Source organism: Balaenoptera ricei, chromosome 19, assembly GCF_028023285.1.
Source record: "Balaenoptera ricei isolate mBalRic1 chromosome 19, mBalRic1.hap2, whole genome shotgun sequence".
In the NCBI taxonomy this organism is placed as follows: Eukaryota; Metazoa; Chordata; class Mammalia; order Artiodactyla; family Balaenopteridae; genus Balaenoptera; species Balaenoptera ricei.
In genome coordinates, this window is record NC_082657.1 from 392400 (window position 1) to 670932 (window position 278533).

General features: G+C 42.9%; 8 protein-coding genes, 2 long non-coding RNA genes, 1 other non-coding gene and 3 pseudogenes across 37 annotated transcripts; 6 read left to right on the forward strand and 8 right to left on the reverse strand.

Annotated features, from left to right (window-relative positions):
* Positions 1 to 2994: 2994 nt before the first annotated feature.
* Positions 2995 to 15462, forward strand: LOC132353018 (zinc finger and SCAN domain-containing protein 18-like). 4 transcript variants are annotated; one of them, XM_059903873.1, is made up of 4 exons: positions 2995 to 3118; positions 4211 to 4726; positions 5376 to 5460; positions 13340 to 15462. In XM_059903873.1, exons 2-4 carry the CDS (start codon positions 4585 to 4587, stop codon positions 13374 to 13376), a joined length of 264 nt encoding a protein of 87 aa, XP_059759856.1. In that variant the 5' UTR covers positions 2995 to 3118; positions 4211 to 4584; the 3' UTR covers positions 13377 to 15462. The 4 variants fall into 4 exon arrangements, 3 of the variants coding, with proteins under 3 accessions (XP_059759856.1, XP_059759857.1, XP_059759855.1); XM_059903874.1 differs by lacking the exon at positions 13340 to 15462 and adding an exon at positions 5597 to 5647; XR_009498918.1 differs by lacking the exon at positions 13340 to 15462 and having other exon boundaries at positions 4211 to 5045; positions 5376 to 5647.
* Positions 11428 to 12224, reverse strand: LOC132353017 (protein S100-A11-like). Its single transcript, XM_059903871.1, has one exon. It carries the CDS (start codon positions 12205 to 12207, stop codon positions 11851 to 11853), a length of 357 nt encoding a protein of 118 aa, XP_059759854.1. The 5' UTR covers positions 12208 to 12224; the 3' UTR covers positions 11428 to 11850.
* ZNF135 (zinc finger protein 135) lies at positions 13631 to 24700 on the reverse strand. The gene is made up of 5 exons (XM_059903832.1): positions 24648 to 24700; positions 23220 to 23304; positions 17989 to 18115; positions 17173 to 17268; positions 13631 to 15350 (listed from the first exon to the last, which is right to left on the reverse strand). The coding sequence occupies exons 1-5, from the start codon at positions 24662 to 24664 to the stop codon at positions 13636 to 13638; spliced, it is 2040 nt and encodes a 679-aa protein (XP_059759815.1). The 5' UTR covers positions 24665 to 24700; the 3' UTR covers positions 13631 to 13635.
* A 5618-nt stretch (positions 24701 to 30318) lies between these two features.
* On the reverse strand, positions 30319 to 50685 carry LOC132353877 (NADH-ubiquinone oxidoreductase chain 5-like; annotated as a pseudogene).
* A 3666-nt stretch (positions 50686 to 54351) lies between these two features.
* On the reverse strand, positions 54352 to 55048 carry LOC132353013 (ATP synthase subunit a-like; annotated as a pseudogene).
* Positions 55049 to 55298: 250 nt separating this feature from the next.
* On the reverse strand, positions 55299 to 56635 carry LOC132353878 (cytochrome c oxidase subunit 2-like; annotated as a pseudogene).
* Positions 56636 to 56876: 241 nt separating this feature from the next.
* Positions 56877 to 67551, forward strand: LOC132353879 (zinc finger protein OZF-like). Its single transcript, XM_059905376.1, has 3 exons — positions 56877 to 56901; positions 56983 to 57048; positions 66425 to 67551. Exons 1-3 carry the CDS (start codon positions 56877 to 56879, stop codon positions 67549 to 67551), a joined length of 1218 nt encoding a protein of 405 aa, XP_059761359.1.
* Positions 67552 to 71367: 3816 nt separating this feature from the next.
* TRNAG-CCC (transfer RNA glycine (anticodon CCC)) lies at positions 71368 to 71440 on the forward strand. The gene has a single exon. It is a non-coding gene; the product is annotated as a tRNA-Gly (tRNA).
* A 4268-nt stretch (positions 71441 to 75708) lies between these two features.
* ZNF606 (zinc finger protein 606) lies at positions 75709 to 106164 on the forward strand. Of its 7 annotated transcripts, XR_009498914.1 has the most exons (9): positions 77905 to 77932; positions 79008 to 79116; positions 79849 to 79905; positions 80508 to 80596; positions 88823 to 88949; positions 89178 to 89276; positions 94348 to 95973; positions 103532 to 103992; positions 105596 to 106164. XR_009498914.1 is itself a non-coding variant. In XM_059903820.1 (8 exons), exons 2-8 carry the CDS (start codon positions 79086 to 79088, stop codon positions 103708 to 103710), a joined length of 2208 nt encoding a protein of 735 aa, XP_059759803.1. In that variant the 5' UTR covers positions 77905 to 77932; positions 79008 to 79085; the 3' UTR covers positions 103711 to 106164. The 7 variants fall into 7 exon arrangements, 5 of the variants coding, with proteins under 5 accessions (XP_059759802.1, XP_059759803.1, XP_059759805.1 ...); XR_009498915.1 differs by lacking the exons at positions 103532 to 103992; positions 105596 to 106164 and adding an exon at positions 90789 to 90847 and having other exon boundaries at positions 94348 to 94433; XM_059903820.1 differs by having other exon boundaries at positions 103532 to 106164.
* A 2475-nt stretch (positions 106165 to 108639) lies between these two features.
* Positions 108640 to 117872, forward strand: C19H19orf18 (chromosome 19 C19orf18 homolog). Its single transcript, XM_059905377.1, has 6 exons — positions 108640 to 108916; positions 109000 to 109124; positions 111832 to 111928; positions 113363 to 113465; positions 116448 to 116614; positions 117593 to 117872. The coding sequence occupies exons 1-6, from the start codon at positions 108796 to 108798 to the stop codon at positions 117709 to 117711; spliced, it is 732 nt and encodes a 243-aa protein (XP_059761360.1). The 5' UTR covers positions 108640 to 108795; the 3' UTR covers positions 117712 to 117872.
* Positions 117873 to 133015: 15143 nt separating this feature from the next.
* Positions 133016 to 151591, forward strand: LOC132353024 (uncharacterized). 3 transcript variants are annotated; one of them, XR_009498930.1, is made up of 5 exons: positions 133016 to 134595; positions 135391 to 135520; positions 142766 to 142842; positions 145040 to 145177; positions 149518 to 151591. It is a non-coding gene; the product is annotated as an uncharacterized LOC132353024 (long non-coding RNA). The 3 variants fall into 3 exon arrangements; XR_009498929.1 differs by having other exon boundaries at positions 135394 to 135520; XR_009498931.1 differs by having other exon boundaries at positions 135394 to 135520; positions 145089 to 145177.
* Positions 151592 to 152001: 410 nt separating this feature from the next.
* On the reverse strand, positions 152002 to 232408 carry LOC132352992 (zinc finger protein 551-like). 15 transcript variants are annotated; one of them, XR_009498907.1, is made up of 7 exons: positions 231946 to 232358; positions 230579 to 230705; positions 197620 to 197852; positions 189622 to 189658; positions 165922 to 166123; positions 164196 to 164397; positions 152002 to 154436 (listed from the first exon to the last, which is right to left on the reverse strand). XR_009498907.1 is itself a non-coding variant. In XM_059903812.1 (6 exons), the coding sequence occupies exons 1-5, from the start codon at positions 231976 to 231978 to the stop codon at positions 165960 to 165962; spliced, it is 594 nt and encodes a 197-aa protein (XP_059759795.1). In that variant the 5' UTR covers positions 231979 to 232359; the 3' UTR covers positions 152002 to 154436; positions 165922 to 165959. The 15 variants fall into 15 exon arrangements, 8 of the variants coding, with proteins under 8 accessions (XP_059759795.1, XP_059759794.1, XP_059759797.1 ...); XM_059903812.1 differs by lacking the exon at positions 164196 to 164397 and having other exon boundaries at positions 231946 to 232359; XM_059903811.1 differs by lacking the exon at positions 152002 to 154436 and having other exon boundaries at positions 163895 to 164397.
* A 2438-nt stretch (positions 232409 to 234846) lies between these two features.
* Positions 234847 to 249185, reverse strand: LOC132353026 (uncharacterized). Of its 2 annotated transcripts, none has more exons than XR_009498933.1 (2): positions 249068 to 249185; positions 234847 to 239194 (listed from the first exon to the last, which is right to left on the reverse strand). It is a non-coding gene; the product is annotated as an uncharacterized LOC132353026 (long non-coding RNA). The 2 variants fall into 2 exon arrangements; XR_009498934.1 differs by having other exon boundaries at positions 234847 to 240916.
* Positions 249186 to 256276: 7091 nt separating this feature from the next.
* LOC132353881 (zinc finger protein 132-like) lies at positions 256277 to 259288 on the reverse strand (the record flags this gene model as incomplete). Its single annotated transcript, XM_059905378.1, is given in 2 exon segments — positions 256277 to 258934; positions 258937 to 259288. Coding segments are annotated over 2 exon segments (1023 nt in total), but the record flags the coding sequence as incomplete, so codon positions are not given.
* Positions 259289 to 278533: the final 19245 nt, after the last annotated feature.

A 278533-nucleotide genomic window follows, 5' to 3' on the forward strand; every position in this document is an offset into this window, starting at 1 on the left:
GAATGGACATCATCAGAAAATCTACAAACAACAAATGCTGGAGAGGGTGTGGTGAAAAGGGAACCCTCTTGCACTGTTGGTGGGAATGTAAATTGATACAGCCACTATGGAGAACAATATGGAGGTTCCTTAAAAAACTAAAAATAGAATTACCATATGACCCAGCAATCCCACTACTGGGCATATACCCAGAGAAAACCGTGATTCAAAAAGACACATGCACCCGAATGTTCATTGCAGCACTATTTACAATAGCCAGGTCATGGAAGCAACCTAAATGCCCATCAACAGATGAATGGATAAAGAAGATGTGGTACATATATACAATGGAATATTACTCAGCCATAAAAAGGAATGAAATTGAGTCATTTGTTGAGACGTGGATGGATCTAGAGACTGTCATACAGAGTGAAGTAAGTCAGAAAGAGAAAAACAAATATCGTATATTAATGCATGTATGTGGAACCTAGAAAAATGGTACAGATGAGCCAGTTTGCAGGGCAGAAGTTGAGACACAGATGTAGAGAATGGACATATGGACACCAAGGGGGGAAAACTGCGGTGGGGTGGGGATGGTGGTGTGCTGAATTGGGCGATTGGGATTGACATGTATACACTGATGTGTATAAAACTGATGCCTAATAAGAACCTGCAGTATAAAAAAACAAACAAAACAACTAATACTAAACTTTCATTGGGTTATTTGTATGGAAACATGTTAATATAAATGTTTCAGACATTACATGAAATTTCTAAAAATCTTATATTTGTATTTGTATGGAAATATGTATGGAAATATGTTAATATAAATGTTTCAGACATTACATGAAATTTCTAAAAATCAAAAAAAAAAAAAAAATTTACTTATTTGGTTTGCCAGGTCTTAGTTGTGGCAGGCGGGCTCCTTAGTTGTGACACGTGGGCTCCTTAGTTGTGGCATGCGAACTCTTAGTTGCGGCATGCATGTGGGGTCTAGTTCCCTGATCAGGGATCAAACCCGGGCCTCCTGCATTGGGAGTGTGGAGTCTTAACCACTGTGCCACCAGGAAAGTCCCTGTATAATTTTTTTTAGATTCCACGTATAAGTGGTATCATATGAAATTTGTCTTTCTCTGACTTACTTCACTTAGTATGATAATCTCCAGGTCCATCCACGTTGCTGCAAATGGCGTTATTTCATTCTTTTTCGTGGCTGACTAATATTCCATTGAATATATGTACCAGATCTTTATCCATTCCTCTGTTGATGTACATTTAGGTTGATTCCATGTCTTGGCTATTGTAAACAGCGCTGCAGTGAACACTGTGGTGCATGTATCCTTTTGAACCATATTTTTCTCTGGATATATGCCCAGGAGTGGGATTGCTGGATCATATGGTAGCACTGTTTTTAGTTTTTTAAGCAACCTCCATGCTGTTCTCCATAGTGGCTGTGCCAATGTACATCCCCACCAACCGTGTGGGAGGGTTCCCTTTTCTCCACACCCTCTCCAGCATTTGTAGTTTGTAGACTTTTTGATGACGGACATTCTAACTGGTGTGAGGTGATACCTCATTGTAGTTTTGATTTGCATTTCTCTAGTAATTAGTGATGTTGAGCCTCTTTTCATGTGCTTTTTGGCTATCTGTATGTCTTCAGGAAGGAGTTTTTGGTGCAATGGATCTATTCTTTATTCTGATTGTGTTGGCGGTTATATAAGTTAAAATTCATGGAACCGAATACCGGAAAATGGGAGTATTGTTGTAAATAAATATGCAAAATAAACTGTTCAGAGAAACATTTTTTAAAAAATCAGCTTGCACAAAATGACAGCCTCATAAACTGCCCTCTAGAAAATTCTGGAATGGGAAGCAGCATTCTGACCCTGGCCCTGTCTACCGGAGTGGCGACACCTATTTGGGGTTTTGGAGGACATCACTCACCCCAGTCGCTTCTTTTACGTTTTCCTCCATTTCAGCGGCTCCTGAAGCCCCCAGCATGGCTAGTCTTCAAATTCTGTCAATTCCCTGCATATGCAGAACCCTTTTTTTGACCCCACATCCCTGTCTCTCAGTGTCCCCACCTCTATTTCTTTTTCTTTTTAATAAATTTATTTATTTTTATTTATTTATTTTTGGCAGCATTGGGTCTTCGTTGCTGTGCGCAGGCTTTCTCTAGTTGCGGCTCGCGGGCTTCTCATTGCCGTGGCTTCTCTTGTGGTGGAGCACAGGCTCTAGGCGCACGGGCTTCAGTAGTTGTGGTGCACAGGCTTAGTTGCTCCGTGGCATGTGGGATCTTCCCAGACCAGGGCTCGAACCCGTGTCCCCTGCATTGGCAGGCGGATTCTTAACCACTGCACCACCAGGGAAGTCCCTCACCTCTATTTCTAAGGCTGTGGGTCTCTCTGTCTCTGTTGTCTCCCCGTTTCTGCTTCTCACCTTCTCTGTCTCCATCTCTAGGTCTTCTTATCTCAGGGTCTCTGTTTTCCCCATTCGAGGCCTGCCCATTTCTACCTGTCCCTGTCTTGGGTCTTTCTCCACATCAGAGTCTCCCAACCTCTGGATCTCCCCTTCTCTGAGTCTGTCTTCCTCTCATTCTCTGTGTCTTCATCTGTTGGTCTCCTTGTGTCTGTGATCCTCAGTATCTCGCTATCTTGGGGACTCTGGGCCTTCTGGTCTCTCCATCTTTGGGTGTGCGCGCCTCTTGTCTTCACCTTTCTCTCCCTCCTCGTCTCTGCGTCCGTGTCTCCTCTTCTATGCCCCGCTCTCTGTCTCTGCGTATGTGTCTCTTCTCTTCCTTTCTCCGTCTGTCTCTCTGGTCTTCTCTTGTTTATGCCGTTGCCATGGCATCAAGGACGGCGCAGGCGCAAGGGAGGTCGGACGCCAGGCTAGGCTAGCTCGGCCTCTGATTGGCTGTCTGGTCTGCCGTCGCGTCCTCGCTCTGCCCACGTCCGCGCCGATGACCTGCTGCCTTCTGGGCGTCGCAGGTTCCGCGCACGCGCAGTCTGGCCCGACGCCATCGCGCCGGGCTCCTGGGGCCGCTGCGCCGAAGGAACGCAGGCTGGCGGCCGCGACGTACCGTTCCTGAGAGGCGAGTTGTAGCGGCCCGGCTCGTGTACGCACGCAGCTGCGTTCCGAGGTGACCGGAGGGGGCTTGACGGCTGAGGGTGTCTGTGGTGGGCGCTCAGGTGGGAGCAGGGGACGGTGCCAAGCCGCCCTGGGCTGCGGCCTGGAGCGCGGGGTCGTCTCTGCCGGCCGGTCGCCCTGCGTCTCTACCCCGTCACCCGGACGTGGGTTCGGTTTGAGTGAGGTGCCTGCCTCTGCTCTGGGACCTCTTAGGTGGGCGAGGGAAACCCTATCGGGGAAAGGGCAAGAATGGGTCAGCCGGCAACGGGCATTGAGGACCACAGAGGATTGCTTTTGGACCTTTTTAAAATAGTGTCAGATAGGACTTCTGCATACCCTTTGTTCAGATTCACCTGTTGGTATTTTATGTTTTGCACACTTCTGTCTCTCTCCCTTACCCCTCTCTCTCTCCATTTTCTCCGCCCCCCTCCCCAATCCCATCATACACAGACCTGCCTCTTAGCTGACTCATCGGAGGCCAAGTTGGACAGTTCCACCATCCTCGACTCCATACCAGGGTCTGGTCCCTGTTCCCCCAGTCACCCCAACAACCTCCTGTAGTCGTGTCTTCTCCTGCTCCCCAGCCGTTCAGGGCCCGGCGTGACACATTGTTGCTTTTCCTCTGCTTGCTCCTTGGGACTGTGACTTCCTTAAATTCCTGGTCTTGAGGCTTTTGGGGCGCCCAGGCCGGTCACGCAGGATGTCTCTTGGTTGTCTGTCTCTCGTGAGCGGGTCCAGTGTGCGCGTTCTTGGCGGGGACTGAGGAAGGCAGCTGAGATACTAAAGACGCTCCTTACTCCACGTGTTTTTCATTCTAAAGGCACTTTTTCCCTCTTTATAATGAGTGAGTAATCTCTGCATGAGGCCAGGAGACGCTGTGAATACCGAGTCATCTGATGTGGAAATGTGGGGAGAAGGCGACATGGGGGCAGGGCTGGGCCTGGAGGTGGGAGCGAAGCTTGAGCTCTGCACAGCCCTGTGTGAAGGGGATTTGCCTCCACCCTTCAGGATCACCTGGGGATGGGGAGAGGGCTGGCCAGGCCCTGAACTCCCACTCACAGGCCCGTGCCTCTCACTGTGTCGGTACCTCTTTGTCCCTCTGCAGGTGTGGAGTCTGGCTAAGATCCCAGAGCATATTGTCATCCCTGGTCTGTCTCCCTCGGAGCCTCAATCCCGTGAACTCACCCTTCACAACAGGCGCCTTGCATGTTTGGAAAGATGCTGCCTTTGGGGAAAGCGTTTGCCACCCCCAGGAACTCCCCAACTCCCCTGGAATTGCCCACACCGGAGTCAACAGCTGGGGACCAGTAGGAGGGGCCCAAGACCAACCCTGGAAGGGCTCCTGCTGACCTCGAGTTCTCCTGCCTCCACTTCTGGAACTTTGTCTACCAGGAGGTGGCTCGGTCCCACCAGGCCCTGGCCCGGCTCCGGGACCTGTGTTGAGAGTGGCTGCAGCCTGAGGTGCACTCCGAGGAACACATGATGGAGCTGCTGGTGATGGAGCAGTTCTTGGGCATCCTACTCCACAAGCTCCAGCCCAGGGTGGTGGCAGAGCAGCCCAAGAGCTGCAAGAAGGCAGCCTCCCTGGTGGAGGACCTCACCAAGGCCCTGGCGGAGCCAGGTGAGGCCACCTCCCCAGAGGAGAGTATGCCTTTGAGGAATGGGAGGGGATCAGCCCTGGAAGGAGTGACATTGACAGCATGGAGCCCAGACCCCAGCCAGCGGGTTACCTGAGAGAGTTCAGTTCCCTCATGTATAAGAGGCACAGAAGCTAAACACTCTGAGCTGGTGGGGCAGCTCCTCAGTCAGCAGGGATCTGGCCCCCACCACCCTGCCCAGGGGCATCACCCTCATGGGCCAGGAAGGCTGCTTGGGTTTCTGCCCTCACATCTGCCTTCCAGATGTAAGGAAGCAGGAGGAAGCAGCCCCTTAAAAACTAAGTAAGTATTCTTGGCACACTTCCGTCTCCTTATTACGGGAAGAAGGGGAGCACTGGGGCTGGGTGGGCAGTCTCCACCACATCTGAGGGCAAGGCCTATGGACTGGTGGTAATGGGGCCCTGGAGCCTTGGGCTCGGGGTCAGAAGCCTGGGTCCATGTTTGTCCCCCACCCCCAGCCCTGTGAGCTTACTGTGAACCTCTTGGGCTCACTCTATCTTTGGGTGTAAACGGGGATGCCATCAAGATCTCCCTTGGGGCCCACCCACAGCTTTGAGCAAGGCGGTGTGTCACAGGGAAGCACGCTGAGTCTTTCCTGTCTGCCATTTCCAGGTGGGCCGGTGAGAGCCAGCGAAGACCTGGAACCCAGTAAGACCCAGGCACCCCCGAGACCTGTGAGTGACCAACCAGCTCTTGGGTACGTGTGGTGGGCCAGGGTCTGTGGTTGGGAAAGGCAAGGAGAGAGCCATCGTGCTGGTTCTTGAGGGAGCCCGAGGGAAGCAAGGTAGCTGAGGCCTGGAAGTCTGTGCTGTAATTTCGCCTTCTCCCCACAGGCTCTGTGAATGTCACGAGTATTATTTTTAATTAAATTCCTCTTGAGATGATTCAAATTGTACGTGCTTATCAGAAACAGTGAAAAGCATCGAGGTATAAAGAAGAAAGTAACAATCTCCCCACTCCCTCACACCCTCTGCAAATCAGACCAAGGTGCGCACCCTGGCGTTTGCCCCTTCGTGTTCTTTTGTACATCTCACCTGAGTGCGTACACATCTCACCTGTGTATGCACACATCTCACCCATGGGCCTGTGCAGAGGTTGGCAGCCCGTTTCCCTGGAAATGATGCCTGTAGCACTGGCTGTTTGCATGGAGCAACCCCTCACCCACCCAGGCCCCTCCAGGCAGTGGCTCAATATCCAATGCCATCTCCTCCTCACCTCCATGGCATTTCACAGGATCCACCGTTCGTTGTCCTAGAGTGGGAATTTTGCTGCCGTTAAGGTTTCTGCCTCTTCCTGCAAATCTGCAGTGAAACGTCCTCAGACACGTGCCTGGGTGTGGGAAGTTAGTTCTGTTTGGGTAGGGTGGGATCCTCAGGACCACTGGACAAAGGGCATTTCCACATGGTTTTCCAAAAGTTCTATAGCATATATGTACAGTGCCAGCATACAAGGGTGCCTATTTTCCCACATCTGTGCCAGCACTGCATATTGTTGCTTTTTAAGATCTCTACCATCCTGATGGGTAGAAAAGTGTGTTATCTCTTTTTGGCTTTTCTTTGAATATCTAGGGCCACTGCTGAGCTTGAGCTGCTTTTTGCTTTCTTCTTGGCTGTTCTGCTCTGTCAATTGAGGACACATGTGGGGTCAGTGGAACCCTGGGACCTTCTGTGATGTGACCATGCTGGGGCCTCCCTGACTGGCTTGGGGGTGCTCAGCTGTGAGATCTAGTCCTCAGCTTTGCCTTCCCTTCTCCCCAGTCTCTTCTGCTCCAGACCCCGTGCTTCTGGAACAGGAGAGCATCAGGGAGGAGAAGACCAGAGAGGCCAGGCCCACAAAGGCTGAGCCAGAGGTGGGTGGGTGGGAGCCCACTTGCCCAGCAGCTCACAGGGCCTGTCCCACCCTGTCTTATCAACCTGCCTCCCTCCCTCCCTCCCTCATCAGTGTGCTGCCAGCTGCCCTAGGGAGGCCAGAGGACAAGGAGCTAGGGTGGGCTGAGGTTCCAGGCTTGGGCACCCAGGCTGCTGCCTCCCCAGGAAGCTAAGGGACGAGCCTGGCCCTGAGCGGTGGGTGAGGGTGGGGGAGTTCTCTGAGACCAGGGGGAGGGCTCTGACTCGAGCCGTCCCACTGCCTCCTGGGGAGTGCTGGCCAGGTGGCCCCTGACTGCAGGCTCCTCCCCAACCCACTTTGTGGTGACTCCATGGCCTCTTCCCTGTCCCTCTGGCTGTGTCTGGTGCACCCTTAGTCCCCCCGAGGGTGCACTGTGGCTGCCAGCGGCAGCTCCCCTCCTCACCCTTCCTGCTGCGTCTGCTGTCCCCAAGTCCCACCTCCCACCAACCAGGACTCCTGGCCTCGCCCGGCCCCCCACCCAGCAGCCACCTCCCCACCCTCGTGCACCTTGCTCTTCTGCATCGAGACTCAGGTTTTGTTGCCCTTGGGCCTCACAGGTCCCTCAGACCTCCTGGGCTGGGCAGAGTGCAGGGTCCCTGGCCACGTGGGCCATCTCTAGCCATGTGCTGCCCTGCAGTACGTGAGCCTGGGGGGTGTCCCAAGGGAAGCCCTAGGTGGGCAGCACTTGCGGGGAGACCTTTGTGTGTATCTCCCGTTCATGGATCATCTCAAGAGCCACACCAGGAAGCTCTACACGTGCCAGAGCTGTTGGAAAACTTCCACTTCAGCCTGGCCCTGGCTGAGCACCAGAATTCCCATGAGAAGGAGAAAGTCAATGCATTGGAGAGTGCCCTGGGCACCCCTGTGCTGCATGTGGAGCCCATGCCAGTGGAGGATTGGCAAGCTCCTGGAGAACATGGAAGGTGATGTTTTCCCTGTGCACTCTGAGGCACAGAGATGAGCCACTTTGCTGTAAGTGCCCCCAGGGAAGGACAACTACCTGCCTGAAATTTCAGAGTAACTCATTGGGCTCCTTCAAAACCCTTGTGTGGCTTCCTGCGGTGTCTGTGTGGATGTAAGTCTGCTTGTTTTCTAAACGAGCTAAGGTGGCTGAAGCACTTAGAACCCAGGAAGGGCGCACATGAAGCCCTCACCTTGCAAACACAGCTGCAAAGATGCTTACCTGTGAGCACAAGCCGCCAGGAGTGAAAGAAGACTGCTTTCTTCTCTGACCGTTTCAGCACCACCCACACATTGGAACATTGGCCTTTGTGCAAAGTGTAGAGTTGCCTTAAGTTGTGTGATTTGCCAGCTCTTTCTTGAAGTCAGCCTTGTCTGTTCCTCTTGTTAGAACTTCCCAGGGCTGCTGTTCAAGCAGAAATCTTGCCTGCTGTTTTGTTTTTTTCGTAAATATGTGATGGCAGGTTTACTTCTGAGTCCTCAGTAGCGTACCGTTCTCCATTTTAACTCACGTGGGTATGGAGTGGCTTACAGAGATCACAAAAACACTCGGAGCCTAGTAATGCAGTGTTTTCAAACCATGTCTCAGCCCATTAGTGAGTTGCAAAATCAAATTAGTGGGAATACCTTCTGTAATGGACTGAGTTGCGTGCCACCGCGCCCCCCTTCCCTCCTTCCCCCTGCCCCCAGCTCATATGTGGAAGCCCTAACCCCTAATTTAGAGATAGGGCCTTAGGGAGATAATTAAGGTTAAATGAGGTCATATGGGTGGGGCCCTAATCCCATGGGACTGGTGTCCTTATAAAAAGAAAGAGCAGAGATTGCTCTCTCTTGCCAAGTGTGCACAGAGGAAGCTAGGAAAAAAGGTCTCACCAGAAACCAACCCTGACAGCACCTTGATCTTGGACTTCTAGCCTCCATAACTGTGAGAAAATAAATTTGTGCTGTTTTAAGCCACCTAGCCTGTGTGTTTTGTTTTTTATTTCTTATGGCAGCCTGAGCAGACTAATACATGACCCCCCTTATTATTTGGGTTGATGAGTTTTGTAAATCAGTGTCAACCAGTGCAACGGTCTGGAACACAAACAGCCCAGTTGCTTAAGAACTACTTTGACATTTGTATTCCTTGAACTTTCAATTTCAGGTGTGGTGATTTTTCCTAAAGAATTAGTGGGGAAAAAAAGGAGAAAGCTACATACATTGAGAGGCTGAAATCCTTTCTGGATCTAGGTGGAATACTAAAAGTATAATATATACAAGTGACTAGGATGCCTATTTACATGGAGTTAAATACCCAATTACAGAGGAACGGTGACTTAAATTTTGGTAGAGCCGTTCAAAGGAATAATGAAGCATAATGATAATTAAGAAGACTATGTAGCAACATGGAAGAAAAATTTCTAAGTGTAGCTCAAGGAGTAGAATACAAATATTTGTTACATTGTAACTATAAAACATGGTGGAATTTTGGCTGCATTTGTTTTTGGTTTTTGAATTCCCTTGAGAATTCTTTATTTACAGCATTTCTATAATAAAATTCATTTTTCACCATTTTGAAGAAAATTCTCCCAATCATGGAAAACTTAACAAAAGAAAAAAGAAATGAAGGAGAAAAAATTTTTTCTCATGTTCCCAGCTCATAGGAACTTTTGACATCTCAGTATCCGTCCTTCCAGTCATTTTTCTGTGTACAAGATTTGGTATGTATGTGTTCAGTGCCTGTATAAAATTTGTGAACATCTTCATTATAAATGTGTGTGTGTTTCTTGAGTATCCTGAGTGAGGGATCAGTCCAGATTCACTGGGCCTGTCGCTCACATGACTGAGAAGTCCCTCTTTGGGAGGAAGAATTAAAAATTACTAAGATAAAATGAGGTGTTTGTTCGGCTTTGGAAGGGGTGCAATAGAGTGAAGGACCTTGGAGTTTCAGCTTCATTTACTTCATGGCCACTCCATGAAACCCGATCCTCAAAACATAATGTAACTCAGGCCTCTCTCAACCAGTGAGCACCTGAGTTTATAGAAAGGACAGTTTCCAGAAGTCTCAGTGAAACAACCAGCTCTCCAGCTCCAGCCTCTGGCCGACAAAAACTGTCTCTTGAGAGTTGGGCTCCTGAGAGGCCACACACAAACTGAGGCAGCTCTTAGGGAAACCCTCCCAGGCTTCCCAGAAATGTGGGGAAAGGAGCGTGGCTTCTGCAGTAGGAGGGTCTAGTTTCCTGTAGTGGAGACTGCTCTGAGAGGGAGACTCTGGGACAGATAAATCTAATCCTGCCCAGGTTCTTACCAAGTTTCTTCTCAATGGTTCATGTCCCTGCACCTTTGGATGGGAGTTAAGACCCTCAGCACAGACCCATTTTCCCTAATGCCTGACCCAACACAGCTTCCCCTGAGGTTAACAAGTGGGGATATCTGGCGATATTTTTGTCTCTCTGTAGAATAAGTCATCCATTTGTGTGCTTTACCATGTGTTGGGCAGGGTGGTGATGGAAGAAGAACAGCAAACAAATTCTACATTTCTTTTAGTAGGTTTGTTTTTTGTAGTGGTTTGAGAAAAGCAACTCAAACTATTTTACAAGTATTTTAGAATTCAGCAAATTAGTAAGTATGTTTATTTTAGGGGTCTCAGCATTCTCCCTATTGAAGAGGGACATAAAAATACGGGGAGTCACAGATTGGAAGGGGAGGTATTTCTGTGTATGTATATGCACCCATATACCTTTTTGTGTGTATCTATATAAGTGTTTTTACATGCGCCTTTATTTCCTAGCTCAGCAGTAGACAACCTAGTAGCAATGAGCACACCTGGCACTCAGATTTGGTCCTGAATAGCATCCCCTACTAAAATGAACCAGTTCTTTGGACCTGCAGAAATATGACTGATTTCGGGGCTGATTTCAGGGTAGAAACAAGATGAGCTTATAACATCTTATACTGAAAATGATGAAGGCATGTCACAGGGATGGCAGGAACTTTCCTGAAGGGACTATTATTGGCCATATCTGGGACAACATGAGCACCAAAAAACCTAAGGACAGCAGTAAGTCATAAAACAGGTGTTCACCAAGGCATCAGGGCAAGCCCCTCTGAAAAAGCCAACAAACCACAAGTGCAGAGGCTCCTAACGTGAGACCCCTCCCACCTCCCAATCCACCACACAATAATGCAGGTGTTATTATCTCTGGCCAACCTTCACCTTGTCTCCTTCTCTCTATTCTGACTGACTTTGATGCTGCTCTTCCCAGCACATCTAATTTCCTTGAGGACAAGAAGCTACACAAGGATAGAAGCACAGGCAAAGGGAAGAGGATACATGTAATAAAGGGAGGGAGGACAGAACACCTGACCAAAGGACCAAGGCTATTGAGCTGCCCTGTCCTGTACAGCTGCTCACTGGCTACATGTGGCAAATGAGCACTTGAAATGTGGCTACAGCAAATTAAAATGTACTGTAAATGTAAAACACACACTGGATTTCAAAGGCATAGTATAAAAAGAAAGCAAAATATCTCATTTGTGATTTTTTTATATAAACAACATGTCAAGATGGTAACATTTGGGATATATAGGGACAAATATAAATTAATTTCACCTGTTTCTTCTTTTTAAATGGGACTATTACAATATATTTAAAATTTACCAATGGGGCTTATGTTGTGTCTATTGGAGAGTGCTGCTATGCACTATTTACTGATTTTCTTGTGGTGGTTTTTTTTTTTTTTTTCACTCTCATAGTTCTTTGTTTATTCACTTATTGTTCCCCCCCCCCCAACTAGAAGGTAACCTCAGAGAAGGCAGGACCTTGTCTGTCTTGCTGACTGTATCCTCAGAGCCTATGACAGTGCCTGTAGTAGGAGTGTATAGACATTTAATGAGTGAACAATAAGTGACGTCTCTCCATCAGTTTGAGTAATTTAGAGATGATTATGTTGGTATCATTAGTCATGATTATGTATACACCCAAGATGCATTTTTACTATTTACTTTGCAACTTCTGGTTACTGTTTCCATCAATCTAATTTATATTCCTCCCAGTCATCTCCCTCCCTTGCACAAATTTGACTCTCCAGTGTGTGCTTTAAAAAACAATATTGTTTTATTACTACCAGCAGGAGTGGCCTGCATGGGGTGGTGGGTGTGCCTGGCTCAGGGTATTTGTGGGCTGTGAGGGGTAGATGATAATTGGGAGGCTGAAGGAAAGGGAGTGGGGCTGGAGGCCAGGCCCAAAGGCTCCTCTGATTTACTTCTGGGAAGAGGTAGACTTAATAGAGGAATCATGGCAAGCTACGGCCAGGCCGCCAATAAGATTAAGAAATTCTTGGAAATCTAGCTGCCCATCAGGGTCGAGGTCCAGTTTCTTCATCATGCGGTCAAGGACACTAGGGTCCTTCTGGTTCTTTGTGAAGGCACCCAGCTCTGTATTCATGAAGATAAGGAACTCGGCCTTGGAGAGTTTGCTGTTGTTATCATCCCTTCCAGCATGCTTTTGGAAAACAGCAATCAGAGACTCAATGCACCGTTCAGTCTCTGTAGGGCTGGATATTTTTGCCATGTTTGGAGAGGAGCGAGGCACGGGGCTGCGAGCGGGGAGCGGCATGGCAAGCCATGATTTTCTCACGTGGTTTTTAAATGACTGAAATTAAGTCCAAAAAAGAGGGGGCATTCCACAAGCATACTGAGGAACAGTATTGGAAGACTATTTGCAACATGGTTTCCCCAAGGGAGAAATTTCAAGTTACCTGGAAGCTTATATCCTAGCATTGTGATTAGAAAAGTCAAACTGATCATTATAACCCTAACTGATGGTTAGTGACCAAAACCAGCCAATGCAATTTACATATGGGTTCTAGTGAGGGTGACAAGTCACTGTTTAAGGATCACGGTTGTCAGGGTGACTGCTGTTAGTGGATTCAGGATTCAGTGAAATACTATAGACTGCCTTCAAGTTAAATTTTATAAAAACAAAAGCTTATTAAACACCAGGATAAAGAATCAATGAAAAAAAAACAGTTCAAAAGATTAACTTGTACATTTCTCAAGAGATAAATCTTGCAAAACATAAGGTTCCAATGTGAGTGTGCTCTTGCTCATAAGATGGTGGCTTAACAAAGAAAAAATCTTCCTCTTTTTGTGAAACAGCAACATCTGCATTTCTAATGCCTGTGAGTCCTGTAGAAAAATTTATAGCAAGAAGAGAGCAGCAAAAGCCATCTCAGAATCTGCAAGACTCCATGGAAGTGGCTTTACCTTTCAAGTCTTCCTATACAAATCTTTTCAATTCCATTGCATATAAAGATTAACTTATTGCAACATAATGCATATAACTACTTTAAAATCTGTTTATAGTACATGGATACTTTGTCATATGGCATTCACATCTGTGAGGCTGGTGGCCATGTGCCTTGACCAAAGAATTTACACACAAATCAGAAAATTTTGTACTGAGACAGCTGAATATTCATGGTGATTCCATAAAGTGCCACTCTCATGTCTGGAACACTCTGCCATATTGTTTTTAGGGAATATCAGAGTCAAGTTGCACCATTCATAAGCAACCCCTGCCAAGAAGGTAATGTACAATAATGATAAATTCTGACTGCGTTTGGTTCTTTTATATGAAAGGCATTTGCTGAGTTTGTCACCACTTTGAAAATCTCTGGTTTGGAATATGGTGAATCCTTAGAAGCCACCCCAGATCCACTACATTTTTTTCCATTTCTCTTTTGTAGGTTCTATAATGAAGCATTAGCGGCCACTCACGGCTGAAGGTCCTCAACAGTGATTAACTCCACACTTCCCTACTGTCTGGATGAGCTGATATCCCGGGATGGATGACCCAGAGCTCGGTATTCCCACAATCATTTCCGTAAATGTGAACTCTCTGTGGGGGTGTGAGGAGTTTGCTGAGCATGAAGTCTTGTGTATAATGTTTGTGTTGTTTCTCAGGAGTATGACTGGGTCAAATCTAGTAAGCGATGCGTTATGGCTTAAGGCTTTGCTGGGTCCCGGAACATGTGGAGTGGGTCTACCCAGCATGAGTTCTCTGGTGCTTGGTAAGGGAGGAGCTGTGTGTGAAGGCTTTCCCACAGTCCCTGCACTCATATGGCTTCTCTCCTGTGTGGATCCTCCGGTGCTGAGTGAGGTGGGTGCTCTGCCTGAAGGATTTTCCGCAATCCTGGCACTCATAGGGCTTTTCCCCAGTGTGTGTCCTCTCGTGCTGGCTGAGCGATGAGCTGTGGCTGAAGGATTTTCCACATTCATTGCACCCATAGGGTTTCTCCTTGGTGTGAATCCTCTGGTGTTCTATGAGGAGGGAGCTCTGGCTGAAGGCCCTGCCACACTCGTTACACTCGTAGGGCTTCTCTCCCGTGTGGATCCTCTGGTGTTGAATGAGTGGAGCAAGCTGGCTGAAGGCTCTGCCACACTCGTTACACTCGTAGGGCTTCTCCCCGGTGTGGATCCGCTGGTGTTTGGTCAGGGACGAGCTGTGGCTGAAGGCCTTCCCGCACTCGCTACACTCATAGGGCTTCTCCCCGGTGTGGATTCTCTGGTGCTGAGTGAGGTGTGTGCTCTGCCGGAAGGCCTTCCCGCACTGACTGCACGAGTAGGGCTTCTCACCCGTGTGCGTCCGCTCGTGCTGGCTAAGCGACGAGCTGTGACTGAAGGTTTTCCCACACTCGTTGCACCCGTAGGGCTTCTCTCCTGTGTGGATCCTCCGATGCTCGGTCAGGAGCGTGCTCTGGCTGAAGGCCTTCCCGCACTCGCTGCACTCATAGGGCCGCTCGCCTGTGTGTGTCCTCTGATGCTGTATCAGTGGTGTGATCTGGGTGAAGGCTTTTCCACATGCCTGGCACTCGTAGGGCTTCTCCCCCGTGTGGATCCGCTGGTGTTTGGTCAGGGACGAGCTGTGGCTGAAGGCCTTGCCGCATTCTCCACACTGGTAGGGCTTCTCCCCAGTGTGGATTCGCAGGTGCTGGGTGAGGTGGATGCTCTGCCGGAAGGCCTTCCCGCACTGACTGCACGTGTAGGGCTTCTCACCTGTGTGCGTCCGCTCATGTTGGCTGAAGGAGGACCTAAAACTGAAGGATTTTCCACATTCACTGCACTCGTAGGGCTTCTCACCTGTATGAGTTCTCTGGTGCTGGATCAGTGGGGCAATTTGGTTGAAGGTCCTCCCGCACTGAGTGCACTTATAAGGCTTCTCACCAGTGTGGATTCTCTGGTGTTTGGTAAGCGCTGAGCTGTTTCGGAAGCCTTTTCCACATTCATGACATTCGTAAGGTCTCTCTCCCGTGTGTGTTCGGTGGTGTTCGATGAGTGCTGAGCTGTGACTAAAGGCCTTTCCACATTCCTGACATCTGTAGGGCTTCTCTTTTGCACAGGTTTTCTGTTGAGTATCTGAGTCCGGATTCTCCCTCTTTCCATGTGTTCCCCACATGGGGGGGCCTTGCCTTTTAGGAGTCATTGGTTGAGTTGGGAGATCAGGCCTCAGACTCAAGTTTTCCCCAAACCCATTCCCCTGCTGCTGCTCCTGAGTGGGTGTCTTCACAGGCATGAAGGCAGTCTGCACCACATGGCTGTCTGGCCTCTTGCGACCCTGTTCCCAGTGGCCCTCAGCATTTTCACCCTTGGAGTTCCACAGACTTTCCCACAGGAGCCTTTCTACCAGGGCATTATTGGGTATTTCTTCAGTTATGTCTTGCTTCACAGTTGATAGTTTGGTTTGTCTAGTTTCAAAGTCTGAAAGAAACAGAAAAATGGAAATGTCCCTTAATCCCAGTTCTGGGGGAAGAGTTTGTGGTGGCTGGGTGGGTGGATGGAAGAATAAAACTGATGGTTTTGAAAGGTCCAAGGCACAGGTGGCTTTGTCCATTAAAAAAAATAAGAGTTTTGCAAATCGGAGAAGGAACGGGAGAGGGAGGAGAAGCACAGAGAATAACCAGGGTGGAGGACTTGGTGTAGGGGTGTGGATGGGGTTTTCAGGGGGAGCACAGAGAATGAGGGTGGGAGACGGTGCTGAGGAGAGAGCTAGCATCCAGGGAAACTGCTGACAGACACCCCGGGCCTGGAGTACCCCCAGCCCAGAGCAGAGCTCAATGGGCATGCTGAACAAACAAACAGATACATTTGCTCCTCCTCCTCCTTCATTTTTGCCCTCTCTGCAGAGCCATAGCTTCGGTGTCCCCATGCTGACACCGAACTGGCCTAAAGGTGTGACATGGGCACATTTCCCATTTATGTTACACTCTAGTGAAAAGCTAAAAATAAAAAAGGTCAAGCCAGATGTGGTTGGCAGAACAGTGGCTCCCAAATATATACACATCCTAATCTCTGGAACCTTTGAATCTGTGCTTACCTTACATGTCAAGGAGGAATTAGGCCGCTCATCATTTGACATTAGCAATCATCTGTGATTACCCTCATTGGCTTATCAGGGTGGGCCCAATGTAATCATAAGAGTTCTTCATTGTGAAAGAGAGATGCAGGAGGGACATGATGTGAGAAGGCTTGACCAGCTATTGCTGACTTTGAAGATGGATAAGGCCTTGTGTCAAGGAATGTGGGCAGTCTCTAGAAGCTGGACAATGAAAGGAAACGGATTTTCCCCAAACCCTCCAGAAGAAACACTGCCCTGCTGACACTGTACTGTAGCCCAGGGAGACCCATTTTGGACTTCTGACCTCTAGAACTGTAAGGTAATTTGTGTTGCTTTAAGCCACTAAGTTTGTGGTAATTTGTCACAGCACCAATCGGAAGGTGATATACTAAGTAAGGACTGGTTATTATTTGAGGCTAGGGAGACCCTGTTATAAACTCCCCTACACACTGGCCCATCCCTTCTTAGGCCCTGGTGATGGGCCACTGCTTACATAGGGTCAGGGCCTGTCGCCAGAGGGCCGGGACACTCCCACTCCCAACAGACTTGCCTGCTGGTCTCAGGAGCTGGACAAGAGGTATGAAGAGTAGAACTACCCAGCCAACCTACAGGCACATGGAAGGGCCCAGCCTGGATCCACCAGCCCACAGATGCATGAGTCATAAATGATTCTTTGGTTTAAACCACTGAGGCTGGAGTGTTTGTTACATGGCAAGAGCTGGCTGTTGCATTGCCTTGGTGGCTTTGTGCTTGCTGTTTCCTCTGCCTGGAGTTCTGTCCTCCCAGATTGTTTCATGGTCACATTGTTCTCATGGTTTAGGCTTCAGCTCACACACCACCTCCTTGGAGAGGCTAGCCCTCATCTCTCTGCTCAGTCCTCACCCCAATCCTAGTCTCTACCTCATCCCCTGCTTCCATTTCTCAGCATTCATCATAATCTGTAATCATCTTGTTCACTGTTATTATTATTATTTTAGCTATTTATTGTGTGCCTCTCTCCCTCACCAAAAATGTAAATTCAGTGAAGATGGGAACTTGGTCTCACTCACAGCAAAATGGATGCTTGGCGAATGTTCCCTGAAAGACTGAGTAGTTAATTTGCTCTGAAGAATCTGAGTGCAGAAATGGAGAGAGAACCTGGGGGGTGAATGGGTTCCTCCCAGACCTGCAGGGCTTTCATCTCACCTGTGCACACACCTCGGGGGGCTCCCTTGTCCACCACCCACAGCTCCACCTCGTGCTCCAGCAGGGAGATGACGTCCGGCTTTGGGAGCCAGTGTCCTGCTCAGGGAGAAACCCATGGAGTGAGCATCTGTGTCCCAGGACCCTCCCCAGCCCTCTGCCCACTCCACCCTCAGTCTCCCAGGACCCAAGTGGCTGGGGTTCCAGGAGGCCATGGTGTGGTAACAGCCTCTGACATTCCTTAGGGACCTCCTCCCCTCACTCAGTCCCCGACCCCATCCTTGGCCCCGGTGTGGCCAATCAGAGCTCTGCTTCGTCCCGTGCCTGCAACAATGACCGGCCTGGAGGGGACCTGGCTGCCAAACCAAGACAACCCAGGGGCCTTCTATGGGTGCCCGGGACACAGAGCCTGCCTCTTCTGCTGGTCTCAAACCTGGGAGAGGCACCCTCTCAGCTGTCTTGTCACCTTCAGAGGGGCCCGTCTGCGAAAGGAGGCAGAAAGGGGTATGGGGGTGGGCAGCAGAGGGGTCCCGACAGCACCATAGGAAGATCCAGGTCTACCCGGGGTTCTGTGGTCACGGGACCCGGTATGTCCCTCTTACCCCATGACTTTCTGCTTCTGGCACTGTTAGCTAGGGTCTGTCATTCGCAACCAAAACATCCTAATTGACATTCCCTGCACTGAAACAGGTCCCTGAAGGCCAAGTATTTGCTTTTAAGGTATTTGCTTTTATGGCCTAGATCTACTCCCACTTTTATCCCAGGAAAATTAGAATCTGTACTGTAGGCAGACCATCAGGGGCACGGGGGTGGCCTCACCCACAGAGGCGAGGAGCCCAAAGGTCTCCAGCATCACATCTCGGTACAGGGTCCTCTGGGCCGGCTCCAGCTGCCCCCACTCCTCCCAGGTGAACTCCACGACCACGTCCTCAAAAGTCACTTGCTCCTGAAACGTCAAACATGAGCGTCCTCAGTGTCCCCGGCGTGGCTGCCAGTGGCAGCATCTGGTGAACGGGGGCCTTGGCCAAGTGGGTGGGAGGGTCTGGGGATTTGGATCAGGTTTTTACTGTGGGGCTTGGGACCCTGCTGGAGAAGAGTCTCTTGAAATGAGAAATGCTGCTGATGTGTCATCAATGAAGGGGAGGACGGTCCTGGCGTGTTGGGTTCACAGGAAGTGTGCTTGCGTGGGTGGCCCCTCCGAGAAGCAGCTGGGTCTGGGCAGCGAGGAAGGAGCATCTGAAAACTGTCAGGTTGGCTCCCTGCCTCACCCTTTGGCCAAAATAACATCCTGATGGGTCCAAGATGCATACATAATGAATGAAACAAAGCCCTCTTTAAGAGATGAGAGGGTCCATGCTGCCACGAGCACATTTTACGGAGACTGGGAAAGCTTAAGTGTCTTGCCCAAAGTTATAAAGCTAGTAAGCAGCAAATCCAAGGATTGAATTTGGGTGACTTTATTAAGAATCTGTTCACGTGTAAATTAAATTCAAGTACATGAAGATCCATGTATACGTGGAAAATCAGTGTGGTAGTGGGAGCATTTCAAAGCAATGGACACACCAGGGCAACTGGCCCTCTGTTAGGGGGAAAAATCAGTAGATCCCTACCTCACCATAAATAAAAATAAATTCCAGAAATCTTAAAGAGATGAATATAAAAAAGGAAAAAGTTGGAAAAGTATAGGCCATGAATTTAATAAATGGGTGGTAGAGAAAGTCTTCACAAATAAAATATAAAACACTAAAAGTCAGAAAGAAGAAAAATGAGTGTGGTAGGCAGAATTGTGTCACTACCATCCCTGGATTACATGGCAAGGAGGAATTAAGATGGCAGATGGATGGGACTTCCCTAGCGGTCCAGTGGTTAAGACTCTGTGCTTCCACTGCAGGGGGTATGGGTTTGATCCCTGGTCGGGGAACTAAGATCCCACATGCCATGGTGTGGCCAAAAAAAAAAAAAAGATGGTAGATGGTATTAAGGTTGCTAGTCCACTGATCTTAAAATAAGGAGATTATCCTGGAATATCCTGGTGAGCCCAATATAATCACAAGGGTCTTTCAATGGGGAAGAGGCAGAAAAGTCAGCCTCACAGTAACAGTATGTGAGGAAGACTCAAATGGCCAAAGCTGGCTTTGAAGATAGAAGCAGGTCAGGAGCCAAGGAATGTGGGAGGCCTCTAGAAGCTGGAAAAGGTAAGGAAGTGGATTCTCTCTTAGAGCTGCCAGAAGGAACACAGCCCTGCTGACACACTGATTTTAGCCCAGTGAGATGTACTACAGACTTCTGACCTCCAGAACCATAAAATAATAAATTGTGTGGTTTTAAGCCACTAAGTTTGTTAGGATTTGTTACAGAATCGACAGGAAAATAATACATTCAGCAATCAAAATTCATGACTTCTAGATGACAAAGTCTTTACAAGCCACTTCAAGGTCCCATGACAGCAGAATGAATATTTGCAACATAAATGGAAGGAAAAGGATTAGTGGCCAGCACATGCAAAGAGCTGACAAATCAGTAAGTAAAAGGCAAACAAGAGGACAGAGAGTCTGGTCCTTCTGAGAAGAGGATGGCTTAGCTCCCAGGCATGGATTGCTTTCACAATTGGCAGGTTTTTAAAAATATATACACTTGTTACGCCAGCAATTCCACTTCCCCTCCATCTCCCCCTTCCCCCAAGAACCTTGCTCCCCTGCTGCAATGTCATAACAGGCAACTGGTAATGGCCTTGATGCCCATCGTGGCAGAGCAGCCAAAGTCAGGTTCTGGAAAATCTGCAGCCAAGCACAAGACGGGGGGCACTGATACGCACAGCTGGGGAATAACCTTCCAGATGGAAAAATCCTGGATGGTGGGACGTTGCCAGCCCAGTGCTATTTATGTAAAAGGAAACAAAGCTCTAATTCTAATATTTGTCTGAAAATGTGTACATAAACACAGGAAAATGAGGCGCATGGCAGTGACAGCAGCGGCAACTTTAGATGGAAGCCTGGGAGACGGGGCTGAGGTGCAAGGGGGACTTCATAAGTGCTGCTTGACATTTTTATAATGAGACTATCATTATGGGATTGTGTGGCCTTAAAAAAATAAATAAGCCAATTCATCAACCTAGAAATCACTATGAAAGATATCAGGGTTTTGATACATTAAGAACTTTAAATTTGTGAACCTTAAAAAAAAAATTCAGAGCAAACACATAGATGGTGCTGAAAGATGCACGTGGATTGCTCACTTAATAACCCCAGGCCACGGGTGATCACATCCAACCACTGTTCACCCAGGGAGGACGCCAACGAAGTCACCCAAAATCACCCAGGGAGAAAGGGCTGAGCCAGGATTTGAACTTGGGTAGTCTGGGTCCAGCGCGTCCGCCTACTGGCCATGTGGCTGAACCACCTCCCTGAAAGACAAGTGAGAGAAAAACACACCCTGGGGGTCAGAATGGAAGTTCTGGGCCGGCAAGGAACTCGCACCCTCCTATCAGTTCCTCCTTGGACAAACAAGGACCCCTGAGATGTCACAGCAGCAGCAACTGAGAGAGAGGCACGAGGGAGCCCCAGGGAGGCTGGGAACTTCCTGTGCCTCAGCTGCACCATCCACTGGTGTCCATACATGCAGTTGCCAGGCTGCACACTCAGATAAATCTACGCTGTGCATAAATGACGCCTGAATACACAGAAGAGGGGCTGCGGAGACAAAGAGCCAATGGAGAGTGGCCAGGAAAATGAAATGGGTGGGGGTCTCCAGTGGCAGGACCCCTGAGGACTGTTTCCTAGTCTTCAACTTTGGACATTTAGATAATGGGTTAACAGAACTACCATAGGATCCAGCAATCCCACTCCTGGGTATATATCTGAAGAAAACAAAAGCAGTAATTCCAAAAGACACATGCACCCCAGTGTTCATAGCAGCTAAGTGTCCATCAACAGATGAACGGATAAAGAAGATGTGCCATATATATATATATATATATGTACATATAAGTATATATATATATATACATATATATATATATATATATATATATATATGTACGCACACACACACACATATAATGGAATACTACTCAGCCATAAAAAATGAAATTTTGCCATTTGTGACGGCATGGATGGACCTGCAGGATACTATGTTTAGTGAAATAAGTGAGACAGAGAAAGACAAATACTGAGTATTATCTCTTATATGTGGAATCTAAAAAAATAATGAAATGAATGAATATAATAAAACAAAAGCAGACTCATAGATATAGAGAACAAGGCCAGTTTCTTCCGCGATCAAGTGGGGAGTTTATGATTTCCCTTAAGGCCCGTGAGGTTTGGGCAGACATCCTCCACAAAGGGATTTTCATCTCACAGAAGCAAGTGCTATGGATGGCTAGTGGGGGAGATGCAAGGTCTATAGACTTTGGCCATGTGGGCGGGAGTCAGGGACACAAGGTGGCCCACATCCTGGACCCTGGTCTACCAGGCAGAATCCGCCTCTGCTAGAATTTCTCCCACCAGAACTGGGCATCTGGGAGGTGACGCTGTGAAGACCCGGCCCTGGATCCACATGATGGAGATTCAGACTCCAGCACCAGCTGTCTTTTAACTGCGCTGGGCCTCCCTGCCCTCATCTGCAAGTTACTGGGAGCTCCCTGAGGGCTGTTGGGAGGAGTGAGGGAATTCACAGGAAGTGTGTACCCTTGGCCCGGTGCACAGTGGGTGGTTTACCTGAGGACCCACCGTTCAAACAGCTGTGCTGGGGGGCCCGGGGAGGTTTTATTTTCTCTCACCAACCCTCCCTGCTTGCTCCACACCTTCCAGACTCATTAGGTCTCGCTCAGTGGTTATGTGCGGAGTCCTACCGAGTGCAGGTCACCGTTCTAGGCGCTGCAGAGGCCGTGGAAACAGGACAAACACAGCCCGCCTCCTGGTGCTTGTATGCTAGCTGCAGGGTGGGGGAGCTGGCAAAAATGAAAACCCCAGGAGAGGCCAGTGCTCTGGAGAAAATGGGGGGACCCTGCTGGGCAACCACACAGGGATCTGGAGGAGGAGCCATGAAGGCAGCAGGATGTGTGCTGGGCACTGGGGACCTCAGGGGGCAGGTGGTCTGAGCCGGGCCAGGGGTCCTGAGCTCACGCCTGCCTCAGCCACTCCCAGTTGCGTGACTTGCCCCTGTGCCTTGATCTCCTCCTCATCCCACCTCGTGGGACTGATGTGGGGGCTGAACAGAGTGACATGTGTCCAGCACTGACCAGAGTTCCGAACATTCATTGTTCACCCATTCACTGTGCACCTACTGTGTGCCGGGCCTTTGCACGTGGCCAAAATGGCCAGAACTGCTTCCCAAGGCCCCAGGCCCCTGCAGCCGGCCTAGGAGCCCTGGTTCTTGGTCCTCCTGCCGCACGTGTGCCTGGTCTTCATGTTAGGTGCCTGGCGTGGTCCCAGCTCCAGGCCTTTGCTCATGCTGTTCCCTCCACCTGGAACATTCTCCCTGTGGGCCCTGGCCTCACCCTCTCCTTTCCTGCAGGTCTGTTTGGGGGCCACTTCCTCAGACAGGCCTCCTGGGCTGTACTGGTTAATGCCTGGTCCCCAAGCCCACCCTCTTCTGGGCCTCATTTCCCTGCCCAACACTTGGCATGTTTACATTCCTCATGTAGTCTGTGAGCCCCCGGGGATGGAGATTTCTGCTCATTTTGTCTGTTTCTCTACCTGGAGTACCTGGAACGGTGCCTGGAATGGTGCCTGCTCATTGGCAGTGCTCAGTACAGGTTGGCCAAGTGACTGGATGAAGAGAGTGAGCTGGGAGAACAGACCTAGAGCCCTGTGTTGAGAAAGTGCCAGACACATCAGTGGGATGGATGAACCATGTCTGCCAGGGTGGCACGGGGCGGGGGGGGAATCCAGGAGGTCTTCTCGGAGGTGGTGAGGTGAGATGTGGAGGAGGACATAGAGCTGATTAAAGCACATTCCTGGTGAGGGCAGAGGCCCTGAGGGCAGAACGAGCCTGGTGGGGACCACAGGTAGAGCCTGGGAGGCCTGAGAGTGAGGCGGTGCTGTACTCACCGGGTCCCTGGCAGTGAGGAGCCCGGCGGTCATTCCCTCCTCCTCGGGCCTCTTGCAGGAACAGCCAGCTCCTCGGCAGGCAGTTCTAGGGGGAAAGGGGATGTGAGAGACTGGACCAGTAACCCCAGGCCCTGGAAGCCCTGTGTGCAGGTGGAAGGAGCTCAGCACCCAGGCCAAACTCAACAGCAGTGCAACCTCAGCTTGGCATTTCCCGAGCTCCTGCTGTGCACCCAGGTGCTATTCCAGGCACTGTAGAAGTATGAGCTCAAATTTTCCTTACCCATTCCAGACAGGAAAACTGACCGCCAGGTGGGCAAGGAGCACAGTCTGGGTTGCACAGATGATTTCCAGGGTGATGACTTACTGTGACAGAAAGCCAGACAGTACGGGGGTCTTGGGCACTGTATGGTGTGCGGCAACTTCCCTCTCATAAAATGAGAGTGGTGACCCAGCACAGAGCTTATGGGAATTAAAATGTGAAAACGGCTGGCAATGGAGCCCAGCAGGCAGCAGAATACACAGGAAGGCGACTGTTGCTGGGAGGGAAGTCTCTTGCTTCAGTCAGCATCTGTTTAGCATCTACTACATGCACGGCCCAATTCCCAGTGATTTACAAGCCGTTCCCTGGCTGATTGCCCAAAATGAAACTCAGGCCAAAGGTAGGACGTGTTTCCCTTCTCTCTGTACTGTCCCTTGACGACCCTGCCTATGCACCCCTGATTCTGCCCCATCCAGCTTGTGCTCCGTTGTCTTCATTGCAGTTTCCTGGATGGGAGTTATCTTGTTTAGTGATATTTTATGGGCTTATCATCATCTCCCTGACTCTCCTGCGGCATCCAGTGTGGAGACAATATTGGGGGGCTCTAGGATATAAGATGGGCCTCGCACCCAGGACATATAAATACCTGCTTGTTGAATTAATGAAGGCGCCTGGATGGTGCATGGCATGCAGTCGGTGCTCAATAAGATTTTAATACAATGAGTCTGTTTCCTGGGTCCCAGGTGGCTAGGATCAAAATCTGGTGCTTTGGCTCTCCCTCACCTTCATTCTTTAGACAGAAGTCCCTCAGGAAGGTGAAGCTCCAGAGATGACATTGTGGTGGGGCCTTGACCTTACCCACTCTCCAAACCCTGGACGTCCCACCAAAATAGGGAAGGGATGCAGGTCAGGCTGGCTCCAGGCTCTGAAGGGTCCGGCCAGCCAATCTCTTACTATGTTCGCGAAGCCAGAGACCCCAATGCCTTCCACCAAAGCCAGTACCCAACCCCTGCCCCAAGCCCTCCTCTCGGACCCTGAGACCACCCCCAAATCCACTACCCAAACCGGGCCCCGCCCACTCGGCCCCGCCCATACTACCCCCAGCGACCCGCCCTGGGCCCAAAGCAGCAGAAGAGACGAGACACAGACGCGCGCCGTTAGGTACACACCCGGGCCGGGGCCCCATAGAAGACCTTGGACCCGCTCCCGGCTCGGCCTCCGCCGCCCCGGCCACCCCCAACCTCACTTACCCGCGGGATTGTAGGACAAAGGCCACGGCAGTCACCAACCAACCTGCGCCTGCGCAGGGACGCCTAACTACATCTCCCAGAAGGCAGCACGTGCCCTTCCGGTCGTCTTCTGGTGCGCCCCGCCCCCGCCCAGGGCCTAGGCTGAGGGGTTCGAATACTGAGCTCTGCCTTTTCTCCCACCCTGGGACCCTCCCACGCCGAGCTCCTTCTTGGAATGGAGGACGAAGGCCACGCCCGCCACGGGCCGCTACTGCGCCTGGGTGGGCGGGCGCCGAACTACATCTCCCAGAGGGCGCCGCGTGCACTTCGGTCATCTCCCTGGTCGCCCCGCTCCCGCCCGGGGCGAGACTGAGCGGCTCGGAGCCCTCCTTTTGCTGCGCTCCTTGGAATGGAGGAGGAAGGCTGTACCGCCAAGGGCCGGGATCGCACCTGCGCGGAGGGCGCTGAACTACATCTCCCAGAGGGCCACGCGCGGCCTCCCTGCGCATCTGTCCCCTCCCGTTGGATTCACCTAGGACGGGAGTTCGAGTCCTGACGCCTGTACCTGTGTCACCGTCAAAAGTATTCCCTACCCGCTGATGTGTGAGGAGCCTCATGACAGTGGCGCCGGCGCTCAGCGGGTGATTGGCTGGGGGACTAATTTTGGCAGAGGGTTCAGGAGTGAAAGGGAGCAGTCCCTGGATGGGCTCTCTTGGTAACAGACTCCTTTGTGTTCTCTATTTCTTGCTTAAAGAAAAACTTTAGTCCACTGAACCTTACCGGGGTTTCAAAAAGTCTGGCTTGAAGGTTAATGATCAGAGGAGTGAAAGCAAGCAGAGACAAAGAACAGAAGTCCAGCTGGAGAACTTGTAACAATTTAAATAATGAATCAGCCGTATAGCAGAGTCATAGGACCTTTAGTTCCTCCCTGAAGGACATAGATAACAATGTCAGACTTACATTCCTAAGTGGTTTTTACAGAAACCAGACTCCCATCAGATGGAAACTGCTGACCATAAGCACATAGACTCCAGGCCAGTTGGAACCAGAAGGTTGATGATGTTGACTCCAAAAACATCATCCTGTTACCTCGCCACCAGCCAATCAGAAGAAAGTCCATGAGCTGCAACCCTTACCCCAATGTTGCCTTTAAAAACCCTTCCCTGAAAGCCAAGGGGGAGTTCAGGTCTTTTGAGCATGAGCTGCCTGTTCTCCTTGCTTGGCGCCCTGCAATAAACACTACACTTTTCTTCACCACACCTGGTGTCATTAGATTGGCACGTAGGGCAAGTAGACACGAGTTCAGTTTGGTAACAATACTGTAAACTTTATTGTTGTAAAACAAACCAGTGTTTAAAAATACGTTAAAAATTGAAATGAGAGACTTCCCTGGCGGTCCAGTGGTTAAGACTCCTGCTTCCATTTCAGGGAGCGTGGGTTTGATCCCTGGTTGGGGAACTAGGATCCCACATGTTGTGTGGTGTGGCCAAAAAGTAAAAAAAAAAAAAAAAGAAAAGAAAAGAAAAAATTCACAAAAACTTCAAACACAAGAGCAGTTTACATTTTGCCACACTGACCCAGGCTTGAACAGTTGCCAGTATTTAGTACATGGTAATAAGAAACATCACAGGCTAGACACTTGAACATTTTAAAACTACTTTACACATTGCTATGTAATTGTCAAAATGGTGCATTTCAACAGCAGCATAATATTCAAAGCTGATGTGCCCTCACATGATTGCATTCGCCATTTGGTGAACACTGACCAAGGCCTACCAGGTGGCAGGCCCAGGGTACAGCAGCCACGTGTACAAGGTGAGAACATTCACCATTCCCCCACTTGAGCTGGACTTATTTTCACTAATGCAGGTGGAACATCCGTGGAGTAGTAAATGGAAAGAATCTAACCATGGCTGAGCCATGTGCCTTTGCCCTTTTAAGAAGGGACTGATTGATTCCGATCAGTTGGGGCTTGCGTGATGGATCTGAAGCTGAGAAAATGTTTCAAGACAAGGGCATTTCTTTCTTTGACTGAAACAACTATTTCTTTGGAAAAACTCTGACTCTGAAAACAGGAGAGAAGACAATAAGAATTCTCATGTTAGGAAAAAACCTAGCTGCTTACATCTTCTTTACACGTATAGAGACACGTGAAAAGATTTGGCTGGTTCACGTGTGAGTGAAAGACTTTAAATCTTGTAAGCTCTATAACAGTGGTTGTTATGAGGAAATATGACAGATGGCTCAAAATTGGAATGCACTGATGTAAACAAAGCAAAGCCAAGCTTAGCAGCTTTTCTTTAAAGGTGTCCTGTACATTCAGAGACTATAAGCTTTAAAATGTACATAAAACATCAGTTACCACTTCCCTTACCCACAAATCCAAATGCAAAAAAAGACTTAATTTTTTTTTTTCTGTTAACTTTTTCTTCCACAAAATGTGTACCCTTTTCTCCCCAGTTTCCTTTTACCAGATCATGAAGCATGAACACACTTGTCTTGATGAAATCTTTTCCCTAGAGGTCTGGACAGAGTCCTGGTGATGAGCTAGCTGTTGGTGGTGCCGTGCCAGGCTTGCCTGCCCATGAGGACGCACCCCAGTCCTGACGTTGGGCCAGTTCGCCCTGCTCAGCTCCCCTTGGATGTGCCCCTCTGTCCCCTGCCTCTGACCATCTAATTCTTGTTTTTTCCCAACCAACTTTCACAAGCTTAAACGCTTGCAGGGGCTGGGTTTTTTCTAAAGGGGCTGATACTAATGGCTCCAGCCAAGTGGTGTCATGTGGACAGGTAAGTCCAGTGTCCCGGGTCTGGATTTCTCAAAAGAAGCCAAAGGTCTGCATTTGTGTGTGAAATATCTTGATTTTTGAAAGCTGGCAGGGATTCAAAGTTTTTAAAAACATTCTGCCAGTCAAATAACATATACTGAAGGCTACCTCTGAGCTGACCTCACCCTCCAGACCACGATGTCACCACTGGCTGGGGCTTTTTGAGCCCAGTCTTTCTCCAACCACAGGGGGGCGCCTCCATGTATCTGTGACAGGACCCACCATGAGCAGCTGCATTACAAATCAGTGTAACTTTCCAGGAATTCTATAATCATATCCTGGAAAGCACAACTGCATTAGGCTGCATTTTTGTTAATTTGTTTGATATGTACATCTAAAGATACTACAATGTTTACATAGCCCTGTGGATACATTTTTTCCTTTAAAAAAAATATCATTTTGAGAGCCTCAAAACCTAGCAGTGCCCAGCCGTCCTCTGACCCCAGAGGCCCTGGCTGGGGTGGGGAAGGGTCCTCCGGTGCATGAGATGATGAGGGCTAGCAGTGCATTGCAGCACCCAGGACCAGGCTCAGCAGCTGCTGAGCTCAGACCCCGGGGGTTCGGGGTCTGAAGCCGCTAAGGGAAGCTGGGCTCTGGGGGGCTGGGGGAGGAAGGACTGATGGCGGGAGGGATCTGGGATGGGATGGTGCAAGATTATTCCACTTTCAGGTTGGGGATACATGGAATGGTGTGTTTGGCTGGATTCTGGATTTTTTGTTTCTTGCTAAACACTAGGTTTGATTGTAAAACAAACACCGTTGAATTCTGTAATAGTCACCAGAGGACCCGCCATCCACAAGGGGGAAGGCAGGACTCCCTTCGCTCTTCTGTCTTGTATGTGACACCCTGAGACCCTCAGCAGCAGTGAGTCCTGCATCCTCCTCTGTGGCTGTGACCGTGACCAAGGATGCGGAGGGACTGCGTGAGTGAGAAGACCAGGACGTGTGTGTGTTGGGGGGTACGTTAGGGCATGTTTAGTAAACCCTCCCCACTTGGAGGCGTGGGCTGCCATCCAGAGGTGTCTAGATACACATGCTTGGGCTGGGCACCGACACCAGGACATTCCCAGGCCCTGTCTGTACCTCCAAATACAGGAAACATCCCGAAAGTCCCGTGGACCTGGGCTTTGATCATTACAGAGACTGCGAAGTGGGAGGACGTGGGCTCCATGTCCTATTTCACCATCTTGATCTCTAGCTCATTAGATCTTTTTTCAAATACAACTTTTTGTTTGTTTGTTTTTGTTTTTTGGCCACACAGTGTGCCTTGTGGAACCTTAGTTCCCCAGCCAGGGATTGAACCCGCGCCCTCAGCAGTGAAAGCACAGTCTTTTTTTTTTTTTCTTAAATTAATTAATTAATTTTAAAAAAATTTTATTTTTGGCTGTGTTGGGTCTTCGTTTCTGTGCGTGGGCTTTCTCTAGTTGCGGCAAGCAGGGGCCACTCTTCATTGCGGTGCGCGGGCCTCTCACTATTGCGGCCTCTCTTGTTGCGGAGCACAGGCTCCAGACGCGCTGGCTCAGTAGTTGTGGCTCACGGGCCTAGTTGCTCCGTGGCATGTGGGATCTTCCCAGACCAGGGCTCGAACCCGTGTCCCCTGCATTGGCAGGCAGATTCTCAACCACTGCGCCACCAGGGAAGCCCCAAAGCACAGAGTCTTAACCACTGGAGAGCCAGGGTATTCCCGTCAAATATAACTTTTAATGTTATTTTGTTGAAACTCGCGAATGTAACTTTTTAAAATAAAAATTTATTTATTTATTTATTTATGGCTGCATTGGGTCTTCGCTGCTGCCCGCGGGCTCTCTCTAGTTGTGGTGAGTGGGGGCTACTCTTGGTTGCTGTGTGTGGGCTTCTCATTGCAGTGGCTTCTCTTATTGCAGAGCATGGGCTCTAGGCACACGGGCTTCAGTTGTTGTGGCTTGCGGGCTCAGTAGTTGTGGCTTGTGGGCTCTAGAGCACAGGCTCAGTATTTGTGGTGTGTGGGCTCAGTAGTTGTGGCTCGTGGGCTCCAGAGTGTAGGCTCAGTGGTTGTGGTGCACAGGCTTAGTTGCTCCGTGGCATGTGGGATCTTCCCGGACCAGGGATCGAACCCGTGTCCCCTGCATTGGCAGACAGATTCTCAACCACTGTGCCACCAGGGAAGTACCACAAATGTTAAGTTTTGATATTATTTTTATGGAGCAAAAACACACAGGGCCCACAAAAGTCCTAATACAACCCTGGGTCCCTGCCTTTGCTCGGTCTGCTTAGGTGTATACAGTGTGTCTGAGCCCCATGCCTGCTGTAACAGGTTACATTCCTCTGGCCTCTCTGCCTTGGTTGGTGTGGTGCGTATGAGCTCCTGCCCGGCCTAGGCAAAGCTTGGTGCACTCAGCGGCTGAAAACACAGTCAATTAACTCCCGCAGCAATAGAAGCCACAAGTCCAAAGTCACTTGCCCTGCGCTCGTGCCCAGGTGTCTGCCGGGCTCGTTCCTTCTGGAGGCTCCAGGGAAGAGTCTATTTCCTGGCCTTTTCTCAACTCTTGGTGTCCCCACATTTTTATGCCTTGTGGCCCCTTCCTCCCCACCTTCTCCGCGGTCTTCACGACCTCTGTGCTCACGTCGCTGTCCTCCTTCTCTGCCCCCTTCCCGCTTAACACCCTTCAGGAACTTCCCATCTGAGGAATGAAACCCAGCCTCCTAGGGAGCAGCGTGTGATACACCTGCCGTGTCCCTGGCTCCCAGGACTTGGAGCGGGAGGCGGAGAAGCCATATCAGGCCCAGCCTCCCGCCACCCCCATAACCTCACTGCTCCACGGACCCAGGCACAACATAGAGGAAGGCCCCTTGCTGGAACTTCAGGATGGCAACGGGGAAGCCTTAAAGCCAGCCTGGGCCCTGCAGGCTGCGCGGGTCCCCCAAGCACCATAGCAAATGCTTCTGGGCTCCTCTCCCCGGGGAACGGGGAGGAGGTCCAAGGGCTGCTTTATCTGCCTCGCCGCACGTCGCCACGATGCCACAGGAACCTGGACCCCTCAGCGCCTGCGGATGCGGACTGGGCTCGTGCCTCTGCAAAGCCGCATGTGTCAGGCGGCTTCCCGGGGCAGCGTGCGGAACCGGGAACCCTGTTTTCTGTAAACGGCAAGTCCATTCTGAACCGAGGGCCTGGAGACGCCCTAACCTCAGCACTCATGCGGGATGGACCTGCTCCAGACGTTGTGATGCGGCCTGACCACATGGTGGGCAGCCAGGCACCAATGACCACGTGCACGATGGATAAAAATCCCGCCCGCGACCCCTTGGTCTCCTGGAGCTGGCGACAGGAAGGCGCACCCGCGCACAGAATGGCCCTTCTCACCCCTGACTCTTGTTCCTGCTGTGCCCTCCGCCTGGTGTTCCCCTCTTGTTCACCACGAGCTCATTGACACTCCTCCCGCAAGCCTTCGCTATTCCACCCTGCGTCGCCTGGCTTTCGCATCCACGTCTGCTTTTGGGGGGCCCCTCAGAGTCCAATTCCTGCACTTTTGTTGACATTCCTAGGAAAGAGCGAGCTCTGTTCCAGGCAGCCGGCCCTGGGAGGATGCAAGCTCACGTGGGGTCACAGGGGCAAGACAGCACAAGGAGGGACGAAGTCTCTTCAGGGGAAAGGGGAGCCCAGAGCGGCGTGGGGTCAGGGCCGCCCGAGGGCGAGTCCCCTCTGCTGAGCTTTCCCGGACAGACCCGGGCGTCCATCTGCACAACCAGCCCGCGAGTCTCTGGGACGGGGTCTGCGCCCCACCGACCTGGCGTAGGGGAGGGTTTCCGACAGGGCCCAGGGTCCGGGTCGGGGGCAAGCCTGGTCTGGAGCAGCGCCGGGGAAACCGGTGTCCTTCTGAGGGAGAGCAGACAGACGCAAGCCGCAGGCCAGATGGACACGTGGTAAAATGGAGGCTCTCCAGTTACCGACGGAGCGAGAGAAGTGAGGCAGAGGCGTGCGGCACAGTGACATTTATGTAAAAAACAAAAATTAAAAGCACAGGTGCACGGAACTCGATGCATGTTGGGCAGGACGTGTGCAGGGACACGGTTTGCTGGGATGGCCTGGGGCACTGCGGGCGGGGAGGGGGCTGGGACTGGAGCGGGTGGTGGGGTGAGAGCAGGGCTGGGTGGACGCAACACTGTAAGTCCCAGAGGAAAAAGAAGCGATCCGTGGGCACCGGGCCATGGAAACGTGGGCTTGAGCCCAAACTGGGCACCCGCAGGCTCTCGGTGCGGCCGCCCCCTCACCTTCCTGCCGCGGCATCTGGGTGAGGTCCTCTACCAGGCTAGCGGCCAATCGGAAGCCGCCTAGGATGGGTTCGCCACCCCAGTGGAGTCCGGGTGTTACCGGGACCCGGATTCGGTCGCCATGGCAACAGGGTGCCCTGTCCGGAGAGGGGGCGGAGAATGTGCAGTGTCTGCACTGCCTCTGAGCGGTGCTGTGCAAACGTGCTACCTTTGCAATTCAGCTGCCAGACAAGGCCGAAATCCCAGACAAATGAGGAAAGTTTTTCTTTTTGACTATGAGTGTGTCTCATAGTTAGTATGTTAAAAAAAATTTTGTTTTAAAAGTATTTATTTGGTTGCGCTAGGTATTAGTTGAGGCAGGCGGGCTCCTTAGTTTCCGCACATGGGCTCCTTAGTTGTGGCACGTGGCCTCTTAGTTGCGGCATGCATGTGGAATGTAGTTCTCTGACCAGGGATGGAACCCGGGCCCCCTGCATTGGGAGCGCAGAGTCTTAACCACTGCGCTACCAGGGAAGTACCAAAAAATTTTTTTTTTAAAAATATGTCTTGGTTAGTGTAATATGTCCCAGTATAGGATTTCCAGATTTAGCAACTTAAAAATTAGGAGAGGCCCAGTTAAGAATTGAATTGCAGATAACCGTGAGTGTTTTTTAGGATTAGCATGTTTCACATTGAGTGTATTTTAAGAACTTCAAATAGATAAGCAGCAAGGATCTATTGTACAGCACAGGGAAATATAGCCATTCTTTTGTAATAAATTTAAATGGAGTATATTCTATAAAAATACTGGACACTATGTTGTACACCTGAAACTAATATAATATTAGTTTCTATACTTCAATTTAAAAAAAGCGATCAAAGCCCAAGTATAACAAAGGGATGATACCACATATGAAAAAGGAAAAAGAGGATTGCCTTGTCTGCTATCGGTCCATATAAAACCAATTAGTCAAATAAATATGAAATAGACACAGGAAAAACAAGTTTTGCTGCCTGTTATCAAAAATGCCTGCGGGACTTCACTGGTGGCGCAGTGGTTAAGAATCCGCCTGCCAATGCAGGCGACACGGGTTTGATCCCTGGTCCGGGAAGATCCCACATGCAGCGGAGCAACTAAGCCCATGTGCCACAACTACTGAGCCTGCGCTCTAGAGCCTGCGAGCCACAACTACTGAAGCCCGCGTACCTAGAGCCTGTGCTCCGCAACAAGAGAAGCCACCGCAATGAGAAGCCCGTGCACCCAACTAGAGAAAGCCCGCGCGCAGAGACGAAGACCCAACACAGCCAAAAAAAAAAAAAAAAAGCCTGGGACTTCCCTGGCGTTCCAGTGGTTAGGACTTTGTGCTTTCACTGCGGAGGGCACGGGTTTGATCCCTGGTCGGGGAACTAAGATCCCGCGTGGCCACCTAGTGGGAGATATGTGGTCAGCCCTGCACATCCCCATGGCCTGGCTCCTAGGGCTCTATAAATTTCCCCAGGTGAATCACCCCAAAGCCTGTCCCCTTCACAAACTGTGCTTTCGCTACTACCTGCCAGGTTTCCCGCTAATGCTTTATGTGCCAGACACTATTTTTACTCCACGCCATAACCTGGTGGTGAGGGAACCTCAATCCCTGTGACATCAACGAGGAAACTGAGGTTTAGAAACAAATCAATGATGGGTCCAAGCTCACCCAGGCAGGCTTGGAATGCCACCACCTGCTGTTCCCCAAATTTCAGGCCCTGGGCGTCATCCCTACGATGGTGGTCATCTTCTTGTCTTCCTCTAAATTTGGCTCCTACGTTCACAGGTTTGTTGAGATAGAATTCACACACTACGCCATTCACCCACTTAAAGTGGACAGTTCAGTGCTTTTAGTCTACACTCGGAGTTATGCAGACATCACCACAATCGGAGGACATTGTCATCACCCAATAAAGAAACATCAAACCCGCGAGCCACCACTTCCCATAATCCTCAGCCCCTGGCAACCACTAATCTGCTTTCCATTTCTATGGATTTGCCTTTTCTGGACATTTCATGTAAATGGAATCATGTCTCCTGTGGTCTTTTGTGTCTGGCTTCTTTCACCCACCATAATGTCTTCAAGGTTCATCAGTGTTGTAGCGTCTATCAGAGCTTCATTCCATTTTATGGCTGAGGGATAGTCCATTGTATGAATGGACCACGACGTGTTTATCTGTTTATCAGCCGAGGGACATCTGAGCTGTCTCCGCTTTTTGGTTGCTGTGAATAATGCTGCTGTGAACAGGGTAGGTTTTGTGTATGTGTGTTTTCAATTCTCTTGGGTATTTGAGTGGAATCGATGGGCCACATGGTAATTCTATATTTAACTATCTGAAGAACTAACAGAGCATTTTCCAAAGTGGCTGCACGGTTTTACATTCCCACCAGCATGGTCTGAGGATTCCAATTTAAATATATTCATTTTGACTTTGAAACTATATAGTGGAGTGAATTCTCTCCTTGAAGCCTTAAATCTGCTAGGTTCCCAGGCCTGCCGGGAGAGGATTTCCGTCCTACCCGTGAAGCTGGGGCCTTATAAGTCACAGAATAGGTTCCAGGGCATTTCTGGGGGCGGGGGCTTTAGGGGTGTGGGTGCCACAGAGGAAGTCCAACCCTGGTTCCTCCTCGGAGGGCTTGTCATGTGACGGGGTTTATTCTTAAGTGTAACACTCCAGGTATGGGCTCGGCTGTCTGACTGATTCGTCCAGTTCTCTCCTGATAAAAAGGAGTCTTAGAGAACCTCTGCAAGTAACCGCACCGCTGTTGCAGGGGAAGAAGCTGGGGGGAGCTATCTGTGGATTCTGACAGGGCTGTGAATGCAAGATGCCATCTAAAGAAGAACGCTTGTGTGGGGGGCAGGATGCTGAGGTGGCCCCTGAGATCCTTGCCTGCGGGTGCACACGCCTCCTATGGTCCCCGACCCTGAGAGGCCAGAGCAACCTGTGAGCGTGCTGGGGCCCTCGCTTTTGTGATTATGTTACATCATACAAGACTCGACAGGGTAGGCTGAAAAGACACTTTTCTCCTCTGACATAAAGGAGAATTAAACGGCCATATTGATATTTTTCCTTTAAGATAATTTATCTTTTTATTAAAAACTTTTTTAGATTTTAACTTATTTATTTTTATTGAAGTAGAGTTGATTTACAGTGTTGTGTTAGTTTCAGGTGTACAGCAAAGTGATCCAGTTATATATATATTTATATATATATTCTTTTTCAGATTTTTTTCCCTTATAGGTTATTACAAAAATTTGAGTATAGTTCCCTGTGCTGTACAGTAGGTCCTTCTTGGAAACGGCCATATTGTGAGTAGGAGGCCATGTGACAAGAATCTGAGGTGGCCTCCAGTAGTGGAGAGGGGCCCTCCACCAAGAGCCAGCAAGAAAACAGGACCTCACTCTTACAACTGCAAGCAACTGAATTCTGCCAACAACCAATGGTCCCGGACGTGGACCCCACACCTCAGATGAGACCCCAGCCCTGGCTGATTCCTTGATGGCCGCCATGGGAGACTCTGAGCAAAGGACCCAGTTAAGTAAGCCATGCTCTCACTCCTGACCCACAGAAGATGTTAGCTAAAAAATCAGTGATTTTTTAAGCTGCTAAGTTGCAGAAACAATTGGTCCTTGCTTAAGACAGACACATAGATGGTTGTAGCTGCATTGCCTCAACTGAAATGATGATCCAGTTTGAAAATAAATTGATCAGGTGGTAACACAATAATAAGACTTCATTCATATCATAAGCAAAAAAAAAAAAAAAAAAAAAAAGAGAGAGAGAGCCTTGTGAATTTGTTATTGTCAAATATCATATTAATACAAGTTTGGAATTTGGTTTTCCTTCTGTTAAAATGTCAAACTGGTCTTGGCATATTCAGACCATTCTTAGCAACAGGTAGTAAAAGGCGATTCTTTGCGTAATCTGCCCAGAGAGAGGAGATTCATAAAATTACCAGAATAACCCCTGGGGCTTGGGCTGAATTGTCATGCCCCAGTTAAACAAACAAACAAACAAAAAAAAAAATACAGAATTTTGTTCCCTCACTTCTGAAAGAGCTAATTTTATTTTTTTAATTTTATTGAAGTATAGTTGAGTTACAATATTGTATTAATTTCTGCTGTATAGCAAGGTGACTCAGTTATATATATATATATATATATATATATATATATATATATATATATATTCTTTTTCATATGCTTTTCCATTATGGTTTATCACAGGATACTGAATATAGTTCCCTGTGCTATACAGTAGGACCTTGTTTATCCATCCTTTATATAATAGTTTGCAACTGCTAATCCCAATCTCCCAGTCCATTGGGGGCAGGAGATAGATGGGCTCCAGGCTAGACATTTACAACTGGCCTCCTGTTCACACTTCCTAGGGTGAGAGGAAGATGGGCTCCAGGCTGGACATTCATTACCAGCCCCCTGTTTACATTTCCTGAAACAAGAGACAAACGGCCTCCAGGACTACATATTTATGACCAGACTCCTGTTTATATTTTGAGATCTGCACCTCTATATAAAAACCAGCAACAGAAATAGGGTAAATAATTGGAGATTGGACATTCTTATGACAGGGACAGAGTGGGACTAAACCCTGTTAAAAGATCAAGAGGTCATACGTTTCCCATCCTTGGAGCAAGGGAAACATTGCACACTCGCAGAGAAAGGTTCCTTGGGGGTCAAAAAGGAGGGGGCACCTCCCCATAATAGGTGATGCTAAGGCCGTCCCATAGGCCTCTGGGCTGTAATCCATCTTCGAAAAAAGTTGAGCACGCATGTTGGGGAGGGTCCTAGGGCAGGGCAGGTGTGGAAAAAGAAACCAGATAATTGGCCAGAGGTAAACAGAGACCCAGAAGAACTGCCCTATATGAATGACTTACCTGCCTCTTTACTGCACTCCTCCTCATTAGGGAGGGTGTCCACACCCTTTCTCTCCGGGTGTGCATCTCTGCCTTACTTCTGTCTTAACTAAACAAACTGTTTCTCTGTGTGCTCTCCCACTTGTTGTGCTATGTCTCTAATAATAAACTCTGTACCTGTTTTTACAGTTTTTGCCTCCGTGAGAAATGCATTTTTCACTGGGGGCAAAAGCCATGGGGTGTAGTGGCCAGGATTCCTGGTTTTCATCCAGGCTCCCCAGGTTCAATTCCTGGGCAGGGAATTAAGATCTTGCTTCACGCCACCACTCACTGCTGCCTCTCTGAGATCCTTCCCCCACACCCCCTACCCCTTGGTAACCCCAGGTCTGTTCTCTGTGTCTGTGAGTCTGTTTCTGTTTCATAGATATGTTCATTCGTGTCATATTTTAGATTCCACCTATAAGTGATATTATATGGTATTTGTCCTGAAAGAGCTAATTTTAACTGTGTTCTGTTTCTTTTAGAATCCAATCAGATATATGACTATTAGTTTCACATAATGTTTAAGATTTTTAAAAAATGTAACCTGGGACTTCCCTGGTAGTCTAGTGGTTAAGGCTCTGAGCTTCCACTACCAGGGGCATGGGTTCCACCCCTGGTCAGGGGAAGTTCAACATGCTGCAGCATAGTGCGGCCAAAACAAACAAAAAACATGTTCAACTAAGTTGAATTATCATTCTGACACATTTTTATATCAATAGTAATTATGATCCATGGGGTATCAACTGAAGGATAATTTCCAAGAGCCTAACTTAACATTAAGAGATTGGACTCATGCTAATTTCTTAAATATTTAACGATCTTTGGATACTGGAACAATTTCTAAGTAAGACAGAACACTGAAAGTCTGGTCTCAAAGAATAGATTTGGTGTTTTTGTTTTCGTTTTTGTTTTGCCGCACTGTGCTGTTTGCAGGATCTTAGTTCCCTGAACAGGGATCAAAGCTGGGCCCCCTGCAGTGAAAGTGTGGAGTTCTAACCACTGGACCACCAGGGAATTCCCTAGATTTTGTATTTCTACCTTGACTTCATATCTCTACGCATTGTAGGGTAGCATAGATTTGGGTCGTGTTAATGAGTGTGTTTATTTTTGACACTTTAAAGTGTGTAAAGGATGTGTGTGGCTTTAGGGGGTAACATCACGCCTCCCAACATACCCATCCTTGACAGCCTTTGAGTTGTTGGGTCTTTTGACTTGTGGGGTGTGATGCTATCTCACTGTGGTCAGAACAGCAATTTAATCTCCAAAGGAAGGGGTGGCAGAATGGGTGAGAGTTGCTGTACTAGTCGGCAAGGGCTGCCGTAACAAAATACCACAGACAATGTGGCTTAAAGAACAGACGTTAATTTTCTCAGTTCTGGAGGCTGGACATTCAAGATCAAAATGTCGACAGCATTGATTCCTTCTGAGGTCTCTCTCCTTGGCTTGCAGATGACCACCCTCTCCCTGTGTCCTCACATGGTCGTCCCTCTGTGCATATCTGTGTCCCAATCTCCTCTTCTTACATGGCAAGTCCACTGTGGCCGTGGAGTGATGTAGCTGAAAAAAGATGAAAAATAACATTTTATGAAAGAACTATCCAACAACCTACGACTGATGCTTGCCTTCATTACCCACCTAATAAACAAAAACACCCAGGCACAGGATATAATATTTAAATATGTCTTTGTCAAAATAAATAAACACATCTTTGTCTCTTATTTAAAAAACACAGGGCTTCCCTGGTGGTGCAGTGGTTAAGAATCTGCCTGCCAAGGCAGGGGACACGAGTTCAAGCCCTGGTCCGGGATGATCCCACATGCTGCAGAGCAACTAAGCCCTTGAGCCACAACTCCTGAGCCTGCGCTCTAGAGCCCGCGAGCCACAACTACTGAGCCCACGTGCCACAGCTACTGAAGCCCATGTGCCTAGAGCCCGTGCTCCACAAGAGAAGCCAATGCAATGAGAAGCCTGCGCACTGCAACTAAAAGTAGCTCCCGCTCTCCACAACTAGAGAAAGCCCGCACACAGTAACGAAGACCCAACGCAGCCAAATAAATAAATAAATTTATTTAAAAAAACCAAATAACAACAAACCAAATAAACAAATAAGGTGACATTTATTTTTACTTCATCTCCAGGAAGATATATTTGTGACGGTAGCATCTTCCACACCTGGTGTGAAGGGCAGGCTGTCCTCAGAGGCCTCACAAGGCCTGGAGACAATGGACTACAACTTCCAGAATGCCTCGCTCCAAGAGGTGGCAGACTGGAACCGCCCACCGCACCGCGAAACCCCCTGGGAGATGTAGTATGATGCTCTAGGTGCCCACGCGCGCCGCCTGGCGGACAAGGTTAGTGTGATTATGAGTTCCTAGAACGCCCTGAACGCCCAGAACGCTCATCCTCAGGCTCCCCGGACCCTCTGGATGCCCGCCCAACAGTCGCTTCTGTGTGTTACAGTGAGGTAAAGTGGTCTCAATGCGTCCTAGGCCTGGCCCGGGAGCCAGGACTTTAATTCCCGAAGGCCCTAGTCCCAGCCTAGGCCCGGCCCCGCAAACCCATTGGGCGGTCCCCCGCGCCGCCACGCCTTCTGGGAAATGTAGTCTGGCTCCCTGGAGCCCTGGTCCAGAGTCGGCTGCAGGAATACAACTCCCAGAAGCCCCAGCGCAGCGGCGTCTCAACGTCCCGGGCTCCCACGTCGCGCTCTCGCGTTGGTCGGTAGGTCGCGCCACAGGGCCTTCTGGTAAATGTAGTCTGACTCTCTGTGCGCTCAGGAACAGGGCTCCGGCAGCGGCGCACACGTGTTGGTCGGCAGGCCGCGCCGCGGGTCTCCTGGTCGTGGTAGTTTCTTCGGAGGGCGCTCTGGGCTGGAGACTCCGGAGTCCGCGGTCTGGGGACGGAGTAACCGTCGGGAGAGCTGCGGGGTCCGGCCGGCCGGGGCCTGGGGCGGACGGTGTCGGGAGCTGACGGGGCCCAAGAACCGTGGCCCTGGCCCCTCCCTGTGTGCAGAGACTCCGGGGGTGGGCCCTGCTGGTCGGACCTGACCGCCGTCGAGGTTTGTTACTCGCCTTTCCCAGCTCTGACTCGGTCGAGATCTCGGAGTCGGAAGAGATGACGGCCACGGGGCTCTTGGCTGCCTGCCTCCCGGTGAGTGGCCGCTCCTCTCCCTCCTGATGGGCTGGGCCTGGACCCCAGGCTGGGGGGAATAACTCCTCCAACTTGGGACCCTCAGCCCGTCGTTCTGGCCGAGGAGGGAACAGAAGAGGCAGAAACCTGCCTGGTCCTGCAGTCCTTAAGTGTATCAGTAAAGCCCTAGAGCCAGTGAAGATCTAGTCACAAAGCCCCCCAGCAAGAAACTTCCTGACCCGAATGGCTTCAGCTACCACCCGTTTAAGGAACAAACGATTCTGGTCTTTCTCATCTGGAATGACTTGTCTAAAAGAGGGAGCGTGTCTCTGTTAATTCTTATGAAGCCCGCGTAACCTGTGTTCCAAAACCTGTGCACTTCTCTCAGCTCAGGCTCCTCCTTTGAAAGGACAAAAAAAACAGACTCCAGGAAGTGGCAACTACTTTCTCAGACTGTTTCCAGGGTTAAGTGAATTTCCGTTAGAGAAAGTGCTGACTTAGCACTGCGCTCAGACTGGAGAACTCTTGGCAAATGTTAACATTATTATCAGCAGTTAATAACATCATCTTTTTATGCCTGGTATATAAAAAGGAAGAGGAATCTTGAAGGATGACTATACATTTTGATCTTGTGGAGGATCCCTAGTTTACCAAGAAATGCGTGAGATTCTTAGGGGGTAAACATTTCAGTATTATGGGAGCTCTCCTCTGAAATGGCTGATGCAGGCCCCCAGATCCCCTGGGGAGCCTTGAGTATCCCTCAGAAGCCAGAACCCTCTCAGGACATCTCTGTGTGCACCTGAGTCCATCCTCACGTTCTCAGGTATGCCGCTCCCAGCCCTTGTGGGAGCTTTGCAGAGATCAGGGTCTTAGCTAAGCAGACACGACGGTGACATTTCAGGGGCAAGTAACCTTCGATGTTGTGGCTGTGGACTTCACCCAGGAGGAGTAGGGGCTGCTGGGCCCTGGCCAGAAGACCCTATACCACGACGTGATGCTGGAGACCTTTAGGCACCTGGTCACTGTGGGTGAGGCTGTGCCTTGTGTTGACTTGCATCTGCCTGGGGTCTCGGCAGAGTGGGTGTGACCTGGCTGGGAGTGTGGGGTCAGTGAACCCTAGAAGGGTTTCTCTTCTTCCAAGCCCTCAAGGCCTGATCTCTCACTTGGACAGTGTCTTGGATCTCCAAACCAGCTATCATGGCCCAGCTAGAACTCAGAGTAGAGCCATGGATAATGGACAGAGGACTCTCCCAAGATTCCTGCCCAGGTGAGAAAGGATCTTTACAGTCAATATTTATATTTTCCTTCATATCTACCCTTTCGTATACTCTTCACTCCCTTTGGTATTTCCATAATTCCTCCTAGGATCATTTTCCTTTTGTCTGAAGAGCTCCCTTTATCATTTCTTTTAGAGTGACAGAATTCCCCCACTTTGTGTTTGCCTGAAAATGTCTTTATTTCATCTTCATTTTGGAAAGATACTTTAAGCAGAGAATTTTAAGTTGGCAGTTCATTTTTTTTTTTTTTCCAGCCCTTTAAAGACACCATGCTATTGTTTTCTGTACTCCATGGTTTCTGTTGAGAAGTCAACTCTCCATCTTATTATTGTTACTTTGTAGACAGTGGGCCTTTTTGTATGTATTTTTGCTAACAGTGCTTTGTTAAATACACAAATTTTAAGTGTACAATTGAAAAATTTTGACAAATGTATACCTATATGTAATCATTCAAATTGAGCTTGAGGACATTTTCATTACCTCACAAATTCCTTTTGCTCACAAATTCCTTTTGTTACCTCTTTCCATTTTTTAAAAAAAATTTTATTTATTTATTTATTTATTTATTTATTTATTTATTTATTTATGGCTGTGTTGGGTCTTTGTTGCTGGGTGTGGGCTTTCTCTAGTTGCAGTGGGCGGGGGCTACTCTTCGTTGCGGTGCGCAGGCTTCTCACTGTGGTGGCTTCTCTTGTTGTGGAGCACAGGCTCTAAGGCATGCGGGCTTCAGTAGTTGTGGCACTTGGGCTCAGTAGTTGTGGCTCGCGGGCTCTAGAGCACTGTGTCAGTAGTTGTGGTGTATGGGCTCAGTAGCTGTGGTGCACGGGCTTAGTTGCTCCGCAGCATGTGGGATCTTCCCGGACCAGGGCTCGAACCCATGTCCCCTGTGTTGGCAGGCGGATTCTTAACCACTGTGCCACGAGGGAAGCCCACCTCTTTCCATTTAACAAAGGCAACCACTGTTCAGATTTTTTCCACCATAGAACTTTTGCCTCTTCTAGAACTTCATATAAAGAGAATCATACGTTATTTCTTTTGTGTAAGGCTTACCCTAAGATTTTTGAGATTCATCCATGACATTGTATGCATTGTTAGGTTGTTTCTTTTTACTGTTGAGTAATATTCCATTTTTTTAATGAACCACAATTTATTTTTCCATTATCTTGTTGATGAATATTTGAGTTGTCTCTCGTTTTGGGCTTTTATGAGTAATGCTACTATGAACATTTTTGTACAGTGCTTTTAGTAGAACCATGTTTTTAATTTCTCTTGGGAAAATATCTAGGGGTGGAATTGCTGGGTCATAATTAACAAGGTCTGATTTTATCAATTTTTTCTTTTATGATTAGGTTTTCTGTGTGAGTTTTTTTTTTTTTTTAATGTCCTAAGAAAGTTTTGCCAAAACTCCAAACATATTCTCCTGTTCTCTGGTAGTTTTATAGTTTTTGCTTTTATATCAAGACTTAATATCCACCTTGAATTAATTTTTATGTAAGTGTGAGGTAGTAGACAAGGCATTTATTTTTCTTATGGTTGTCCAGTTGTTTCAGCACCATTTAATGAAAAAATTTTCCTTCATAGTATTGTTGAAAATCTATTGAATGTATATGTGTGGATCTATTTTGTTGCTCTCTTCTCTTACATTGATCTATTTTGCTCGCCCTGTGCCAACATGATATGTCCTTTTTTTATATTCATATTTTGACCCACGTCTCAGTAGATCTATTTTATTTTTTATTTATGTACCACCTCAACCTCTGATTAGAATGGAAAGTATGGATAGAGCTAGTATTAGGTTTAGATTGATTGATGGTGAGATTTGATATAGGATTGATAGGGGTGAAGGTTTTTGTCATGTTAGTAGAATTAGGCCTGCTGTTAAAGGGATGCCTTGTGTTACTTCGGGCACTCAAAAGTGAAAAGGGGATAGTCCTAGTTTTATAGCTATGAAATAGAGTGAATTAGCTTTTTCATAGCCATGAAAAAGAATGAATTAGTCTTGTTTTAATGAGACTTTCAGGAAACAATAACGATAAAATATCATCTTGAAAATGAACACACTCTTATCAGTATCGACTGGTAAATTAATTGTGTTATCCAAAAAGGCCAACAAATCCTAGCTAGTATGAACAGGATATTAAATTCATTAATGATTCATACAACTGTTTCGAGCATACAAATAATCTCTGGTTTTATACCCACTACATTTCAGAATTCTGTAAACTGTGAGGCCTTCAATGTGTTTAATGTGGCAGAAAATCATAATAAATGTTTCATTATTTTATTTTGTTCAGTCCTTTTCCCATTAAGCATGCAAACACTGTCGTAACCATCTTGGGTTTCACTTCCACGAGGTCATCAGGTAAGTAAGTCATATATCCGGGCACTGATCTTATCGGTGTTATCATTGTTGATGCTGTTGGGTTGAGTAGTTTTGCGATGGTTCATTGGCCGGAGTGTAATAGGTTAATGATGACTGCTATTATAAGTAGTAGGGATGCGGTGGCCTGTGTTAGAAAATATTTAGTGGAGGCTTCTCTGGCTCGTGGATTAAAGTTTTTTATTGTAATAGGGATGATGGCTATTATATTTATTTTGAATCCAATTCAGGCTAGTAGCCAGTGAGAGCTGGTAATTACTATTATAGGTCCTAAAATGACAGTTGTCAGGATAATGGTAAAGATAATGGGATTTATTAGTATGGGAAGGATATAAACCAACATTTTCGGGGTATGGGCCCGATAGCTTGTTTAGCTGACCTTACTGTAGAATGTAGTGTAATATGGTAGTACGGAGAACTTTGAATTCTTAAGGGTAGGTTCAATTCCTATGATTCTAGAAATAAGAGGGTTTGAACCTCTGTTATTTACTCTATCAAAGTAACTCTTTTGTCAGACATATTTCTTATGTTTGTGGAGGGATGCTTGCTGTTATGACGCTCAGTGATACATGTCATATGCATAGGGCTAGTGTTAGAGGTAGGAAGCTTTTTCAGAGTAAGTGTATTAGTTGGTCATACCGAAATTGAGGGTAGGATGCTCGAATCCTTAGGAAAGATATTGTTAGTAGTAGTGTTTTAATGATGAAGTTAATTGTATATAGTTCTGGGGTGTAGGGGTTGTGGAATGCTCCTAGAAATAGAATTGTTGTGAATATATTTATTGTAATGATGTTGGCGTATTCTGCTAGGAAGAACATGGCGAAGGGGCCTGCTGCGTACTCTACATCGAAGCCAGACACGAGTTCGGATTCTCCTTCTGTTAAATCAAAAGGGGCTCGGTTGGTTTCTGCTAAGGTAGAAATAAATCATATTATGGCTAGTGGTCATGATGGGAAGATTAGTCATGGTTGTTCTTGTGTTGTGGTTAGGGTTGATAGGGTGAAGAATCCATTTATTAAGAGTACTGATAAGAGGATTGATTGCTAGTGTTACTTCGTATGAGATTGTTTGTGCTACTGCTCGTAGGGCTCCAATTAATGCGTATTTTGAGTTGGAGGCCCAGCCAGATCATAGAATAGAGTATACAGCTAGACTTGATATTGCTAGTATGAATAATACTCCTAGGTTTATGTTGATGAGGGGGTATGGCATGGGTAGGGAGATTCATATTTGAGGGCTAGGGTTAGGGTTAAGATGGATGCGATGATAAATATGGAGGTGGAGGTTGTAGCTGGTCGTAGGTATTCCTTAGTGAATAGTTTGATTGCATTGGCAATGGGTTGGAGTAGGCCGTGAGTTCCTACAATGTTTGGTCATTTTCGGAGTTGTATATAGCCTAGGATTTTACGTTCTACTAACGTCAGGAATGCGACGGCTAGGAGAATAGGAATGATGAGCATTAAAATGTTAATTATAAACATTTTGTTAGAGAGAGGATTTGAACCTCTGGGCATAAAGGTTTAAGTTTTACGCAATTACCAGGCTCTGCCACCCTAACAAAACCCTGGTCTTGGGTGGTTAGTTTGTGCTTGCTTATTAAGTTGAGATTAGATCATTAATTGTTTTGAAGGCACTTTTTAAAGTGGGCCTTATTTCTCTTGTCTTTTCATACTGGGAGAAATGCGTAATAGATAGAAACCGACCTGGATTATTCCGGTCTGAACTCAGATCACGTAGGACTTTAATCGTTGAACAAACGAACTCTTTAATAGCGGTTACACCATTGGGATGTCCTGATCCAATATCGAGGTCGTAAACCCTATTGTCGATATGAACTCTAGAATAGGATTGTGCTGTTACCCCTAGGGTAACTTGTTCCGTTGATCAATTTTTTGGATCAATAAGTGATATTATGCTTTGGCTAGTGGGTCTAGGCTTTAATCACTCAGAGGATTTTTTGTGCTCCGAGGTCACCCCAAATGAAATTGTCAACCCATGTGAAATTTTGTTATTCCTTGGCGGTTTGAGATTATGGTTTTTTGGGTTGATTAATTGAAGCTCCATAGGGTCTTCTTGTCTTATTTTGTTATCCCCGCCTCTTCACCGGGAGGTCAATTTCACTGACTAAAAGTAAGAGACAGTAAAACCCTCGTGTGGCCATTCATACAAGTCCTTATTTAGAGAACAAATGATTATGCTACCTTTGCCCAGTCAGGATACCGCGGCCATTTAATGGTTGTCACTGAGCAGGCGGTGCCTCTAATACTGGTGATGCTAGAGGTGATGTCTTTGGTAAACAGGCGGGGTTTGTATTTGCCGAGTTCCTTTTACTTTTTTTAATCTTTCCTTGAGTGCACGCCTGTGTTGGGTTAACAGTGTATTTAATAAATAGATTAGTGTTGGCTTGTATTTATTTACTGTTAATTATCAGTATATTAGTAGTTGCTGATGTAAGCTTGTGCAAGGAGAAATATTTCTTGTTACTCATGTTAACAGTATTATTGCTTCTATAATCTTATAGATTAGTCCAGTAATAAGACTAGAAGTTGATTTACTTAATATTGGAATTGGGATGTGTTTTGTTGTTGAGCTTGAATGCTTTATTATTTGATGGCCGCTTCTAGGCCAACTATGGTGTTGTTTGTTTTTACTCTCTAGTTAAGATTGTATCCATTTCTAAAAAGCTGTACCTTTTTAGACTAACGTTTAAATATATGTGGAAGCTTATTATGGTTTTTAGTATTATTTAACGTTGAACTGAAATTCTTTTCCTGGACAACCAGCTATCACCAGGCTTGTTAGGCTTGTCACTTCTACTTATAAATCTTCTCACTATTTTGCCACATAGATGAGTTTGTTCTAGTAACTGTTCATAAGTAGCTCGTCTGGTTTCGGGTAGTTTAGCTTAAGTTCTCTTTGTTAAGTTGTTGCTAGTTAAGTCATTATGCAAAAGGTACAAGGGGTAAGCTTTGCTTTTTATTATTTTTAATATTTCTTTCATCATTCCCTTACAGTACTTTTTCTATAGCGCCATCAGTGTCTAAGTTTCTATCTCCTATACTTTAGATGTCTGGTGATTGTTTTATTTGACTAGCTTGTGTTAGTATGGTGGGAAAGGTGTGGGCTAGGTTTAGTTCAAGACATACATAGCTTATGAAATCTTCTAGGTGTAAACTAGGTGCTTTATTTAAGCTATGCCTTGTTTTATCCCAGCACACTTTCCAGTATGCTTACCTTGTTACGACTTCTCTCATATAATTGTTTAGCATGTGTTAATGAATTGTGGCTTTGTCATGGCACTTGAGGAGGGTGACGGGCGGTGTGTGCGTGCTTCATGGCTTTATTCAATTAAGCGTTCTATTCTTAATTTACTACTAAATCCTCCTTTAGTTTTTAGGTTTCATAAAAACTTTCGTGTGGATAAAGGGTGTTCTTTGTGTAGAAAATGTAGCCTATTTCTTCCCACCCCATAGGTCACACCTTGACCTAACGTTTTTAGGTGTTATAATTGTGCTTACCTTTGCTCCTTTTTAGGGTTTGCTGAAGATGGCGGCATATAGACTGGAGTAGCCAGGGCTGCTGAGGTTTGTCGGGTTCATCGGTTATAGAGCAGGCTCCTCTAGAGGGCTGTGAAGCACCGCCAAGGCCTTGGAGTTTTAGGCTGTTGCTAGTAGTACTCTGGCGAATAGTCTAGTTCTTATGATTATTTGGGTTTAAGGCTGAGCATAGTGGGGTATCTAATCCCAGTTTGGGTCTTAGCTATCGTGTGATCAGAATATGTTAAAGTCACTTTCGTAGTTTATTTTTATTTTAATTATGGCTTTTTACAGCTTAATTAAGGTTTAACTTTATCTTGTATGGTTCTTTAACACGCTTTACGCCATAGTTCTATTAATTTGGGTCAATCGTATGACCGCGGTGGCTGGCACGATATTTACCAAACCTGATTAATATGGCTTAGTCAAACTTTCGTTTATGGCTTACTTTTTATCACTGCTGTCTCCCGTGGGAGTGTGGTTAAGCAAGGTGTTGTGAGCTACTGGTGTAGCATGCTTGATACCTGCTCCTTTTAGTCTTAGTGATTTAGAGGGCATTCTCACTGGAGTGCGGATACTTGCATGTGTAATTCTATTAAAAACTAATATAAAGGCTGGGACCAAACCGTTATGTTTATGGGGCTAGTGAGCCCATCTAGACATTTTCAGTGTCTTGCTTTAGGAAACGTTTAAGCTACATTAACTTGTTGCACATAGGTGGTGTTTGTATGGTTGTATTATGTGGCTTATGTCAGATTTAGTACTAAATTTTTGATAAAATGGCTGGCGAATCTAGGGGGATGTCTGTCTATATGGGTGGTGAATATCTAAGTAGCTCATTGGTATGATAGGGAGGGGGTTGAGGTTGATTTATTGTGATGGATAAATATTTTAATCCGGGGCGGGGAATAGTAAAGTGCTATGTCCTGTGACCATTAACTGATTGTACAACGCAGGTTGCTCTTGCCAATTAATAAATACATCCAGGTCCAGCTACAATTTGCTTGACTGTGTTAAGACCTTTTAAGGTCATAGCTGAGTCTAAGCACTTCCCCCCCCCCCCCAAAATAAAAAATACCAAATGTATGAAATCGCAGTTATATGTGCGCATGGGCTGATTAGTCATTAACCCATTGAGATGTCTTATTTAAGGGGAAAGAGTGGGCGATTTTAGGTGAGATGGCCCTGAAGTAAGAACCAGGTGTCTGATAAAGTTCAGTAGAAACCCCCACAAGTTATGGGCCCGGAGCGAGAAGAGGGACACCTGCCGAGCGGGTTGATGGTTTCACGCGGCCTGGTGATTAAGCTCGTGGTCTAATGGACGGGATTCCAAGCATGTTGATTTAAACTGATTTAACTTGATGTACTATGTACGATCAATAATATATATGTATTATGTAATATCAATGATTACATTACATACTAATATTCCCCATATTAGTTGTGTTTGGTTATACAACGGCTATAGCCACTGAACAATATTCTGGGGTTTGGGTTTCTAATAAGGTTGTATTGGGGGCGTTTCTTTTAGGGTCAATAGTAGAGTTTTTAATGGTGTTTTGTATTTTGAAGGATGAGGATGTGGAAATTGCGTTTAAGTTTAATGGGTTGGGGGATTAGTTTATTTATGATACTGGTGACTCTGGGTTTTTTAGTGAGAAGGCTATGGGGATTGTGGCATTATATAGTTATGGTACTAGGTTGGTGATTGTTACTGGTTGGTCATTATTTATTGGTGTTGTGGTTATTATGGAGATTACTCGGGGTAATTAAATGAGAGTATACTAAGGGTGATGATGATGAGAAATGATAGAAAGTATAGTTTAATAAGGTCTTTTTGGTTTGAGATTAGTGTGGAGGATTTTAGTTGGATGAAGGCTGTAGTCTTTGGTAAGATAGTTTCTAGTCAGATTAAGTCTAGGAGGGAGGTTGCTAATTTTTGGCTCATTAATAGGTTTAGATGGGGAGGTAGGCCGTGTATGATGGTAGGGAAATATCCTAGGAGAGTAGAGAATTTAAAGGAGTTTGAGGGTAAGTATATTTTGAGTTTTGTGTGTTAAGGTTGGTTTCGAATGCTAGTACAAAACCCGAGCTGTTACTATGAGGGCAGTTAGTTTTAAGTACAAAGGTATGGTTATTAGGGGGATGGTTGTTGGGGGAATGTTGTTGGAGATGATGAATCCGTCAAAGATACTTCCGATTAGTAGGTGTTTGATAGAATTAACTAGGAGGGGATTGTTTTCATTGATAGGAGCTGAGGAAGAGAAGTGGGTTGTCCCAGTAGTGTGAAGAAGATGATGCGAGTGCTATAGATGGCTGTGAGGGAGGTAGCGGTTAGAGTTATTAATAGGGCTCAGGCATTGGTATAAGACGTGGTGGTGGTTTCGATGATTAGGTCTTTAGAGTAAAAACCAGTGAGAAAAGGCATTCCTGTCAGTGCCAGACACCCAGTGATAAGGGCTGTTGCAATGAAGGGCAAGGTTTTGAATAGGCCTCCTATTTTTCGGATGTCTTGCTCGTTGTTTAGGCTGTGGATAATGGATCCAGAGCACATGAATAGTATGGCTTTAAAGAAAGCATGTGTGCAAATATGTAAGAATGCTCGATGGGGTTGGTTGATACCGATTGTTACCATCATCAGACCTAATTGGCTTGAGGTAGAGAAAGCGATAATTTTTTTTTAATGTCGTTTTGGATGAGAGCGCATATAGCTGTGAATAGGGTGGTAAGAGCTCCTAGGCATAATGTTATTGTTTGAATGAGTTTGTTGTTTTCTGTTAAAGGGTAAAATCGGATAAGTAGGAAAATTCCTGCTATGACCATTGTGCTTGAGTGGAGTAAGGCTGATACTGGGGTAGGACCATCTACTGCTGAAGGGAGTCGGGGTAAGTCCAAATTGGGCTGATTTTCCGGCTGCGTCTAGCACGAGTCCTGTGAGGGGGAGGTTTAGAGAGTTTAGGTCGAGTATAAAAATTTGTTGTAGGTCTCATGCATTTGAGTTGGACAGAAATCACGCTATTGATATAATGAATCCGATATCTCTGATGTGGTTATGTAAGATTGCTTGGAAAGCAGCTGTGTTTGCCTCTGTTCTTCCATATCATCACCCGATGAGTAGGAAAGATATGATTCCTACCCCCTTTCACCCAATAAAAAGTTGGAGGAGGTTGTTGGCTGTAACAAGAATTAGTATAGTAATGAGGAAGAGGAGTAGGTATTTGAAGAACTGGTTGATATAAGGATCTGAATGTATGTATCATATTGAGAACTCTATGATGGATCGTGTGATAGACAGTGCCACTGGTACGAACATAATTGAGAAATAATCTATTTTGAAGCTGAGTGTCAATTTAAGGGTTTGGACAGTGATTCAGTGTCAGTTTGAAATGATTATTTCTTGGCCTCTATGAAGGAATATTATTGTTGGGATTAGACTGGTAACGAAAGCACATGAGATGGTACTTTTTACATATGGGTATTTATCACTTTTGTAGGAGTTTGTACTAGTTATCATGATTGGAATAATTAGTACTAGTAATGTGATTAGGGCAAAAGAAGAGAACAGGTTTATTACTTTTATTTGGAGTTGCACCAGTTTTTTGGTTCCTAAGACCAATGGATAACTACCATCCTTTAAAAGTTTGAAAAAGCCATACTATTAGGCATGGGGGCATGAATTAGCAGTTTTTGCAGTACTTTCTCGGTAAATAAGAAGTTTTAGTCTTCTGTTGCTAGATTCACAATCTAGTGGTTTTTTTAAACTATATTTACAGTATAGGGGGCCCAAGATGATTTTAGGATTTAGTGACAGGAGTAGAAGTGGCAGGATATGGAGAGCTATAAGGGCGTTTTCTTGTGTGAAGGAGGGTGTAATATTACTGATGTGGTGCGTACATTTGCCGCGTTGTGTTGTGATTAGTATATACATAGAGTATAGGGATGTAGTTACAATATTGGTTCCTATTAGGATAATAGTGAGGTTTGATCATGAGAAAGTTGATATAACTACGAACAGTTCTCCAAGTAGATTAATAGTAGGGGGTAGGGCCAGGTTTGTCAGGCTTGCTAGTAATCATCAAGTGGCTATTAGTGGGAGGAGAATTTGTAGGCCTCGGCCTAGGATTATAGTTCGGCTATGGATTCGTTCGTAATTTGAGTTTGCTAGGCAAAATAATATAGACAATGTGAGGCCGTGGGTGATTATTAGGGCGGTAGCCCCTATGTAGCTTCAAGGGGTTTGAATGAGGATAGCTGCAATAACAAGTGCCATGTGGCTGACTGAGGAGTAGGCAATGAGTGATTTTAGGTCTGTTTGACATAGACAAATAGAACTGGTTATGATTATTCCCCATAAGGAAAGCATAAGGAAAGGGTATACTATGAACTCTGTTAGGGGGTTGAGTATTGATGTGATTCGTAACATGCCATAACCCCTGAGTTTTAGTAGTATGGCTGCAAGGACCATAGAGCCTGCGATAGGAGCTTCTACGTGTGATTTGGGTAGTCAAATGTGGAGGCCGTAGAGGGGTATTTTTACTATAAAGGCTATCATGCAGGCCAATCATATAAAGACGTTGGATCAGGAGTTGAATAGTGGTTGAGCTCAATATTGAAGTACTAGGAAATTTAGAGAGCCTATGATGTTTTGTATATATGTTAGTGCCACTAGTAACGGGAGTGACCCAACTAGTGTGTAGAATAAAAAATAGAGTCCTGCATTAAGTTGCTCTGTTTGGTTACCTCAACAGGTAATGATAATGAGGGTAGGAACTAGTGTGGCTTCAAATATAATGTAAAATAGTTCTGTGGCGGTGAATGTTATGATTAGGAATGTTTGTAACATGATTAGTATTGTGATGTATAGCTTTTTTCAGATTAGTGGCTCTTTGAGTAGGTAAGATTGGCTGGCTATTAGTATTAGGGGAAGGAGTCATATTGTTAGGATTAGTAATGGTGGGGAGAGGGAGTCAGAGAAGAATGTTAATGAGAAGTTGAGGCTATTGTCATTGAATTGGTTAAGAAGAAGTAGGCTTGTGAGACTAATTAGTAGGCTGTGGGTTGTGGAGTTAATTCAGATTATACTACTTTTTGATAGCCAAGTTAGGGGTATTAGTATGATTGTGAGGATGATAAATTTTAGCATTGGAGAAGATTGAGGTTTTGTATGTAATCGGTTCCATATGTGTTTGATACTATTACTAATAAGGCTAATCCGAGGGCTGCTTTGCAGGCCGCGAATACCAGTAAGATGATTGGTATTATGCTGGCTAAGGTGAAATGTGAGTTTAAGGTTGTCAGGGCTGCTAGGATGAATAGTGACAATATCATGCTCTCTAGGCATAGTAGTGAGGATATTAGGTGGGACCGATATATTAGTGACCCTATGAGGGATATAGTGAAAGCTATGATAATATTTATATGTACTAAGGACACTGGGTAATTATGAGTTTAACCATAATCTAATGAGTCGAAATCACTTGTTTTATTTTAAACTAAATACCATATTCAGCTCATTCCAATCCCCTTTGAGTTCATTCGTAGGCCAGGCTAACTGCTAATAATGAGATTAAAAGTAGGGCTATGGTGGGGGCTTCCCTGGTGGCGCAGTGGTTGAGAATCTGCCTGCCAATGCAGGGGACACGGGTTCGAGCCCTGGTCTGGGAAGATCCCACATACCGCGGAGCAGCTGGGCCCGTGAGCCACAATTACTGAGCCTGCGCGTCTGGAGCCTGTGCTCCGCAGCAAGAGAGGCCGCGATAGTGAGAGGCCCGCGCACCGCGATGAAGAGTGGCCCCTGCTTGCCACAACTAGAGAAAGCCCTCGCACAGAAACGAAGACCCAACACAGCCATAAATAAATAAATAAATAAATAAAAATTGAAAAAAAGGGAAAAAACTTTAAAAAAAAAAAAGTAGGGCTATGGTAAGTATTGTTTTTAGGTTGTCTAGGTCGAAAAGGAGGAAGGTGATCGCTACTAGGAAAGTTTTTATGGAAAAGGGTAGGCGGGCGGATCCTATAGGGTCAAATCTGCATTCGTAGGGGCTTGTTTTTTCTGCGTGTTTAGTTGAGGAAGTCAGAAGGCGATAAGTACGAGTAATGAGGCTAGTATTGTGTTTGTTAATAGGCTCAGTATTAAGTTTATTGCTCTTTTTCGGGGTGCACCTGAACTATCTGATTGGAAGTCAGTTGTACTAATTAATGCTAAAAGGACTATGAGCCTCATCAGTAGATAGATACATAAAGAGTCATACAACATCTACAAAACGTCAGTATCAAGCAGCAGCTTCGAAGCCGAAGTGGTGGTTGGATATGAAGTGGAATTTTAATTGGCGTAGGAAACAAACAATAAGGAAAGTAGACCCAATAATTACATGTGGTCCGTGGAATCCTGTGGCTATGAAGAAAGTTGATCCATAGAGTCCATCTGAGATCGTAAATGGGGCTTCGTAATACTCTGATGCTTGTAGGAGTATAAAATAAACACCGAGGGCGATTGTAATAAGAAGGGCTTGAAGTATGTGCTTACGATTTCCTTCTATATGGCGGTGATGGGCTCAGGTAATGGATACGCCAGAGGTCAATAGCACAGAAGTGTTGAGGAGTGGTACTTCTAGGGGGTTTAAGGGGTGAATGCCTTAGGGATGGCCAGCACCCGCCTAATTCAGGGGTAGGGGCGAGGCTTGAGTGGTAGAAGGCTCAAAAAAAGCTGGTAAAAAATAGGACTTCTGGGGGCTTCCCTGGTGGCGCAGTGGTTGAGAATCTGCCTGCCAATGCAGGGGACACGGGTTCGAGCCCTGGTCTGGGAAGATCCCACATGCCGCAGAGCAACTGGGCCCGTGAGCCACAATTACTGAGCCTGCGCGTCTGGAGCCTGTGCTCCGCAACAAGAGAGGCCGTGATAATGAGAGGCCCGTGCACCGCGATGAAGAGTGGCCCCCACTTGCCACAACTAGAGAAAGCCCTCGCACAGAAACGAAGACCCAACACAGCCATAAATAAATAAATAAATAAATAAATAAAACCCAAAAAAGTTAAAAAAAAAAAAGTATCTCTGAATGCCTTTAAAAAAAAAAAATAGGACTTCTGATACGATAAATAAGATTATTCCGTCTCAGAGTCCCTTTTGGATGGTTGGTGTGTGGTGGCCTTGGAAAGTGCTTTCTTGAATGACGTCTCGTCATCATTGATATATTGTTAGAATATTAGTTAGTAGGCCCAGTATTAGTAGAACTATTGAGTTGAAGTGGAATCATATGAGAAGTGCTGAAAGAGCTCCTGTGAGGGATCAAGGACTAGGATTTACTATGTGATATGTGTGGGTTTGGTGGGTCCCTATGTGTTGCCATGCAGGTATAAGCTTACTAAGAGGGTGAATACATAGGCTTGAATTATAGCAACAGCGAATTCGAGGATGGGGAGTAGGGCGAGAATGATAAATGTAATGAGAGCTGTGAATGTGCTGGTGCTTATTAGCACTAGGGTTGTCTCTTCGATTAGATGTGTTAGTAAGTGGCCTGCTGTAATATTGGCTGTTAGTCGTACAGCCAGTGCTACTGGTTGGATGAATAGGCTGATAGTTTTGATAATTTCTAGCATAAGGATAAGGAGGGTGGGTGTGACTTGTGGTAAGAAGTGGGCTAGGGATGCTTTTGTTTTATTACGGAAACCTGTAATGATGGCACCGGAAACCTGTAATGATGGCACCGGCTCATAGAGGGATGGCCATTCCCACATTCATTGAGAGCTGTGTGGTGGGGGTAAATGAGTGGGGTAATAGTCCGAGGAGATTGGTTGAGCCAGTAACTAGAACGAGTGATATTAGTATTAGTGATCAGGTTTGTCCTTTATGATTATGGATACCTATTATTTGTTTTGATGTGAGTTGAATTAGTCATTGAAGGGAAATTATGCAATTATTAATTAGTCCTTTTGATGTTGGAAATAAAATACTTGGGAATATAATGATGAGAACGACTACAGGGAGGCCTATTATTGGGGTTACGAAAGGGGCAAATAGATTTTCGTTCATACTGTTTCTCAAGGGGCAGGTTGTTTTTGCACTTCAGTGAGTGCTGATTTTGGCTTGGGGTAGTAGATGTGTTTTGAGATTTTTAGTTGAAATATAATAAATAATGTTAGAAATATAGATGAAATAGTAGTAAATCTTGTTGATATATCTAGTTGTGTCATGCTATCAAGGAGAACTTTAGCTCTCAGTCTTTAATTTAAAAGGTTAACGCTAATCTACCTTCTTAATGAGTTTATAGCATAGACGTGGATCATTTTTCAAAGTATTTTAGGGGCACTAGCTCAAGGACAGTTGCATGAAGCTATGGTTTGACCCACAGATCTCTGAACACTGTCCGTAATACAAGCCTGGTCGTGTTGATATTAGGGTTGTTTGGTTTAAGTGCCCTGGGATTGCGTCTGTCTTTAGGCCTAAGGAGGGTACGGCCCATGAGTGTAATACATCTTCGGAGGAGATTAGTATTTGGACTGTTATCTCTATAGGTAAAACTACTCGGTTATCTACTTCTAGCAGTCGTAACTCTCCTGGTTTTAGGTCTGGTGTTGGGTTTATATAGGAATCAAAATTTAGGTCTTCGTAGTCAGTATATTCATAGCTTCAGTATCATTGGTGGCCTATAGTTTTTACAGTAAGAGATGGATTGTTGATTTCATCTATTATATAAAGGATTCGTAATGATGGCAGGGCAATTAAGATTAAGATAATAGCTGGTAGGATAGTCCAGATAGCTTCTACTTCTTGTGCATCTATTGTGCTAGTATGTGTTAGCTTAGTTGTAAGTATTAGTGTAATAATATAGAAAACTAAGGAGCTAATTAGGAAAACAGTTGTCAGTGTGTGGTCTTGAAAATGTAGCAATTCTTCTATCATGGGTGATTTTACGTCTTGAAAACCTAGTTGGAAGGGATATGCCGTAGAGTATACAAGATTTTCACTTGTGACTTAACTTCGACAAAGTTATGTAAAATTTTACTAATACCTTGTTCATGAAGAAAGACATAGCGGCTGTGATGTTGGCTTGAAACAATAAAAGAAGGTTCAATTCCTTCCTTTCTTGGCTACTTTAGATTAACATAGGTTGGCTATTCAAATGTATGGTACGGTGGAGGACATCCATTTAACCACTCTAAATTTGTAGTAGTAAGTTCTACTGTTAATACTTCTCCTTTGGATGTGAATACTTCTCAGATAATGAAGACTATCAGTATGACCGCTGTTAATGAGATGAATGAACCTATTGATGAAATAGTATTTCATGTTGTATAGGCGTCTGGATAGTCGGAGTATCGTCGAGGCATGCCAGATAAGCCTAGAAAATGTTGTGGGAAGAAGGTTATGTTGACACCCACGAATATGATCACGAAGTGAATTTTTGCTCATGTTGAGTGGATATCCTGAGAGTAGTGGAAATCAGTGTACAAATCCTCCTATGATAGCAAAAACAGCTCCCATTGAGAGCACATAGTGAAAGTGTGTGACTACATAGTAGGTATCATGAAAGACAATGTCTAATGATGAATTAGCTAGGACAGTACCTGTTAGTCTGCCGACTGTGAAAAGGAAGATGAAACCTAAGGCTCACCTCATGGCCGGGGACCATTTAATATTGTCTCCATGGAGTGTTGCCAATCAGCTAAATACTTTTACCCCTGTAGGAATAGCAATAATTATAGTGGCTGATGTAGAGTATGCTGGCGTATCAACGTCTGTACCTACTGTGAATATTTGATGGGCCCATATGATAAACCCTAAGAACCCGATTGATATTATAGCACATACCCTACTCATATACCCGAAAGGCTCTTTTTTACCTGAGTAGTAGGTTACAATGTGTGAGGTCATTCCAAATCCAGGTGGGATTAAAATGTATACTTCAGGGTGTCCAAAGAATCAAAATAGACGTTGATATAAGGTTGAGTCTCCTCCTCCTGCAGGATCGAAGAAAGTTGTCTTCAGGTTTCGATCAGTTAATAGCATGGTGATTCTGGCTGCTAGGACAGGTAAGGATAGTAGAAGCAATACTGCTGTGATTAGTACTGATCATACGAATAGTGGTGTTTGGTACTGGGTTATAGCGGGTGGTTTTATGTTGATGATAGTAGTGATAAAATTAATAGCCCCAAGAATTGAGAATACACCAGCTAAATGTAGAGAAAAAATAGTAAGGTCAACTGAAGCTCCTGCGTGTGCTAAGTTTCCAGCTAAGGGTGGATATACAATTCAACCTGTACCCGCACCGGCTTCAACTATTGATGATGCTAGTAATAATAGGAAAGATGGAGGGAGTAATCAGAAACTCATATTGTTTATACGGGGAAAAGCCATATTGGGCGCCCCAATTATTAGGGGTACTAGCCAGTTTCCAAACCCGCCAATTATAATGGGTATAACTATAAAGAAAATTATTACAAATGCGTGGGCCGTTACTACCACGTTGTAAATTTGGTTATCTCCGAGCAGTGTTCTGGGTTGGCCTAGTTCAGCGCGAATTAATAAGCTTAGGCCAGTGCCTACCATTCCGGCTCAAGCGTCAAATAGTAAGTATAAAGTACCAATGTCTTTGTGGTTGGTTGAGAATAATCAGCAATTTATGAACATAGGTAAAATGGCCGAGCAGGCATTAGACTGTAAATCTAAAGACAGAGGTTAAGTCCTCTTTTTGCTGAGTCCCGTGGTGAATTGATCATTTTGAATTGCAAATTCAAGGAAGCAGCTTCAACCCTGCCTGGACTTCTCCCACCTTTTTTTTCTCGAGGCTGGAGAAGTAGATTGAAGCCAGTTGATTAGGGTATTTAGCTGTTAACTAAAAGTTCGTGGGAGATGAATCCCTCCCATCTAGTGAGGATTTAGCTTAATTAAAGTGTTTGATTTGCATTCAATTGATGTAAGATATAGTCTTACAATCCTTATTAGGCAGGAATTAAGTAAATTGTACTTGCTTAAGGCTTTGAAGGCTCTTGGTCTGGTTTAACCTAAATTCCTATTCTAGGATTGACAGTATTGGTGTGAGAGGTAGAAGTATTGTGGATACTGCTATTATGGTTGGTAAAAGGATTATTTGTTTTGTAGAGTTGAATTGTCATTTTATCTTCATGTTGTTTGTAGAGGGGAATAAGATCAGTGCTGTGGAGTACGTGAGTTGTATGTAGAAGTACAGGTTGAGCGGTGCTGTGGTAGCTATGAGTGTGGGTAGGATAATAGTATTGTTTTTTGTTATTTCTTGAATAATCATTCATTTAGGCATGAATCCTGATAGTGGTAGGAGTCCTCCTATTGAGAGTAGGAGGGTGGTACATCAAAATGCTTATATTAAAAAAAAAAAAAAGCTTATATTTTATATAAAGTTCTCCAAAGATAGTCCAGGTAAGCACGTACAAAGTGAGCAGCAAGTCACTATGACCCCTACAGAGTTGGGAAAGAATGCTGTTCTTTTTTTTTTCTTTGCTGCGCTGCGCGGCATGTGAGACCCTAGTTCCCCAACCAGAGATCGAACCTGTGCCTCCTGCATTTGAAGTGTGGAGTCTTAACCACTGGACCGCCAGGGAAGTCCCAAGAATGCTGTTCTTTTAAGAAGTTACGTTGCTAGAGTCAGAAGAAAGGGAAAAAAATTGATCTTAACCGTCGAGCAGGCACTCCCATCTTTGAGGAGCTCTGGTTAATGTGTAATGCAGATTCACGCTGCACATTAGGGAGGGAGGGAGAAGGCCCAAACAAACACAGAGAATTTTATGTTTAATTTTTTCTTGTCCTGCCTTAAAATATAAATTTTATTTCATCACTGTGAACTTGCTAAAATCATTTACATGTTCTAGAAATGTGTTAGTTTCCTTGGATTTCTTACACAATCATGTCATATACAAAAAAAAAAAAATTGCTTTACTTCTTCCTTTCCAGCCTTTATGTTTTCCTTATTTAATGTTAACTATACTGACTAGGATCTCTGGTACTTAACAGTGAGACATGCTGTCCTTTAGAGTACAGTCCAGGGGCTTCCCTGGTGGCGCAGTGGTTGAGAATCTGCCTGCCAATGCAGGGGACACGGGTTCGAGCCCTGGTCTGGGAAGATCCCACATGCCGCAGAGCAACTGGGCCCGTGAGCCACAATTACTGAGCCTGCGCGTCTGGAGCCTGTGCTCCGCAACAAGAGAGGCGGCGATAGTGAGAGGCCCGCGCACCGCGATGAAGAGTGGCCCCTGCTTGCCACAACTAGAGAAAGCCCTCGCACAGAAACTAAGACCCAACACAGCCATAAATAAGTAAAAATTTAAAAAAAAAATTAAAAAAAGAGTACAGTCCGGTAAAGTTTTAGAACTGTGTATTTATGTAACCCATACTCTAATCCACACATAGAATATTTTCATCTCCCCATATATTTCCTTTATGTCCCTCTCCAGTTAGTACCCCCAGAGGTGACAACCATTGTTATATGATATCTGTTACTTTAGATTATCCAGTACAATCTTGAATAAAAGTGAGATTGGACATACTTGCCTTGCTCATGATACCAAGAAATAGCATTCAGTATTTCACCATTAAATGTGATCTGATGCCCTTTATCTGATTGAGGGCAGTCTGATTGAGGGCACTCTATTCCTAGTTTGCTGAGTTTTTATCATGAATGGGCATTATATTTTATCAAATACTCTACATGCATGTATTGTCATGATTGTATTCTTTTTACCTTTGTTTTGTTGGTTTCCCCACTTGTCTATTTTGTTCCTTTTTCTTGGTTTAATTTGCTTTCCTCTTCCCTGGCTTTTTGAGGTAGAAGCTTAGGTCATTAATTTTTTTTTTTAAGATTTATTTATTATTTATTTATCTATTTTATATATTTTTGGCTGCATCGGGTCTTAGTTGAGGCACGTGGGATCTTTGTTGAGGCATGCGGGATCTTTCCTTGTGGCCCGGGCTCTTCGTTGTGGTACTCGGGCTTCTCTCTAGTTGTGGCGTGAGGGTTTTCTCTTCTCTAGTTGTGGCACACATGTTCCAGGGCTCTGTAGTTGGCGGCATGTGGGCTCTAGTTGAGGCGTGTGAGTTCAGCAGTTGTGGCATGTGGGCTTAGCAGCCTTGTGGCATGTGGGATCTTAGTTTCCTGAACAGGGATCGAACCCGTGTCCCCTGTATTGCAAGGCAGATTCTTTACCACTGGACCAGGAAGTCCCTGGGTCATTAATTTTAATCCTTCCTTTCTGATGCTTGCATTTATAGCTACACATTTTCCTTTAAGTCTATTTTAACTGCATCCTGCACATTTTCATATGTTATATTTTCATTGGCGGTCAGTTCTTTGAATATATGAAACTGATTTCTTCTTTGATCTGGAAAATACACTGTTTAATTTCTAAATATGAGGAGATTTTTATTATTGATGGCCAGATTAATTCCATTGTGGTCAAATAACATATTCTGTATGTATCCAGTCCTTTTAAATTTATTGAGAAATGTCTGTATGAGACAGCATATGATCTATTTTAGTGAATGTGTATTCTTTTTTTTTTTTTTTTTTGTCTGTGCGAGGGCCTTCTCCAGTTGTGGCAAGCAGGGGCCACTCTTCATCGCGATGCGCGGGCCTCTCACTATCACGGCCTCTCTTGTTGCGGAGCACAGGCTCCAGACGCGCAGCCTCAGTAGTTGCGGCTCACGGGCCCAGTTGCTCTGCGGCATGTGGGATCTTCCCAGACCAGGGCTCGAACCCGTGTCCCCTGCATTGGCAGGCAGATTCTCAACCACTGCGCCACCAGGGAAGCCCGTGAATGTGTATTCTGCTCTTGTTAGGCACAGTGCTTGATAAATGTCAATTAAGTTGAGTTGCTTAGTTGTGTTGCACACTTTATTCTCATGGATTTTCTTGTTTGCTTGTTCCATCAGCTACTGACAGAAGAGTGTTAAAATCTCCAACCATTACTGGATTTCTTTATATTTTTTTAATCAATTCTTTTTTCTTTTTCTAGTTTTATTGAGATATAATTGACATGTAAAATTGTATTACATTAAGCTGTACAACATTATGATTTGATCTATGTATATATTTTGAAATATTTACCACAATAAGTTTAGTTAAAATCTATCACTACATAGCTATAATTTTTTATTTCTTTTTTTTTTTTTTTGCCAGAAAGGGTCAAAACATTTTATTCTCTTAATTTTTTTTTTTTTAAATAAAGTTAAACAGTAAAACAAAAATTCACAAGCTGCCCTGTCCACCCCCCACCTCCCTCCCCTACCCGCAGTCTTCGGCGCTGGCTCCCTTTCCTTCACCTCACTCACACAGACACCGGGTATCCAGCTGAGAAAATGAAACTGCTCTAAGTACGTGGATCATAATGAAGGGAGGAGGTGAACTGTGTCTACATTCGAGGTTAAACTGAGCAAGTCTGCATTTTCTGGGCTCCGGGTGGTTTCCTTTCATTAGCCAAACTGAAAAAAGAAATTCTCTGGACCAGATGCTTCAAAGCTGAAGCCCCCAGGACCGCCAAAGAATGCCTTGAAGATATTGTTTGCATCAAAATCACCCATATTCATGCCCTCTTGTGATGAAAACTTAAAAAAAGTTTTTATGAAGCTAGCATAACTTTATTTTTTTATTGAAGTATAGTTGACTTACAATGTTATATTAGTTTCAGGTGTACAACATAGTGATTCAGTATTATAGATTACATTCCATTTAAAGTTATTACAAAACAATGACTGTATTTCCCTGTGCTGTGCAATATATCCTGTTGCTTATCTATTTTATACATAGTAGTTTGTATCTGAATATTTTTTACCAATTTTTGCTTCATGTATTTTGAAGCTATGTTACTGGGCTTAATGACATGGCAGATTGTTTGGTCTTCCTATTGAACATACACTTTTTAAAAAAAATTTTTTATTTAATTTACTTGGCTGCACCGGGTCTTAGTTGCCACACACAGGATCTTCATTGCCACATGCGAAGATTGCATGTGGGATCTAGTTCCCTGACCAGGGATCGAACCCAGGCCCCCTGCATTGGGAGCACAGAGCCTTAGCCACTGGACCACTAGGGAAGTCCCACCTGTCTTTTTCTTTATTTTTACTTTCAACTCACCTGTTGAAATGTTAAAGTGAGTCTCTTGTAAACAGCATTTAATTGGGTTTTGTTTGTAATCCATTTTGGCAGTCTTATTTCTTAATTTGTTCAGTAAATTTGTATTTATTATATAATTACTGATATGTTTGGGTTTATGTCTGCCACGTTGTTATTCTGTTTGTCTCATCTGGTCTTTGTACCTTTGTTTTTCCATGTTGCCTTCTTTTGGATTAATTGGGTATTTATTCCATTTCATCTCCTTTTATTTCTTCTTAGCTTTATGTCTTTGTAATATTGTATAATCGTATGTTTTATTTGCTCTAGGGTTAACAATACAAATTTTACCTTATAATAATCTATCTGGAATTAATATTATGCCACTTAATGTAAGAACTTATATATTAGTATAATTGCAGTTTTCCCTGTTGTCGTATATATCACTTTTACATATTATATAAGTCCATTATGCATTGTTGTTATTCTTGCATTATACGGTCACCAGCATTTTAAAGGAATTTAAAAGTAATTTTGTACAATATTTTTTTCCTAGTTAATTAGTTTTGGGGTTGCTCTTCATTCCTTTCTGCAGATCCAGGCTTCTATCTTTGATGGTTTCCTTTCAGGCTAAAAAACATGCTGTACCCGGAGGAGATTTCAGATGAGTCTGTCATCATTCTAAAGTCTTGGCTGCTTCTTCTGTCATTCCAGCCTGGATGAGGCTCCCACATGTGTCTCACTTCTCTCTGGGAGGGAGGTGCAGTTCATGAACTGTTTTTAAGGGAGCAGAGAGCATCTACAGGGAAAAAGTTAATGAGATTAGAACTGATGGTTCAGTTCCTGTGTCTCTGAGTTCGGTGCTTTAAAGTTTAAACCCACACTGCCTGTGACCTTTCACTTTTTTGATTCTGTTTTGGTAAGTGTTTAATACGAGCTCAACAAAAAAGTTACATTAAAAAAATGGAAATTAAGTGGGGAGGGGGTAAAATGGAAATCTGGTTTTCATGTATATCTTTCCCCCAGAGACTGTCATTTAGAATGACTTTACTAGCTGTATTTAGCATACATTGAAGTATGTAATGACATGCTAAAATATATGATGTCAAACGTCAGAATCATAAGATTTTCTCTGCAGGTTGTTGCCCTTGAACAGTAAACATCTATTATGGTAAGGACTACATTATCACCATATCTGGCTTCTTTATTCTCAGTTCAGATTACTTAACTCAGTAGATATTTGTTATATATCAGGTTACATATCTAACAGATGTAACATGCCAGATTTGAGTGCTTTGCAAATACCACCATCCAAGTTAATTCTGTTATTATGATCTTTCTTGTACTGATTTGGTTCTAGCTTTCTTACTTAACATCATGTATCAGTAATTTCTCCCCAAGATCAGACTGCCGTTACCCTGGTTGAGATTGAGGCAGACATTTACAATAATTGACACTTTGCTTATTTATACAGATGATGAGTCTCAGTCATTATTTGTTAATTTTACTAGATTAACTCTCAGAGGGTAACCTTATGCTAGAGTTCTGAGGTTGCTTTACTATCACCATAGAGTATTAGCAACAGAAATAACCTGTAGATAAAAAATTAACATCGATGATAATTGATTTAACAACCAGAAGAATAGTTTTTGAAAGATAATGATAAAATTTAAAAGCTAATGTTATAAATTTCAGACCTTAGGGATAGAACATTTGCCAGGAAATAAATGTACATACCTATACTCCTGCTGTTATGAAGGATAATGGTGGAAGGGGAGAGGCTTCTAGTTAGACATGTAATCTTCTAAAACCCAGATTATGCAGGCAGTTGATAGAAGCCAGTACTATTAAGGAATATTGGCTGAATGCAGTAGTGAAAAGATAGAGGGTCAAGGGTTAAAAGACAACATCAGCTCGTGGCTTTTCCTCCATTTTGTTAAACGATGTTCAGTTTCAGGTACCTGCTTTGTTATTGAGTTTCATCATCAGGATTATGTTAGTTACCTTTCAGTTTTATTGTTATATCATTTCTTATGACTGTAGAGTGATAGGGAATAAACTACTCTATGTAAAAACAACAACAAAACATGCTGTAGTATTTCTTGTGATATGCTCAGATGGTGAAAAATTCTCTCCACTTTGTGTGTGTGTGTGTATGCGCACGCGAGCCTAAAAATGTCTTTATTAAGCCTTCATTTTGGAAGGATTTTTTTCTTGGATATAAAATTTTAGGTTTTTTCTTTCAGCTTTAAAGATGTTTGTCTTTTGTTTCCTTGTTTCCATTGTTTTTTGTGGGAAGTCAGCTGTTTTTCTTCTTGTTGTTCCATTAATATAATCTGTTGTTTTCTTCTGATTACTTTTAAGATTTTTACTTTTTATTTGGTTTTCAACAGATTGTGATGTTTTAGGTGAGGTCTTCTTTGAAATGATTCTGTTTGGAGTTTGCTGAGCTTGTTGGATCTATAGGATGGTGCCTGTAATCAATCTAGGAAAACTCTCTCCCACTTCTCTTCAAATATGCCTTCTGCTGCTTTCTATCTCTCTGCTGTAACATTACACGTTACACGTTACACGTTAATCCTGTGTTAGGTGCTCTGTTTTTACATTCTTTTCTCTTCCTTTGTATCATCATAAAGTTTCCACTTACCTGCCTTAGTTCACAATCCTTTCTTCTACTGTGTCCAGTCTGCCGTTAAGTGCATTCATGGTTTACGTCAGATATTATATTTTTATTTAGTTCTATAATTTTTTTGGTTCTTTTCTTCTTTTTTTCCCATGAAATTATTTATCATGTTTATAATAGTTATTTTAAAATCTTTTCCTGCTACTTCTAATGTTTGGGATATCTATTTTTGTTGAGTTTTTTTCTTGATTATGTGTCACATTTTCCTGATTCTTATATTTCCTGATTCTAGTCATTTTTTTGTATACTGGACACTGTGGATGATACATTGTAGGGACTATAGATTGTTATCTTCTACTAAAGAGTGTGAATTTTGTTTTGGTAGGTGGTTAAATAATTACAAATCACCCTAATCCTGATGAGGCTTGGTTTAGTATTGATTAAGGTAGAGTTACTTTGATTTTGCTTAATCCTTGGATGTAGCCCTTATTCTTGGGCATGGTCTTTCCTTCTGGGATGTAGCTTTCTGGGGTTTCAGCTGAATGCCTTGGGTGCTTACTGAAGTTCTTTTGCCCAAGCTGGGTCAGAACTCTTATGCCTCCCAACACTGTGTAACTCCTGAAACCTCTGCTCAGAACCCTAGCAGCTGTTCTTTGCCAGGTCTTTGAGAGCCTTTTCCGATACATTTGCAGTTAGGGTCCAGCTAAGGACTCATGGAGAAACCCACTGCAGGTTTCTGGGTCCCCTCCTTTGCTCTGCTTGACTTTGCAAAGCCCTCCTCACAGTCAGTTCCATAGCCTCCTCCCTGTGGACAGGAATGTAGGGCCTCCCCACCTGGCAGGAGCACAATTGTGTACACTCTGTCCACCTCACAGACATGTCCCAGGCACCCACAGAGCTACCAGTGTTGTGCTGGTGTCTGGGGAAGAGCAGACAATAAAGGACCAAAAGAACAAGGTGATGTTAAACAGCGCTAACCAGTGCTGAGCAGCAGATAAAACAGGACAGTGAGCTGGAAAATGAGGAGGAACCCGTATAGGAGGGGAGGTCAGAGAGGGTCTCTTAGAGGAGGTGACCTGGGAGTTGTGACCTGAATGATGAGAAGAAAGGGAGGGGTTGCTGTCACCTGAGACCTTGGGGATCAAAAGCAGGTCCTCAAACAGACAGGAACTGTGTGTTAATGGGGGAAATGGTCACTTACAGGGAGAACTAAAGAAACCCAGCAGAAAAAGGAACAAGGAGAGCTGTGGTAGTTTGACCCTGATTCTGAGTGCTCGGGAGGACTGGGTCTAAAGAGGTATTCTCTTGACATTGTGAAACTTGTTTGTTAGGAAGGTTAATATGACGTCAGTTACAGGAGGAATGGACCTAACTAGGGAGATGGATCAGAATTTGGAGATATCTAAGCATTAAAGAGGGGTGGCTGTTCAGAATATTTTATGTTTGGGATGTCTGCTTATTCCATGATGTTTCCCCTAATGTGTCTTCTCCCCCTGTTTTGCTGATGACTTTTTTAGCTGATTAGTCTTCCTGTGGATTCCTCTTGTTCTGTGTGTACATTTTGTGGGTTCTCTTCTCAAAGTTCCATCTGTTCCCTTAGTTGATATTTAAAAACATCTACTTGTATTGTGCACATCTTGTTGCTTTTATCTCATCATTCTCACTCTAGGAGTTTTTTCCCAAGCACCTGTTTTTCATTTCCTTCCAGCATGGAAGAACAGACCTAAAAGCCAAGAGTCACCATCAACAGAGGCCATTTCTGGTGACGGATTACCCAGCAGCATGAACCTGGAAAGATACACAATGGGTGATTCCTGGCGTTCTACCGTAGCAGATGACTGGAAATCTGAGAATGAATCAGAAAAGCAGAAGAGGTACAGTGTTAGTGTGGGGCCAGTGGAATATGAACAAGGGCAACTAGTGACCCCGGATGGGGATTGGGAAAATGCTGAAGTTGTGGGGAAATGCAGCTTCAATTCCGACTTTGTTTCTTCACAGAGATTTCTTATCAAAGAACATTTTCATCAAACTGACTCAGGAGTTCACAGTTTACAGTATAATTTTGTTTTACAGAATCATCAGGAAATCTTGGTAGAAAAGAAACCTTGTAAAGGCAATCCATGTGGAAAAGTCCTGGAAAAATTGTGTAAGTTGAATGAGCACGGTAAATATACCAACCAGAGCATATACTTTTCTACACATGAGATAATTAATACTGGAGAAAAATGTTACAGATATAAGGAAAGTGGGGATTTCTTTACCCATAGGTCACACCTCTCTCAGTTCATGAGAACTCATAGTAAGGAGAAATCCTATGAATGTAATGAATGTTGGAAAGCCTTTAAGAAGCTTTCATCTCTTTCTTATCATCTAAGAAATCTCAGTAGAGAAAAAGCCTATGAATGTAATGAATGTGGGAAATCTTTCTGGCAGAGTGTTCACCTCATTTTGCACCAGAGAATTCACACTGGTGAGAAACCTTATAAATGTAATAAATGTGGAAAATCTTCTAGCCAAAATTCTCACCTTAATGTACATCAGAGAACTCATACTAGAGAGAATCCCTATAAATGTGATGAATGTAGAAAATCCTTCAGTGGACGGTGTAATCTTAATGTGCACAAGAGAACACATACTGGAGAGAAACCCTACAAATGTAATGAATGTGGGAAGACTTACAGTTTTCATTTATCCTTCACTCAACATAAGAGAGCACACACTGGAGAGAAACCGTATGAATATCATCAGTGTGGGAAAGCTTTCGATCAAGGTTCTAACTTTATTGGGCACCAAAGAACTCATATGAGGGGGAGGAAATTACACATTGCACTTTAATTCACAAAAGCTATACAAGTATATGTAGATTTTGTCTTTTTTAACCATTTCCAGAGAAGGGCTGAGACTGGGTGGTATTTGATACCTGGGTAAATTGCCAATGAAAAATAATTAGTAAAATCAAAACTCCCTTCAATAATACTAGTTAATACAGTCAACCAGTGTGGGAAAGACCGTTGCTGAGAAGTCAGAATAGGTTGATGATATTTGACTCAAAGACTGAATGTACTATTTCAAAGAGCCAGAGTGCTATTATTTACTTCTTTGTTCTCCAATGCTAGAAAGTTAGGGTACTTCTAATTTGTTTCAGGAAGTCACCATAAACTGTTATTATGAACTCTGTGTAGAAATATGGAAAGCACCTGTAATGTGTACTGAGAAGTGCAGAATTGTTGTGGCTGTGTTGTCCTATGTGTGCATCTGGACAAGGGCTTAGAAGAAAACAGAAATGAACATAGCTAATTTAATAAGAGTCTGGGAATACCGTGCCTTTTTATGTTTCTCTAAAAATTGGTACAGTTTTACAACAAATAAAAATACAAGGAGGAGAAAGAAGTTCAAATGTCAGTCTGAATCATTAGAAATGGGTGCACTAAAGTAGCAAAAACAAGAAGAAATGGAAATAAATTTAGTGCTAAACACAAGAAATTAGAAAAAAAATATTTCTAATCAAGGCAGAAACAAGGATGTAATAGTGATAAAAGGAGAAAATACATGGTAAAAGATGATTCTGAGAAAAACAAACTATAAATTCCAAACTAACACGGTCAAGAAAAATAACACACAGATTTGCACCATTGGGAATGAAAAGGGAAATAAACATAGAGAAAATTATATCATAAGATTTGTACATTTTTGTGTTAACACACCTGATAAACTTAGATGAAAAAGACAGTTTTCTAGGAAAACATAATATTGACTGAAGAAGACACAGAAAACCTAATACACTAAACATTTCAGAATAAATTGAAAAAGTTCTCAGGGAATTACTCCACAAAATTTCAAGCCCAAGCTATTTTACCACTGAATTATTTCCACCTTCAAGAAATAGAAAACTCTTTGATATACAACTATTCCAGAACATATAGAAAGTTGAATGCTACCTCTTTTGTGATACCAGTCTGTCAAAGCTCAAAGAAAGAAAAAGGCCAATATCTCTCAGGAATATTAATGCAAAAGTTCCAGATCAGACATTACAGTGAGTATACCTGGATTTAAGAACAACCACTGCAGTAAACGGGTACTTTGCATTAGGAAATATACAACTACCATGCTCCATTTTAATCAAGCAGTGGAGAAAAACAAGTCATCTCAATGATTCATGAAAAAGAAGCTGATAAAATTTAATATTTATTATTTCAGGGGAAAAAAACCCTGGTAACAGAAAATGTATTTTTATAATATGGTGATATCAGGCTTAATGGTGGCACTAGAGCTGAGGTTGGCAAACTAGGGCCCACAGGCCAAATCTGGCCCATGTGTTTTTGTAAGTAAAGTTTTGTTGGAACATAGCATGTACCCACTCATTTCCATGTTGTCGGTAGCTGCTTTATGAGGTAGAGTAGCTGTGAAAGAGGTCGCATGGCCTGAAAAGCCAAAATGCCAGAAAAGCTTTGCCAATCCCTGACCTAGAGCCGTTCCTGTTCCATTCAGGAAGGACCAAGGCAAGGTTGCTCACCAGTCCTTATGTATGAGCAGGCAGTTCACAAAAGGAGCACATATGGACAATAAATACATGGAAAAGTGTATGAGCTCATCAGTAATCAAAGAGATATAAATAAAAATGATAAAAGTATATACTTGGGCACCTGTTATGAGGTAGGCAGTATCCCAAGCATTCAGTCTAAGTAACCTCATTTAATACAAAAATCCTAGTAAGGAAGTTCTGTTTAGACTGCAGAAAATTCAGTCCCAGGAGACTAACTGACAGGTAAAGACTGGCAAGGATTTTAAAAGACTGTGTTGGATGTAGGCAAAACTAGTAGGGAAATGGACCCTATTATTCAGCACCCATGGATGGTTATATGGGTGCACCCTCTTTATAGGGTGGTCAGGTTAGTAGTGTCCATATGTAAAGTATGCTCATGAGTTGATTCAGCAGTCTCACCCGTGGAAATAACTGCCCAGTTATGAACGCACATGGGCATAGGACCTTTGTTATAGCACGGTTTGTAACAGCAAACTAAGAAATGCTCACCAATAGGAGAATGTTTAAGTAACTATGGTGCAGAAATTAAATGGCATATTGTTGGGAGACAAAATTAGGTTCATAACAACCTGGATGATCCCAACTCTGTGAAACCATAAATCTCAGGGGAACTCTGTGGAAGAATGTCACCCACATGTTGACATTCATTATCTATGGGTGATGGGACTTTTAAGCAATGTTTGCTCTACCTTTTCCTAAGCGATTTTGTTTACAGTGAATGTGTACCATTTGATACACATGCAGCTTACTTATTCAGCACAGTTCCCAGAATAAGTAACTTTCTCAGCCTGTGTCTGGTTTCTGCCTGCCTCTGAATGCTCCCACCATAGCACTGTCCCAGGTGTTCACCCTGCTTGGCTTGCACTGGCCCTGTTCTGGTTCCTGGAATCTTGTCAAGGTGCCTGCAAACGTTTTTCCCTCCATCTGGAACCACAGTCCACCCAGCATAACCTTTGGGAAGCTGAGACCCATCCTTCTGGTCTGGGCTTAAACATCACTTTAGAAAGGACATTCATGACCAACCAGACCTAGCTGATCCTTCATCACACCATTTATCAGAGTTTGCAAAGATTTGTTTACCTGTTTCTTCTTCAAACAGCAGGTAGAATTCCTGCTGAAACGTAACTCCTGTCATGCCAGCCTCTGTGGAGAAAGTTCCTGTGTCTTCCCATTTTATCCAGAATTTAAGATTCAGATCCTTAACAGCTTACTGGGGCCCTCACCTGTGATTCTCCCCCTGACTACATTTTAATCACAGAGGTAGCTTTAAAGAAAATGACAACATCGAACTTGTTTCCAATGAACACGTAGGAGTGCATGAACAACCATAGCTCCCAATGTAACAATGAGTAAAACAAAGTTTAAAAATTATACTCTCCTGTGGTACACTACCAAAGAGGGGTTAGGAGCAAGGAAGCCTTGATGCATTTCAAGGAGGTGACCCCTTCACAGGTGAGCACGCTGGGGACAAACAACTGGTCTGGGTGCAGGTAGCCTCAAAATTGGCTAGAGCAACTCTGAACAAAGAAGGAGAGAGCAGCAGAGCCCTGGACAACAGTGAGCGGGTGGAACAGAGCCCCAAACTTGGGGCAGGAAGAACTCCAAGTACAAAAGTAATTTTCTCATCCTGAGAATCCCCTTGGCCTAGAATTTTGCTGTGTACCCAGAACAGTGAAGTGCTCATATCTTAGATGCACCATTGAATCATTTTTGACAAATGCATATCAAGACACAGAACATTTCCATTACCCTAGCAAGTTCTTTCATGTCCCTTGCCTCAACCTGATAAAAGGCATCTACAAAAACCTACAGGTAATATCACACTCAATAGAAAAAAACGGAATGCTTTACCCCTAAGATGAGAACAAAACAAGGATGTCTGATCTCACCACTTCTATTCAACATTGTAATGGAGGTTCTAGCTAAGGCAATTGGCAAGAAAATGGAATAAAAGGAATCCGTATTGGAATGGAAGAAGTAAAATCTGTTGTTATTTACAGATTAAATGATCTTCAATGTAAAAAATCTGATGGAATCAAAAAAAAAAACTATTAGGACTAGCAAGTGTGTAGAGCAGGATTGCAGGATACAAGATCAATATTCAAAAATCCCTGGTGGTCCAGTGGTTAAGACTCTGCACTCCCAATGTAGGGGGCCCAGGTTCGATCCCTGGTCAGGGAAGTAGATCCCGCATGCTGCAACTAACATAGCCCACATGCCGCAACTAAAGATCTGGCACGTGGCAACGAAGATCCAGCATGCCACAACTAAGACCCAGTGCAGCCAAATAAATAAATATAAAAATAAATATTTTTTAAAAAAATTGCAGGGAGCTCCCTGGTGGTCTAGTGGTTAGGGTTCAGCACTGTCACTGCCATGGCCTGGGTTTTGCTATAAAAAGAGGAACATTTTCAGTGTTATTGGCCACAGTAACTTTTTCTTGTTGTTAATGATGTTCTTCTAGAGATTTTATGTGAGAATAATTTCCTTAGGTAAATAGCCAATCATTTTGGAAAGATCTTTTTCCATTTTGTTTTTGTTGTTTTTTAAACAGTTGAAATAACAAAAATCCTAAGTACTCAAAAAAATTAATTGCAGGGAGTTCCCTTGTGGTCTGGTGGTTAGGATTTGGTGTTTTCACTGCCGTGGCCTGGGTTCAATCCCTGGTGGGGGAACTGGGATCCCGCAAGCTGTGCATGCAGTGGAAGCATGGAGTCCTATCTTTTACTTTGTTTATGGTGTCTTTTGAAGAAAAGGATTTAAAAAAATGTCTTTTTTTTTTCATTGTTTGTGTTTTATGTCTTCAGTTCAAAATCCCAACTACGTTTGGGTCTTAAAAATAGTATCTTGTATTTTCTCCTAAAAGACTTTCTAATCAGCTTACTGCAGTATAATTGACACATAATAAACTGCACATGGACTTCCCTGGTGGTGCAGTGGTTAAGAATCTACCTGCCAATTCAGGGGATACGGGCTCAATCCCTGGTCCTAGAAGATCCCACATGCTGCGGAGCAACTAAGCCTGTGTGCCACAACTACTGAGCCTGTGCTCGAGAGCCTGTGAGCCACAACTACTAAGCTCATGCGCTCCAGGGCGTGTGTGCCGCAAATACTGAGCCCGTGTGCCACAACTACTGAAGCCCTTGTGCCTAGAGCCTGTGCTTCGCAACAAGAGAAGCCACCACAGTGAGAAACCCGCGCACCTCAATGAAGACTATCCCCCGCTCACCGCAACTAGAGAAAGCCAGAGTGCAGCAACGAAGACCCAACGCAGCCAAAAAAATAAATAAAAATAAACTGCACGTATTTTAAAGTGTACAATTTCATAAATTTTGACCTTTTTAAAAAATATTTTATTTTTGGCTGCATCCTGTCTTAGTTGCGGCACGTGGGATCTTCACTGCGGCATGCAGGATCCTTTGTTGGGGCGCGCGGGCTTCTCTAGTTGAGGCGCACAGGCTTAGTTGCCCTGCAGCACGTGGGATCTTAGTTCCCCGACCAGGGGTCGATCCTGCGTCCCCTGCATTGGAAGGCGGATTCTTTACCACTGGACCACCAGGGAAGTCCACTTGACTTTTTTTTTCCCCTTGACCTTTTCTTAAAAAATTATTTTTTATTCTTTTGGCCACGCCATGCGGCTTGTGGGATCTTAGTTCCCCTATCAGGGATTGAACCCATGCCCCCTGCAGTGGAAGCGCTGAGTCTTAACCACTGGACCTCCAGGGAAGTTCCAATTTTGACGTTTAAATCTGTAAAACCATCACCACAATCAAGAAAATGAATATGACCATCACCCTCGCACGTTTCTTCATGCCCCTTGAAGTCCCTCCTCCTACCTCTCCACACCCTTCCCCATTCCTCTGTTCCCAAATGACCACAGGTCTGCTTTCGGTTACTATAGATTAGCTTGAATTTTCTAGACTTGTATATAAATGGAATGATATGTTGCATACTCTTTTTTTTGGGAGGGGGAACTGGCTTCTTAGCATAATTATTTTGAGATCCATCCATGTTGTTGCATGTATCAATAGGTCATTCCATTTTACTGCTGACTAGTATTCCATTTTATGGATCTACCACAATTTGTTTATCCAGTCATTTGTTGGTGGACATTTGGGTTGTTTCCAGTTTGGGGCTATTACAAATAAAGCTGCTATGAACACTAGTATAGTGTACAAGTCTTTGTATGGACATATATTTCCTTTTGGATAAATAGGATTAAAATATCTGGATCATACAGTAGGTGTAAGTTCAGCATTTTAAGAAACTGTCATTTTGTTTTTCAAAGTGGTTATATCATTTTACATTCCCATCAGCAAAGTATGAGAGTTCCAGTTCCTCCACATCCCCATCAATATTTGGTATGGTCATTCTTTTTGATTTTTGCAACTCCAGTAGATGTATATTGGATTCTCGTTGTGTGTTTTTTTTAAATAAATTTATTTATTTTATTTATTTATTTTTGGCTGTGTTGGGTCTTTGTTGCTGCACGTGGGCTTTCTCTAATTTTGGTGAGCGGGGGCTACTCTTCATTGTGGTACATGGGCTTCTCATTGCAGTGGCTACTCTTGTTGCAGAGCATGGGCTCTAGGTGCATGGGCTTCAGTAGTTGTGGCACGTGGGCTCAGTAGTTGTGGCTCGCGGGCTCTAGAGCGCAGGCTCAGTAGCTGTGGTGCATGGGCTTAGTTGCTCCATGGCACGTAGGATTTTCCCAGACCAGGGATTGAACCTGTGTCCCCTGCATTCTTAACCACTGCGCCACCAGGGAAGCCACTCATTGTGGTTTTAATTTATATTTCTCTAATTACTATTGATGTTGAACATCTTTTCAAGTGCTTGTTTGTCATTTGCCTATTTTCTTTCATGAAAATATTTTACCCTTTTTTCAAAAATTGGGTTCTTATTGTTGATCCACTTTTATTTAATTTTTGTACACGGTGTGAGTTAAGGATCAAAGTTCTTTTTTTAAAAAAATATAAAGATAGATATTCTGTTGTTCCAGTACTACTTGTTGCAAAGGCTATCCTTTTCCCACTGTGTTGCCTTCTGTGCCTTTGTAAAAAATCAGTTATCCATAGATGTATGGGCTTATTTCTGAACTATATATTCTGTTTCATTGATGTATCTGTTTATACCAATACCATGCTGTTTCGATTATGTACTTTATAATAATTTTTGAGATCAGACAGTGCTAACTCTCCAATTTTCTTCATTTCTGAGTTGTTTTTATTATTCTAGGTCTTTGCATTTTCATATGATTCCATGTCTACAAAAACTCGTGCTGGGATTTTGATTGGAAATGCATTGAATCTATAGATCAATTGAAGATAATTGACATCCTAACAATATTGAGTCCTCTAACATATAAACAAGTATATTTCTCTATTTGTTTAGGTCTTCTTTAATTTCTGTCAGCAATATTTTGTTTTCAATGTACGAATTCTTCACATCTTTTGTCACATTTATCCCTAAGTATTTCATATTTTTTGATGTTGTGGTAAATGGTATTTTTACTATTTTCAATTTCCAGTTGTTCATTACAAGCATATAAAAAGGCAATTGTTGGGACTTCCCTGGCTGTCAAGTGGTTAAGACTTTGCATTGCAGTGCAGGGGGGTGCAGGTTTGATCCCTGGTTATGGAGCTAAGATCCCACATGCCTCATGGCCAAAAAACCAAAACATAAAACAGAAGCAATATTGTAACTAATTCAATAAAGACTTTTAAAAAATGGTCCATGTCAAAAAAAAAAAAAAACTTTAAAAATAATGCAAAAAAAATAAATAATGCAGTTTTTAAATAATGCATTAGGACTCCATGCTTCCACTGCAGGGGGCCGGGTTCAATTCCCTAGTTGGGGAACTAAGATCCCACATGCCACATGGAAAAAAAAAACACTGAAAGGATAAATCTTTCAATGATAAATATATGGAGCAAAAAATGCACGTTGCAGATGAAATCTTATGCATTTATATGAATGCAAAACATGCTTTGTATTGCTCTCGAATACGGGCATGTAAAGTTTCAGGAAATGTATGGAGTGATCCACATCTCATTCAGGATAGTGGCTGCCTCTGGAGGAAGGGGGTTTTCTATTGGCGAGGGAAACACAGGTGTTTCAGCCTGTGGTTGATGTTCTTTTTTTTTTTTTTTTTTTTTTTTGCTTAGGAGTGTGTTCACAGGGTTTCATTGAATCTCTTACGAGTTTACTATGTTTTACATATTTTTCTTAAAAGAAAAACGAGCAGACGTCTAACGTTAAATTCCAAGGATGTGAGAAATTGAATGCTGAATGGTGAACTGGTGGCAAAGAAAAGCTGTGGAACGGGGAGCTTCTGCATGGTCACCAGCAGTAGAGAAGCATCTTGACGTCCTTCTGGGGGGACTCAGAATCCCATAGTGTTGACCTTAGTGACTCTTGGACTCTTCGCTGGAGAAGATGAGTTAATCCTAGGATTTGAAAGCATAAGGTAACTTCAAGTCTAGCTGACTTGTGCTAGTTATTATACTATTGGTGACAACCCAGTTCATAAAATACCCTACTTGTTCCAAGTAATGTATCCTGGACTCCTCCTCCCTTTACCTTTAAAAAAAATTTAATTAATTAATTAATTTTTATTTATTTATTTTTGGCTGCATTGGGTCTTCCTTGCTGCATGCGGGCTTCCTCTAGTTGTGGCCAGTGCGGGCTACTCTTCATTGTGGCGTGGAGACTTCTCATTGCGGTGGCTTCTCTTGTTGCAGAGCATGGGCTCTAGGTGCGCGGGCTTCAGTAGTTGTGGCTCACGGACTCTAGGGTGCAGGCTCAGTAGTTGTGGCACACGGGCTTAGTTGCTCTGTAGCATGTGGGATCTTCCCAGACCAGGGCTCGAACCTGTGTCCCCTGCATTGGCAGGGGGATTCTTAACCACTGAGCCAGGGAAGCCCCTCCCTTTACCTTTCATTCTTATCTGGTTATGAGGAAATGGAACCAGCTGAAGCCCTTCACGTGGCATGGGGTGACCACATTTTGGGCACCTCTCAGAGGAAGGGCATGTCCACAGACAACCTAGATTCTCCTACTGCTCTTGTCTCTCCCCACTCAGAAACCTCAGTAACAGCCCAGACGTAGCCCAGACTTCCATAATGTGGCATCCAAGATGGCTGTTCGCCTCAGCATTGCCACCTCATGACACAGAGAGAACAAGGTACCATCCAACAAGCTGGGGTACCTGAAGTAGGAGAGGGCCTGGGTATGAGGGAAGCAGTATCATCACACACCTGTAACCCACTCCCCACCGGGCCTTGGTGAACAGCTCTGCATTGAGAGGCCTCCTCCATGCCCTTCCTTGTTCTGGGTATTACAGACCGGACTGCATCCCATGATGCACAACCTTTAACCTACTGCCTGTTGGCGCTACCTTTAGAACACTAACATTTCCACAGTCTGACCACGGATCACCACCCACGTTGATTACTGCATTGGTACAAAGGTCACTCTGGTCCTTCCCTCACCCTCTTTAAGTCTGCCCTCCACACAGAAGCCAGAGTGAGTGATCCTTTGAGGAGGCCAGAGCCCATGACTGCTCTGCTCAGAACCATGCCCTGGCTCACAGCCGGAGCCATTACGATGCCCGTAAGGCTCTCTGCAATTGGCCATTCTCTCTCTGACCACCATGCTGTTCCCCCAACTAAACAGTCGAAACTAGGGTGGAGAAATGAACAGGCATGGCGAATAAGGAGGAAGGGGCTAGGGAGCTCTGGACAAGGGTCACCCCCAATACAGCTGGGAAGGAGGCCTCGGTCCAGCGGACTCAAATTCATCTCGGTAACAAGGAGTAGGGCTTCGTATGTGAGCGGAAGCTCAAAATTAGGTTCCTTGTCCGAAAAGGGTATCATAACAACCAAACCACTTCCTTACAATCTTGTAACTACTGAATGAAAAGGAAAGTGCTCAGACTTCAACAAAGTTCCCACCGCTAAGTGCGGCTACCGCGAGCCGCCATTTTACGGACGGGCAAACTGAGGCTCGCCGACCGGCGATTTACCGAGGCCCCCTAACGTCAGGCAGCGGTGGCTGGGGAGCGCGGTCCGTGGCTGGGAAAGCACGGCCCGCCTCGCCGAGGCCTCTGGCACAGCGGTCCGGGTAAATCCCTAGAAGGCGGAACTCGGAGGCCGAGCACCTCCAGGAACTTGCCAAGGTGGCGCTTCCGGTCCAACCGGAAGCGCTCCGCCTGGAACTACCACTCCCAGCAGTCCGCGCGGCGCGTCCCGGTCGACGCCGGGCCGGGGCCGGGGTGGGGGGGCGGCCGCCATTGTCCGCTGCTGAGGTGAGGCGGTCGCCCAGTTGGTGGAGTTGCTACTGCTGCCGCTGCCGCTGCCGCCGCCGCCGCCGCCGCCGCCGGCCGGGAGGGTCGGGAGAACGGGTGGGGAGAGCCGACGCCTACACTCGCGGCGGGCGCGACGCCAGGGCGGGTCCCTCGGCCAGCCTCCGGCCTCGCGGCCGCGCTGGAACAGCTGGGCGGGCCCGGGTGAGCCCTGCGCGTCGGGCCTTTGTCCCCCGGGCGGGAACCCCAGACGCACGGGCGAGCCGGTCCGAACGTCCCCGGCGAAGCAAACGCGAGCTTGTTAAGTCGCCCGCGAAGAGCGGCGGGCACCGGCCCGCAGGGGTGCGAGGCCGGTGGCTGCGAACCAGGTGAGTCCGGCCGTTCCCGAGACGGGCTGTGAGCATCGCACCCGCGGCAGGGTTGCGGAGGAAATCCGGGGCGGGAGGCCAGGAAGCGGGAGGCGAGGACGCCTCCGAGGCGGTTCCGGGGAGTCCACCTTTCCTTTCCCTGCGGGCGTTTCTCGTACGAGCCTGTTCTCATCTGATGCGGAGGCAAGTCAAAAGGGGGTTGGGAACAGCCCAGGGCTCCTTTAAACGTACAGTGACCGGAGGACTTTGTCAAGTTGCAGGCAAGAGTGCAGAATACTCAGTGTGCCGACTTGGAGTTCGGGCGCAGATCCCGTGCTCCTGGTGCCCAGTGGGCGTCCCAGTGCTTTATGCACGCTCCCAGGAATCCGCAGAGCTCTGCCCGTGGGCGTCGGTGCCCTCAGAGAGGTCGCGGGACATGCATAAATAAGCCTAGAACTTAGGGAGTTGGGGGGGGGGGGTCTGGGCTCCAAACCCGGCTTTCTGTTGGCCTCTGCACCAGCAGAGACAGACAGACTTGGGCCTGGTAGGTCTTCCAGGTGGATTTTTTCTTTTTTTTAAGATAAAATTTACGTAACATAAAATTAACCATTTAATCGTACAAGTCAGTGATTTTGTTGTGCTTTCAGAACGTTGTACAGTCATCACCACTATATAATTCCAGAACATTTTCATAACCCCCCCAAGTAGAAAACCCCTGAACCCATTAAGTAGTCATTCCCCCGTTACTCCCTCCTCTCTGCTCTAGACAGCCACTTACGTGTGAAGGTTGTAGGTAGATTTTACAGTAATTTTCGTTAAATCAACAGAAAAGCTACCTTGTCATTGTCAGTAGCTGTCTCTTGAGAACTGTTGACAGATTTCTGCTCTCTTATTCTGCAACGTGCCCATTTTTCAGCTAATTCTTGTCACCTTTCATTTCTCTTAAGAAATTCTGTTATGTTTTTGACATGTAAATTGTATTCTTATAATGCTCTGTAGGAGTCTTTTGCTGTTTCTGTGGATGTTTTCTCTTTTTTCCCACCGGATCTTCTGTGAGAAAAGACCATTTTTTGTCTTTTTACACTTTTATCACTAGGTGGGTATTGCAGTTGCTTTCAGTAATCACCCAAATCCACTGCTCCTGGGCAAGTTCCTGGTGGATTAATCCTGCAGGATGGCAGCCATCAACCCGTGGGCTTCCTGGGGTGAGTACAAATCTTGTTTCTTCTGGGCCGCCCCAGCAGTGATCTGCTGGAGAAGGGCTGAGGGCTTTTGGGATTGGTGGGGGGGCGTCTCTCTGTCTTGGTACAGAATTAGAACTGAGTGAGATTTCTTTTAAAAATTGGTTGTTTGTATTAAAGACAATGTAATTTTTGTGTATTTCATAGTCATCTCCTGAGAAGTCTCATTAGTTCTAAGAGATTTTCTAGTGATTTGTGTGACAGTCATACATACAACCAAAATTTCTCTAGTAGTCCCGTATTTTTTACTATTATTATTGTTTCTCACTATATAGCACTGGTTTATAATATAAGAACAATGTTAAAATAGTGTCAGTGGTGTGTTTTATCTTTAAGCGAGCTTTCATGTATCTGTCATTAAAGACATCAAAGGAGTATCTTTCTACTAATATTTTTAAAAAATTAAGTAATGTTAAATTTTATCAAATATCTCTCTAGCCCATTTAAGGAGTTCTGTTCTTAATTGTTCTGTTGCTGTATCATATCAATAAAATTCCTGAAAGTGACCCACCTGTGCATTTCTGCTATAAATCTAGCTTATGTTGGGTTTGTTTCACACGTCCTTGGACTCTACTTATGGAATTTTGTTTTGCGCATTAGTGAGACAGTTCTCCTTTTCCATTTGTAGCCTTTAGTCACTAGGATTGGTGTCACAGTTCTTTCCTTTCCTTGTCCTAACCGGATCCTCTGATGCAGGTATCCTTACGGACCAGTCCTGGGGGATGGCTGCTGTTGACCCGTGGGCCTCCTGGGGTGAGTCAAGAACTTTTGTCCCCGGACTTCCCTGGTGGTCCAGCAGTTAAGACTCCACGCTTCCATTGCTGGGGATGCGGGTTCCATCCCTGGTCAGGGAACTGTGATCCGACATGCCTCATGGTGTGGCAAAAAAACCCCAAAAAACAAAAAAAACAACTTGTGTCCCCATCAGGCACATTGGTTAACATGCTGTGGTCTCTCCCAGCAGTAACCTGCCATTGCCAGGGAATTAGAGCTGGGGAGGAGGGGGCTGGGGGCATGGGGTCTGGTCCAGCTCTGTCTCTGGGCAGAACACTCCACTGGGGGATACAGTGTGATGATATCTCCAGGACAGGATGCATGCGAATGAATGTGTGGCCACTTACGGCTCAGGCCTAGAAAGTCTGTGAAGAGACACTGTGTCTAAGACAGTGCCTCAGAGCAAGGGGGGATGGTTCATGTGTTTAGGCACATTCTTTAACTTCTCGGCCCCACTGCTTTCATCTATAGCATGAGGAGGTAGGGTTTTTCCCTTGTCCAAAGGGGAAGGACAGGGTCAGGAGGTGGGACTCACTTCTGGCAGGGAGAACTGCCTCTGTGACTTCACTTTCCTCCCCCAGCTCTGTGTCCTCAGGACTCTACCTGGTGCGTGGAGAAGACCCCTGAGGAGAGGAGGAGGGCCCCCAGGCTTCTGACAGCCCAGGTCCAGGTGAGATGGGGCTTCTGCTTTTTCCTGGAGGGTTGCCCTCTTCCCTAAGGTGTTCAGGGTGTTCCCGGCCATCCCAGTCGATGTACTTCCTCAGTTTACCACAGTTAGGGTTTGGGTAGAGAAGGAATCAGCTAGAAGTTTATTAATTCCTGAGCACAGGTTGGGAGAATTCTGTTTTCCATGACTTGCAGCCTCACTGTCAACCAGCCTGTTCAGAGTCCCAAGCCCCAGCTGTGCTGTGGGCTCTTTGGTGGATAAGGGGCAACCCCCTTTTGGCTAGCAGCCCCCTCCTCTTTCCCTCCCACCTTCCCTCATGTATTCAGTGCCTGACTCAGATTGATGATGTCTGCTGAGCTCTGTGCTTACTGGGAGGAGAACAAGGTGATGTGTTAGCCCCCATCCTGAGGAGCTCCCATGCCCCTTTCCAGGGTGGTTCAGTCAACTACTGAGACCTCACCATCTGCCTAGTGCTGCACATGTGGTTCAGGACACAAGCCAGAGGTGCTTAGGGAGGCCCTGAGCCCTGGAAGAGCTGAGCACAACTGATGCCTTGGGAGAGTCTGCATAGAGGCCGTGGGGCACAGAGCACCTGGGGTCCTTTTGCTGTGGAGAGGAGGCTGCCTGGGAGATAGGGCACCCCTGAGCCAAGGGGTAAAGGGGACATGTCAGCCAGGTGGGCATAGCCTGGTGAGCAGGAATCTGGCCTCCTGTAGCAGCATGGGGACACACTGCATGACCAGCGTCTGGGTGAAGGCTGACTTTAATTAGATTTTAGGCCAAAGAGGCCAGGACAAACCCAGCCGCATCCTGAATGCCCGCCGCAGAGCTGGGTCTCCATCCTGGTGGTAATAAGAAGCCTCAGAAGTGTTGGGAGCAGGAGGAACCAGGGTCTAGAATGTGGCTGTAAAGTTGCCCCTTGCAGGGGAGTGGAAAGAAGGGGGGCTGTGGGAAGCAGGCTGGCGTATCAGGCTTCAGTCTGACTGGCACCTGGAAGCAAGATCTGAGAGGTATAAGGGAGTTGAAGCAGGAGGACTTTGTGACTGTAAGGGCACAAGGGTGGCTTCCGAGAGAAATAGGGCAGCACAGTTCATGATGTTGGACAGGTGTCATCTCCCTCCTCCCCTCTTGCTCAACGGCCTTACTTGAGGCAGCCACTTGAAAAAATTTTTTTAATAAAAGCTTTATTAAAATATTCATGTACCGTAAAGTTCAACTTTTTAAAGTATGTAGTTCAGTGGGTTTTAGTATATTCACAGAACTCTGCAACCATCACCAGTATCTAATTCTAGAACATTTTCATCATTCCAAAAAGAAACCCTATACCCATTAGTAGTTACTCCCTGTTTCCCCCAACTCTCAGCTCCTGGCAACCACTAATCTACTTTCTCTGTATTTGCGCATTGTGGGCATTTCATATAAAGGGAATCATATAATATATGGCCTTTTGTGTCTGGCTTCTGTCACTTAGCATATTTTCAAGGGTCCTGTATGTCATATCGTTTATCAGTATTTTATTTCTTTTCATGACTTGGAAGTAGCCATTTTTAACTTACTGTTTCAGTTTCTTAGGGTTTTTTCTAAATGAGAGATTTTTATCCTAGTTCTTCAAATTTACATGTACTCTAATGATTCTCTGCTGTGAAAGACAAAAATAATTTCATTACTATATTTAGGTTTTTCATTTCTAAGTTAAAATAATGAATCAAGCAAATGTGAGATACTGTGATATAAAAATGTTAATAACATCTCTGCTTAGCTTTATGCCTCCCGCCAAGTTAAAAAAAAATTAACGAAACCTCCCACGGTTTCAAGGCTGACTGGTGAAGCACGTCGTGAGTATGCTGTCCCCACGTCACAGCACTGCCGTCTCAGGTCTGAGCCACGTAATGAGGGCATCACAGCTTGGGTGACTGGTGTTCGCTGCTCTTACAACGTGCGGTCATTTGCAGACAATCGATAGTGAAGCTAGACTAGGCTGAAAGATGGGCCCTGATCAGTTGCTTGGGAACAGAAGTTAGCTGTAGTGAAGTGCTGTGAAGAAGTTCTAATAACCACTGTGCTGCACTCTGCTGTCGATTTATGTGAGGGTTTCTGAGAGTTATTAGAGTTAATGCCGAGAAAATAAAATGGAGAATTAAAATAACACCACCCTCTAATGTCTGAAGAGTTGTGATTTGTGAGCATGTACTCCTGGCCCCTCCCCACACCCACTTTGGATCTTTCCCTGTGGGAAACTCAAGACTTGAATGTGTGAGTTTTGTATTAAGTGAGGTCTTGGGAACACAAACAAGAGCCCCTTATCCCTCTATTGTTCCCTCCAAATTAAATATTTATTGAAATAAAGCATTCACCTGGTGAAAATATCAAATGCTGTCATCCCTTGTTATCTGAATAGTCCGATCTTACAAACATGTTGGTTAGTGAAGTTTCAGCTAGTGGGAGCCCATTATTTTGATGAATAGGGAAAATAATAATAATATCCCAGCCCATATAAAAACCCCAGCCAGCCCCCGCAAATGTGGAAACTCTCAAACCCCCACTATAACAATCCACCAAAGATTTCTACACAGTAAACATTCACATAAAACACCAATTAATGGAATACTCTGCCTCCATCTTTGGTTGTCTCAAGGATGAGCACAGTTTAGTTATATTTTTCCTTCTCTGCTAAGAGCTTGCCCTAAAATATTAATAAATAATGAAATTCTGAAGATGCCAGAGAGTATATCTGAACTTCCCCAGGTTCCATGAAGGGGCCAGTTGTCAGAGAATTCAGGTAATGCAGGAGCAATCAGATGAGATCCTTAGCTGTCAGGCAAACAGCTAAGACCCAGCTCAGCACCCCCTACATCCTCCCTTAAACCCTCCTGTAGTTTAAACGTGAGGCTGGTGTGTCAGATTTCATAAAGTGCCTTAGAATGTCTAGATAAACGATTATACTTGTGTACAAAGCAACATGTCCAAAAATGTTTACAAGAATTTGGGTGAAACATCTTTGCAAGTCATCCTGGCAGATGATATTTGGAAAGTAGGAGTTCAGGTAAGGGTTACCTGTGAAATGGAAGGGCTCACTCCTACCTAGGGGGTGGGGCCCTTCTCTGTCCTGCTTCCTTGCTCCTAAGCATTAGGTAACAGTGAGACTTTCGTCTCCCAGCCCCACCTCTTGTCTCCACAGCTGGTGAGACTAGGTGCCTATCTTCTGCTGTCTCTTCTGTTTCATCACCAGCCTCAGTTTTGCATTTTCTTTGCATCCCTAAGGCCTCCACGAGTTGTGGGCCCTGACATTGGGGCGTATTCCTCTGGGGGTCTTTTTTCTTCCTGATTGGCAGTCCATGGGCCCTTCCAGTTTTGATGACATCTCTCAACTCTGAAAATATTTTTTATTTAAATTTTTATTTTGACAAATTCCATAACTGCAGAAAAGTGTAAAAAATGATTAAACAGGGTTCCACTCCAAATTAATCATCGTTAATGTTTTGCCATATTTGCTTTTCGTTCCTTTTAGTCCCCAATCACATTCTTTTCCCACCCTTCCTGACAACAACCACTTAAGATACATACACAGTTAATCCATTTTCATACTCATATGTAGGTAATAAACTATGTAGACATTATAAGGTAATCTGGTTTTTTTAACAATGCTTTTTCTACATGTAGCTTTTCTACACCTTTCAAGGTCAATTTTGAGGTTCATCCATGTGGTAGATGAAGGTCAAGTACATTCCTTTTGCCACATCAGAGAAGCACACTCTATTCATCTCTTCTGAGAATAGGTTTATAAGTCCTTCCTCCTTCCACCATTTTTCCTATTCCAAACAAAGCCCTGTGGAAGTTCTTATAGTTTTACTTTGTGCGCACATGTAAGTTTATCTAGGCATACCCTGGAGGCAGCATTTTGCTGAGTTTCAGGGTGTTTGTGTTTTTAGTGTGACCAGTGCTGCCACGTGGCTCTGAAAGGGCAAAGCCCCTTCTCAGTCTCCCCACTCAGAAGGTGCCTATTTCCCTGCATCTTTGCTGCCACTTGACAATATTAATATCGGGTCTTTTATTTTTTGTTTACCTCAAGACCACAAAAGTATATTGCATTATTTTAATTTTCATGTCCTTGATTGCTAGTGAGGTTGAATATCTTTAAATGAGTTATTGGCCATCTGTATTTCCTTCTTTCTCTGTGTGTCTCCCATCCCTAGATTTCTGAATCTCACATTAATATACAGGCCTTTCATGCTTTCTGGATCCTGAGTCTTTGCCGTATATGGATTATCTTCTCCAAATCTGTAGCTTGTCTCTATGGTGTCTTTTATCAGTGAAATGGTTTTTGGTATATTTTTGTCAAATATATCTGTCTTTGTTTATGGCTAGTGTTTTGTGTCTTTTTTAAAGAAGTCCTGTATTTTTTAAAAATTCCCTCCTGTTTTCCTTTATATTATTTTTCTGAGGTTGTCTGTTAGATGGCCCCCTGACTGCTGTGTTTTTTATCTCTTCTTCATATTCTCTGAGCCTCTTGTATTATCCTGTCCTATTTTATACCGAATCTTTCCCATCTGGGAATTAGAAGTATAGGTCATTGGAAGTTGGATGTGACTGCTGACTGGATTCTCTGTCCTCTTAGCTGCTAAGTTCGGTCTTTCCACCTGTGCAGATGTTCCTCATGTGTGCAGGGGCCCTCTGGTCTGTCTTTGTTTACCAGAGAAGAGCTGTGAGGCTGTGTCTGACAAATCTGCTTTGTGCACCTGAGCAGGTCTGATTCCTGATTGACCTGCCTCTAGGTCTCTGTCTCTATCTGTCTCTCTCCCTCTCTCTCCCTCCCTCCCCTGACAAGTCTCACTCTAATCTCCATGTGCCTCGGTGGGCCAGGATCACCAGGTCGGTTCTGCTTCCCGTTTCCTGGGTGCACAGCTGGCTGTTAGGCCACAGACCCCTCCCCTCTCCCTGTGTTGGGCTGAAGGGGTCTCAACTCCAGGGTAGTCACTCATCCAGGCAGCCTGAGAACCTCCCACACTCTTGAGTATGAGGAGGGTCCAGGGAGTTTTGCCCACAAGGCAAAGTGGCTGGCAGGGATGTGGGGCAACTGGCAAAGTTGTCCTGAATATAGAGGTCCTGAGATAGACCTTGCAGCCTGATTCTCATGACTTCAGTGGCATTTAAGCTCAGAGCCCAGAGCCTCTCCTGGGGTCCTGCTTCCCCTGCAGCCCCTTCTAACGTGCAGGCCTGGGGTCTCCTTTGCTCTGTTTCCTCGGTCAGCCACACTCATCTGCTCCCCATCTTGCGGGAATGTGTAGAACACCACATGCCAATGGCCTCTTTGCTGGCCAGTTATGTCGTTTACTTTCTTCAAAAAAACTTTAGGAGATTTTAAAACCCTAAGAGTTTCCTGTTGCCACTATAACAGATTGCCACAAACTTAATGGCTTAGAACAACATGAATTTATTCTCATGTTCTGGAGTCTGAAGTCTAGAATGTGTCTACAGGGTTGTGTTCCTTCTGGAGGCTCAGGGGAGAGGCTGCTTCCTTGCTTTCACTCGCTTCTAGAGGCTACCTGCCATTTCTTGGCTCATGACCCTTTCCTCCATCTTCAGTGTGCATCACTCCGACCTCTGCTTGCATTCTCTCCTTTTCTCTGACGCAGACCCTCCTGCCTCTTTCACTTGTAAGGACCCTTGTGATTTCATTGAGCCCACCAGAAAATCCAAGATAGTCTTCCCATCTCAACATCCTTAACGTAATCATATCTCTGTAACTATGACATCTTTTGTCATATTAAGGTAACAGTCATTAGGACATGGACGTCTTTGGCAGTGCCATTATTCAGCTGACGACAGACACCCACATTCACCAGCCTTAGCAAATGTCACCTTCCAGCTTTCTCCCTTTTCATTTATTCGGACAACCTTTTAAAAAAAAAAAAAAACTAGAGTATTTTATAGTGAAGCACAGATACTGTATCATTTCACCCCTAAACACTTCTGTGTATGTATCTGAGGCATACATACCTTTTAGAAGATAAACACAATACCTTTATCACACCCAACAAATTAACAACAGTAATTCCTTACTATTACCTAATACCAAGCCCGTATTCACTTTTCCCCACTTGTCCCCAAAATGTCTTTTGCAGTTGGTTTATTCAGATCAGGATCCAAGCAAGGACCACACGTTGCAAGTGCTTCGTGTACTGAAGAAACCAGGTCACCTGTCTTGTTGGGTTGCCTGATTTTGCCCTTGTGATGTCCTTGGATGAGTTCCTCTATCCCGCTGTCTCCCATAGACCGGTAGTTGAGCTAGAGGCTAGGGCAGATTCAGGCTTTGTATTTTGGACAAGAGTACTTGATAGGTGGTGCTGGGTCCTTCTTACTGTCCTGCATCAGTGGGCACAGGTTGTCTGGTTGGCCCATATCCAGGTGATGTGATGGATTAGTGGGTGCAGGTATTGTCAGGCTGACCCCTCCATCAGACATTTCCCTTTCTGCCTTTCACCTGTGGCTTAGCAGTCATTGATGATCATTGCCAATGTCCACTATTTTATTAGGGGTTACAGAATCTCTCTAGTGATTTCATTCCTTCTGTGTCAGTTAGATGTGGTGGTTTTGTTCCTTTTTAAGTATGTGTATGAGGATCTGTTGGGGTCTTGGGAAGGGTGGGAGGTGAACTTGTGGCTCAGTCCACCAGCTTGACAGCTGCCACGGTGTGGGTTTGGACTTTGTTAACTATTGAACTTTGAAGCCATTTAAGTAGGTGCCACCCTTCAGGGAGATTAGGGAGCGTGAGACGGGCACACCAGGAGCACCCTGGGCAGGAAGCCTGGCCTCCCAGCTGGTCTCCCAAGTGTGATCACTCTGAAAGTGCATTGAGTTTAGGTATGGTGCACACTTAGGTTTTGTGCACTTCTCTACCCGAATGTTACATTTAAGTAAAAAAAGTTTACCCAAAAAATGTAGAAGCAGCAGCCAGTAAGGAAACTGAGGCCTGGGCATGTCTGTAAGAGGAAAATCAAAAAATTGGAATTGAGGAGTCCAAGGTTAGGGAGGGTTTCACTAAAGGAGGTTGTGATTAGCAGTTGTAAATGCTTTTTGGAGTTAGAGAATCACTGGAGCAGAAGCAGTTCTGTGTTTCAAGCCAGTCATGTGAAGGTGGAGGAGGAGCAGTTCAGACCAGCAGAGTAAAGTCTACACTGAAGACCAGCATGAGGGCTGACCCTGATCGGAGATGACTCGCGGGACAGAAAGGAAGGCCGCATGCGGGTGGAAGGGAAGTGATTAGCAGGCTGTGAGGAAGTGGAAGGATGCTTGGAGTGGAAGTGCGCTGCGCGTGTATCCATTCAGTGGGTGTTTGTCCTGGGGATGATTCTGCGCTGACGTGGAGGGGAGGACCGTAGTGAACAGACAGGCCAAGAGGGGGCCCTAGGAAGGAGCAGGGGCTGTGGGGTTTGTCGCTCGCTCACCTCCCATGAAGCACAGCTTGCTCCCCAGTCCCCCTGCCCCACCCTGGAAGTGCCCAGATACCTGAGGCTCACGTTGATGGCTTCAAAGGACTGTAAGGGATGCATTCATTGCAAAAATTAGACTTCCCTTTAGCTTTCTAGTGGGTATTCCTGGTTCTCTTTTTCCTAAAAACATCAGTTTGAACTTTTTCAAACTCAAAGTGCTTTGACAGCAACTCTAAGTGATTCTCTTTGGCTTGGGCTGCTCTGCTCAATCCTGTCTCACCCCTACCTCCAGTCCTTGGGTCGGAGACAATCTGGGAGTGGAAGTGTCTCTGCTGTGGCCAGGAAGGCGGTCACCCTTCCAGGTCCTAGATCCACACGTGGAGCAGACTTGAGCCCCAGGTTCTCTGGTCTGTGACCAGGGCTCAGAGTCTGCATCCACCCTGGTCCTGATCTCGGTCTTATTAAGTGTCTGCAGTTCCAGAGAAGCAGGAGGAATTGCCCAGATGGGAGTCCTGTCCATACTAGCCAGTGTTAACTAGAATTGGGCAAGATCTTAGAAGAGACCTGATCATCTTTATTGTGGGCCCAGATATCTAACTCCCTAAGAGTACATCCCAAATGCAGGGTCTTGGGTGGCTCCCAGTGAGACCTGACCCACATCAGTGAGAATACTGAACGCATCCAGGACAATTCCTCTATGTACTTTCTCCTCCCCAGGGCTGTCAGCCTCACTCCAGCCCCAGAAAACACTGGAGTGGGGGTGGCTCCGGGCTGAGGAGGAACATGTGTGCTCTTTTAGGAACCAGTGACCTTCAAGGATGTGGCTGTGGACTTCACCCAAGAGGAATGGGGGCAGCTGGACCCTGTTCAGAGGACCCTGTACCGTGATGTGATGCTGGAGACCTATGGGCATCTGCTCTCTGTGGGTAAGGCGGGGACTGCCCAAGTAAACGATGCTGTCCCCCTTGTGATCCCCTATGCTACTCTCTGTTTACAAGCTTACGAGGCCTCAGAAGGGCTGAGATGATCTTGAGCCTTGAGGTTCAAGGACGAAATCCCTATTGCTCATAAAGCATGAAGTGAAGTCATTCATGAAAAATAGGCAAGGGAGGGTTACATGGCTCTACAAGCCTGTGTTTTTCCTCCACATGTAGGGAATCAGATCGCCAAGCCCGAGGTCATCTCCCTGTTGGAGCAAGGAGAAGAGCCGTGGTCAGTGGAGCAGGCATATCCTCCTCAAGGCACTTGTCCAGGTGAGAGCAGACCCCAGGTGGGAGCGAGGAACCTTCCTCCAAGCCCTTCTTGTTTGAGAAGTGGGCTGAGGCTGTGAGGAGTTCACTTCCTCAGAGACGGTCACAGTTCCTTCCAAGGAGCTTTATCCCTTATATTGACTTTTTTCTGCTGTTGATTCAGAGCAAAGATGCCCACCTGTTTAACACGGTAACAGTTTTGTATGCTACAGTTTCCCTCCTCACCTCTCATGTTCTCTGCTTTGTCCCTTTGTCTAAGAAGACTTCTCATTCATTTACCTGCTTTTTAATTTTTTATTGCCAAACTTGTGGCCTGTAGTCACTGACTCTTCTTTCAAAAAAACAAAAAAAAAATTTTTTTAATATAGATAATGTATTTACGTGATTCAAAAAACTCAAAGCTATATAAAATGTGTAAGCTGAAAAAAATCTCATTTATACACTCTCCTCTTATCCACATTATTATTATTCTCCAGAGAGACACACAGGCAGACACACAGACACACAGAGGCACACACAGGTAACCACTTTCCTTTTACTATAAATTTTGGGGTTATTTTATTAGTGGTTGCCCTGGGAATTATAATTAACATCTTAATTTATAACAATTTAGTTTGGGTTACTATCAGTTTAATTTTGATAGTATACAAAAACTTTGCTTCTGTATAGCTCTGTCCTCCCTCTTTTGTGCTATTATTGTCACAAATTACATCTATACATTGTGTCTCAACATAGATTCATAACAGATTTATTTATTTATAATTATTGCTTTATGTAGTTGTCTTTTAAATCAGATAGGAAACAAACAAAAAATGCATTTGTATGGTCTTCTTGTATTTACCTATGTAGTTACCTTTACTGGTGGTCAGTATTTCGAGTTAGTGTCTTTTCATTTCAACCTAAAGAACTCCTTTTAGCATTTCTTGTAGGGCAGGTTTACTAGCAGCAAACTCTTAGCTTTTGTTTATCGGAGAATGTCTTGATTTCTCCATTTTTGAATGATAGTTTTGCCGGGTATAGAATTCATGGTTGACATATTTTTTTTTCTCTCTGGCCTCCATGGTTTCTGATGAGAAATAAGCTGTTTATCTTGTTGAGGATCCCGTGTCTGTGATGACTTGCTTCTCTCTTGTTGCTTTCAGGATTCTCTCTTTGGCTTTGGCTTTTGAAAGTTTAATTACAGTGTGTATGCATGGGCCTTCTAGATTCGCAGGAATATGTTAGAACTTTTCAAATCTATGGACATCTCACTCCTCAGGTTTTCCTTTCATTTTCTGGTTTGTGTATTGTGTACCCCGTCTGTTTTCCATCACCTCAGACAGTAACGCTTTAAAACATTGCCATTAAATGTTTGACAAATACCTACTTCCTAGAAGTTTTTAGCGCTATGCAAGTTCCCACAAGCCTTTCAAGTGGGGTCTTCCTGGGAACCACCAAACAGGTCAGATAATGACTGTTCTTTGGGAATGAGGCTTTGAAAAAGCTCTAGCTTTGTTCTGTTCCTTCTATCACCAGAAATGTGAGCTGTTATTTTCCAAGGCTACTGCTCAGTTGAGGAGTCAGATGGGATTAGGGTAAGTTAAAATGCCACAAAACTCACCGTTATTATTGAAACTCAGCCGTTTTCCTTGAATAAACTCTCCCTGGGTTGCTGCAAGGCTTTGGTTAATTTAGAGAATTCTGAAGAAACTTATTCTGTCAGGTTTTGCCAGTTTTATGGTTGCTTTTATGGAGTGGTGAAATTTCACTGACGTCTTACCGAGGTTAATTACTTGCAATAATTTCTATTGTTTGTTTCCTGAGTTTCTTTATGCAACTATAAGCATATAGGCATATGTAGTTACTTTTCACCTTTCCAAAGGTAGAATACAATACATATCGTTCTGTATCTTGTTGTTTTTAATTTAACGATGTACAATGGCCCCCTCTTGAGTCCTGAAGTTGGACATCTTCCCATCTAGTGAAGTGGACTTTTGTGGAGTCTTACCAGTTGCCCCCTATCTGGATCTGAAACCTTCCACCAAGGAGTCATGAATTCCAGTAGCTTTAATGGTCAGTGCTGACCATTCTAAGTAACTGTCCTGAGCCCTGTGGTTCCACCACCTCCATCCTTACACTTCTGCCTTCTTGGAAATCATCTCAGCTGTCTCCTTGATCTTGATAGAACCAGGAATCTTGGCTCTCCCTTCTAGATTGTTTCCCCGTCTTCCTGATCTATATCCCTGATGCCAACCTTCTGTGAGTCTGCTAAGCTGGAAGTGGGGAAGTCATCCTGACTCCCTGCTCTTTCCTCTCTAAGAAGTAATCTCTTGTCTGACTTCTGAGATTTTCTTCCTCTGAAATGTCAGCTGTGTCATTCAGCTTCCACCAACATCACCCTCAGGTAGGCACCCTCATAAAATTCCAGCTCAAGTTGGTGAGTGAATTATTATTTGTTATTAGCCCCCTCAGATGTTATTTCTAGATTTATATCCCTGAAATCTTCCATTATGAGGTCTCTGCCAGTAAACCTACAGTGACTTGAGTTGCCTTTTAAATAACTCTGACCGGATTTCAAGACCTTCCAATTTTTTCTATTATTTTGCTCATTTCCTGACTAGTTCCTGCAGTTTACTCAGCTGGCATCCTTAAGGCCCTCCTTACATTTCAGTCACATCACGCATGCCTTTGCTCATGCCATACCAGCAGTCTGTCTGTATATGAGCCATGCCCGAAGACTGAGCTCATGTCATTTCTCTTGTGTGAAACCTTCCTTGATTCCTTCTGTCGTGGTCTCCTTTTCTGACCTCCCATCCGCTTAGCATCTACAACCCCACAAACTCTCAGTGATGTAATATGTGTATTCATAACTGTTTAGATCGTCATCTCATCACATAGATTATAATTTACAGGTGGAAGAGACACTCAGGCCATAAGTACTGAGTATGAAGCTGGACGGACATTGTTTATCTAATCAGTGACTTGGTCAGCTACCATTTTTTAAAGTTTCTACTGGAAAAATTCAAAAGTTGTTTGAAGATCATTCCCTAACTACTAGGAGCTAAGCTTAAAATTGATAGTAAGTGCCATTTCTTGAGCAGAGTAGGATCTCTCTCTGTTGTAATGGACTTGGGTAGTAAAAGGGGGAAAATGGTGTATAGTGAAGAAAGAAGAAAAACCTGGAGAAAGAGGACAAGGGTCTAGGCCCTGTTGGGTACCTGCAGCATTAGACCCTGTGGTATGCTGAATAATGATACCCGCCCCCGCAAAATGTCCACATCTGAAACTTGTGAATATGGTGCTTTATATGGCAAAAGAGACTTTTTCAGATGTGAATTAAACTAGGGATCTTGAGATAGATCATCTTGGATCGTCTGGATGGGCCCATGTTATCGTGAGGTCGTTCTAAGAGTGAGGCAGGAGTGTCAGAGACACAGAGATGTGACTGACAGAAGCAAAGGTTGGAAGGATATACTTTGAAGATGGAGGGGGGAGCTACAAGCCAAAGAATGCAGGCAGCTTTTAAAGCTGGAAAAGGCAAGGATGTGGATTTTCCCCTAGAGCTTCTGAGGAAAGCTATCTTGATTTTAGCCCAGTGAAAGCCATTTAGAACTTCTGACTTTCAGACTGTGAGACAATGAGTTTGTTATTTTAAGCCACTACATGTGTGGTAATTTGTTACAGCTGCAATAGGAAACTAATACAGACCCCTGTTGTTGGAGGACTGATACCTCAGCAGTGATGATAGGTAGCTTCCACATATTGAATTTGCCAGACATTTTGCTGGATTCACAATCTCATTTAATCTTCAGAAAAGTCACGTAAGGATAGTGGCAGAGCCAGTACTTAAATACAGATTATCAGACTATAACTCCTGTATCTGCTTCATTGCAGTGTGCTGTCTTTCAAGTCTATCTCTTTTGTCATTATTCTACACATGTTAGAAGAACTTAAGGAGTATCCTGAAACCATGTGATTTTTGCCATTCGGGCGGATGATTTTGTGTTATTGACTGAACTCTGTGAGATAGGAAATAATGTGATAGCTTGAAGCCTTTGTTGGTGTTACTTTCTCTTAACCCCATCCCCTTCTTTTTTTGACAGGTGTCAAAGTAGGGGAACAGAAAGGACATTATAACATAGAAATGAATTAGCACACTTTAATAATTTAAACATTAGTTGCTGAGGGGCTGGTTGTTCATCTGTCTTTTGTTAAGCCAGTTATTATTTTTTCACCTTAATAGTATTAAATGCGTCTGGATCCTCCAGACAACCCCCAGGTTCAGTGATTCACTAGAAGGACTCCCTGGACTCAAAAGGCATTATATTCAGAGTAATGGTTTATTACAGTGCAAGGTCACAAAGCAACATCAGCAGAGGGTAAAGGTGCATGGAGCTAGGTCTGGAGGAAACCAAATGCAAGCTTTCAGTAGTTCTTTCCCAGTGGAGTTGCAAAGAACACACTTAATTCCTTCAGCAATGAGTTGTGTGAAGTGTCATCTACTAGGGAAGCTTGCCCAAGCCTGTGAGTCCAGGGTGTTTATTGGGGGTTGGTCATTTAGACACACATGACTGACTGACTAATCATGGAAGCTCCAGAACCCCAGAAGGAAAGCAGGTGTTCACCATAAATGTACAAACTATCTAGAGAAGTTGGTACAGTATACTTCAAGGGTTCAAGCATGCAGAACACTCTTATGAGTTAGAACATTCCAGGATCTCAGTCCTTAGGAGTTGGCCAAGGGCCAGTCATGAAACAGGCCTTCTTGGGAATGTGCAAAGTGTGACCAACTCAAGTGTGTAGAGTTAACTCTTTCCTGCACACACATAATAACTGGTCCTCCTTTTCATGGGAAGATACTCCTAAATGGGTTTTATTCATATTCAGTGCACACTTTGTATTCTGGTTAACTACTTTTGTTCACTTTTTACCATTCTTCTCTTTCCTATTACAATCTTCCTCTGGGTTACAAGTCTATTTGGAAACAAGTTCATGCTTACCTTTTCGATAATATGGACAGTAAATCTTACCTTTTGCACTCTACTCTTAGAAGTTCTTTCCCTATGCTCTCATGGATTTTTTCTGTTTATTTCAGAATGGATGAGAAATCTTGAAAGCAAAGCGTTGATCCCAACACACAGCATTCTTGAGGAGGAACAGTCCCATAGCATGAAGTTGGAGAGATACATATGGGATGATCCTTGGTTCTCCAGGTTAGAAGTTTTGGGATGTAAAGACCAATTAGAAATGTATCACATGAACCAGAGTACAGCTATGAGGCAAATGGTCTTCATGCAAAAGCAAGTACTGTCTCAAAGAGGCTCTGAGTTCTGTGAACTTGGGGCAGGGTGTAGCCAGAGCCTAAGCATTGTTCCATCTCAGAAAGTTTCTCAAATAGAACATTTCTATAAGCCTGATACAAATGCTGAAAGTTGGAGATGTAACTCAGCCATAATGTATGCAGATAAGATTACCTGTGAAAATAATGAGTATGACAAAGCCTTCTACCACTCCATGCAACCTGTTCACCCTGCAAGGGTGCAAACTGGAGATAATCTTTTCAAATGTACTGATGCTGTTAAATCTTTCAATCATATACTGCATTTTGGTGATCATATGGGAATGCATACAGGAGAAAAACTATATGAATATAAGGAATGCCATCAAATCTTTAACCAGAGCCCATCATTTAGTGAACATCCAGGACTTCATATTGGAGGAAACCAGTATGATTACAAAGAATATGAGAATATCTTTTACTTTTCATCCTTTATGGAACATCAAAAAATTGGTACTGTAGAGAAAGCATATAAATACAATGAATGGGAGAAAGTCTTTGGGTATGACTCATTCCTTACACAGCATACAAGCACTTACACTGCAGAGAAACCCTACGAATATAATGAATGTGGGACGTCTTTCATCTGGAGCTCTTACCTTATCCAACATAAGAAAACTCATACTGGAGAGAAACCCTATGAATGTGATAAATGTGGAAAAGTTTTTAGGAATCGTTCAGCCCTTACTAAACATGAACGGACTCACACTGGAATCAAACCCTATGAATGTAATAAATGTGGAAAAGCCTTCAGCTGGAATTCTCATCTTATTGTACACAAGAGAATTCATACAGGAGAGAAACCTTATGTGTGTAATGAATGTGGGAAGTCTTTCAACTGGAACTCCCATCTTATTGGACATCAGAGAACTCATACTGGAGAGAAACCTTTTGAATGTACTGAATGTGGGAAATCTTTCAGCTGGAGCTCCCATCTTATTGCCCACATGAGAATGCATACTGGAGAGAAGCCCTTTAAATGTGATGAATGTGAAAAAGCTTTTAGGGATTACTCAGCCCTTAGTAAACATGAAAGAACTCACTCTGGAGCAAAACCATATAAATGTACTGAATGTGGAAAATCCTTCAGCTGGAGCTCCCACCTTATTGCCCATCAGAGAACTCACACAGGAGAGAAACCCTATAACTGTCAGGAGTGTGGCAAAGCATTCAGAGAACGTTCAGCCCTCACTAAACATGAAATAATTCATTCTGGAATTAAGCCCTATGAATGTAATAAATGTGGAAAATCCTGCAGCCAGATGGCTCACCTTGTTAGACATCAAAGGACTCATACTGGAGAGAAGCCCTATGAGTGCAATAAATGTGGAAAATCCTTCAGCCAGAGTTGCCACCTTGTTGCCCATCGGAGAATCCACACTGGTGAGAAACCCTACAAATGTAATCAATGTGAAAGATCCTTTAACTGTAGCTCTCATCTTATCGCACACAGGAGAACTCATACTGGAGAGAAACCATATAGATGTAATGAATGTGGGAAAGCATTTAATGAGAGTTCTTCCCTTATTGTACATCTGAGAAACCATACTGGAGAAAAACCCTACAAATGTAATCATTGTGAGAAAGCTTTCTGTAAGAATTCTTCCCTTATTATTCATCAGAGAATGCATAGTGGAGAGAAACGCTTTATATGCACTGACTGTGGAAAAGCCTTTAGTGGTCACTCAGCCCTACTTCAACACCAGAGAAATCATAGTGAAGAGAAACTCTGTGAATTGAATTGATGAGAGATTTTTCTTTTATTGTACATTTGATAACACATTGAAAAAAACCCTATAAGTATAATCAAGAGGGGAAATTTTTAATACGAGTTCAGTAAGACTTCTCCCCTTATTAATCAGTAGAAATTATCTTCGTAGAAGAAACCTGTGAATGAAAAGAATAGGCAAAAGCCTTCCACAGTTGTGTAGCCTTTATTTAACATCAAATAATTACAGTGAAGAGGACACCAGACTCCCCTCATGGTCCACCAGGAATCCTACTTGAGCAACATGAACGTAGGGAATGAGACATCTTTTAGTAAGAGATCTCAACTATTTGTGGATCAGAGTGCATTGTTAAAGGAAAAACTTTATCCTAGGAAAAGTGTTTCAACTAGAAATACGCTGTTTTGCATCAAGCTGGAATATTGGATGGAAGCTTTACAATAACATTTTGTGCATCATTACGGAAACACAGATTGTGCTATTATAAGGGGAGGGTCTGGGTGCCCTTTAAGGAATAGAATGTGGAATACTAAACCTGAATTTAAGGGAAAAAAAGTGTTGAATGGGATATTTACTGTTGATCGAGATTAACCTTAGAAAAGATTAGTAAATGAGATTACTAATGATGGAAATGTATTGCCCATAAGTATGAGACTGATGTTGTTGGAACAAAAGGTGATACTTAATAACCCAGTGTGTCAGTGACCATGGTTTACTCATTACTGCATTGTTGGACAATTAGTTTGTAATCTGTTTTAGGCAGTCACTGTAAGTTATAATTATGGATACTGAGTCAATATACATAACAAAAAAAGGAATAAAAAGGACACAAAATTGTATATACATATCTACTATAACATCTAAAAAGTGTATATGCATAACGACTGGAAAGACCCATGGATAGATTAACCCAGTTAAGGTTTTTTTTTTAAGTTTTACAAACACATACAGCACTTATCATGTGCTAGACTTTGTTTTAAATACTTTTCAAATATTAACTTGTTCAGTCCCCTTAATTCTATGAGATAGGTACTATTATTATCCCAGTTTTACAAAGGGAGAAACTGAGGCAGAAATCATGAGAAACCTACCTAAGGACAGAGTTAGTTAGGAGTAGAAAGATTGTTTGGCTCCAGAGATTGTTTTAACCACTGTATTGCACTGCCTCTGCAGTGATTTTTTTCCCCTAATGTTTTTTTTTTTTAATTTTGTTCAGTGTTCTTATAGTAGATATTTGATAATAAAAATCAAATTCCTAAACAATGAGAAGTAAAGTTACCTGGGTTTCTGCCCTGTGGGATTTTGGGTAGCATGAGAGCAAAGCTCCCTTTGGAATATGAAGTCTGGATTGGACATTCAGAATCAGTGCATTTTCTGGGCTCTGCGTTCCCTAGAATTTCACCACCTATGACCCTGAAGATTACAGCAGAGCAGGGGCTGGAGGACTCACTGGAGGTTTGGGCAAGTCAGAGGAAATGCCCCTTGATGGGTTTAGAATGCCCTCATGAGGCAGAGGGCAAGAGACACATCTGCACATGAGAGCACCATTTCTCAAGATCTCCCTAGAATTCAATGTTTATATTTTCTTTATCTTCTCCAGATGAAGAGATTACTTGATAGTAGGGAGGGTTCAGAAGGAAAGGGAGCTAATCAGTCATAAAATGAGGAAGTTTCTCTGAGTGCTCAGAGAGGAAAGGGGGCAAGATGGATAGCGTTGGGTGGCGTTTCTTCGTTGGGTGGCGTTTCTTCGGTTCACAAATATTTTCTGTATTTCCCTAAGGTAGGGCTATAATTAGGGGCCAGCAGGCCTTCCTGGATGGGTTTCAAAGGCATTGGTTAGAAATCCAGGGTACAGAAGGTTCATCTAGTTCTCGAGGGGTCCATGACTCTCCAGTGGTTGAGAAAAAGTGGCCTGCTGGTATGGTGGGACTCTGTGCTCACTGTCAGACTCCCGTAGCTGGCGCTTCCATAGGTATGTAACACTGACCCTACCTTAATGTATAGGGGTTGCCCAGTAAAGGTTGCAGGGGTAAATTAATTGGATTTCTTGTGTGATTTGTGCAGAGATCCTTGGAGAGAATAGAGGCAGCACTATTAACCTCTGTAAGAGACAGCAACCTAATGCATCAAGAGGTGTATTGCCAACATATGGGTATTGTATTCTAACACCAAAAGTAATATACTTTGAATCCAGATTCTCTGATTTAGGGACTACAAAGGATTTTGTAAGTCATACACAAATATTCCACAAGCATCCTGGCAAGTTCTGTAACTGTACCACCAAGCTTAGTATCTTTTAAAAAATATTTCTAAATGGGCCTCCTGGACTTCTAAAGTGTCCTTCTAAAAGGGTCCCAGACTTCTGCTTCCTCCTAGAAGGATTCCCTACCTCCCTACCACCTATTACACAACCTTATGTATGCCCAGGGCTCCCAGGTCCCCTCTTATCTCCCTTATTCTAACCCACATGTAGCTCAGTTCATTGCCCTTTTGATCCCCACGCTCCACTCTTCCCCAACTCTGAAACCTGCTGGGCTCAGTTGGAACTCTCCATTCAGCCATCTTCTGCTGTGACTGAAACTTGGGTCTCCCCTCTGCACAGTACCTTTCCTTATGATCCTTGCAGGGAGTAGCTGCTTCATTTGTTGCTTCTAGATTGTTTTCGCTCCCTTCTCTCTAAAACTGAGTTCTGACTCTTGGGACACCAAACTGTCATATCACTTTTGCTTCCCTCTGTTGCAATCACCTTATGAATGGTTCACTCTTCCCATCCGTAAAGATTTCAGCTCTTGCTGTATTGCATCTAAAACCACCCCCATCATAATACTTCCTGATTTTATTGTCCAGGTAGATGATCTTCCTATGTCCTGACCTCACAGTTCTTTAACCTGTCTGCTCACGGTTTTGTCACCCACCCTGCAACAGACGGTCACTCCCATAGTCATCCCTAGGAGCATTCCATTACCAGTGACTGGAACCTCCCCATCATCGGTTTCAAATGTCTTTTCCTAAGCTCGTTGGCTTTTCAGTACCAAGATTTCAACAATCCCTTCACTGAATCTTCCCTTATGCTTGCTCCCAGCAGACGACTTTGCTTCTTGTTTCCCTGAGTGAATAGAAGCCAGCAGAAGCCTTGCATGACATCTGTCCACCTTCTCTACCCACTTTCCATAATTTCCATGCCTTCCCACTGGTGCCTGTATATGAACTGACTGGGTTGGCACCAGAGCCTGTCCCATGTCCACTACTCCAAGACATCACTCCAGCAAGTTTCCCTTATCTCTTGTATCCTCAGGTTTTCTATATATACTGGATTATCCCCATGGACATGTAAACATACTTCAAAAAACAAAACAAAAAAGTCTCTGGCTCCTGAATCATTCTCTGCTTTGTTTCAGAAAGCAAAATATTTCAAAAGTTGTCTGTTCTTGCTGTCTTCACTTCCCTTCCATTCTTTCTTTTTTTAAAAAAAATATGTATTATTTTTGGTTGCGTCGGGTCTTAGTTGGGGCACACGGGATCTTTCATTGCGGCACGTGGGCTTCTTTCTAGTTGTGGCGCGCAGGCTTAGTTGCCTGGCAACATGTGGGATCTTAGTTCCCCGACCAGGGATCGAACCCGCGTCCCCTGCATCGGAAGGCAGATTCTTAACCACTGGACCACCAGGGAAGACCCCTTTCCATTCTTTCTTGGACCCACTCCAAAACCTACCTTGCTGCCAGATGACCTCCACATTGCTAAATCCAGTGGTCAGTTCTGTTTTCTTCCTTGACGTTATCAGCAGCATCTTAGATTCTTAGATAATAGATCATTTCCTCCTTGAAACACGTTCACCTGGCTTTTGGGACTTGCCTCCTGCCTCTCTGGCCTTCATTTCAGGCCCCCTTTGCTGTTCCTTCCCCACCTCCTTCACCTCTTACTGTCAGACTGCCCACTTCCCATCTGCTCACAGTGCCTTGATCTCATCCAGTCTTGAAGCCCTGTAAACACCACTGGTATGCTGATGACTCTCCCTTTAAGGCCACAGTTTGATGAGCTTTGAAAACTGTCAACACCCTTGCAACCACCACTACAATAAAAATAGAGAATATTTGCCCTTCTCCAAAAAGTTCCCTCATGTCTTTTCACAGTTAATCTCCACCCTACCCCAAGACCTGGGCAACCACATGTCTGCTTTGTCAGTACATATTAGAATTGTCTTTTAGAGTTTTATAAAGATAGAATCATACAGTATTCTATTCATATGCTACGTTTGTATCCAGATTCTTTTGCTCAGCATGTTTTGGAGGCTCATCCACGTTGTAGCATTTATCAGTAGTCTACTTTCTTTGCTGAGTAGCTTTCCATTATGCGGATGTGCCACAGGTAGTAGTCATCCTGTTCACCTGTAGATGGACATTGACTTGTTTCCAGTTCTGGGCTAGTGTAAATACAGCCGCTATGGACATTCTTCTTCAGGGCTTTTTTGTGTATGCAGGTTTTCATTTACCTTGGGTAAAAACCTAGGAGTGCAATAGCTGAGTTGTACGGTAAGTAAATGTTTAACTTCATAAGACACTTCTATGGACCTTTTAATCTGATGTCTTTATTCTGTTTTACATTCTGGGAAATTTATCTCTTATTTTTTAATATTTCATTTTTGCCATTTAAAAAGTTTCTCTTTTTAGGACTCCTATTATTTAGATGTCAGTGTGTCTGTGTCTGTTGTTCATATCTGTTACCTGCTCTTTTGTGTACTCTAGTTCCTTCACCTTTCTTCCTTCTGTCTGGACATTTCCTCAGCTTGCTAATTTGTTTCTCAGCTGTCCATTTTGCTGCTCATTTCCTCTACTGTGTCTTCATTTCAACCACTATTTTACATTTCTAATATTTCTACTTGGTTCTCTTTTATGTGTTCTTATTCTCATTTCCTATTGTTAGTATCATGCCTTATCTCTTTAAATGTACTTAATTGACTAAGTTAAAATTTTGGTCCATCTGTTCTAATATATGTGCTTCTGGTGGAATCTGTAATCCAGTGTGTTGTTTTTCTTTTTGAAATAGTTATGCTCAGAAAATTGCTTACTGCCTGGCCAGTGAGCACGTTTATTTCTCTTAGGGAAGCAGCTACTCCATCAGTTTTTATGCATACATGAGACAGGATCAGATCCTGGTCCCTGTAAACCCCACTGAACTCAGGGGTGGGAGGATGGATCCTAGGATGGAGAGGTGAAGGCATCAGAAAGCCAATCACTGACTTCTTACCTCACAAGATAACTGAAATGTGATTCACCAGCCCAGGGCTCTGTGGAGGCAGGGTGGAGAAACATGTGCCTGATGTGATGTAGTCTCTGCCTGTCTCTCAGCTACTCCGAAGCCCTGCCTTGATTCCACTCCTCAGGAAGCCTGAACCAGAGGCTGTGTCACTGCAGCTGTGGGTGATGCCGGACCATCCAGTCAACGAATTCTCCTCACTTTCCACCTCACTGCCCTGTCTTTACTTGCTTCATCGCACACGTCTCTACGGAACATCACCTGGTCTATTTTTTTCCTTCCTTATTGTCCACACCATCTCCCGACACCATACACTAGGCTGTGAGCTCCATGGGGGAGGGCACCTCGTTGGTCCTGGTTGTGCTGTGTCCCTAGTGTCCAGCACAGCACCTGTGGTTCTGTGAGTGCTTGGAACACACCAGCAGGTTGTTGCTTGTGCTTCCCAGCAGCCCGACCTCATCAGGTGGGGTGGCCATGAGTTCTCATCATCCTGGGTCTTCTGACCATGGAGAGGAGACTGGGGGGTGACTGTGGGGTGGTGCCCACAGGGAGAAGGGCTTTGCAATCATAGACAGATGGTCAAGAACCCCTGTATGTGGGAGAAGGACTAGTCAGAAGGCTTGACCATAAAATGGGGGGTGGGGGTGGACATCAGAGATGCTACAAATCAGACTCACCTTGTGGGCAGAGAAGTGGCCAGGAATGTGGGCGGTGCTGGGAGCTCCCCAGCAACACAGAGTCTTCGAGTCACGAGGGTCAGGGCTCATCCCAGCCTTCCCTGCAGATGCTGTTCTGTCTGCACAGGCAACACCCTCCCTTGTGTTGTCACAGAGACAAAATCCCCCTGCAGATGGAGTGGGTAGCACTTACGGGCAGCACTGTGCTCAAGGTGGGTCCTCGTGGTGGGAGGAACTGCTGAAGAGTCTAGACAAGTATTTATGCCTTGAGGACGGAGGGTTCCCAGGTGGAGAACTGGGGGCCCGAATCACAGGGAACCTGATCAGATTTTCCAGCAGGAAGTCACTAAGTTTGGCCTTGCTCCCCAAACTCCTGATCCTAAAAGTCACTTGGGGGCTTATTAAAAATATAGACCTCCTGGCCCCAACCCTGATCCGCTAGACCCAGTGCTCTGGAGATTCTTGTCATGCTGGGAGCAGACATCCAGTGGGACCTGACATGGAAGGAAGCCAGCTTGGATCGGGGTCATTATGGGTCCACCTTGGGCAGGACCCACGCAAGGTGTGAGGGACTCTAACCCGGCCCCATGCAATGACGACACCATAGGAAAAGCCTGGTAGCCCAGGCTTCACGTGGCCTAGAGGGGCAACCCCAAGATCCTCTTCAAAGTGTTCTGGGATAAAGGAGGGGTGAAACCTGGAGGTGAGGGGTGACAATGTTGAACCTTACCTCCAGGCTCCTGGAAAACAGAGATAGTTGAATCCCTCCAACCTTTTGTGTTCCAGGAAACGGCTTACTGTGAAGGACAGATAGGACTCTTGACCCCTCTTTCACATAGGACAAGGCCAGAGCCAGACTCTCCAAATTTCCATTCACTCTCATAAATGATTAGCTAGACTGTCCGCGCTGATCAATCAGAACAAAAGTCTGTTGACTTGACTTCACCAAACTTTAGTTCAGCTTCTTCCCTCCCCAAAGACCCTTGAACTCTGACTTACTCCTAAGGTTAAATAATGCAGGAAAGTGGCCCCTCTCTAGAACCAGCTGACGGCAAGACATCTCCTGCTGCAGTCTGATCTTCCACTCCCCACACCCGGTTCTTTCTAGCCTTGTTCACTCCTCCCTGTGAAAGAAAGTTCCTTTCTGCGCAACCTTGGAGATGCTTGCAGATCTTACTGTCAGAGTGTTCTCCCTACTGCAACAGTCCCCCTCTCCTTACTGGAATCGTCTTTTTGAATGTAGTCTCTCCTTACCTAAGCTTGATTTTGTTTTCTGTTTGGCAGAAGTTGGCTCCAGGCCCTGCTTCTGGGTCTGGTCAGAACCCCCAGCAGGAAGGATGACCTCCCACAAGGCCTTGGTGAGCTGCCCAGACACGCACGAAGGCTGGGTTTCTGTATGGGAACCACTGAGCAACTTTAACCAGGAAGGACAGAAAATGCTTTTGTTTTTAAAGAGGTCCTAGTGGCTGCTGTGTGGATAATGACCTGATGGAGGCAACCGTTACCAAGGAAGGCAAGCGCGGAGGTTACTGTGGTCGTTCTGGCAAGAGATGGAAACTTGGACCAACGTGGTGCAGAAGTGTGCAGAGAAGTGATGAAACGCTTCACCGTACAGATTCAAACCGCTCAGTGAACCTCAGAGCAAGATAAACACAAAGAAACCACATTATTAAAAAGTACTGAAGCCCAAGAGAAAAGGTCATGGTCATGGTGGAGAAGCTTGGATCGGATTTACCTTCTTTCCGGTAGTAATTAAAAACTCCTAACCTTGAGCAAAAAGCTTAAGGCAACTAGAGAACAACCGTAGCAGGAAGAGACTGGTGGAGCCCATTCTCAGTTACCTAGGAGACGCGGCTGGGCTGCACAGCCTTCTGGGAGTTGTGGTCCATAGGCCGGGCCCTGGCCTCCTCGGACAGGGGAGCACCTGTGAGGCTCAGACTACAACTCCCAGAAGGCACCGTGGCGTGCCTCCGACCAATGGGAGCACTCAGGCCGCTGGGAGACAGCGGCCTGTGCGGCCTTCTGGGAGTTGTAGTCCATGGGCTTCACTTAAGATCACCCAAACTCAAAGGCTTTTCTCATTTTTTAAAAATAATAGCTTTGACAGGGAGGGACAAGACAGGGGTAGGTGATTAAGAGGTACAAACTACCGTGTATAAAATAAATTAGTTACAAGGATATATTGTACATCACAAGGGATATGCCAATATTTTATAGTAACTTTAAATGGAGTATAATCTATAAAAGTTTTGAATCACTATGTTGTACACCTGAAACTAATATTGTGAATCAACTACACCTTATTTTAAAAAGAGCTTGGAAGCTTTGAAAATAAATGAGTTGCCAAGCCATGAAAAGACATGGAGAAACATACTACTAAAGAATATATTAAATAAGTATTAATAAGTGAAAGGAGCCAATTTGAAAAGGCTACATACTGTATGAGTCCAACATATGACATTCTGGAAAAGGGAAAACTATGGGGATAGTGAAAATATCAGTGGTTGCCAGAGGGTTGGGGGAGGAGAGAGGGATGAATAGGTGGAGCATAGTGGATTTTTACAGCAGGGCAACTGTGCTGTATGACATTTTATAAGATTGGATACATGTCATGATACCTTTGTCAGAACCCATAGAATTGTAATGCCGGGAGTCAACCTCAACATAAACTAGGGACTTTGATTATGATGTGTCAATGTAGGTTCATCAGCTGTAACAAATGTACTTCTCTGGTGTGGGATGCCATCATGGAGAAGGCTGTGTGTGTGTGTGTGTGTGTGTGTGTGTGTGTGTTTGTGAGGGGGCAGAGGGTACCTGGGAACTCTGTTGTGAACATAAAGCTACTCTAAAAAAGAAAGTCTTTTGAAAAAACAATAGGTTTCTTGAGGTATTCACATACCATAACATTAACCTTTTTAAAGTTGTTTTTAGTATATTCACAGTATTGTTCATTCATCACAATTATCTAAGTCCAGAACATTTCATCACTCCAAAAGGAAACCCCATTAGCAATTATTCTACTCCGTATTCATTCCTCCCCCTAGCCCTTGGCAACCAGTAATCTACATTCTGTCTGTATGAATTTTCCTATTTTGGACCTTTCATATAGATGGAATGATATAACGTGGCCTTTTGTTTCTGGATCCTTTCACTTAGCGTAATGTTTTCATAGTTCATCAGTGTTGTAGCATAAATCAGTACTTTGCCCCTTTTCTTGGATGAATAATATTCCATCATGTGGATATACCCTTTTTGTTTATCCATTTGTCAGTTGATGGACATTTGGGTTTATAATAACTTTTTGGTTATTATAAATAATGTTATGAACACTGTTTTATGTTCTTTTAGGTGATGGTCAGTCAGGTGCAGCCATAAGAGGAGACACAGGAGAGTAGCAGGAAGAAACAAAGTTTATTATACTCACAGGTCCTAGAAAGACGGAGTTACGGCATGCCACGAAGGTCCACACATGCTGCAAGCCAGGGAGCGGGCTCAACCAAGCAGGTGGGGAGCAGAGAGTGAAGACTAGCCCACAGGCAAGTGCTTTTATTAGGGGTGGGGGTAGAATACACAGGAATAGGCATGAGGTATGTCATTGGTGCTTTTGAATGTTACTAGGTCATGTTCAGGGGAGAGCAAAGAGGAAGCCCCTTGTAGCAGGGGCCAGCCTTATCACTTGATAAGCCTGGTCACCTGGGAGGGGCGCTCACAGCCTGTTTGCAGGGATGTTGAGGCAGCAGGAAAATACAAAATTTAAAATTTTACAATACAATGAAATAGGTGAAAGGGGTAAAAAGGTACAAACATCCATTTATAAAATAAGTCATGGGGATGTTATGTACAGCGTCGCAACTGTAGTTAATAATGCTGTATTGCATATCTGAAAGTTATTAAGAGAGTAAATGTTTTTATTTTTATTTGTTTTTATTTTTTATTGAAATATAAATAATTTACAATGTTGCATTAATTACTGCTGTACAGCAAGGTGACTCAGTTATACATATATATATACATTTTTTAAAAATATATTCTTTTCCATTATGGTTTATCACAGGATATTGAATAGAGTTCCCTGTGCTATACAGTAGGACCTTGTTGTTTATCCAGTCTCTGTATAAAAGCTTACATCTGCTAACCCCAACCTCTCATTCCATCCCTCCCCCTTGCAAACCACCAGTCTGTTAAGAGTAGATCTTTTTTTTTTTTTTTTTAATATTTATTTATTTTTGGCTGTGTCGAGTCTTAGTTGCAGCACGTGGGCTCTTCATTGTGGCGTGCGGGCTCTCTAGTTGTGGCGCGAGGGCTTAGTTGCCCCTCGGCATGTGGGATTTAGTTCCCCAACCAGGGATCGAACCGGCGTCCCATGCATTGCAAGACATTCTTAACCACTGGACCACCGGGGAAGTCCCAAGAGAGTAGATCTTAAAAGTCCTAATCACAAGAAAAAATTTTGTAATTATATATGTTGTGATATGTATATGTGACAGATGTTAACTAGACTTATGATCATTTCACAACACATACAAATATCGAATCATTATGTTGCACACCTGAAACTAATATAATGTTAATGTCAGTTACACTTCAATTAAAAAAAACTACAATACAATCCACACTGTAGTGCTCCAACATCATTAACAATATTATTTGGGGTGAATAACACTTTCCACCTGGGTTGTGGAGATGCTAAAGGTGACTGGGACGGCTGGACATGGCCACTGACGGCAAATTTTGGTAAAGGTGACAATGAGGAATAGTCCTATAAGGCATATGACGAAGGTTGGGAACACAGTTTTGCAACCGTACACCCTACTTTGGAAGAAAGCCAAGAGAACAGGTCAGGCACCTCTGGATTTAAGGGAATCTGTTGAAAGGTTTTGGTGACATTATGAAAGATCTTATCTCTTGGCCTAATCCTCATAGCTTGACATGGTATTATTCTCTACACATCTGTCAGCATTATTAACTCACAGTGGTATTCTGATGCTTGTAGGATTCATCCAGCTGGGCTGGGTGCACAGACTGTAAGAACCAAGTCTAGGAAGAGCCAGGTGTTCACAGACCTATCGGAAAGGATTGGGCAAGGCAGTAGTGACCATTGGGCCGTTGATATCCCAGACCAGCCCCAAAGACAGTGGTGTCCATGGGGAGCTTGAGAGACCTAAATCCAGTCTAAAGGTCACAGTACCGATAGGGAGCCCCAAACTAAGTTCAAAGAGACACAGCAGATGAACTCATCCAGACGGGCTTGATTGGGGGCGACTCTGAGACTGCGGGATTTAGAGAGAGAGCATGGGGCGCTTGTTCTTACCTGGCTCACCCCCCGGGCATGGCAGGATGGGAGGAAGGCAGATTGGGCTGTTGTAAGAGCAGAGCAAGAAACTTCATGGCCCACAGCGGGCGTATATCTGGAGACCTGCCTTGTCATCTCCTCACATTCAGGAAGGAGCTGCCCTTTGGGGCACAGCACACGAGGAACCAACTCCTAACCCCAGGGGACTTTACAAGCCTCGAAAGATCTCTGGTCTGTTCACTTATTCTAATTGGTAGGAGGAATGAAAACCTGTTTTCTGTATTGTGGGAACTACCAGATGGGCAAAGGGCACGTCCAGGGGACAACCTTCTTCCATGCCATCTAGTTTTCTATCCTATTTCCACATTTTCAGATGATTCATTTAATCTCCTTTAAAGAAACTTCTGGAGATGGCCACTTGGGTCTAGGTTTCTGAACAGCACCCCCAGAGGCTGGAGGAGTATTGAATTGCTTTATTGCAAATATTATACTCTCCCATTTTACAACCAGAACTAACGTTCAGTGCCCACACTCTTTTTGGGCTTTGCGTGGACTCCCTTATTGAGCCATCGCTGTAACCCTGTGAAGTAGGTATTAGTTCCTGTCCTATTCTTCTGATGAGGAAACTGAAGCTCAGAGGGGTAAGTAACTTGATCAAGCTCAAACATCTAGGAAGCCAGAGATGAGGGTTAGAATTCAGGCATTTGAACACAGAGCCCTGCTGTTTTCTCTGTTGGCTTCTTATGATGTGTCACATTGAATTATTATTATTTTTTAAATATTTATTTATTTATTTAGCTGTGTCGGGTCTTAGTTGTGGCGTGCATGCGGGATCTAGCTCCCCCACCAGGGATCGAACCCGGGCCCCCTGCACTGGAAGCACGGAGTCTTAGCCACTGGACTGCCAGGGAAGGCCTCACATGGGATTATAACTGATTTCTTTCTGCCTCCTCACTAATCTGGACGGTCTCTGAGGGCAGGGACCTGGTCTTATTCACACCTGTACCCAAGAGCTTAGCATCCCTCCCAACGCGCTCACTCATTCTGTTAGGCTCCCCACTGGCTGACTTGGTTCCATGAAAGAATTCCATGTGGCAAAGTGAGCTGACCTCACACTGGTGGTTCCCAGTCAGAACCCAAACATTCTGTAGCGAGAAGAGCTCCTTAGTTGCTCAGAGAAATATAGGACAGATGCTAGCCTACAACTAAATACTTCCTTTCATCCATACGATAACAAACTAGCAGTTTTGGAACGATGGACAAGGTTCAAAGTTCTTTCACCATTTTATTTTTGTTTTTAATGGAATTCCCACTTCATCTGTGCTTGCCTTATGCAGGTGAGTTCAAACCAGTTGGACAGACAACACGCTTAATGGGTCACTTCAAGCATGTTTTCACTTGTTTTAGAGGAAGTAAAAAGGAGTAATTACATTTCACTGCTACAAGTTTTCTTTTCCAGGTTATATACAGTCACAAAGACCCACAAATGTCACCAAAAAGCCCACACTGTACGCTAAGGAATTTCAATTATCTCACGTTCAAGGAGCTTTCTCAAAACACAGAGATGAGTCATTGTTAGTACTCGTTCAGTGAAATGAGAACTGTATTCTGGGGTCCTCTTATGTGCTATATCAATGTGTCTCTTCCTTTTTTTTTTTTAAGATTTAAAAAAATTTTATTTATTTTTGGCTGCGTGGGTCTTCGTTGCAGTGCACGGGCTTCTCATTGCAGTGGCTTCTCTTGTTGCGGAGCACGGGCTCTAGGCACGCGGGCTTCAGTAGTTGCAGCATGTGAGCTCAGTAGTTGTGGTTTGCGGGCTCTAGAGCACGGGCTCAGTAGCTGTAGCACACGGGCTTAGTTGCTCCACAGTATGTGGGATCTTCCCGGACCAGGGCTTGAACCTGTGTCCCCTGCATTGGCAGGCGGATTCTTAACCACTGTGCCACCAGGGAAGCCCAATGTGTCTCTTCTTGTATATTTGTTAGTAGCATGGTCCATAAAATAATAAAACTAGATAAGCATTGCTTGGAAATTACATCCTATACTCTTCATTCTCTGTAAGCTGGGTGACAGAAGGGCTGTGACTATTGGGCCCTCCCTGGCCCCGGCTCTCTGACCTGATGAGAGCACAGCCCCCTTCAGCTCTGTGCTAAGTTTCTCCAGGTCCTCAGCTTGGGAGTAGTTTTCCCAGCTTGCGTGACTGCAAAAGCAGACCAGGACCCAAATGCATTGTGTTCTTAATGGTCCAGATTCATCAGAGGAAACACTGGATGCAAGCAGAGCACCATGCTTTTGCAAATTAAGCCGCGCATTTCTATCAATACTAGGCATTGGAATAAACTTATTGAGAACATTTACCAACTTAGCTATTTGGAAACTACGTTTTAGGCCCCCTCATCTAATACCAAGTTACATCCTAATTTTCCTAAATGCATCTTAAACCTGTCTCTTCTTTTTGATCCCCTTCAACGGCCGTGTAGCTCCAGCACGTACTACACCCACGCCATTCCCAGGGCGTACTGGTAAGTCAAGGCATCTGAGAGGGTGGGTGGGATCCATGGACGTTCACAAAGCTGCTGTGCTGTGTGGCTCCAGAGGGCACCCCGTGCTGCTTGTCACTAACCTGTACAGCCCCTTTGTGCAAATTAGAAAAAGGCGCCCCCCGCCCCATGGTTGGATTAGTAATGATGTTGCTTGGGGCAGATTAGAAAATAGCACAGAGGTCAAAGCATCAGGAAATACAGGAAAAAAAAAAAAACCAAACACACAATTAATGCATCCCTCCATCCATCCCAAAGACGTTATTACCCTTCCTAAAGCTCAGCTATAATATTTCACTTCACAGTTCACCCCCCGCCACCCCCCAGCACCAAAGCCCAGAAAAGGAGTTCGGGCCAAAGTATCAGAAGGCCCACATTCTAGTCCTTACTTTGACACTAACTTGTCTTGTGAGATGGCAATAAAGGTTCGCTGAGACCTCTGCCATGCCTGAGCTTTGGGTCCCAAGTGTAGCTTCTGATACAGAGACAGAGACAGAATTGTTTTTCTAGTCAGATCACTGGAAGACTCCCATTTTCTCCTGTAACCTTCAGCTCTTGGTTATGTGGAAAGATGCCTACCTCACAATAAGGAAAATACACATTGAAAATACACTAGAATTCCAGTTTTCAGCTATCATGTTGAAAATAGGCAAAATATTTCACAACAAACTCTCCTGGCAAAGGAGTAGGGAAAGATAATCTCATATCTTGTTTGTAGGCTAGGAATGAGTACAACTTCTACAGAGGGCACTTGGCAATTCTTATAAAAAGAATGCATTCACTTTTTGACCCAGAGTGTTGAAATATCCCTGGGATTTGTTTTAATCAGGTATGGTAAGACACGCAGACACGGAAATGATCGTCATGAAGGAAGACATTTATACACACGGAATCCTAGAAACAGAAGGCATGGCACACCATGCCGGGCCATGTGGGGAAGGACCAGAGTGGGTTAGGAGGCAGGAGGAGGAGAGGGGAGAGGATGACCCAGAGCTTCTATTGGGGTTTTTGAGGGAAGGAATGGGTGAGGTGGGGTAGGTACATGGAGTAAGCTTAGTGTTGCATAGTTTGAATAATTTTGGTGGGCCCTGGGCTATAAGAGTGGTTCTCAGGTGTCCAGTACCAGGCCCTGGGGTGATTCAGGGCAGAGGGAGTATTGGCCTGGTGTGTGAGGGTTTGATGGTTGGTTTGAATATCAAAGACACCACAGGGGAGTCGCTTGCTGTCTCTGGGAAGTAGCCAGCCCTGAGACGTGGAGCTTTCCCAGGATGAAGGCCCCAAATGGTAGACCATCAAAGATATAGAAAATAAGAAAATAGAGTCGATATACCCCACAATTCCATTTCTGGGAATTTTATTTAAAATATGCTACTCCAGGGAATTCCCTGGCAGTCCAGTGGTTAGGACTTAGCACTTTCACTGCCAGGGCCCGGGTTCAATCCCTGGTCAGGGAATTAAGATCCCACAAGCCACGTGGCACGGCAAAAAAAAAAAAAAAAAAAAAAAAAGAAGGAAAGAAAGAAAGAAAGAAAGCTACTCCATTTCCTTAGTTCACTTACCCTCCCCTTTTGCTTGGTGACTTTCTCGTCTATTTTTCTCATCCCACAAATACTCCCAACATATCTACCCCAGGCTCGCTCTTAGGGGATGACCTTGCTTCCTCCATCACTGACAAAATACAAGCACTTGACAGAGTGTCTGCATCCCCTGATCTAGCGCAGTTGTACCTTCTCATTTTTCCTGCTGTCTAGGCCAAGGCTGACCCCCCACCTGTGCACCAGCTAACATCCCCTCAGGTCGACTGGGGACACCCTGGGCAATTCTCTGTCCCTTTCCAGGAACATCACAGTATTTAAAAGTATCATCCCCGTTCTTATATGAACATGCTGTCGGTTTTCCCATATTAAAAAACAAAACTCGTCTCTTGATCCCTCAGTCCCCTCTGGGAGCTGCCCCCATTTCTCTTCCCTCCATGACAGCAAAACACTTCAGGAAATTTCCAAAACTTGCTCTCTCCAATTCCTTTCCCCCTGTTCTCTCTCGAACCTGTTTCACTCATGCACATCGATAATATCTCCTTTGACTAGGTCTCCAATGACCTTCCCATTGCCAAGTCCAACAACCAATTTTCAGGAGTCATTGTATTGAAACCGACTGTAACCCATACCCCCCCACCTAATATTACATTAAGAAAATCTGAAAGCACAGAAAAGTTGAGAGAATCATAGAATGAACATCTATGTATGCCACACCTAAAGTCTACAATTAAGCGTTTAATCTGCAAGCATTTTTACAGTCCAGATCCTTTTTGTCATGTCAGGCTGACCTCACATTGAGGTATGAATCTCAAAGTATTTCTCAGCTCAGTCGTTGAACCAGTGAAGGGACAGAAAGTGAGGGAAGGCCACGTTTGCGACAAGGAGTAGGCACTTCAATTTGTCAGATTTTTACAAGTGGTTTTTTTTTTTTTTTTTTTTTTAATATTTATTTATTTATTTTGTCTGTGTCGTGTCTTAGTTGCGGCACATGGGATCTTAGTTGCGGCACATGGGATCTTAGTTGCGGCATGCAAACTCTTTAGCTGCAGCATGCAGGATCTAGTTCCCTGACCAGGGATTGAACCCAAGCCCCCTGCATTGCGAGCGTGGAGTCTTCCCTACTTGACCACCAGGGAAGTTCCTACAAGTGGTTGAGTAATGTACTTAGTCAATTGCTCTTTTGTTCAGTTTGTACCAACAATAGCTCTGTTTATTTATTTTTATTTCAGATAATGGGAGAAGTGATACACCTGAGCCTACAAAAAGCATCCAAGGTTTTGTAGCACATTCAGTGGGCCTAAATACCAACCCCAATACAGGTTTGTGGAATTAGATTCTGAATTGCCCTACAATATTCCTTTTGTAACAGCACTACACAACCTAAGACCATCCAGGCAACACTTGAGTTGTAAAACTAAGGCCACTCTCCTTTCAGCTACATCGATGGCCGGTTCTGCTGTACTAAGTCAGGGATCCAGTCTCATAAGAGAGGGCTTTGACCAAAGACAGGAGGCAGATGGAAAAAGGAATCAGAGATTGGGTGGGAATTCAAATTATATTTGTTCACACAGGCTGTACAATCTAGCCTCTGTGTTTTTTTTTTTTTTTTAGTTAAGAATACTATTTTTAAGGTTATTTCTGATTTTCTCTCCCATTCTGCCAAAACAATATGATTAACAAATATATTAACTGATAGTCACACCTAAAATGAGATTTTATGAGAACTTTTTTTCCCCATTTTTAGCGCTGATTCCTCATAGACCTGCTCTTGCTCAAGTAATTACAATTGCGTGTATAGCCTTCAGTATTGCCCTGATATGTGGGATCACTATTTCCTACATGATATAGTAAGTCTATGCTAAATAACTTGTACCATCCTTAAGTAAGACATAAGTTAACTAGGTTATTATTTTGTGATAGTAATGATGATGATGGTGATAATTCTTATAATCCTTAAATTATTATGGTCATTATACATTTTCAGACAGTCTTTTTCAGAATATGGGCTATATTCATGTTGGGTCATGATATAAATGAAAAAATTTAAAAGAAACTGGATAAAAAGAATTTTTTAAGTAAAAATAGAAATTAATTAAAAAAAAAGCAAGCAAACAAACAAAAAAGAAACAGAACAGAATACAATTTAGTAGAATAGAAAGTATTAAAGTAAATGTTGGGCTTCCCTGGTGGCTCACTGGTTAAGAATCCGCCTGCCAATGCAGGGGACACGGGTTAGAGCCCCGATCCGGGAAGATCCCACATGCCGCAGAGCAACTAAACTCGTGCACCACAACTACTGAGCCTGCGATCTAGAGCCAGCGAGCCACAACTACTGAGCCCACGCACCACAACTACTGCAGCCTGTGCACCTAGAGCCTGTGCTCTGCAACAAGAAAAGCTACCACAATGAGAAAGCCCACGCACCACAACAAAGAGTAGCCCCCGCTCACCCCAACTAGAGAAAGCCCGCGTGCAGCGACAAAGAGCCAACGCAGTAAACAACAACAACAACAAAAAGTAAATGCTGATTTTCAACCTTTTCAGACTCAAGATTGTGAGGTAAATCTTATCTCTTACTGTGGATCATGATCAAAAATGTTTGAAAGCCACAGTCAGAGATGCTGTCATCCTCCCAAAATGTGGCTTTCTAGAGTGAACTTGATACTTTGGAGGGAATCTTAATAGTGCAAAGCAGAAAAGAGTGACCACTCTCTCTTTCACTAGAAACTTATTATCAGTGCAATAGTAGGGGTAATAGTAGTGTTTAGGGAAGACACTTCATCTTGTTCGCACAAATAAAGCTTGTGGTCAAGCTCAGGTTATGTGATCATTTTGAAATTAGTGTCAGACGAAAGTGAGCCGCACTGTGACATTATGCTACTCTGATCAGGACCAACACATTGATTCTTATTCTAGGATTTAGTTCCAGGACTCCATTATATCCCATCAGAAACAGCTTGAGGAAGTACTAAATTATTTACTCTATCAGAATTAAGTGTGTACATGGGAAATGTATTGCCATGTATGGGATATTTTTTAAGGTAGCCATTTTAGGACCACTTGGAATATGTCAAATGAAGGCAAAATTAAAGGTAAAATTGAAGAAATTTTGCTAAGGAGAGAGTGTCCCCAGTATGTTTGGTTCTGGGTTATCTATGACTCAATTTATGTAACTGGAATTTCAGTTTATTTCATTAGTCTAGACAAAGATGTTAACATATGAAGATTGCTAAAGTAACTCACTACAACGTATCCTCCTGGAATTTCAGTGCCCAATTAAATAACTGAGCTAATGTCAACATTTACAGCTTTTATATTTGTGTTACCCCCTAGTGACATTTTAGGACCTGAGGCAAAAGGAAAAATATGTGCCCCAAAGTACATGTTTTTACATAATTTTTAGTGGTTAATTTTTTCCAGAAGTAGATTTTTGAAAATATATTGGTGAGTTTGATTTCACTTAAACCAGGAAAGTAAAGTTATAATAAATTTTGTTTCTGGTAAAGATAAAGTATTTAAACTTAAAATAATGTTATGAGTTTTGATACAGCACTTTTCAATTCTTAAAATATATTTCAACTACTTTAATGTTTTGGAAAAGAAGAACCGTAAAATAATACATAAAAACATGTATATAGGGACTCACATTTTCCCTTTTGACTCAGTCTCCCATATGGTTCATCACAGCACTGATGGATCCTGTCTTTAAAATTTTGATATTTGGTTTATCATGGATTTTCCCCATTCATTTCTTTCTTTTTTTTTGGCCATACCATGAGGCTTGCAGGATCTTATTTCCCCGACCAGGGATTGAACCTGGGCCCTAGGCAGTGGAAGCACCGAGTCCTAACCACTGGACCACCAGGGAATCCCCTCATTTTAATTTTTTACAATATTAAGTCAAAATATTTATCTCCATTACTGAGTTTTTTGGCACCCCCTTAAACTGTGCACCTAAAGCACCTCACTCTCCTCACCCAAAATCTGGTCCTGTTCCGGCTTCCTGATTATCTGTAACAGTGTTTACAATCAGGCCATTTCTTCCTGCTACAGAGCATGATTCTGGAATGTTCCCCCTACATCCCTTCCTCCATCACAGCCCCTTAGAACACAAATAAGCTAACCCTAAAATGGTTTGTTATTACATGAGTCAAACACAATTAGGAAGGTAAGTATGTTAGGAAAAAGTAGAATACTCTATTACCCATTTTCATTTCACAAAGAAATATCTGTTCAATGATCCACTTCCAAGTCTGGGCCTAGGGTGGGGAGAGCGAGGCACTCACCTCAGGTGCAAAATTTAAGGGGGTGCAGTAGTCAAGAAACTCAGTAGTCAAGAAAAATAATAATTTATTGCAATATTTTTAAGTCTAAATTAATGCCCTCAAAAATCCATGATGAACAAAATATCAACATTTTAAATACATGATCAGTGACGTTGTCGGGCCAAAACATATTGGAGACTAAGCGAAAGGAAAAATCAGCGGTACCTATGCTACATTTATTTAAAATGTTGACATTGTGTTCCTCATGGATTTCTTGGCATTAATTTTTCTTTTGTAAAATATTGCATTAAGATGTTATTGAACTTGATCATGGAGGTTTGTGCCCAGCCCGAGTGCCCCATTCCCGTCACCTGGCTCCAAATCAGTCGCCCCTTTTCTGCGTGTCAGCCCCAATCTGAGTTCTATAATTATTTGGGTTTAAGTCTATTTCTGCCTCCTCCCCCATGTACTAGTGACCCGTTTTCAGTCAGAAAGTCACAAGATTAAGACAGTATGATTTAGTGGGAAAATTGTGCTTTAAAATTTATCTATCTTGTCCTCCAGTCGACTGGTACAGGCTGAGGAAAAACAACAACTTGCGTCGCTCTATAAAAATGTCAAGATACCATTATTAGGAGATGAAGAGGAGGGCTTTGAGGATGAGGGCCAGGATGAGTCCACGCACCTCCTTCCAGAGAGTGAGAAGGAACTGGAAAAGTTCATTAATTCAGGTAGAGGGTCAACAAACTTATCTTTTCAGATCCAAAATCCAAGGGAAGCTGAGCTGACAATGATGGTTGGGTTTTCAAAGGCAAAGCTAATGAATATTTACAGCCACACATGCAGGAATGAGCCATTCACATCAAATTACACAGAGGGGCAAACAGCTGTGTGGTTGTTTGATTCCTTTTGCAAGGCAATTCCAAGGACTGAAAAGAGAGTTCAGGAAACAAGACTTTTCCTGGACTCAACATTTCCCTTAAACATACTTATCAGTGTCGTGTTGTTGCCGAGTTTTGACCACAGACAGGCAAATGCCCTCCTGCGCTGTCTGCCTCAGTCTGATGTGGAAATGGGATGCAGGCCCACGAAACAGAGGTTACTACCCCCAGGTCAGAGACGCCTCCGTGAGAATTGCCCACTACCCCTGCAAATCCTTGTGAGGAGAGAACAACATATATGCTCATAGAAACCTGATTTTGTAGAAGTTCTGAGATTCTTCAGTACTTGCTTAAAAAAATTCTAGAGCAAAATGATGTAGATTTCAGTGTCTGATTCAATACTATTAAGCATCCGCTGCATGGATCTGCTCTCTAACCCCCAGAGATAGTCAGAGAGAGGCTGAGAGGCCAAGAGTAGAAGAGATAATTGATGCTTACTGAGGCAGACCGCCCTTGTACTCTTAGAAAATATTTTTTAATGTATTTACATTGCATTGAATTATAACTTTTCTAAATGTTTAAAAATTGAAGTATAGTTGATTTACAATATTATAAAATTTTAAAACTGGATATTTATAAAGCGTGAATACAGAAAGTGGGAAAATCATTTCGAAATGCAATTTTCACCATCCTTATCAGACAAATAACATTCATGAAAGCCTGAAAATTCCATTGTTTGTTCCTTTATTTTTCCATATATTTCCTCACTTCTTTTGTCTCTAATTCCTGATTTATTAGTATCTAAATAATGTTATATCTACATTTTAGTCATTAGATCAAAAAGAAGAAAACATATGGAAAAGAAGAGATTGAACACAGAGCAAAAGTTGGTAAAGGAAGTAGAAATAAAGGATGCTATACATACCGCAGATCCGGGGCGTCTGTGAAAAGAAATGAAAGAGAGGCAGGACATGCCAGCCAGTGTGGAGGAAACAGTGACAGATGACAGAATGTGAGCATGACTTGCTCCTGGAGAACCTTGTGCAAGAGCACTCTAAAGGAAGAACACCAGACGTAAAAACAGGAAATAAATTCATATGAATTTATTCATAGCAATTCATAGCAATCTTGCTTCCTAGTTCTTAGAGTTTATGAATAAATATAACTTAATTGGAAAAGAAAAAAATCCAACTTCGTAAGTGTGAAAGAGAAATTGTCAGGATTTTCTTTTCTCACTCCTAAACAGTAGTTTCTTCGGGTAAGTCTCCCAGACCATGTGAGGAAACCACTTTCATGAAACAAAGCCTCCCCAGTGACATTATCTGTTAATCCCAGAAGCTCGCTTCCATTTTATGTATAACAAGACTGAGAATGTCAAAATGAATATGACAGCAGACAGTAACCTTTGTTTTTAGGGATCTGGGACCTGGTTCAGGAAATATAGGTCTGCGGGCAAAGAGCTATAAAGCATTGCCAGATGTACTGAGTGCTGTAAGCTGGGAGTCACCGAGAGCTGTGGAAACAAAACAAAAGGGGCAGGATTTAATCTGAGCGGTGCTGTTGGTGTGGAAAACAGTCTGATGGTTCCTTGAAAGGGTAAACATAGAGTCACTACCTGACCCAGCAATTCCACTCCTGGGTATATATCCAAAAGAATTGAAAATATATGTATCTGCACACAAGAGAAACCCTCACACAAACGTTCATAGCAGCATTATTCATAAGAGCAAAAAGGTGGAAACACCGCATATGTCCATCAACCGATAAACAAATTAACAAGATGTGGTCTCTCCATACAGTGGGATGTTATTAAGCAAGGAAAAAGAAGTACTGACACATGGTACAACATAGATGATCCTTGAAAACATTATGCTAAGTAAAAGCAGTTAGACACAAAAGGTCCACACATCGTATAATTCCATTTATACAAAATACCTAGAATAGGCAAATCCATAGAAGGTCGAAGTAGATAAGTGGTTCTAGGTGCCAGGGGAGGGGAGAAAAGGGAAAGATGGTTGGTGGGTAGGAGGATTCTCTTGGGGGCAATGAAAATGTTGAAAAAAAAGATTAGTGTAACTTGAGGAGGCTGGTACCGAACCCAAGTTCAGCTGCTCACCACTCAAAAGACCAATACTCAAGAGACAAGTGTTATATTTGATTTACAACATTGTTTTAATTCCTGCTGTACAGCAAAGTGACTCAGTTATACATATATATATACACTCTTTTTCTTTCTTTCTTTTTTGTTTTTGGCCGCACCTTGCAGGATCTTAGTTTGCCGACCAGGGATTGAACCTGGGCTACCTCAGCAAAAGCGCTGAATCCTAACCACTGGACTGCCAGGGAAATCCCTGGACTGCTTTTTATCAAGTATCAAGCAAATGAGAAGAGCATGAATCTTCTCAGGCAGATGTGTCTTAGCAAGAATCACTGAGGCAGGCAGAATTCTAAGATGGCCCCAAGACTCCTGCCTCCTGGTGTACACAGCTGTGTAGTTCCCTTCTCTTGAGTGTGGGTCTTTGAATATGACAGATGTCACTCTTGTGATTACGCAAAAGTGATGGGATTGTCGCTCTCTTAATTGTTACATTAAGCCACCTGTCCAAGTCTTTAGGGACTGGCTCCATGCAGGGAAAGACCTTTACTAATCAACCCAGTGTGAAGGCTTCAGGCTTTCTCAGATTTTTTCCAGACATGCATCTTCCCTGGTGTGTGTGTGTGTGTGTGTGCGTGTGTGTGTGTGTGTGTGTGTGTGTGTGTGTGTTTCACCAGTTCTACCATATACAGTATGCTGCATTTATTTTTATTTTTTAAAAGTAGGATTGAAAGCCTTTTAGTCTTTTTTTAAAGTTAATCAATTAATTAATTAATTAATTTTTGGCTGCATTGGGTCTTCACTGCTGCGTGCGGGCCCTTTCCAGTTGAGGCAAGCCTGGGCCTTTCATTGCGGTGGCCTCTCCCTGCTGCGGAGCATGGGCTCCAGGCACATGGGCCCAGCAGTTGTGGCTCACGGGCTCCAGAGCGCAGGCTCAGTAGCCGTGGCGCTTGGGCCCAGCTGCCCCGAGGCATGTGGGATCCTCCCCTGCATTGGCAGGTGGACTCCCAACCCCTGCGCCACCAGAGGAGTCCCTATGCTGCATTTAAATGTCTTAATTTCCCTAATAGTCTCACTCCCCACCCTTGCTCCGATTTTTCTCAGGGCATTAAACATTCTATTGCATTCCTCTGCCTTAGTCTTTTTGTTGCCCGGCACTGCAGGACTGCAGTCTCCCTGCAGCTGCCCCAAGGTTTAGAATCTACCAGTGTCCTTACTGGCAACTAATATTTGTGTATAGTTTGAAGAGGAGGTCTAAATTCATATTTTACCATTTGTGTACTTCAGTGCTGCAGACCTTATTAATTTATTTATTTGGCCATGCCACTCGGCATGTGGAATTTTAGTTCCCTGACCAGGGATCGAACCCGCACTCCCTGCATTGGAAGCGTGGAGTCTTAACCACTGGACTGCCAGGGAAGTCCCCAGACCATATTTATTTATTTATTTAAATTAATTAATTAATTAATTAATTTTTGGCTGCGCTGGGTCTTCTTTGCTGCACAAGCTTTCTCTAGTTGCGGCGAGCGGGGACTACTCTTCGTTGCGGTGCATGGGCTTCTCATTGCGGTGACTTCTCTTGTTGCGGAGCACGGGCTCTAGGTGCGCGGGCTTCAGTAGTTGTGGCACGCAGGCTCAGTAGTTGTGGCTCGCGGGCTTAGTTGCTCCGTGGCCTGTGGGATCTTCGCGGACCAGGGCTCGAACCCATCTCCCCTGCATTGGCAGGTGGATTCTTAACAGCTGCGGCACCGGGGAAGCCCCTGTGTTTGTTTTTTTACTGTAGATTTATATCTCAATTTGCTTCAGAGCAATTACTTCAAACTTACATAGTTAATTTATTTTTGTCTATGATCATTGCCGTATGATTGTTAAAGATAATTTCTTGAATTTCTAAACATGGTTGAATTTTTATAATTTTGACGCTTGAATTGCATACGATAATTTTTATGAGTTTCCTATACCCGGGGACACAACTTTTGTGACTCTATGGAATGACAGGTTCATTTGTATCTGTAGCCTTTGGGGGCGTCTGAAAGAATTTGTTTAGCCTCTCAGAGCACGCTGAGCTTCCCGGGAGTCCAAACTAATACGTCTCCAAACACCTGCGCGATCAGTTGCAGAAAGGGCTCCCCAGAAATCTGAGTATAGCCTCTTCAAGAAGGAGCGAAGTCCCTCCTCTGCCCGGGAACCCAGACGCACCATTTCCCAGCGCCCCTGGCAGCGAAGCTCTGCCTTCTTTTTTTTTTTTTTTTTTTTTTTTCTGCCTTCTTTACTAGAGGTCAGCGGGGAGAATCCTCACACGCGGCGAGTGGCTCTGCAGGAACTACATTACCCAGAACGCTCCACGACGGGCGACAGCGCCATTCAGCCAATCAAAGTCTCATAAAAGGGGCGATTCCGTATCAGGTGCAATTCATAAGGGAGGGACTTCCGGTTTCCTTCTCGTGGCGGCCATTTTAACTGCTCTGGGTCTGTTCTGGCTCCAGACTGCTGGGTCTGCACCGATGTGACGGCCAAGAAGGTCCGAGAAGAGGCCTTGTTCCCCCAGGACAAAAGCGGGTCTGAGGCTCGGCGACGCCGCCCTGATGCCCCGCGCCAGGCCTGGGAGAGGGACTGCCGATCCGGGTCCCGCTCTGCCCACAGACCCCAGTGGCAGCGGTGGTGCTGAGGGACCCGCCTCAGGTAGATGCCTGTCCTCCGGGCCCTCACCGCCCTCACCCCAGCAGACACTAAAGCCCCCAGTGCGGGGCGCCTAATGTCGTGCTCGCAGCCCAGGCCCCGGTGTCCAGGACGGTGAGGCGGCCGTGGGTGTGATGCCAAAAGCTTGGCCTCTGTGCACAGGTACCGAATCGAATCTCGGAGACAGTTTTCGGTGAAGCAGAAAATAATAGCTTTATTGCTTTGCCAGGCAAGGGGGGACACAGTGGGCTCGTGCCCTGAAAACCTGTTGTCCAAACCCCGGGGGAATTTGGTGAGGAGTTTTATAGCAGCAGTTGAAGAGCGGGGTTGTTGTTAAGGATCAGGGTGTGAGCAGGGCTTGCATTCCTTTAATCTGGCCTCAGGTGGTCTCCTGATCTTCTCTGAAGAATGCTTCATCAGGTAGTTAGCGTCTTCTATTTGTTGGGGGTTTTAGTTCTGCAGTAGAGCTCAAGGATATTGTTATGCGTATCCCTTGACCTACAAACAAGAAACGCAAGACACAGAAAGCCTTCTGTACCCAGGAGCCCCTCAGGAACCTGCTAGGTTTCTGGTGGGGCCCTGTTTCTGACAGTGTGGTGGCAAGTGGGGGAGGGTGACAGGCACAGGGACACCTTGTAAAAGGCGAACTGATCACTGAGGCTCAGAGATTAAGGAGCTATCCCAGACTTCAGGGCCAGGCAGGGGTACATGGAAACCTGAGCCCATCAAACCCCTCCATAGACTCATCACTTGTTCCACATTTCCATGGCTGCTTATGGAACCAACACAGTCAAGTGGAAGGTGTCCCGTTCCCTCGCTGGGCCTGACACTGAATCACATGTTCTCTGGATTGTGGTGTCTTTGGACTCTTCAGTGCTATTTCCCCAGTCCTTGAGTCCCACCTGGGGTGGTGGAAAAGGAATTGAGGAGGCTCTCAGAGACAGTATTGTTGGCAGGTGGCCAAGGCTCCCAAGAAAAGACTGGACATGAGATGGATGCAGAGTCATAGTAGCAATTGAAGTGAGATGACACTCAAGCCAGAACTGGTGCTTATTTACCACTCTCTGTACACAGCAGGATTTTGGTGGAGCTTGTTTCTCTCTATTTTTTAAAAAATAAATAAATTTATTTATTTATTTATTGCCTGAGTAGGGTCTTTGTTGCTGCGCGCAGGCTTTCTCTAGTTGTGGCGAGCAGGGGCTGAGCGGGGGCTACTGTTGGTTGCGGTGCGCGGGCTTCTCATTGCGGTGGCTTCTCTTGTTGCGGAGCACGGGCTCTAGGCGTGCGGGTTTCAGTAGTTGCAGCATGTGGGCTCAGTAGTTGTGGCTCACGGGCTCTAGAGCACAGGCTCAGTAGTTGTGGTGCACGGGCTTAGTTGCTCCGCGGCATGTGGGATCTTCCTGGACCAGGGATCGAACCCGTGTCCCCTGCTTTGGCAGGTGGATTCTTAACCACTGTGCCACCAGGGAAGCCCATGGAGCTTGTTTTTCATTCAGCCTGGAGGATAAGTTCAGGAGCAAATGTAGTCATCTGTGAGAGTCACTAGGCCTGGGGTAGGCCACCTGTGGGCTGTTCTTTGAACGAGGGGTAGGTGGACAGAGGAAGGTTGTGAGTGGTAGGGGGACAGCAAGTGAAGCACACAAGTGGAGGAGAACCATGTGTGTCTGAGATACATGTGTGATTCTGTGTGACTAAGTCAGAGGCAAGAAACTGAGCCAGGCAGGGAGATCTTCATAGAAAGTTTTGGGGCTGTGACTGCTAGTGGAAGCCATGGGATGTCTGGCATCATACTGGATTGTGTTTAACTATGTCAAGCATAATCTGTATGTCATCTGCCAAATTGCAGCATAGGCCCATTATGGGTAGCCTTAACATGGGTGTTAGAAAATGGGATGGCTTAGATGTCCTCAGTGCAAGTTGCCCTCCCCACTCTGCTCCTACCAGATACCCCCTTTTTAGCAAGGAGACCAGAGCAGTTCCTGTTCATCCCTTTGTAGCAGGTTTCAGTTCCTACCAATCCATGGAATTTTGCACAAAGCCAATCACATCCTCCCGTGGGAACCAAGGAACACTTCTCCCTCTTGATACTACAAAGCTTATGTCCCACAGCCCCCAGTGTACAGCCTCTCTTCTGGAGTACAACCTCCATGTGGCCCTGTGTAGTGTGGTGTGTCCTCCTCTCTCAGGCTGTGAGTATATGTGATTTATAAACTGCTGTCTGTCTCATAAGTTCAGTGTCAAATGTCACATGTTTGGCTGTCTCCATAACTACACACTGGGAATTCCACCCTCAACAGTGGGGTGAAGAGGTGTTGATTAAGACACGAGTAATGTGGGGAGACCAAGGACATGCCTCTGGTGTGGGCCCTAAGGTGGTGGTGGCCATGGGCATGTGGCTGTGGAATCTAGGGATGTGAGGGATGTTTTTTTGCTGTTGAGCTACATGAGCTGCTTGTATATTTTGGAGATTAATCCTTTTGTCAGTTGCTTCATTTGCAAATATTTTCTCCTATTCTGAGGGTTGTCTTTTCATCTTGTATATGGTTTCCTTTGCTGTGCAAAAGCTTTTAAGTTTCATCGGGTCCCATTTGTTTATTTTTGTTTTTATTTCTATTTCTCTAGGAGGTGGGTCAAAAAGGATCTTGCTGTGATTTATGTCATAGAGTGTTCTGCCTATGTTTTCCTCTAAGAGTTTTATAGTGTCTGGCCTTACATTTAGGTCTTTAATCCATTTTGAGTTTATTTTTGTGTATGGTGTTAGGAAGTGTTCTGATTTTATTCTTTTGCATGTATCTGTCCAGTTTTCCCAGCACCACTTATTGAAGAGGTTGTCTTTTCTCTATTGTATATTCTTGCCTCCTTTATCAAAATAAGGTGACCATATGTGCGTGGGTTTATCTCTGGGCTTTCTATCATGTTCCATTGATCTATATTTCTGTTTTTGTGCCAGTACCATACAGTCTTGATTACTGTAGCTTTGTAGTATAGTCTGAAGTCCGGGAGCCTGATTCCTCCAGCTCCGTTTTTCTTTCTCAAGATTGCTTTGGCTATTCAGGGTCTTTTGTGTTTCCATACAAATTGTGAAATTTTTTGTTCTAGTTCTGTGAAAAATGCCATTGGTAGTTTGATAGGGATTGCACTGAATCTGTAGATTGCTTTGGGTATTTCAGTCATTTTCACAATGTTGATTCTTCTAATCCAAGAACATGGTGTATCTCTGCATCTGTTTGTATCATCTTTATTTCATCACTGTGTTAATAGTTTTCTGCATACAGGTCTTTTGTCTCCTTAGGTAGGTTTATTCCTAAGTATTTTATTCTTTTTGTTGCAATGGTAAATGGGAGTGTTTCCTTAATTTCTCTTTCAGATTTTTCATCATTAGTGTATAGGAATGCAAGAGATTTCTGTGCATTAATTTTGTATCCTGCTACTCTACCAGTTTCATTGATTAGCTCTAGTAGTTTTCTGGTAGCATCTTTAGGATTCTCTATGTATAGTATCACGTCATCTGCAAACAGTGACAGCTTTACTTCTTCATTTCCGATTTGGATTCCTTTTATTTCTTTTTCTTCTCTGATTGCTGTGGCTAAAACTTCCAAAACTATCTTGAATAGTAGTGGTGAGAGTGGGCAACCTTGTCTTGTTCCTGATCTTAGAGGAAATGGTTTCAGTTTTTCACCATTGAGAACGATATTGGCTGTGGGTTTGTCATATATGGCCTTTATTAAGTTAGGTAGGTTCCCTCTATGCCTACTTTCTGGAGAGTTTTTTATCTTAAATGGGTGTTGAAGGTTGTCGAAAGCTTTTTCTCCATCTATTGAGATAATCATATGGTTTTTATTTTTCAGTTTGTTAATATGGTGTATCACATTGATTGACTTGCGTATATTGAAGAATTCTTGCATTCCTGGGATAAACCGCACTTGATCATGGTGTATGATCCTTTTAATGTGCTGTTGGATTCTGTTTGCTAGTATTTTGTTGAGGATTTTTGCATCTATGTTCATCAGTGATATTGGCCTGTAGTTTTCTTTTTTTGTGACATCTTTGTCTGGTTTTGGTATCAGGGTGATGGTGGCCTCATAGAATGAGTTTGGGAGTGTTCCTCCCTCTCCTATATTTTGGAAGAGTTTGAGAAGGATAGGTGTTAGCTCTTCTCTAAATGTTTGATAGAATTTTCCTGTGAAGCCATCTGGTCCTGGGTTCTTGTTTGTTGGAAGATCTTTAATCACAGTTTCAATTTCAGTGCTTGTGATTGGTTTGTTTATATTTTCTATTTCTTCCTGGTTCAGTCTCAGAAGGTTGTGCTTTTCTAAGAGTTTGTCCATTTTTTCCAGGTTGTCCATTTTATTGGCATATAGTTGCTTATAGTAATCTCTCATGATCCTTTGTTTTTCTGCAGTGTCAGTTGTTACTTCTCCTTTTTCATTTCTAATTCTGTTGATTTGAGTTTTCTCCCTTTTTTTTCTTGATGAGTCTGGCTAATGGTTTATCAATTTTGTTTATCTTCTCCAAGAACCAGCTTTTAGTTTTATTGGTCTTTGCTATTGTTTCCTTCATTTCTTTTTCATTTATTTCTGATCTGATCTTTATGATTTCTTTCCTTCTGCTAACTTTGTGTTTTTTTGTTCTTCTTTCTCTATTTGCTTTAGGTGTAAGGTTAGGTTGTTTATTTGAGATTTTTCTCATTTCTGATGTAGGATTTGTATTGCTATAAACTTCCCTCTTAGAACTGCTTTTGCTGCATCCCATAGATTTTGGGTCGTTGTGTTTTCATTGTCATTTGTTTCTAAGTATTTTTTGATTTCCTCTTTGATTTCTTCAGTGATCTCTTGGTTATTTAGTAGCGTATTGTTTAGCCTCCATGTGTTTGTATTTTTTACAGTTCTTTTCCTGTAATTGATATCTTGTCTCATAGCATTGTGGTCGGAAAAAAAACTTGATAAGATTTCAATTTTCTTGAATTTACCAAGGCTTGATTTGTGACTGAAGATATGGTCTCTCCTGGAGAATGTTCCATAGGCACTTGAGAAGAAAGTGTATTCTGTTGGTTTTGGATGGAATGTCCTATAAATATCAATTAAATCCATCTTGTTTAATGTGTCATTTAAAGCTTGTGTTTCCTTATTTATTTTCTTTTTGGATGATCTGTCCATTGGTGAAAGTGGGGTGTTAAAGTCCCCTACTATTATTGTGTTAACTTTCGATTTCCCCTTTTATGGCTGTTAGCAGTTGCCTTATGTATTGAGGTGCTTCTGTGTTGGGTGCATAAATATTTACAATTGTTATATCTTCTTCTTGGATTGATCCCTTGATCATTATGTAGTGTCCTTCTTTTGTCTCTTCTAATAGTCTTTACTTTAAAGTCTATTTTGTCTGATATGAGAATTGCTACTCCAGCTTTCTTTTGATTTCCATTTGCATGGAATAGCTTTTTCCATCCCCTCACTTTCAGTCTGTATGTTTCCCTAGGTCTGAAGTGGATCTCTTGTAGACAGCATATATATGGGTCTTGTTTTTGTATCCATTCAGCCAGTCTATGTCTTTTGGTTGGAGCATTTAATCCATTTACATTTAATGTAATTATCAATATGTATGTTCCTATTACCATTTTCTTAATTGTTTTGGGTTTGTTTTTGTAGGTCTTTTCCTTCTCTTGTGTTTCCTGCCTAGAGAAGTTCCTTTAGCATTTGTTGTAAAGCTGGTTTGCTGGTGCTGAATTCTCTTAAATTTTGCTTTTCTGTAAAGGTTTTAATTTCTCCATCAAATCTGAATGAGATCCTTGCTGGGTAGAGTGGTCTTAGTTGTAGGTTTTTCCCTTTCATCACTTTAAATATGTCCTGCCACTCCCTTCTGGCTTGCAGAGTTTCAGCTGAAAGATCAGCTGTTAACCTTATGGGGATTCCCCTGTAAGTTATTTGTTGCTTTTCCCTTGATGCTTTTAATATTTTTTCTTTGTATTTAATTTTTTTTTTAAATTTATTTATTATGTTTATTTTTGGCTGTGTTGGGTCTTCGTTTCTGTGTGAGGGCTTTCCCCAGTTGCGGCGAGTGGGGGCCACTCTTCATCGCGGTGCGCGGGCCTCTCACCATCGCGGCCTCTCTCGTTGCGGAGCAGAGGCTCCAGACGCTCAGGCTCAGTAGTTGTGGCTAACGGGCCCAGTTGCTCCGCGGCATGTGGGATCTTCCCAGACCAGGGCTCGAACCCGTGTCCCCTGCATTGGCAGGCAGATTCTCAACCACTGCGCCACCAGGGAAGCCCTGTATTTAATTTTTGATAGTTTGATTAATATGTGTCTCGGCATGTTTCTCCTGTATGGGACTCTGTGCTTCCTGGACTTGATTGACTATTTCCTTTCCCATGTTAGGGAAGTTTTCAACTATAATCTCCTCAAGTATTTTCTCAAACCCTTTCTTTTTCTCTTCTTCTGAGACCCCTATAATTCAAATGTTGGTGCATTTAATGTTGTCCCAGAGGTCTCTGAGACTGTCCTCAATTCTCTTCATTCTTTTTTCTTTATCCTGCTCTGCGGTAGTTATTTCCACTATTTTATCTTACAGGTCACTTATCTGTTCTTCTGCCTCAGTTATTCTGCTATTGATTCCTTCTAGAGAATTTTAAATTTCAATTATCGTGTTGTTCATCATTGTTTGCTTACTCTTTAGTTCTTCTAGGTCCTTGTTAAACGTTTCTTGTATTTTCTCCATTCTATTTCCAAGATTTTGGATCATCTTTACTATCATTACTCTGAATTCTTTTTCAGGTAGACTGCTTATTTCCTCTTCATTTGTTTGTTCTGGTGGGTTTTTACCTTGCTCCTTCATCTGCTGCATGTTTCTCTGATTTCTCATTTTGTTTAACTTACTATGTTTGGGGTCTCCTTTTTGCAGGCTGCAGGTTTGTAGTTCCCGTTGTTTTTGGTGTCTGCCCCCAGTGGGTGAGGTTGTTTCAGTGGTTTGTGTAGGCTTCCTGGTGGAGGAGACTGGTGCCTGTGATCTGGTGAGTGAGGCTGGATCTTGTCTTTCTGATGGGCAGGACCACGTCTGGTGGTGTTTTTTGGGGTGTCTGTGAACTTAGTATGATTTTAGGCAGCCTCTCTGCTAATGGGTGGGGTTGTGTTCCTGTCTTGCTAGTTGTTTGGCATGAGGTGTCCAGCACTGGAGTTTGCTGGCCACTGGGTGGAGCTGGGTCTTAGTGTTGAGATGGAGATCTCTGGGAGAGCTCTCGCCAATTGATATTACATGGGGCCAGGAAGTCTCTGGTGGTCCAATGTCCTGAACTTGGCTCTCCCACCTCAGAGGCTCAGGCCTGACACCAGCCCAGAGCACCAAGACCCTGTCAGCCACATGGCTTTCCTGGGCCTTGGTTTGCTCATTTTAGTTTTTGGTCGAGCTCCAGTTGACATTTGGTTTGGCACACCATCAAGATTCTGAATGCTTCCAGATTTATTTCTACAATTTCCTTCCTTCTGATGATTTTTCTAAAAGCTTACTCTTCAGGTTTATAGAATTCTCATTTTTTTCTTCTCAGTAATTCTGTGAGGTGGGTCCTGTTGGTCAAATTTTATAAAAGAATTCCTAAAGAGAATAAGTTGCTTGACTAAGATCACACAGTAAATAAGAATGCTAGGATCTCTTGATTCTTCTTAGTAACTTCTCTCTTCCTCCATATTTCTCTTTGTATCCTGGCCCAGCCCCACTTCCACAACCTCTCCAGTCTAAATCTCAGCAAGGGTCTATTCCATCGTAGCCTTTGTTCAGCTGGTTAACGGGCTTGGGCTCCTTTTAGCTCTATTGAAGACAGATACCGCATATACCATTAATTTTCCACAAAGATTTCCAGAAACCTGACTCCCAGCCAGAAACCCAAATCCTGTGGGTGGAAAGGAAAAAAACAAAACAAAACAAAAACCTGCTACGCCACCATTTCCACCTTGCAGGGCCAGCAAACGTGCCCCCAAAATCTTAACTAGTTCTAGCATCAACTCTAAATTCCAAAGTCTCATCTAAATATCATTTATATCAGATATTCGTGAGACTTGAAATACAGTTTACCCTGCAACAGATTTCTCTCCAGCTGAGAACCTATATAACCAAACAAGTTAAGTGCTTCCAAAATATAGTGGTGGAACAGGCATGAGGTAGACATTCCCATCCCAGAATGAAGCAATTCCCATTCTAAAGGGAAGGGAGAAAGGAGTGATAGGTACCAAGTAAGTCCAAAGCTTACTGGGGCAAATGTCTTTGGACCTTAAGCCTCAAGAATAATCCTCTGTGGTTCAGTGTTCTGCCCTCCAGGCCCACTGGGGAGCAGTCCTGCCTCTGCTGCTCTCCTGGATTAGGATCTCATGACGGTGGCTCTCAGACTGGCACTTATAGTTGGTGACTCTGTTGGTGTTGGGTCCAGGTGCTATGGCTCTGTGAATCCCTGGCCCCATGTGTCCGCCAAGCACACCACAGCTCTCTGCCGGGGCCCCACCATGAGGCATGGAGCAGGAACATCGTGGTGTGCCTGACCCAGATAGGTGGCCCCACCCATTGGAGTCATGTTGCTCTCCCTTGGCCCTTGCTCTCTGGGCCTGTGGTGGGGGTGGCAGCCGTGAGGGTCCCTGATCACCTTAAGGGTGATCATTTTTGAGATGGCAGATGAGGTTCCTGGGTCATATGCATGCTAATCTTATCAAAGTCTTAGTGTTCTCTTCTGAAAACACCTTCTCATTCTTTTCAAAATGGATAGGCTGAGAGTTTTTCAGATCTTTAAGTTCTGGTTCCTTTTTGCTTAACAATCCCGTCCTCAAGTCACCTCTCTAATTGTATCTTACTCTAAGCAGTCAGGAGGAACCAAGCCACTCTGCAGCACTGTTTAGAAATTTTCTCAGCTAAATATCAAATTTCATTGCTCCCACATTTTACCTTCTATAAAACACTAGAACATGAACAAAATTCAGCCAAGTTCTTTTCCACTTTATAAAAAGGATCTTCAGTGTTCCTTGTCTAATAACATATTCCTCATTTCTTTCTGAGACTTCATCAGAATAGAATAGCATTTACCATCCATATTTCTATGCACATTTTGTTCATGACTCATTATCATCTAAGAAGATGGAAGCTTTCTCTATAACTCCCCTCTTTTCTTCCTAAGCTCTTACCAGAATTACTTAGCATTCTTGACAATATTGACTTCTGCAAATATGCACCTCAAAACTCTTGGTAACCTCTGACCATTACCCAGATCCAAAGCCACTTCTAATTTTTCAGGTTTTTCTTGCAAGCAGCATCCCACTTCTCAAACCAATTTCTGTTTTAGTCCAGTCAGGCTTCTATAACAAACTACCGTAGGCTGGTACTTACACAACAAACATTTATTTCACAGGTCTGGAGGCTGGGCAGTCCTCCATCAAGGCACTGGCAGTTTCAGTGTCTGGTGAGGTCCACTTCCTTGTTCATAAATGGCGTTCTTGTTGCCGTGTCCTCACATGGCAGAAGGAGAATGAGAAGGCTTTCTGGGGTCACTTGTACGAGGGCACTAATCCCATTGATGAGGGCTTTACCCTCATGATCTAATCACCTGCCAAAGTCCCCCACCTCTTACTACCATCACGTTGAGGGTTAGGATTTCAACATATGGTGTTTGCAGGGACATAAACATTTGAGTTTGTAGCATAAATCCAGCTACAGCAGTATGGATTCCATGGGAGCCTAGCCCTGGGGGAGGCACGATGTCTGAGCTGTGCTCAGATCATACAGAAACCTATTCTGTTTGAGTAGTATTTTGGTGCTGCTGACAAAGGCAGCCTAACGCCTTTCCTTTCCCATTCTTGACACTACCAACTTGTCAGCTCTGCTATTTGTCACTTCTGCTCTTCCAGCTCAGGGCTGTTCACCACATCTGTGGGCTACACATATCACTCGCCATTCTCATTTCTCCACCTGTAGTACTCTCTGACATTGGCCTCTACATGTGCATCGTAACATGCACACATTTTTTTTTTTTAAGATTTTTTTGATGTGGACCATTTTCAGAGTCTTTATTGAATTTGCTACAATATTGCTTCTGTTTTATGTTCTGGCCCTTTGGCCCCAAGGCATGTGGGATCCCAGCTCCCCGACCAGGGATTGAACCCACATCCCCCGCATTGGAATGCAGAGTCCCAACCACTGGACTGCCAGGGAAGTCCCGCACACATATTCTTAAACAGTCATTGAACACCAGCTACTCTGTTGCAGTTGCATTTTCTTGGTCCTGAACACACTCTTCTACATAACACACCCATGTCAGCAGAAGACCAGATCTCTGGAGAGAGTTGTTTCCAAAGGAAGGAGTTGTAGACCCTTTCCTCCCCGTGCCGCACCCAGTGGTGGTGTATTTAACCTCGTGAGTCCTCCCCTGTTCTGTGATCTTTAGAGGCCCGGTTCTGCTAAGCAACCCATTCTCAACCTGTACCCAACTCTTTGGTCCCCAGAACAATCCCACTGATTGTTCCTGGGTTTGTCCCACACACACTTTTCTACAGGTTACCCTTCTCACCGGAATCAACATGCACTTCACCAGCATTTCTTTCTTTCAGGTTGTTGGTGTGGAGTGGAGGATAAGGAGGCATCTTCTGAGCACAGCATTTCTGCCAAGTAATGCCACAGGATAGGACTCTGAAAGCAGGTCTGTCTCCCCAGAAGGCCCACCTCTGTGAGATGTGTGGACCCATGTTGAGAGACAGTTTGCACTTGGTTGAACACCAGGAAACACATCACAGGCAGAAACTGCACATGTGTGGGGCATGTGGAAAACAATTTCCTCTCACTGCAGACCTTTATCAGCTGCACAAGCAGTGTGTTGGAGAGAAATGCTTCAAAAGCAGCATGAGCAGAGCCTTATTCTTGAAGAGCTGCTAATTCCATGTGTTAGGGAAGTCCTTTACCTGTAAGGAGGTTGGGAAGGACTTTCTGGCCAGCTCGGGACATCTTCAGCAACAGGCCACTCACATCAGGGAGAAGTCAAACAGTGGACCGGAGTGTGTGGTGGACTTCCACAGTGTAAACAGCCATTACAACCGGCTAGAGTGCATGAAAGCTTGCAGCCCCAAACACACCCTTGTTCAGCACCAGAGTCCTCAAGAGGGAAAGATCTTACAGGTGCCGTGAGTGTGGGAAATCCTTTAGAAAAAACTGTAGCCTCAGGGAGCATTTGAGAGTTCACAATAGAGAAAAGCCTTATGAGTGTGGGGAAGGTGGAAAATTATTTAGCAAGAAGTACAACCATATCATGCATCAAAAAGTTCACCCTGGTGAAAAGCCATATGAGTGCAGTGAACGTGGGGAATCTTTTAGCCAGAGCTCTCGCCTCATTAGACACCAGAGAATTAATGCTGGAGAAAGGCCTTATGAGTGCAGTGAATGGAAAGTCCTTTACCTTCAACCCCAATCTCCTAAAATACCAGAATGTTCACAAGGAATAAAGGCCTTTACATAATATAGGTAAGTCTGTTATGGACTGAATTGTGTCCCTTAAGATTCATATGTTCAAGCCCTAACAGCCAATGTAACTATGTTTTTAGGTATGCCCTATAAGAAGATAACTAAGGACAAATGAGGTCATAAGAACGGGGTCCTAATCCAGTGTGACTTGTGTCCGTGGAAGAAGACAAGGCACCAGAAGGTGCTCACTTTCTCGCTGTATTCACGAACAGAGGAAAGGCCATTTAATGACACACCAAGAAAGTGGTTGATTAGAAGTCAGAAAGAAAGGCCTCACCAGAAACCATTCCTGATGGCACCTTGGTCTTAGACTCCCAGCCTCTAGAAATAGGAGAATATACATTTCTTTAAGCCACCCAGTCTGTGGTATTTTGTTGTGGCAGCCTGAAAAGAGACAAAGATGCAAAGAAGGTACCTCATTGTATTCTGTTTTTGCCGTACTGATAACAGTAGACGCAAATAACCTTGAGAATGTATAGAATAGTAAAGCATAGTGAAATAATTAGGAAGTTACAAATTTTAAGAGTTACCTTTGCTTTTTAAACAGCTTTACTGAAGTACAATCAGTTGTCATTCACGCTAGTCATGTTCTCTAATTCACTGAATCAGTGAATATAGAGCCGTTGTTCCTAGGGGAAATCTGGAATTAGGTTCCTGAGAGCCTCTGGTCACAATGTTTTTGTCAACAGGTCAGTACATAACATGGTTTTCCATGTGTTTCTGTTTAAAGACAACTCATTTACTGTATACTGTTGATTCGTTAACACTGAAATCATGGCCAACAGCATGATGATTCATGCCTGAACAATGCTTACCTAACATGTATTTTCTTTAAGCCCCATTTTTTGGGCTTAGGAACTCTAGGCGGCACGTAAGCGCCAGGTTTGGAGGCCATTTTGGACCACAAAACCACCAAGAAGTGTAAAAATGTAAGTATTGATTTGGGGGGTTTCCAGTTTTGGCAGGTAGGCAAATTTACAAATACAGAATCCATGAAAAATGAGGATTGACTAATTGTCTTGCCATAAATTGTGCATACTTAAAGATATACTCAGGCTGAAACTTGTGCTTTTTCACCATTTTATGGACTCACCAAGACTTTGTGAGGACTTTGGTGGAGTCTAGGATGTTTCATTCAGCCAGGTGCATATGATCAGGGGCAAATTCAGTCATCTGTGAGTCACCAGACCTGGGGTGGGTTATCAGTGGGCCTGGGCTTTGAATGATGGTTGGATGGACAGAGGAAGGGTGTGATTTCTGAGGGCACAGCAAGTGCAGGAAAAGCAGATAGGACCATGGGTAGCTGAGATCCACACATGGTTCTCTGTGGCTGCGTCTGAGCCAAGGAGTTGAATGAGACCTGCATGGAGTGATTTGGGGCTGTGGTTGCTAACAGGAACCATGGGAAGTCTGTAGTCATACTGGATCCTCTCTGAATTTGTCAAGGATATTCTGGATGCTGTCTGCCAAGTTGTGTTGTAAGTTCTAAAATTAAGGCCAATAGATAAGCTGCCTTGGCATCTGGTGAAACAAGGATGCCCTCAAATGGCCGTGGTGCAAGTTTCCCTCCACATGCTTCTCACAGGTAATGTCTCCTAACCTTACAACCCTTTTTATCAAAGGGAGCAGGCACAGTTCCTGCTTATCCCTTTGTAGTGAGTTTCAGTTCCCTACCAGCCTGCAGAGTCATTTAAACAAGCCAATCATGTCCTCTTGCGGGAAGCAGGGCACCATACCCTCTCGATCCCAAAGAGACTGCATCCCACAGCCCTTGGTTTTTCACTCCGCCAGTGTGTGGCCTTCCCATGGCCTTGTGTGTTGTCTCCCACATGTTAATATGTGGTTAATAAATGGCTGTTGATTACATCTGGCCAGTGTCAGGGGTCATGTGTTTGGCCACACCCTTAGGGTGGGAATTATACCCTCACCAGTGGGGTTATGAGGAGGTGACTGAAATACGAGTAACAAGACGCCTACAGTAGGGGGTACTGATGCTGGTGGCCGTGGGCATGGGACTGTGAGGGATGCGCGTCGGACAGGGAGCACGTCTGATGGTCTAGAGCACTGCACTGGAAACCACATGACTGTGGCCACACCCGGGCAATAGCCTGTGGAGGTGGTACATCCTTCTGTGCTTGTCCCAGAGCTTAGCTGTTGATTGCCCATGTGCCTCCTGCTGCTGATGGCTTTGCCCAGTGATCAATGGACCCCTGAGGAGACAGAGGCACCAGTGGTACCAGGGCCTGGTTTCTTCTCTGAGTTGGGGAGGTTGGGAGGAGGATGGGCATATGGTAGATGTGGGGGTGGGTGGGTTGGTGGAGAATGGATTGTAGCTTCTTGGGAGTGGGGCTGTTTGTGGTTTCATCTGTCACCATCATAGCAGGATGGCGTGACCTTTGAAGATGTGGCTGTGACCTTTTCCGGGGAGGAATGGGGTCTCCTTGATGAGTCTCGGAGATGCCTGTACCGTGATGTGAAGCTGGAGAACTTGGCACTTAGAGCCTCCCTGGGTAAGAACCTCAGATCCACCCCTGTGTCCTTCCCCTTTCCCCAGTGGCAGCTCTGTCCTTCTCTCATCAGGACCACGGATACTGCTTCCTTTTCCATTTCCCTGGGTTGCTGCTGTGGTTGGTTGGGATGAGGTGTGAGCACTGCCTTCTGCTCTCCTTGAGCAGCCCCGACACCTGCTTCCTGTGGTGTCACGTGGAAGGTGTCAGAGGCAGAGGTTTTGCAGTCACCTTAATGGACCCCCCCTTGTTTGGCCTTGCCCTGGCCAGGTAACTGTCCAGATCCAAGGCACCTGTGTACACCAGGTTCTAATTTTTTCCTCTAGCTGACATTTCCTCATGCCTGCCTGTCAGGAATTGTCATCGCTGACATGGTCACTACTCATGTGGACCGTGGTCTGTTCTTGAAAACCCGCCTCTGAAATTCTCTTTTTATTTTAATTAATTAATTAATTAATTTATTTATTTATTTATTTATTTGGCTGCGTTGGGTCTTCGTTGCTGTGCGCAGGCCTCCTCTAGTTGTGGCGAGCGGGGGCTACTCTTTGTTGCTGTGTGTGGGCTTCTCATTGCGGTGGCTTCTCTTGTTGCGGAGCACGGGCTCTAGGTGTGCGGGCTTCAGTAGTTGTTGCTCGCGGGCTCTAGAGCGCAGGCTCAGTAGCTGTGGCACACGGGCTTAGCTGCTCCGTGGCATGTGGGATCTTCCCGGGCCAGGGCTCGAACCCATGTCCCCTGCATTGGCAGGCGGATTCTTAACCACTGTACCACCAGGGAAGTTCCTCTTTTTTTATTTTTATTTTAAATTTAATGTTAATTTTATCGAAGTGTAGTTGATTTACAATATTATGTTAGTTTTAGGTGTACAGCAAAGTGATTTAGTTATATATATATTTTTTGTTTTTCTCAGATTATTTTCCATTGTAGGTTATTACAAGATATTGAGTATAGTTCCCTGTGCTCTACAGAAGGTCCTGTTGCTTATCTATTTTATATATAGTGTTGTGTATCTGTTAATCCCATACTTCTAGTTCACCCTTTCCCCCCCTTCCCATTTGTCAACCATAAGTTTTTTTTTCTAAGTCTGTGAGTCTCTTTCTGTTTCATTATTAGATTCATTTTTATTATTTGTTAGATTCTACATGTAAGTGATACATAATATTTGTCTTTCTCTGACTTCATTTAGTATGATATTCTCTAGGTCCATCCATGTTGCTGCAAATGGCATTATTTCATTCTTTTTTATGGCTGAGTAATATTCCATAGTGAGTATGTGTTGTGTATATGTGTGTGTGTGCATCACATCTCCTTTATCCATTCATCTGCTAATGGACACTTAAGTTGCGTCCATGTCCTGGCTATTGTAAATAGTGCTGCTATGAACACTGGGGTGTATGTATCTTTTCGAATTATGTTGTTCTCCAGATATATGCCCAGGAGTGGGATTGTTAGATCATATGGTAGCTCAATTTTTAGGTTTTTTGAGGAACCTGCATACGGTTTTCCATGGTGGCTGCACCAATTTACATTCCCACCAGCAGTGTAGGAGGGTTCCCTTTTCTCCACACCCTCTCCAGCATTTGTTATTTGTGGACTTTTTTTTTTTTTTTAATTTATTTTATTTATTTATTTTTGTCTGCTTTGGGTCTTTGTTGCTGCACATGGGCTTTCTCTAGTTGTGGTGAGTGGGGGCTACTCTTCGTTGTGGTGCACGGGCTTCTCATTGCCGTGGCTTCTCTTGTTGCGGAGCATGGGCTGTAGGCGTGCAGGCTTCAGTAGTTGTGGTGCACGGGCTTTGTTGCTCTGCGGCATGTGGGATCTTCCCAGACCAGGGCTCGAACCCGTGTCCCGTGCATTGGCAGGCGGATTCTTTACCACTGTGCCACCAGGGAAGTCCCTAAAATTTTCCAGTTCTTAAGGATACACTCCAGAGATGTTTTTTCTGGCTTAGAAGGGGATCCTCCCATGTTGAGCAACCTACAACCGAGCGTTCCTAGAAATGGAATCTGGCGTCCCGGAAACATTTACCAGGAGGCTTTAACTTGAAGGGGTCAGAGCATCCTCCGAATTCCTTTCGAACCTAATGGGGTTTTCAGTGTCTTCTGCTCTCCCATCGCCCAACCAGATGTCTGTGGTCAACCCAGTACCTTTCACGAGGGTCCCCAGGGGTTGGGGGTGGGGACGTTTGAACCAGTGCCAGTGCGTTGCCAGGATTCTCCCTGAGGGGGATCTGTTGTTTATAAAGCCTATGTCCTATAACAAGTTTCCCTACACTGGGGTGTATTCCTCACGCTTGAGCATCTACAGAGTTTATAATATGGGCTTCTGGGCAGCGGCCAGCCTGATAGGCTGTCCATAGCAGTGTATGGCCTGCCAAGGTCTGGAGTGAAGGGGGTCCGATAGATTCAAAGAGGAATCCTTGGAGAAAGTGGAGCTGGGCAAGGGGTTCAAGACCCGAGTCCGGGAAACAGAGAAATTCTTCAGATTTTTGGAAGTTGGGTGAGGTGAGAGACTAGACAGCAGAAGAACCCCAAATCCTTTCCCGTCTGTTTGGTGGCTATGAAAAAACTGGGGAGAGCCTGATGATTCCATCTGCCACAGGCAACAGCGAGCTTGGACAATGTTTTCCATGTAGTTTAACACACCAAGTGAACCCAGCTAGTTTAGGATCTCTCTTTGGGATGCTCCAGGGGCCCTTTGAAGCACCCCAAAGTTAGCTGGAGTTCAAAGAATCTGATATTTGGAAAGTCTGTTCAAAGTTTTCAAAAGTTTTAAAACACCTCGTCAGAGAGGATCATACCCAAAAGATTAAAAGCAGGGCCTGGGACAGAAATGGGTACACCCACATTCCAAGCAGCATGAATCACAATACCAAGAGGCAGATGCCACCCAAGTGTCCATCGATGGATGAATGGATAAACTACATGTGATATCCACACAAAGGAATGTCATTCAGCCTTAACAACAAAGGAAATTCTGACAACTCCTACAGCATATACGAACCTCAAAGGCATGATGATCAGTGAAATAGCCCTGTCACTTTAAAAGGACACACATGATGAGTTACCACATACAGGAGGTATCCAGAGAAGTACAATTCAAAGGCATAAAGTAGAATGTGGGTGCCAGGGACTGAGGGGAATTAGTGTTCAATCAAAGTACAGCGTTTCACTGGTGAAAGTGGAAAAGATCTGGACGTGGATGGTGAGGATATTTGTACAACAACGTGCCTGTGGTTAATGCCATAGGACTGTGTACTGAAAATGGTTCAGATGCTAAATGTGATGCCCATTTAGTCACAACAAACAATGAATGAAGTACTGATCTGTGTTATCATACAGAAAAGGCCACCCAGATCATACTCATGTTGTGTGCTCTCAATCCATCAAGGTTGTGAAAAGGAGGGAAAGGATCTGTTAATGTTTCAGAAAAAGAAACCTGGATCAGAATGGAAAAAGACATTTCCCTAGCGTTGGGGAACCTGGTGAAAGTGGACGTGGGCCTGTGGATTGGATTATAATATGGAAACCATAAAAATGTCCTCACTTGGAGGTCACGTGCTGCTTCCCTGGAAGAGGATTTCTGCTTTGCATAAAACACAATATAGAATTCAGTGTGAAATGGCAAATGTGAGTCTTTTCTACTGTTAGGGACAATTTTCTAGACTTTGGAAATTATTGCAGAGTCAATTACTTTTCAAAACAACCATGTCAATGAAGGGACAGAAAAGTAGAGAAGATGTCATAGTTTGTTATGGAGGCCAAGCCCTACCCAGATCCTGCTCCCCAAAGTGATGATTCAGTTCACCGCTGTAGGATGGCAGAGGTTGGAGGGGCACGGCGGGAAGATTATGTTAGTAGCCACCATGTCTTGGTGTTCTGGATGACCTGGATGTTGTAGAAACAGTGGTATTTCTATGTAGGTTTTTTTTTTTTAATAGTTTTATTTATTTATTTATTTATTTATTTTTGGTTGCGTTGGGTCTTCGTTTCTGTGCGAGGGCTTTCTCTAGTTGCGGCAAGTGGGGGCCACTCTTCATCGCAGTGCGCGGGCCTCGCTATCGCGGCCTCTCTTGTTGCGGAGCGCAGGCTCCAGACGCGCAGGCTCAGTAATTGTGGCTCACGGGCCTAGTTGCTCCGCGGCATGTGGGATCTTCCCAAACCAGGGCTTGAACCCGTGTCCCCTGCATTGGCAGGCAGATTCTCAACCACTGCGCCACCAGGGAAGCCCAGTGTTCCTATACACTAATAATGAAACATCAGAGAGAGAAATGAAGAAAACCATCCCATTTACAATAGCATCAGAAGGACATAACCCCTAGGAATAAATGTAACCCAAGAAGTGAAAGACCCGCAAACCTGCCCACAGAGAGGCCAGGCCTCTGCTCCTGGCTCCGGGTGGTCACCTTGCATCAGACGGGAGTCTCTGTGCTCCGTGGTCTTTACACTGGGCTGGTCTGTGCTGACGGCGTGACGCATGGTTGGGCTTCCTGAGCCCCTCACAGGCGCTGGAGTCAAACTCCAGCCACACGGGGTTCCCCACGTCAACGTGGCGGACCTCAGTGACACCCTGCACCCCAGGACTCAGGTCGCTTCCCTAGGTGGCCACACCTGATGGACCCCCAACTCTCCTCCTGACCTCTGCTCTCAGCTGATGTTATCTGATTTCTTTCACCATAACAAATCCTGAGCCTGAGTATAAAGCTTCAGTGAGTCCTGGGAGCCTCTAAGAAAAAAACCTGGGGTGGTCTAGGGGCTCCCAGTCTTGCAGTTGGGGTCAGAAGTGGGGTGGTCTCAGAGCCCTAGAACTTGCAGGGCCCCTCTACCAGGCACGGTGTAGGAGACCCCTGAGTCTAGTGCCCTCGCCATATGGGGCATCCTAGGCCTGTGGATCAGGAAGAGGCCTGCTCCCTCTCCTCCTTGGCTGAGTCTCTGGCTTTTGTAAAATGCCCTGGGGGCCGAGGGGGTGGGGGAGAGTTGGAAAATCACCCCGCCCTTATCTAAACCTCCCTCCCATTAGGGGCAGCCCCCTGCACCTACACTGTTTGCACAAACCATGTGGTTCGTGCTGAACAAGGCTCCCCTTCTGGGCCCTGGCATTTGGGAGGGTGAGGGTGGAAATCACGTGACCAGCCCCCAGCTGAGTGCCAAGTCTCTAATGAGCTTCCCTGGGGGAAATGTCATGGTTTTTATCCTTTGTCACTGGGGTAAGAGACGTTCTCGAGACCCTTGAGGAAAGGAGGGGTCACGAAGAAGCTGGCACAGGGATCCCCCTTTGCATCCCTACTGCATGTCCTGACCCATCTTAGCCTTGAGCACACAGCATGTGCTGAGCCCCGTGACCTCCCAGCAAGTCCCCGAAGGTGAGGGAGGCCCTGCAGACCCCACCCCTTTCCTCCACGTCTAGTAGGTGGAAGACCCACTTCTTGCCATTCTGGGAGCAGTTCTAGAGCTGATATGGGAGCAGTTCTGGGGTTTTGTGGGCTGAGCCCCTGTTGCTATGCCCCCACTTCCCCACAAGAGCCTCCAGAGCAAGCTGTTTGCCCTGTTGCCTGAATGCCCACCCCCCCACCAATATTCTCAGGAAAGAATCAGGGGTTTCTGTAGCAGCATCTGCAGGCAGCTCTGCATCTCCAGGTGCCCTATCCCCCCAGCAGGAAGAATCCCACCACGTTTTCCTCAACTTTCCCTCCCAGGGTGGAACCTCCCAGCAGTTCTTGGGGAAACCGAGCTACCCTTCATGTGGATGCAGGTCTGCATTTTCCGAAGCCAAAGCCCTGGCCGGTCCTGCGGAGACCTAATCCCTGTCAGCTGTGCACAGGGCCAAGCCTGTGTGCAGAAGAGGCAGGTCCCGCGCTGGTGAGAGAGGCCGGCTTGTCGCCCTCCGCTGGCCACCTGGGAAAATGCAAGCAGCACCCACTCCCACTTCAGGGGAGGCTGAGTTCCCTGTGGGCAGCCCCGCTCAATGCACTACACTCTGCAGATTCCAAGGGACAGAGGCCAATATCCCAGGACTTCTGGAACCTAATTACAGGAGAATTAGGAACCACGTGCCACGAAACGAATGTAGGCACAGGCTTTACAACTCGCACCAAAAGTCACTCCAAATTGTCCACAGGCAAATTTAAAATATAAAACTTTAAAAATTATAGAAGATCATATAGAAGAAAATTGACATGGCCATGGTTTTGGTCACATAGATCACGAGCTTTGATGTCTAACACCACGTGAGAAGCCCTCACACAAAAGGGAAAAAATTAATAACGTACTTTATAAAATTGAAAATTGTACTTGGTGAAATACCTTATTCTGAAAGCCAAAAGACAAGCCAGAAACTGGGAGAAAAATATTTGCAAACTACATATGTGATAAAGAATTTATACTCACATAATATGAAGTGCTATAAAACAAATAGCTACATTCAAAGCGAGTCTGCAGCACAGGAGCCAGCGCCCACCTGCTGTCCTCCTTGCTCTACGTGAGCCCACGCAGGGTTTCAGGAGCCCACAGTGTCTCCTGGTTCTCATCTCACCCCAGCACTGCCCAAGGGTGAGGAAGCAACTGTGTGCTGGTGGCAAAGAGGATGCTCGTTCCACAGCCCCTCCCACTGCAAGGGCTCTTTTACACAGGCCCCTCCCAGGATATGGAGCTCACCTGAGCAGGCACCCAGCAGCCCACGGGGCTAAGGTGGGCAGGCACCTTCCAGAACATGGGACTCACCTGGGCAGCCCATGGGGCTTATCACGTCTCCCTCCACGGGGTCTTCCAGAGACTTCCACTGCAGCCGGGGCACCAGGCCTCTGTCTCCACCCACCACCCCTCCTCTCCCTGACTCCTGGGTTCCTCTCATTAGGAGAGGGTCTTCTTGAAGTTATCTCCCACTCATGGACCGTATAAAATGATTAGAAAACAAGCCAGAGCTGCAGCCCCTTGTCTATCCTGACCCTCAGGACCCCACACCTGTTCCTTGGACCTGGCCGGTGCAGCAAGGCCCATTTTGAGTAACTCTGAGCCCCTGAGGGGCGAGGATTGGCTGACCTGGGCAGCCTGACCCGGACGGCCAGCCCTCCCCAGGTGTGCCTGGGTTGAGGTCAATATAAACACCCCCTCCAGGCAAGAGTACCTGCAGCTGTGCCTGACGCCATATTCTCTGCCCCGTCAGCAGTCTCGGGGCCGGGCTGGTGGGAGGGAGTAGGGCCCACGGCTTTGTGGGTGGCCCAGTGTGAGTGGGCCTCTGTTGGACTTTCCGCAGGAGTTGCTGGGCTGCCACCTGCTAAAGAAGAGGATGTGTCACCCATACCTGTCGTTGGAATTTCTCCCCGGGCAGAGGTGAGGAAGGAAAAAAGCAGTGGGGGCCGGGACAGGAGGGGTACCTCAGGCAGGGAAATGGAAAGCTTCCACAAGAGCGCCCGGGGCCAGGACCATCCTGGCTGGCCTGCAGGCACCAGCTCGGCCTGCGTGCTGTCGCTGGTGTGACTCCAAGACCTTTCCTCTAGGCTTTAAAGTCTTTGTACATATTCAGGTGTTTTACCTGGGAAGGGTGGGAAAAGTTCAGCAGCAGCTGGCCTGGGGCTCAGCTCACGTTTACTCAGAGATGCCTCCTCATGGTCCCCCAGCTTTGCAATGAGGACGGTCCTGGTTGGGGGGCTGCTGGCTGCATGGGAGACGATTCCCCACCTGTGACCAACTTCAGAATTGTTTACCACTGGAGCAAGTGTCCTGATAGGGTTCCGGCACCCTTAGGGATGGGCTTCCGACTGACCCCTCAACGTTCTGGTGTCCAGCCACTGCTTTAGGATTTCTGGGGCCCAATGCTGACTCTAAGGGTTCTGTAATCCAACCTCTATCTGCCTTTAGTGAGACCCACACTTCCAGGATCCTACAGAGCAGGGTCTGTGTGACTGTTCTGTGGCTTCTGTTAACAAATGACCACAAGCTGGGTGGGGTGGTTTAAAACAACAGGAATTCATCCTCCCCCAGTCCTGGAGACCAGATGTATGAATCAAGGTGTGGGCCGGGCCATGCTCCCTCTGGAGGCTCCAGGGGAGTGTTCTTTCTGCCTCTCCTGGATTCTGGGGGCTCCAGGCATCCCTGGGTTTGTGGCCGCCTTTCTCCCATCTCTGCCTCCGTCTTCACGTGGCTTCCCCGTGCCTCTCCTCTTCCGTCTCATATAAAGACACTTATTGGATTTAGAGCCACCCTCATCCAGGATGTCCTCATCTCAGATCCTTCACTAATTCTGCAAAGACCTTTTTCCCAGACAGGGTCCCTTCACACGTTCTGAGGGACACATCTTTTGGGGCCACCATTCAACCCACTATCTTTGTGTAAAATAACCCTCTCATTTTAGGAGGTGACTGAGGTCCCACATAGACTGGCAGTGGCAGCAGCCATGGGGGTGGGGGTCTGGGGAGAATGAGGACCCTGAAAACACCCTGGATGGGGTAGGGTGAGTGGCCAGGCTACCTCCCAGCTTGCCTTTCGGTTTTTCACTTCGATGTTGGGGCAGCGTTGGCCTCACCACTGGGTTTTGTTTGTTTTGAAGCAGTCAGATAATCAGACTTTCTATGTGGCTTCTCCACTTATGACATACTTGGAAAGACCTTCTCTATTCTGATAATATAAAAATTATTATTCCTCGAGTTCTTCTACTACTGTTCTTCTGTTTTTTGGTTTCTGGTTTCACATCTTTGGTCCAGCTGGAGTGTGTGTGTATGTGTGTGTGTCTATCAGGTGTGAAATAGGAGGCTTTTTTCCTAAATGACTACCTAATTTTCTCAATACCAGTCAATGAAAGACCCCTCTTTTCCCAACTATCTGCAATATTTATTTTCTACTAAAGTCACGTATGATTTTGGGTCTATGTCGGGCATTTTTATTGTTTTGTTCATCTGTCTGAGAATCCATGCATCAATGCCATTCCAAGGCAGATATCTTTTCACACTCGTGAGATCTTTGAATCAGGAGGCATCTAACAAGTCATAGCCTAATAGCCAGAGTTTTTCTTAGTGGCACATGAACCAGTGATGCACCTTATAGTACAGTGTCCTAGATTCAACAAGATGGTAATAATTGTGGCTGTAAAATACGTTTTACCTCCTGGTAGGCCTTATCACACCTCATTACTTGGGCCCACCTTTTTCCCCCTCAGGGTTTTCCTAGGTATTCTTGCTCATTTTTCTGTATGAAATTTAGAATCAGATTATTCTGAAAATAAACCTGAATGGTTTTTAATTAGGATTGCATTAGATGATAGACTAATAAGTGACATTTATATGACATTCAGTCTGACCACTAAGAACATTATGTGTCTTCACAATGACCCAAGTACTTGTATGTGTGTATATCCCTCCAGAGAGTGTGGAAGTTTCCTTTACGTTCATTCTGTAAATACTGGGCGTCTATATTGGAGATGCAGCATTAGACATCACAGACTCAAATTCCTGCCCTCAGATTTTTGCCTACATGAGATCATGAAGACATTCTCCTACGTCATGTTCTGGTTTTTCTTACCTTTCCCATTTAGATCCACTATTCACTTGGAATTGACTCTTGATGAATTTTATTCCATCTAGATGGTCAGTTGATGAAGCACCATTTACTGAGAATCTGCTTCACTGCTCACCAGTACTCATATCGTAATAAAGCAAGTGCTCATATATGGGTAGGTATAGATGTATTTCAAAATCAGAATCAGCTTTATTTTTCAATTCAGATCTGGAGTTTGTGGAAAAGGAAGGAGCAAAGAATGACCCTGTTGGTTGGGCCTGAGAAACAAGAAGAGGTGTCAAATATGGGGGAGGCACCTGGAGGAACAGAGTGGGGGTGGAAAGTCATAGTTTTGGACGAGGGTGAGGTTGAGGCAGTTCTTAGACATCAAAGTGAAGATGTAGGATAGGCAGGTGGAGATGAAAGTACCAAATTACATCTCTGAGAACGATTACCTTTACAAAATTTAAATCTTAATACTTTTTTTAAAAGATTTTTTTGATGTGGACCATTTTTAAAGTTTTTATTAAATTTGTTACAGTATTGCTTCTGTTTTATGTTTTTTTTTTTGGCCGTGAGGGATGTGGGTTCTTAGCTCCCTGACCAGGGATCGAACCCGCACCCCCTGCATTGGAAGGCGAAGTCTTAACCATTGGACTGTGAGGGAAGTCCCAATCTTTATGCTTTTTTGCTTTCAGTTCTTTTGCTGAAATTAAAAACTGCCATTACTGTTTCTTTTTATTTCTTTGAGAATTGGTAATTTTAAGTGTATAATTTTACACTTTTTTAAAGTGTATAATTTTTTTTTTTTAAATAAATTTATTTATTTATTTAATTTTGGCTGTGTGGGGTCTTCGTTTCTGTGCGAGGGCTTTCTCCAGCTGCGGCGAGCGGGGGCCACTCTTCATCGCGGTGCGCGGGCCTCTCACTATCGCGGCCTCTCTTGTTGCGGAGCACAGGCTCCAGACGCGCAGGCTCAGCAGTTGTGGCTCACGGGCCTAGTTGCTCCGCGGCATGTGGGATCTTCCCAGACCAGGGCTTGAACCCGTGTTCCCTGCATTGGCAGGCGGATTCTCAACCACTGCGCCACCAGGGAAGCCCCCTAAAGTGTATAATTTTTAAGAGTATAATTCTATGGCATTAATTACATTCAGAATGTTTGCAACCATCACCCCATTTCCAAATTTTTTTCATCACCCCAAACAAAACTCTGTACCCAATCATTCCACTTCTTCCCTCCTCCTAGTTCCTTGTAACCACAAATCTTTCTGTCTCTCAGAATTAGTCTTTTCTAGATATTTGTCCTTTTGCATCCAACTTCTTTCAATGAGCATAATGTTTCTAAAGTTTATGCATGTTGTAGCATGTATCGTAACTTCATTACATTTTATGGCTGAAAGACATTCCACTGTATGTACAGTTGACCTTTGAACAATACAGGAGTAAGAAGCGCTGACCCTCCATGCAGTCAGAAATCTGTGTACACTTTCCAGTCAGCCCTCTGTATCCTCAGTTTCACATCCGTGGATGCAACAACCATGGATAGTGTAGTAGTACATATTTATTGGGAAAAATCCGAGTATAAGTGGACCCCTGCTGTTCAAACCCGTGATGTTTGAGGGTCAACTGTCTAACACGATTGTGTATCCATTCATCTGCCGATGAACAGTTGGGCTGTTTCTACCTTTTGGCTGTTGTGGATAATGCTGCTGTGAACATTCATGTACAAGTATCTGTTGGAATCCCTGTTTGCAGTTCTTTTGGGTATAGACCTAGGAGTAGATTTGTCAGGTCATATGGTAATTTTTTTAAAACTTATTTTTGGCTGCGTTGGGTCTTCGTTGCTGCACGTGGGCTTTCTCTAGTTGCAGCGAGCGGGGGCTGCTCTTCGTTGCAGTGTGTGGGCTTCTCATTGCAGTGGCTTCTCTTGTAGGGCAGGGGCTCTAGACACGTGGGCTTCAGTAGTTGTGGCTCGCGGGCTCTAGAGCGCAGGCTCAGTAGTTGTGGCACATGGGCTTAGTTGCACCAGCATGTGGGATCTTCCTAGACCAGGGCTCGAACCCATGTCCCCTGCATTGGCAGGTGGATTCTTAACCACTGTGCCACTAGGGAAGTCCCTCCTCTAAGAGTTAAAATTACCATATGAGGGCTTCCCTGGTGGCGCAGTGGTTAAGAATCCACCCGCCAATGCAGGGGACATGGGTTTGAGCCCTGGTCTGGGAAGATCCCACACACCACGGTGCAACTAAGCCCATGTGCCACAACTACTGAGCCTGCGCTCTAGAGCCCATGAGCCACAACTACTGAGCCTGCATGCCACAACTACTGAGCCCACGTGCCACAACTGAAGCCCGCGCGCCTAGAGGCCATGCTCTGCAACAAGAGAAGCCACTGCAATGAGAAGCCTGTGCACCACAATAAAGAGCAGCCCCTGCTAGCCGCAACTAAAGAAAGCCTGCCCATAGCAACGAAGTCCAAATGCAGCCATAAATAAATACATACATACATACAAAAAACACTTAGAGGAATGACAAAATCGTTTTCCACAGTGGTTGCATCATTTTACATTCTCGCCAGCCAAGTACAGGGTTCCAATATCTCCACATTCTCCTCCCAACACTTGTTAATTCTCTCCATTCTTGTTATTTTCTGTTGTTGCTGCTTTTTAAATTGTAGCTATCTTAGATGTGAGGTAGTTTCTCATTGTGGGTTTGATGTGTTTTTCTCAAATGACTACTGGTGTGAAGTACCTTTTCATGAGCTTAATATAATCTACATGCAATAAAACTTAAGGGTAGAGCTTCATGACTTCTCACAAATATATATACCCATGTAACAACCACCACAATCGAGATACAGAATATTTCCATCACCCCAAAATATTCCCTTGTCCCCTTCCTAACCATTTCCATCAGCACAAGGCAACCAATGATCTACTAGTCTTCAGAGATTAGATCTACTTTTCTAGAATTTCATACATACCGAATCATGTATATTCCTTTGTGTCTGGCTGCTTTTGTTCAGCATAAGGTTTTTGATATTCTTGGGTATTGTGTGTATCAGCAGTTCATTTCTTTATAAAGCTAAGATTACATTGTATACACATGTGTTGTTCAGCTGTTGGATATTTGGATGTTTTCCAAGTTTGGGCTATTTTGACAAAAACTGTTGTAAACATTCACGTGCAAGTCTTTGCGCACATATTTTTCATTCCCTTTGGCAAAAAATCCTAAAAGTAGAATTACTAGGTCACATTGTATTAACTTTGTTAAGAAACTGCCCAACTGGTTTCCAAAGTGTTGATAACATTCCCATCAGCAGTAGATGAGATTCCCAGTTGCTCCAAGGCCTCACCAACATTTGCTATGTCCATCTTTCTAATTTTATTTATTTATGTGTGTCTTCAGTGGTATCTCATGCTGACTTTAATTTGAATTTCCCTGATGACTAATAATGTTGAACATTATTCCTGTGCTCATTGGTCAACTATTTTTTGTGAAGAGTCTTGAAGTTTTTTGCTCATGTTGGGGGCTTATTTGTCCTATTGTGATCACAGCTCTGGATACAAGAGCTCTTATATTCTGGATATAAGAGCTCTTATATTCTGGATATAAGAGCTCTTATATTCTGGATATAAGTCCTTTGAGAGATACGTATCTCTCCCCCACACATAGACGGACACACGTTGGGCATATTTTATCCTGTTTTCTTGGATGTGTTCGATTGTTTTTGCTTCTATGATTTTGATTATGACCTACTTCAAATTTATTTAGTGGGATAGTTTGATCTTTACTTCTCACTAACACACAGGTTCACTTGGCGATAATTCCCTTGGTGGTAATTCTTTGAGCTATACATTCATTCATTCAAGACCTGTGTACTTTTTCTATAAGTATGTAATACTTAAAATAGCTTATATTTTTTTAAAAAACAAACAAAAAAAGGGACCTCTCTGGTGGTCCAGTGTTTAAGACTCCAAACTTCCAATGCAGGGGAATGGTTTCCATCCTTGGTCAGGGAAGTAAGATCCTCCATGCCTCATGGCCAAAACATTAAATAAATAAATCAAAGAAAAAGAAAAGAAAAAAGAAAAAATACTCAGAGACATTTTCAGTATTAGTTTTCTGAATTTTTAGCTAGAAGAGTCAGATTGAAATGAAAGGCATGATTCATGAGTAAGAGTCTTTTTTTTTAAATTGCTGTGAGAACACTTAAGTCTTTCTAAAAAAGTAATATGTATTCCTGAGATGAAATCAATATTATATTTGCATATTTATTAATAACTGAAGATCACCAGGCTAAGTTAATTAACTCAAGCAAATTTATAAAAATGTCTGGTAATTCCCTGGAGGCCTAGTGGTTAGGAGGCCGTGCTTCCACTGCAGGGGTCATTTCTGGGTACAATTCAAATTTTTAATTTTGCTTTTGGACATTTTAAAACAAATGTCTGTGACAAACCCACAGCCAACGTCATTCTCAATGGTGAAAAACTGAAACCATTTCCTTTAAAATCAGGAACAAGACAAGGATGCCCACTCTCACCACTATTATTCAACGTAGTTTTGGAAGTTTTAGCCACAGCAATCAGAGAAGAAAAAGAAATAAAAGGAATCCAAATTGGAAAAGAAGTAAAACTGTCACTGTTTGCAGATGACGTGATACTATACATAGAGAATCCTAAAGATGCTACCAGAAAACTACTAGAGCTAATCGATGAATTTGGTAAAGTAGCAGGATACAAAATTAATGCACAGAAATCTCTGGCATTCCTATACACTAATGATGAAAAATCTGAAAGAGAAATTAAGGAAACACTCCCATTTACCACTGCAACAAAAACAATAAAATACTTAGGAATAAACCTACTTAAGGAGACAGAGACCTGTATGCAGAAAACTATAAGACACTGATGAAAGAAATTAAAAATGATACAAACAGATGGAGACAGATACCATGTTCTTGGATTGGAAGAATCAACATTGTGAAAATGACTGTACTACCCAAAGCAATCTACAGATTCAGTGCAATCCCTATCAAACTACCAATGGCATTTTTCACAGAACTAGAACAAAAAATTTCACAATTTGTATGGAAACACAAAAGGTCCCAAATAGCCAAAGCAATCTTGAGAAAGAAAAACGGAGCTGGAGGAATCAGGCTCCCAGACTTCAGACTATACTACAAAGCTACAGTAATCAAGACAGTATGGTACTGGCACAAAACCAGAAATATAGATCAATGGAACAGGATAGAAAGTCCAGAGATAAACCCACACATATATGGTCACCTTATCTTTGATAAAGGAGGCAAGAAAATACAATAGAGAAAAGACAGCCCCTTCAATACGTGGTGCTGGGAAAACTGGACAGCTGCATGTAAAAGAATGAAATTAGAACACTTCCTAACACCATACACAAAAATAAACTCAAAATGGATTAAAGACCTAAATGTAAGGCCAGACACTCTAAAACTCTTGGAGGAAAAAACATAGGAAGAACACTCTTTGACATAACTCACAGCAAGATCCTTTTTGACCCATCTCCTAGAGTAAAGGAAATAAAAACAAAAATAAAAAAATGGGAGCTAATGAAACTTAAAAGCTTTTGTACAGCAAAGGAAACTATAAACAAGATAAAAAGACACCCCTCAGAATGGGAGAAAATATTTGTAAACGAAGCAACTGACAAAGGATTAATCTCCAAAATATACAAGCAGTTCATGCAGCTCAATATCAAAAAAAACAAACAACCCAATCCAAAAGTGGGCACAAGATCTAAATAGACATTTCTCCAAAGAAGATACACAGATTGCCAACAAACAAATGAAAGGATGCTCGACATCACTAATTATAAGAGAAATGCAAATCAAAACTACAATGAGGTATCACTGCACACAGGTCAGAATGGCCATCATCAAAAAATCTACAAACAATAAATGCTGGAGAGGGTGTGGAGAAAAGGGAACCCTCTTGCAGTGTTGGTGGGGATGTAAACTGATACAGCCACTATGGAGAACAGTATGGAGGTTCCTTAAAAAACTAAAAATAGAACTACCATACAACCCAGCAATCCCACTACTGGGGATATACCCTGAGAAAACCATAATTCAAAAAGAGTCATGTACCACAATGTTCATTGCAGCTCTATTTACAACAGCCAGGACGTGGAAGCAACCTAGGTGTCCACTGACAGATGAATGGATAAAGAAGATGTGGCATATATATACAATGGAATATTACTCAGCCATAAAAAGAAACGAAATTGAGTTATTTGTAGTGAGGTGGATGGACCTAGAGTCTGTCATACAGAGTGAAGTAAATCAGAAAGAAGAAAACAAATACCGTATGCTAACACATATATATGGAATCTAAAAAAAACCCAAATGGTTTTGATGAACCTAGGGGAAGGACAGGAATAAAGATGCAGATGTAGAGAATGGACTTAAGGACACGGGGAGTGGGAAGGGTAAGCTGGGACGAAGTGAGAGAATGGCATGGACATATATACACTACCAAATGTAAAACAGATAGCTAGTGGGAAGCAGCCGCATAGCACAGGGAGATCTGCTCGGTGCTTTCTGACCACCTAGAGGGGTGGGATAGGGAGGGTGGGAGGGAGACACCAGACGGTGAGGATATACGTATCCATATAGCTGATTCACTTTGTTATACAGCAGAAACTAACACACCATTGTAAAGCAATTATACTCCAATAAAGATGTTAAAAAAATTTTCATATCAAGCTTCATCTTTGTGATATTATTAAAGGTCCTAATTGAATTGAAAATGCAAAAAATAAAAAATAAAAAAAAATGAAACAAATGTCTGTACCTTGTGTATCCCACTGCAAACACTACTTCCACTTTCCCCCCAAGAGGTATGTACTAACATGAGTTTCTAGTTTAGTCTTTTCTGACTTTTCTATATGTTTTCATATGTATGAATCCCTACCTAATATAATTTCTAGCTTGAATATTTTTGAACATGGAATCAATAGTATATTTATTTTAAGTGTATTTATTTATTTTTGGCTGCGTTGGGTCTTTGTTGCTGCGCACAGGCTTTCTTTAGTTGCAGCGAGTGGGGGCTACTCTTCGTTGCAGTGCGTGGGCTTCTCATTGCTGTGGCTTCTCTTCTTGTGTAGCACGGGCTCTAGGCACGCAAGCTTCAGTAGTTTTGGCTTGCAGGCTCTAGGGCACAGGCTCAGTAGTTGTGACTCACGGTCTTAGTTGCCCCACGGGATGTGGGATCTTCCCGGGCCATGGCTCGTACCCGTGTCCCCTGTATTGGCAGGTGGATTCTTAACCACTGCGCCACCAGGGAAGCCCCCAATAGTATCTTACACTATAAATTCTTCTGTTGCTTGTTTTCAGCTCACAATATTGTTTTCAGGATTCATCCATGTTGTTACATGTGGATGGAATTCATTCTTTCTCACCATTGTGTAAAATAACTTTGTATGAATGAACCAGTTTATTTATCCATTCTACTGTCAATGAACATTTGGGCTTTTCCCTGTCTACGCTATTATGACTGTTGCTGTCATAAGTATTATTTACATGTTTCCAAGTCTATTTTTATATAAAAATTTTTTCTACAGTATAAATCTGGGAGCAGAATTGCTGCTTACTAGATTATATAAATATTCAGGTTTCCTAGAAAATGCCAAAATGTTTACCCAGTGCTTGTTTTAATACATATTCCTAAAAGAAATATATAATTCTTTTTTTCCATATTACTACCAGGAATACATCAGACTGATCTGCCAGTATCATTGTGGTTTAAATTTGTATTCTGATTACTAATAAGGTTGAAAATCTTTTCACATGTTTGTCATTTGTATATATTTATCAAATTCCTTGTATATTTTGTTTTTTTTAAAGATAAAATTAAATGTCTGTAGAGAAGTGTATTGGCCATGCCAATATGATCATGCCAATAACAATGATAAAAGGAATTAGAAAACAGTCTGCCTCAATATATACCCCCCAAAATTCCAAAGTTCAATATCATTTTCAAATAAGTGATACATTTTTAAACCAAAATTTGAGAATTTAAAAAACATTTTTCATAATTTACGCAGCAGTGTATATAAATATATCCAAGTTGTCACTCGATAAAAGTTTACTCTTGTGTATTTAAATCTTACAAAGCACATAAAGTTAAAACCTTGGTGTTATTCAAACTGTGGATGATAATATGTATGTAGTGGCTTTTAAGGAGCATTTTTATTTTACTATTTTTTAAAATAAATTTATTTATTTTTGGCTGTGTTGGGTCTTCGTTGCTGCACGTGGGCTTTCTTCTTAGTTGTGGTGAGTGGGGGCTACTCTTCATGGTGGTGCGCAGGCCTCTCATTAAGGTGGTTTCCGTTGTGAAGCATGGGACCTACATGCGTGGGTTTCAGTAGTTGAAGCACGTGGGCTCAGTAGTTGTGGCTCGTGGGTTCTAGAGCACAGGCTCAGCAGTTGTGGTGCACAGGCTTAGTTGCTCTGTGGTATGTGGGATCTTCCTGGACCAGGGCTCGAACCCATATCCCCTGCATTGGCTGACAGGCATTGCCTGTCTCAGAAAGGAGAAAGTCTCCAGTCCATGAACCGAGTCTTGCCCTGAGCTTTGTGGGTAACTTGGCAACTTGAGGAAATCATGACTCACGCTGTGTTTAGAGAATAATTTCTCCCCAAGAGTCCTGTGACTGTCCTATTTATAGCCAAGTCTCTAATGATTTAAGAAACAACTGAAGGACTGTTATGTCAATTAGTACTTCAAACACACCAATGAGAGCAGCAGTTTATTCTAAAGCCCAGAGCCTGAATGAACAGCAGGTAGAGTGGTGACAACAATGATGACTGGCTCACTTCAGTATTTGCTATGTTCTTTTCACCCTTTGGGTGTTGTTGGTGTCTCTTTTACATGTGGTCTCTTCTGTCTCCCCCTGCATCAGTCTGTTTCTTTGAACACGCCTCATTTTAATCAATCTTCTTCCCCAGATTCCATATTGATTTTTTTTTCAATAGAGGAACGTATGATTTTTTAATTTTTAAATTTTTGGTTGCGTTGGGTCTTCATTGGTGCATGCAGGCTTTCTCTAGTTGCAGCAAGCAGGTGCTACTCTTTGTTGCGATGCATGGGCTCTAGGCGTGCAGGCTTCCGTAGTTGTGGCACGTGGGCTCAGTAGTTGTGGCTCACGGGCTCTAGAGCGCAGGCTCAGTAGTTGTGGCGCATGGGCTTAGTTGCTCTGCGGCATGTGGGGATCTTCCCGGACCAGGGCTCGAACCTGTGTCCCCTGCATTGGCAGGCGGATTCTTAACCACTCCGCCACCAGGGAAGTCCCCATATTGATTTTTTAATAGTGCCTTTGTCATACATTGTGACACCTCTTTTTCTAGCTTCTCTTCGGCATTCTTCCTTTTATATAAGCTTTTACCTTTTAAATCTAAAACAACATAAGAGGTATGATATAAAATTGAATTATATGTTATTAGGAGAGAAATGATTTTCGCTTTATGGTATTATGCCTTCCCACCTAGAGAACATGATTATATTTTCTATTTCTGAAGGTTTTATTCTATGCCCATCAGTGAAATTGTGCAGTTTTCTCATTAAGGTCATATACTTTTCTTGTTAAATTTATTACTAAGTATTTTCTAGTTCTTGATCATTACTGTGAATAATTTTCCCCCAGAAACTCATTGTGGATTTATCAATGCAATGTACCAAATCTGTTTTTAAACAAATTGCCTAAATTTTCCAGTTATATAATCACCTACCCAACCAAAAAAAATTCATCTCCTTTCCCAGATTTTTAAAAATTTTTCATTATTTTGTTTTCTACATCTGTCTAAAACACACACAAAAAAATTAAAAAGTATAAGGGCCTATTACCTCTCAATATCAATGTAACTAGTTTTAATAATTCTTAAAGTTTAAGTGGTTTTATAATATTTTATATATTAAATTTGCCTGTAGAGAACTTGGAGTGACTTTTGGTGTGAGTTGTAAAGTCTGTGGCTACACTCATTTTGGGGCATGTGTTTCCTCATTGTCCTGAAACAACTAGCGTTCCAGGAGTCTTGGGATATTTGCCCCCATGCGTTTGAGTTTCCACAGTGTTGTGAATTCAGCAGGACTGCCCCCATGGAACTCAGCCTCCACTGAAGTGTGAGTGGGTGCGACCTGTATTTTCCCAGATGGCCAGCAGAGGGCGACCAGCCTGACTCTCATGCCAGTGCAGGCCCTGTCTTCTGCCCACAGGCTTGGCCCTGTGCACACCTAACAGGCATTAGGTCTACACAGGACCAGCCAGGTCTGGCTTCGGGAATATGAGGACCTGCATCCACACTAGAGGAGCAGTTTTCCTCAAGAGCTGTTGGGAGGTTCCACCCTTGGAGGGACAGGTGAGGAAGATGTGGGGGGATGCTTCCTGCTGGGGGCTGAGGGATGAGGGTAGGGGGGGTCCATCTTGAGAAGACCCATCAGAGGAAAAGCTTGGGGAAGAATATTTTACTTAGTCATGTGTGTGGTGCAGGAGGAGCCCTGCATCCTTTTAGGGGGTCCTGATCAGTTTTCCAGGTCACTGATTCGGCTGATTGTGCTTTCACTGATGTAGGGTCCGGGCAGCTTTGTCTCACACTAACAAACCACATATGTGTGGGTCTGTTCATAGGATCTCTCGACTCTTCCTCACAGACTGATGAGTTTATTTCTGGGATCTCCATTCAATTCATTTCATTGTATATCTTCAAGCCAGTATCACAGTGTTTCCCTCATTGTGGCTGTGTAAGTACATATGCAATTGGGAAGTGTGAGCCTTCAAATTAGATTTTCCTCATGAAAAATATTTTTTTAGACCTGTGGGGTGTCTGAATATTATATATTTTGTGGGTTCTGTTTCTGTTTCCCCATTACCTGAATGTACCCCTTCCCTCTTTGCTTATGACCTCATGTCCCTATGACCTCCTGATTGTTTTAAGGTGTCAACAGTATGAACAGAGCTTCCATGTAAAAAAGGGTCCTTGCTTTTGTCTGGATAGTTTCTGAAAACAACTCCATGACTCTTTGGAAGCTTGAAAGATGGTCTTCAGTGTTGGATTTGATTGGCTTTGGAACATGTTTCCAAAGGGTGTCTCGAGGGGCCTTCAGTGTGTTCCATCAGTAAGGAAGGAGATTCTAGGTCCATCTACCTCATTACAAATAATTCAATTTCATTCCTTTTTATGGCCGAGTAATATTCCATTGTATTGCCACATCTTCTTTATCCATTCATTTGTTGATGGACATTTAGATTGCTTCCATATCCTGGCTATTGTTAAGCAGTGCTGCAATGAACATTGGAGTGCATGACTCTTTTTGAATTATGGTTTTCTGAGGGTATATGCCCAGTATTGGGATTGCTGGGTCGTATGGTAATTCTATTTTTAGTTTTTCAAGGAACCTCCATACTGTTTTCCACAGTGGCTGTAACAATTTACATTCCCACCAACAGTACAGGAGGGTTCCCTTTTCTCCACACCCTCTCTAGCATTTATTGTTTGTAGATTTTTTGATGATAGCCGTTCTGACTGGTGTGAGGTGATATCTCATTGTGGTTTTGATTTGCATTTTTCTAATGATTAGTGATGTTGAGCATCCTTTCATGTATTTGTTGGCCATCTGTATGTCCTCTTTGGAGAAATGTCTTTTTAGGTCTTCTGCATTTTTGTATTGGGTTGTTTTTGAGATATTGAGCTGCTTGTATATTTTAGAGATTAATCCTTTGTCATCTGCTTCATTTGCAAATATTTTCTCCCATTCTGATCGTTGTCTTTTCGTTGTTTATGGTTTCCTTTGTTGTGCAATACCTTTTAAGTTTCATTAGGTCCCAATTTGTTTATTTTGTTATTTCCTTTATTCTAGAAGGTGGGTGAAAAAGGATCTTGCTATGATTTATGTCAGAGTGTTCTTCTTATGTTTTCTTCTAAGAGTTTTAGAGTGTCTGGCCTTACATTTAGGTCTTTAATCCATTTTGAGTTTATTTTTGTGTATGGTGTTAGGAAGTGTTCTAATTTCATTCTTTTACATGTAGCTGTCCAGTTTTCCCAGCACCACGTATTGAAGAGGTTGTCTTTATTATATATTCTTGCTTCCTTTGTCAAAAATAAGGTGACCATATGTACGTGGGCTTACCTCTGGACTTTCTATCCTGTTCCATTGATCTGTATTTCTGTTTTTGTGCCAGTACCATACTGTCTTGATTACTGTAGGTTTGTAGAATCGTCTGAAGTCTGGAAGCCTGATTCCTCCAGCTCCGTTTTTCTTTCTCAACATTGCTTTGGCTATTCGGGGTCTTCCGTGGTTCCATACAAATTGTGCAATTTTTTGTTCTAGTTCTGTGAAAAATGCCATTGGTAATTTGATACGGATTGCACTGAACCTGTAGATTGCTTTCGGCAGTACAGTCATTTTCACAATATTGATTCTTCCAATCCAGGAGCATGGTATATCTCTCCATCTGTTTATGTTATCTTTGATTACTTTCATCAGTGTTTTATAGTTTCCTGAGTACAGGTCTTTTGCCTCCTTAGGTAGATTTATTCTTAGGTATTTTATTCTTTTTGTTGCGATGGTAAATGGGATTGTTTCCTTAATTTCTCTTTCTCATGTTTCGTTGTTAGTGTATAGGAATGTCAGAGATTTCTGTGCATTAATTTTGTATCCTGCAACCTTACCATATTCAGTGATTAGTTCTAGTAATTTTCTAGTGGCATCTTTAGGATTCTCTACGTATAGTATCATGTCATCTGCAAACAGAGACAAGTTTTAATTCTTTTCCAATTTGGGTTCCTTTTATTTCTTTTTCTTCTCTGATTGCCGTGGCTAGGACGTTGAATAATAGTGGCGAGAGTGGACATCCATGTCTTGTTCCTGATCTTAGAGAAAATGCTTTCAGTTTTTTACCATTGAGAATGATGTTTGCTATGGGTTTGTCGTATATGGCCTTTATTATGTTGAGGTAGGTTCTCTCTATGCCCACTTTCTGGAGAGTTTTTATCATAAATGGGTGTTGAATTTTGTCAAAAGCTTTTTCTACATCTATTGAGATGATCATATGGTTTTTATTCTTTAATTTGTTAATATGGTGTATCACACAGACTGTTTTGCATATACTGAAGAATCCTTGCAACCCTGGGATAAATCCCACTTGATCATGGTGCATGATCCTTTTAATATGTTGTTGGATTCTCTTTGCTAGTATTTTGTTGAGGATTTTTGCATCTATGTTCGATATTGGTCTATAATTTTTTTTCTGATATCTTTGGTTTTGGCATTAGGGTGATGGTGGCCTCATAGAACGAGTTTGGGAGTGTTCCTCCCTCTGCAAGTTTTTGGAAGATTTTGAGAAGGATAGGTGTTAACTCTTCTCTAAGTGTTTTATAGAATTCGCCTGTGAAGCCATCTGATCCTGGACTTTTCTTTGAAACTGTAGTTAAAAATCTTCCATTTCATTACTTGTGAATGGTCTGTTTATATTTTCTAATTCTTCCTGGTTCAATCTTGGAAGGTTGTACTTTTCCAAGAATTTGTCCATTTCTTCCAGGTTGTCCATTTTATTGGCATAGAGTTGCTTGTAGTAGTCTCTTATGATCTTTTGTATTTTTGTGGTGTCAGGTGTAATCTCTCCTTTTTCATTGCTAATTTTATTGATTTGAGCTCTCTCCCTTTTTTTCTTGATGAGTCTGGCTAAAGTTTTATCAATTTTGTTTATCTTCTCAAAGAACCAGCTTTTAGTTTTATTGATCTTTGCTATTGTTTTCTGTTTCCATTTCATTTATTTTTGCTCTGATCTTTGATTTCTTTCCTTCTACTAACTTTGGGTTTCCTTTGTTATTCTTTTTCTAGTTGCTTTAGCTCTAAGGTTAGATTGTTTGAGATTTTTCTTGTTTCTTGAGGTGATCTTGAATTGCTATGAAATTCCCTCTTAGAACTGCTTTTGCTGCATCCCATAGGTTTTGGATCATTGCGTTTTCATTGTCATTTGTTTCTAGGTACTTTTTAATTTTCTCTTTGATTTCTTCAGTGATCTCTTGATTATTTAGCAGCGCACTGTTTAACCTTCATGTATTTGTGTTTTTTGCTGGGTTTTTTCCTGTGATTTCTAATCTCATAGTGTTGTGGTCAGAAAAGTTACTTAATATGATTTCAATTTTCTTACTTTTTCCAAGATTTGATTTGTGACCCAAGATTTGATCTATTCTGGAGAATGTTCCATGTGCACTTGAGAAGAAAGTGTATTCTTCTGCTTTCGGGTGGAATGTACTGAAAATACCAATTAAGTCTACCTGGTCTACTGTGTCATTTAAAGCTTGTGTTTCCTTATTTATTTTCCGTGTGGATGATCTATTGGTGTAAGTGGGGTGTTAAAGTCCCCCACTACTATTGTGTTACTGTCGATTTCTCCTTTTTTGGCTATTAGCATTTGTCATGTATTGAGGTGCTCCTATGTTGGGTGCAAAAATATTTATAATTGTTATATTTTCTTGGATTGATCCCTTGATCATTATGTAGTGTCCTTCCTTATCTCTTGTAACAGTCTTTACTTTAAAGTCTATTTTATCTTCTATGAGTATTGCTACTCCAGCTTTCTTGTGATTTCCGTTTGCATGGAATATCTTTTTCCGTCCTCTCACTTTCAGTCTGTATGTATCCCTAGGTCTGAAGTGGGTTTCTTATAGACAGCATATATAAGGGTCTTGTTTTTGTATACATTCAGCTAGTCTGTGTCTTTTGGTTGGAGCATTTAATCCACTTATATTCAAGGTAATTACTGATATGTATGTTCCTATTACCATTTTAATTGATTTGAGTTTGTTTTTGTGGGTCTTTTTCTTCTCTTGTGTTTCCTGCTTAGAGAAGTTCCTTTAGCATTTGTTGTGAAGCTGGTTTGGTGGTGCTGAATCCTCATGGCTTTTGCTTGTCTGTAAAGCTTTTGATTTCTCCATGGAATCTGAATGAGATCCTTGCTGGGTAGAGTAATCTTGGTTACAGGTTTTTCCCTTTCATCATTTAAAATATGTCCTGCCCCTCCCTTCTGGCTTGCAGAGTTTCTGCTGAAAGATCAGCTGTTAACCTTATTGGGGATTCCCTGGTATGTTATTTGTTGCTTTTCCCTTGCTGCTTTTAATATTTTTTCTTTGTATTTAATTTTTGATAGTTTGATTAATATGTGTCTTGGCATGTTTCTCTTTGGGTTTATCCTGTATGGGACTCTCTGCACTTCCTGGACTTGAATGACTATTTTCTTTTCCATGTTAGGGAAGTTTTCAACTATAATCTCTTCAAATATTTCCTCAGACCCTTTCTTTTTCTCTTCCTCTTCTGGGACCATTATAATTTGAATGTTGGTGAGTTTAATGTTGTCCCAGTGGTCTCTGAGACTGTCCTCAATTCTTTTCATTCTTTTTTCTTTATTCTGCTCTGGGGCAGTTATTTCCACTATCTTATCTTACAGGTCACTTATCCGTTCTTGTACCTCAGTTATTCTACTATTGATTCCTTCTAGAGTAAAAAATTTCAGTTATTGTGTTATCACTGTTTGTTTGCTCTTTAATTCTTCTAGATCCTTCTTGTTACATGTTTCTTGTATTTTCTCCATTCTGTTTCCGAGATTTTGGATTATCTTTACTGTCAGTACTCTGAATTCTTTTTCAGGTAGGCTGCCTATTCTGTCTTCATTTATTTGGTCTCGTAGGTTTTTACCTTGCTCTTTCGTCTGCCACATATTTTTTTGTTTCTTTTTTTTTTTCTTGATGGGTGGGGCTGTATTCCTGTCTTACTGGTTGTTTGGCCTGAGGTGTCCAGCACTGGAGTTTGCAGGCAGTTGGATAGAGCCGGGTCTTGGTGCCAAGATGAGGACCTCCAGGAGGCCTCACTCTGATTAATATTCCCTGGGGGCTGACGTTCTCTGCTAGTCCAGTGGTTTGGAGTCGGAGCTCCCACCACAGGAGCTTGGGTCTGACCTCTGGCCTGGGAACAAAAATCCTGCAAGCCACGTGGTGAAGCAAAAAACCAAAAATACAATCACAAAAAATTAAAAACAAAATAAAATTAGAAAGATAAAAAATATATTGGGAAAAGTAATAATATAATTGAAACAACTGCAATAAGGTAAAACAAAACCACAACAGAAAAAAAGCCAAAAGCCGCAGAACAATAACAAAGTATAAAAAATAAAATTAGAAAAATAAAAGATTAGAAAAAAATATATAAAGGAATCAACATCAGTGAATCAACAACAAGGTAAAACAGAACCCCAATCTAAGAGGAAAAAAAAACCAAAAAACCTTGGCTACGGGGTGGTGGTGGGGGGCAGTGTGGAGTGTAGGCAGAGGTGGAACTCAGGCAGGGGCAGGGTTTAGGGTGGGGCAGGACCTAGGTGGGTGGGTTGGGTGACGTTTGAGTGTGAGGCGGAGCCTAGGCTCAGGACCCAGGCAGCCAGAAAAGGCCTTGGGGACAGAGCCCAGGCAGGGCGACATCCAAGCATGGGGCGGGGCCTCTGCTTAGGACCTGCCTGGAAGTGGAGAGGTAGCACATCCAAAGGGCTGCCTATGGAGTGTGGAGTTCTGGAGTTTGGAGGTAAGGCCCTCAGCAAGGATGTGTGGGTGGGGTTTAGGCCCAGTGTGTTGGAGGGGATCTCCGAGTATAGAGGTAGGGCCCTGGGTGGGTGTGTAGGGGTGGGGCTTCAGTCTGTGGGCAGTAGGGAGGATCCGAGGGCAGAGGATTAGGCCTGGGAGCCCAACAGGCTCCCCAGTGCCTAAGTGGACAGAGAAATCGCTGCCCGTGTTCCCTTCCATTCCTCTGCATCCCCCCATGTCTCCCCCAGGGTCTCCCCCATTCCTGCTGGACCCCAACTGTGGGTGTAGGAACTCCTCCCCTCCCCCAACCACCCCTCAGGCGTGCCAGCTCTGTAGGTCCAGCCTTTACTTTTGCTCCCCCTTCCCTCCCTCCCACTCCCTTAGGACCTGCATGGCTGGAGGGGGCCTCCGTGAGCAGAGGATCAGGATTGGGAACTCAGCAGGCTCCCGGGGGCCCAAGAGGGCAGGGGAAACCTGGCCATGCTCCCTTTTGATCCTCTGCCCTCCCAATGGTCCCCCAATTTCCCCCATTGGGCATAGGATCCCTTCTCCCCCAGCCACCCCTCAGGGTCGCCAGTACAGTCCCACCTCCTCTTCTCCTCACCCCTCACTCCCCTGCCATGCCCCACGTCCTACCCCATCACTGGGGGTTCTTCTCATCCCTTTAGGTGTCTGACGTCCCCCACCGGTGCCTGGTAGGTGCCCTGGTTGTGCAGAGATGCGAATTCTGCATCAACCTAGTCTGAAATCTTGACTCCTCTCCCAAGTCATATTTTTGTCTGCACTACTTTATTATCTGTAGATCATCTCAGGCCCAGTGTCTGTTCAGATCTTTACCCATTGTGAATGTAGCTGTTTGGTTTCTCGTTCTTTTCACAAACTGAGTAAAATTTCTTTATCTGATATATGTTTGGGAAATAAATATATATTTCTCTCAGTGTGTGGCTTCTCTTTTTGCTTAGGGAGGAAGGTAATTCACAGAGGAGAATAACACATGCATCAGGTGTTACTGCTGTTTGTTTCCTCTTGTGTGAAGGCTTTTTGTTCCAAATCCTGCTTCGTGAGCTATGTGACCAGACCCATGGCTGCCCTCATACTGTCTACACCTTAAAGGAATCAAGAGATCTTCAATACATGTGTGCCTCAGCAAAGGGGAGGGGGATGTACATCTCAGTGAAGGGGAGCAGAAAAGGACACACCAAAATATGGAATTTCAATGACCCCATAGCTCTAACAAACACAATTATTTTTTTTTAAAAACCCTCAAATTTGAAGGCTCACACCTCCCACTTTCAAATGTTCTGAACACAACCCCAGGAAATGAAACACAGTGAAACTGACATGAGGATATATACTGAGATGAATAGAATTGAAAGGAGATCCAAGAAATAAACTCATCAGTCTGTGAGAAAGAGTTGAGAGACCCCAGGAAGAAGACACACATCTCTGGTGTGTTAGCCAAAGACAAAGCTACCAGGGACCTAGAGCAGTGAAAGGACAGTCACCCTAACAACAACAACAAAAAGACCTAGAATACAGAACATCATGACCCTAAAAGAGGACACCAGACTCCTTCCCCACCCCACACAAGACTCCTCCCCCATTTTTCCTCTGCTGGGGCCTCTGAGACAGACCTCCCTGCCCCCAGTAACCCCAACCAGCAGTCCCTGTCAGGAAACATCCTCCCACCACATTTCCTCACCTTTCTCTACCAGGCCAGCACCTCCCAGCAGGTCCAGAGGAAACCTAGCTACCCTCCATGTGGATGCAGCTCTGCATTTTCCCGAAGCCAAAGCCCTGGCCTGTCCTGGAGAGACCTAACGCCTGTCAGCTGTGCACAGGGCCAAGCCTGTGGGCACAAGAGGCAGGTACCACATTGGTGGGAGGCTGGTTTGTCGCCCTCCACTGGCCAACTGAGAAAATGCAGGGGGCACCCACTCCCACTTCAGTGAGGGCTGAGTTTTCTGCAGGCAGTCCTGCTCAATGCACTACACTCTGCAAATTCCAAGGGATGGAGGCCAATATCCCAGGACTTCTGGAACCCTAATTATAGGACAATTAGGAACCACATGCCATGAAACGAATGTAGGCACAGACTTTACGACTCGCACTAAAATTCACTCCAAATTGTCTGCAGCCAAATTGAAAATATACGAAACCATAAAAAATTACAGAGGCTCACAGAGAAGAATATTGACACGGCCATGGGTCTCATCACGTCCATCATGAGCTGTGATTTTCAACACACATCATGAAGAGCCTTCACACAAAAGGAAACAAAATGTAACAACAATTACTTTATTAAATGAAAATTTCTCCATGCTGAAATACCTTATGCCAAAAGCCAGAAGACAAGCCACAAACTGGAAGAAAAACGTATCTGCCAAACACAGATCGGATAAAGAATTTTTCCTCAGAGTAGACAAAGCACTAGAAAACAGACAGCTCCATTCAAGATAAGTCAAGATCTGAAGAGACACCAGGCCTACGAAGATATACAGATAATACATAAGGGGACAGAAATATGATCCAGATTGGACCTTATGAGGAATGCAAAATTATAACCACAAGATAGCACTACACACCTCTGAGTCCTGCTAACCTCCCAAAATGACGATACCCATCACTGGAGAATGAGGAACAACAGCAACTCTCCTTTCTTGCTGATGAAATGCAGATAATGGTCCCTGGAGACACCATTGGGCACCATGGGCCAAAGCCAAAATAGTCTAACACCTGCAGACCACCTGGCAGGCCTCCAAGCATTCATGCAGTTGGTTTGAAAACCTGTATACAAACAAAAACAAAAACAATGTTTTGCACAGAAGCTCCACTCATACTGTCTACACCTTAAAGGAATCAAGAGGTCTTCAATACATGTGTGCCTCAGCAAAGGGGAGCAGAACAGGACACCCCGAAACATGGAATGTCAACAGATCCCACAGCTTAACATAATTATTTAATAAGGAGAAAACTCAAGATAGAAGGCTCAGACCTCCCACTTTCAAATGTTCTGAACAGAACCCCAAGAAATGAAACATGGTGAAACTGGCATAAGGATGTATATTGAGATGAATGGAAATCAAAGGATCTCCCAGAAATAAACCCATCGGTCTGTAAGGAATAGTCGAGAGACCCCAGCAAGAACACACACATCTCTGGTGTCTTAGCTGAAGACAAAAGCTGCCAGGGACCTAGAGCAGTGAAAGGACAGTCACCCTAACAACAACAAAAAGACCTAGAATATGGAACATCATGACCCTAAAAGAGGACACTGGACTCCTTCCCCACCCCACACAAGACTAGAAGTCACAATATTCCTCCCCATTTTTCCTCTGCTGGGGCCTCTGAGACAGACCTCCCTGCTCCCAGTAACCCCAACCAGCAACCCGTCAGGAAACATCCCCCTGCCCCGCCATTTCCTCACCTTTCCCTACCAGGCCAGACATCCCAGCAGGTCTAGAGAAAACCTAGCTACCCTCCATGTGGATGCAGCGCTGCATTTTCCCGAAGCCAAAGCCCTGGCCTGTCCTGGAGAGACCTAACGCCTGTGAGCTGTGCACAAGGCCAAGCCTGTGGGCAGAAGAGGAAGATCCCGCACTGGTGAGAGAGACTGGTTTGTCACCCTCCGCTGGCCAACTGGGAAAATGCAGGGGGCACCCACTCCCACTACAGTGGAGGCTGAATTTTTTGCGGGTAGCCCCGCTCAATGCAACACACTCTCCAAGTTCCAAGGGACGGAGGCCAATATCCCAGGACCTCTGGAACCCTAATCATAGGACAGTTAGGAACCACGTGCCACGAAACGAATGTAGGCACAGACTTTACGACTTGCACTAAAAGTCACTCCAAATTGTCTGCAGGCAAATTGAAAACATACGAAACCATAAAAAATTACAGAGGATCACAGAGAAGAATATTGACACGGCCATGGGTCTCGTCACGTCCATCATGAGCTGTGATTTTCAACACACATCATGAAGAGCCCTCACACAAGAGGAAACAAAAAGTAACAACAATTACTTTATTAAATGAAAATTTCTCCATGCTGAAATACCTTATGCCGAAAGCCAGAAAACAAGCCACAAACTGGAAGAAAAAACATATTTGCCAAACACAGATCAGATAAAGAATTTTTCCTCAGAGTAGACAAAGAACTTGAAAACAAAAGCTCCATTCAAGGTTAAGTCAAGATCTGAAGAGACACTTGGCCTACAAAGATATACAGATAATACATAAGTGGACAGAAATATGATCCAGATCAGAGTTATGAGGAATGCAAAATTACAACCACAAGACAACACTACACACCTCTGAGTCCTGCTAACCTCCCGAAATGACGATACCCATCACTGGAGGATGAGGAACAACAGCAACTCTCCTTTCTTGCTGATGAAAAGCAGATAATGGTCCCTGGAGACACCATTGGGCACCATGGGCCAAAGCCAAAATAGTCTAACACCTGTAGACCACCTGGCAGGCCTCCAAGCATTCATGCAGTTGGTTTGAAAACCTGTATAGAAACAAAAACAAAAACGATGTTTTGCTTGGAAGCTTGACTCATGCTGTCTACACCTTAAAGGAATCAAGAGGTCTTCAATACATGTGTGCCTCAGCAAAGGGGAGGGGGGTGTACATATCAGCAAAGGGGAGCAAAAAAGAACACCATGAAATATGGAATGTCAACAGACCCCACAGCTCTACCTGAGTTATTAAAAGAACAAAAACAAAAAAAAAAAAACAAGATTGAAGGCTCAGACCTACAACTTTCAAATGTTCTGAACACAGCCCCTGGGAAGTGAAACATGGTGAAACTGGCATGAGGATATATACTGAGATGAATGGAATTGAAAGGTGATCCCAGAAATAAATCCATCAGTCTGTGGGGAAGAGTCAAGAGACCCCAGGAAGAACACACATGTCGTCCCTGGTGTGTTACCTGAAGACAATGCTGCCAGGGACCTAGAGCAGTGAAAGGACAGTCATGCTAAGAAAATAAAAAGAACTAGAATATGAAACATCATGACCCTAGAAGAGGACACCAGACTCCTTCCCCACCCCACACAAGACTGACTAAAATTCACAATTTTCCTCCTCCATTTATTCCTCTGCTGGGCCCTCTGAGATGGACCTCCCTGCCCCCGGTACCCCCAACCAGCAGCCCCCGTCAGGAAACATCTTCTCCTCATTTCCTCACCTTTCCCTACCAGGCCAGCACCTCCCAGCAGGTCCAGAGGAAACTTAGCTACCCTCCATGTGGATGCAGCTCCACATTTTCCCGAAGAAAATCGACACGGCCATGTGTCTGGTCACGTCAATCACGAGCTGTGATTTTCAACACACACCCTGAAGAGCCCTCACACAAGAGGAAACAAAAAGCAACAACATGTACTTTATTAAATGAACCTTTCTCCTCACTGACATACCTTAATCTGAAAGCCAAAAGTGCAGCCACAAAAAAATGGAGGTAATGAATACAACAACAAAAGAAGAAAACCTTGAAACTGGCAGAGAGAAATATTTGCTGAATACACATGGGATAAAGAATATTTACTCACGTAAAACATAGAACTAGAAAAGCATCAACTACACTCAAAATACATAAACATCTGAATAGACAGGATGGGCAACACCTGCAGATCTGGGGAAAGGGCCAAAGAGTGTCTGCTTTTCGACTGTGTGCTCCTGTGCTGAAGATAGTGACAAAGCTGCCAGACAGGGCCGGAATGTGCGAAAGAGTCTGGGGCATTGATGCCATGGATTGAAATAAATTCAGTGGACTCCCCGATTACGTGGACATCTTTCCAGGACAGTTAAGAGCACAGATGGGCACTTGCTAGGCAGGGATATGTTTCAGTGGTCGGCCATGCAGTGAGTGATTCAATTGGAGGTGGTGAGCCTGGATGTAGAGGGTCCTGTTGGGAAACTCCTGGGACATTCCTGTAAGAAAAAGTTGAGTCCTGTGCCAGGGCAATGGTTGTGAGGCTGGGTCATTGGGAAGAGGCAGTACAGATATTCAAGTGGCAGAATCAAGTACCAGGAGTTAGCTGTAGGAGGGAAGGCAAGGCAGGAGTCCCATCTATACTCAGATTTCTGGCTCAAACAACTGGACTTAACACTGCACCAACTGGCACATTGGAAGTAGATGGGCCACGAAGCAGGTGCAGACAGACGATGAGCAGTTCAGTGATGGGTGTCAGACACGTTGTGAAAGCCCCAGTGGAATAAAGGTGTGCTCGTCTGAACTCTGACTCCTGGTTCATTCTGCCTGCCCAGTTTTGTACATCACACCTCGTCAGTTTTAAAACACACATCCTTTTTCACTTCTCTGAAATCAGGATTTTTTAAATGACTGTGTGACATGGTTTAGTGGGCAGTGTACTTTTTTAGAGGTACATAAAATAGTGGTTCTTCTTACAATGGACGAAATCTTGGCTTTGGTGAAATACAATAATATCTATCAAACTCAGAAGAAAATATTACATGAATGTCTCTCCTTATGTCCTAAATTTTACCATGTTCCAAAAAGATCTGAAGTACCCTTTCAAAATAAAGCTCGTAGGACAGGACAATTTCTGTAAAAAGACAAAATCCACGCCTGGGATCGATTATTGGAAAGAATCCTCAGAAGGCCCTTCTCTCCCACAGGAGGGGTTATTGGTTGACTGTGTTTACAGCTCAAATAAAAACAACAGAATAGGAATTCCCTGATGGTCCAGTGGTTAAGAGTTGGCCTTTTCACACTTTCACTGCTGTGGCCCGGGTTCAATCCGTGGTCGGGGAACTAAGATCCCAGAAGACTTTTGGCACAGCCAAAATAAAAACAAAAACCACAGAAGGACAAACAAGCTTCCAGAAGCTCCCAATCCTAAGAACTAAAACCCAAACCAGGAGACAGAATAATCTAGAAAAAAAAAATAACAGGAATAAATTTACTTTCAGATAGCACAGATGGGTGTGGCTTGGAGGTCTCAGGAATGGCATCTTTTAAAAAGAGTGGATTTGGTGGGGACTTAAGAGCTTCATTGCTGCTCTTCCCAAAAAGAATATGATGAAAGACAAGGCCCATTAATATCTTAGTGATACTATTCAAGGTCTTCATACATCTTCACTGAAGAACTGAACAAACATCTCCTGGGACAAACAAAACATTCTGAAAGAACACCCTGTATGCTTTGTAGACTGTTCTGTGGCACAGCACACAGCTGGGTCCACACTCATTTTGGGTGAAGCCAGGCTGCTGCCACATGCAGGAAGCAGAGCCTCTGACTCACTGAAAGTAGTGAGTCCTTCCACATTGGGGTTCATAATGCAGACCATGTGGCTGCCTGCCTCCTCCACACAGTAGCAAAACAAGGGCTCCAAGACGTCAGCATCTGAAACCCCAAGGGCTTTACTTCAACTCTCTTCGGAAACTTTGCATCTCCCCACCCATCACTGAATGCCAAGTCACCCCTTTCCTTTCCACAGCTCTGACCTTTTCCAGCTTCTGTTACCAGGCTCTACTTGGGGCTAATAAGAATAGCAATAGGACTTCCCTGGTGGCACAGTGGTTAAGAATCCACCTGCCAATTCAGGGGACATGGGTTCAAGCCCTGGTCCAGGAAGATCCCAAATGCCATGGAGCAACTAAGCCCATGCGCCACAACTACTGAGCCTGCACTCTAGAGCCCATGAGCCACAACTACTGAGCCCGCATGCTACAACTACTGAAGCCCACGTGCCTAGAGCCTGTGCTCCACAACAAGAGAAGCCACCACAATGAGAAGCCCACGCACCGCAACAAAGAGTAGCCCCTGCTCGCCGCAACTAGAGAAAGCCTGTGTGCAGCAACGAAGACCAAACACAGCCAAAAATAAATATTAATAAATAAATAAATAAAACAAGAATAGCAATAAGTATGGAAGTGTTCATACTAACAGGTACAATTTTTGAGAACCTGCCATGTGCCATGCTTTGTTTATATGCTCTCATTTAATTCTCACACAAATTCCTGGGAGCATGAATCCCATTTTCTTAATGAAATCCTGGACACTGAAGGCAGAAAAATATGGTTCCTATGTATCAGTTTAAAGAAAAATATCTTAAGTCAGAAGTGGGGGGAGGTGGTATATTACTATTTGTTATATTATTCCTTATACGTCTATGTTTCCACAGCCAATTTCTTTTCATTAATAGAAAAATGAGCCTGAAGTTTACCACTCAGCCTAAAAATACCACCACTACCAACACCAAGAGAATAGCAGGAAGAGGTGCTGCTGGCCGCTTGTACCCCCACACCCCGAGATGCCTTTACCTCGTTTATTTTGACTACTTAAAGGCTGCACCTGAGGGGGAAACAGAGAAATAATAAGCAAAAGGACCAGATTCAGGAAACTCTTGTTCTACAAATACATGTGGCCAGAGGTCTTTTAATTGTTAGGCACAGACTCTTATTAAAAATAACGGTGCCAGAGAAGGACGTCAGCTCACCTCCTCTCACAACAACACCAAAATCACAACTAACTGCTGTGATCACAACACAGCAAATCACAACAAAAAAACAATGGAACCTACCAGAAAAATTATCCTACATCCAAAGACACAGAAGAAACCACAATGAGATGGTAGGAGGGGCACAACTGTGATAAAATCCAATCCCATACCCACCAGGTGGGCAATGCACAAACTGGAAAATAATAATATCGTAGAGGTTACCCCACAGCAGTGAAAGTTCTGAGCCCCACATCAGGCTCCCCAGCCTGGAGGTGTGGCATCTGGAGGAGGAGCCCCCAGAGTATCTGGCTTTAAAGACCAGTGGGGTTTGATTGCAGGAACTCCACAGGACTTTGGGAAACAGAAACTCCACTCTTGGAGAGAGCATACAAGGTCTTGTGTGCATCAGGACCCGGGGGACAAAGCAGTGACCTCATAGGAGCCCAGGCCAGACCTACCTGGTGGTATTGGAGAGTCTCCTGTAGAGGTGGGGGGTGACTGTGGCTCAATGCAGGGACAAAGACACGGGTGGTGGTAGTTCTGGGGGATTATCATTGGCGTGAGCCCTCCTGGAGGCCACCGTTTTCTCACCAAGACCTGGCCCTACCCAACCTATAGGCTCCAGTGCTGGGACTCCTCAGACCAAACCAACAGGGCAGGAACACATCTGCACCCATCAGCAGACAGGCTGCCTAAAGTCTTCCTGAGCTCACTGCTTCCCACTAAACACACCCCTTGACACAGCCCTGGCCACCAGAGGGACAAGACCCAGATCCATCCACCAGTGGGCACGAACCAGTTCCTCCCACCAGAAAGCCTGCACAAGCTTCTTAGACCAGCCTCATCCTCTAAGGGGTAGACACGAGAAGCAAGAAGAACTACAACCATGCAGCCTGCAGAACGGAAACCGCAATCACAGAAAGTTAGACAAAATGAGATGTCAGAGGAATATATCCCGAACGAAGGAACAAGATAAAGCCCCAGAAGAGCAACTAAGTGAAGTGGAGATAGTCGATCTACCCGAAAAAGTATTCAGAGTAGGTTTTCCCTGGTGGCGCAGTGGTTGAGAGTCTGCCTGCCAATGGAGGGGACACGGGTTCGAGCCCTGGTCCGGGAAAATCCCACATGCCACGGAGCAACTGGGCCCGTGAGCCACAATTACTGAGCCTGCGCGTCTGGAGCCTGTGCTCCGCAACAAGAGAGGCCACGACAGTGAGAGGCCCATGCACCGCGATGAAGAGTGGCCCCCGCTTGCTGCAACTAGAGAAAGCCCTCACACAGAAACGAAGACCCAACACAGCCAAAAATAAATAAAATAAATAAATTTAAAAAAAAAAGTATTCAGAGTAAAGACAGTAAAGATGATCCAAGATCTTACAAAAAGAATGGAGGCACAGACTGAGAAGACAAAAGAAATGATTAACAAAGAGCTAGAAGATCTAAAACAGAGATGAACAATAAGATAACTAAAATGAAAACTATACTAGACAGAATTGACAGCAGAATAAATGAGTCAGAAGAAAGGCTACGTGAGCTGGAAGACAGAATGGTGGAAATCCCTGCCATGGAACAGAATAAAGAAAGAAGAATGAAAAGAAATGAGGAAAGTATAAAAGACCTCTGGGACAACATTAAACACACCAACATTCACATTGTAGGGTTCCCAGAAGGAGAAGAGAGAAAGGACCTGAGAAAATATTTGAAAAGATAATAGCTGAAAACTTCCCTAACATGGGAAAGGATGCAGTCACCCAAGTCCAGGAAGCGCAGAGAGCCCCAGTCAAGATAAACCGAAGGAGGAACATGCTGAGACACATAGCAGTCAAACTGACAAAAATTAAAGACAAAGATAAAAAATGAAAAGCAACAAGGGAAAAGCAACAAATAACATACAATGGAATTCCCATAAGGTATCAGCTAATTTTTCAATGGAAACTCTGCAGGCCAGAAGGTAGTGGAACCATATACTGAAAGTGATGAAAGGGAAGAACCCACAACCAAGAATACTCTACCCAGCAATCTCATTCAGATTCGAAGGAGAATTCAAAAGCTTTACAGACAAGCAAAAGCTAAGAGAATTCAGCAGCACCGGACCAGCTTTGCAACAAATGCTAAAGGAACTTCTCTAGGTGGGGAAAAAAAGAAAAGAAAAGAAAAAGGCCTCAACTAGAAACAAGAAAATTATGAATGGAAAAACTCACTGGTAAAGGCAAACATAAAGAAAAAGTAGGAAAGCAACCAAACACAAATATGATATCAAAACCAGCAATCATGAGGAGAGTACAAACACAGGATACTGGAGATGCATTTGAAATTAAAAGAGCAGCAACAGGGCTTCCCTGGTGGCATAGCGGTTGAGAATCTGCCTGCCAATGCAGGGGACATGGGTTCGAGCCCTGGTCTGGGAAGATCCCACATGCCGCGGAGCAACTGGGCCCGTGAGCCACAACCACTGAGCCTGCGCGTCTGGAGCTTGTGCTCCGCAACAAAGAGAGGCCGCGACAGTGAGAGGCCTGCGCACCATGATGAAGAGTGGCCCCCGCTTGCCAAAACTAGAGAAAGCCCTCGCACAGAAACGAAGACCCAACACAGCCAAAAAAAATATATAAATAAAAATAAAAATTAAGAGCTTTGAGATATAATTTAAAAAAAAGACATTCTATAAATAATCACAGAAGTAACTATAATTAAAAAAAAAATCTTGTATCCAGAAGATAGCTAAACTCATTCTAATAACTAATCACTGGGTTCTTTTGGATTTTCTAGGTAAAACTTAAGTTGCCTATGAAAAAAATGAAAATTTATTTTTGGTTTCCCATCTTTATAACTTTTATTTATTTTTCTTTCTTCCTGACCCTAAACAGAGCTTTTAACATTGAAAATAAATGGTGATAGAAGATATCCTTGACTCATTTCTAATTTGCTAAATTTTCAGTTTTTCAATAGTCTGATATTTGTGCTAGTTTATTTTTAAATACCTATGTGCTAGTTTATTTTTAAATATCCAATTAAAGAAGTTCCATACCAATTTTATGACATAAGCTTATAACAAATGGGAGTAAAACTTTATCATTTTTTTTCTACCACATTGAAACAATCTTATGATTCTTCCCTCATTCTGTTAATGCAGTGAATTACATTAATTGACTGTCAACTGTTAAACCAATCTTGCATTCACTGAATAAACACTACTTAATACTGAAAAAAATAAAAATAAAAAAAATAAAAAATAAAAAATAAAAAAATAAAAAGAGCAGCAACAAAACAATCTTGTTTATATATAGACTGCTATATCAAATCTCATGGTAATCACAAACCAAAAATCTACAATAGATACACACACCAAAAAAAAAAAAGGAATCCAAACACAACATTAAAGTTAGTCATCAGATCACAAGAGAAGAGGGAGTTCCCTGGCTATCCAGTGGTTAGGACTCAGCGCTTTCACTGATGTGGGCCCAGGTTCAATCTCTGGTCAGTGAACTAAGATCCTACAAGCCACACAGGACTGCCAAAAAAAAAGATGTCTCAGTAAATCACAAGAGAAGAGAACAAAAGAGGAAGGGGAGAAAAAAGACCTACAAAAACAAATCCAAACAATTAACAAAACAGCAATAAGAACATACATATTGATAATTACCTTAAACGTAAACGGATTAAATGCTCCAACGAAAAGACATAGACTGGCTGAATGGATACAAAAACAAGACCAGTATATATGCTGTCTACAAGAGAGCCACTTCAGATCTAGGGACACATACAGACTGAAAGTGAGGAGATTGAAAAAGGTATTCCATGCAAATGGAAATCAAAAGAAAGCTGGAATAGCAATACTCACATCAGACAAAACAGACGTTAAAATAAAGACTGTTATAAGAGTCAAAGAAGGACACCACATAATGATCAAGGGATCAATCAAGAAGAAGATATAACAACTGCAAATATATATGCACTCAACATAGAAGCACCTCAATATATAAGGAAAATACTAACAGCCATAAAAGGAGAAATCAACAGTAACACAATAGTGGGGGACTTTAACACCCCACTTTCATCAATGGACAGATCACCCATAAAGTAAATCAGTAAGGAAACACCGGCCTTAAATGACACATTAGACCAGATGGACTTAATTGATATTTATAAAGCATTCCAACCACAAGCAGCAGAATACACATTCTTTTCAAATGCACATGGAACATTCTCCAGGATTAATAATATGGTGGGCCACAAAGCAAGCCTTGGTAAATTTAAGAAAACTGAAATCATATCAAGCATCTTTTCCAATCACGACATTATGAGATTAGAAATCCACTACAAGAAAATAACTGTAAAAAACACAAACATGTGGAAGCTAAACAATATGCTACTAAACAACCAATGGATCACTGAAGAAATCAAAGAGGAAATCAAAAAATACCTAGAGACAGAGAATTCCCTGGTGGCCCAGTGGTTAGGACTCCACGCTTTCACTGTCAAGGGCCTGGGTTCGATCCCTGGTCAGTGAACTAAGATCCCACAAGCCGCACAGTGCAGCAAAGAAAGAAACAAACAAAAAAAACTAGGCAGAAATGAAAAAGAAAGAACAAAAGCACGAAGATCCAAAACATATGGGATGCAGCAAAAGCAATTCTAAGAGGGAAGTTTATAACAATACAATCTTACCTCTGGAAACAAGAAAAATCTCAAATAATCTAACCTTATACCTAATGGAATTAGAGAAAGAACAAAACGAAAAGTTAGTAGAAGGAAAAGAAATCATAAAGATCAGAGCAGAAAGACATGAAATAGAGACAAAAAAATAAAAAATAGAAAAGATCAATGAAACCAAAAGCTGGTTCTTTGAAAAGATAAATAAAATATATAAACCTTTAGCCAAACTCATCAAGAAAAAAGGCGAGAGGGCTCAAATCAATAAAATCAGAAATGAAAAAGGAGAAGTTAAACTGACACCATGAAAATACAAAGGATCATAAGAGGCTACTACAAACAACTATATGTCAATAAAATGGACAACATAGAAGAAATGGACAAATTCTTAGAAAGTTACAATCTCCCAAGAACCAGGAAGAAATAGAAAATGTGAACAGAGCAGTTACCAGTAAGGAAATTCAATCACTAGTTTTAAAACACCCAGCAAACCAAAGTCCAAGACCAGATGGCTTCACAGGTGAATTCTACCAAAAATTTAGAGAAGAGTTAACACCTATCCTTCTCAAACTATTCCCAAAAAACTGCAGAGGAAAGAATGCTTCCAAACTCATTCTACCAGGCAAGCATCACCCTGCTAGCAAAACCAAAGGTATTACAAAAAAGGAAAATTACAGGTCAATATCACTGATGAACATAGATGCAAAAATCCTCAACAAAATATTAGCAAGTTGAAGCCAACAGTACATCAAAAGGATCATACACCATGATCAAATGGAATTTATCCCAGGGATGGAAGGATTTTTCAATATCCACAAATCAATGTGATACACCACAATAACAATTAAAGAATAAAAACATTTCATTTTAATAGATGCAGAGAAAGCTTTTGACAAAATTTGACATCCATTTATGATCAAAACTCTCCAGAAAATGGGCATAAAGGGAACATACCTCAACATAATAAAGGCCATATATAAGCCCACAGATAACATCATACTCAATGGTGAAAAGCTAAAAGCATTTCCTCTAATATGAAGAACAAGACAAGGATGCCCACTCTTGTCACTTTTGTTTAACATAGTATTGGAAGTTCTTGCCACAGCAATCAGAGAAGAAAACGAAATAAAAGGAATCCAAATGGAAAGGAAGAAGTAAAACTGTCAGTGTTTGCAGATGACATACTATACATTGAAAACAGTTTAAACCACACATACTTAAAATCTACCTTTTGATCTATTGGTGCATGCTTACAACCCTGAAACCAAGTTTCCTCCTGCCTTTTAAAATTTATCCTTCTCAGCATATAAAATTACTGATAGAAGGACATATATATTTTTGTTATGAAAAAAACTGTTATGAAAAAAAAAGAGACTGTTATGAAACCAGATGAATCCATCCCCATCTTCCATCATTTCATGGCCATTCTTATTTCATCTATCCCTGTTTACACCAGTGCATTAGTTTACCACAGTCTCTCCCTTATTCACAGATTTGCTTTTTGGGGTTTCAGTGACCCAAGGTCAACTAAGGTCTGCAAATATTAAATGGAGAACTCCAGAAATAAACAAGTCTTGAGTTTTAAATTGCGTGTCTTTCAGTATGCTGCAATCTCTCACTGCCCTCTTCGTCCCACCCACAGCATGAATCATCCCTTTGTCCAGTGAATCCACATAGGCATTGTATCATCTCACATCATCACAAAAAGGGCGACTACAGTACAATAAACTATTTTGAGAGAGAGAGATACCACATTCACTTAACTTTGATTACAGCTATTGTTATAATCTTTATCACAGGTATGTATATTTAGGAAAAAACAGTACATATAGGGTTCAGTACTATCTGTAGTTTCAGACATCTACTTGGAGGTCTTGGAACACATCTGCTGCAGATAAGGGGGAACTACTGTACTAATTCTAGACATGGTATCATTTAATGCATAATCTCTTCAGAATAGATTTTTCATAACACAATAGTTACCAAAAAAATATAAATATTGTATCAATGCTGAATTGTCTCAAAAACGTGTTTGTTTCTTAAGTCAATTTAGTTGCAATCAGAATCCAAAATATATCCTTACAGGGTTCAGTAGCTGTGTCTCACATCTCTGAACATGTGGGGTCCACTTATCTTTTAAAATTCTTATTTGTTTCTCATAATTTGCTGTCATTGGTTCATCAGAATTTGGCACATTCAAGATGGGTCTTAATGAGTCTCTAATACTGTTCAACTGGTCACCCTCCCCCCATATATCCTGTATACTAGATGTTGACGAGATGGGTGATGAGGTTTGATCCCTGCAGACAGGTGCCTGATGATGACTGTCAGGGAAGTAAAAACAAAAATTTCTCCCAACCTGGTAACCCTTTCCACAATGGTAGTAGAGACAGAAAACCACTTTTATTATTGAATAAGCATTAAAGCAAACTACTCGTGCATCACAGGCAATCCACTAGGAAACTGCAAAGACAGAAAAAACCTAACTCCCCTATTTATCCAAACAGATACAACCCACTGCACATGTATATTCAAGATAAACAATAACTAGTCCTCAAGTAAGAGGAGTTGACAGTACCATTTGTCACACAGAGTCGTAATTTTACCTGGTAATTGGGGTGACTATCTGTGTTTGCTTATTGGTTTTAGCCACAGGAAACACAAACTTCTCATCTTTGTAATAGGAGGTAGTTTTTTAAGTTGGAGCACAGCATCCACTAAGATGAGACTCCTATCCTTGCACAAGAACTGATAAATGAGCTAACTCCCTGATGTCTGCAGTTTGAGGAGAAAGCAGGTTCTTGAGAAAGACATTTCTGAGTCCTAAAACTGGAAGAAAAAAAAAGACGAGCTGAAAAAAGGCCTCTCTAGTCTTCAAAGACATGCATTTTAAAAGAGATGAGACAGTTCCTACAAGTTTTCTAAGGTAAATGGTCTGAGGGAGAGGAAGGAAATCTCTTTCCCCATTTTCAACAGGGAGAAGTAAATCTTTTGTTTTTTACGTGTGTATTTGTCAAATAAAATAATTTGTATGTGACACACCTAGAAACACAAATAGTGTGACTGTGTTTTGCTACCACACCATAACACAGTCTGGAAACAAACCGTTTCAGGTATTGGATATGACCTGCCTATATATATCTGGGGACACAGTGTAACAAGTGTGGGACACTGTCATCCTGTCATATGTGAATGATGCAGGATTTACAAGACAGGCCAGACTTCATCTAGCCCATTCAGGGAATGGTGGTCAAGTTTAGTTCCCCAGGAGGGAGCAGGAATATTCTTAGGGATTAGCAGTCACTGGTTTGCTTTTTACCTAGAGTGTTCGGGAGGACCAAATTCACCAGCTGGAGGGAGTGAGAGGAAGAACCATGGGGACAGGGACTGGGGAGGGTTACAGCAGATATTCTTAGTCCTTAGCATCTCTTCCAATGTCCACAACAGTGACAGTTGAGTAATGGGGCACTGATTGGAGAAGATGCCCTGAGGTGATGTTAGTAGGAAGACCAACAGCCTTGGGATGACTCACATGTGGCAGCAAGGGCCAGTCATGTGTTTGGGGTGACACCTGGTGAAGGTGCTGCATGCCTGCAGGGGTGGGGAGCCATGTCAGAGGGAAGACCATGTAAAGACAGAGGAAGAGGACAGCTATTTACAAGCCTCCGAAGAAACCACTGTTAACCTCTTGATCCCAGACTTCTACCCTCTGGTATTGTGAGGAAATAATTTTCTGTTGTTTAAAGCACCCAGACTATGGTGCCATGTTTTGTCAACCTTAGCAAGTTAACACAGGGACCATCAGCATCTGGGAGAGGACCTGCAGGGCAACAGGGAAGAGGTTGAGAAGGCTCCTAAGAGGAGCCAGAGGGAATAAGGAGAGGTTTCTTGGGGTGGAACCAGGCCAGAGGGAAGGGGGGACACAGTGGGTGAGGCTGCGATTGATTTTTCCATCCTCACCTCTGCTGGGGTTACAGTAAGAGATACCCCCTCCAGTCCCACACATCCTCAGTTTCCCCCAGTGCAAAACGGGGCTAATGATGGAGCTGCCTCAGGGGCTCTGGGAGGATGCATAGGGCCGGGCCCATAGTAAGGCCCCCAAGGAGGTAGCTGTTGGAGTCCTGATACCCTGGAGAGTGGTGGCAGTGCCCTTGGGGAGGCTGCAACAACAGGAGAGAGTTCCAGGGGCTGAGGGGCCCTGGCCCATCAGGGGGCTCTTCCCAGAGAAGCTCGGATCCCTACTTGGGGTCCTACCTGGAGGCTGCACCTGTGTCTTCAGCCAGCAGGGAACTGCTCAGGGCACCTGTATACATAGGAGGCACCCTGAGATACTTCTGCCAAAGGGGTTCAGGTCTCTGATCTGCCTCTTCCTAGCAGCAGGACTGTCCCCTGGTTCTGGAGACTCAGTTTCCCTGCCTGTGGAATGGGTATGCTACAAAAGAAAAACAGACTCACAGACATAGAGAATAGACGTGTGGTTGCCAAGGCAGAGGGTGGGTAGTAGAGGGAAGGATTGGGGGTATGGGATTAGCAGAGGCAAACTATTATAAAGGATGGATAAACAACAAGGTCCTATTATATAGCACAGGGAACTATACTCAATATCCTGTGACAAACCACAATAGAAAGGAATATGAATAAGATTATACATATATATATAACTGAGTCACTTTGCTGCACAGAAGAAATTAACACAACACTGTAAATCAACTATATTTCAATAAAATAAAAAAACCCCAAAAAACAAACAGGAAGCAAAATGCTGGAGGCCACTCAAAACAGGAAACAAAATCCTAGAGGACAGAAGCCAGCAATAGAGGACACCCAAATAAACTAGAACTTCTACCAACATGGGTGGCTTAGGTACAGGAGGACTCACCACCACGATCTGGGATCACCAAGAAGATGATAAAGCATAACAGGCTCTTGCAGGCACCTTAACTGAATCCAAGGCAGCGTTAGATAAGAGTTGGTGAGGGCTTTTCCAGGTCGCTCTGTATCCCACTTCTGACACCATGTAATGCCAACCAAAAAACAATATAGGAGGCTGCAAATAAGAAGAGTTTAGGGACCTCCCTGGTGGCGCAGTGGTTAAGAATCCACCTGCCAATGCAGGGGACGTGGGTTCAAGCCCTGGTCCGGGAAGATCCCACAAGCCACAAAGCAACTAAGTCCATGCGCCACAACTACTGAGCCTGCACTCTAGAGCCTGCAAGCCACAGCTACTGAAGTCCGCGTGCCTACAGCCCATGCTCTGCAACAAGACAAGCTACTATGAGAAGCCCACACACCACAGCGAAGAATAGCCCCCACTTGCCACAACCAGAGAAAGCCTGCGCGCAGCAATGAAAACCCAACATGGCCAAAAAACCCCAAACCAAAAAAACAAAAAAACCCGTTATTAAAAAAAGAGTTTATTTGGAGTCTGCAATTCAGGAGACACAGATTCAGGTAACCCCAAAAGATGTTCCAGGAGAAGAGAGTAAGGGGCTTACAAAGACAAAGAGCTCTGAGTTTGTTAAAGCTGCCTCTTGAGAATTGTGATTGAGTCTGATGCAATTTAGGAACTATTTGTCCTTAAGCAATCAGGAGTTATTTTAGGGTTTGGGTCTGATAAGTAGACAGGCTGTCATGAGTTATTTTAGGATGAGGGTTTGAGAAGAATCTTGACGTTCTGGCAGATGTTCTGGATGGCCTCATTAGGACAATAAGTAGTCAAAAGATCAGACTCCATCCAGGCTGAGAGGTGCATAAGTCACACTTCCTTAATAGATTCCCGGCTCCATTTTAGACAGCCCTGAGCAATATCGACTCCATTTTACTTTCCTTTCACAATAGTCACCCCAATTGCCAGATAAATTTAGAAGAAGAACCATGTGTGACGAGTGGTACTGTCAAATTCTCCTGACTATTTTTTTGTTTGTTTTCTGGGCCTATTTCTTACTTTTAGAGTAGACCTACTTTGATGGTTTTAAGATAAGGAATCAGATGGAAGTTTAAGAATTTGAGAGAGACCTACCAAAGGATTATTCTGTTGCCTCTTTGCTCTGACCAAACCATATTTAAAATTAATCAAATATTATCCATATAGTTTCAGTTCTGGGCAGCCATGAGAGTATGCTGCTCAGTTCTTCCTTTTCAATGTATCCTGCTCTGAGGAGTGTAGCTGGCCAACAGCCCCCAGCTGTGCTGCCTTGGAAGCCACCAGAGCATTCCAAAAGCCATTCTCAGCAAGCTGTTCTCAGCCAGTGACTGAGCATGGCACAGGTACTAGAGCTAGGTGACTAGTTATTATCGTCAAAACATGTATGTAATGAGTTGTATCTGCTTAGCTACATAAGGTGGAGTTTTTTTTCAGCCTTTGCAATTTCTTAGCATATGACCTGTGATACACATCAAACTCTGGTTTAATGCTTACTAAAAAATAAAAGTGTTTTCTGTCACTACCACCTTTGAGGAGAGGATTTCTGAGTCCAGAGATTTATTTACCCAATAGTCACCATCACACACTTTGCTGGGACCAAACTTCAATCACCTACCTCATTAATATCTACTGCACAGGATTATGGGGAAAGGGTGATCAGTTAAACAGTATCAGAGGTTCAATAAACCACATCTATAATCTGCCTAATTCTGATCAACAAATAAGAATAAAAATGGCAAGTGAGACTTAAAGGTTAAGAGACTTAGTGCGACACAGCTACCAAAAACCCTAAGAATACATTTTGGATCCTGACCGTAATTAATCTGCCTTAAATACATTTTTGAGACAGTTGAGAAAACTGAGCATACTTCCAAATTCTTAAGTGTTTTCATTTTATGTGATAGTTATTAGAGTTATGAAGGAGCACTCAATTTCTAAAAATGCATCCTGAAGAGGTTATGCATCATGTTATGTCTGGAATTAAAAGTAGAATAATCCACTAGCATATACGAAGATGAATGAAACAATGGCCAAGAAATGATAAATAATGGTGGCAGATTGGAAAGGGGTTCATCCAGCTTCCTAATACAATGTTTTCCATTTTTGTTTATATTAGAAATAACAAATGATATGTCATTGTATCAGTAATTTTATATGTGGAGAAGGCTGAGTTAAAATGAGTAACAGGAAAATTTTGGTTTCAGTTGTAAGCACGTGTCAAACCATTAAAATGTACATTAAAAATATGTGCAGTTTACTTTATGTAATTTTACCACAATTGAACTGTTTAAAAATATATAAAAACTTCTAGAGGATTAACCAAGATGGCGGAGTAGAAGGATGTGCTCTCACTCCCTCTTGCGAGAGCACCAGAATCACAACTGGCTGCTGGACAATCATTGACAGGAAGACCCTGGACTTCACAAAGGAGGACACCCCATGTCCAAGGACAGAGAAGCCACAGTGAGACGGCAGGAGGGGCGCAATCAGAGTAAAATCAAATCCCATAACTGCTGGGTGGGTGACTCACAGACTGGCGAACACTTATACCACAGAAGTCCACCCACTGGAGTGAAGGTTCTGAGCCCCACGTCAGGCTTCCCAACCTGGGGGTCCGGCAACGGGAGGAGGAATTCCTAGAGAATCAGACTTTGAAGCCTAGTGGGAATTGACTGCAGGACTTTGATAGGACTGGGGGAAACAGAGACCCCACCCTTGGAGGGCACACACAAAGTAATGTGTGCATCGGGACCCAGGGGAAGGAGCAGTGACCCTGGGGGAGACTGAACCAGACCTACCTGCTGGTGTTGGGGGGTCTCCTGTAGAGGCGGGTGGTGGCTCTGTTTCTCCGTGGGGTAAGGACACTGGCAGCAGAGGTTCTGGGAAGTTCTCCTTGGCCTGAGCCCTCCCAGAGTCTGCCATTAACCCCACCAAAGAGCATGGGTAGGCTCCAGTGTAGGGTTGCCTCAGGCAAAACAACCAACAGGGAGGGAACCCAGCCCCACCCATCAACAGTCAAGTGGATTAAGGTTTTACTGAGCTCTGACCACCACAGCAACAGGGAGGGAACCCAGCCCCACCCATCAACAGTCAAGTGGATTAAGGTTTTACTGAGCTCAGACCGCCACAGCAACAGTCAGCTCTACCCACCACCAGAGCCTCCCATCAAGCCTCTTAGATAGCCTCAACCACCAGAGGGCAGACAGCAGAAGCAAGAAAAACTACAATCCTGCAGCCTGTGGACCAAAAACCACAGTTACAGAAAGATAGACAAGATGAAAAGGCAGAGGGCTATGTACCAGATGAAGGAACAAGAAAAAACCCCAGAAAAACAACTAAATGAAGTGGAGATAGGCAACCTTCCAGAAAAAGAATTCAGAATAATGATAGTGAAGATGATCCAGGACCTTGGAATAAGAATGGAGGCAAAGATTGAGAAGATGCAAGAAATGATTAACAAAGACCTAGAAGAATTAAAGAACAAACAAACAGAGATGACCAATACAATAACTGAAATGAAAACTACACTAGAAGGAATCAATAGCAGAATAACTGAGGCAGAAGAACGGATAAGTGACCTGGAAGACAGAATGGTGGAATTTACTGCTGCGGAACAGACTAAAGAAAAAAGAATGAAAAGAAATGAAGACAGCCTAAGAGACCTCTGGGACAACTTTAAACGCAACAACATTCGTATTATAGGGGTCACAGAAGGAGAAGAGAGAGAGAAAGGACCAGAGGAAATATTTGAAGAGATTATAGTCGAAAACTTCCCTAACATGGGAAAGGAAATAGCCACCCAAGTCCAGGAAGCGCAGAGAGTCCCATACAGGATAAACCCAAGGAGAAACACGCCGAGACACATAGTAATCAAAGTGGCAAAAATTAAAGACAAAGAAAAATTATTGAAAGCAGCAAGGGAAAAACGACAAATAACATACAAGGGAACTCCCATAAGGTTAACAGCTGATTTCTTAGCAGAAACTCTGCAAGCCAGAAGGGAGTGGCATGATATACTTAAAGTGATGAAAGGGAAGAACCTACAACCAAGATTACTCTACCCGGCAAGGATCTCATTTAGATTTGATGGAGAAATCAAAAGCTTTACAGACAAGCAAAAGCTAAGAGAATTCAGCACCACCAAACCAGCTCTACAACAAATGCTAAAGAAACTTCTCTAAGTGGGAAACACAAGAGAAGAAAAGGACCTACAAAAACAAACCCAAAACAATTAAGAAAATGGTCATAGGAACATACATATTGATAATTACCTTAAACGTGAATGGATTAAATGCCCCAACCAAAAGACATAGACTGGCTGAATGGATACAAAAACAAGACCCATATATATGCTGTCTACAAGAGACCCACTTTAGACCTAGGGACACATACAGACTGAAAGTGAGGGGATGGAAAAAGATATTCCATGCAAATGGAAATCAAAAGAAAGTTGGAGTAGCTATACTCATATCAGATAAAATAGACTTTAAAATAAAGAATGTTACAAGAGACAAGGACACTACATAATGATCCAGGGATCAATCCAAGAAGAAGACATAACAATTATAAATATATATGCACCCAACATAGGAGCACCTCAATACATAAGGCAACTGCTAACAGCTATAAAAGAGGAAATCGACAGTAACACAATCATAGTGGGGGACTTTAACACCTCACTTACACCAATGGACAGATCATCCAAAATGAAAATAAATAAGGAAACAGAAGCTTTAAATGACACAATAGACCAGATAGATTTAATTGATATATATAGGATATTCCATCCAAAAACAGCAGATTACACGTTCTTCTCAAGTGCGCACGGAACATTCTCCAGGATAGATCACATCTTGGGTCACAAATCAAGCCTCAGTACATTTAAGAAAACTGAAATCATATCAAGCATCTTTTCTGACCACAACGCTATGAGATTAGAAATGAATTACAGGGAAAAAAACGTAAAAAAGACAAACACATGGAGGCTAAACAATACGTTACTAAATAACCAAGAGATCACTGAAGAAATCAAAGAGGAAATAAAAAAATACCTAGAGACAATTGACAATGAAAACACGACGACCCAAAACCTATGGGATGCAGCAAAAGCAGTTCTAAGAGGGAAGTTTATAGCTATACAAGCCTACCTAAAGAAACAAGAAAAATCTCAAGTAAACAATCTTACCTTACACCTAAAGAAACTAGAGAAAGAAGAACAAACAAAACCCAAAGTTAGCAGAAGGAAAGAAATCATAAAGATCAGAGCAGAAATAAATGAAATAGAAACAAAAAAGCAATAGCAAAGATCAATAAAACTAAAAGTTGGTTCTTTGAGAAGATAAACAAAATTGATAAGCCATTAGCCAGACTCATCAAGAAAAAGAGGGAGAGGACTCAAATCAATAAAATCAGAAATGAAAAAGGAGAAGTTACAACAGACACCGCAGAAATACAAAGCATCCTAAGAGACTACTACAAGCAACTTTATGCCAATAAAATGGACAACCTGGAAGAAATGGACAAATTCTTAGAAAGGTATAACCTTCCCAGACTGAATCAGGAAGAAACAGAAAATATGAACAGACCAATCACAAGTAATGAAATTGAAACTGTGATTAAAAATCTTCCAACAAACAAAAGTCCAGGACCAGATGGCTTCACAGGTGAATTCTATCACATATTTAGAGAAGAGCTAACACCCATCCTTCTCAAACTCTTCCAAAAAATTGCAGAGGAAGGAACACTCCCAAACTCATTCTATGAGGCCACCATCACCCTGATACCAAAACCAGAAAAAGACACTACAAAAAAAGAAAATTACAGACCAATATCACTGATGAATATAGATGCAAAAATCCTCAACAAAATACTAGCAAACAGAATCCAACAACGCATTAAAAGGATCATACACCACGATCAAGTGGGATTTATCCCAGGGATGCAAGGATTCTTCAATATATGCAAATCAATCAATGTGATACACCATATTAACAAATTGAAGAATAAAAACCATATGATCATCTCAATAGATGCAGAAAAAGCTTTTGACAAAATTCAACACCTATTTCTGATAAAAACTCTACAGAAAGTGGGCATAGAGGGAACCTACCTCAACATAATAAAGGCCATATATGACAAACCCACAGCAAACATCATTCTCAATGGTGAAAAACTGAAAGCATTTCCTCTAAGATCAGGAACGAGACAAGGATGTCCACTCTCACCACTATTATTCAACATAGTTCTGGAAGTCCTAGCCACGGCAATCAGAGAAGAAAAAGAAATAAAAGGAATACAAATTGGAAAAGAAGAAGTAAAACTGTCACTGTTTGTGGATGACATGATACTATACATAGAGAATCCTAAAACTGCCACCAGAAAACTGCTAGAGCTAATTAATGAATATGGTAAAGTTGCAGGATACAAAATGAATGCACAGAAATCTCTTGCATTCCTATACACTAATGATGAAAAATCTGAAAGAGAAATTATGGAAACGCTCCCATTTACCATTGCAACAAAAAGAATAAAATACCTAGGAATAAACCTACCTATGGAGACAAAAGACGTGTATGCAGAAAACTATAAGACACTGATGAAAGAAATTACAGATGATACCAACAGATGGAGAGATATACCATGTTCTTGGATTGGAAGAATCAACATTGTGAAAATGAGTATACTACCCAAAGCAATCTACAGATTCAATGCAATCCCTATCAAATTACCAATGGCTTGACATAAATCACAGCAAGATCTTTTTTGATCCACCTCCTAGAGTAATGGAAATAAAAACAAAAATAAACAAGTGGGACCTAATGAAACTTCAAAGCTTTTGCACAGCAAAGGAAACCATAAACAAGACGAAAAGACAACCCTCAGAATGGGAGAAAATATTTGCCAATGAATCAACGGACAAAGGATTAATCTCCAAAATATATAAACAGCTCATTCAGCTCAATATTAAAGAAACAAACACCCCAATCCAAAAATGGGCAGAAGACCTAAATAGACACTTCTCCAAAGAAGACATACAGACGGCCACGAAGCACATGAAAAGATGCTCAACATCACTAATTATTAGAGAAATGCAAATCAAAACTACAATGAGGTATCACCTCACTCCTGTTAGAATGGGCATCATCAGAAAATCTACAAACAACAAATGCTGGAGAGGGTGTGGAGAAAAGGGAAACCTCTTGCACTGTTGGTGGGAATGTAAATTGATACAGCCACTATGGAGAACAATATGGAGGTTCCTTAAAAAACTAAAAATAGAATTACCATATGACCCAGCAATCCCACTACTGGGCATATACCCAGAGAAAACTGTAATTCAAAAAGACACATGCACCCGAATGTTCATTGCAGCACTACTTACAATAGCCAGGTCATGGAAGCAACCTAAATGCCCATCAACAGACGAATGGATAAAGAAGTTGTGGTACATATATACAATGGAATATTACTCAGCCATAAAAAGGAACGAAATTGAGTCATTTGTTGAGACGTGGATGGATCTAGAGACTGTCATACAGAGTGAAGTAAGTCAGAAAGAGAAAAACAAATATCGTATATTAATGCATGTATGTGGAACCTAGAAAAATGGTACAGATGAGCCAGTTTGCAGGGCAGAAGTTGAGACACAGATGTAGAGAATGGACATATGGACACCAAGGGGGGAAAACTGCGGTGGGGCGGGGATGGTGGTGTGCTGAATTGGGCGATTGGGATTGAAATGTATACACTGATGTGTATAAAATTGATGCCTAATAAGAACCTGCAGTATAAAATAACAAACAAAACAACTAATACTAAACTTTCATTGGGCTATTTGTATGGAAATATGTTAATATAAATGTTTCAGACATTACATGAAATTTCTAAAAATCTTATATTTGTATTTGTATGGAAATATGTATGGAAATATGTTAATATAAATGTTTCAGACATTACATGAAATTTCTAAAATTCTTATATGTTCTGGTATAATGTTATAAGTAATAATCCTAGTTATTACTTTAAAATGTATATCTCAGAAATAACTAATTTTCTTGTCAACTGCATTATTATGAACTTTCATCAAATCTTTAACCGTGGTCATTTTTAAGTCTTTTGTCATTTACAGACAGTTCTGGGTGTACTCTGATGATTTTGCAAATATGTTCCTATAAAAGGGTTTCATCTTCAAGAAAGTCATGGAAAAGACTCTGACAAGTACAGGTTTCTGGTAACTGACTGTACTGCTGAACTGAATGAATAAGCATTTTCAGAACTCTAATGAAAAACTGATGAACTCATAAAAGTGCTAACAAAAGATCAAGATGAAAAAAAAATTAATTACATGGGACTGAGTGAACTGATGAGGATGAGTATAATTTTTGTGACTTTCTGTCTGAATTAAAAAAAAAAAAAATCCCACAAGGACTCAGAGGCAAAGAATATACAAATCAATTTTCACTGCAAAGTAAAGGAGCTGTTACAGTGGAGGATTACTGGACTGAATGTCAATATTATGACATAGTATGAGTGTGTTTCATGTTTGGTAATTGCAATCATTGTTGCTTTTGTTGTGGTCATCCATGTACAATGCTTGGTGTCAGTCTATTTATCTCTTGTAAAAATAAAATACAGTGTGTGTGTGTTAAAAAAATATATATATATATAAACTTCTAACTTCTTATTCATTTCACTACATTTTTCTTCTATGTTCTTGAAGCTTGTGGCTACTGTATCACTACAGTGGAAATAGAATATATTGGTGTGCTACTGTCAACTTTCAAACTCCATGTTCAGTGATACCACATTGGAAGTTTTAAATCAACGGAAGTGGGAATATTCACACTGGGGAAACTGCAAACAACACAAATCTTGGCTTGATTATGGAGAATATGTTAGTAATGCTGATTAAACTTTAAAAAGTATATGCTGTATGTGGCCACTGCACTGTGTACAGCAGAAAAAAATTTAGGAAATAGTATTTCAGAATTCAAAAATAATTATTTCTTATGGCTAGGAGTCACATCACTAAAGAATGAAGTTTCAAGTCTTCACTGTTTCATTATCTTATTTATTAATGAAGAGAGAAATAGTCAAAATTAATTATTTTAAAATGGACAAAAGCTATGAAAAGACATTTTACCAAAAGAGGACACGCAAGTGGAAAATTCTAAAAATGAAAAAAATCCTCCACGTCATAAAACATCTGATAAATGCAACTAAAACCACAGTGAGATACTGCTACACACTTATTAAAAGGGTCAAAAAGTCCTATTAAAAGACTTGGGACTTCCCTGGCAGTCCAGTGGTTAACAATCTGCCTTCCAATGCAGGGGACATGGGTTCAACCCCTGGTTGGGGAACTAAGATCCCACGTGCTGTGGGGCAACTAAGCCCACATGCCACAACTAGAGCACCCACACGACACAACTAGAGTGCCAGGGCGCCACCACTGCTGAGCCCACGCTCTCTGGAGCCTGTGCACCACAACTAGAGAGAAGCCCACATGCCGCAACGAAGAGCCCACACATCACAAGATCCCGCATGCCGTAATGAAGATCCCATGTGCCACAAACTAAGACCTGATGCAGCCAAATTAAAAAGAAAAAAAAGTTTAAAAAGACTAAACATATTGGCAATGATATGGAATAACTGGAAGTCCCAAACTCTTCTGGTAGGAATACAAAAGGAAACAACCATTTCAGATCACACTACAGGTAATTCTTTAAAAAGTCATCCATTCACTAACCCTGTAACTCAGGCACTGCACCCCAAAGTATTAATACAGGAAAAGTGAAACATAACCATGTATAGAATTATATTCAAGAGTCTGCAGCAATTTTACTTCCAACAGTCAAAAACTGCAAACAACTCAAATACGGATAAACAGATGAATAAACAAATAGTGGTATATCCTCAGAACATCATACTTCTCATCAATATAAAAAAAATGAACTACTCACTGATGACTCTCAAAATAAATATGTCACATGAGGGCACCTGAGGGGAAAAGAATAAACACTTTATGACTTTAATCATATAAAATTCTCGACAATGCAAACTTATCTACTGTAAAGAATAAATCAATGATTGACTAGAAGTAAGAGTAACATCAATAAATGAAACAAGGTAAATATGAAGGTAGATAGGTTTATTATGTATGTGATGGTGGTTCCATGGATTTATATAAATGTCAAAACTTATCAAATTGTATATTTTAACCATGTGCATTTTATTGCATGTATTTATACCTTATAAAAGCTTTAAAATATTATCCAAAATAAAAATCTGGATTTCTTACTCTTTTTGTAAAATCCCCTATATTGACTTCACCACTTTCTGCCTCACGCCTTGGGAGGGTCACCTTGCCTCAGTGGTCAAAAATATAAGTAAGCAATGAAGACTGTTCCCACCTGATTCCACAGGAATACTGTCTGGGTCACAAAGTCCATTACTCGATGAAAAGATATCCCTTCTCTCTATTCTCATTTTTCTGTCTGCACAGAAATGGCCTTGAGGAGGATAGCCCACAGAGGCTACAGAAATCCACAAAACCTTCAGATTATTTTCTCTTGTAATGCCCTCTGCTATACAAGCTTCACAATTCAGGAGATCTGAGAATTTCTGTACATGCTCATCCTTCACAGCCACAGTGACTGGAACACTGTCATTGTGGATGCCCCTTTATTTTTTTATTTTTTAAAATATTTTAATTAATTAATTAATTTATTTATTTATTTTTGGCTGTGTTGGGTCTTTGTTTCTGTGCGAGGGCCTTCTCCAGTTGCGGCAAGCGGGGGCCACTCTTCATCGCGGTGCGCGGGCCTCTCACTATCGTGACCTCTCTTGTTGCGGAGCACAGGCTCCAGACGCGCAGGCTCAGTAGTTGTGGCTCACGGGCCTAGTTGCTCCGCGGCATGCGGGATCCTCCCAGACCAGGGCCCGAACCCGTGTCCCCTGCATTGGCAGGCAGACTCTCAACCACTGCCCCACCAGGGAAGCCCTGGATGCCCCTTTAAATGAGACACATTCCAACTAGCTTGTAATAGTGTCCTCCTCCCACTATTAATCCAATGTTTTCTGTAACAATTATCATTCCCCCTACAATCTTACAATCAGTGATGCTACGCTACAGAATTCTGCACATAAGGGCACATGGCTCTACTGCAGGACCTGGGAGAATATTTTCCTCACTAATGCTGAGCTCAAGGCAATATCCCCTGTGAACAAGACAACAATTTCATGTTACTCTCAGAAGCAAGGACGGTTGTCACAACAATTGCTTCTTCCCCAGGCTGACCTCTGAACCAAGAAAATATGGCACTCAGGCCACAAATTAGAACCAGAAAGCTCTGTAGTCTTTCCTTGGAAGCCTTGGGCAATAATGCAAACAAGGCCAAAATGGAGAGAGGTATATCTGCTATCATACTGTGCCCTTAAGTTTAAGGCACACAAAGCGTGGGATTCCCAACAAAAGCTGATCACTCCTTTATGTTTGCAGAACCCAAGTGTTTTCAAATCATCCCCTACAGTGAATGGAACCTCAAGATTAAATGTGGCTTAAACAGTGAGACCTTTATAATTGCACAAACCAGAGCAATGGGAGGGAAGCTACTCCTGGATTGGTGACTTGATGGCTAGGAAATCCTATCATAGGAGTTATGTGAGGCCAACAATACCCCTGAATAAGGTCGTCCATTTTTGCAAGTCACAAGCAGAGTCCTTTGGGCCAAAAATGGGTCATGTCAGTGACTTAACTCATCAAAGAAATCAGAAAGGAGTGAGTGCTCAGGCTTCTCACAATCCCTCCTGTGAATGGGAAAAACCAAGGTTTCTTTCCCTGCACGCACTGGGGTGGGTGAATGCTGTACACTGTGAGTACCTGCCAGGTGGGAGAGGCGAAATGGCTTCGGCCACAGAAACTGTCAATGACAGAAATCTGGCAAGGGACCTGGGCAGGCTAAAAAGTACAATGCAGCTCCCACATACCTGGGATGTTTGCAGATGTTTGGATGTATGAGGTTCAATTCAGATGGTACCACGAGGAGGGATCTCAAGTGTTGACAGACTGAAAAAGGAAATTGTACATCCCTGCACATGTAAGATGTTTTTTCCTTCTGAAATCTGTGGTTCCAGAGTCAAAACCTTGGGCTAATGGCCTTATCGTATTCATTGCATTAACAAGGTCCAGTGTAAACAGTCTACTGTTTTAAGAGACTAGAGCTGTAGGTAAAGAATTCAGCATATTCCCCAAATTGTAAGGCCTTTTCTCACTGTGAACTCTCTGGTGTGTGATGAGGTTAGAGCTTTGGCTAAAGGATTTCCCACATTCACTGCACTCATAAGGCCTTTCTCCAGTGTGAACTCTCTCATGTCTAATGAGATGGGAGCTTTTGCTAAATGATTCCCCACATTCACTGCATGTGTAACATCTTCCTCTAGTGAGGACTCTCTGGTGCTGAACAAGTGTGTTTGCCATTGAAAGTTTCTGGGCAGTCTCCCCATTTATAATGATTTTTTCCCCTTGGAAAGGGAGTCTCACGCTCAGTTCCACTATTTGACTTCTCCCAGGTGCATGTGGCCTGTTGGTGAAGAAATCCTGAGTTGCCCAGGAAGTCCTTCCCAACATCCCCAAAGAGGTAAAGGGCTTCCTTGATACATAGAATTTGCAGCTGTTCACAAACAATGTTCTCCTCACATCACTTCTCAGTGGTTTCTCTCCAGTGTGCTGCTTTTGGTGATGGAGGTTTGCTCTGAAATAGAATGGTTTCTCACACGCCCCACACGTGTAGTTTCTGCCCACAGCATGCTACCTGGTACTCAGCCAAGTGAAAAATGTCACTCAAGATTGGGCCACACATCTCATAGAGGTTGGCCTTCTGGGGAGACAGACCTGCCTTAACAATTCTGATCTGTGAGCTTCCTTGATCAGAGATACTCTGCTCAGAAAGTGCCTCCTCATCCTCTCCTCCATGCCAACAACCTGAAAGCAGAGAAATGCTGGAGACGTACACGTTGACTCTGTGCAAGGAGAAATCCCCAATACAAATCTGTGTCTCACAAATCCAAGGATGAGTCCATGGGATTGCTTGCAAGACAAGGTGGTTGGGTTCAAGTTGAGGATGCGGCTGCTTAGCAGCACTGGGCCTTTAAAGATTACAGAATGGGGGAGGCCTCACAAGGTGAGGGACACGACCATGTGGAGTGACACAAAGAGAAGAGGCAGGGTCTACAACTCATTCTGAAAACAACTTTCAGCAAGACCTTGTTTGGTGGTGACACATGAGTACTATGTAGTAGGTTGTATCCAGGCTCAGGAAAATCCAACTGCAACAGAGCAGCTGGTGTTCAAGGATTAAGAATGTGCACACCTCATGACATAAATGGTATAGGCCCATGTTGGACAGCACTGTAGATGGACCAGTGTGAAAAAGCATTGAGAGATGGAGTCCAGGGAGGTGAGAATTAGCCCTATGTTGGAAATAAAAAGTGACAAGTAGTAGAGTTCAGAAGGTGGCTAACTGAAGAATGGGGAAGTACAGGCAGAAATGAGGTGTGGCCGCCACTGTGATTGGCACCAAAAGGCTAGTCAGAGAATAGCTTTCTGGCATGATTTGTATACGGCCCTGACATCACGCCCTCCCCCAGGTGCCACTTATCAGGGCCAGACTATGTATGAGTCCTTGCTGTAGCTGGAGTCCTTTCTATTCTGTGAACCTCTCCACATCACCCCCTTGATGAGCAGCTACGCAGAACCTGGATGATTCAAGTACTAAAGTAAAGACAGGGCAGATAAGCAGCTAGCACTGGCCAAAAAGATAGAGCACAAGAAATAAAATTAAATCTTACAAAAAGAACTTCAGAGGAATATCTTGCAAGAATAGCCCATGGTCCATATAATAACAGTGACCAGGTCAGTAACAGCAATTTCTGGCACAAGCAAGAATGAGGAAATGTTAACTAGGTGAAGGAAGTAGAACCTGGGGTACACAGGTGCCTTGGATCTGGAAAATTCACCTGGCTATGGAGAGGGTAAACAAAGTGGGATTCATGCCTACAAGACTCCTGACTCTGGATCCATCCCTGCAAGGCAAGGGGTAGCAGGTGCTGGATCTGTCAAAGAGAAGAGACAGCAGTGCTCACACCTCAGCCCTACCAACCACAACACCTACTCCGGGAATTGGGGAAGAAAGCAGTGCCCAGGGTCCTGATGTGAAAAGGGGAGACTTGCCAATGGATAAAAAGAAAGGGCAGAGACTAGCTCAGGGCACAGGGGTGGGTTTGAGGGCCTTACCCAGGGAGGTTGTAAGTGCCAAGTTCTCCAGCATCACATCATGGTATAGGCATCTCTGAGCTTCATCAGGGAGACCCCATTCCTCCAAGGAAAAGTTCACGGCCACATCTTCAAAAATCACACTGCCCTGTCTTGATTGGGACAGATGAAATCACAAACAAGCCTCTCTCAAGAGGACCTACAATCAATTCCCCTATTTATCTATTCTATGTCTATCCTCCTCCCAATCTCCCCAGTCAGAGGAGAAACTAGGCCCTGGCGCCATTGGTGCTATTGTCTCCCTATGGGCCCAATGACTACTGGGTCCAGCCGTCAGCAACAAGAGACAGGTGCACAAACAGATATTTAAACTGTGCGCCTGACATAGAGGCATCCAACCCTCCTGCCAGGCAATACCCCTGGTGTGATCAAGGTCATGTAAGTCCCAATACCAGGGACCTGGGACCATCAGACATACTCCCTCTCCATGTACATATCACTCTCGAGACTGCACATCCCTCATATCTAGACATGCCCATGGCCACCACCACCTCACCATCCCACTCTATAAGCATCTCCCTGACCTCCCCACACGTTGAAGTATTTTTATCACCTCCTTTTTTTTATAGTTTTTTTTTAAAAATTTTTATTTACTTTTTATTTTTGGCTGTGTTGGATCTTTGTTGCTGCGCGCAGGCTTTTCTCTGGTTGAGGCGAGCGGGGGCTACTCTTTGTTGTGGTGCACAGGCTTCTCATGGCAGTGGCTTCTCTTATTGAGCACGGGCTCTAGGCACGTGGGCTTCACTAGTTGTGGCACAAGGGCTCAGTGGTTGTGGCTCGCGGGCTTAGTTGCTCCGTGGCATGTGGGATCTTCCCAGACCAGGGCTCGAACCCATGTCCCCTGCATTGGCAGGCGGATTCTTAACTACTGCGCCACCAGGGAAGCCCTGATCACCTCCTTTTCACTCCACTGGTGAGGGTGGGATTTCTGCCTAGGGTTAGGGCACCTGACACTGGACAGATGTTATCAGCAGCATCTTATTAATCATATATATCCACAGCCTGGAATAGGAGGACACCACATTCCACACAGGGCTACATGGAGTTACACTCTGGAAAACAGTGAACAACCAAGAGCTGTGGTATGCAAGCTTTGTAGTATCAAGAGGGTAAGGTGCCCCTGGATTCCATGGAAGGATGCAATTTCCTTTTCTGAATAACTCCAAAGGGCTGACAGGGAATTGAAACTCACTACAAAGGGATAAGCAGGAATTATACCTGGTCCCCTTTATAAAAAGGGTTGTTTGGTTAGGAGACCTTATCCACTGGAGCAGAGCAAGGTGGGGAACTGCTGCTCAGGCCATTTGAGGTCCTGCCAGTTTCAACACAGGTCAAGGAAGCATATAATACTGGGAGTTAATTTTAGGCCTGACACCACAACTTAGCTGACAGCATCCAGAGTATGCTTGGCAAATTCATAAAGGATCCAGTAATTCTCTAGACCTCCATGGCTCCCACTAGCAGTGGCAGTGCCAAAATCTTCTATAATGGCCGCCCTGACAGGCTCCATTCCTTACCTCAGACTTAGCCACACAGAATCGACTGTTCATTTCAGACACCCATGGCCCTATTCCACTTCTATGCTGTACTTGCTGTTCCCTTACCAGTCACAACTTTCCTCCGTCCACTTAACCCTCATTCAAAGCCTAGCCCATTGGTGGCCCACCCCAGGCCTACTGATGCTCACATATGACCACATTTCCCCCCGATCTTATCCTCCAGGCTGAATGAAACATGTCAGAGCATACCAAAGTCATCAAAAAATCCTGGAGCATCCATAGGGAAGTAAGCACCAGCTCCAGCCTGACTGTCATCTTGCCTCAATTACTTCTAGGCCTCTGCATTCATCTTATTTCCATTGGCCACTTAGAATGTCTAGTCATCCGCCACACTATGTTGTCCCCAACACAACCTCCCTTTATGGCCACTTACCTTCCTCACTTTTGTTTGTGAAGCCCAATACCATGACCCAAGTACTCAAGCCAGATATTGCGTCCACAGCCCCACCCTCCCTTTCCTGGGCGCCTAACAGCTTTACACAGTAACCTGAAGACTGCCCCTCCTTAATGTCACCAAAGCTTACTCATCATGGTCTACAGAGTACCGACCACATTTTGGATGTCTCCATCCTGAACCCCTCCGCACATTTCCACACCTATGTGTTCAGGTGTTCCTTTCACGCCTCCACTCAGTGATCTCTGATACACCCCAGACTTTAAACATGGCTAAAACAAAGCTCTTGTTACCCCCAGTGACTATTACTTACTACAGTCTTTCTCATCCCAGATGATGGAGTTTGCATCCCTACAGCTGCTAAGGCTGGAAACCCTGGGGTAATCTCTGACTCCTGTGTTTTACTCCCTCACTGTTCACATTAGAAAAAAATCTAGTTGTCCCTTTTTAAAACATGCATCCAGAATCCAACCACTTTTCCTAAGCCACCATTATGGTCCATTAACCCTCACCTGGACTATGATAGGAGCCTCTACCCTGATTTTCCCCTCCTCCTCCCTCAACTTCAGTCTGTTCTCCACTTTACAGCCCAATGGAGCCTGTTTATAGACACTGGTAAGAACACCTCCCTCCTCTGATCCAAATCTCCCTTCACCTCTAGAATAGACATCCATCTTTTCAGGGAATCATTTCTATACTGACTCCTGTCCCTGTTCTTTGTTCTCACCTAAAAGAAAGGAGACCTGTGGTTTCCTGAACAATCCCTGCTCAGTTTTACCTCTAAACATCTGGAAATCTTGGAACCAGTTCCTGGAAGAACCCTCCACGCCTGTTTACACTGGTTGTCAATCATGAGAATACCTCTATATAAAGCCTCACATGGATTCAGGGCTATGGGTTTGGAGTTTCTCCAGAGTTCCCAGACTCAAGAATTGGAGGGATAGCATTAAGAGTCCCAGGAAACCACAATTCAGAGAACACAGGAGTGGGGTTTGTGGCCCTGAGGGACTGGGACACGCTCCACCTACCTGTGCGAATTCCACAAGCACTTCTGCAGCCATGGGAACCTGTGCAAAGAGGCAGGCCTCGGAGGAAGGGAACCGTGGTGGGGTCCCATGTGCTGATCGCCTCCCTGTACCCTTCCCTGACCCTGGAGCCAGGTGACCTCAGACTGATGGTCTAATCTCAATGATCAGTGTCCTTACCAGCTGCGTGAACCTGAACAAAGATTCAACCTCCCAGTACCTCAATGTTCTCAACGCCTCTCTGTTTTTCCTTTGAACAGCTTTTGGGAAATTTTTAACCTCTGACGTAGATCCTGTGTTTTTTTTCTTAAAACTCCCCATGACTTTTAGAGTTCTACCATGAAGAACCCTCATCCTGCTATTCCAGCCTTCGCCTCACGTTGTTTGCTCCCTGCAGACAGAACATGGTTCCCAGGTTTCCCGAATCCTTCCGCCTCAATCCGACCTCCAAGCCTTTGCACCTGCGGTCCCTCCACCTGAAACCTCTCCCACGCGCCATCACCCTGTCTGAAACAGGGCCCCACCCACGGCCGCCTCAACGTCCAGGACACCGAGGCCTGGGCTGCGGGTACGTGAGCAGGCGCCCCGCACTCGGAGCTTTAGTGTCTGGTGGGGTGAGGACGGTGAGGGGCCGGAGGACGAGCGTTTACCTCAGGCGGGTCCCTCAGCGCCGCCGCAGCCATCGGGCTCTGTGGGCGGGGCGGGGCCGGTAGCGGCGGGAGAGGCGGCCGGACGCGGACACGGCGGTCCCTCTGCCGGGCCTGAAGCTGGGCACCCCGAGCGGCGTCGCCGAACCTCAGGCCCGCCTCTATGCCGCAGGAACAGCCCCTCCTCTCGCACCTCTTCAGTTCCGTCACCTCCGTCCCTACCCAGCGTTGCGGAGCTGAAACAGACCAAGGGCAATTAAAATGGCCGCCTGGAGGAGGAGACAGGAAGTCCCGCCCGACCCTTTGTGCCCAAACAGAAACTCCTTTTTCCTGAGCCTTTATTGGCTCAGGGACTCTGCCTTCAACGCAAAGCATTCTGGGTCATGTAGTTCCCATTTCCAGGAGAAAAGGCCAAGATCCACTGCGGGGATGCTCTGGGAAACTGTTTACAAAACGTCTAAGGGACATTTTGAGAATGGCTAATGAAAGCGAAGGCATCAAGCATTTTCCTAACTTTGCTGTACAGACTGCACTTTAGGGTAAACAAATAGAAAATTAGGAAAGTTTCTTCTTTATATATGCAGAATTCCTGATAAGAATTAGGTAGAATAGGGACTGGTCTACAGCGCATAAGGTAATGAATTTAATCAATGATCACCAACCAATTACTTCAGCCAAATAACTGCAAGGGACAGCTAACACAACAGATAAAAATCCAGTGGGGGAAAAATGACATTGGATGAAAAAACCCTAATAACCTTTGGACCCACTGTGTGAAGTGTCCAAGAAAATTTAATCGGCCTATCTAAGAAAGAAATGGAAAATTTTATTGAAGCCAAGTAGGATTATAATCCGGGAACACCCTCTCAGAAAGCTCCAAGAACTGTTCTGGTCGTTAAAGGTCAAAGCAGTTATATAAGTTTATAATTATATAGACAGAGGGCTGTACTTTAAATACCATAGATGGTTTGCACAATCCAGATCTGTAAGTACAAAGTGGTGGGTCATCGTGACACCTTACAAGATCAAGAAGGCATGTTATCTTTTAAGGAGTTTTCTTGTTGGTGCTAGGAGAATGTTGCTCTTTATGGTTGAGCAGGTATTTCTGCCAATGGGGAGTTTTGGTGGATGCATAATGCAGATATACAATGCACAGTAGAGGGGAAAGAGGAAGCCAAAGGGCACAGAAAATTTTTTATGTTTAAATTATCCTTGGTTTGCCTCAGAATACAAATTTTTATTGCATCAATCGTTAACTTTGAAAAGCAGAGACACTCAGTCTTCAGAGCATCTGTTGGTGAGGCAGTCATAAGTCTCAGCCCTGCCTGTGGAGTACAGTGACCAGAGTGAATTTGATCAATGCCTCTGGCTCTATTTATACATTTATTGGAAGCAATGCAGAACATGTTAGGCCATCAGAGAAATGCAATTAGAAAATGTAGGAAATTATACCAAATGACCTAGTTACGCCACCATATATATGACAAATATAACACAAGAATGTAAGACAAATCTTTGAAATAAAAGAGAACTAAGATGCATAATTAAACATAAAATAGGAGTATATTGTTTGTGATTTAAACATAATGATTATGAAAAAATAATTTTAGAAAAAGTAGGAAAATTGAATTTTCAGTTATTGGTATTTCTGTTAGTGTGAAAATGTTATTGTAATTGTCATAATGAAAGAGAATTTGTACTTTATAAACATACTGGAAAGATTTATAAGTGAGGTGATGTGTCCGGCATTTTCAATGCTGTAAGTTTAGGAACATATTTATGAATTATATTTAGAGAAAATGAAAAAGTACATATTTATACTGAAAGTTGACCTATATATAGCTAAAAATCCTTTTAAAATCATTTGAAATATTATAATTAACAAGAGATTATGGGTATGCATATATGCAATAAAAATTAAAAATCAATATTAATCTTGTAAGAAGCTTTCTCCTATTTAAAAATTTAAAGCAAATGTTATTGAAATACAAACAAAAATTTGAAAAACATTAAAACAAAGAAATGTGAAAGAATTGAAGAAAATTGAAAACTGTAGAAATTAAACCAGAAATTATAAAAACCACCTCTAAATAAAAATAGATATAAAGCAAGTTTCTATATAGAAAGGCTATTATGAATAAAAATACTAAAAGAGGTCATTTACTTGATGTATTTCAAACAAAATGCTAGTGTTTCAGAGCTTATTAGTTAAAGCTTACTTAAAGGGATAACAAAAGTATTTATTAGAAGAAATTATAAATATATCCAACAGCTTATTCTGGCAGAGAAAATCGTAGTGGGGTTAACAGTACATAGTAGTGAGCCTGGAAACACCTTACTGATATGTACATATTGAATAATTTAAGCGGGCATATATATATTAAACTTGATTATCAATTTGGACAGAAAATATATAATGCAATGAAATATTAAAATGGATTAAAAATTGAGATGGAAAAAATATTCTCAAATTGAAAATAATTTAATCAAACCTACACATGAAAAATCATATCTGTATGGATTGGGTAAAAATTTTCTCAGTGATGGGACTTCCCTGGTGCTGCAGTGGTTAAGAATCCACCTGCCAACGCAGGGGACACAGGTTCGAGCCCTGGTCTGGGAAGATCACACATGCTGTGAAGCAACTAAACCCGTGCACCACAACTACTGAGCCTGCACACCTAGAGCCTGTGCGCCACAACAAGAGAAGCCACCACAATGAGAAGTCCGCACACCACGACGAAGAGTAGCCCCCACTCGCCACAACTAGAGAAGCCCGCGCATAGCAGCAAAGACCCAACGCAGCCATAAATAAATAAATTAATTAAATTAAAATTTTTTCTCAGTACTTTAATTTATATAGCATTCTATAAAATTGAACGAAACTAGCAAATTGGTAGTACAATAAAAATACTAAATTAGAGTAAGAGAATTATAAAAAGGAAAAAAATGGAAATAGTTTATATAAAACCTTTGAAATGAATTTAAGTCATATACAAGCAGCATTACTTGTTTTGTATGAGGCGTTACAAAACTTGTTTTAATTAAAGAGACAAGGGCCTGCAAATTCTAAACTTGCTCTCATTATTGTACACATTGCCCATTACAAACTGCAGTTGTTTTGAGATAACAAAGGGTCTTAAATTTCCCCTGATTAGAGAGGTTCTATGTGAGCACAAATAAGGTGTAATCAAGAAAACTTCACTCTCCACAAAGGGATTGAAAGATACCTGTCAGTGTGTGTGATCAGGATATGATTTGTTAGAACAAGCCGTCTCATGACTTCTAGATAACGAACTAGATACCTACTGATTCACCACTGAATCATCAGAGATCTTTCCAGAGAGAGGAGGCAAAATATTAATAATAATGAAGATATTATGTATATATAAAACATGCCGTCATACAAGATAACCTTTAGCTTTGAGATTCTTTATATTCCTGATTATCTTGCTCTTTGTATCTTACAATCTTTTATTCACATGTTTTTTAAGTGTGTCTTGCTTTCACGAAATCTGACAGGAAGTTTAACACTTGCACTCATCAAAGACATCTTAGTAAAACACTCTTACAGATTCGATTTGCAAATCATGCTCCCAAAAGATAAAAAAATGCATATCCAACAATTGACATAAATGTCCACTCAAAAACTGAATAAAACACAGTCTTCTTACTCTTCGTGGGGAGCAAAGCTCTTAGAATGGACATTGTGAGGCTCAATGTGTTTGGTCAACAATAAGAGCAAGTATAATCCAGACAGGTTGTAGAGGAAACATGGAGAGATACTAGGCAGCCCTAAAGCAAGTAGATGAGGTGGCACCATGGCTCTTGGTCCCTCAGAATGCATCCTTTTTGTATCTCTTTGTCAGTATTTGTGTTCCAATCCCAGAAAGCAGATTTTTTCCCCCATATAACGTTTCTTATTGAATTTTCTGAGGTATGGTCTATTTCTTCTAAGAATATGACATGTATCTGGGAATAGTGCTTACTTACCAAATTTACATTTGTTGCCAGGATGGCCAAAATATCGGCATCTGTGTATGGGGTAAAAAGTGGGCATCCAAACAAGAGATAAAGGTTTTTAATTCCACGATCTCATCTCCTTGCTGGGCAGTGATTATTATTTCACCTGTAAATGCAGTGACAGTGTCTGCAAGGGGACTCAAGAATATCTCTGAAAAATAGTTGTAGAGTGAGAAAATTACAGAAAGTTATTAATGTTGATTAATGGAGTCATCCATTAAGCACTATGGAAATCACTAGAAAAGGACTTGTGAAACCTGAGAACAGGTAAGTCTCAATGGGTGGTAAATGAAGGACACTGAGTCCTAAAATGTGAGAGAATTAAGTTGAGCCCATGGTTATGCTGGAGACTTGGCTACCATGAAATTCTTATTTCCACAAAGTGTGAATCCTTTCCATTCATGACAACCCTGAGAAAACAAACTTGAGAAAAAGAAACAGTAAGGTGAGAGCAGAAAGAGGTAGAAGAATGGAAGGAAAGCTATGGCATCATGTTTTATTCCATCAATAATCATTTACTAAACATCTCATCTGGCTCAGAGGCTCATCTAGATATGAGTTATACATCAGCAACCAAAAAAATGTGTTCTCATGCAGCCTTCAATCTAACTCTTTATTGAAGGAATAGTCAATAAATCACAAAAAATTCTATATTATAGTAATTATAAGATGACAGGTGCTGTGGAAATATAAAAGAGCAGCAATGAGGAATGCAAGCATGTGGAGTCTGAGGATTTCAGTAGGAAATAGAGGGGTCAGAGATGTTCTCATAGTGCAGATAATATTCGAGCAAGTATTTAATGGAGAGGAGAGAGTGACAAGGATACATCAGAAAGATGTTCCATGGAGAAGAAATAGCCAATACACTTTCCCAAGGGTAGTTGTTTGCCTGGACTGCCAGACCACTCATATGACCATTGTGCCAGTTCCAGGGTGCTAGAGATATTTTCTGGTGTGTGTGTTTTTTCGTTTTGTTTAGTTTAATTTTTATTGGAGTATGGTTGCTTTACAATGTTGTGTTAGCCTCCACTGACAACAAAATGAATCATCCATAGACAGATATCCCCTCCCTTTTGGACGTCCCTCCCATTTAGGTTACCACAGTGCATTAGGTAGAGTTCCCTGTGCTATACAGTATGTTCCCATCAGTTGTCTATTTTATACATAGTATCAATAATGTATATGTGTCAATCCCAGTCTCCCAATTCCTCCCTCCCCACCCCTTTTCCGCTTGGTATCCATACATTTGTTCTCTATGTCTATGTCTCTATTTCCGCTTTGCAAATAAAATCTATACCATCTTTCTAGATTCCACATATATACGTTATTATACGATATTTGCTTTTCTGACTTACTTCACTCTGTATGACACTCTCTAGGTCCATCCATGTCTCTAAAAATGACCCAATTTCATTCATTTTTATGGCTGAGTGGTGTGTTTTAATATACTGTAAAATACAGTAAAAATATGTTGGTCTCTACCACTAGTTCCTGGCACAGAGCTCCTAAAACCCTTCTAATTTCCTAAGTGATAAGAGCACTAAGAGCATCTTTTGTTCTAATATTTGGTCTTTGACCACATTTCCTGCCACCAAGCTCTGAAATCCCTTGGAATTTCATTTTATTTCTTTTTCTTCTCTGATTGCTGTGGCTAGGACTTCCAAAACTATGTTGAATAAAAGTGGCAAGAGTGGGCATCCTTGTCTTCGATTAAATGCTTTCAGCTTTTCACTGTTCAGCATGATACGAGTTGTGGGCTTATCATATATGGCCTTTATCATGTTGAGGTATGTACCCTCTATGCCCATTTTCTAGAGAGTTTTTATCATAATCGGTATTGAATTTTGTCAAAAGCTTTTTCTGCATTCTATTGAGATGATCATATGATTTTTATTCTTCAACTTGTTAATGTGGTATATGATTGATTTGTGGATATTCAACCATCCTTGCATCCCTGGAATAAATCCCACTTGATCATGGTGTATGATCCTTTTAATATATTGTTGGATTTGGTTTGCTAATATTTTGTTAAGGATTTTTGCATATATATTCATCAGTGATATTGGCCTGTAATTTTCTTTTTTTGTGATATCTTTGTCTTGTTTTGGTATTATAGTGAGGCTGGCCTTGTAGAATGAGTTCAAAAATGTTCCTGCTGTAAGTTTTCGGGAATAGTTTGAGAAGCAGAGGTGTTAACTCTTCTCTGAACTTCTGGTAGAATTCACCTGTGAAGCCATCTGGTCCTGAACTTTTGTTTGTTGGTAGTTTTTTAAAATTGCTGATTCAATTTCATTACTGGTTAATTGGTCTGTTCATATTTTCTATTTTTTCCTTGTTCAGTCTTGAGAGAGTGTACATTCTAGGAATTTGTCCATTTCTTCTAGGTTGTCCATTTTATTGGCATATAGTTGTTGATATTAATCTCATGATCCTTTGTATTTCTGTTGTGTCGGTTGAAACTTCTGCTTCTTCATTTCTGATTTTATGGATTTTGGCCCTCTTTTTTCCTTAATGAGTGTGGCTAAAGATTTATCAATTTTATTTTTCTTTTCAAAGAACCTTCTCTGACCATAACTTTTCCTACTTGTCAAGTAGCATTTCAACCACAATGCTATGAGACTAGAAATCAACTACAAGAAAGAGAAAAAAAACTGCAAAAAACACAAACACATGGAGACTAAATAATATGCTGCTAACAACCAATGGATCACTGAAGAAATCAAAGAAATAAAAAAAATATCAGGAGTTCCCTAGTGGCCTAGTGGTTAGGATTCCAGGATTTCACTGCTGTGGCCTGGGTTCAATCACTGGTCGGGAAACTGAGATCCCTCAAGCTGCCCAGCGTGGCAAAAAAAAAGAAAAATCTATAGGCAAATGAAAACAAAAACACAACAATCCAAAATCTATGGGATATAGCAAAAGCAGTCCAAAGTGGGAAGTTTATAGTGATACAAGCCTACCTCAGGAAACAAGAAAAATCTCAAACAACCTAAACTTACACCTAAAGGAACTAGAAAAAGAACAAACAAAACCCAAATTTAGTAGAAGAAAGAAATAATAAAGATCAGGGCAGAAATAGAGACTAAAAAAAAATTGAAAAGGTCAATGAAACTGAAATTTTGTCAGTTTCTTAACAACAAAAAAATTCACCTACCATCTGACTCAGGAATTATACTCACAAATCTTAGTTCAAAATAAATGAAACACATTTCCACATGAAGACTAGCTATAAATGTCTGCAGCAGTTTTATCTTTAACATCCCCAAGCTGGAAACTCAACTATCAATAACAAGTGAATTGAGACAGGTGAATGGCATGTAACTGATATTCAGCTGATCCAATTGGGGACCCAGGTTGGCTGTCTCTGGCATCTGTACTATTGAACTACAACACTTCACAACACTGCTCTAGCAGGTGCCGAGTTCAGGCATGTTGATAATGAGGATAATGATGATGATGATGGTGGTATCAACAGGAGCAGTGATAGCAACAGAGATCATACCTCAGAACTGCACAGTCAGGAAGTAACAGACTGGTCTGTTTTCATACATGAACATTTAGACAAACAATAATACTGTGACATAAATACCATATTACCCCATTCTGTCAAGGAGGACTCTAAGGCAGGGAGAGGTTCAGAAACTTGCCTGGGGCCATACAGCCTGTGAGGAGCAGAGCTGGGATTCTCACCAGGAGCTCTGGCTCCAGGACTCGGCCAAGTGCTACACTAAGGAGGAAACAGTGCACAGCTCTGTGTGGGGCCAGCATTCTTGGAGAAGGTAGCCATGTGAGGGGGAGGTGATCTGGAGTATTTAATCCTTGAGAAAGGGGAATCTGTTTGAGGGGATGACTTGGTCATTCCCAGATTTTGATATTTCATGGACTTGTAAAATTTTTTTAAAAATCAGAAAATCTACGTGGTGATTTGGTGCAGAAAGGACATCAACTATCACCTACACTCACTCACATTTCATTTTTAAAAAGGACTTTTAGGGAATTCCCTAGCAATCCAGTGGTTAGGCCTCTGTGCTCCCACTGAAGGGGGCAGGGGTTCGATCCCTGGTCTGGTCTGGGAACTAAGATCTTGCATGCCATGCAACGTGGCCACAAAAAGGACTTTTAGCAGCAAAGAAAGCACAGGTTGGCACCTCATAGAGAAGGCACATCTTCTACATTGAATAACTTGAGGTTTCTGAGGAACTCACTCAGTGGCTGTATCTTCCTTACTTTGCTGAGGACAGGATGTTGGAATTCAAGGAATGGAGTCGGAACAGTGCCTGCAACAAACCTGACACCTGGTCTGTGCTTACGGGAACTTGGCTGTGGCCAGTGTTACAATTCTCTTTTAAATGACCTACATTTTATTTTTCTTATATAGATTGCGTCTTAAAAAGAATATTTGTATCTCTCTGCTAATTGGGAAAACCAGTTTGACTTGGGACAAGTGGAAGTTTATCATGAAAATACAATGAAATCAAAATAATGCTCTGAAGTCCCAGGGACCTCATGGGGTATGCTCACGGGTGCCCCCTCTATTAAAAAGGGATATTAGTTTCATGTCCCTGTTCGGGCACCAAAAAGGGGGAGGGGGATATTAATAACAGTGGGCAATAGAGATCTAGCACTATACCAAAAAGACTTTCTCCTGACAGCAGCAAGGGAAAGAGCGGGGAAAAAGAATCGCTTTCTCAGGGTGTCCAGACATTCCACTTGATGTCGGATCTGTGCATCCTCTAAAATCATCTCCTGAAGCAGCACGGGAGCATGGTCCAGGCCTTAAGAAACAAGGGACAGAGGGATTAACCACGATGGCGGAGTAGAAGGACGTGCTCTCACTCCCTCTTGCGAGAGCACCAGAATCACAACTGGCTGCTGGACAATCATTGACAGGAAGACCCTGGACTTCACCAAGGAGGATACCCCACGTCCAAGGACAGAGGAGAAGCCACAGTGAGATGGTAGGAGGGGCGCAATCAGAGTAAAATCAAATCCCATAACTGCTGCGTGGGTGACTCACAGACTGGCGAACACTTATACCACAGAAGTCCACCCACTGGAGTGAAGGTTCTGAGCCTCACGTCAGGCTTCCCAACCTGGGGGTCCGGCAACGGGAGGAGGAATTCCTAGAGAATCAGACTTTGAAGGCTAGTGGGAATTGATTGCAGGACTTTGACAGGACAGGGGGAAACAGAGACCCCACTCTTGGAGGGCACACACAAAGTAGTGTGCGCATCGGGACTCAGGGGAAGGAGCAGTGACCCTGGGGGAGACTGAACCAGGCCTACCTGCTGGTGTTCGGGGGTCTCCTGCAGAGGCGGGGTGTGGCTCTGTTTCACCATGGGGACAAGGACACTGGCAGCCGAGGTTCTGGGAAGTGCTCCTTGGCGTGAGCTTTCTCAGAGTCTGCCATTAACCTCACCAAAGAGCCCAGGTAGGCTCCAGTGTTGGGTTGCCTCAGGCAAAACAACCAACAGGGAAGGAACCGAGCCCCACCCGTCAACAGTCAAGTGGATTAAAGTTTTACTGAGCTCTGACCGCCACAGCAACAGTCAGCTCAACCCACCATCAGAGCCTCCCATCAAGCCTCTTAGATAGCCTCAACCACCAGAGGGCAGACAGCAGAAGCAAGAAAAACTACAATCCTGCAGCCTGTGGACCAAAAACCACAGTTACAGAAAGATAGACAAGATGAAAAGGCAGAGGGCTATGTACCAGATGAAGGAACAAGAAAAAACCCCAGAAAAACAACTAAATGAAGTGGAGATAGGCAACCTTCCAGAAAAAGAATTCAGAATAATGACAGTGAAGATGATCCAGGACCTCGGAATAAGAATGGAGGCAAAGATTGAGAAGATGCAAGAAATGATTAACAAAGACCTAGAAGAATTAAAGAACAAACAAACAGAGATGACCAATACAATAACTGAAATGAAAACTACACTAGAAGGAATCAATAGCAGAATAACTGAGGCAGAAGAACGGATAAGTGACCTGGAAGACAGAATGGTGGAATTCACTGCTGCGGAACAGACTAAAGAAAAAAGAATGAAAAGAAATGAAGACAGCCTAAGAGACCTCTGGGACAACATTAAACGCAACAACATTCGCATTATAGGGGTCCCAGAAGGGGAAGAGAGAGAGAAAGGGGAAGAGAGAGAGAAAGGACCAGAGAAAATATTTGAAGAGATTATAGTCGAAAACTTCCCTAACATTGGAAAGGAAATAGCCACCCAAGTCCAGGAAGTGCAGAGAGGCCCATACAGGATAAACCCAAGGAGAAACACGCCGAGACACATAGTAATCAAAGTGGCAAAAATTAAAGACAAAGAAAAATTATTGAAAGCAGCAAGGGAAAAATGACAAATAACATATAAGGGAACTCCCATAAGGTTAACAGCTGATTTCTCAGCAGAAACTCTGCAAGCCAGAAGGGAATGGCATGATATATTTAAAGTGATGAAAGGGAAGAACCTACAACCAAGATTACTCTACCCAGCAAGGATCTCATTTAGATTTGATGGAGAAATCAAAAGCTTTACAGACAAGCAAAAGCTAAGAGAATTCAGCACCACCAAACCAGCTCTACAACAAATGCTAAAGGAACTTCTCTAAGTGGGAAACACAAGAGAAGAAAAGGACCTACAAAAACAAACCCAAAACAATTAAGAAAATGGTCATAGGAACATACATATCGATAATTACCTTAAACGTGAATGGATTAAATGCCCCAACCAAAAGACATAGACTGGCTGAATGGATACAAAAACAAGACCCATATATATGCTGTCTACAAGAGACCCACTTTAGACCTCGGGACACATACAGACTGAAAGTGAGGGGATGGAAAAAGATATTCCATGCAAATGGAAATCAAAAGAAAGCTGGAGTAGCTATACTCATATCAGATAAAATAGACTTTAAAATAAAGAATGTTACAAGAGACAAGGAAGGACACTACATAATGATCCAGGGATCAATCCAAGAAGAAGACATAACAATTATAAATATATATGCACCCAACATAGGAGCACCTCAATACATAAGGCAACTGCTAACAGCTATAAAAGAGGAAATCGACAGTAACACAATCATAGTGGGGGACTTTAACACCTCACTTACACCAATGGACAGATCATCCAAAATGAAAATAAATAAGGAAACAGAAGCTTTAAATGACACAATAGACCAGATAGATTTAATTGATATATATAGGATATTCCATCCAAAAACAGCAGATTACACGTTCTTCTCAAGTGCGCACGGAACATTCTCCAGGATAGATCACATCTTGGGTCACAAATCAAGCCTCAGTAAATTTAAGAAAATTGAAATCATATCAAGCATCTTTTCTGACCACAATGCTATGAGATTAGAAATGAATTACAGGGAAAAAAACGTAAAAAAGACAAACACATGGAGGCTAAACAATACGTTACTAAATAACCAAGAGATCACTGAAGAAATCAAAGAGGAAATAAAAAAATACCTAGAGACAAATGACAATGAAAACACGACGACCCAAAACCTATGGGATGCAGCAAAAGCAGTTCTAAGAGGGAAGTTTATAGCTATATAAGCCTACCTAAAGAAACAAGAAAAATCTCAAGTAAACAATCTAACCTTACACCTAAAGAAACTAGAGAAAGAAGAACAAACAAAACCCAAAGTTAGCAGAAGGAAAGAAATCATAAAGATCAGAGCAGAAATAAATGAAATAGAAACAAAGAAAACAACAGCAAAGATCAATAAAACTAAAAGTTGGTTCTTTGAGAAGATAAACAAAATTGATAAGCCATTAGCCAGACTCATCAAGAAAAAGAGGGAGAGGACTCAAATCAATAAAATCAGAAATGAAAAAGGAGAAGTTACAACAGACACCGCAGAAATACAAAGCATCCTAAGAGACTACTACAAGCAACTTTATGCCAATAAAATGGACAACCTGGAAGAAATGGACAAATTCTTAGAAAGGTATAACCTTCCAAGACTGAACCAGGAGGAAACAGAAAATATGAACAGACCAATCACAAGTAATGAAATTGAAACTGTGATTAAAAATCTTCCAACAAACAAAAGTCCAGGACCAGATGGCTTCACAGGTGAATTCTATCAAACATTTAGAGAAGAGCTAACACCCATCCTTCTCAAACTCTTCCAAAAAATTGCAGAGGAAGGAACACTCCCAAACTCATTCTATGAGGCCACCATCACCCTGATACCAAAACCAGAAAAAGACACTACAAAAAAAGAAAATTACAGACCAATATCACTGATGAATACAGATGCAAAAATCCTCAACAAAATACTAGCAAACAGAATCCAACAACACATTAAAAGGATCATACACCACGATCAAGTGGGATTTATCCCAGGGATACAAGGATTCTTCAATATACGCAAATCAATCAATGTGATACACCATATTAACAAATTGAAGAATAAAAACCATATGATCATCTCAATAGATGCAGAAAAAGCTTTTGACAAAATTCAACACCTATTTCTGATAAAAACTCTACAGAAAGTGGGCATAGAGGGAACCTACCTCAACATAATAAAGGCCATATATGACAAACCCACAGCAAACATCATTCTCAATGGTGAAAAACTGAAAGCATTTCCTCTAAGATCAGGAACGAGACAAGGATGTCCACTCTCACCACTATTATTCAACATAGTTCTGGAAGTCCTAGCCACGGCAATCAGAGAAGAAAAAGAAATAAAAGGAATACAAATTGGAAAAGAAGTAAAACTGTCACTGTTTGCAGATGACATGATACTCTACATAGAGAATCCTAAAACTGCCACCAGAAAACTGCTAGAGCTAATTATTGAATATGGTAAAGTTGCAGGATACAAAATGAATGCACAGAAATCTCTTGCATTCCTATACACTAATGATGAAAAATCTGAAAGAGAAATTATGGAAACACTCCCATTTACCATTGCAACAAAAAGAATAAAATACCTAGGAATAAACCTACCTATGGAGACAAAAGACCTGTATGCAGAAAACTATAAGACACTGATGAAAGAAATTACAGATGATAGCAACAGATGGAGAGATATACCATGTTCTTGGATTGGAAGAATCAACATTGTGAAAATGAGTATACTACCCAAAGCAATCTACAGATTCAATGCAATCCCTATCAAATTACCAATGGCATTTTTTACAGAGCTAGAACAAATCATCTTAAAATTTGTATGGAAACACAAAAGACCCCGAATAGCCAAAGCAGTCTTGAGGCAAAAAAATGGAGCTGGAGGAATCAGACTCCCTGACTTCAGACTATACTACAAAGCTACAGTAATCAAGACAATATGGTACTGGCACAAAAACAGAAACACAGATCAATGGAACAAGATAGAAAGCCCAGAGATTAACCCACGCACCTATGGTCAACTAATCTATGACAAAGGAGGCAAAGATATACAATGGAGAAAAGACAGTCTCTTCAATAAGTGGTGCTGGGAAAACTGGACAGCTACATGTAAAAGAATGAAGTTAGAATACTCCCTAACACCATACACAAAAATAAACTCAAAATGGATTAGAGACCTAAATATAAGACTGGACACTATAAAACTCTTAGAGGAAAACATAGGAAGAACACACTTTGACATAAATCACAGCAAGATCTTTTTTGATCCACCTCCTAGAGTAATGGAAATAAAAACAAAAATAACCAAGTGGGACCTAATGAAACTTCAAAGCTTTTGCACAGCAAAGGAAACCATAAACAAGACGAAAAGACAACCCTCAGAATTGGAGAAAATATTTGCAAATGAATCAACGGACAAAGGATTAATCTCCAAAATATATAAACAGCTCATTCAGCTCAATATTAAAGAAACAAACACCCCAATCAAAAAATGGGCAGAAGACCTAAATAGACATTTCTCCAAAGAAGACATACAGACGGCCACGAAGCACATGAAAAGATGCTCAACATCACTAATTATTAGAGAAATGCAAATCAAAACTACAATGAGGTATCACCTCACTCCTGTTAGAATGGGCATCATCAGAAAATCTACAAACAACAAATGCTGGAGACGGTGTGGAGAAAAGGGAACCCTCTTGCACTGTTGGTGGGAATGTAAATTGATACAGCCACTATGGAGAACAATATGGAGGTTCCTTAAAAAACTAAAAATAGAATTACCATATGACCCAGCAATCCCACTACTGGGCATATACCCAGAGAAAACCGTAATTCAAAAAGACACATGCACCCGAATGTTCATTGCAGCACTATTTACAATAGCCAGGTCATGGAAGCAACCTAAATGCCCATCAACAGACGAATGGATAAAGAAGATGTGGTACATATATACAATGGAATATTACTCAGTCATAAAAATGAACGAAATTGAGTCATTTGTTGAGACGTGGATGGATCTAGAGACTGTCATACAGAGTGAAGTAAGTCAGAAAGAGAAAAACAAATATCGTATATTAATGCATGTATGTGGAACCTAGAAAAATGGTACAGATGAGCCGGTTTGCAGGGCAGAAGTTGAGACACAGATGTAGAGAATGGACATATGGACACCAAGGGGGGAAAACTGCGGTGGGGTGGGGATGGTGGTGTGCTGAATTGGGCGATTGGGATTGACATGTATACACTGATGTGTATAAAATTGATGCCTAATAAGAACCTGCAGTATAAAACAACAAACAAAACAACTAATACTAAACTTTCATTGGGTTATTTGTATGGAAATATGTTAATATAAATGTTTCAGACATTACATGAAATTTCTAAAAATCTTATATTTGTATTTGTATGGAAATATGTTAATATAAATGTTTCAGACATTACATGAAATTTCTAAAAATCTTATATGTTCTGGTATAATGTTATAAGTAATAATCCTAGTTATTACTTTAAAATGTATATCTCAGAAATAACTAATTTTCTTGTCAACTGCATTATTATGAACTTTCATCAAATCTTAACCGTGGTCATTTTTAAGTCTTTTGTCATTTACAGACAGTTCTGGATGTACTCTGATGATTTTGCAAATATGTTCCTATAAAAGGGTTTCATCTTCAAGAAAGTCATGGAAAAGACTCTGACAAGTACAGGTTTCTGGTAACTGACTGTACTGCTGAACTGAATGAATAAGCATTTTCAGAACTCTAATGAAAAACTGATGAACTCATAAAAGTGCTAACAAAAGTCAAGATGAAAAAAAAATTAATTACATGGGACTGAGTGAACTGATGAGGATGAGTATAATTTTTGTGACTTTCTGTCTGAATTAAAAAAAAAAAAATCCCACAAGGACTCAGAGGCAAAGAATATACAAATCAATTTTCACTGCAAAGTAAAGGAGCTGTTACAGTGGAGGATTACTGGACTGAATGTCAATATTATGACATAGTATGAGTGTGTTTCATGTTTGGTAATTGCAATCATTGTTGCTTTTGTTGTGGTCATCCATGTACAATGCTTGGTGTCAGTCTATTTATCTCTTGTAAAAATAAAATACAGTGTGTGTGTGTGAAAAAAAATAAAAAACAAAAAAACAAAAACAGAGGGATGGCTAAAGAAGATGTGGTACATATATATACAGTGGAATATTACTCAGCCATAGAAAAGAATGAAATTCTGCCATTTGCAGTAATGTGGATGGACCTCAAAGATATGCTCAGTGAAATAAATCAGAGAAAGACAAACACCATATGATATCACTTATACGTGGAATCTAAAAAATAATACAAATGAACGTACAGCAAAACAGAAGCAGACTCACAGATAGAGAAAACCAACTAGTGGTTACCAGAGGGGAATGGGAAGGGGGTAGGAACAAGTTGGGGGTATGGGATTAAGAGATACAAAGTACTATGTATAAAATAGATAAGCAAGAAGGATATGTTGTATAGCACAGGGAATTATATATCATTAGCTTGTAATTACTTTTAACAGAGTATAATCTGTAAAAGTACTGAATCACTAAGCTATATGCCTGAACCTAGTATAATACTGTAAATCCACTATACTTCAATAAAAATTTTTTAATTAAAAAAAAAAAAAAAGAAACAAGGGACAATGGTGTAGCATTCAGGAGAGGAGCTACCCCCACCTTTTGTTTTTTGGCCGTGCTGCGTGGCATGTGGGATCTTACTTCACCGACCAGGGATCGAACCAGTACCCCCTTCATTGGAAGTGTGAAGTCTTAACTACTGGACTACCAGGGAAGTCACCAGAGCCTGTTTTAACTGGGATTGTATGGTTTAAGAAGATACCCTGGATGAACTGATGGCAAATGGTTCTCAAGAAGTACTGCCTGACTCACGCTCTTCTCTGAAGCAGCCTATCACCCATGACCCTGCTAACTGGACCGAGGGGACACATGACCCAACCAGGCTTGGCTAGTCAGTTCCCCTTCTGTGGAATCTGGAGCGGGGACCTCAGATGTGGTTAGAGTGTGCTGGGCACTCAGGTGAGGACTTGTGTTTTTTACCAAAAGACCCTTGATGCAGACAGAAAGGTTGGAATAGAGGATGTCGGTCCAGAACATGGTGAGGAGTGCAGGGAAGAAGGATGGTGCGTGCCAGTGGTCTTCTCAACCAGCCAGTCCTGGACAGAGAGGACAGAACCAAATAGGCAGCAGGTCCATGAATGGAGCAGAGGTGAGCTGTTACCCACTGAGACCAGGAGCCCAAAGGTCTCCATTATTACCTCTTGGTACCAGGTCCTCTGGGCTGCGCTGTCTCTACTCCTCCAGGATGAAGGTTACAAACACCTGAAAAAGTCAAACCTCATATTGGGATGTTAGATGGCATCAGAGGCTGTCAATCAGTCGCTGATGAAGGTGGAGAGACCCAGCCCTGAATCACTGATTCTCGAGGGTCAAGCTCTGTGCTGTGCTCAAAGGGGAGGAAGGTGCGGCCTTTGGACATAATGCAATTGCAGCTGAGAGAAAAACCTCCCATGGGGGAAGCCACTGGTGATGACAGACAAGGGCATTCCTGTGAGAACTGTGAGGGCAGGTGGTAAGTGGGGAAATGGTCATGTTGATAATTCCAACAAAGGTAACAGCAGCTGAGACTCCTTGGAACTCTGTGCGTGCCTGCCCAGGGATTAGTGCTTCACGTGCTGAGGTAAAGGGATTAAACATCCCCAGCTCTGGAGCTAGACTTAGGGGTATGAATCCAGCATCTTGAATCAGACACTTGTCCATTGTGTGACCTTGGGGAACCCACAACATCATTCTGACCCTGGATTTCCCCGGCAGTACAATAATAGTTCCCACTTTCTTGGGTTGTTGTGAGAATTAAAGAGAATATGTTCATAAAGCAAGCCCTGGAATCCTGGCACCGTTAGGTACTCAGTGTTTTGTTACTTTTATTAATCCTCACAGGTACCAAGGTAAGCGCCTCATCACCTCCATGCCAGTCAGCAAACTGAGGCTCAGGGAGCTCTAGCAAGTTGCCCAGAGATTCCCAGGTGGGGAAACCAGACTGAGATGTCAGTGCTCTGCAGCCTCTACCTCCTTGCGGGTGGGTTGGGTGGGTGGGTCAGTGGCTTCTGAGAAGCCCCATTTCTTTCCCAAATGCACCCGGGGACTTTGGGGAAAATGAGGGGTGCCTGGCCAGGGAATGTCACGGCAGGCAGAGGTTAGTGCTGCCTAGGTCCAGTGAGGTTGCGGGTATAGCCATGGCACAGCAAATAGGCATTTCAGCTCTTCACCTCCCACAGCTCACGGGTAGAGCCACACCTTATACCTGTTTTACAAAGGGGGAAACTGAGGCCCAGAGTGGGGGGTTATTTGCCTGTGAGTCACAATATTTTGGGATCAGGATTCAAACCCAGGCTGCCTGACCCAGGGCTTGGGGAGTCTGATTACTACCCTATTTCCAGTCCTGCTAGGCTTTGGGACTCAAAAAACACCCTGTTCATCCTGATGCCATCTCGTCTCCCTCCCCAAGAGTTCAGCTCCAACCCACCAACCCCCATGATGATAGACCAGGCAAATGGGCGAACACTACTAAGCAAGGGTTTGTGGTATTATTAAATGTCTGGACTTTAGAAAGTGATGGAGAGTACATTAATAACACAGATTAAAATTAAAAGTATATGGTATATGTATCCATTACATTGCACATAGCATAAAAAATTGAAAAAATTAGAACATATTATTCCAGTATTAAAAACAATTATTCCATAAATTAAAAAGTCACAAAATGAGTGAAATTCCAATACAACTTGGCTGTTTCACTGTTCTCTTGTGAAAGAAAGAAAATAGCCAAAATTCATAGAATAGGCAGAAGATATGAACATTTCACTAAAGATACAGAGGTAGCAAATATGCATCTGAAGAAATGCTCATCATGCATCTTTAGGGAAATGCAAATAAAACAACAGTTAGATAGCTGGACAAACTTACAAAAAGTGTTAAAATTAAGAATGATTGACTATAAAAAATACAAGTAATAAAAAAAAGAAATACACATTCCCAATAAAAACACTAATATCCTGGAATGTTATCTTTTATCCCATTTATGTAGAAAGACACATATGTACAATATAATAAAGTGACAACTTTTGTTAAAAAAAAAAAAAAAAGAACGATTGAACAAACGAAGTATTCACCAGGATGTGGAAGAAATGGAGCTCTCATACACTGCTGGTAAGAATGAAAAAAATGGGAATTCCCTGGCAGTCCAGTGGTTAGGACTCTGCACTTTCACTGATGAGGCCTGGTTGGGAAACTAAGATCCCGCAAGCTGTGCAGCACGGCCAGAAAAAAAAAAAAAAAAAATGAAAAAGGTATAATTAGTTCAGATCACAATTTGCTAGTTTGTTTAAGTTAAACATTCACCTACCCTATGACTTAAACTTTGCACTCTGAGTTACTGAAGATAAACATATATCCACATAAAAACTTATACACAAATGTTTGTACCTGCTTTTTTATCCAATAGTCAAAAATTAGAAAAACCCCAAATGTCCATAAGCAAACGAATGGATAAATAGTGGTATATTCAAAGAATGTTTCTTAGAAAAAAAAGTATGAGTTGCTTATATATCATTGATGACTCTCCAAGTATTTATGCAACATAAATAAAAGCAGGAAAAAGAGTAAATACTTCGATTCCCATCACATGAATTCTAGAAAATGGAAAGTTATATATTATAATGGAAAGTAAATCAATGGTTACTTGAAGGGGTGTGAGGGGCAAGGAAAGAGAGATTACAAAAGGTCATGAGATAAATATACAGTAACAGATACAGTCATTACCATGACTACAATGATGGTTTCAGTTCCATACATACGTCAGAGCTATCTGATAACAAATAGCTTTTGAAATGTTTCAAGATAAAAAAAAAAAACCTCTATGTCCAACTGTTTTGGGAAAATAGGTTTGGCAATCCTACATTCATTCCACTTTGTCATGCCCTCTCGGGGTTGGTCTTACCTCAAAGACAGCAAATAGAGTGAGCAATGACTTTCCACCAGAGTCAACAGGAATGTGGCCTGGGTCACAAGAGACACATCTGTGGACTACAGATTCTCCTTTTCTCTTTTTTTAAAAATCTGCCTGGCTCTTTGTAGGACCTGGGGAAGAGAGTTCCCTCAGCATTGCTGACGTCCCCTGTGAACAAGGGAAAAACTTCATGCTGCTCCCAGAAGCAGTTGAGGTTGTCACACTTGACCCTTCCTCAGGGTGCCCTCTGAGTCTCCTAAAACTCATAGCATCCAGGCCTCAAATGAGGACAAGAAAGTCCTGCAGTCTTTCCTAGGAGGCCACGGGCAGAAATGCAAATTTGGCAAAAACTAGTAAGTTAATTTCTGCCTCTGTAATGTCTCCTCTGAGGCATAGAAAGTTTGATACCCCCATAAAAGTTGCTCACCCCTTCATGCTTGTAGAGCCCAAATCTGTTTATAACCTACCCTACTTGGTAAATAGAATGTCCAAGATTAAAGAGAACTTAACAGTAAGGTCTTTGCTATTGTTCAAACCAAAGCAATGTTCTGGCAGATCTGCCAGCAATGGCTGGCAGTTCTTTAGCTGGTGACTCGGAAGCTAGAAAAATTCATCACAGGTATCTTGAGACCAAAGTGTCCCTAAAAATGGTAATCCTTCTCTGCAAGCTGCCAGATGAACTCATGTGATGTTCTCTGGGCCAACAGTAGGTCAGGCCCATGCCCAAGCTGGTCAGAAAGGGAATGAGGACATCCTAAAGGTTCAGGCTATTCCTAATTTCCTCCCACAAATGAGAGAACAGAGTTGGCTTCCCTGAGCACACTGCAGTAGTGACTGATGCACACTGTGGGGATGTGCCAGGTTATAGGGGTGAAATGGATCTGGCTACAGAAAGTGGCAGTGACATAAATCTATCAAGAGCCCTGGGTAGGTTAGAGAGTGCAACACAGTCACACATGCTTCCCACATAACTGAAAATTATGAGGAATCTCTCTACTCCTGATGTTTGGATGCATGGGGCAACTAGTGCCTCACAGTTTTGTCCAATGTCATTACACTGAACAAGGAAATTATACATTTCTTACACATTTAAGGCCTTTCTCCAGAGTGAACTCGCTGGTGCTGAGAGAGGTTAGATTTTCGGCTAAAAGACTTCCCACATTCACTGCAGTCATAAGGCTTTTCTCCTGTGTGAACTCTCTGATGATAATGAAGGGTGGAACGAGAGGTAAAAGATTTCCCACATTCATTGCACTCATAAGGCCTTTCTCCTGTGTGAACTCTCCGGTGAATAATCAGGTGAATTCTTTGGGTAAAGGACTTCCCACAGTCACTACATGCATGAGGCCTTTCTCCTGTGTGAACTCTCCGATGGCGAATCAGTATTGAGCTATTGGTAAAAGATTTCCCACAGTCACTGCACTTATAAGGCCTTTCTCCAGTGTGAACTCTCTGATGATAGCCAAGGGCAGAGACAGAAGTAAAAGATTTCTCACATTCACTGCACTCATAAGGCCTTTCTCCAGTGTGAACTCTCCGGTGTTTAGAGAGGTATGAATTCTGGCTAAAGGATCTCCCACAATCACTACATTCATAAGGCTTTTCTCCAGTGTGAACTCTCTGGTGTTGATTCAATTGGGAACTGTCCCTAAAAGATTTACCACATTCACTGCAGTCAAAAGGCCTTTCTCCTGTGTGAACTCTCTGATGACAACGGAGGGCAGAGCTAGAGGTAAAAGACTTCTCACATTCGCTGCACTCATAAGGCCTTTCTCCAATGTGAATTTTCTGATGATAACGAAGGGCGGAACCAGAGGTAAAAGATTTTCCACATTCACTGCACTCATAAGGTCTTTCTCCTGTGTGAACTCTCTGGTGTATGTTGAGATGATTTCTTTGGGTAAAGGATTTCCCACATTCACTGCACTCATAAGGCCTTTCTCCTGTGTGAACTCTACGGTGTCGAATGAGTATCGGTCCATTGGTAAAGGATTTCCCACATTCACTGCACTCATAAGGTTTTTCTCCTGTGTGAACTCTCTGATGATAACAGAGGGCGGAACCAGAGGTAAAAGATTTCCCACATTCACTACATTCATAAGGCCTTTCTCCAGTGTGAACTCTCTGGTGTTGAGACAGGTAAGATTTGTGGCTAAAGGATTTACCACATTCACTGCACTCATAAGGCCTTTCTCCTGTGTGAACCCTTCGGTGTATAATGAGGTGATTTATTTGGGTAAAAGACTTTCCACAATCAGTACACTCATATGGCCTTTCTCCTGTGTGAATTCTCTGATGATAACGTAGGCCAGAGCTAGAGGTAAAAGACTTCCCACATTCCCCACATTTATAAGGCTTTTCTCCAGTGTGAACTCTCTGATGATAACGGAGGGCGGAGCTAGAAGTAAAGGATTTCCCACATTCACTGCACTCATAAGGCCTTTCTCCTGTGTGAACCCTCCAGTGTTCAATGAGGTCAGATTTTCGTCTAAAGGACTTCCTACATTCAGTGCACCCATAACTCATTTCTCCAGTGTGAACTGTCTGTTGTTGAAAAAAGATGGAGCTATGGCTAAAAGATTGTGCACATTGATGGCAAATGTGGCAATTTTCTCCAGTGTGACTCCTCTGAGGATAAATGAGGACAAATTCTTGGCTAAAGAATTTCCCACATTTGCTGCACTTGTACTGCCTTGCCCCAGTATGAATTCTTTGATGTTGAATGAAGGCTGAGCTTCCCTTAAAAGATTTTCCACAGTCGCCACAGTCATAAAGCCTGTCACCAGTGTGAACTCTCTTGTGCACAACAAATGAGGATTTATACTTGAATATTTTCCCACATTCACTGCACATAAAACACTGTCTTTCAGTGTAGACACTCTGGGCCTGAACAAGTGTGTGTTTGGGGCTGAAGGCTTTCTTGCATTCTCCCCTGGTGCAATGACTTTTTCTGCTTTGTAAAGTTTCCATGCAGTGGGTGACTGTGTTTGGCTTTTCCCCAGTGTGAATGGTCTGTTGATTCAGATGTCCTGAGGTGGCTAGGAAGTCCTCTGCAACTTTCTTGCAGGTAAAAGGCTCCCCTGACACATGGAAATTGCTGCTCTTCACAAATGAGGCCCTGTCCACACCGATTATGAATGGTTTTTCTTGCACGTGTTGCTCCTGGTGCTGCTGAGTGTCTGCACTGAAATAAAATCCTTTTGCACATGCCCTACACTTGAATGATTTCTGGCTGTGTTGTGTTCCCTGCTGCTCAGTCAAATGGAAAATGTCTCTCAAGACCGGACCACACATCTCACAGGGGTGAGTCTTCTGGGAAGATGAAGGTTCCTTGGAAGTCCTGACCTGTGACATTACCACAGAAACACTCTGTTCAAAGGATGCCTCAACATTCTCTTCTCCACTCCAGAAACCTGAATGCAAAGAAACACTGATGAGGTACACATTCAGTTTACTGGAAGGGGCAACCCAACCACAAACGCGCAAATGAAACAAAAAAAGAGTAGGGGTAATTATACTATGTCAGAAAAGACAAACTTTAAGTAAATAGACAAAGGAGGTCATTATATAATGATAAAGCAGTCAATTCATCAAGAGGATATAACAATTACAAGTATATTTGCACCCAATATTGGAACGCCTGAATATATTAAGCAAATACAAACAAATCCGAAGGCAGAAAAAGAAAGCAGTGCAGTAATATTAGGGGTTCAATGCCCCACTCTGAATAAGAAAACGTTGGTCTTGAACTGCACCTAAGACCAAATGGACCTAACAGACATGTACAAAAGATGCCATCCAACTATAGCAGAATACACATTCTTCTCAAGTACACAGAGAACATTCTCTAGGATAGTTCACATATTAGGTCACAAAACAAGTATTAACAAATTTAAGAAGATGGAAAACATATTAAATATCTTTTCCAACCACAATGGTACGAAACTAGAAATCATTAACAGGAGGAAAGCTGGGAAATTCACGAATATGTAGAATTTAAATGACACACTCCTGAACGATCTATGGGTTAAATAAGAAATAATTAAAAAAAAAATTCAAACAAATGTAAATGGAAACATAACACACCAAAACTTATGGGATGCAGTAAAAGCAATTGTAAGAGGATAGTTTATAGCAATAAATGACTACATTAAGAAAAAAGAATGATCTCTAATAAACAACATAACTCTATATCTCAAGGTATGAGAAAAAGAACAAACCAAGGTTAAAGTTAGCAGAAATAAAACAAATAATAAAGATCAGAGCAGAAATTAAAGAAATAGAGACTAGAAAAATGACAGAAAATACCAATAAAACTAAGAGCCTTTTTTTTTTTTTAAACGTTTTACTTTGTTTTTTGGCCACTCTGCATGGCTTCTGGGATCTTAGTTCCCTGACCAGGCCACAAACCTGGACCCCCCTGGGGTGGAAGTGCAGAGTCCTAACCACTGATCACCAGGGAAGTCTCAAGAGTTGGTTTTCTTGAAAAGATAAATTGACAAGCCTTTAGCTAGATTATAAAACAAAGAGAGACGACTCAAAATCAGAAATGAAAGAGGAGACATAACAACTGATACTGCAGGAATACAATCAATCAGAAGAAACTAGAATGAACAATTATTTGCCAACAAATTGGATAACTCAGAAGAAATGAATAAAACTCCTATAAACATAAAACCTACCAAAATAAAATCGTGAAGAAATAGAAAATCTGAATTAACCTATAACTGGTAAGCAGATTGAATCACTAATAAAAAAATCTCCCAACAAAGAAAAGCCCAGGACTAGACAAAATCACTGGGAATTCTAAATATTTAAAACATTAATATCAATCCTTCTCAAAGATTTCCAAAAAATTGAAGCAGGAACACTCCCAAGCTCATTTTATGAGACCAGCATTACTCTGATATCAAAGCCATTTAAGAAGAATACAGCAGAAGAAAATTACAGGTCAATATCCCTGATGAGGATGTCCCTGGTGGCACAGTGATTAAGAATCCGCCTGCCAATGCACAGGACACAGGTTCGAGACCTGGTCCGGGTAGATCCCACATGCTGCGGAGCAACTAAGCCCTTGAGCTCTAGAGCCTGCGAGCCACAACTACTGAACCTGCGTGCTGCAACTACTGAGGCCTGCGTGCCTAGAGTCCGTGCTCTGCAACAAGGGAAGCCACCACAATGAGAAGCACATGCACTACAACGAAGAGGAACCCCCACTCGCCGCAACTAGAGAAAGCCCACACACAGCAACGAAGATCCAACAAAGCCAAAAATAAATAAATAAAATAAATTAATTTAAAAAAAAATCCCTGATGAATATAGATGCAAAAATCCTCAACCAAATACTTGCAAACCAAATCCAACAGCACAGTTACAGGATCATACATCACAATCAAGTAGAATTTATCCCTGGGATGCAAAGATGGTTCAACATCATGTGCAAATCAATAAATGTGATACACTGCATTATCAGAACAAAGGATAAAAATCATAGTCATATGAATAGATGCTGGAAAACCATTTTAAAATTCAATATCCATTCATGATAAAAACTCTCAACAAGTTAGGTATAGAAGAGGGACTTCCCTGGTAGTCCAGTGGTTAAGAATCCGCCTTCCAATACAGGAGACACAGGTTCGGTCCTGGGTTGGGGAACTAAGCCCACACACCGCAACTACTGAGCCCATGCACTGCAACTACTCAGCCCACGCACTGCAACTACTGAGCCCACACACTCTGCAGCCCGCCCGCCACAACTAGAGAGCCCATGCACCACAACTACTGAGCCCACGCGCTCTGCAGCCCATGTGCCATAACTAGAGAGCCTGTGCGCCGCAACTAGTGAGCCCATGCGCTCTAACTAGAGGGCCTGCAGGTCACAGCTACTGAGCCCGCACGCCACAACTAGAGAGAAGCCTGTGCACCACAACTAAAAGATCCTGCGCACCACATCTAAGACCAGACACAGCCGAATTAATTAATTATTTTTTTTAAAAAAAGCTAGGTATAGAAGGAATGTACTTCAACACATCTGACAAGCACACACCTAACATCATATTGAACATTCAAAAGCTAAAAGGTTTTCCTCTACATCAGAAACAAGACAAGGATGCCTACCCTATCCATTTTTATTCAACATAGTACAGGAAGTCCCACCCAGAGTAAGTAGAGAAGAAAAAGAAAGAAAAGGCATTCAAATTGGACTGGAAGAAGGAAAAGTGTTTGTTTGCAGGTAATGCACTCTTATATGTAGAAAACCCCAAAATTCAACCCTAACAAATGAATTCAGTAAAGTTGCAGGATAAAAAGGACCAATATACAAATTTCAGTTGCATTTATATACACTAATAAAAAACTGTCTGAACAGAAAATTAAGAAAACAATCTTATTTTAAATAGCATCAAAAGAATAAAATACTCAGGAACAAATTTAACCTAGGGGATGAAAGATTTACATTCTGAAAATCATAAGACAACAATGAAAGAAACTGAAGAAGACACAAATAAATGGAAAGATATCCAGTATTCTTGGATTGGAAAAATTAATATTGTTAATTTTACCAAGAGCAATTTATAGATTGAAAACAATCCATATCAAAATTCCAATGATATTTTCCACAGAAATAGAAAACACAATCCTAAAATTTGTATGGAACCATGAAAAATCCCAAATGGCCAAAACAATCTTGAAAAAGGACAAAGCTAGAGGCATCACATTTCCTGATTTCAAAATATTACAATGCTATGGTAATTAATACATTATGGTACTGGCATAAAAACAGACACATAGACCAACTTAACAGAACAAAGAGCCCAGAAATAAACTCACGCATATATGGTCAACTCATCTTTGATAGGCACAACAAGAACACACAATGGAGAAAGGACAGCTTCTTCCAAAAATGGTGATGGAAAAACTGGTTATCTACATGCAAAAAAAATGAAACTAGAGCCTTATTTCACACCACTCACAAAAATTAACTTGAATTGGATTAAAAATTTTAAACATAAACCCTGAAACTAAAACTTTTAGAAGAAAATACAGAGAAAAAGCTCCTTGACATTGGTGTTGGCAATGATTTTTTTAGATGACACCAATAGCACAAGCAATGAAAGCAAAAATAAACAAGTGGTACTATATCAAATGGAAAAGGTTCTTTATAGCAAGGGAAACAAAATGAAAACACAACCTAAGGAAAAGGAGAAAATACTTGCAAAGGATTTATCTGATAAGGGGTTAATATCCAGAAAATATCAGAACTCATATAATTCAACAATAAAAAACTAAAGAATCCAATTAAAAATGGGCAAAAGGACCTGAACAGATATTTATCCAAAACATACAAATGATCAACAGGTATATGAAAATGTGCTCAACATCACTAACATCGGGGAAATGCAAATCCAAACCACAAGGAGATATCACCTCACACCTGTCTGGAACACTACTATCAAAGAGACAAGAGATACATGTTCGTTAGGATGTGAAGAAAGGGAAAGCCTTCTACATTGTTGGTAGGAATGTAAATCAGTACAGCCATTAGGGAAAACTGTATGGAATTTCCTAAAAATTAAAAATAGAACTACTGCATGGTCCAATAATCCCAATTCTGTGTCTATTTCCAGAGGAAACAAAATCTGTATCTCAAACAGGTGTTTGCATCCCCATGTTCACTGCAGCATGATCCACAATAGCCCAGGTATAGAAACAACCTAAGTACAGGCATACCTTGTTTTATTGTGCTTCACAGATAACGCATTTTTTTTTTACACATTAAAGGTATGCAGTAACCCTGTGTCAAGCAAGTCTACTGGCGCCATTTTTCTTACAGCATTTGCTCACTTTGTGTCTGTGCGTCAGGTTTTGGTAACTTTTGCAATATTTCAAACTTTTTCATTATTGTTATACTTGTTATGGTGATCTGTGATCAGTGATCTTTGTTTTGGGGTGCTACAAACTGGACCCATAAGACAGCAAACTTAATCAATAAACACTGTATGTGTTCGGCTGCTCTACCGACTGGCAAATCCGTCTCTCTCCTTCTCCTCACGCCTCTGTATTTCTTGAGATGCAACAATATTGAAATTAGGCGAATTAATAACCCTACAATGGCCTCTAAGAGCTCAAGTAAAAGGAAGGATCACATGTCTTTCACTTTAAATCAAAAGCTAGAAATGATTAAGCTTAGGGAGGAAGGCAAGTTAAAAGTCAAGAGAGGCTGAAAGCCAGGCCTCTTGGACCAAACAGTATTAACCAAGTTGTGTCAATAAATGCAAAGGAAAAGTTCTTGAAGTAAATTAAAAGTGTTACTCTAGTGAACACACAAATAATAAGAAAGCAAAGGGCTTCCCTGGTGGCGCAGTGGTTGAGAGTCTGCCTGCCAATGCAGGGGACACGGGTTCGAGCCCTGGTCTGGGAAGATCCCACATACCGTGGAGCAGCTAAGCCCGTGTGCCAGAACTACTGAGCTTGCCCGTCTGAAGCCTGTGCTCCGCAACAAGAGAGGCCGCGACAGTGAGAGGCCCGCGCACCGCGATGAAGAGTGGCCCCCGCTCGCAGCAACTAGAGAAAGCCCTCGCACAGAAACGAAGACCCAACACAGCCAAAAATAAATAAATAAATAAATAAATTTATTTAAAAAAAAAAAAAAAAGAAAGCAAAATAGTCTTATTGCTGATATGGAGAAAATTTTAGTGATCTGTATCCAAGATCAAGCCAGCCACAACATTACCTTAAGCCAAAGCCTAATCCAGAGTCAGGCCCCAACTCTCTCCAACTCTGTGATGGCTGAGAGAGGTCAGAAGCTGCAAAAAAAAAGTATGAAGCTAGCATAGGTTGGTTCATGAGATTTAAGGAAAAAAGCTGTCTCGATAACATAAAAGTACAAGGTGAAAAAAAAAGTACACAGTGAAGCAGCAAGTGCTGATGTAGAAGCTGTACCAAAGTTATCCAGATGATCTAGCTAAGATAATTAATGGACATGGCTACACTAAACAACACATTTTTAATGTAGATGAAACAGTCTTATGTTGGAAGAAAATGGCATCTAGGACTTTCACAGTTAGAGAGGAGAAGTCAAGGCTGGCTTCAAAGCTTCAAAGGACAGGCTGATTCTCTTGTTAGGGGTAATGCAGCTGGTGACTGAAAGTTGAAGCCAACGCACATTTATCATTCTGAAAATCTTAGGCCCTTAACAATTCTGCTAAATCTACTCTGCATATATTCTATAAATAGAACAACAAAGCCTGGATGACAGCATGTCTCTTCATAACATGGTTTACTGAATATTTTAAGACTATTGTTGAGACCTACTGCTCTGAAAAAAAAAATGTTTTCAAAATATTACTACTCACTGACAATGCAGCTGGTCAGCCAAGAGCTCTGATGGAGATGTACAAGATTAATGTTCTTTACATGCCTACTACTAAAACATCTATTCTGTAGCCCATGGATCAAGTAGTTTACACTGTCAAGTCTTAAGAAATACATTTCATAAGGCTATAGCTGCCATAGATAGCAATTCCTCTGATGGATCAGGGCAAATTAAATTGAAAACCTTCTGGAAAGGACTCACCATTCTAGATGCCATTAAGAACATTTATGAATCATGGGAAGAGGTAAAAATATCAACATTAACAGGAGTTGGGAAAAAGCTGATTCCAACTCTCTGGATGACTTTGAGGGGTTCAGGACTTAAGTGGAGGAAGTAACTGCAGATGTAGTGGAAAAACCAAGAGAACTAGAATTAGAAGTGCAGCTGGAAGATGACGGAATTGCTGCAATCTCAAGAGAAAACTTTAACAGATGAGGAGCTGTTTCTTACAGATGAGAAAAGAAAATGGTTTCTTGGATGGAATGTACTCCTGGTGAAGATGCTGTGCAGATTGTTGAAATGATGACAAAGGCTTTATTTTATTTTATTTTTTTAAATTTTTAAAAATGTAATTGGGCTTTTTAAAAAATTTATTTATTTATTTATTTATTTATGGCTGTATTGGGTCTTCGTTTCTGTGCGAGGGCTTTCTCTAGCTGCGGCAAGTGGGGGCCACTCTTCATCGCGGTGCACGGGCCTCTCACCATCGCAGCCTCTCTTGTTGCGGAGCACAGGCTCCAGACGCGCAGGCTCAGCAATTGTGGCTCACGGGCCTAGTCGCTCCGCGGCATGTGGGATCCTCCCAGACCAGGGCTTGAACTCGTGTCCCCTGCATTGGCAGGCAGATTCTCAACCACTGCGCCACCAGGGAAGCCCGACAAAGGCTTTAGAATATTACATAAACTTAGTTCATAAAGCAGCAGTAGGGTTTGAGAAGATTGACTCCAATTTCGAAAGAAGTTCTACTGTGTGTTAAATGTTATCAAACAGTATCGCGTGCTACAGAGAAATCATTCCTGAAAGGAAGAGTCCATTGATGTGGCAACCATCATTGTTGTCTTATTTGAAGAAACTGCCAAAGCCACCAAAACCTTCAGCAACCTGATCAGTCAGCACCTTGATCAGTCAAATTAAGGCAAGGGACTTCCCTGGTGGCGCAGTGGTTAAGACTCTGCCTGCCAATGCAGGGGACACGGGTTCGAGCTCTGGTCTGGGAAGATCCCATATGCCGCGGAGCAACTAAGCCCGTGCGCCACAACTACTGAGCCAGCACTCTAAACCTTGCACGCCACAACTACTGAAGCCCATGCACCTAGAGCCCGTGCTCCACAACAAAAGAAGCCACCGCAATGAGAAGCCCCTGTACTGCAACTAAGAGTAGCTACACTCGCTGTAACTAGAGAAAGCCTGCGCGCAGCAACGAAGACCCAACGCAGCCATAAATTAATTAATTTATTTATTAAAAAAAAATTTTTTTTTGACATGAACATTTTTATGCTAGATATGCAACGTGGTACAGTTTTAGAAAAATAAAGTAGGATGCGTTACTTTTCAAATGTAATCTGAAAGAAATAAAGTAATTTCTTTGAGGGCTGAAGCAAAATATAATCTATTTGAGTGAAAAATCAATAATATTTCTTTCAGGAAAATTGTACTGGACAATTCTTTTTTTTTTTTTTCAGTTCACTCAGTCCCATGTAATTAATTTTTTTTTTCATCTTGATCTTTTGTTAGCACTTTTACGAGTTCATCAGTTTTTCATTAGAGTTCTGAAAATGCTTATTCATTCAGTTCAGCAGTACAGTCAGTTACCAGAAACCTGTACTTGTCAGAGTCTTTTCCATGACTTTCTTGAAGATGAAACCCTTTTATAGGAACATATTTGCAAAATCATCAGAGTACACCCAGAACTGTCTGTAAATGACAAAAGACTTAAAAATGACCACGGTTAAAGATTTGATGAAAGTTCATAATAATGCAGTTGACAAGAAAATTAGTTATTTCTGAGATATACATTTTAAAGTAATAACTAGGATTATTACTTATAACATTATATCAGAACATATAAGATTTTTAGAAATTTCATGTAATGTCTGAAACATTTATATTAACATATTTCCATACATATTTCCATACAAATACAAATATAAGATTTTTAGAAATTTCATGTAATGTCTGAAACATTTATATTAACATATTTCCATACATATTTCCATACAAATACAAATATAGGATTTTTAGAAATTTCATGTAATGTCTGAAACATTTATATTAACATATTTCCATACAAATAACCCAATGAAAGTTTAGTATTAGTTGTTTTGTTTGTTTTTTTATACTGCAGGTTCTTATTAGGCATCAATTTTATACACATCAGTGTATACATGTCAATCCCAATCGCCCAATTCAGCACACCACCATCCCCACCCCACCGCAGTTTTCCCCCCTTGGTGTCCATATGTCCATTCTCTACATCTGTGTCTCAACTTCTGTCCTGCAAACTGGCTCATCTATACCATTTTTCTAGGTTCCACATACATGCATTAATATACGATATTTGTTTTTCTCTTTCTGACTTACTTCATTCTGTATGACAGTCTCTAGATCCATCCACGTCTCAACAAATGACTCAATTTCGTTCCTTTTTATGGCTGAGTAATATTCCATTGTATATATGTACCAATAAATTGCTCCAACAGCAAAAAGATACAACTCAGATGATGATTAAAATTTTTTTTAGCAATTAAGTATTCTTTAACTAGGGTATATATGTTGTTTTTTTAAGACATAATGCTATTGCACACTTACTGGCTACTATACAGTGTAAACATAACATTTATAGGCGCTGGAAAACAAAACTTTTTGTGACTTACTTTATTGTGTTACTCACCTTATTGCGGTGGTCTGGAACCTAACCTGCAATATGCCTGTATCTGTCTACGAATGAATGGATTAATAAAGTCCATTTATATGCAATGGAGTATTATTCAGCCATTAAAAAAAGAAATCATGCATTTGTGACAACAACGATGAACCTGGAGGGCATAATGCAAAGTGAAATAAGCCAGAGAAAGACAAATACTGTATGCTATCACTTATATATGGAATCTTGAAAAAAAAAAACAGTTGAACCCATAGAAACAAAGAGTAGAATGCCAGGTGCTCAGGTCTGGGGAAATGGGGAGATGTTGGTCAGTTTTATAAAATGAATAAGCTCTGAGGAACTAATACAGCATGGAGCCTATACTGTATTGTAATGTATTGTAATGCTGTATTGTATACTTCAAATGGGCTAACAGAGTAGATCTTAAGTGTTTCCACACACACGAAAAATGTAAATACAATTATGTGAGGTAATGGATGTGTTAATCAACTTGACTGTAGTAATCATTTCATACTGTATGTGTGTATATATAAAATCATGACATTGTACACTTCCTTGTACTTTTTAATTTTTTTTTCACTTTTTGGCCACACCGTGCGGCTTGTGGGATCTCAGTTCTCCAACCATGGATTGAACCCGGGCCACGGCAGTGAAAGCGCTGAATCCTAACCACTAGACCACCAGGGAACTCCCTGTACACTTTAAATATATACAGTATTATTTGTCAATTATACCTCAATAAGCTGGAGAAAAGAAAAAAGAAAAGAGATCTAAACAACACAAGTAGAACCATTAAGGACAGCCTTGGAAAACAGCCCATGGTCCAGGTAAGTAATGGTCATGACAATACCTTCAATTCCTGGCATATGGAGGCAGAAGGAAATGTCAGATGATAAAAAGGAACAAAACCTGGGACACAGAAGTGCCATGGACCTGGATACACCACCTGACCAGGGAAAGGGCAAGTTTAAGATGCAATCCTTTAGCCTCACTCCAAGACTGCTTACTCAAATCCACCCCTATGAGGGTTGAGTACAGACTGTATTGGGGCTACGGGGAGAGAAGGGGGCAGTGCAAACAACCCAGCCCTAACTATCACAGCAACTACCCAGAAAGCTGGGGAAACAAGCAGTGCCCAAGGTCCATATGTGAGAAGGACAGAGCACACCTTGGAGAAAAGAGGGTGAGGCAGGATACAAAGCCTAGCCCAGGTCACTGGGGAGGGTGAGGCTCTTACCCAGTGAAGATACAAGTGCAAAGTTCTCCAGCATCACATCATGGTACAGGCGTCTCTGAGCCTCATCAAGGAGCTTCCATTCCTCCCAGGAGAAGTACAGGGCAATGTCCTCAAAGGTCACACCACCCTGTCATGAATGAGATAGATGAAACATAAACATTCTCTCTCTGAGGACCCACAATTCATCTCCTCACACATGTATTCCACGGTCATCCTCCATCAGAGCTCCCCACGTCAGGCCTGGTGCCAATGATGCCTGATCTCTCCTCACTGTGTTCAGCCCTCAGCAACAAAAGGCGGTAGTCGGGGGGATAAACGCCATCTAAACTCTGGGCCTGGCCTACAGGGCCCCATCCTTCCCCCCAAGTAATTCCCCTGAGGTCTCCCACATTGTGCCTCCAAGACACAGCCAAACATGGGCTCATCTTTACCCTTAATCCCCAACACCAGGGCCTGTGGGCCCTCAGCTCACACTTCCCCTTGATGTGCACGTCATTCAGCTGACCAAACCTCTTTCACATCTTCAGACCTCACAGTTGCACTCCCACAGCTCTACCACCTCCCTGCCCCACATCACAGGCACCTCTCTGGACTCACCCAGATCCACAGAGTGCTTAACAAAATCAAACATGATCTGGTACAATCCCAGTTCTCTGAGGGAGCCCACAGCCAGGGAAAGCCCTGCCTGCCTTGCTTCTGATCTCTGTTTCAGTATTAGCCACCCAGAACCAGTGAGGGACTGGGACACCCTCTCCTGCCTTACATAGGTTCCACAAGTGCCTCTTCAACCTTCAGAACCTGGGCAACCGTGGCTGGGCTCCATGTGTGCAGGACTCCCTTGTATCCCCACCCAGCCCTGGAACCTAGTGACCTCAGGCTGACTGACTAACCTCTGCTGCCTCTCATCAGATCCTGCGACCTTGGACGAGGACTCAACTCCCTGTGCCTCTCTTTGTCACCCCCATTCCAATCCGTTCTCTTCTCTGAGCAGCTTTTTGAAAACTTTTAAAGCCCTCACATACACTGTTCCTCGTCCGTTCACAGCCCTCCGTGGCTCCCAGGTCCCTCAGAATAAAGGAACAACCTCTCTCTCTGCCGGTCCAGGCGTGATTCCACCTCACACTCTCTTTACTGCAGCCATAAGATGGACCCCAGGTTTCCCGAATCCTCCTGGCTCAGTCCGACCTCCAAGCCTTTGCACCTGCCGGTCCCTCCGCCTGTCACCCTCGCCCACGCGCCGCCCACGGCCACCTCACCGTCCTGGACACCGCGGCCTGGGCTGCGGGCACGTAAGTAGGCGTCCCGCACTCGGGACTTTAGTGTCTGGTGCAGTGAGGGCGGTGAGGGGCCGGAGGACGAGCGTTTACCTTAGGCGGGTCCCTCAGCGCCGCCGCCGCCATCGGACTCGGTGGATAGAGCGGGGCCGGGAGCTGCGGGAGAGGAGGCGAAACGTGGGCACGGCGGTCACTCTTCCGGGCTTGGCGCGGGATACCCCGGGCGGCGTCGCCGAGCCTCAGACCTGCCCCTGTGCCCTCCTCTCGGATCTTCTCGGTCCCGTCACCTCGATCCTGACACAACGCTCTGGATGGCTAACAAACCTGAGGGGAGCAAAAATGACCGCCACAACGGGGTCGCCGGAAGTCCCGCCCCGACGCTCACGCGCGGGAACCCCTCATCCTGAGTGGCCGTTGCCTCGTAACTGCGGCCTCTCCGCCCGTGCCTTCTGGGTAATGTAGTTCCCAGCGCTCCAGAGGCCGCGGCGAAGCTAGTTCATAATGTTCAACAGGAGCATTGGATTTGCAGCCCCCTGAGGAACGCTGCTGGTGGTGTTCCTACCTCAAAGGAGGGAGGGGCTTTGGTCGTTGTTAAAGGCTGCGAAGAGATATTATTTCAGACTCCGTGAAGCCCAGGCAGCTCCTAGAGGATAAAACTATTATTTGCGATGCTCCCAAATCGACTCATCTAAATGCCGTATCATTCCAGTCATTCGTACATAAAATGAGTCCACACATAGCTAGAAACATTGTTAATTGCTCTTCAAATGCATGTGGCCGGAAGTGTTATTCAGTTTTTTAAGTTTCAGTTTGTTTGGTCAGGAAGAAGAAAAAAAGACTCCATACAGGTCCATGACAGAAAAGCAAGTAGTGCGATGTTCGGCTGCCCTGAAGAGGATGGACAAGCAGGAGCTCTGCCTCTGGTTCCCACAGAAAACGGTTCCCCTGCCTATGTTATCAGTCATTTTGAGGAGTAGAAGCAAAAATCAACAGGATCATCAGAAGTGGAAGAAAAATAGGAACTGCCAAACTAAATGTCCTAAATTGTGTAAAAGCTAATTTTTAATTTTGTGGCCTTTTTAGAATTGTTACAATTGTGTTCCCCCTGTCTCTCTCTCTATATATATATTTTGTTACACAAATCAACCCATTTATTAAAGGCTAGCAAGGTTTCAAATGGTGGTGCTTCTACTGGTCCTCCAATTCCTTCAGTTGTCTGATGGCAGACTTTACTGTGACAGCAGAAGTGGTGTTGTAGGCCTAACTATATTTCTTGGGTGTTGAGCTCATTTATTTGGTGATGAGAAAATATTAAATGAGAATTGTGTTAGTCTGCTAGGGCTGCCATAACATTTGAATACTATTGAAACCTAGGGTAGTCATAAGTTATAAACTGTAACCTGCTTTCACTGATCAAGCTCACTTTGCTTTTACAAAAACTTGCAGGTACTCCCAAGCGGCAAATAGCCTAAACAATAAGATCTTTGCCCAAGTTGTTTTAGGAACTTGGGAGTCAGCTGTGTCCAGTTTGAGCTCGAGCTGGTTAAAACTGGTTAAGACCACCGACCCTCCATCTGGGCATGCGCAAATGTCGGCTCAGTGACCTTTTGATGTCAGAGGGCCAACAGCCCACCCTCAGAACATGCTAACGCTGCCATTTTCTGAACAGGTGTCTCATGAAAATGTCTGTAGCTTACTTTTACCTGTGCAGAACAACAATCACCTTTTCTTATCTTCAATTCCCATCCCCCCCACCCAGCTTTATCCCATAAACATTCCTAGCCCCTCCCCTTTAGGGAGGTGAATCTGAGATTTGTCTTTGCTTCTCCTCGCTTGGCTGCCTTATGAATAAACAGTTTCTCTGCTGCAAACCTCAGCGTCTCAGCGTTTGGCTTGCTGTGCATCGGGCAAATGAAACTGGTTTAGTAAGAGTATAGACTGGGTGGCTTAAATAACAGAAATTTATTTTCTTGCAGTTCTGGATGCTAAAAGTCTAACAGGAAGGTGTCAAAAAGTATAGTTTTTCCTGAGGCCTCTGTTTTGGCTTTTGGGTAGCCAACTTCTTGCTCTGTCCTCACATGGCCTTTTCTCCTCGTGTGCATACTCCTGGTGTCTATCCCTCATCTTATGAGTGATGCAATGAAATTTATATTTCAAGGCAGGACAAGAAAATTTAAACATAAAAATTTTCTGCTTTGGCCTCTCTACCTCGTTAATGTGCAGTGTGCATCTGCATTACACACTAACTAGTCTTCCTCAAAGATGGGAATGCTTTCTTGACTGTAAAGATCAATTTTTTTTCCCTTTCTTCTGATGCTAGCAATGTAACTTCTTAAAAGATTAGCATTCTTTCCCAACTCTATTGGGGGTTATGGTGACTCACTGACTGCTTTGTACATGCTTACTTGGCCTATGAACTTTGTATAAAATGTCAGCATGTCATTTTGTTGTATGATCCTTTGTCTCATAAATGTATATCGTTGTGCCTTCAACTTCCAACAGGCAGAACAGATCTCAGACATTCTGAGACTCTGTCTCCCAGGTTATAAACCTCAGTTTAATTGAATAAAATTCACTTTTTTCTTCTTGATTGTTAATTGAGTTTTTGTCAACAGAAGAAAACCAGTCTTAATGGAATACAGCCACACTCTTATAACCTCACTTATCTTTATTTACCTCTATAAATGCCCTATGTCCAAATACAGTCCCTTTGTGAGTTAGTGCTTCAACGTTTGACAGGTATTATGTTAATAAATGTTAGTGGTAATAAAAGGCAAATAACTTACTACTGTTGGGTAATAAAGAGGAAAAGAGCATTCAACTTTTAAAAGTATCCTTCAATTGCCAATAGATCACAATTTCTAAAATTCACTTTCATAAAAGCATAATTTCCAAAATATGCCTATTAAATACTGTAAATGCATCACTTCTAAGAACTACTTCAAACAAACACAAAGTTTTCAATTAAAACAAATATTAAATGATGCTAAAATGTAGAGTTTAATAAAGTAAATTTATTTGAATTGAATACTTACACTTGTTACCATATACAACACTGATTATTATCCCACCTGACTAATCCCCCATAAACTCATCATCTTCCCTACAAAAAGTTCGGATCATTCTCATCACTGAGATATCCTCTGATACCTGGCAAAAAAAGCCTTCACCTGCTTCCTCTGCTTCTTTTCTTATCACTCTTCCCATCGCACACTATACCACAAACACATCGATCTTCCTTCAGTCTTTGAATTCCATATATGACTTTACAGCTCAAAAGTATTCCCAGGTCTTTTGCTCTCCAAATGAAACATCTATTTTCCCCACTAAGCTTTGTAAATTCAAATAAGTCTTTTAAGTGTCAACATAAAGTTTAACGTTTAAATTAAAGTGCTGTTATAACCTACACTCCTAAATCTTGAACATTCTCTATATTATCATAAAATTCCCTGAACCTGTAGTGAATAACATTATATAATTTTAGAAAATTATTTTTGGATAATTATGAGTAGCTTTCGTGTTTTTATACTCTACTTGTAATATGAAGCAGAGTTATTATCACTGTTATCAATTTTGAGTCAAAATCTTCTGGAAGATGAAATGGCATAAAACATGAGCATACAAATATATAAAGTTGATTAAATAAACGGCAGGGTGTTCTAGAGAGAATTTATAGCCCAGGAGCTACACTCAGAATATTTGTTTTCCTTGCCCAACAGGAAAGCTAAACTGAGAGAGCTGAGTGTCACTGCCAAAGAGCACTAAGGGATGAATGTCGGGAAACCTGAAAATACCTTTTCAGAGGCGTTCATTAGACCATGGTGTGGGTTCATAATCAGGGTTATCCAAAAAGATAAAATAAAGAGAGAGGGTAAAAGCAGACAACATATTCACCAGAATGAGAATGGTGAACGTGGCTTTTTTCCTCAGCACGATAAGAATGGTGCTTTGGTCTCATGGGAAAGTCTAGGGGAGAGGCTGCTGCTGTGAACGCACTGGATTCTCTGCTTGTGTCTGTGCGGGAAAAGACCCATGGAGCTGCTGGTAGACCATGAGCCCGTAACACATCAGGTCAATGAAGAACAACAAGAATTCATGTAGTGAGGCAATACACCTTTCTGAAATGACTGAAAAACAGTATCTATGAATTTTTTCTGCAGTTGCTTTTCCTCTTTCTTGGTCCAGTTTACTCACAGCAACTAAAGGTATTTATCAAGTGCTACAGTATCCAGCAGAGGAAAAAGCAGAATCCAATGCACTTGGGGGATGTCACTCTGAGTTCCACCCACCTTGAAATACTGGGGCAAAGCTTAATGGCTAAGACGACTCCTCCTGCCCACTCTGTGAAGACAAAGGACAAGTTTATATCCAATATCATCTAGAAAATATTTCCTTCCAAAACTGCCACTGTCTTCAAAGACCCTTTACAGAGACACCCTAAGGAGAAGCTCTTGGCCAAGACAAGCTGTTTTATCAAATCTCTTGAAAGATAATCTCATCAATGCGCTTCAGTCTCTTTGAATCTCTTAAAAATAACTTGATAAATATTGGATACCTTGAAACAATTACACTTCACTCTTGTATCCAGTACATTTTCTGATTCTACCATTTCTCACACCCTTTGCAACTCCACTGTTTTTTTTAAATTTATTTTTTGGCTGCGTTAGGTCTTCGTTGCCGCACGCAGGCTTTCCCTCTAGTTGTGGCGAGTGGGGTCTGCTCTTCATTGCAGTGCACCGGCTTCTCATTGCTGTGGCTTCTCTTGTTTTGGAGCATGGGCTCTAGGCAGGCAGGCTCAGTAGTTTTGGCACGCGGGCCCTAGTGTGCGGACTTCAGTAGTTGCAGCACGTGGGCTCAGTAGTTGTGGCTCGCAGGGTCTAGAGCACAGGCTCAGTAGTTGTGGCACATGGGCTTAGTTATTCCGCAGCACCTGGGATCTTCCTGGACCAGGGATTGAACCCGTGTCCCCTGCATTGGCAGGCGGATTCTAAACCACTGCACCACTAGGGAAGTGTCTACAACTCCACTTTTTTAGAGTGTTTTCCCTCTCTTATTCTATTATCTCAACTCTTAGGTAATTCTTCACTCATTCTATGTGCAGTTTTATCCTCACAAAACCAATGTCATGAGCAAACTCCTAAACATAACAGTGATACGTAAGATTTTGGTTAAACTTCCTCTCAGTAGCTCTTGACATCATTGATAACTTTTGCATTTTTAACTTAAATTTGCTGATTCTTCATTTTCTCTCATCCACTTAGTAATGGAATTCCTGAGAGTTTAATCAATAGTCATCTCTCCTCACAATCTGCACACATTTTATTAGTGATCTCATTCAATGTCATGGCATAAATACCACCGTAAGCCAAAAATTTCCAAATTCCTATCTTTGCACATGTACACAGGGGTCATTTTACCCGGTAAATAAAGGTTTGGGACAATATCACGTCATGTACTTGCTGGGAAGGAATTTTTATTTCACACGTAAATGCAGTGGCAGTGTGAGCATGGGGACTTGAGATGATCTTAGAGAAACATTTAAAAATGATCAAATTATTGAGAACTATTAGTAGTGATTAAGTAATTTATTGAGGAGGGGGAGAAGCCAGGAACCCAGGCCATAACATATCTGAAATGGCTGGAAAAGATCAGGTAAAATTGATAGGCAAGACACAGTCTAAAAAGTGACAGAAGACAGCTAAGACAAAGGATGGGCTTCATGGGCTGTGTTTCTCGCCAACCCAAGTGTTTTACCTAGAAAATATTATTATTTTTCATTTGTGATTTCTGAGCACTACTGCAGCCTGGAAGAAGAAGAAAAGAGAGAAGTAGGAAGAACTTACAGAATCTTAAAAAGGAACATGAACAAAATGGGTATACTTTTATTCACTGCTTCAATAGGCATGTGTTAAGCATCTGATGTGTGTCAAACATTATTCGTGTCTGTAAGAGGTATCAGGAAGAAAAATATCTGGTAAAGGACCTGTCTCTATTAAGCCAATACTAGCAACAAAAAAGATATACATCAGACAAAACAAATAATAAATAAAACATGCAATATATTGTAAGATGACAAGGGTGCAGACAAGGATAGAAGGAATTGTGCCTCCACACTGTGTACACACACACACACACACACACACACACACACACACACACACACACCCTACTGATTCTGTTTCTCTGAAGAACACCAACTAGTACAGACTTTGGCACCAGGAAGAGGGGTGCTACTATGACAAATACCTACACATACTCAAGTGGCTTTGGAACTGGGTAATACGCAGAGCTGAAGGAGTTTTGAAGAACATGTTAGAAAAGGCCTAGACTGCCCTGAAGAGACTGTTGATTGAAATATGAAAGCTAAAGGTGATTCTGAAGAGGGCTCAGAGAGAAAAAAAGGAGAGCTGTAGAAAAAGCTCCTATCATCTTAAAGATATACATATATCATCATAAACAGAAGAGTGCTAGAAATATAAATATTAAAGCTGCTTTTGATGAGGGCTGAAACAGAAATGTGGGAACATGTTATTTGAAATGGGAGGAAAGGCAATCATTGTTATAGTGGCAAAGAACTTGGCCAAACTGCATTTTCATGTTTTGTGGAAAGTAGAACCTGTTAGTGATGAACCTGGATACTGACATGAGATTTTTAAGCAAGCTCTTGAAGGCATGGCCTGGTTTCTCCTTGCTGTTCACAGTACATGCAAGAGGAGAGAGAGAAACTGAAGCAGGAATTGTTAAGCAAAAAGGAACAGGAACTTGAAGACTAGGGGACTTCTAAGCCTATCTCTCTTGTAAAAACTGGGGAAGCCTGCTCCTGAGAGAACATCAAGGCTGTAGCTGGATGATTATTTGTTGAAGATATGATGGGCATGTAATGCATGATCCAAGGGGTTAAGACTTTGCGGGCAAGTGGGTTGGAGTCAATGTATTTTTTATGTGAGAACGACATGAATTCAGTGATGCCAGAGTATGAAGTATTATGGGCCGAGTTGTGTCCTCCCATGCCCCCTACCAAATTCATATGTTTAAATCCTAACCCCCAGGACCTATGAATAAGCCTGTATTTGGAGACAGGGTCTTTAAAGAGGTAATTCAGTTACTGTGAGTTCATTAGGGTGGGCCCTAACCCAATATGACTGATGTCCCTATAATAGGAGGAGATTAGAACACAGACACTTACAGAGGGAACTCTGCCTATAAGCTGTCTTCAGACTGCAACATCTGCTATTCCCAGGGTCTCCAGCCTGCCAGCCTTCCCTGCAGGTTTTGGACTTGCCATCCACCACCATTTTGTGAGCCAGTTCCTTAAAATGTCTCTCTCTCACCACTGTTATCGCTGAGAAAAGATAAATAGATAAATAAATAATAAATTAAGTCTCTCTCTCTCCCTGTATATACATCGGTTCTGTTACTACAGAGAACTCTGAATAGTCTCTGTAAACTTTCTGTGATTAGTATATAACTGAACACCTCCATCTTCTTTCTTAGTGGTTCTGGGGAACAGGATGCACTTTATTTTATCAGTAATTTTATGTCTACAGCAAATTACTGGGATCAGTGCAAAGAAGGTACCTCTCATTCAAAATAATAAACACTTCATTTGATAAAAGAATGAATGAAAGATTGCCAAGCTTAGAGGGAAGTAATAATGAAGGTGCATAATGGTGTTAAGGTCTAAGTGTTTCCCTGAAAGTCACCACTGGCTCCAGATCTGTGAGGATTTCTAACGATTTCGCCCCACTCATTCTTTGAGCAGTGATAACTTGGTCTGATCTGACCTCCAAAATTCAAGCCACAGAGCTGGGTGGGGGTGGGGGGATTTTCCTGTCACATCCCCTGAAAATAAGATGTGTTTGATTCAGTCCCTAAGTGTCCTTCCACAGAAATCACTCCGAAAAAGACAGGACACAGACTAGATTTTTTTCATGAATGACTGCAGTTTTTAATGGGGATGAGACATGTGACCACAACTGGTCCAGGATTCAAAGATATTTTGTGATCTTTTGTAATTACCCAAACTTTGTGATGCTCACTCCCATTTAAATGATGTATCTAGTTATTATTTAAATTCATTTATGTAATTTCTCTTTATTATAATTCCCAATATTTTTCTATAATTTGCATGTATTGATTAATTTCATACATATCCCCACACACATTTTTGTTTTGGTTTACCAGTGTTTTCCTGATTATTTTTTCAATGTGTACTATAAAACCTAGACTTTTTGTTTAGAAAATTTTGAGTAGATTTAAGTGCATATACATAAAATGCTATTTCCTCATTCTTCTGTTTACTCCCCCATCCTCTATAATACAGGAGTTAAGTTCTGTTATCAACGACTGTGTATCCTGCCAGAAATATTTTATTTGTTAGCATATAATCATGATAAGTAGTCTGTACTTCATCAAAAGTTATATGTCCCCTAAACTCTAGTTCGAATTAACCATTTGTTATTTAATAATTTATTGACTGGGACTTCCCTGGTGGTCCAGTGGTTAAGAATCAGTCTTGAAATGCAGGCGATGCCAGTTCAATCCCTGGTCAGGGAGCTAAGATCCCACATGCCATGGGGCAACTAAGCCCACATGCCACAACTACTGACCCCATGCTGCAACTACTGAGCCTTCGCACCACAACTAGAGAGCCTGCATGCTTCAACTACAGACCCTATGCACTCTGGAACCCTCATGCCACAACTACAGAGGCCGTGCACTCTGGAGCCCATGCACCAAAACTAGAGGAAAGACCATGCACCGCAATGAAAGATCCCATGTACTGCAACTAAGACCTGATGCAGCCAAAAAATAAAATAAATAAATAAAATAAATAAATATAAAAACAGTTTAATAATTTACTGACCATTAACATAAACAAGTAAAATATGAATCTGAAGGATGTGATGCTATGATGAATCCTAATTTGAATTCTTTGGAAGCATCTAAATTTTAGGTGGTTTAAAAAAATTGCTGTTGGGACTTCCCTGGCGGTCCAGTGCTTAAGACGCCATGCTTCCACTGCAGAGGAACGGGTTCCATCCCTGGTCGGGGAACTAAGATCCTGCATGTGGTGCAGCGCAGCCAAAAAATAAGACAAAAAATTGTTGTTCACGTAAATGTGGTTAATAAACTTGTTTTGCTTCTGTTTTTCTTTATATAACAATAAACAGACACCTCACAAAAAAGGTATATAGATGGCAAACAGCATATGAAAAGATGCTCAATATCATTTGTTATTAGGAATTTCAAATTAAAACAACGAGGTATCACTACATATCTTTTAGAAATAGCCAAAGTCCAGAACTCTGACAATACCAAATGCTGACGAGGACATGGAGCAACAGAAACTCTCATTCAATGCTGGTGGGAATGCAAAATGGTACAGCCACTTTGGAAGAGTTTGGCAGTTTCCTATAAAACTCATCATACTCTTACCATATAGTTTGGCATGGAGCTCCTTGGTATTTACCCAAAGCAGCTGAAAACTTATGCCCACACAAAATCCTCAGATGAATGTTTACAGCAGCTTTTTTCCCCCAAGTTGGGTCTTCATTGCTGCGTGTGGGCTTTCTGTAGTTGTGGTGAGCAGGGGCTACTCGTTGTTGCAGTGCACAGGCTTCTCATTGCGGTGGCTTCTCTTGTTGCAGAGCACGGGCTCTAGACTCACAGGCTTCAGTAGTTGGGATGCGCAGGCCCAGTAGTTGTGGCACACGGGCCTAGCTGCTCCATGGCATGTGGGATCTTCCCAGACCAGGGCTGGAACCTGTGCCCCCTGCACTGCCAGGCAGATTCTTAATCATTGCACCACCAGGGAACTTCCTATAGCAGCTTTATTCTTAATTGCCCAAAAGTAATCAAGATGTCCTTCAGTAGGTGAATGGATAAATAAACTGTGGTCCATACAAAGAAACACTATTCAGCACTGAAAAGAAATGAGTTACCAAGTCATGAAAGGACATGGAGGAAACCTAAATGGGACACTCACAGAAAGATACACAAAATGAAAAGGCAGAGCACTATGTACTAGATGAAAAAACAAGATAAAACCCCAGAAAAACAATTAAATGAAGTGGAGATAGGCAACCTTCCAGAAAAAGAATTCTGAATAATGATAGTGAAAATGATCCAGGACCTCGGAATAAAAATGGAGGCAAAATTGAGAAGATGCAAGAAATGTTTAACAAAGACCTAGAAGAATTAAAGAACAAACAAACAGAGATTAACAATACAATAACTGAAATGAAAAACTATACTAGAAGGAATCAATAGCAGAATAACTGAGGCAGAAGAACGGATAAAGTAACCTGGAAGACAGAATGGTGGAATTCAAGGCCGTGAAACAGAATAAAGAAAAAAGAATGAAAAGAAATGAAGACAGCCTAAGAGACCTCTGGGACAACATTAAACACAACAACATTCGCATTATAGGGGTCCCAGAAGGTGAAGAGAGAGAGAAAGGACCAGAGAAAATATTTGAAGAGATTATAGTCAAAAACTTCCTTAACATGGGAAAGGAAACAGCCACCCAACTCCAGGAAGCACAGAGTCCCAGGCAGGATAAACCCAAGGAGAAACACGCCAAGACACACAGTAATCAAATTGACAAAAATTAAAGACAAAGAAAAATTATTGAAAGCAACAGGGAAAAACGATACATAACATACAAGGGAACTCCTATAAGGTTAACAGCTGATTTCTCAGCAGAAACTCTACAAGTCAGAAGGGAGTGGCACGATATATTTAAAGTGATGAAAGGGAAGAACCTACAACCAAGATTGCTCTGCCTGGCAAGCATCTCATTCAGATTCGACAGAGAAATCAAAAATTTTACAGACAAGCAAAAGCTAAGAGAATTCAGCACCATCAAACCAGCTCTACAAAAAATGCTAAAGGAACTTCTGTAAGTGGGAAACACAAGAGAAGAAAAGGATCTACAAAAACAAACCCATAACAATTAAGAAAATGGTAATAGGAACAAACATATGGATAATTGCCTTAAACGTGAATGGATTAAATGCTCCAACCAAAAGACACAGGCTTGCTGAATGGATACAAAAACAATACCCATATATATGCTGTCTACAAAAGACCCACTTCAGACCTAGGGACACATACAGACTGAAAGTGAGGGGATGGAAAAAGATATTCCATGCAAATTGAAATTAAAAGAAAGCTGGAGTAGCAATACTCATATCAGATATAATAGACTTTAAAATAAAGAATGTACTGAGCCTGCGTGTCTGGAGCCTGTGCTCTGCAATGGGAGAGGCTGCGACAGTGAGAGGCCCGTGCACCGTGATGAAGAGTGGCCCCCGCTCGCCGCAACTAGAGAAAAGCCCTCGCACAGAAACGAAGACCCAACACACCCAAAAATAAATAACTAAATAAATTTTTAAAAAATAAAGAATGTTACAAGAGACAAGGAAGGACACTACATAATGATCAAGGGATCAATCCAAGAAGAAGATATAACAATTATAAATATATATGCACCCAACATAGGAGCACCTTAATACATAAGGTAACTGCTAACAGCTATAAAAGAGGAAATCAACAGTAACACAGTAATAGTGGGGGACTTTAACACCTCACTTACACCAATGGACAGATCATCCCGACAGAAAATTAATAAGGAAACAGAAGCTTTAAATGACACAATAGACCAGATAGATTTAAATTGATATTTATAGGACATTCCATCCAAGAACAGCAGATTACAGTTTCTTCTCAAGTGCACATGGAACATTCTCCAGGATAGATCACATCTTGGGTCACAAATCAAGCCTCAGTAAATTTAAGAAAATTGAAATCATATCAAGCATCTTTTCCAACCACAGCGCTATGAGATTAGAAATCAATTACAGGGAACAAAACGTAAAAACCACAAACACGTGGAGGCTACACAATACATTACTAAATAACCAAGGGATCACTGAGGAAATCAAACAGGAAATCAAAAAATACCTAGAGACAAATTAAAACAAAAACACGATGACCCAAAACCTATGGGATGCAGCAAAAGGATTTCTAAGAGGGAAGTTTATAGCAATACAAGCCTACCTCAAGAAACAAGAAAAATCTCAAATAAACAATCTAACCTTACACTTAAAGGAACTAGAGAAAGAAGAACAAACAAAACCCAAAGTTAGTAGAAGGAAAGAAATAAAGATGAGAGCAGAAATGAATGAAATAGAAACAAAGAAAACAATAGCAAAGATCAATAAAACTAAAAGCTGGTTCTTTGAGAAGGTAAACAAAACTGATAAACCTTTAGCCAGACTCATCAAGAAAAAGAGAGAGAGGACTCAAATCAATAAAATTAGAGGGACTTCCCTGGTGGTGCAGTGGTTAGGAATCCACCTGCCAATGAAAAGGACATGGGGTCGAGCCCTGGTCTGGGAAGATCTCACATGCCGCGGAGCAACTAAGCCCGTGTGCCACAACTACTGAGCCTGTGCTCTAGAGCCCACAAGCCACAACTATGGAAGCCCGAGTGCCTAGAGGCCATGCTCCGCATCAAGAGAAGCCACTGCAATGAGAAGCCTGCACACCACAACGAAGAGTAGCCCCCACTCGGTGTAACTAGAGAAAGCCCGCACGCAGCAATGAAGACCCAATGCAGCCAAAAAGAAAGAAAGAAAATAAATAAATTTATTAAATAAATAAATAAAATTAGAAATGAAAAGGGAGAAGTTACAATAGAAACGGCAGAAATACAAAGCATCATAAGAGACAACTTACAAGCAACTCTATGCCAATGAAATGGACAACCTGGAAGAAATGGACAAATTCTTAGAAAGGTATAAAACCTTCCAAGACTGAACCAGGAAGAAATAGAAAATATGAACAGACCAATCACAAGTTATGAAATTGAAACTACTAAAAATCTTCCAGCAGTTGGGCTTCCCTGGTGGCACAGTGGTTGAGAATCTGCCTGCTAATGCAGGGGACACGGGTTAGAGCCCTGGTCTGGGAAGATCCCACATGCCACGGAGCAACTAGGCCCTTGAGCCACAACTACTGAGCCTGTGCATCTGGAGCCTGTGCTCCACAACAAGAGGCCATGATAGTGAGAGGCCCGCGCACCGCGATGAAGAGTGGCCCCACTTGCCGCAACTAGAGAAAGCCCTTGCACAGAAACGAAGACCCAACACAGACAAATAAATTAAAAAAAAAAAAAAAAAATCTTCCAGCAAACAGAAGTCCAGGACCACATGGCTTCACAGGTGAATTCTATCAAACATTTAGAGAAAAGGTAACACCCATCCTTCTCAAACTCTTCCAAAAAATTGCAGAGGAAGGAACACTCCCAAACTCATTCTGTGAGGCCACCATCACCCTGATACCAAATCCAGACAAAGATACTACAAAAAGAAAAAATTACAGACCAATATCACTGATGAATACAGATGCAAAAATCCTCAACAAAATAGTAGCAATCAGAATCCAACAACACATTGAAAGGATCACACACCATGATCAAGTGGGATTTATCTCAGGGAAGCAAGGATTCTTCAATATACACAAATCAATCAATGTGATACACCATATTAACAAACTGAAGAACAAAAACCATATGATCATCTCAATAGATGTAGAAAAAGCTTTTGACAAAATTCAACACCATTTTATGGTAAAAACTCTCCACAAAGTGGGCATAGAGGGAACCTACCTCAACATAATAAAGGCCATATATGAGAAACCCACAGCAAACATCATTCTCAATGGTGAAAAACTGAAAGCATTTCCTCTAAGATCAGGAACAAGACATGGATGTCCACTCTCGCCACTATTATTCAACGTCCTAGCTGCAGCAATCAGAGAAGAAAAAGAAATAAAAGGAATACAAATCAGAAAGGAAGAAGCAAAACTGTCACTGTTTGCAGATGACATGATACTGTACATAGAGAATCCTAAAGATGCCACCAGAAAACTACCAGAGCTAATCAATGAATTTGGTAAAGTTGCAGGATACAAAATTAATGCACAGAAATCTCTTGCATTCCTGTACACTAACAACAAAAGATCAGAAAGAGAAATTAAGGAAACAATCCTATTCACCATTGCAACAAAAAGAATAAAATACCTAGGAATAAACCTACCTAAAGAGACAAAAGACCTGTACTCAGAAAACTATAAGACACTGATGAAAGAAATCAAAGATGACACAAACAGATGGAGAGATATACCATGTTCTTGGATTGGAAGAATCAATATTGTGAAAATGACTATACTACCCAAAGCAATCTACAGATTCAATGCAATCCCTATCAAATTACCAGTGGCATTTCTTACAAAACTAGAACACAAATTCTTAAAATTTGTATGAAGACACAAAAGACCCTGAATAGCCAAAGCAGTCTTGAGTGAAAAAAACGGATCTGGCGGAATCAGACTCCCTGACTTCAGACTATACTTCAAAGCTATAGTAATCAAGACAGTATGGTACTGGCACAAAAACAGAAATAGAGTCAATAGAACAGGATAGAAAGCCCAGAGATAAACCCACGCACCTATGGTCAACTTATCTATGACAAAGGAGGCAAGGATATACAATGGAGAAAAGACAGTCTCTTCAATAAGTGGTGCTGGGAAAACTGGACAGCTACATGTAAAAGAATGAAATTAGAACACTCCCTAACACCATACACAAAAATAAACTCAAAATGGATTAGAGACCTAAATGTTAAGACTGGACACTATAAAACTCTTAGACGAAAACGTAGGAAGAACACTCTTTGACATAAATCACAGCAAGATCTTTTTTGATCCACCTCCTAGAGTAATGGAAATAAAAACAAAAATAAACAAATGAGACCTAATGAAACTTAAAAGATTTTGCAAAGCACAGGAGTCTACAAACAAGATGAAAAGAAAACCCTCAGAATGGGAGAAAATGTTTGCAAACAAATCAATGGACAAAGGATTTATCTCCAAAATATATAAACAACACATGTGGCTCAATATTAAAAAAACAAACACCCCAATCAAAAAATGGGCAGAAGACCTAAACAGACATTTCTCCAAAAAAGACATACAGATGGTCAAGAAGCACATGAAAATCTGCTCAACATCACTAATTATTAGAGAAATGCAAGGGCTTCCCTGGTGGTGCAGTGGTGAAGAATCTGCCTGCCAATGCAGGGAACACGGGTTCAATCCCTGGTCGGGGAAGATCTCACATGTCACGAAGCAACTAAGCCCATGCGCCAGAACTACTGAGCCTGCGCACTGGAGCCCACAAGCCACAACTACTGAGCCCACGTGCCACAACTACTGAAGCCTGCACGCCTACAGCCCATGCTCCGCAACAAGAGAAGCCACCACAGTGAGAAGCCCACGTGCCACAACGAAGAGTAGCCCCCGCTCGCCACAACTAGAGAAAGCCCTCGTGCGGCAACGAAGACCCAATGCAGCCAAAAATAAATAAATAAAATTAAAAAAAAAAAAAAGAAATGCAAATCAAAACTACAATGAGGTATCACCTCACACCAGTTAGAATGGGCATCATCAGAAAGTCTACAAACAACAAATGCTGGAGAGGATGTGGAAAAAAGGGAGAGGCCACCGCAATGAGAAGCCCGCGCACAACAACAAAGACCTAATGCAGCCAAAAATAAAATAAATTAATTAAAAACAAAACAAAAAGACACATGCACACCAATGTTCACTGCAGCACTATTTACAATAGCCAGGTTGTGGAAGCAACCTAAATGCCTATCGACACATGAATGGATAAAGAAGATGTGGTGCATATATACAATGGAATATTAGCCATAAAAAGGAACAAAATTGGGATACTCTGTCATACAGAGTGAAGTAAGTCAGAAAGAGAAAAACAAATATCGTATATTAACACATATATGTGGAATCTAGAAAAATGGTACAGATGAACCGGTCTGCAGGGCAGACATAGAGACACAGATGTAGAGAACAAACCTATGGACACCAAGGGGGGAAAGTGGTGGTGGTTGTGGTGGTGGTGCTGGTGGTGGGATGAATTGGGAGATTGGGGTTGACATATACACACTAATATGCATAAAATAGATAACTAGGGCTTCCCTGGTGGCGCAGTGGTTGAGAATCTGCCTGCCAATGCAGGGGACACGGGTTCGAGTCCTGGTTTGGGAGGATACCACATGCCGCGGAGCAACTAGGCCCGTGAGCCATAATTACTGAGCCTGCGCGTCTGGAGCCTGTGCTCCACAACAAGAGAGGCTGTGATAGTGAGAGGCCCGCGTACCGCGATGAAGAGTGGCCCCCGCTTGCCGCAACTAGAGAAAGCCCTCGCACAGAAACAAAGACCCAACACAGCAAAAATAAATAAATTAAAAAAATAGATGACTAATAAGAACCTGCTGTATAAAAAAATAAATTAAATTCAAAACTTCAAAAATAAAACAAAAAAAAAACCTGAATGCATATGACAAAGTGAAAGAAGCCAACCTGAAAAGGGTACATACTGTATGACTGCAAATATATGACATTCTAGAAAAGACCAAACTGTGGAGAGAGTAAAAAGATCAGGGCTTGCCACAGGTTAAGTGGGAAGGAGACATGAATAGGCAGAGCACAGATTTTTAGGGCAGAAACTACTCTGTATGATACTGTAAAGGTGGATACATGTCATTATACATTTGTCAAAATCCACAGAATTCACAACACCAGGAGTGAACCCTAATGTCAACTGTGGATTTTGGGTGATAACGATGTGTCAGTACAGATTCATTGATTGTAACAAATGTCCCACTCTGGTGTGGGATGCTGACAGTCAGGGAGGCTCTGCTTATGTGGGGGAAGGGGGTACATGGGAACTCTTTTGTACCTTCCACTCGGATTTGCTGGGAACCTAAAACTGTTCTTTTCTTTTATTTTTTTTTAATATTTATTTATTTATGGCTGCGCAGGGTCTTAGTTGCGGCACACGAGCTTCTTAGTTGCAGCCTGCATGCAGGATCTAGTGCCTCGACCAGGGATTGAACCCGGGTCCCCTGCATTGGGAGCGTGGAGTCTTAACCACTGGACCACCAAGGAAGTCCCTTGAAACTGTTCTTAAAAATAAAGTCCAATTTAAAAAAAATCTGGATTTGATGACCTGCTTAACAGAGTGAAAAATTAATCAGAGGTGCGAAACAACAGTACACTTAGTTGTATCTTGTCTTCTCCAGTTTGCAACTCTACCCCCGTGGTTAACTGTACTCCTTTGACTTACATCTCTTGAAGTTGTTGACCATGGTTTGGGTAAAATGATGAGAAACAGAGTCAAAGAGACTTCAATGTAATACTCTCTGAAATCTGAAGGCTAAGCAGTGCAATATAAGGAAGAGTGGTGCCCTAAAAAATAAAAGGATAAAGTTTTAGCAAATAGAGGGAAAATATTTGTTTTCCAATATTTGTTCATTATGGAAATAATGACATTTTAAATATTAACTTTAAATTTCAGACATCTATGAAAGAGAAAGGGTTAATATTGATAAAATAAACCAAGTGAACCCATCACAGTTTCACAGGACCCACCCATAGCCAAATTTACTTCATGTATAAACCCACCCAATTTCCCTCCAAATCATGTTAAAGAAAATTCAAGAAGCTATATGATTGTGCCTCTAAACACTTCAATGAATATTCATAAAAGAGAAGGATGGGAGTTGCCTGGCAGTCCAGGGGTTAGGACTCTACGTTGCCACTGCAGGGGGCACAGGTACGATCCCGGGTCAAGGAATTAAGATCCTGCAAGTCACATGGTGCGGCTAAAAAAAAAGAGAGAAGGATATTTTACTTAACATATAGTACCTTAATCACACGTAAGTTAAATAGTAATTGCTTAAAATTATCAAATACCAAGTCAGTATTCAAATTCTGATGTGCTGATTAAATATTCAGAGTAGTTTGTTGGAATCAGCATTGATTTTTCTGACCATTGTTTCACACTTATATATTGTCTAGGTTTTATTATATTCCATAGATATCCTGCCTCTTTTATCTTAACATACTTTATTTTATGAAAGTGTTCATTATATCTTACAGAATTTAACATGGACTAATTACGCTTACTGCCTCATGATGTATTGTAATAAACAGGTACTTAATGGGTGGGTTAGAATTAGATTTGCTACTTGGGTAGAATTATTAATATGGGGTCATTGCTACTTTTTTCTAAATATGGTATTCCAAAAACAAGATATCTCCTTACCTCTATTTTTGTCGTTAATATCAATATATTCAGCAGGTCCTTGTACTATCAGCCAATCCACCCATAATGACACTCAACTGAAACATAAAGATAAATTAATTTTCCTTCCATTCTTAGAAAAATAAAGCTATCTGCCCAAAATATTGTAACACTTTCTTCTTCCCCTTTTCCTGTTCTCCATCTTCTTCTTTTTCACCTAACAGTATTTCCTGGAGCTGCAGCAGTCAAGAGAACTTCCTCTTCACCTCCACAGCAGACTAATGCTCCATCTTGGGATGCACTATGACTTATTCAATCTTCCATGGACAGACATCAGATTAGTTCCAATCTTTGTTATTATAAAAACACTTCACAAAAAATAAATTCATATGTATGAAGGTCCTGATGTTGGAAAAGCAGGTTATGTGAAAAATCACTTATGAGTGTAATGATAATCAGCCAATTTTATTTTAAAGTTTCCTTATTTATGTGATTCAAGAAAAATCAAGCCCCCCAAATCCTCTAAAAGGATAAAAATGGATCTGGGAGTTTTAATACTATGCTGAATAGGAGTGACAAGGGTGGACAACCTTGTCTTGGTCCTGTCTTAATTAAAGGGTTAGTTTTCAGTGTTTCACCATTGAATATGATGTTAACTGCGAGCTTGTCATATATGACCTTTAATATGTTGAGGTATGTTCCCTGTAACCCACTTTGTTGTATTTTTTACCATGAATGGGCGTCGAATAGTGTTGAATGCTTTTTCTGCATCTATTGAGATGATCAGATGGTTATACTTCATTTTGTTGATGTTGAACCATTCTTCTGTCCCTGGAATAAAACCCACTTAATCATGGTGTATGATCTTTTTGATGAACTGTTGAATTGAGTTTGCTAAAATTTTGTTCAGTATTTTTCCATGTATGTTCATCACAGATATTGGCCTGTAATTTTCTTTTTCGGTGTGTTGTCTTTGGTTTTGGTATCAGGGTGATGTTGGCTTCATAAAATTAGTTCAGAGGTATTTCCTGGAATTCCCTGGCAATCCAGTGGTTAGGACTCCTCACTTTCACTGCCGAGGACCTGGGTTCAATCCCTGGTTGGGGCACTGGGATCCTGCAAGCCGCATGGAGTGGCCAAAAAAAAAAAAAAAGTTTATCCTTCTCAATTTTTTGTAGTAGTTTGGGAAGGATAAGTATTAAATCTTCTTTGAACATTTGGTAGAATTCACCTGTGAAGCTGTCTGGTCCTGGATTGGCTTTGGGAGCTTTTTGATTACTGTTTCATTTTCTGTACTAATGACTGCTTTATTTAGATTTTGTTTCCTCCTGATTCAGTCTTGGAAGATTGTATGATTTCAAGAATTTGTCCATTTCTTCTAGGTTGTCCAATTTGTTGGTGTATAGATATTCATATTAGTCTCTTATAATCCTTTGTATTTCTGTGGTATCTGTTATTTTCCCTCTTTTGTTTCTGGTTTTATCAGGGCCTTCCCTCTTTTTTTTTTTTTTTTTGTGCGTCTAGCTAACAGTTTGTCAATTTGTTTATCTTTTCAAAGAACCAGCTCTTAGTTTCTTTGATTTTTTTCTATTGTCTTTACAGTGTCTATTTTATCTATTTCTGCTATGATCTTTATAATTTCTTCCTTCTACTAACTTCGGGTTTCATTTATTTTTTTATTGTCCCTTTAGGTGTAAGGTTAGATTGTTTATTTGGGATTTTTCTTGTTTCTTGAGGTAGGCTGTACCGCCTCACTAGTTGAGGTCAGGTTTGGCTGTCGTGCCCAGTACAGGGTTGGGGGGGGGTGCGGGTGGGAGGGGGCACTTCCTGCTGGTTGCATCCTGCCCTGCAGATCCGTTCCTGAAAACGTCCTTACATGCTTGGGAGCTAACATGTGGGCATCAGCCTCTGGAGGGAGAAGTAGGGGCTCAGTCTATGAAGCACCTATGTGCACCTGACCACTGATGTGAGATGGAGGGTCTCCATCTCTGTGGGGAGTGGGACTGACAAAGCCTGGCCTAAAGCTTCAGATTCCCTCCCACCCACCATTGCCCATCCAAGGAGGGATCTCCCTGAGAGGACTCCGCCACAGGATTTCCTGCTGACTGCCTAGCCCTGAGCTCTGTTGTCTCCACCTTCTGCTCTCTGGGCTCTGCTTCCCTGTGCAGGTCTGGAAAATGTCCTGGCAGGAGGATAGGAGGATGTGATCTGACCTGGAGTGCTATCCTGTTCCTTCAGGGTTACAGCCCCGCACTGTTTCTCCAATGCCTGCAGGGAGCCACTCCTCTTATTTTGTAGTTTTACAGTTGATGACAAGAGGAGGGTAAGTCAGACCCTGTTACTCCATGACAGCTGTAACCCACAACACACTGTAGGAAATAAGAATGATTCTGAGTTTAAAAGCCTGACTTTCTCTACTGGTCTTCTTTTCGGACTTTGCAAATTGGAGCTAAGTTCTGGTTTCCAACAGTAGTGGAAACAAACTAGGAAACTCCACATTAAATTCTCTTCCCCTCAAAGCTAATTTATAGTTTTCCACCATTTTTCAAATTATACCAATTTTCTCTCCTGTCTCTTTGAATGTTGAGCCTCATTATTTATTTGGTAAAGAGAACACATTAATGATGTTTGTGTTAATCTGCTAGAACTGCCATAACAAAGTACCATAGATGGGCTGGCTTAAACCATAGAAACTAATTTTCTCACCCTTCTGGAGGCTGGAAGTCTGAGAGGAAGGTGTCAACAGGTTTGGTATCTCCTGTGGCCTCTCTCCTTGGCTTGGGATGGCCATCTTCTCGCCGTGTCTTCAAATGGCCTTTTGTCTCTGTGGACATACACCTAGTGTCTACTTCTCCTCCTATGAGGAAACCAGTCCTAATGAATTAGGGCCCCACCCTTATGACCTCATTTAACCTTAATTACCTCTCTAAAGGCCCTGTCTCCAAATACAGTCACTAAGGCGTTAGGACTTCAACATATGAAAATCATTATCTTAATAAATGTTAGTGGTAATAAAATGCAATGAAGTTATGAAAAGCTGTGGGATAAACAGGCAAAGAGAATTCAACTATTTGAAAGTATCCTGCAAGTGCAAATGGCTCACAATAATTTCTAAAAGTGACATTTGTAAAAACATAACTTCCAAAAGCTGCCCACTGAATACTCTAAATTCTGTAAATACGTTACTACTAAGAACTTTAAAAAAAAACAGAAAGCTTCCAATTGAAATAAACATTAAAAGGTGTTAAAGTATAGTTTAATAAATGTATTTCAATTCAATACTTAGTACTTTTTACCATAAGCAAGTATAATTATTTGATCTACCTGACTAATCCCTCACAGAGTCATCGTCTCCCTGACAAACTGGGATCATTTTGATCCTCGAGATAACCTCAGATACCTACTTTCTCTGCTTCTTTGCTACCTGCTGTCCCCATCACACAATATCCTCCAAAGACAGTGATCTTCCTTCAGTTCTTTGAATTCCACATGTACCTTTCCAACTCAGAGTATTCCCAAGACTTTTTCTCTCCAATGAAACATATTTTTTTGCAGATGTGGAACTGTATCTATATATCCTACTGCTTCTGTTTTTACAGAGAACGCTAACACAGATAATACAAATTCCCAACTATGTAAGTCCCTGCAATCACAAAATAATCACTTCCCAACATTTGAAAGTGGTTCTTTTGCCCCTTTCCTATTTGCCCATTTCTGTCCCCCCTCACCTTGAAAGAACCTAATTATAGGAAAGAGATCACTAAACAATTTAAACTAACTCCTGACTTATACTCTCCTGAATGCACACCACACCTTGTCTAACCTGTTCATTCTTTTCCTAGATTAAAAAAAGAATTGAGACTTCCCTGGCCGTCCAGTGGATAAGACTTCGCCTTCCAATGCCGGGGGTGTGGGTTCAATCCCTGGTCAGGTAGGTAATATCCCACATGCCTTGCGGCCAAGAAACCAAAACATAAAACAGAAGCAATACTGTAACAAATTCAATAAGGACTTTCAAAAATGGTCAACATCAAAAAATCTTTTAAAAAACACAAAGAAGAATGAAGAATAACCCCAACAGCTCCCTATGCAATCCTGCAGGCAGACCCCACAGGCAAGACATCCGAAGAGTCAGCCAGTCTGAATGCAATGGAGAATGATGCAGAAACCAACTTCCTGCCTTTACGATTCACTGAGATTCTTCCCCACTTTTTCCCTTTAAAAACTGTCATGGCTGGGAATTCCCTGGTGGTCCCGTGATCGAGACTCCACACTTCCACTGCAGGGGGCACGGGTTCGATCCCTGGTTAGGGAACTAAAATCCCACATGCCGTGTGGCCAAAAAAAAAAAAAAAAAAAAACTGTCATGGCTGAATGGCTGACCAGAATTTTCAGAGTTGGTCTCGGGACATGAGTCCACCTTCTCTCCAGATTGCCGGCTTTTCTGATTACAACATCTTTCGTTTCTACTGACACTTCCTTCTCCAGTATTGGTTTTCAGCTGTGAGCAGCCAAACCTGATTTTGGTAACCCAATGAGATAGTTCAAGACTCAGAAGACCATTCTCATACATGCTCCATCTTTAAACAATGCAGTCTTTGTACTATACCAAATTAGCATGTTTTCTTGTTCCCTTTTGAGACTGATGGTGTCAAAGATAAACACAGCCAGACGTTAGTTGAAACAATAAAAACAAAAAGGGAAAAAACCATATTTTATTCAATAACTATTGACAGCAGGAAAAAGAGTTGAACTCAATCGTAATTTCTGCAGAGGTGATCAGGTGTTTTAAAGGGAGAATGAGGGGAATTCCCTGGCGGCCCAGTGGTTAGTACTCCACACTTCCACTGCAGGGGGCACAGGTTCAGTCGCTGATCGGAGAACTAAGATCCCACAAGCCACGTGGCACAGCCAAAAATAAACCACCTTCAAGATTAAAAAAAATATGTTAAGATAGTTTTTTTAAAATAAAGGGAGAATAAGGAAACAGGGAGGATGGGAACTCAGTATTCATAGAACTGAAACACTACAAAGGATTGGGAAATATAAATGAGATTAGTGCAGCTGTGTTTGACAGCTGGTAATTATGAAAACTAGGATTCTATCTTTCCAAAGAGACTGAGAGACAGAGGCCTAATTGATCCTGATGCTTACATTTCAAAGGATTAGCTCTCAGGTCTTTGAGAAACATATATACAATTATAAGCTCTTCTTAGTAAATGCTCAAAAAAAGAGGCTGGGGGCGGGGTGTCATTCATCAAGTTTACTTAGAAGTAATAGTAAATTCTCCTGGCAGATTAGAGTGTATGGTACATGTGTGCATTACATTGTGTGTAACAAAAACACTGAAAAAACTCAAGACATGTTCTTCAAGTACTGAAACCAATTATTCCATAAAGCAGTCACTCAAGAATGAGTAAAATGGGTATCTGTTGTTTCACTGTCCTAGTCGTTAAAGAAAAGGAAAATAGCCAAAACTAATCAAAGTATAGGCTTAAGAGGGAATTCCCCGGCAGTCCAGTGGTTAGGACTCGGAGCTTTCACCGCAAGGGCCCAGGTTCAATCCTTGTTTGATGAACTAAGATCTTGCAAGCTGTGCAGCGCAGCCAAAGGGGGAAAAAAAAAAAAGAATAGGCAGAAGATAAAAGGAGACATTTTACCAAAGATAGCAAATATAAATCTGTAAGGACGCTAATCATGAATTCTGTGGAAAATTCAATTCAAACTGTGAGAGAGCACGGCAACCTCATTAAGAGTTAAAATAAAAAACCACTGACCAACTAAGTATTCACTAGGATGTAGAAGAAATGGAACCTTCATACAAGTACTGTTACAAATACAAAAAAAAAAAAAAAAAAAAACCCAACATGGTAAATCACCTATACTCCAATAAAAATCAAAAAAAAAAAAAAAAAAGGAAAAAGTACAATGTTTAGATAGCAATTTGTTAGTTTGTTCAAAAGCTAAACGTTCACCTACTTTGTGACTCAAACACTGCAATCTAATTTTTGGACCAAAAGATAAAGGAAACAAATATCCATATTAAGAACTGTACATGGGGTCATGAGGATTAAATGAATCCTCCCCATAAAAAAAAAAAAACTGTACACAAACGCTTGTACTAGTTTATTTTCAACAGTCAAAACTTGGAATTACCCAAATAGCTATAAACAGGTGAATGGATAAATACTGTTATATCTAATGGTAAGAATATTACTCAAAAAAACAGAAAAAAAAAAAAGAGCTCCTCATTTAACATCATTGATGAATCTCAAAATAATTACAAAACACAAAACCAGGAAAAAACAAAGGTAAATATTTTAGGATTCCATCATGTAAATTATAGAAATCGTAAAGATATCTATTACAAGGGAAAATAAATCAATGGTTGCTTGGAGGGCTGTGAAGGGCAGGGACAGACAGATTATAAAAGGAAATCAGGCAAATACATGGTGACACATATGGTCATTACCATGACTGTGATGATGTTTTCACAGGTATCATGTGTATGTCAAAACTTATCAAATACTTCACTTTAAAAATGTACAGTTCTCTACACGTATATTACACCTGAATAAAGCTTTAAAAAACACTTCAAGCTAAGAAAATCTGTACGTCCCACTTTTTTGGAAAACAGTTTTGGCAACCCTATACTTGCTCCACCACCTTTCTAGTCATGCCCTCTGGGGGTCAGTCTTGCCTCAGTGGCAGCAAATACTGACGAGTAATAAAGGACATTTCCACTTCAGTCAACAGGAATGCTGGCTGGCTCACAAGAGCCACATCCCTGGACTACTTTTCTCTACCTTTTCCTGCCTGTGCAACAATGGCCTTAAGGCGAACACTTCAGGTCAGCTACAAAATTCCACAGAACGTTCCAATTATCTCTTCTGACAATGACCTCAGCTACACAACACAAACCTGCCTGGAGGTCCTGAGATTTGTGTACGCGCTGATCCTGCACATCGGTCATTATCACAAAGACATCTGTGGATGCACTTTTAGAAGAGGCACATTCCAATGAGCTGGCTGCTGTCTCCTCTGCTCCCTACTAACCCAGTTTCTGTAGCAGTTTCAGTTTCCCCTGGCCCCTATAGTCTTACAACCAGTGACTGTCACCCATGGAATTGTGGACATCAGGGCACATGCTGTTTGCAAGACCATGGGAGGAGATGCCTCTCAACAGTGCTGACACCTCCTGTGATACCCGCTGTGAACAGGGGAAAAAATTCATGCTGCTCCAAGAACTTGAGGTTGTCACATCTTACTCCTCTTCAGGGTGATGTATGAGTCTCCTAAAACTCATAGCATCCAGGCTTCAAATGAGGACCAAAAAGCCCTGCCCTCTCTCCTACGACTTCACTGGCACCAATGCAAATTTGGCCAAAAACGGCAAGCCACTTTTTGCCATCGTACTATCCTCCCTGAGGCCCATGCCGGTGGAGCCCAAATCTCCTTATAAAAAACCTCCTGCAGTACAAAGAACTCCCAAAACAAAACAGGCCTTAAACATTAAGGCACCCGCATTATACAAACCAAAACAATGTGTGGCACACAGTTTGGGTTGGTGACTTGCTAGATGGAAAAACTTATCATGTGAGAACACGTCCCTGAAAAGGGTTGTCCTTCTCTGCACATGGTCAGCTGAATTCTTATGATATTCTCTGGGCCAACATTCCTTCAGGCTTTTGTACACGTAGTCAGAGAGAGGGGAACACCAACCCCGAAGGGACTGACCTACTCCTAGTTTACTCCAACACTTGGAAGAACAGAGGTCAGTTTTCCTGAGCACACTGGGCTGGTGACTGATGCACACCGTGTGGACTTGCCAGGCGATACAGGTAAAATAGCCACAGAAACGGACAGTGACATAAATCTGGGAAAATCTCTGGACAGGTTACAAAGTGCAGTATAGCCACAAATGCTTCCCACATAACTGAAACTTAAGGGGTATCTCCCCCTGTGGATAACTGGATGTATGAGATTGAATTCAGATGGGTGGCTCCTCAGTTTCTTCCAGGGTCGTTACCCTGAACAAGAAAATTACACATTTCCTTGCACATTCAAGGCCTTTCTCCAGTGCAAATCCTACCATGTATAATAAGGTGAATTATTTAGGAAAGAGTTTCTCAAATTCCCTGCACGAATAAGGCTTTGCTTGTGAACTCTTTGAAGATAACAAAGGGTGGAACTAGTGGTAAAGGATTTCCCACATTCACCACACATTTAAGGCCTTTCACCTCTGTGAACATGGATATTGAAGGAGTGCAGAGCTCTGGGGAAAAGATTTCCCACATTCACTACCCTCATATGGCCCCGATCCTGTGTGAACTCTCTGATGATAACGGAAACCAGACCTAGATGAAAAAGATTTTCCACATTCACTGCATTTATAAGGCTTCTCTCCAGTGTGACCTCTACAGTATTCAAGGAGAGAAGAATTTGCTCTAAAGGACTGCCCACATTCTGTGCGCTCATAAGGCCTTTTGCTTGTGTGAATTCTCTGATGTTCATGAAGGACAGAATTACAGGGAAAACATTTCCCACATTCACTGCACTCATAAGGCCTTTCTGCTGTGTGAACTCTCTGATGATTATTGATGTTGGAACCAGAGAAAAAAGACTTCCCACATTCACGGCGCTGATAAGGCCTATCTCCAGTGTGAACTCTCTGATGTTCAGTAATCACAGAGCTCTTGGAAAAAGACTTCCCACACACACTACACTCATATGGCCTCGATCCTGTGTGAACTCTCTGATAATAACAGAGGCCGGACCTAGATGGAAAAGATTTCCCACATTCACTGCACTCAGTATGAACTCCCTGATGATAACGAAGGTTCCTCCTACTGGTAAAAGATTTCCCACACTCCCTACACTTATAAGGCCTTTCTCCTGTGTGATCCAATGATAATAGAGGCCAGGGTGAGAAGTATAAGATTTTCCACATTCACTGCATTCATAAGGCCTTTTTCCACTATGAACCTTCCAGTGTTGAGTGAGGTAAGATTGATGACTAAAGGATTTCCAACATTCACTGCACTCAAAAGGCCTTCCTCCTGTGTGAACTCTCCAGTGTACAATGAGGTAAAATTTTCGTCTAAAAGATATCCCACATTGAGTACACTCATAACGCCCTTCTCCAGTGTGAACTGTCCGTTCTCGAACTATGATGGATCTACAGCTAGGAAACTGCACACACTCACTGCACAAGTAACAATTTTCTCCAATGTGTCTTCTCCAGGGATAAATAAGGACAAAGTTTTAGTTAAAGGATTTTCCACATTTGCTGCACTTGTACTTCCTTGATCCAGTATGAATTCTTCGATGCAGATTGAGGGTTGAGGTTCGCCTAAAAGATTTGCCAGACTCACCACACACATGAAGCCTTTCTCCAGTATGCACTCTCTGGTGCACAACAAATGAGGATTTGCACCTGAATGTCTTCCCACATTCACTGCACACAAAACAATGTCTTCCAGGGTGGACACCCTGGTCCTGAACAATTGCATGTTTCGGGCTGAAGGCTTTCTTGCATTCTCTCCGGCTGTAATGACTTTCTCTGCTTTGTAAAGTTGCCTCACGCTGGGCAATCTCATTTGGCTTCTCCCTGGTGTGAGTGCTCTGTGGCTGGAGATGTCCCAAGGTGGCCAGAAAGTCTTTCCCAACTTCCTCACAGGTAAAGGGCTTCCTTGACACATGGCATTTGCAGCTCTTCACAAACAAGGCCCTGACTGCAGCGTTACTGAAGGATTTCTCTTCCATGTGCTGCTTCTGGTGTTTTTGGAGGTTTGCACTAAAATGAAATCGTTTCAAACATATTCTACACCCGAACACTTTCTGGCTGTGTTGCGTTTCTTCACGCTCAGCCAAGTGAAAAATACTTCTCAAGACTAGACTACACGTCTCACTGGAGTGGTTCTTCTGGGAAAACGAAGGTGCCTTAGGAGTCCTGGCCTGTGACATGCTTATAGAAACGCTTCGTTGAAAGGGTGCCTCTGCTCCACATTAGCAACCTGAATGCAAATAAATGGTGGTGAAATACATGCAAATAAACATGTTGACTTTATAAAGAGGGAGCAACATCATCATAAAGGTAATGTGTCATATCTAGGAATGAGTCTACAGGATGCTTTTCCAGAAAGGAGATTTGTAATTCCACTGGGGAAGCAGCTACTGGGCATGACTGTGCCTCTAAGGCAAAAGAATGGTACACTTCACTAGGGGAAGGACATTAGGATAGGGTACAGCACCAAGTAGAGAGGCATATTCTAGAACTTGTTCATATGCCAGAGGATTCCTGCAGGACCTATTCTCCTGGTGAGGTGACACTGTGTAGAAGCATATGTCCAAACCCAGGAGAAACCAACTGCAGTAGAATAGCTGCTGTTCAAGGCCAATTTAAGGATGTATGGACACCTCATAGCACAGGCAGACCAAAGTTACAGAGCAAGAGAAGAGGAGGTATGAGAGAAATGGCTGAGATTTGAAGTCCAGAGACATGGTGCTTATCTCTGGGCTGGAAGTCAGAGTAGATATCACAGTGGAGTAAAACTGACTAGTCAGCACAGCATTAACAGTAGGGAAGGGAAAGTAGACATGGGCTGTGTCGCAGGCTACAACCAAAAAAATACTGGGTAAATGAGAAACATTCCTGGTATGATCTGAACACAGTACCGATGTCACACCCTCCAGGTTCACCAGGGCAAGGTACCTGTGAGTTCACCTTGCAGCCTTGGCTACTGAGAATCCCTACAATCTTTGGTGCCCCTGACCTCAGCTGACAGAGCTGCAGAGCCATTACATGGTTGGTCCCTTCTGACAGCCCAAACTGCCACACCCCACCTAGCCAGTGACCTTGTATCCAACCCAAGTTAAGGTCTTTCCCTACCAAAACCAGTCTGAAAATCCGGATGATGTGACTGATCCATCAAATGCAGAAACATGAACAAAAGGCTCTAAGAAACATGCAATTTGAAGGAAACAAGACATCACCAAAGGAGCGTAAGTTTCCAGCAAGTGAACCCAAAGAAATGCATATCTATAAACAATTGGACAAAGATTTCAAAATAAATGTTTTAAGGAAGCTCAGCCAGCTCCAGGAGAACACAAACAGAAACTCAATCAAAGTAGGAAAAAAATACACAAACAAATCAACAGGTTCCAAGAATGGGAGTTCCCTGGCAGTCCAGTGGGTAGGGCTTCACACTCCCACTGCAGGGGGCACGGGTTCCATCCTCAGTCAAGGAACTAAGATGCTGCATGCCACATGGTGTGGCCAAAAAAACAAAAAACAAGAAGTTCCAAGATACAAAAAAAAAAAAAAGGAATTAAATTTTGGAGCTGAAGAACACAATGAATGAAATGAAAAATACAACAGAGACCAGCCAACTTGATCAAGCAGGAGAAAAATCTGTGACCTTGAATCAGGTGATTTCAAATCATCCAGCTAGAGGGATAAAAGACTGAAGAAAGCTTATGTAAATTATGGGATGCCATCAATGGAAATAATATTCACATTGTAGAAGTGCCACAAGGAGAAGTAATGGAGAAAGGAGCAAAAAGCTTATTTAAATAAAAAATGGTGGAAACAATCAACGAAATCAAGAGAGAGAGGTGAGGATATGCAGGTACATGATGCACATAGGTCCCCATCCAGATTCAATCCAACAAGATCTTCACTGAGACAGTGAAATGAAAGTCTGAAAAGTCAAAGACAAAGAATTTTGAAAGCAGCAAAAGAAAAGAAATTCATCACATACAAGAGAACCCCTGTAAGGCTATAAGCACATTTCTTAGCAGAACCCATGCAGACCAGGAGAGAGTGGGACATTAAATTCAAAATGCAGAAGGAAAAAAAAACTACCAACTAAGGAATACTTTATCTGGCAAAGCTGTCCTTCAGAAATGAAGGAGTGATAAAAACTCTCCAACATAAACAAAAGCTGGGAGAGTTCATCACCATTCAACCTGCCTTACCAGAAATGCTAAATGGAGCTTTTCAACCTGAAAGGAAAAGACACTAATTAGCAACAGGAAAATATATGAAAATACGAAGCACAGTGTTAAAGGTAAGTATATACACAAATTCAGAATATGCTAACACTGTAATATGGTGGTGTGGTAATCATTTAATTCTAGTATAAGGGATAAAAGACAAAAGTATTAAAAATTACTACACCAACAATTACTTCTTATGACTACAAGTATAAAAACATATAAACTGTCACATCAAAAATATAAATGCAACAGGGGTGAGATACTAAAATGGGACTTTTTTCCCCTTTTTTTTTAATCTTTATTGAAGTATAGTTGATTTACAATGTTGTGTTAATTATTGTTGTACAGCAAAGTGATTCAGTTATACATATATATACATTGTTTTTTTAAAATATTCTTTACCATTCTGGTTTATCATAGGATACTGAATATAATTCTCTGTGCTATACAGTAAGACCTTGTTTATCCATCCTATATATAAAAGCTTATACCCACTAACCTCCCACTCAATTCCTTCCCCAAACCATCCCTCTTAGCAACCACTAGTCTGTTCTCTATGTCTGTAATTCTGTTGCTGTTTAATAGATAGGCTCATTTGTGTCATATTCTAGATTCCACATATAAGTGATATCATATGGTATTTGTCTTTTTCTTTCTGATGTATTTCACTTAGTATGATAATTTCTAGATGCATCCATGTTGCTGCAAATGGTATTATTTCATTCTTTTTTATGGGTGAATAGTATTCCATTGTATATATGGACCACACATCTTCTCTATCCATTCATCTGTCGATGGACATTTTGGTTGTTCCCATGTCTTGGCTATTGTGAGTAGTGCTGCTATGAAGATTTGGGTGCGTATATCTTTTTGAATTATAGTTTTGTCTGGACATATGCCCAGGAGTGGGATTGCTTGATCAAATGGTAATTCTAGTTTTAGTTTTCTGAGGAACCTCCATACTATTTTCCAGAGTGGCTATACCAACTTACATTCCCACCAACACTGTAGGAAGATTCTAAAAGGGGACTTTTTGTATAGAACTGACATTGTTATCAGCTTAAAATACTGTTATGTTTTACACAAACCAGACAGTAAACACAAAGCAATAACCTATAGTAGATACACAAAGATGAAAAGAAAGGAATCAAAGCATACCACTACCGAAAACCATCAAATCACAAAGGAAGAAAGTGAGAAAGAAAAAAAGGAACAAAGGAACTACAAATCAACCATACAAAAATTAGTAAGATTGCAATTACGAAGTCCTTACAAAATTCTCTCCATTCAAAAGACACACAGTGGCTGAGGATAAAGCCTTCAAGAGACTTACTTCAGCTTTAAGGACACAAATAGGCTGAAAGAGAAGGAACTGAAAAAAACTCAATACAAATGGAAACGAAAAAACAGTAGCTTATACTTATAAATAGCCTACATTTAGGCCAGAAAAATAAACTTTAACTCAAAACCTATCACAAGAGACAAAGAAAGTCATTAAATAATGATAAAGGTGTTGACTCATCAAGAGGACAGAACATAAACAATATGAATCTAACATCAGAGCACTTAAATCTGTTAAGGCAAATATTAAGAAACTGGAAGGTGGACTTCCCTGGTGGTCCACTGGGTAAGACTCTACACTCCCAATGCAGGAGGCCTTGGTTCCACCCCTGGTTCGGGACCTAGATCCTGCACGCACACCGCAACTAAGAGCCCGCATGCTGCAACTAGGAAGTCCGCATGCAGCAACTAAAAGATCCCATGTGCCACAATGAAGGTCCTGTGTGCTGCAATGAAGACCCGGCACAGCCAAAAGTAAATAAATAAATAAATATTAAGGAAAAAACAAAAGAAACTGGTAGGTAGAAAAGACAACAATGAAATAATGTTAGCAGACTCCAATACCCATCTTTTGAGAATGGGTAGATTAACCAAATAGAAAATCAATAAGGAAATATTTAATGACACTTTAGCTCAAACATTGACCAAATATTGAATGGAACTTTAGACCACCTCAGTCTAACAAACATACACAGAACATTCCATTCAACTACAGCACAATACATTCTTCTCAAGTGGACACAGAACACTCTCTAAGAGAGATCACATGTTAGCTCACAACAAGTCTTCACACCTTTAGGAAGACTGAAATCATATCAAGACTCTTATTCAGCCATAAGAGTTGGAAACTAAAAATCAACAACATAATAATATATTTGTGAACGCTGGAAAGTTCAAAAATATATGGACATTAAGTAACACATTCCTGAACAACAAATGTGTTCAAGAAAAAAAATCAGAAGGAAAAATAAAATTATCTTGAGATGAAGTAAAATGGAATCAAAACATGCCATGAGATGTAGCAAAAGAATTTCTAAAAGTAAAGCTGATAGCAATAAATGCCTACATTAAGGAAAAAGACTCAAATAAACAACGTAACTTTACACCACAAGGAACTAGGAAAAAAACAACTAAGCTCAAATCTAAAAGGAAGGAAATAACAAAGATCAGACGAGAAATAAATAAAATACAGACTAAAAACAACAATAGGAACATCAACAAAGCTAAGAGCTGGTTTTGGAAAAGAACCAAAATTGACAAAACTTTAGCTACATTAAATTAGAAAAGAGAAGATTCAAATAAATGAAATCAAAAATGAAGGAGTTAGTACAACTGATACTATAGATATACAAATATCATAAACAATGAAATGCCAACAAACTGGATAAACAAGAAGAAATGGATAAATTCTTTGAAACAGACAAATTACCAACATTAAATCATGAAGAAAAAAAATATGAGTAGGTCAGTAACAATTAAGGAAACTGAATCATTAATTAAAAATCTCCCAAAAAGCTAAGCAACAAGAATATATTTTACAGCACAGGGAAATACAGCCACTGTTTTATAATAACTTAAAATTGAGTATAAAAAAAATTTTTTTTTGGTTGTGCTGCACAGCACATGTGATCTTGGTTTGCAGACCAGGGATCGAACCCATCTCCCTGCAGTGGAAGCACAGAGTTCTAACCACTGGACCATCAGGGAATTCCCCAATTTATAAAAATACTGAATCACTATGTCTTACCATGACATAAATATAATACTGTAAATCAACTATACTTCAATTTTTAAAAATTAATTAGTTAATAATAATAATAAACTGTCCCAACAAAGAAAAGCGCAGGACCAGACAGATTCACTGGTGATTTCTTCCAGTGATTTTAAGAATTAATGTCAATCCTTCCTCAACTCTTCCAAAACGCTGAAAGAACATTTCCAAACTCATTTTCTCAGGCTAAGGCTAGAAATATACCTTGATACCAAACCATGTTATGGAAACTATAAGAAAAAAAAAATTACAGGCCAACATCCTTGATGAACATAGAAGGAAAAAATTCCCAACAGAAAACTAGCAAACTAAACTCAACATCATATTCAAGAATCTTACATTATCATCAAGTGTGGCTTATCCACAGGAAACAAGGATAGTTCCTCATATGCAAATCAATAAACATGATACACCATATTAAGAGAATGAAGGATAAAAATAATATGATCATCTCAATAAATGAAGAAAAACCACTTAACAAAATTGAGCATACTTTCCTATTAAAAATTCTGAACAAATTAAGTGTACAAGGAATATAACTCAATATGATAAACCCATAAACAATAAGCCCATGCTAACATCATACTCAGAATTTAAAACCTAAAAGCTTTTCCTCTAAAACCAGGAACAAGACAAAGATGCCCACTGTCCTCATTTCTATTCAATATTGTTCTGGAAGGCCTACCCAGAACACTTGGTCAAGAGAAAAAAGTATTAATAATAAAATCATAAAAGAAGTAAAACTGCTGCAGAAGGCATGATCTTATATATAGAGGACCCTAAAGACTCCCCCCGAAAACTGTTACAACTATTAAACAAATTCAGTAAAGTTGCAGGATACAAAATCAATATGCAAAAATCAGTTGCATTTCTGTAAACAATGAAATATCAGAATAAGAAATTAGGAAAGCAATCATATTTACAAAATCAAAAACAATAAAATACATATGAATAAATTTAACCAAGGAAGTAAAAGCTCTGGACTCTGAAAACTATAAGACACTGATAAAACAAACTGACACAAATAAATGAAAAGATATCCCATATCCTTGTACTGGAAGAATTAATAATGTTACAATGTCCACACCACCAAATGCAATATACAGATTCAATGCAATTCCTATCAAAATTACAATGAGATTTTTCACAGAAATAGAAAATGAATCCTAAAGTTCATATGGAGCCACAAATGACCTCAAAGAGCCAAAGCAATCTTTTTTTTTTTTTAATGTATTTATTTTATTTATTTTTTGGACTGTGTTGGGTCTTTGTTGCTGCGTGCGGGCTTTCTCTAGTTGCAGTGCACGGGGCTTCTCATTGTCATGGCTTCTCTTATTGCGAAGCATGGGCTCTAGGCGCATGGGATTCAGAGTTGTGGCACGTGGGCTCAGTAGTTGTGGCTTGCGGCCTCTAGAGTGCAGGCTCAGTAGTTGTGGGGCACGGGCTTAGTTGCTTCGCGGCATGTGGGATCTTCCCGGACCAGGGATCGAACCCGTGTCCCTTGCATTGGCAGGCAGATTCTTAACCACTGCGCCACCAGGGAAGACCCCAGGGATGATATTTTAAACACATAACATACTCATAGAAATCAGCAGAAACAGAATAATCTGATTAAAATATGGGCAGAGGATCTGATTAGACATTATTCCGAAGATGATATACAAATGGCTAACAAGTATATGAAAAATTGTTCTTCCTCACTAATCATCACGGAAATGTAAATCCAAACCACAATGAGATATTACTACATAACTGTTAGGATGGCTATCATCAAGAAGACGAGACAAGTGTTGGAAAAGGTACACAAATAAGGGAACCCTTGTACACTTGTTGGCAAGATAATCTGGTACAGGTGTTATGAATAAATAGTATGGAAGTTCCTCAAAAATTCAAAACAGAACTATCATACAATCCAGCAATCTCACTGCTTGGAATATAGCCAAGAAATGAAATCCAATGGGGAAAAGATAACCTGCACTCTCATGTTCACAGCAGCATTATGAATAATACACAAGACGTGGAAACAACCTAAGTGTCCATCCACGTAGGAATGGATAAACAAGGTGTGATATACTCACACATACACATGCACACCTTGAATGTTATTTAGCCTTAAAAACAAAGGAAGTCCTGCCATATGGGACAACATGGATGAACCAGACGGACATTACGCCAAATAATGTATGATATCACTTATATGTAGAGTTTAAAACAAACAAAAAACGTTGAATTCATAGAAACAGAGAGTAGAAGGCCAGGGGCTGTGGGATGGGAGAAATGGGAAGTTGTTGCTCGAAATGCACAAACCTTCAGTTACAAGATGGTACAGATCATTAAACGCACTGCAGGACTACAGACCTCAAATTCTTCCCAGTGAGGATCCGGTACAGCAAATATTGGGGTTGCAGGGGAGAGAAGAATGGATTGCGAACAACCCAGGCATACCTACCACAGCAACTACCCAGAAAGCTGGGGAAACAAGCAGTGCCTGAGGTCCACATGTCACAAGGACAGAGCACCCCCGCAGAAAAGGGGTTGAGCCAGAATACAGAGCTCACTCCAGGTCACTGGGAAGGCTGTGAGAGTCTTACCCAGTGGGGATATGAGTGCAAAGTTTTCCAGCATCACATCGTGGTACAAGTGCCCTGAACCTCATCAAGGAGCCTCCATTCCTCCCACGAGAGGTACAGGGCAATGTCCCTCAAAGGTCATACTGTCCTGTCAACATGGGGACAGATGAAAAAATGAACACTCTGAGAACCCACAGTCCATCACCACACAATCTACCCCACTATCATCCTCTTCCCAAGCTCCCCACCACAGAGGAGATACCAGAACCTGGTGCCACTCCGCTCACTCTCTCCTCAGGTCCCATTAATCACTGTGTTCAGCCCTCAGCAATAACAGACAGGGGGACATACAGATGCCACGTAAGCTCTGGGCCTGGCGAGCAGAGCCCCATCTCTCCTGCCAATCAATTCCCCTGAGGTCTCCCAGACTGTACGTACAAGACACAGTCAAACCTGGGCTCATGCTTCACCATTAAGTCCCCAATACCAGGGCTGTGGGGTCATAAACTCACATTACCTATGTATGTGCACATTATTCTGTAGACTCTCACTCTCTAACATTATCATTCTCCAGGTTGACACTCCCACAGTTCTGCCTACCTTCCTGCTCTACAATACAGGTATCTCCCTGGATTTAACCATATACCTGGCCCATAGTTTCCTTCCAGAGACTGCTTGACACTCAAAAACTATTCAGTACAATCCCAGACCTCTGATGAATCCCAATACCAGGGAAAGCCCCTCATGGTGCTTTGAAGGGCTCTCCACCTGCTTCTGATCCTTGCTTCAATATTAGCCACTCAGAACCACATGTGAATTACAGACACCCATGACATTCTTCTACTTCTGTGATGCACTGTCTGATTGCCTGTCCCCTCAACAGTCACAACCCTCCTCTCTCTACTCAAACTTCCTCACAACCCCAGCCCTTACAATCTCCCTGCCAGGCATAACGACTTTCACAAATGACACCATTTACTCTGGATCTTATCCACCAGCAAGACTAAAACACTCTAGACCCCAAAAAGGCTTACTACACAATTCTGGAGAATCTGGACAGTAGTGAATTAGCAGGAGCCCTGGCCTCAGTGTCAAACTGTCTCAATTATTTCTCTGCCTCCCAAACCCCGTATTTTGCACCCATTCATCCCATGGAAGCCTTGACCACCTGCCAGATCATCTTCTCTCCCAGACCATCCAGAGCCATTCTCTCTCTCACCTGTGTTTGTTATAATCAGGAACCTCAACCAGGTGCTAAGCAAGAGAACCACTCCTCGGCATGCACCCTAGTCCTTCTGACCCGCTGATAGCATTACCACTCTAACCTGCATTCCACTTTCAAAATGTCATCCACACCCTCACTCTGGTCCTTACAATAGCCACCACTTTTGAAAGTCTCCATCCTGATCCCCTCTCCAAATTTCAGAAATGTGCGTCCAGCTGCCCATTTGATGCCTCCACTCACTGTTCTCTGAAACATCTCAGACCCTTATCAGGACCAAAACAAAACTTCTGATATTCCCAAGAAAAATAAACCTACTGACAACTGCCACATCCGATTTGATGAAGGATCCATCCCTTCAGCTGCTAGGACTAAAACTCTTGGAGTCATCTCTAACCACTACCTTACCTAACAACATCTAAAAATCTACTTGGCTCTTCTTTAAAAATGTACCTAGAGGGGCTTCCCTGGTGGCGCAGTGGTTAAGAATCTGCCTGCCAATGCAGGGGACATGGATTTGATCCCAGGTCCGGGAAGAGCAACTAAGCCCATGTGTCACAAATACTGAATCTGCGCTCTAAAGCCCGCGAGCCACGTCTATTGACCCCGTGCACCAAAACTACTGAGCCCGCGCTCTGCAACTACTGAAGCCCGAGCGCCTAGAGCCCGTTCTCCGCAACAAGAGAAGCCACTGCAATGAGAAGCCCATGCACCTCAAAGAAGAGTAGCCCCCGCTTGCCACAACTAGGGAAAGCCCGCGTGCAATGAAGACCCAAAACAGCCAAAAATAAATAAATAAATAAATAAATAAATGTACCTAGAATCCAAACTTGTCTCCCACCTTCATGGCCAAAACTCTGGAGCTTCACCACTGGTCTGGATTACAGCAGTAACCTCTTCCTGGGCTCCCTGCTGCCCTCCTTAACTCCAGTCTTTTCTCTCCAGCCAGATGGAGCCTATTAAAACCTGGTTAATACCACTTACTTCCTCTTATCCAAACCTCTCATTACCTCCATAAATGATGTCGAAGTTCTTAGCCAGATTACAGGCCTGATTACTGATCCTCTGCTCTTTGTTCTTTTTTTTAAAATTAAATTTATTTATTTATTTATTTTTGGCTGCGTTGGGTCTTTGTTGCTGGGCTTGGGCTTTCTCTCGTTGCAGCGAGTGGAGGCTACTCTCCGTTGTGGTGCCTGGGCTTCTCATTGCAGTGGCTTCCCTTGTTGCAGAGCACGGGCTCTAGGCGCGCAGGCTTCAGTAGTTGTGGCACGCAGGCTGTAGAGTGCAGGCTCAGTAGTTTTGTCACATGGGCTTAGTTGGGCATGTGGGATCTTCCCGGACCAGGGCTCGAACCCACGTCCCCTGCACTGGCAGGCGGATCCTTAATCACTGCGCCACCAGGGAAGCCCCTGCTCTCTGTTCTTAACTAAAAGAATGAAGACCTGCTGTACCCTGTTTCCAGCTCAGTCACACCTCCAAGTACTTGCACATGCTGGTATCTGTTCCTGGGATAACCTTCCATACCATTTTATACTGGTTGTCAGGAATGGGAACTCCTGTATGTTACCCTTGTCCTGCACTCAGGACCCAGGGCTTGGGGATATCCTCTGGGTCCCCATATCCAAGAGCTGAGACTGTATCTAGGGAAGAGTCTCAAGACACAATACCCAGATAACCTACGGGTGGTGTCAATACCAGTGAGGGACTGGGACACCCTCTCCTGCCTTGTGTAGGATCCTTAAGTGCTTTTTTTAAAAAACATCTTTATTGGAGTATAACTGCTTTACAATGGTGTTAGTTTCTGCTTTATAACAAAGTGAATCACCTATACATATACATATATCCCCGTATCTCCTCCCTCTTGTGTCTCCCTCCCACCGTCCCCCTAAGTGCTTTTTTAACCTTCGGAACCTGTGGGAAGAGGAAAGCAACCATGGCTGGGCTCCATGTGAGCAGGACTCCCCTGTATCCACACCTGGCCCTGGAACCTGGGGTTAACTTACTAACGCCTGTGTTTCAATCTTAGAGCTGACTCTTACCAGATCTCTGACCTTGGACAAAGGCTCTACTTCTCTTTGCCTCAGTGTCTTCATCAACCACATTCCAGTCTGTTCCCCCTCTGGGCAGCCTCTTGATAATATTTTTTTTCATTTTATTTATTTATTTTTCCTTTTTTTTTGGCCTTGCCCCACAGCATGTGGGATCTTCGTGCCCCGACCAGGAATCAAACCAACGCCCCTGCATTGGAAGCGCACAGTCTTAACCACTGGACCACCAGGTAAGTCCGTGATAACTTTTAAAACCCTAACACATAATATGTCCCTCTTCTATCCACTACCCTCCGTGGCCTCCAGGTCCCTCAGAAAAAGGAACAACCTCTCTACCGAACCAGGCGTCACTCTACCACACGCTCTGTTCCCTGCAAGCGGAAGGCTCATCCTAGGTTTCCCGAATCCTCCCGCCTCAGTCCGACCTCCAAGCCTTTGCACCTGCCGGTTCCTCCACCTGGCACCCTCTCCCACGCGCCATCACCCAGTCTGTCGGAAACAGAGCCCCACCCACGACCGCCTCACCGTCCTGGACACCGCGGCCTGGCCTGCAGGCACGTGAGCAAGGCGCCCCGCACTCGGGGCTTTAGTGTCTGATGGGCTGAGGGCGGTGAGGGCCCGGAGGACGAGCGTTTACCTGAGGCGGGTCCCTCAGCGCCGGCGCCGCCATCGGACTCTGTGGACGGAGAGGGGCGGGGACAGGCGGGAGGCGGGCACGTCGGACCCTCTCCCGGGCCTGCGCGGGGCACCCCGGGCGGCGTCCCTGAACTTCAGAGCCGCCTCTGTGCCGCGGGGACAGCGCCTCCTGTCGCGTTTTCTCACCCCGTCACCCTGGTCCCGACCCAGCGCCCCAGAGCCAAAACAGACCCGGACGATTAAAATGGCTGTCACTAGGAAGAGGCCGGAAGTCCCGCCCCGAACCGAGGAATTTTCCCGGAAACGCTATTATCCTGAACTATCACTGGCTCAGCCTGCCGCAATTTCTTCTGGGTAATATAGTTACTAGAGCCCTAGAGGCCGAAGCGAAGGGTATTCTCATTCTTGACCAACTAGAACCTGTCCCACGCGGATCCAGGAAGGATGCTGTGAGCTGGTCATCCCGCCTCAAGAAAGGCAGGGCTTTGCTCGTTAACTGCAGCAAAAAGACATAATTTTAGACTTCGTGAATCTCAGCTGCCAAAGGATTAAAATGTCATTTAAGGGAATTCCCTGGTTCTCCAGTGGTTAGGACTCAGCGCTAACACTGCAGGGGACGCGGGTTTGATCCCTGATCGGGATATTAAGATTCCGCAAGGCGCGCAACGTGGCAAAAAAAAAAAAATCATTTGAGATGCTCTCAGATCTACTGTTCTAAATGGCCATTTTACTATAGTCATTCAGATATAAAATGATTCAGTGCATAGCTGGATATATTATATACTTGTCATTCAAATGCATGTAGCGTGAAGCTATCCATTGGAAGTGTGTGTGTGCGTTTAGTTGTATTATGATTGGCTATGAGCAAAACAGTCCGTACAGAACCATGACTGGGAAGAAAGAAGACGGATATTCTGAGGGTAGTCACATTCCACTACCCTCCCCAGCTCTGACAACCACTCAATTTGATCTTTTAATTTACCTGACAGAGTCAGACATTTTATGCAGCTGCTTTATATTTTATCTCAATAAACCCTCAGATTGATTTCTACTCCTTGAGAATGTACAACATTATAGTCATTTGCATGCCAAAATGATGAGATGTAAAAGCTTATTTAACTCCCAACTCTCATATTATTCTTGGAATATGACTTCATATTTATACAATTTCATACACTCTGTAAATATTTACTGGGAATAAGTTCATGCAATAAGCTGTAATGAGGCTGTGTCCTTCCCATGCCTCCATTTACAGAATCTTTATAATCAGGTTAAGGGTGTGTTTCGGTAAACCACAAAGACTTGAATACTTTCCAATTAGCTAAATGGATCACCAACTAACATTTGCCCCCAGTAGTCTAACTCAGTCACACCTGAATAATTTTATGATGAAACATCAATATAAAATTATACCTTTGCCCAATGACAGCTAATGAATACTGTTAAACAATGAAGCCACAACAGATAAAACAGTTTAGTTTAACCACACTGATGCCACCACCTCACACACACACAACCTTCACAAAGTGAGCACTCCCCAACTTGCTCTAACTTTGTCTTTCTCAGTTATTTCATTTCTTCGCATGCCTATCCCTCTATTCATTTCTTATTATCCCTGCAACAAATTACTACAAATGTAGAACCTGAAAACAGTACAGATATATTATTGCAGTTTCTGTAGACAACATATAGTTTGGTCTTGCTTTTTGATCCACCCTGAAAATCTTTTAATTAGTGCATTTAGACCATTCCCATCAAAGTGATTATTGATGCAGTTGGATTAATATTTACCATATTTGTTATTTCTTTTTTAAAATTCTTATTTATTTATTTATTTTTAGCTGCGTTGGGTCTTCGTTGCTGTGCACGGGCTTAGTTGCTCCACAGCATGTGGGATCTTACTAGACCAGGAATCAAACCCATGTCCCCTGTATTAGCAGGCGGATTCTTAACCACTGTGCCACCAGGGCACAGTATAACAGTATAACAAGTCCCTTGTTATAAACTTCTATTTGTTACCCTCGTTCTTTGTTCCAAATTTTGTACTCCACTCTCTTCCTGCTTTTTGTGGTTTAAATTGAGCTTTTTATAAGATTATATTTTCTCTTGTTTCTTACCGTATCAGTTACACTTCTTTTTCAACTTTTTTAGTGCTTGCTCTAGTTTCCAATCAACATTGACAACTAATCCAAGTCCACTTACAAGTAACACTGTATCACTTCACAGATAGTGAGTACCTTACAATAATAAAATATTCTGAATTCTTCCAATACTTCGTATCATTGATGTCATTCATTTCACATATAAATACACACACACACACACACACACACACACACACGGGATGTGCATCAATTAAGATGGGTATCAATTAAGAAAAGTAACATTTGGGGTTTCCCTGGTGGCGCAGTGGTTAGGAATCCGCGTGCCAATGCAGGGGACACGGGTTAGATCCGTGGTATGGAAAGATCCCACTTGCCATGGAGCAACTAAGCCCATGCACCACAACTACTGAGCCTGCAGGCCACAACTACTGAAGCCCGCACACCCTGGAGCCCGTGCTCCGCAACGAGAAAAGCCACCACAGTGAGATGCCTGTGCACCGCAACAAAAAGTAGCCCCCGCTCACCACAACTAGAGAAAGCCCGCGTGCAGCAATGAAGACCCAATGCAGGCAAAAATAAATAAATAAATAAATAATTTAAAAATTCCTTCTGCTTAAAAAAAAAAAGTAAACTTTTATTTTACCTTATTACTTCTTTGATGTTCTTCTTTTATGTAGGTCTAATTTTCTGACCTCTATAATTCTCCTTGTCTCTAAAGTTCTTTTAACATTTCCTACAAGGCAAGTGATATGGTCTAAATATTTATGCCCCCTAAACTTCCTATGTTGAAATTCTAACCACCAAAGATGATAGTATTAGCAGTTAGAGACTTTGAGGGACTTCCCTGGTGGTCCAGTGGTAAAGAATCTGCCTTCCAATGCAGCGGACACGGGTTCCATCCCTGGTCGGGGAACTAAGATCCCACATGCCGCGAGGCAACTAAGCCCACGCGTCACAACTACTGAGCTCGGGTGCCTCAACAAGAGAGCCCGCATGCCACAAACTACAGAGCCCATGAGCTCTGGAGCACGCTGTGCCACAACTAGAGAGAAGCCCACTGCAACAAAGAGCCTCTGCGCCGCAAGGAAAGATCCTGCATATCTCAACAAAGATTCCACGTGCCGCAACTAAGACCCGACGCAGCCAAATAAATAAATAAATAAGGAGTTAGGGACTTTAAGAGGCGTTTCCATCCACATGAATGGTGCCTTTATAAAAGAGGCTACAGAGAGATCCCTAGCTCCTGCTACCATGTGAGCACACAGCAAGGAGGTGCCAGCTATGAACCAGGAAGCAGGACCTCAGCACAGGTCCTGTCACCTTGATCTTGGACTTCCCAAGCCTCCAAAAGTGTGAGAAATAAATGTTTATTTATTTATTTATTTATTTATTTAATAAACTACCCAGTTTGTGGTATTTCATTATAACAACCAGAATGGACTAAGGTTGCAGATTTACTGGCAACAAATTCCCTATTTTTGTTTGAGAAAGGCTTTGTTTACCCTGCACTATCAAAGGATAATTTTACCAGGAACAAAACTCTAGCTTGATGTTTTTTTTCTTTTTCAATACTTCAATTATTTCACTTCAATCTCTTCTTGCCTGCACAGTTTTCTAAGAAGATGAATCTAATTCTTATCTTTGTTCTGCTATAGGTAAGGGATCTCCCTCCTCCCCCTGCCCTGACTTCTTTCAGGATTTATCTCTGATTTTCTATAATTTGAAAACGATATCACATGTAGAATTTTGGCATTTATCCTCCTTAGTGTTCTCTGAACTTCCTGGTTCTGTGGTTCCTTGTCTGACATTAATTTCTCCCCTAACAATATATCTTGGATAATCCAATCAAGTGTGAGTGTGAGTCCCTAGTTGGCTCCAGAGACCAAATATGAGATTTTTAAATAAATTTATTTATTTATTTATTTACGGCTGCGTTGAGTCTTCATTGCTGCATACGGGCTTTCTCTAGTTGCGGCGAGCGGGGGCTACTCTTCGTTGTGGTGCACGGGCTTCTCATTGCGGTGGCTTCTCACGGAGCATGGGCTCTAGGCGTGCAGGCTTCAGTAGTTGTGGCACGCAGGCTCAGTAGTTGTGGCTTGCAGGTTCTAGAGCGCAGGCTCAGTAGGGCTTAGTTTCTCAATGGGCTTAATTGCTCCGTGGCTGTGATATTTTCCCGGACTAGGGCTCAAACCCGTGTCACCTGCGTTGGCAGGTGGATTCTTAACCACTGCACCATCAGGGAAGTCCCCAAATATGAGATTTTTTTGACTCCAAGACTGAGTCCTGCTTTTCCACCTCAGAGTCAGAATCCTAACTTTTGCGTGCTGTCACCAGGGTGCGCCCAAGCTGTGGACATGGATGGCTGAGTGTCCCTACCAGAGGCATGAGCGGTGGACGGTGGGGTGCTCCTGGGCAGGGTGGGGAGCCTGTGGATCCCCATGAACTGTGCTGCATCCCTCAGGGACTCCAGGGGCAGATCTACCAGAACTCTGGGCAGAACACAGCCTTAGGCGATTAGCTTCTAGAGGGAGAAGCAGGGATTCAGCCCAGTGGGTCCTTCCTGAGTCTCCACATGGGGCAGACAAATGCTAAGTGTCTCCTTCGGACCCTGCACTGTCCCAGCCTTCCCACCCAGCATTGTGGGTCTGGCTCTCCCTGCTGTGGTCCTCCATCACCACCACACCTGTACTCCTCCTCCCTTTTAGAGATGCAACCTCAGATCACAGGTGTCCCCGCTGAATTGACACATGTGCATCTTGGAGGAAAAGATGTAACCAGGTCCTTCTTAAGGTGTAGAGCAGAGAAAGTGTGCCCCAGACCCCTGCCCTGCACACTCCCAGCCCCAGTACTTATGATACACTGCCTCAACCATGAAGGTAGGCAGTGGCCCTGCATCTAGAATGCGGTCCTGGGGTGCAGGTGTCTGAAATAGTATCCAAGTAGGTGGTGAGACCCATAGAAGGTAAACACAGTTGGAAATAAACAGTCAACAATTACAGAAAGGTAGAGATGAAAAGAACTTTGGAGAGTTCAGAGGGTGAGAATCCCTTGCAAGGTAATCGGTGGGGTCAGAGGAGGCAACTCAGGATAGTGTGACTGCTCTGATACCTTGTCACTAACAAGGTGAGGCCAACTAGGGTTTCCACTGACTCCCCAGGGTGTTCAGGGAAATACCTCCCCACTGGCCAGTCAGAATTTTGTCTCTGAGGCGTCTGAGCCTCCAACCAGCCCGCAGCCCCTGCAGCTGTTGTCTGCCTGGCCTTGTAAAGTCTCCTCCTGCACATGCTAAGTTTAGTTTTCCATCAAAAAACCCGGGGGACCTCGAGTAGAATTTTTCAGTTCCTTCTCTGATCACATTCCAAATGAGTGGTGGGAGAATTTACGCTTCAGAAATTGGGAAACACTACAAAGCAGGACTACATTTAGTGTATTACTGAATGCCCGGACTTAAGTGATGGAGATTATGTTAATAATACATACTGATCTTAAACATGTGTGGGATTTGTGGTCATGACATTTTGCACGACATAGAAAATTTGAGGAAAAATCCTACCTTAATACAGGTATATCCTACCTGTATTAAAAACTATTATTCTGGGGCTTCCCTGGTGGCGCAGTGGTTGAGAATCTGCCTGCCAATACAGGAGACACGGGTTCGAGCCCTGGTCTGGGAAGATCCCACATGCCGCAGAGCAACTGGGCCCGTGAGCCACAATTATTGAGCCTACGCGTCTGGAGCCTGTGCTCCGCAACAAGAGAGGCCGCAACAGTGAGAGGTCCGCGCACCGCGATGAAGAGTGGCCCCCGCTCACCGCAACTAGAGAAAGCCCTGGCACAGAAACGAAGACCCAACACAGCCAAAAATAAATAAATAAATAAATAAATAATTTAAAAAAAAAAAAAAAACCATACCCATGACTGAGCCGCAAAAAACAAAAAACAAAAAAACTATTATTCTGTATGGCAAATGTTGCTCACTTCATTTAAGAATGAGTAAAATTCCACATATGTCTTTGTTGTTTTGATGTCTTATTTGTAAATGAAACGGGAAACAGCCATAATGCATATTAAAAAAAAAAAAGCAAATAACAAGAACAGCACACACACACACACACAAATATATACATACATATATATTTGTAAATATATATATACACATACATACATACAGGTGGCAAACAAAGACCTGCAAATTGCTCAAAATCATGAATCATTAGAAAAATGAAATTAAAACCACACTGAGATAGCACTATACACTTATGAAAAGGGCTGACATAAAAGATTAACCATATCAAGCACTGGCAGGGATGTGAAAGAAATGGAACTCTCTAACATACTGGTGGTTAATATGAAAAAAAAAGTACAGTCATTTTAGATCTACCCTGTGACTCAGACACTCCACTTCAAGTTACTGACACAAGATCAAAGAAACATACATCCATATAAACTGACACAAATGTTTGTAACAGGTTTATTTCCAATAGTCACAACCTAGAAATAACCTAAAGACCCATAAAGAGATGGATAAGTAAATCAACAGTGGTATATCCAAGGATAAGAATATTGCTCAGAAAAAAAAAAAAGAGAGAGATGAGCTACCCATATCTCAAAGTAATTACAAAACATGAAGGAAATCAGAAAAAAATAAACAGCTTATTATTCCAAGCATATAAATACAAAAAGATGCAAAGGTTATCTATTGCAAGGGGAAGTAAACCAATGGTTACCTGGAGAAGCGGGAAAGGTAAGAAGAGATTATAAAAAGACATAAAGTTAATGACAGATATGGTCATTATCAGGACTAGGATGATGT

What these genes read in the sequence shown, in the direction of transcription:
- ZNF606 (XM_059903819.1), top strand. Translation starts at nt 79,086, where the DNA reads ATGGCAGCCATCAACCCGTGGGCTTCCTGGG. An exon ending in TGACCCGTGGGCCTCCTGGG is followed by an intron (nt 79,906 to 80,507) that starts GTGAGTCAAGAA and finishes TTCCTCCCCCAG; the next exon opens with CTCTGTGTCCTCAGGACTCT. An exon ending in TTCTGACAGCCCAGGTCCAG is followed by an intron (nt 80,597 to 88,822) that starts GTGAGATGGGGC and finishes GTGCTCTTTTAG; the next exon opens with GAACCAGTGACCTTCAAGGA.
- LOC132353018 (XM_059903872.1), top strand. Translation starts at nt 4,585, where the DNA reads ATGATGGAGCTGCTGGTGATGGAGCAGTTCTTGGGCATCCTACTCCAC. An exon ending in CAAGGCCCTGGCGGAGCCAG is followed by an intron (nt 4,727 to 5,375) that starts GTGAGGCCACCT and finishes TGCCATTTCCAG; the next exon opens with GTGGGCCGGTGAGAGCCAGC.
- LOC132352992 (XM_059903809.1), bottom strand. Translation starts at nt 231,978, where the DNA reads ATGGCGGCGGCGGCGCTGAGGGACCCGCCTAAG. An exon ending in CGCTGAGGGACCCGCCTAAG is followed by an intron (nt 230,706 to 231,945) that starts GTAAACGCTCGT and finishes CATTCATGACAG; the next exon opens with GGTGGTGTGACCTTTGAGGA. An exon ending in TGCACTTGTATCTTCACTGG is followed by an intron (nt 220,498 to 230,578) that starts GTAAGAGCCTCA and finishes CTTTGCATTCAG; the next exon opens with GTTTCTGGAGTGGAGAAGAG.
- C19H19orf18 (XM_059905377.1), top strand. Translation starts at nt 108,796, where the DNA reads ATGGACAAGGTTCAAAGTTCTTTCACCATTTTATTTTTGTTTTTAATG. An exon ending in ACTATTTCCTACATGATATA is followed by an intron (nt 113,466 to 116,447) that starts GTAAGTCTATGC and finishes CTTGTCCTCCAG; the next exon opens with TCGACTGGTACAGGCTGAGG. An exon ending in GGAAAAGTTCATTAATTCAG is followed by an intron (nt 116,615 to 117,592) that starts GTAGAGGGTCAA and finishes TCTACATTTTAG; the next exon opens with TCATTAGATCAAAAAGAAGA.
- ZNF135 (XM_059903832.1), bottom strand. An exon ending in TCCTCACTGCCAGGGACCCG is followed by an intron (nt 18,116 to 23,219) that starts GTGAGTACAGCA and finishes TTGACGTTTCAG; the next exon opens with GAGCAAGTGACTTTTGAGGA. An exon ending in TGGGCTCCTCGCCTCTGTGG is followed by an intron (nt 17,269 to 17,988) that starts GTGAGGCCACCC and finishes CTCCCTGAGCAG; the next exon opens with GACACTGGCTCCCAAAGCCG.
- LOC132353879 (XM_059905376.1), top strand. Translation starts at nt 56,877, where the DNA reads ATGTGTGAGGTCATTCCAAATCCAG. An exon ending in TGAGGTCATTCCAAATCCAG is followed by an intron (nt 56,902 to 56,982) that starts GTGGGATTAAAA and finishes CTCCTCCTGCAG; the next exon opens with GATCGAAGAAAGTTGTCTTC. An exon ending in GATTCTGGCTGCTAGGACAG is followed by an intron (nt 57,049 to 66,424) that starts GTAAGGATAGTA and finishes ATTTCCTTCCAG; the next exon opens with CATGGAAGAACAGACCTAAA.
- LOC132353017 (XM_059903871.1), bottom strand. Translation starts at nt 12,207, where the DNA reads ATGCCGCTCCCCGCTCGCAGCCCCGTGCCTCGCTCCTCTCCAAACATG.